A 242,143-nucleotide genomic window follows, 5' to 3' on the forward strand; every position below is an offset into this window, starting at 1 on the left:
ACAAGCTTTTCAGTCCTCTCTCTGTTAGAGGACAAAAATAAAGGGGGACAGGGAACAGATGGAGAAGCTTGAGGCAGCTGCAATTGCAGAGAGCATGACACAGAGTCGCACTGTGTCTCCGGCTGAGAAGCCAAAACCTGAACACAGCCCTAACCCCATGACATTAAACTGCTGCATTAGCACAAGTTGCACTGTTCCCTCAAACTCCACAGTGGTGAAACACATTCTTAGGACAAAACAGGCAACAATTCTCCTTCACTTCAGGGAGGCTCAAAAGTGCCAAACGCAAGCCAGAGCGAGCCCCTCTCCAGGTCTCTAGGAAGCCCAGACACTGCTCTGGCATAGCCATGGCTGCAACCATTTGTAGGGAATTGCCTGCTCTGTGAAGGGGCTGCTTAAGGAACATTGCTTCAGACAGGGAGAAAGGATGTCAGAACAGCACTGGATGCCTCTGAATATGGACAGGTTTTGCAAAAAGATGTTTGCAAAAGGATGGAAAGGTGAGTCTTGGGTGTGAGATGCTGGGCTAGGGGCTGGGAGAGTGAAGTTTCACCACTGAATCAGCGCATCTTTGGGCAAACCAGCCAACTCACCCAGGGGCCACCATATAAACTAGACTCCACTAAAATCAACAGTACTGACATCAGTGCTGGGTGTCATAGTACTGTATCTGTCCGCTGGAGAGATGATGAAATTTTGTGGGCAGCTTTAGTATAGCTGCCAGGACAGAGGCAAGAACTGTAATGAGCATTGAAATGTAGAATTTTTCCCAGACACCTGAAAGTTTTTATACCACAAGTTTTCAGCTTTCCATTACTTGTTGAACTGAGTGCATCTCCAGCCTTGAAAAGGGAACGGCTATGATTTCAACTCATGTTGCTGAGAGCAGAGCATAATAAGATGGTAATCCTACCATTAGCATATAAGCTTTATTCACCCAGCTGTTACCTGCAGATATGACAAGTAACTAAGGGGCACAGGGTGGAACAGGCAATGCTCAGCGATGTCAACATGCAAAGATGTTCCATTATCTCTAAAGCTGTCACAGTGAGGATGGAGCTTTAACATTTGTCTTCCATATCGTGCCGCAAAGACTCTACCCCCACCCCAGCCTGTTCTGTTTCTCACAGAAAATGGATGTTCTAGAGTAAAACAACAAAAACAAGCTATCGATGTATTATTTGTATGAAATAGGCAGCAGGAAATTGTGGGTAAAACCTGCCTGAGGCATTTGGCTTTGCAGGACAGCAAAAAAAAAAAAAAAAAAAAAGCCGAAACGGTGCTTGCAGAGAAGGACCTGCAGCCACAAGGCTGTCAGCAACACAACTGATCACCAGAGGACTGTTTTATTGCTTGGCTTGTTTTGCATTTATACAGTGATTAAGTAGCAGGAGTTCCTCAAGCAGGAAATGGTGGTATCAGCTTTACCTTTTTTTTCAAAGGGAATTTAAGGTGAGACTTGGGAAAAGGTTAGCGCTTGCTTTATTTATTTGTTTCCCCTTTCTGGTCCTGTTTGCTTTCTAGTCAAGAACTCTGCTTCTTCAGTGTGCATTCAATATTAAATTGCCTCTTAATGTACTAACAGCCAGAGTTCTCTTGAAGAATATGCCCCAGCATAGAGAATTCACAGCATTTGTCAAGGAGAAAAGGATTAAATGAATAGGGACTCCAGCCAAGTTTTCTTTATTTTTCTTCCCAGGTACTGATAGATAAAAAAATTACAAAATTTCCTGGATTATTTATTTCTTTTTCTTATGCCTACATAAGCATTTTTTTGTTGACATAAACATCTCAAGCTCTCATCTCATCTACTGCCGTCACAAGCAGGACTTATCCAAGGTCATGGAGTCACTGGCAGGGCAGGGAATCAGACTCCACCTCCCAGATTTTAGCCTTATAAGTCTGGCAGTGGCCAGATTCTTTTTCTTCAAGGGCTTTGACCTTGGAATTTAGTTGTCAGCACATTCCCCAAGGAAGGTGCCTCACAAGGAGGCCGGCACAAGCACCAGAATGCAGCATTTCACTGCCATCAGTACCTCCAGTGCTGAGCGCCGCAAAGAGATTTCTCATGATGGAGGAAAGGAAGAACCTCCCCATGGTTTCTGACAGGGAAGTGAACTATCTTCCAAGCCTACAATGACTGTTGTTTCCAGGTTCACCTTGTGATAAAGGGGGTATTCCCATCCCTGTATTCCAGAGACAGCAGTTGGAGAAAGCTGCTTTTAAACTAAGTTTGTAGACACACTTGAGCAGCATCCAGGGGGATGGACAACGTGCAGATTCAGAAATATGACACATCCTTTGCAATCACTCTTCATGGCCTTGTCTCCTTAAAACACCATGGGCTCCAGCAGCATATCATAGACAGTTCAATTGCTCTCATGTAGCGCTCTGCCGCCCACTTCCTGAGTTATGGAGCGGCTCAGCTATATTTCTAATGAGAACCACATTAGCTGGTGGAATGAACATGTCTATAAGGATCCACATCAACACTGTTTATTGCACCAGAGGTCGACATCCTTGGGCTGAGGGCAGGAGGGGGCGAATCCCCCTCAAAACCAATGCTGAGGGAAAAGATCTGGCTAGCTAGATCCCAAATACCAAAGCAGAAATGGAGTAAGGACCTCTGCAAAGGATGTGGTGAAGCACTTTTGCAATGCTCCTGCTTCCCATCATCCACATGGTGAATGAGAAAGGTTACCTCGAGGGCTGCAGCCCTCCTCCAAGATGGGGACTAGTGTTAGGAAGACAAAAATCTGCTAGAGCAAACATCTGATATCCTGACTGCCTCTCTGAACTAGGTCCCTCTTTTTTATCTAGGGACTGCTGCCTTCTCTGACAGAGCAAAAAAAATCAAGAGGGCTCAGTGTGGAAATCCTAAAACTGCCTGCAGAGAAAAATGGGATTGGAAAAGTCCAGATACATTTATCCTCCCACACAACATGAGGCTGCCCTGCCCCTCAAGCAGGACAACAGCTAATCCTAGGTATGAATCTCCCTTCCCACTGATAAAAAAACTGCGGCAAAGGCCTTCCTGTTCGTATCCTCAGAGTAAGGAAAGCTTTAATCCTTTTAAAAAGCCTTCAAGGCAGCCTGGATTCCCACCCAGCTTTTCCAGCAGCAAGGCAAATCCCAAGTGCTTTTAACTCCATTGCACTGTAAACATGTGAGCATTAACAGTCCTCAGAAGCACATTTCTGAGTGAGCCTTAGGGACCTTGGGCAAAGTAAATAAAGTGGTGGAAAGCCTTTCTAGAGGTTTCATAGCCTCTAATTTCCTCACCCAAGAGTCACAAGTACAGCAGCTGTCACTTAAAGCTCTCAGCAATTCACACATCCCAATCCAGAGTTGTTTGAGAAACACTCAAAGCCATCTCCTCAATTGTCTCCAAAGTAAATAAAGTTCAAGGCAGTATGACAAGAAAATTAGAGGCTGTAAAGTCTTCAGAAGCAGTTGTGAGGTAAACTGTCTTGCCTGGTGCAAGGTGCATTAACTTACAGCCCCTTCTAAGTGATTTCTCCATGCCTAGAGTTTTGCTCAGAAGACCTAGCCACTCTCCAGGACACTCCAGTAAGACACACAGCTGAACAAGTCAAAGTGGATACTGCTACCCTGACAGGTGGATGCTCAAAGGACAGAGCACTTGAGTGTGTCAGTGGGATTTCTCCAGCCCAGAGAGAAGGAAAGCAGAGATGGCTCAGAGATGAGTGCTGGAATGAAGGTCTAGAGAGATGCTTTGCTGGTGGGATGTGCCTCTGGAAAGAGGGCTGTTTGTGCAGGAGGGACTCCAGGCGGGTGGAGGAGCAATGCGAAAACCTACAAGTGCAGAAAGAGAGGGAGAACAATAGCACAGAGACAAGGTCTTGTTATACAGCACAAGTAAAATGGGAACAGGACTACAAGGTTCTAGGAAGGGATAAAGGCACAACTTGCAACAGGAGGGCAAATGATATGAAAGTATGAAGGAAATTAGCATGAAGGAAATGAGCAACAAAGCTAAAGAAGTGCTAGTGCTGCATTTAAACAGGGACCTTAGGCTACTACACTAATGCAGAAGCTCTCATGATAAACAGAAAGAAAGGGCTGGGACAAAAATATGAACAAGCATATGGCAGATGTGACCTCAACATGAGAAAAGGAAAAGATCCATCAGGTTTGATCATAGGAACTACATGTGGTATGCTCAGGAACAAAAGTAAGAGGCAAAGGTGTGAGTATGGTGAAGATGGTAGACAGCACAGAAGATGAGTAAAGGAGACTTTAGTTTGGCTCAGTGTCATCCTGGGGAAAGAATTAAGAAAGTTCTCTGAGTGGAGGAGGCTGCTGGTCAATTCTGAATCCCAAATGAGAAACTACCAGGTATTCCTGGTTAAGAGTGCCAGACTCCCATGATCTTGGGCTGGGGACAGGGAATGAAATTTGCTTTTCAGGAGATCTAACCTGTTGTTCTGTACAGCACTCTTCCTTGGATTAAGATGGAGAGGATAAAAGATGAAAAGTTAAGTGTAGGCAAGGAACCACAACAAAAAGACTACAAGGTGTGCAGTGCTGTGAGGGGAGTGGCCAGGCTGGAGGCAGGCAACTGGTGGACTTCTGCCAGGAGTCCTGTGATTCACACGGTCTAAAAAAACCCAAAAAAGATTGTTCTGTGGTGCCAGATGTGTTGCATTTCAGTTGTCATGATAACACAAAGAGGGCAGAAATAACTGGGTGACCTTGAACACGCTAGACACAGAAATAAGATCAAACAGCCTAGAACAGAAGAGTTTTTGTCGTGAGTTCACTGCCTGCAAATAATGGAGCATCTAGACAAGTTTGGAGTCTCAGTCCTTCCAAGACCAGCTAAATGCTGTGACTGTTAGAGGCACAAGTCTGAGGGAGGTGAGGCATTTCCAACAGAGAAAGAGCAGCAGAAAAATCTCATCTCCCATAGTCCTGTTCAAAGCCACAACACGTAGGCATAGAGGACCACCACCACCAGAAGGATGTTCAAGAGAACAGAGATTTAACAAATGGAGGTTGAGATTTGCAATATTTCCAGGTAGCTGCACACAGAGCCCGCAGCGCCTCTGCTCTCTTCCCAGCCGAGCTGCCCAGGGGCTGGAAAGCTGCACTGGCACAGCATGAGGCCTGGCTTAACACAGGTCCCCAGCAAATGGCCAAGAGGTTGAACTTGCTGTAACCTCGGCAAGAGAGATCTGGCTTTAATCATGCTTTCTGGCTAAGCTTCTGGGCTCCTTCCCTAATGCAGAGACATAGCAGAAAAAAATGCAGCCTAAAAGTTGAGCTTTTAAAGAAAAAAAGCTTTCTCTGCTATATACATCATTACCCAACAATACAGAGTAGCTACTTAGAGTATCTCTACATTCGTTGAGTAAGAGACTTGATTTTAAAAGCCAGCAGCTTTATCCATGGTGTAATGTATCAAGTGCAAGCTGAATTGACACTTAGGCAAGTCAAAGCAAATGTTTTTAAGATGTGACAGCAGAGCCATTACCAGCTCCATATATTTCATTCTACTTTTGTGCACACAACCAAGCATATTATTGGCTTTTTATTTCCCTTCTTGTTTGCTTCAGGATTCTGATTAAAGCAAGGTAATATTTCATGAACTGCCAGGTTCTGCTTAAACCATTAGGTCCATATACGAGAAATATTTATTGGTTTAGGAAATGAGGGAAAAGGGAAGCTGGAGCACTGGTGATACATCTCTTCCACTTAGAAAACAGAGCAAAAGCTTTTCAGATTCTTGCTAGCCAAAGCTCTGATTCGTGAGAGGCTCAAGTTGGCTTGGTATCAAAAGCTGTAACGGCCGGACGATACAAAGCCCTGATCTGCTCTAAAGCTCCTGGATCTGTTCAGCTTTGTATTGGAAGTGTTAATGATGATAACAGAATTTATGCTTGGTTAATGTCTCGTAATAAAATCCACAGGCCTCCGCAATAGTCCTTTTTTGCAGCCTCCCCTCTCCTGGTGGTGTTTGAGGTCACTGTACTTGACTGCATGGCCCCCTTAGCCTTAAGACTGATGCACTGAGTATCCTTTGGCAGGAGCCAGTGCTGTTTTACTGCTAAGCACTCCTGAAAAAATGCTTGCTTTACCTGACATGCAATGGCAGGAAGGCAAGCAGGGTCTGAGAGCCGCAACCATCTGCAGGTCATAGCACAAATCCAAGCAGATTGGGGTGCCAGTGCTTGACTTGCTGGAGCTCCAGGGAAAAAGAGAGCAGACAGTGCAGCAGCCCAGTACCGACCACCATGATGCACCACAGCACTGCAGAATGGACCATCCCATGCTGGTACCACAAGGATCTTGTGCAGTGCTGTGCTGAGGCTCTGAAGAGGGCTCACCTGAGGGCCAGGGATTCCCAGAAGGCACTTGACAATGCCAGAGCAATGCACTCTGTCTCCAACAGAGCAGTCACAAGGAGTCACAACTGACTGGGAGAGGCAGGACCAGCAGATACTGTCCCAAGAAGCCCTACTGTGCAGAGGTATCCAGTATGATACAAGACAGAGTGAGACGCCAGGCAGCATGCCAAAGGCTCGCATCAGCACAAAGCCACTACTGCACCGCCTTGCTGACTTGGCTGTGCAACCGCTTTATTTGTAGTCAGATCCAGAGTACCTCGCGAAATTACAACCTGAAAGACCTGTCCTCTAGGCAACTTAGCTAAGCAGAAGTAGGGTGCATACACATTCTCTCACTACCAGATATGAAATGAAGCAGAGAACAGAGGCACATTGTTTCTAGTCTCACTTGGGATAACAAAACACTCTGGGATTATTAGGGTACTTTTCCAGCCATGCTGGAATGACAACCTGCACAGTTTCACTGCATCTCAAAGCTGGATGCAGTCTAAAACCTGAATAGCCACAATTAACATAACCAGCTCAAGGGCTGACAAAACTTAACCTTCGCTATGGGAACACATTGTCTTCCCTTTTCATTGTGTAGAGAAACATGGGACACAACAGGAGCTGGTCTGCAATGGAGCTGGTAGACACCAGCACATGAAGTTTCTGCTGCTCAAGCTTCCGCAGAGGTGAGGGGAGAGTCACAGCTGAGGTTACAGCACACAATGCCCCATCCGCATCTCCAGGGCAGGTACAGAGCTGAATGAGTAATGGACGGGGCAGAAGAAGGGGTGATTTATTTAAGAGGCTTCTAAATCAGTTCACTGAGATGGCTGACCTTCTGACAGTGACTTAATCAGCACAAAACATTTTCTTGACTTGTCACCAGGGAATGGCAAAATATTCTCGGAAGAGCTTAATCTTTTATCTTAAGAACTATTTACATCAAGGAGGTTAGGACACAGCCGTAACCATACATACAGCATAACCTTTGGAGCACAATTAGATTTGCTGTTCTTAAGAAACACTATCTGGGAACACAGCCTTTCTTGGCTTGACTTGTATCTGCTTATCCACAAAAGAAAAAGCTCTGTGTTGCCTCATTTTTATTCATGAAGATAAATCCATTGTGTATTATTCTAATGATCTCTTAAGTCTGCAATTTGTACCATTTTATAGCACTAAAAGTTAGAGATGCAGTAAGCCATGTATTTAAGGCTGGTAACTTAATGGGAACAGCACTAACTACTATTTCAGATTTTTAGTTATGTCCCCCTCCCCATCCTTTATAATTACCTTGTTACTTAACAGCAGCATCAGCAATTTTATTGATGTGCTTTTAGCACAGGCCACTACCAGAGGACAAGTGTGCTGGAGCATGTTACGGGCTCCAGAGCAAATTTTTATCTCCTCATCTTTTTAAAGAAGTATGAGAGAATTACCACCTCTCCCCCACCCTTAAAAATCTGCATGCATCAGCAAAGCCTTTTTAGCTGGTCATCTTTTAAGAGATAAAAGATCACTTTGGGCCCCCAAATCAAACCCATGTTATCCTAATAGATAATATCCTCTAATAAGCCTGTCTTTCTTCTTTATCTTGTAACCCTTTGGGGTGAGGGGATGGGGGGAAATCTGCAAACCCACTAAAATCAAGTCTAATTCATAATGGAATTCCTTTTGAATAGGCAAGCAGAAGTAAAGAAAGGTTTAACAAAAATATTGTGATCCTTCGCTTATTTCCGACCTGGGCAATACTGGCCTGTGAATCTTGAAATGGCCCGTGCTCCCTCACCCTGCTTCCTGTTCCTCAAATGAAGGAGCGCCTGGCTCTGTGGGACCCCACGGGAGCACCCTTCCCTGTGGCCAAGCCTCTTACCAAGGAGATGCCGTGCCCACAAACAGCCAGCTGGTATCAGCACTTGCCAGCACTCCTGCCCTGCTAATCTACCTTTTCAGCCTTATGAGGCTGTCTTATAAACCAAATAATTCCACATTTGGCAGTGTGCAACCAGCATCTACCTTCATTACTGAATTTTACTGTACATCCCCACAGCTGCTGGGGAGAATGAACACTGTCTTGTACCACCCTTTATATGGCTGGCAATGGATTTGGGGAGTTGTATCCATTATTCCATTGTTCACTTGTTCTGTACACATGCACCAGGAGAAAACAAAAGGTCTAGCACAGAGCTTATCAGCACATGGCAGGCATTTTAAGCCATCTAGCAAAGAAAAAAAACATGTTATGCATGTAAGAGAAGGAAATCCCTAATTGGAAACACAATTGTCTCCTAAGAAAGGCTCTAAAATCAACAGCCACTCCAATTTATATGGTGTTTTATCAAGCCAAATAGCCCCCAAGAGCTTTGCAAGATGAGACTCTAATAAGGCTTATAAAACTAGCCCTCTATAATAGAGGCTGGGGCGGGGTGGGAGTAAAAGGCCTTTAAGCATGTGAATTGTAACAGAAATGTGAGCCTGTCAAATCTTCAGGTAACAGAGGCTTGAGGAAGCTCAGAGGGGATGTGCAGTAGCTTCAAGTGCAGGCCTTCCTGGGGAACAGGTAGAGCAGCTGGGATTCAGCACCCAGACTGGGCAGTCAGGGCAGGATCTGATGTGGGACCAGGCACCACTCTCAGCTCTGTGACATTCCACTGCCTGGCTCAGGGCCACATGTGCAGGACACACTCTCAGCCCATAGGGCGCATATTTGGTGGGTCAGCTCAGAAGACTCCCCTCCAAGTGGAAGGTGAAGGTCTCCTGTCTCACCACCACCAGACTTCCCCATGATTTTTAAAAGGAAGCTGTGTGCCTTTATCCTAGCCATCAAGACATTTCACAGAGGAATGTAATTTTAAGGCTTTTTTATTTCCTCTTTCCCCCTCCACCCCCATAACAGGAGAGAGACTGAAGGAAAAACAGAGGGCACATTTTTATTCTAGCCTTTATGGTGTATCATGAAGGCAATGTGATATAGCAGCAATGAGTGTGTCATAAAGAACATGAACAGGATGGGGCACACCAATTCTGAAATATGCACGTAACATCATCTGCAGGAGCGTGTCCTTTGAGTACCGTCGCTCCATCATCGCTGTCCTATCCAAGTGATAATACATAAGTCAAGCAAAGCAAAACCAGACTGCATACAAGTCACACTTCACTGCACAGTTCTGCAAACTGCACTAAAAAAACCCTCAGAGGAAAGAACCATTGCACAACTAGTTTCAAGCCTATTTTGAGTTGAACACTGGGGTTGTCAATACCTTGTTTCTGGCAGTTCTACAGTGGTTTAAAAACTACATAAATTAGCCATGGAAAACCCAAGGCATAAATTTGTTGCAGAAGCATCTCCTTCCTTTTGCAAGAAATAGAACAAGTACTTTAATCTGATTCACATTTTCTGGGTGATGCTGTTCTGTAAGCAAGTCTGTAATGGCAGATCTGTGCTTTGTGCTGATGATTCAAGAAGGATATATCTTGCCCTGCTGTGAAGGTGGAAGGCTGTTCCTTTACATAAGAAACTAAAAACTTAAAACTAAAAAACATAGACTGTTTTTTTTACCAACACATGCAAGTCTACAGATTAAGTAAGGCTGTCACTAGTTTCAATGTCTTTAAGATTATCTTGCTGAAGTCTGGGGGAGTGGGGGGGCAGGGAATCTGTTTTAACATTTTCTTAGACTTATAAATAAGGGTACATGAAAATCATTGTGGTTCCAAGGCTACAAAGCATACCCATCCATAGAGAAATATATGTAATTTAGGAGCAACATGTCTTTCCCGCACATACGTATAGGACTCTCTCCCACAGCCCAAGACGGATCTCCAAACCTTGGCAGAGACTGTGGCCAGCCTACAGACACAGCTTGTGGCCCCTGGCTCTCCTTTCTCCAAGCCACTTTATTTTAGCCATGGAAAAGGGATGAGCTCTCTGCAGAAGTTCTCCAGGTACTGCAAACATCCCGCTGCTGGCATAGCACTGAACTGGCACCACCTCCCCCAGCCTGCACAACCAGGAAGACTGCCTGTACTGCGACAAACAGCTTGGCATCCAGAGGGACTGCTGTGAGCACATGTCCTCCCCTAATGCCATGACAGACCCACAGCCGGCCACCAGAAGACATAGCACCTGACTTCCCCAAGGACAGCATTGCACACACTTTTCAGCAAGTGTCTGTGCCCGGCCTTGTACCTTCCTAATCCTGACCTGCTGGCTTAACTTCCCAGTTTGACCTCGCACCTACCTTGGCACTGTGGACTTGGCTAGTGATTTCTGGGCTGTGGCTGACCCTGGTTGCTATCACTGGACCTGTTCTGCTCTTCTTGCTGGGGTACTGTGGGACTGCACCGCTTGCTGGCAACGCCGAGCCTCTGCTTGCCCTGCTGTCACCCTTGGCTCCCTGCACGTTCTCCCTTGCTGCTCCCTGACAACATGAGCCTGCAGTTATGCCTGGAGTCAGTAATGCCAGCGCTACAGAGGAACAGAAGCAGCCAGAGAGGCAAGTAACTGGCCTAAATAGGAGGCCAGCTTCCTCTGAAAAATACAACTCAGGTATGACTAATGCGCCAGAAAGCTCATGTCTCAAGTAATCCCCCTGCTCAAGACTTTATCAATAATGCAAAATTGGATTGTGGAATACAAAACCCCTGAAACTTAATAAAAGAACTAGCTTAAGCACCACGTTGAAATTGATGAGTAAGGAAGGACAGCTTCAAACAAATTACACCTCAGAGCCAGATAAGACCTATCTCCAGGAGACTGGATGAAAGCCAAGAGCGCAGAGTAGCTGTTCTCACATCTAAAGTGAAGAGGCTCTGAGTGGAAAACAATGGGTGTAAGAATTAAACACACTTTCCAACCAGATTCTTCAGAACTGAAGGGTTATAAATTGAGGGAGAGATCTGCCAAATGCTTTTTTAGTCATTCCAGTACTTGGCAAACATTCATCCAAACATGGGAGTGGGGATCTTGGTACTGTGCTTGCATTGTGAAAGTCACCCAAAGGGCCACAAGTCCAGGTGTCTTACACCCAGCTCAGTTTCGCCTCACGTCTGTGGATGCCTGTGCTGCAGTCTTTCTGCTGAAATACCTGTGACTGTCCCAGCACAGGCATGTGGCATGTGCTCAGTGTTGTCCTGAAGGCAGTAGCAGGGGCAGCCACAGCCCAGCACACTGACCCTAAACAGACTTAGTTTGGCCCTGGAACAGGCAACACTGCTACAGGAGAACAGACTCTGAGGGAAACTGGGCAAAATCAGCACAGTGTAGCAAACAGAAAGGAAACTTCGGAGGCAGCAGACACATGGGCTGAGAGAAGAGGGAATGTATGCTGAGTACCAGTCAAACTGGAGCCAGGACTTTTGGAGGTAATGTAGCAAACTCTGAATGGTGCACAAAGACGGGAAGAAAAGTTAGAGATGAATCTATGAAAAACTGAGATTCTTAAATGAGCAGACGCCATTAAATTATGCAGACTGTGCAAGAAGTGAATTGCAGAGGTAAAGCATGCATACCACACCCCAAGACCTGCCAACCAAAATCCCAGTTTCTCAGGCTTATGGATAGAGCCTGATCCATCCATATGCTGATCTGGATCCTGATCCTGATCTTTGGATTAAGGTTATGCTGGATTCTCTGTTACCATTTCTGTGAGAGGCTTCTTCAGTAAATACCACCTTTCTGGCTAGCTGAAGACCAGGGCTGGTATTTGGGCTGCATGTCCCTCATGGGATCTACCCTGCACCATGCCTCCCACTCACAGAGCCTCTTCTGAGGTTGTACAACTATTCTGAAGTGTCCTCAAAAGACAGTAGAGGCATCAGCCATCAGTTCCACCCATCCTGCAGTCAGCACCCACAACGTGCGTGCAGCAGGCTCCCACGGTACAAGCAGAGCACCACAGGAGCCTGACAGGAGGAATTAGCCCCATACATCACCCCCAGCACTAGCACAAGCTAACAGGACAGCATGGACAAGCCCAGCAGTTCTCAAGAAGACTTCATACGTTGCAATCCAGGGTTAGAACATCTAGTCTGGAGCCAGGCTCCAAGCCAGCTCTGAGTACCAACTGCAGGGAGATAGCTGAAATTGGAGTAATGCAATTTCAATATCCTCACAGAGGTAAATGCGTTTGGTTGCCTCAAGGCCTCTGTAATCATTAATTATTAACTTAATGTCTGTCTTCCCTGAGGTATCCATTATCCCATGTATTAATGGACCTTCCAATAAGGCAGGGGGTAAACAGATTGCAGATTACCTGATAGTATTAATGAAAGTTTGCAAATTGATTTGGTTGGATTAGAAAGTGCTTGACAGTTAACTGATCTCAGAATTTGGAAAAACAGCAGTGTACAATGAAAGATGTTTTCTTTCCTCTCAGCTTTATCTGCTCAGAAAAGAAGAGGAGCCAGGCATGGCAGCGCTGGCTGTTCTTTTGGATGCTTCTCTTTCCTGTCTCCCCTCCAAATGTAATTAAGGAAAGCCTCAGGCAGAAAACCCAGTTGTAGCAAGAGGTAATGTTAATGTTGCCATGTTCTAAATACCCCTTCACAAAAGTTGTCAATCTTATTCCTAAGACCTGGATATTTTTCTCCAGGCTTCCATATTTTTACTGCCAAGCTATAAGACAGGTCTGAGGGGCCAGATTCACAAAAGGACTTCAGTGAAAAAAATCCAATCCAGTTCAACACTGAGATGCTCAGAGGTGCCTGCCTAAACCTTTAAACACCTCCAGATGCACAAACATGGAGTGAGGTAAGGGCAACAGGCTGAGCATACAGACATTTACAATTTGAACTTTCTTCTTGCATAAGATGCTGCTCAGCTTATTTTCTGACTCCCAGAAAGCTGCTTTTATAACCCTTTGAAACATCTCATTTAACCGAAGGAGTGTTTGTTCATTAGCGTTACTTGCAGCAGGATGCACATGTCAGCGTGGGAGTTCAATCCCCCAGGATACGACAAGACAATTCATACCGCAAAACACGGACTCCAGAGATGCTTCTGTTCTGAGTTTGCAGCTCAGCTCTCACCCCAGTTCCACTGGCTGCCACCTCCGCGCAGGTCAAATTATCACAGTCAATCTGCAAGCAGGACAACCACATCTGCAGGCTGTTCGAGATAAGACTGACCAATATTAAAAGCAAGCATCTCCCCTTTCAAAAGATAAGGCAAGCCTGAGCAGATTACCATGACTATTTTTCATCCAGAATACCATATGCTTTTAATAGCCACGTGCACAACAAGCAACAGTCACGTTTCTAATCTGCCATGAGCTTTGCTGGGCCCTTTGCGCTACAAGAGATCTGTATTCTCTGATTCTAGCTGAATGTCAGGGAGTGATTTAAAGTGAGACCAAGTAACAGGCTTTTCTTGATAGATTTTTGGATATGTTGCAGTTTGCTATTTAGTCAGGTAGCATCTGTTCTTCATGCAAGGGAACACGATACTGCTCCTTCATGTAAATTTATGGAAGAAGTTATGATTTTATCTTATATCCTAATAAGGACTCAAACTCTGGTTTTAAAAGCAGAACCCTGTTTGTGCTGGAGTTTTGTGCGCGTTATTTTATCATAATTTAAAATCAAACTAGTCAGACACCAAATTATTTCCCGCTGAGAAATGTGCAAAAGCTCCCTTTATTCCTATATCCTATTTACCACTGGCATCTTGTATTTATAGAGTGTAGATGCAGAACTTAACATCCATGTTTTCTCCTTTTAAAGTCTCTCCTTTGATCTAGTCATCCATCCAGGAGATTGCTTTGATCCTTGCAGTTTTGCTAATTCCAAATATGCAGTTATGCTTATCTAGTCCTGGAGGATCTGAACATTTCAAGCCGTCCCTCATACACTGCCAGTTTACCAATACACCACAGCTTTAATCAAACACAACTTGTTCTTGCCCAGAGCACTACAGGCTACAGACTGCTCATCTGCCATCCTGAAAAAAACCAGGAGAGCCTGTTTCTCTTTGCCTGGCCACATCACAGGACGACAGGCCTCTTTATGGGAAGCAGGACGGAGAACAAGCTGACCTACTGCCTGTGATAGGTCAGCAAGTGGAAGAGTCCAGCAAGAAACAGTCACAATGAGGAATGGAGCTCTGGGCACTCAGAGAGCTGCACCTACTGGAAGCCTGTTAGGTCACTTGATCATGCCATTGTTCCTCCTCTCTTCCATCACTTTTCAGTCTTGCAGAAGTCATTGCTTACTGGGCTGGCATTTGATGCCAGGAACCAGAGGGTGTGTGAGAAACTGGACAGCATGGCGCATGAAGGAACGGAAGTTAGTAGGGAAGGCAGCAAAAATAGCATGGGGAGCAGCTCTCAAAAAAAAACCACTTTATTCCCCCTCCCATCAACCACAAGGAGAGTGGGCTGAGACTCTGATTCCAGGCCTGTTTGTTGCTTGTTTTTAAAGATCTTCTCTCCTATAGTGTCATTATCCACATGAATGAAGACTGGTTATCTAAAATGGCTCCCCAGGGGAGCAGGGAGGGAGGCAGAAGAGGAGGAATGCCATTATTTCATGATGGGATCTGAAGTAGTAGGGGATTTCCTTGTGGGTTCCAGAGGACTGAAACAAATTGAGATGCATCATCCTAGTGTTTCATTGCTTACTATTTTGACACCACATTATTGCTTAGCACCTGAAACTGATCTGATGGAAGATGTGACCACAGCCATGTTTTCCGCTCTACTACTAACTTGTTTGCCATTCTCCATTCTCAGAAAGAAATGTTTTCTAATGTGTTAAAGTGATAGGAAAAATAAAAAAAAGGAAGGAAAAGACAATACAATCTGAAGAGACCACAAGCGGCCACAAATACAGTACAGCATTTAAATAATTTTCTTCTTACATGAGCCCAGACAAGCCTGCTGGAGGTGCAGATTTCTCCCATCAAAAGATAAGTGTAGGTTCCGTTCACTTCCCTCCCTACATAAAGGCTAATATTTCTGTTCTTGCAAATTGAAGGTCAAAGTGGCACTTTCTGTGCAAAAAGCTTCTCCTACCAACTGCACAAGGAAGAAAAATTACCTACTATGGCTTAGCACCACCCTGGCACTACCAGCAGCTTTTCAAGTGGCAGATCACACGTGGAAGGTAGGGAGCCAAGCCACTAAATCACCTCCTGCTATCCAGCAACCCTGTCAGCAGCAAGGTAAAGCATGTTTTTCATGCTTTGCTTCAAACAAGACTGACAACACCACAGCAGCCCCAACACCACCTTGTATTTAATAAGTCAGCTGAGATATTAAAGTGGGCTCTATTTTGCCAGTTGGCCCTAATGAGAACTGCTTTTCAGGAGCTGCCTAGTTCAGACAGGTACGTGACTGAGGCTCAGTGTCTGCCCTCGCAGAGTGAATCCTGATGCCACGAGGGGGTGCAAAAAAGAGGCTCGCAGCTGGGAAAAGACAACGGTTACATGATGCTGTGTGTACAATCCTGTTACACTGCTCTAGTGAAAACCACTCCAGGAGAGTTGTAGCAGTGGAAAATAAAAGTAGGTGCCTGGTGGTGGAGCTTTTATGAAGTGGGTTTTCCTTGCCACGCTGCAAAGCTCTTGTGCAGGCAGACTGTGCCTCTTACTTCAGTGGCCACCATTACCTGAAGTTTCAGGCAGGGTCACTGAAATCTCCCAGCAGAGTTGTGTTCTGCAGACTGACTCACCATTTCAGAGTTGAAGCCTGCTGAACCAGCTTTTCCAAGTCTAATTACTTGCCTGACATTTGATAAATCTCAGTGAACTCCCTTTTTTTGTAAGGGAGAACCTCTAAAATTAATTCTTCTTTGTATGACAGAAATTCCCATCTAGTCTTCCTTCGGAAAAGCTTAACAATCTGTTTATGCTGCAACAGGGTTTCCTGCCCCAACAGATTTTAGAGTATCAGTCCTAGATATGATACACACCTGTCACATGTTTCTCAGCTTTACATACCAGTGTTTTGCCTGAAAGAGGCAGGTTAATCATAAGATTGTTTGTAAATTCAGCAGGGGAGGGATGGTGTAAGTTTAAAATACCAAACTCATTTAGGACCTAGAAAAGATTTTTGGTGAATTTTGAAACAACAGACCCAGTAACAAAGTCACACTTTTTGTTACTGCCAGTTCAAAAATTCCCAGTATTGTCTCACTACTTGTACATTCAGTTTAAAAATATTTGTTCTACTGTCAAACTTGGCCTCACTAGGTGAGGGCAGATATATCCCAGACTGTTTGCTAAAAAGTAGGTTCATCTTAATTCATCTGAAGAAAGATGATTCACTAGGTGATTCTACAGACACTGAACTGAAACTTATTTAAAACTTGGAATTACAGAACCTTACTTTTCTGTCCTCAGAGAAGAGTTTGCCTGCAGAGGTGGTGCACCTTTGATGACACGGGGTGAAAACAGAGGGAAAATGAGAGTATATAGAGGTCATGCATCTTGGAAAGAAAAGAGGAAGGAAAAGAAAGAAAAGGGGAAAAAAGTACCATGGGAATACAAATTGTTCAACTCTCATTCCTTTGCATAGAATATAAGTATCAGACATGTAACGTGGCCCCAACCAAACGCAGACCCCTAAGACACTCCATCTGTACAAGTACCAAGCAATCCAAGCATATTTTGGATGATAGATGTAGGACTGGCACGTATTTATCACTTAACTACCTGGAGATTTGGTCATCAGATAAGCAAAAAGACTTTAAAAGCATCTGCCTCACAGCACAGAAATTTAGAAGCTCATACTCTGGAAGTTGCCCGGATCCAAAACCCACTGAACTTGATTTCCATGCTGGTTTTACCCTTAAACGATAGATGGCTCCAAGTCACTTGGTATTTGTACTAGAAAGCCAGAGCAAACAGACAAAGCTGGATAAGGGCTTCTCTGCTACGTGTACTAACAAAGAAATGGACAAACATGTCAAGCCAAAAGCCAGCGCTCTGGGAAGCACGTTTGGCAAGGCTGCAGCTCTTAATGGATCCAGAGAGGCTGTAACAGTTTCAAGGTGGAGTGCAGCACTAGCAATGAAGCCACTCATGATCCTCGGCAGGTGCGGTTGGCATTGATTGTTTAAGTCACCTCCTATGATTGAGGGATGGCTCTGGAGGAAAAGGAAGGTACGGTAATAGAGGGAAAACTGGAAATTTGGCCTCCCATAGCATCTAACTGCCTTATGAAGGTGCGACATGGTCTACACAGCCGCTGCATGCACAGTTACCCTCCTACCAAATCAGCAGCTTCCAAGCTTGATCAGGCTGCGGAGCTAGATAGCATGGGGTTTATATTACAGATCAGAGACTTCTCACAGCTTTTTAAAAAATGCAGTCTGACCTCTGTTCTAAAGCACTTTAGGGAATCTTTGTCCCAGAGCTTGAGAAAAAAGCAGAGCTATGAATTAAAATTGCATTAGTAGTTTCTTTGGTGGTCTATAGAGGAAGAAGACTAGCAGGGAATTTTTTTGCATTTAAAAAAGTATACCCCAAAATTATATGCAGTGCTTTAGCATGGAAACACAGATCTACTAAAAAATAAAAAATAAAGTTTAAGCACTGTATTGCTCAACAGAGAGGAAATGGCATTACTGAAAGACCTAGTACATTAATTACTCTTTCTAGCAACCTCATAATCCTGTATATCTTTGTGATATCTACATAAAAGCATAAACCTCATGTTCTTTCTGAAATAACTCTTCCTATGCAGTTTCATATAGATGAAATGTACAAAATTTGGACACTTTTACTTGCAGTTGACACTATTTCCAGATGATTTCTTGTTAGTGCTTAGAGAATTTTGATCCAGTTGTAGCTGGTCAATGATTTTTTGGTGTCCGTTCCACATGCAGAGGAGGAAGGAATGTCCCACCACACTAACCAGAGCATGGGTTCCCCAAAAGGATGGGGGTATTTGAAAGCAAGCACAGGATGCAGCAATCATGCCAGTTTGAAGATCTACTCAGAAATCACATTAATTCAGGGGGAGGTACACAGCTCACATGGAAATGCAGTCAGTCAGAGGAGACCAATGCTCAGCTAAAAAAGCTACACATAGGGTATCCTATTCCACTCTGAATTTCAACCAGATACATATGAGTGTCATTTGTTGTGTGGGAAGAGTGATCCAGATCATGTCATTATTCATCCCATCTGACTCTAAGCATGCAGTACAGGTGAGTTAAACTCTTAATCTAAGATGACTTCATGCATTTCACTGGGATTTCAAAATTCAGCCTGTAGACTTAAGCATTTCAGACGGGTCCAAAAAGCAGTTACTGGTTTAGTGATTTTTCTAGGACACGGACATTTAAGGCTGCAGCATGAAAGTTTGGAACCTTTAATATTTTGGTGGTTCTTTCAATATGACAAAGCAATTCCCCCTCACTATGCAAGTCCAAACCAACAATACAGATTTCTCTTTGGGTCCCATTTGAGGATAAATCTAGCTAGAAACCCCCTTTCACCTGCCTTTAGAAAGTAACTTTCTATCAGAAAAGAAAAGCTAGTAAGATTATTTAATTAATGAAGATAACAACTGCTTTTGTTTCATTTTCCTGGTCCTACTATTTCCCAGTGCTTTTCAAATAAGCCTTTGTTGACAGATCATAACAGTGATTTGGCTTTAAGAAGAATCCAAACCAAGTTTCAGCTCAGTGTGCTCCTAAAGGAGGAGAAAATTCCCCAGCCTGGTTCATCTGTACCAGGGAATGGGATAGTACACTGGCAGGTGGAGATCACTCTAAGCAGCACACAACTAGAGAAATGATCGCCCTGGTTATCCCACTGAAGTACAATGGCAGGACCATTCACCTCGTGTTTAGGCATACTGTCTTTCTGTGCTCAAGAGCCCAGGCAACATCTGACATTCAAGTTGGAAGCCGCTGATTTCAAAGTTCTGTCAGTGACTTGGTCTGCTTCCCAGCAGTGGTATTAACCCAGGCCATATTTCAGCTACCCTTAGCAATTTGAAGCATCGCGAAGCAAGGACATAAGCCTTAGAGGGAGTGGAAACCTTCCTTTCCTACATTTTCTACCAGCAAAATGGTAAAACTCCAAATTAGGAAAAACAGGGCAAAGCACAGAAGGTTCCCACAGGAGACATGTTAACCCACTTGTTTCAGATTTCAGCCAAGAGGTTTCAACACCACGGTAACCCCAGTGCCTGTACTTTCTGTGTAGTGAACATAGCAACTATACCTCAGCGACTAGCCTGCAGTAATAACTCTACTCACACATTGCATAATGAGGTGCCATCTACAGCCCCAGAAGTTGTTTAACCCTCAAAAGTGACTTATTCCAGGCTATCAGCCAAGTCAATGCTTAAGTAGAATATATGTAGCTGTGATCTTCACAGGCTGGTATTCATCTTGTCTCAGAAATTGTTTAGGGCAGAAAGGTTAAGAAGAATAGAGTGCAGGTTTAAAAAAGATTTGTTTCTAAGAGACACTTCACTAGATTCATTCAATTTAGTAAAAAAACTAAGGTTAGAAGAATGCTTTTTAGAAACTATTGTCTCATAGTTATTTAATACACTGGTTTTCAAAAGGAGACAGAAAGCGGTTAAGAAATGTTGCAGTTCAGTTAGATAAGAAGCTATCTCATTAGTATGGATTAGATCTAAACACCTTAAGAATAGCTGTCAGCCTCCATACAAGGCAAATGCTATACCACTTCCTTTTAGACTCTACAAGCCAAGATACCCAGAGCTTTTAAGAGGTCCTGTCATATCACAGACTTACTGACTAGTCTAAAAATACCCCTAAAAGTAAGGAGAAAAACACACTCATCTAGATAAGACAATTAGAACCAGTTTAAATAAAATTCACTGATCAGACAGGCACCATTCTCAAATAGTGTTATTCAGCACAGCATCTCCTATCATAAGAGGAAGGAGTCTTCAGAAAAGCAGAAGAGAGTAAAACTCCTAGTTCTGAGCTTGAACACAGCCCACACACCTCTCTCCCCAGGCAAAGAACCAGCAGAGTCGCTGCTTGGGGTTTTTGTAACAGCACAAGTCCAGTTAATTGGGTTTCATCTGCAGCAGGTGGGTGTTTCCAACACCATTGGCATCTGCTCAGTTAATGTGACCTTGTGTGTAAAGGTAATAGTGTAACTGCAAGCAGACTCGCTTTCTCCAAAATACCAACAACATATGATAACCAAGACTGGAAAAGGGTTTTTTTAACGTTGTTTTAAATGTATTTGCTTCAGTGTGCAGTTGTTTTCACTCACCCATGTTTATTTCCATGAGATTCCAGGTTTGGAATAATGAAGGGGGAAAACCGGGAGCCAGGAAGGAACGGGTTGAGAAGACCGAGGGAAAGGCCAAGCCCGGACTTTGACTGAGGGGCCTCAACAGTTTGGAGAAAGGGGCCAAGAGGAGCCTTAAGAATTTAGCAAAGCTCCCCTACCTGCGACAGCTTAGTCTCCATGCATAAGTGCAGGCTGGGACCCGATTTTTCGGGCAGCAGCCCGGCAGAGAAAGGCCTGGTGGTTCTGGCTGCAACAAAATGAATGTGTAGTTATTTGGCTGGAGGTACACAGAAGCAAATGGCAGCTCCTCCATTCATATTAAGTCATTTGCAAAACCCTGAAGATAGAAAAAGGAGTTGCATTTCATTGAAAACGAAGCAATAAGATATCCCAGGCAGCAATAAACCGGCATCCCCGAACATATTCTGAAGATACACAGAAACTAATAGCCCCAAAAGCAACATTTGCAATAAGTCAGAGGTTTTGCATTTACTTTGGCTTTGTTTTTATCCCATTCCCATGGCCCAGGGCACTGCAAGTGAGACAGAGGTATTGTGACAACCCATCCACTCTCCAGAGGGAGGAACGAGGCACTTAGCAATCATTACAACTCACGCTGTCCAGGCAGGATCCCAAACCTCCTCGTTCCACCACTGGAATCTACATGCAGGTTCTCTGGAGCAGAAGCAGCGGCAAATAGCCCATCCCTGGAGAGCTATTCTCTGTATAAACAGCTGCATAAACAGCTCTGCAGTGGCAGCCACAATCTGGCTCTGGAGACTTTTATGTCTCCAGTTTCTAATGAGGATCAGTTTAATATTTTTTTAACATCCTGTCTCCCTAATAAAAGTCATCTCCAATGTGGAATTGGCTCTAAGAATTGCAGTCCCCTGATCATAACATGCTTTCAAGAGGTGTGGCACAGTGATCAACACCAAGGTTGGTTTAAGGTTCAGACTGCAGCTTTTGGGAGTCATACAAGTCACTAATTACACGTACAACCCTTAGCACAGCAATGTGTAATGCTGCATACTACTTTGGGAGAGATTCAAAGAGAAATAATGTAGTTTAGCACTAAAGTAAGAAAGTTCCCTGTAACATTAAACAGCAGAATTTCCCTCTAAGCAGAGGTTTGTCTATGCCTCCTAGCAGGTGGCATCCTGAGGCTGTGCTAAAGCCCAGAGGTAACACCTCCTATGCTTGCTGAACAGCAGAGGCCAGAGGCTGGGGTCTCCAGAAGTCATCTTGTACCTGAATTTCCATCTGCCTTCTGAAACATGGTCTTGGCTGTGGAAAGCCTAAAGAGTGCTAGTACTTCATATAGCTAAAGATCACCCACAGCCTCCCTGGGCAGGACAAAATGGAGCTACTGTCACTATTGCTGCTCAGGCATCAGAGCGAGATTAGACCTGCAACCAGGCATCCCTCAGTCCCACATCAAAGGCAGCAGGGCACAATCTATATTGAATTTGTTTAGGAGTTTCTTTCATTCAACTGTCTTCACTTTGAATGTGTGACACCCATACGGACCAGCTGTTGAGTACAGATTTGACAGATGTGGCTTGAAAGAACATAGGAAAGTGCGCAGCAGCCTTGGGACTACTTTGTATTAAAGCAGAGAACACAGATTACCTGCGACACAAGAAGTTAAAACTGCCTCAGCCCTGTCCTGTATTGGTATACAACTGCCACTTAGTATAATGAAGAAACAGAGAGGATAAATTGGGAATTTGAAACCTGCAAGATTCCTGGCTGTTAAGATAATAAGCAGTGCTTTGCACGCATATGCTTTTAACACAACCAACCGCAGATCTGACGGGGACAATGAAAGGTAGGCACCGATTAAATTGCACCATTTTCTTTCCGGTCACAAGTGTTACTTCACAGGAGAACTAGTCAGAAGCGTTTCAATAACAAGCTGTTTGCATTCCAAAATAGCCATTTTGTCAGAAGCCTTAAAGACTCTCCAAACGAAAAAAGACAACAAAGTTTAAACTTTTATAGCCTGTCTTGAAAATATTCATGTTTTTCTGAAATTAATTTTAGATGTCTCAAGGAATGGTGTCAAAGTGATCTCTAGATTTTAGCAACAGGGATTCCCTAACAAGGTCAATTAAAAAAAATTTCAGCCATGGTTTCAATCCCATTCTGAAGTATTCAAAGCTAAAACTTTCAATTAAAATTATGAAGAAATCTTCTCCAAGGATGCAGAAACGACAAATGAATTTGGGAAATGCTTTGAAACAAACAAACAAAAAAATTGTCAAGCTTTTGTTTTAGCTTTCCTTTGTTTTCCAGAAGTAGGTGTCATCTTTCAATCAGCACCAACATATAGTATGAGATTTGTGTTCACTATACTTGCATGTGTAATGATGCTGGTATAATTTGCAGCAGATGTACATTTGGGGAGAAATTATTTTCCTCAGAATCTATTTGTGTGGGAGGATGAAGTATGGTTATAATGAAGGTGCTGTGGGAGCTGAATGACTTTGCATCTCAAGTACAGGTGCACTTGGGTGTAACTTAAACATAGTTTGCAATCTCTCTAAATGGAGCATTTATAGCCAATTACACTTGTCATTCACCTTGCAAATACGTCTACCTAATTTAACAGCATATGCAGTAAGCAGAAAAATAAAGGATATTATATTAGTTGACAGCAGAATAGAGGTGTAGATATCAGCATCTGTATATATTGCACATTTGGCAGATTTCTGAACTGAAATACAACAAATTCAAATGGTGGCCTCCAATGCCCTTATTCTCTCTGCATCAGAAGCCTCCTGTCAAATATAATTTCCTCCAGGAAGACATGAATTTAGCTGAGCCTTCCCAAAACCCGTCCAAGTGATTTGGACACTCACTTCTCATTAGTATTAACAGCAAACGGGCATGAGCATCTCCTAAACACCTTTAGAAATCTCTGGCACATTTTTTGTGGCTGTTAAATGATTCTTTGGGCAACCTGCACTGGGAATGACAAATTTCACATGTGTTTCCCTGTACTCAGATATCCACAATGTCCATGTACCAAATGTCAAGATCTTCCCTCAGAAAGACAGCTGAGATGTGGTAAGAGGGAGAGGGGAGACAGACTTTTGCTGTGTTTGCATTAAAGGACGAAGTTCACATTCCAAAACTGTCTCCCAATTTCAGGATAATACCACGTTCATTGTCATCTTTTTGTCACCGCCCTAGGCAGGCATGTCACTGCGATGGGAACAGGGATGCAGAGGAGTTACATGGCTGCATGTGTCATATGCACTGAATCACAAGCACGGCCTTGGAGAGCGCTAACGTGGAGGGAAAGGAAAGGTTAACTACAAACTACCGACCGTACACCTGATAACATGTCCTACAGAGGGAATGGCTATTCTTCTGAGATCCAAATTTTTAGCGTTACACCTTAGATCATATTTAGTCCCACAGGAAACATCCTTCCTGTCCATAAGAAGAAAATGTGAACTGAAGAAAAGCAAACTCATTCATAATAAGTGACCATCGATTATATTCTCCCCTTTCCCCACCAAACTGGGGGCCAGAAAAAGGCTTATGAAAGGTCTCATTCCTGTGATATCCAGCTTCAACTTCTCACACCCTTAGAAGCTAGCAAGCCTTGTAAGCCACTTCTCAAACCAAAAGCACTGCGAATCCTTTCAGACTGAACTGCCATCTACCACTCTGTTTGATTTCACCATTAAGCCTCTAGTAGCTTTTCCTTTTTCAAAGCCCCAACAAAGTCTTACCAACAAATATATATGCAAATAAGTGAGTAATATTAAGCTTTGTAACTCCCTTACATAGCTTCTTGATCTGTTATTTAACTGACGTCACTTCCCCCCTTTTTTTTCCAAAAGTATTTCATGTATATATGTCTGTTTTCTATAATCTCCATTTCTCTTATCTCTTGTATTTTAATAAACCACATGTCCAGATTCAGTATCTTCTTTAGCAGCCAGAGAGGAAGATATATTTGTTCATTGCAGTTATTAAAATTCTAAACATCTCCCTCCCTTTATTTGATTTTAGTGAGATTCTGGACATTTTCTCAATACCTAGAAGATTGGATTCATTGGAATTAACTCGGAAAGAAGTCTTGCATCAAAACTTTCATTTCAGTTCAAAACCGCATCAATTTAAGGTATTCCCAGCAGATTTGGACAAGGTAAACCTTTTTTTATGAACTGTTTTCAACACTAGTTTAAGATTAAACTAAAATTGTTTTTTGCTACTTAACAGTGAGAAAAAACCCACAAACAAAACCTGAGACCATTATTTCACTTTTGTGCATATTTTAATTCCTGACAGGACTCCTGCTGGCCACTTTGCTTAAGCAAGGACATATTTAAACCTTTAAATCTGACTTTTTGGGCTTTATCTTCCCTGTATTAATGGAATAAACTACTTAAAACAGAGTTCTACTTTCCGAGGGGTCTCTCTACTAGTCTGTCATTGATGACTTTTACACAGAGAGAGTATTATGTTAAGAGGCTCATCTCAGCAATTCCAGTATTAGCTACCAAGAGAGACACCAGCAGTGATTCGTCGCTGATCCTTTGAGAAACAGCAGTGATTTGTCTCCTAGTTTTCTCTCAGCTTTCTGTGAACTAACTCAGTGTCCTGTAGTTTTGTGGAAAGACGCTCACTGGATATATTGCTCTAGTCACAGCTGTTTAAAGGTACATCTTGGCCAAAGTGGGAGTTGGAGGAGTTTATTCAAATAAGACTGTAAATCCCAAAGTAACTTTAATTCCTCTCTGTGCAAACATACTTTCCCACTCAGAGTAAGAGCAGTAGATGCACACTGCAACTTCAGGGGAAGAAAGTGCTTATGTGGAAAACTTATGAGCAGTGGCCAAAACCAGGGGCCTTCACTCCCATGCCAGTTGAAACTTTCCTATTGCTTCCTAATGTCATCTCAGACCTGTTAGCCACAGAAAGCTCAGAAGATGCATAGTTTCAACTTTCCACACATTCCCTTGTGGCCACAGTGGAAGAACAGCAAAATTAATGCTCCAGGCTCTGGAGTCTTCAGCTACATTGCTCAAAAGAAAGAGTGCTGGAATTAAGAGTGCCCCAGCTTTGCTGTTCTTATTCCCAGGCCTTTCAAAAGCAACCAAACATCAGTCTGTTTCCCACTGAAGAAATTAATCTGAAACTCATGCTTTCTCCCAGCAGCATTCTGCCACCTGCCTGTGCATACTGCATTTCATCACGGGTCAGGTCATCCATCTCCACTCTCAGCACTACCCTCTGGAGGGGAGCTCTCCTACTTCACTTGCCTGTCCATGCTGCCATCTAAACACCCTCCAGACTGAAAAGAGCCAGAAAGCAATTCATCTCACCCTAACTCAAGCCTCTGAAATGCCCTCTGCAGGTTCCTCTACCGATTATAAACAAAGCCTAGTTGCTGACTTATAGACAGCAAAAGTTAGGGAAGCGAATCCTACTGGTGAGACGTTGCTCAGCTGCCTTATTTAAATCCAATAATGACGCACTGCAGTGACTGTCAGCCCTTGAGTCTTATCTTTCCACCTCTTTTACTAAGCTCAAACACACAATGAATAAGAGGTCTCACCAGCGGGGATGCTGTGAACACTGTGCTGTGCTCTGTGCTCTCTGTAAGCTTACTCTGAACACTGTACCCACCACATCTTTTCCTAAGTTTTATCGTTTTCTTCCTCTCTAAGAGGTCGGTGTTAATGCAAACTGTTGCACCAGTCGCTGCTGGTTCTGCCAGTAATTTCTCAATGGTACATCTTTTTCAAAGCAATTTGAACAATTAATAATGTAACATTAAACTCATACACATACCTTTAATCCAAGTCTGTCAAGTGGTCTTGGAGCTGAATGCATACAGCCTTTTGGTTCAGCATTTTAAAACTGGAGCATAGTGCTAGTCTGGATGCCTTCCACGCAAAGTCAATACCAGTCAAGAAGTCCTTCGTGAACTCCCTGAATCCTTCTGCAATTCCTCTTCTGTGACTCAAAGCCCATGTTGAATTTGGTTAGGGGAGCTTGTTTCGTTCTTTTGTTTTGGGGTTTCCACCACTTCTGGCCCATAAGGGATAGGAGGGTGTGTTTCTTTTCTGAGATCACGGATTGAACACGTTGTCCAAGAGCGAAGTATTGCAATGTAAAGTACTACGAAGTAATGCAGACTGCTTTATAGCCAGATCCTATTGATCAGAAATGCTTATCTCATGGACTTCATCCCAGTTTTGTGACCAGATGTAGTTGTTATGCTCATCCACAGCACCAAACAGTGCAGTTTGGGTAGCTGAAGTTTGGTGCACTGAGAAAAACAGGAAGACTGCCTGCAGCTCACCTTGCAACTAGCTGGAGGCCAGTAAAAAGACGTGACACATGTCTGGTGAAGCAAATTCTGCACCTTACACCTCCTACTCTGCCTTTGACGTATAGCAAAGCAGGTCAGGGTCAGCCCAGCAGCAATAACGTACACAGCATCCTTTTTCAGGATGAAGGCAGGCATCCTGTTGGTAGTGGGTATGGCATCCACTCCGGCTTCCTCAGCAGCCTCCTGGCACAGTGCAACAGCGCTTCCATCGAGAAACTGGGACAGCTGCCACCACCACAGAGCCAACAGCTGGGCTGCAGGCATGTGCCCATCTGTACTGGGATCAAGGGATGTTTTCAAGGGGATGGGCTGATACAGCAGCACCTCAGGGCTTGTACAAACACCCAAGAGGGCTCTTGAAGGGCCTGTGTGGGGAGGCCAGACATAGGACAGCACCTCAAGGTCACACAAACACGGTGTAGTGCTCTTGTAGGGATCATTTCAGGAGGTTGGGTGATAGAGCAGCACTTCAGGCATCAGTGCAGGTGTAGTCTAGCACTCTTGGAAGACCCTTTTGAAGGCCCAGTGACACGGCACCACCTTAGGCCTGCATGAACATGGCAGAGTACTCCCTAAGTGTCCTTTTGGAAGGCCGGGTGACATGGCAGCACCCCAGGCCCGTGCAAACACAGCGTAGCACTCTCAAGAGGGCCAATTTCATGGACTGCATGGATACATGGATAGGAATGCGACTCGGACCTGCACAAACACTGCGTGGCACTCCTGGAGGGCCGATTTGGTAAAGCTGGGGATAGGGTCATTGCCTCAGACCTGTCCCAACACAGCGCAGTGCTCTCAGAGGGCCAGTTGCGGAGGCTCACAGCAGGACACCGCCTCAGGCCCAAGGGCGGGCCATCCCCTCAGCCCCGCCATCGCCTCAGCCGCGCCCCAGGCGGGAACGCCATCCCTCAGTACCGGCGCGTGGCGAGGCGGGGCCTGCGCTCGGGGGCGAGGCCAGTGCCGCGTGAGCGGGGCCACCTGCCGTGACGGCCGCTTCACGCATGCGCGCCGCCTGGGCGCCACTTTCGGGCGGAAGAGGTGGGGCGCGACGCCGCGCGCATGCGCCTTGCTCTACGGAAGCCTGCGAGCCATTTTTAAAGGCACGGCGGCGGCGGCGGCTCCGGCCTAAAGCGAGGGCCGGGGGAGTGTCGCGGCTGCCGGCCGGGGGTGAGGGCGAGATGGCGGCGGCCGCGTTGTGAGGAGCTCGGTGAGCCCTTCGCCTCGGCGGTCGGCGATGGGCGCGGCGGGGTGCTGGGACCTGCAGCGGCGAGAGGCTGCGGTTGGGCCGGGGCGGGCAGCGCGGGAAGGCGGCCGTGGGACGGACGGGGGCTCCTCTGTGAAGGGGAGAAGGGGTTGGGGGCCCTGAGGTGGAGGGAGTGGGCTGTGGTGCGGCGTGTGGAGTATCGGAGCCCGCGGGGCGGGCTTGAGGGGCCGTGGGGAGCGCGCCCCGGGTGGGAGGGGTCTGGGGGAAAGGCTCGGGGGGCTCCGAGGGGCCCCCACCGGACCCGCAGGTGGGCAGGGGCCGGCTTAGTGTCTCCTCTCTCGGTTACAGCACGCAGCGGCGCAGGCTGGATGCCCGCAGGCAGCAGGGCACTGTCACAGGCCGCCCGGGTGCTCGGCTGGGGCGCAGGACTCTTCTCTCCCCGTACACGGGTCTCCTTGCCAGGACACTTCCTTTGCTCTGTTGGCCTCCCCGGGGCCGGCCCCGGTTACTGGTGCCAGCTGCTGTTGAGGAGTGTGTCTCTCCGGTCCGCAGGCAGAAACCAGGGTGGTGGTGCTGGGGCTTTCCATTTTTCCCTGCTCCTGCACACGTGGCTTCGCCGAGCCTGCACAGCTGCAGAGGACATGGCAGAGCAGCGCTACTGCGTAGACTACGCCAAGCGTGGCACGGCAGGCTGCAAGAAGTGCAAGGAGAAGATCGTGAAAGGAATGGTGCGCATTGGAAAGATTGTTCCCAATCCTTTCACGGAGTCTGGTGGGGACATGAAGGAGTGGTACCATGTAAAGTGCATGTTTGAGAAGCTAGAGAAGGCCCGGGCTACCACCAAGAAAATTGAAGACATCACTGAGTTGGAAGGGTGGGAAGAGCTACAAGATGGGGAGAAAGAATTAATCAACAAGCACATCTCAGGTGAGGCACAAGGCAGCACCTTGGTCGCTTTTCTACTTTATTAATTTTCAAGGTATGCCACTGATTGCCACACAGCTGTGCCTTTTTGGCAAAATTGTCACTGATGTATTAATATGACCTGGTGACAAAGTGGGTAGTGCTGCTCAAATCTGTGTCTCAGCCCTATAGGGAAGGGAAAAAGTCACTTCTACAGTAGCACTTCTGACTTCATTTGTCACAACGTGACTGTGGAGAATATCTAGGTGGTTTAATTCATGTGCCGATAAATCCCAGGAGGAAGCATCAGTTGTTTTCCATTTTCAGCTTTTTTCATGATCTTTAGTAAATTGTGTAGTCATTTAACTTCTGCTGTCTGAAAAATGTTCCTTCATTTTTTCCTGTCTATCCCCAGATCTTGTAAGACTTGTTTGCTGCTGTATCGTACATAATATGTTGAGTGGTGTGTGAGTTTGTTTCTGACTGATGGTTTGAACCTCGCTGTTTTACAGAAGCTAATTCCAAGGCTGCAAGTACACCGAAGAAAAAAGTGATAGTCCAAGCTAAGCTCACTGCCACAGGACAACTAACCACAAAAGATCCACTGGCTCTCACCTCTCCATCACCAAAGAAGTTCTCTGGCTTTACAGGTAGGACTTAAACTGACTCTGGGAAATAATTCTCTCCTAATATCGGCATCAGAGGTGTTTTATCTTGGCTCAGATCAATAGCTTTTTATCTGTAGAAGATGGTTTAGTTTTCATTACTTTTTTAAATCTGATTTGCCAAAAATTGTTACTGCTTTCTTAGGCTGTCAATTTTGAAAGAACTGATGTTTGAGTTTCTAGTATTCCCAAAGAAATAAGGTTTATGCAGTAACCCCCATTGTCAAACTGACTACACTACTGCCTTAGTCCGCTGGCCAATTTCAGTCAAGCTGTGAAGGTGTAGAGTAGCAATATCCCATGTGGAGCTCAAAATCTGTAAAAAAATGTGAGGGATTCCCGGTTGCTGTGTTCATGGAAGGGAGAATGGTTGTCCTGAGATTGTCCTCAGCAGCTTGTCCTGAGAAGCAGCTGCCAGCAGGACAGTGTGAGCGCCGACTGACCTGACACAGACCTGTAGCTGCGAACTACCCAGAGCATGTGTTGCCACATGCACAGCCAAAGAGATGAGTAGGGCTGTTGGTATTATGAGACAAGAGAGGATGGGGGTGGTTTTCCCCCATTTTAGAAATTATCTTAAGAAAAACATGTTGCAAAGAAGGGCGAAGGCCTATAAAGTAGAAATAAAGCAGAAGCATCTGCCAGCAGGGATTCCTTTTCACCAAGGTTTAACCATATTTGTTTGGCAGAACTAAATTAAAATTCTATACTGTGAAGAGCAAAGCTAATGAAAAAATTGGGTTTTTTAATAGTAAATAAAATTCGAAGTCACAAGTTTCAGTGTAGCACACATCATTATTCATTCTGAAGCTTCGCCAGCATACTAGGATTGTTCTTTTCAGCTTGCCAAGCAGAGGTGGCCTCAACTGCAAAGTTTGCGCCATATTGTACTTGTTAAAAAAGCAACTTCTGTCTTTAATGCAGCCAAGCCAAAGAATTCAGATGTCTCTGCAAACTCTTCCCACAAGTCTAGCCTATCTGCAAAAAAATGTGATCCGAAGCACAAAGACTGCTTGCTGCGACAGTTCAGGAAGCTCTGTGCCATGGTTGCTGAAAAGCCTAGCTATAACGTGAAAACGCAGATCATCCAGGATTTTCTGAAGAAGGGATCTGAAGGAGGTATGATTGCTGCTTGGCATTCTCAGCATATGAAACCCCTCTCAAAATCAACTTCGAAGTATTTCAAAAGCAAGGGTGAAATTAAGTGATGGCTGTCTAGCCCAAAGTTGTGTGCTGTGATGATTTCTGAACTATGGAGATAATGTCTGCAACGTGAACTGTCTTCTAAATAACAAATTCAGGTAAGGGTGTCTTAGGCAACGATGGCGGAGAATGTTTGCTTGTGCTGCTAAACGTAGTGCTGAGATCAGATTTGGAGGACAACTGTGGTTGTTTTGCCCAAGAAATCTAGTTTCATGTAAAGCGGAGCAGCATGGTGGAAAGAGGAAGCCCCAAACAACCAGAGCCTGTATGTGAAAATAAATTGTGACAGTTTCTAATGGTCTGCATTTTTTTTTTCCAGATGGTTTTCATGGTGACGTATACCTGACCATTAAGTTGCTGTTACCGGGAGTCATTAAAATTGTTTATAACTTGAATGATAAGCAGATTGTAAAGCTGTTTAGTAGGATTTTTAACTGCAGCCAAGAAGAAATGGTCCGGGACCTGGAACAGGTGAGTACAGACGGCAGTTCTCTTAATTTCTGCTGTTCAGTCCCTTAGTATGAGTATTCTGTGATTTATTTTTTTTAAATCCCATTTGAAAGCAAGTTGTGAACTCACCTGCAAAGCTTTAGAAAGCAAGATTAAAATAGGCAAGTTGGGCTGCATCAGCTTTGTCTAAAGCGCTTTGTCTATCGTATTCCTATGGAACTGATGTATATTAGTTCTTGTAGCATCACATATCAAAAACTGATTCAATTAACAGGTCTGTTACGGTGAGCTTAAGTTGGTTCATACAATTAAGTGACACTCGTACAAATGCAAGTGCTCACATGTGTGCGTTTAATTCCTGTGCATGGGAGTTGGTCATCAACTATGCACGCTTCTGATTCATTGCAGGATGGAGAAAATGGGTTAATTAAATAACAAAGCTAATTCTTTCACCTCTGTTTATTGCCTTGGTATATACTGCCTTCTAGTGACATCACTAGACTGTTTGAGACCCTTGAATTTACAAGCGGATTCATCCTGAGGAAATAAAGGGTCCGTGATGCCACAGCAGTGAAAAACAGAGCAATGAGATGATAGTGGCACTCTTTACCTTTTTTGCAAATGAAACAGCTGAAAAGATTAATTCTGTGTCGTGGCAGCTTTTTTCTAATATTTGGTTCCAATTTCTTCATGCAATCCCAGCATTATTCCTGTGCTCTCGCCTGCTTATTGGAACCATGTTGAATCTCTAGTGGCATCTCACCCATTTTACGGCCATAGCTCTGACCCACACCCTCATTTTGTTTTTGGAGACAGGGAGATGTTTCCGAGACCATACGCCTCTTCTTTGAACAGAGCAAGTCTTGTCCTCCAGCAGCCAAAAGTCTCCTGACCATCCAAGAGGTAGATGAATTCCTAATCCAGCTATCAAAGCTTACTAAGGAGGATGACCAGCAGAGTGTGCTGCAACACATCACTCGCAGGTAAGGAAAGTAATCGGCTTCTGAAGGTTTACCCTAAACTAGGAGTGGTTATCTATATATCACAAGCTGGCATAGGTGAAAGACTAAGCGTAAGCCACAGAGCCTGAACATAACATCTGTAAGGCACAATTAGTGGTTTAAGACATCTTGACTGCTGACCAGCAATGGAGAAGATTCTTGGCCCCTGTTCATGCCAGAGAATTTCATCCTCGCCTGTCAAGACACTGTTCAGTCAGTACTAAACAAGTGGCTTGCAGAACTACCTTAATGGTACTTAGCTGTTAATTCCTAGGTATGTTGGGAAAAGCCTTCAAGCCATTTAGACATGTTGAAGATTCTTGGTCTGGCTCAGTTTGGGTTGATCTAAGGCTGAGGATGTTGCTATCATTTACTCTTGATGCAGTAAGTGAATTTTGGAAGGTATGTCAACACTGAGGCAGAATTAATATTGGCATTCAAACATAAAGATGCTTAAAAAGCCTTTTGGGTGTTCTCTTGTGCCCCTGCGATGTCACTAGTAGCGTGTCCTCATTTGAGTTTAAATGTGACAGAAGGGGAGGACCTGTTTTTAACAGAGGCCTGGATCAGTTTCTTTTTTTCAGCTGGAGTGTAGTTCAGTCAAATGTCTACCGTATCTGAATCTTCTCTCGCACTTCAGATGTACGGGCAACGACCTGAAATGCATTATCCGGCTGATTAAGCATGACCTGAAAATGAACGCTGGAGCAAAGCATGTGTAAGTCTTACCTTTCATTATGAGATAAAACTAGAAGTGGGCATTAGCCTCATAAGTCAGGAGCAGCAGACCTGAGGTTGATCCATGTTTCCCTCCTCTCCTCAATTCGTTAAAGGTTGGACGCTTTGGATCCCAATGCTTATGAGGCGTTCAAAGCATCACGCAACCTCCATGATGTAGTAGAGCGAGTCCTGGAGAACCAGCAGGAGGCTGAGAAGGTGCCAGGTGTGAAGCGAACCCTCAGTGTGCAGGCCTCTCTGATGACCCCGGTGCAGCCCATGCTGGTAAGGTTTGCTCCCCTGCTATGGTAACCTTCAACTAAGCAAGAGATGGAGTCCTCATGTGTACTGTCAGGGACCCTCACCTTCAAGAATCAGTAGATGTGTAAGTGACTGCATGTAGTATGAGCTAATAGAGCATGCAGTGCTGATTTTTAAGTTTAATGCCATCTTATAAGGTGTCTTATACCAGGAGGCCAGTATTCAATGTACTCAGTGCTTGCAGCTTCAGTGACACTGCACAAGCTAAAATCTTGACTTGCTTTCCATCCAGAAGTGACTTTCTGTTTTGTTTGTTTGCTGTCATTCCAGAAGTTTATCCTTTGTCTGGAAATAGCGTAAGCTTTTCATTGAATTAGAGCTTCACATAAGATTGGGGTTTTGTTTGAACAAATCAGAGTTAAATATTATGGGCTGAGCGCACTCCTACAAAAGGCACGGTACATACATCTTCAAGTATTTGGAGGAGAGAAACACTGGAAAGCTATAATTATGTGGGCATATGCAGATGATTCTAAGTAAATAACTAATTAAGAAAAAAATCTTGGACTGGGTATTAGAGACCCTGGACAGAAAGATCTAAAAAGGAATTGATAGTCAATTCATGAAAGTAGGTAAGAGTAGCTTTATTTTTAAATATATCAACTGTGTTTGTTTGGAACTTCTCTCTCCACCTTTCTAAGGCCGAAGCCTGCAAGTCAATTGAGTATGCCATGAAGAAGTGCCCAAATGGCATGTATGCAGAGATCAAGTATGATGGCGAGCGGGTGCAGGTCCATAAAAATGGAGATCATTTCAGCTACTTCAGCAGAAGCCTCAAACCTGTCCTCCCTCACAAAGTAAGCACCTATAAACTGTCTTGTCTGTTGCACCAGCGTTTACCTTCCTCCTCTATAAACATGACTGAATTTCACAACAGTTTATGTACGCAGGGCGGATACCATCTGTTGTAGACATTTGTCTAATGTGTGTAGCTAGTCAGAGTCTGGAAAAGCAATGCTTAATAGATTTGTGGTCAATCACTTTTGCTGGACATTAGGAGCTTGAAACTACAGTTAACCCGTCTCTCTTGGAGTCCTCTTTATGCACAGCATTTGGGGAGGCTTGATGCCAGTTGGATGACTTGGTTGTATTTGGTCAAGACTCATTTTTCTATTTGTAGACTGTGCTGTCTGTACCGCAGTAGGAAATAAAGCTAGTGTAGATATGCCTACACGTCCCTCAGACACGCTTCTGGAGGAAATATCTGCATTGGACTGAGTCCATCTCTTCAGCCAGTAGACATATATTTTTCTTTTCTTTTTTTCCCAAGGTAGCCCATTTTAAGGACTTCATCCCCCAAGCTTTCCCTGGTGGGCAGAGTATGATCCTGGATTCAGAAGTTCTTCTGATTGACAACAAAACTGGCAAGCCACTTCCTTTTGGGACTCTTGGTGTGCACAAGGTAAAAAAAAAAAATAGATCCTTTATTGTGCTTGGAGGCTGTTTGTATGCTGACATGAACGCAGTAGCCTGTGATTGGTTACCACAGGATAATTTAGGAGATCTGGTGCTTCCTAGAGCATTTGGGGAAAAAAATAAGATCCCTGAGAAGGCCGATCTTAATGAAAAGGTACTGCTGTAATACAGTAAGTTTGATACCAACCTGATCACTAGCAGGGCAGTAAGAAAACTTCAGCTCAAGATAAATATTTTTAAAAGCCTTGGAAAATCTTGCAATTCTGTCACTGCTTACCATCGCTTGTAGCAGTGTAGGCCAGATTGGAAGAGCAGAATGATGCAGAGAGCATTTAGTCCGTGCGAATATTATGTAGTGCTTATGTCTAGACTAAATGGTGGTGAGGAAGAGGCCAGTAAAACAAAAATTAAATTGTAAGTGTTTTAACTTAAAGTAGCCATTAGTCTGAAGCCTCTGGAATACTTGTTTTTTTGTTGCAGCAGTAGTGATGGATGTTACATTGCCCAAAGTCATTAATATTTGTGGCGTTATTTCCCTTAATTTCCCTGTCACTAGGAAATTAGCATGTTTTATTTTCTTAGGTTGTGCCTTGACACATTCAGTTTAAATCTTAATTCTCGGGGTGTTTCTGTCTTTTACGAGACGTCTGAGCTTATTGTAACTAAAACATAATGGAGATAAAAGTACATCCTTTTGTTTCTGTTATTTTTCTAAAACTCCATGTTGCTGCTTGCTATGACAGCAGATATTTTAATTGTCCCTCAGAAAGCTGCTTTCCAAGACGCCAATGTTTGCTTGTTTGTGTTTGACTGCATCTATTTCAATGACATCAACCTGATGGACAGGTATGTATCTGGCACAGTGTCAGAGTAGCCTGACAGGTTTTCCAGCGTGCGCTTTCCGGAACATACTACCGCTGCAGAGGGAGCATTTCACGTTGGCTGTTAAGATTGGCCATTTACTGCTGTAAAATCCAGGCATCATGGGACAATCCTTGCTCTGCTAAGGAGTTTCACTACAGAGCTCCATCTTGCTCTGCGGTTCCAAAATGTCAGGATTAACTGCATTTCAGCTGAACTCAAGTGTGGTTCAGTACCCAGCTCATCTTATGTCCTCTGAAATTAAATGCATTTTTAACCCAAGACTTGTATTTATAACTTCCTGGAGGGAATAAGAATTTATTGTCCTTTCTGGAACTCTGTAGGATAAATTGTTTATTTAAACACCTTTTCTCAATGTTCATGTGACTGGTACTTCATGCTGAAATTGCTTGTCTGCCCTCAATTATCCGTGCTCTGGTTTAGGCCTCTGTGTGAACGTCGAAAGTTTCTCCACGATAACATGGTTGAAATCCCCAACCGGATCCTGTTCTCGGAGATGAAGCATGTCACAGTGAGTTCAGTGTTAAAATACCTTGTGTGGTGATCTCATAGATTGCGCTCTGGACACTTCACTGTTCCTTTACCTCATGGCCTTATTTATGATTAAGGCTGTAAATCCAGCAATTCCCTGCCTGTCAAAATGGTTCTACTTCTGGTCTGTGTGCAAGACTTCTTGAGCTGGCATTGTTCAAGAGGGCCATGCCTGTGCTCCCATCTTGTCTCAGCTACAGCCACTTCAGTATAGTCTTAACTAGCACATGTCTTTTTTTTTTTTTTTTGCTCCTTAATGATTTTGTAGCTGTTGTAACTTTGACATCATTAAGAGGAGCTAAAGCCTGTTGCAGCTTAGTCTGTACTGTGCAATGCTGCACTGTGTAGTAGAGAACACTGAAGTACGACTGAAGGAGGCGAGGCTGCTTCCAGTTCCCAAACTGGCAACTTCCAGTGCCACACAGCCCAGAAGCATCCTGAGTGCTAAAAACTGCGTTTAGACAGAGCATGCTCAGTTTTTCCTTCATTGTTATGCACAAGCCCTGTGTGCCATTATTTTTACCCACTGCTACTGATTTCCGTAGCACCTTGTTTTGGTGGGGAACACTTGGACATTTGGGGCAGAGAAAGCGTTCTGGGAAGAAAAGAGCATAGGTCCCAAGGCAGTTGTATAGAGAAGTAAGCAGGCACTGCTGGCTGAGGAAAAGCTGATCTTGTAGGTACGGGACATACTCAGGCCACAATCAGTGTGGCTACCTCATCTCTGAGGAGTAATTTTTAACTAACGAACCCTTCTTGGGTTATATTCCCAGCTTAGTCACTGGATGTGCAGCAAAGAGAACAGGTGTATGGGACTCTCCTTGGAAAACTATTTTATGAAATAACCCATTCATCTCTGCAGTTGCTTTGGTTTTAGTGCACCGCTGCTCCAAATAGAAAGCTTGAAGACAACGGTGCTTTGACAGTCTTGAACTAACCGTGATTCCTTTCCTTTTCAGAAAGCTTCAGATCTGGCAGATATGATCACCCGAGTCATCCGTGAGGGGCTGGAAGGACTGGTGTTGAAAGATATAAAGGCAAGTTCACATTCACTCTTCACTGGTGTATGCTGGGAGTTGGGGAACAACAATAGACAGGTCTGTGGATGAAGCACACAAGGCTGAGCATCCTTGAAACATCTCTGGGTTCTTGTCCATGCTGACAATCCACCCCAAGCTGCTCCTAACATATCTGAGCACTGCTGTGCTTTTGTACCACGAAGCTGGATAAAAGCAGGGGCTGTTTGAGAAGGTCACTGTCCACCAGGTGATCTTTCTGACTGGAGGTTCTTACCCTGTTTTGCACAGAGTAATTATGAACCAGGAAAACGACACTGGCTGAAAGTGAAAAAGGACTACCTAAATCAGGGTGCGATGGCTGACACAGCAGACCTGGTGGTGCTGGGAGCTTTCTATGGACAAGGCAGTAAAGGTAAGCCTCTGGAGTTGGCTTAAGTCAGGGGTGTGTCAGTTCAGAAAACTAAGTTTTTAACCTGTTCCAGGCCTCCTGTAGCATTTGGTCCCCTACCAGAATGAGACCGGCTCAGCAGCCAGTGACTCTGCACTGCAGCCCATCACGTGCCAGGCTGTGCGTTTGCTGTGGGTTAGCTGGCACAGCAAAGCCTTAGGTCTTGGGCTGAGCTCTCGTGCAGCGTAGAGGCTCTCTGTCCACTTTGTACGTGGGAGCTGATGCTGTGAAGCCATCACAAGCCTGAGGCCCTTTGACTCCTGAAGGTGGAGAAGGGCTTTGGTTTGTTACTTTGCTTTTTGAAAAGCTGTGGCTTGTCCTGGAGAAGATGTGAACCACCCTGCTCTCCCCTCCTGCAGGTGGGATGATGTCCATCTTCCTCATGGGCTGCTATGACCCCAAGAGTGAGAAGTGGTGCACTGTGACCAAGTGTTCCGGTGGCCATGATGACGCCACCCTGGCGCGTCTGCAAACAGAGCTGGACATGGTGAAGATCAGCAAGGTGAGAGGGGTTCTGGCATGGAGGCGAGCAAAGGAATGCTCAGCGAAGGGCTTGGTGAAAGCCGCCTTCCTGCTGAGCTGCAGTTGAGGTGGTGGCTAAATCCAGAACTGAAGTGCTCTGCTGGGAATCAATAGAGGCTCAACTGGAGTTAAAGCAGATAAATGGCTCTGACACAAACGAGATGTAGGTGGAGCCAGCAGCTCCCGAGATTAGTCGCTGCCTGGGATGGGTGCTCAGACACTGGGAAGCCAGGCACCGTCTGTTTCCTGCTAAGACAAAGTTTTATTGGGAAGGGCCCAGAAGTATCATTTTTTGGGCATATTGCAGTTGGAGCAGGCAGTCACTAGATGGGGCTGCAAGTGAGAAATGCCATTTTCTTGTGGCTAGATAACCTGATGTGTTGGAGTTAAGACTTCTCGAGAGTGACTTATTTAGGTGAGAAATCTTATTTTTCAGGACTTGACATATAAACAGACAACTGAATTTTAATATTTACTCAATATCCTGAAGGCTGTTTGCATCAAGGTTATAGAATCTTTAAAAATGTCTAGTTTTATATGAATCACAATCAGAGCAACAGTATTATTGTTCTACATATAGAATGACAGTAATTGAGAACTGTGTTACAGATAATTTTTGTGATTCTTTAGCTAAGAGAAACCGCTGCAGATCAGTGCACCTTGTACTGCAGGCTAAAGCAAGTTTTATCTATGCAAAGGCAACGTCATGCCTATAGGCTAAGCTACTTGTAGGTTATCTTTCAGCAACTTCTTCTGTAGAAATAGGTTCATATATGATCATAAGTGCTATCATTTATGGTTTTGTGCTTTTAATTAATAGGATCCTAGTAAAATTCCAAGGTGGCTAAAAATTAACAAAATCTACTACCCAGACTTCATTGTCCCAGATCCAAAGGTAAGTGCTGTCCTAGTCATTTCACTGTTTTCCAGCCCTGTTACAGCAATCCTACTGTACTTCATTTAAGTGTACAAGCTGTGTCTGTTACAAAATTAATCTTCATACTTGCAACAGGAAATTAAGCGCAGGTTTTTATCTCTGAATCTTGCAGGTGCATTTGAGCTTAAGAGCTTCATGAAGAAATCATACCTGCAACACTTCTGGGAAATACTCTTGTGTATTAAATCCCTTAAAGTGAACTTACTTTACATTTGAGGCATGAAAAATCTGACTTTAAATGGTTGAACAACAACCATAACCCAAAAGTTGCTATTGTTTTGTGAAATCTATCAGTATGCTTTGTGTGCCATGTATGTCTGATAGAAAAGGTGTTATTAGAGATTGGCATTATATGTTAGTTGAGGACCTCTGACTTGCTGAAAAAAATGGAAGTTTTTCTAATTAAGGTGACCAAGAAGGTCAGTTTGTGTGTACGGAACTCTGTGTGCTGGGGCAGGGTGTTGTTGCAGAGGTAGAGGAGCACAGATGGGTTAGAGGTAGTTCATGAGAGAACACGGGAATGTGATATGACTTTCTCACTCCTGTGTTTAGAAAGCCCCAGTGTGGGAGATCACAGGGGCTGAATTCTCTAAAGCTGAAGCCCACACTGCAGATGGGATCTCCATTCGCTTTCCTCGCTGCACCCGCATTCGAGATGACAAAGACTGGAAGACAGCCACCAACCTCCAGCAGCTTAAGGTGAGTTAACACAGCATGTCAGCAACGTGTTCCAGAATAAGTTCTGACAACCATCTATATTAAAAAAAGACAAATTTGGATAGCAGGGTATGTAGCAATGATATCTGCTGACTGGTACCTATGATGGCGTGTTACATTTTCCATTTATTCTAGGCTCAGGCTCCTTGCTGGATTATTTTGATGCAAATCTTATTCTTTCACGGGGCCTCTAGAGCCTCTTGAGCTGTTGTGCAGTTCCAGGGAAGTCTGTGCTGGCAGCTAGTTGTATCAGCTCTTATAACAGCCTTCATGGTGAGGAATTTCCTTCCTGAAAGAGGTGACCTTTATTTTCTTAAGTGTTTACGGTCATTCCGTCTCCTGCTAATTGCTGAGACTGGGGGAGGCATCTGGGAAGTGGCTGAGGGCAGCCTGGCCCAGTTCCAGGGCACAGGGGCCAAATGGCGGCCTGCCAGGACCCCTGGGGCTACACCCACCCCACGCGGCTTCTGATAAAACCGGTTGGCTCGCTGCCATCCCCAGCAGTCAGCTTAAGTCAGCTGTTGCTGAGCTCTGTTCTCAGTCTAGTAGTTGTCTGGGCTGCCTTCGCACTGCCTACAGGGATACTGGCAGCAGATGTAACTGCTTGTTATGCCAGTGAAGCAAGGAGTGATTCAGTCCACCTGCTGCTCAGCAGTCTTCCTGGCTCTCTGTGCAGGTAGGGGAGAGACAGGTAAAATACCCTCTTCAGACAGACCCTTCCCTGAGTGAGCGATGGGTGTTGTTCATCTTTCAGGCTAGAGAGCCAGGCTCTGAAGAGTTAGTCTGTCTTGCTCTGTAGCAGATCGTGTGAGTACGGCTTTTGGTACCTCCTGGTGTGGCTTCCCTTCACGTCAAGCAGCTGGGTGGAACACGGAGCTTGAACAAAGTTGACTGGAAAATGGCTACAAAGAGATGCAGGAAGAAAAACCATATGAGGGAACACTTTGGGGCAGTGGGGGAACAAAGGAGGAGCAGGTGCATTATGCTCGTGTCTAGTGTCTGCAGGTCCACTGCGGCTGAAGGCAGTGCTTTGTTTCTGTTGGGACAGGAGCTGTACCAACTCTCCAAAGAAAAGGCCGATTTCAGTGTTGTTGCTGGGGAGGAAGATGAGTCCACGGCTGGCAGCAGTGGAGAGAATGAGGGAAATTCCAGGTCTTCCACACCGCACAGCACTATCAAAACTCCCCCAAGCAAGTCACCCGTAAAAGCCCAGAAGCCAGAAGGTAAGATGGTGCTTTCCAGGGAGAGGAGCCTCAGGGTGCCTTCACAGCATTTGGGGCAGGTTGGTGTTGGATCTTTGCCTTCCGTCAGATGCTTGAACTTCCCATGGCAGCTTTCATGTGCACATCAGGGTTAATGGGCAAAGCCGCAAAGCCGTTCAGAGCCTGGGTTTGGCCTGTATTGTTCACAGCATGGATTGAATAGCCACAGCTCTGAGGTGTGCTGGGATTGAGGGAAGATGGAAACAGTGCTGATGATGTTGGTGCTTAGGCAGCTCATTTAGATGATAAAAGCTCTCTGAGATTATAGGCTGCGTAGAACAGGTATCTTGAACCTAGCAGAGTCTCAGATATAGTTAGTACCAAAACTACTTAGGAGGGATTTCTGTGGGACTGCAGTCCCTTTTAATCTTATTAGACAAATATGCTTAGCAGACTGCATAAGACTGGTCGGAGGAGCAAACCTGCTGCTCCTGTTCCTGCAGATCACGTGCCCTTTGGTTAGACATTTTTGGCCATGAACCAGTATTTGATTTTATTTGGATGAAATTCATGCATATAATAGGCCACCTGGATGGAGGGGATTTCCAGGTACTAAACTGCAAAGCTGTGAAATGAGTTTGCTTCACTAGCGCTTTTTCACTGGGGAGTAACTTGAAGCAAGTTTCTGAGCAGTCTCAAAAAGGCAGCGTGGTGACAGCAAGGGGGGGAAGTTGAACAGCAGCATCCTGGAGATGAGGGCAGGGAGGAGGCCTGCACCATTTGCGGTAGAAAAATGTATCTTACTCGTTACATTCTAATTCATGGATTTTCTGGAAAGGGGGTGGGGGAACGGGGGAAAGCCTTTTACCTTCTTCTCTCCCCACTTTAATACGTGACCAGTATCTGGACAGGGAGCACAAATGAGACAAGTTTTTTGTTTTTTTAGAAAGCAAAGCTATCGTTGGATCCCCTCAAAAATCAGAGGAGAAACGAGGGGAGAAGCGAAAAGCCTCCGAGATGGAAGACAATGGAAAAAAGGTACGGACGGCTGGACAGCAAGCACTTTGGGGCGGGAGGAAGCAGAGGGGGTTTCAGTTGTCTGTTCGCTTTTGCCTTCCACCTGGAAAAGCCTTTGAAATCTTCCTACGGCAGCACCCTAAGTTAAAATGAAATGCAAAGGCAGAAATAGCAGCAACAAGCCCCCTTGTAAAGGAAGCGGGTGGCTGCAGCTCTTTCCGGTCTGCAGAGCTGACGTAACTGGGTCTGTCATGCTAAAGGCCAATACCCGGTTCAACCACCACGATGTCCTGCCCCACAAAGCGCTGTGATTGCTGAGCAGCAGCACATAAAGAGTTGGGAGCTGTTAAAGGGGAGAACTGACCTTTCTAGCCCATTGTGCAGCAAATTGTAGGAGTGGATTGAGAACCACTGAGATATAATTTCCTGATAAGCCTGGAGCAGCTATTTTGATGTAAAAAGCGAGTCCCCTCCCAGTGCGGTTATGTTCTCCTACTTTAACTGAAGCATCAGCTTGTAAAGACAAAGACATTAAGATCATGTTTACTGGACCACAGCAGCATCATCACTAAGGGGAATTAACGGGGTAATAATTCCCCTTAGCCAGGGAAGCAGTGTTCAGCTGTAACATCTGGCTTTCAGAGGAACTGTGCGGGTGTTGCTCTTGTGTATGATTTAATGGCAGTCCAAAGAGCAATTTACAGTTATTAGGCATGGGATTAGAATGATAACCTCAGGAACTGTGAATGGACTCATTCATGCCTCAAAGAATTTAGTGTAATTTCCAGAGCAATCTGATGTTTTTACCGACCTGTGCTTCTCATCCTCTTCCACAATGTGCAGACACTGCTAGACATATTCACTGGTGTGAAGCTGTACCTATCGCCCTCTGTGAAGGACTTCGACAAAATCCGGCGGTACTTTATAGCGTATGATGGGGATCTTGTCCCGGAGTTTGACACAGCCTCAGCAACGCATGTTATAGGGGACATTGATGAGAATCCTGGTGCTAAGCGCGTGTCTCCCAACTGGATCTGGGAATGCATCCGGAAACGGAGACTGGTAGCCCCGTGCTAGCAGTGTGGGGCAGCTGCCACAAGAATTGCCTGAGGGGAACAGCTGAGAACTAGGTAGGTGGAAGAAACGGAGAGATGCCTCTGTGGAGACATGGACAGCAATAAGATGACCCAAGTACATCAGAGGTAGTTATTAAGATCCATAGCAACCATATGGAATTAATTAAAACACCTCTCTGAAAAAATGTCACTGCTGAATCCATTTTTCTGCCCATAATGTAGAACAATGCGCTTATCTAGGTGCTGGTTTAGCCTCCTTGGGTTTTTAAAGTTTGGGTATTTTTATAGATAAAGAAATAAAACTGAAGCAGTTTCTCCTTTGCTGTCAGGACTTATTTTCCAAAGGTTATTCTCGGCCTGGACAGGAAACAAGACCATCCAATATGTGAAACTATTGGCTGTATTGCCAGGTTAATTTTGCTGCATGGCTACAATTTACATGAAGGACATGTGTTCTCCTGGTTTGACTTTTCTTTCCTGTCTTTGAACAGTCAGCATCCAGTAGCAGTTTACAGCTCTTCATAATAAAACAAGGACGCCAACTAAGCTTCCCTTACAGCAGCCACTGTAGCATTATCCAGGCATCCTCCTGGGGTGTTTGTTTTCAGGAGCGTGTTGCTCGTATTCTGCTATTCATGTTTCAACAAGTAAAAGCTGTGAAAGGAACGCTACCATCTCGATCTTCTAGGATAGTTGAGTGACTTCCTTCCTTGAAGCTGCTCAAAACTACATTGCAAGTACTTGAATGTTAATGAGATAGGTCTTAGAAATAGGGATGATAAAATAAACCCCTATTTCTAAGACCTAACTGTTTTGCAAATGACAATAGTCAGCAAATGCCCAAAGCTGCATGTGATCCCTGAAGGCGTAGGCTCAGTGTGCATGTGTACATTATGAAAGGAAAAGCACGTTGACAGGGAACCAGTAAACCATAGTCTCAAGGGTACAGAGCATCCTCTCCCCTTTGTAATCTTCACAAAGTTATGATTGTACTGCTGAAGACTTAGTGCTTTCAGTTCACTTTTTTCCTCCACCTCTTTTTGTACTTGGACCCCACTCTCTAATGATATTTAAGAACCCAGTAACCGAAGCCTTTTCTGGTTGAAGTTCAGCAGTAGCTGCAGGATCTCTTTCTCTGTTGCCAACAGGCTAAGAGCCAGAAAACAAGGTTACCTAATTCATATTTCAACTTTATTATAAAATTATAAACCAAACTTCTGTACCAAAACTAGTAAGTTTAACCATCATAGTACCAAGAGGATTTAATAGCGAATAACATGCCATTTCAAGTAGAATATTAACTTTTAAACTATTTAAACTATGTACAGTGTACATAAAGCACATAAATATTTCCATTTTATTAGTTCAGATTATATTCCTTTGGATCATTAATCAGTTTTCTCCTTCAAAAAACAACTTGATCTTATCCATACTAGAGAATCCACTTTTGCAAGAGAAACACTGTAGTCAGGAAAAGAGAGTTGTCCCTTCACAAAGCCCGTTTCAGAGTCATAGGGTGAGTAGATCATCTCATTCCTAAAATTTCAGGCATTGATCAACTTGGTTTAGCTGCTGTAGAAAATAAGCCTACCCTCTACAAGTAAAAGTAGATCTGTCCACAGGGGAATAATCTTCCTGCTAAATTCCCCCAGCCCTGAGTTTATTGAAAAATGATAACATGAATTTTCACAGTGAATTTACTAAGTGAGGCTGTTGAACACTCTGTATTCCTGTACCTCTCAGAGAGGTCCCAGGGAACCTCTGGAAGAGTAAATACAGTTACTGCTTACCTGCAGGTTTTGTTTTGGTTTTTTTTTTTAATATGCATTGACTTGCACCAGTGCTCTCATGCTGGAAGCTGTTAAACCATAAGCCAAAGATTAGAGAACAACCTGAACAGGGAACAAGGTAAATCTCAGCATTTTTAGTTCAATAAACCTCAGCAGCTGTTGCATTTTTGTGGAGTTCAGAGTCCACCTCAGGAGCACAAAGGCTCTGCTACCTACTGGGTGACAGATTTCTTAAGTGCTTTTATGATTCCAGCTTGCAGAGCAGAGGCACTCCACACCAGTAGAGAAGCGAGTTGTCATTCGTGCAATATTCCACGTTCAAGATTACACAAGCCTAATTTGCTGTTAACATACACTACCACTTATTGCAAAAGTAGATGGCTTTGGTGATCAGTTCTGTAACTGCACTTCCACTGCTCCAGAAGCTGTAAGCAGACGCTTGGGTTTTTATGCTGTTCTGCTGTTGGCAGCTGTGCAGATTCAGTTTGAACACTGTGGTCACCCACTGCCCCCCCATAAAGGGGAACACTAGACAAGAAAAACCTGCAGCAGAACATACTCAACTTCACAAATGACTTGAATATGCAATCCCACCGTGGCTGGAAACTTAAGGCATCAAGATTCTGAAACATAGCTGAGTTACCAGCAGAACGGACTGAATGCTTGCAGGCCACTGAGGGGAAAAATATACCAGTTACAATTTTCTCCAGCAAGGCTTCCAAATGCACCTGCTGTTGGTGAGGATAGCGTAAGGGCTTGCAATTGTCACGTATCAGAGCACAGAACCCTCACAAGCAGAAAGAACCAAATGAATTGCTTTTGATAAGCAGTCTGGACATGACTGTAAAACGGAGCAAAGGGCAGGATAGGGAAGAAGCTGGCTAGTAAACAAGCATCTGCAGTGACGATTGCTCATCGTACTGATTCAAGGGAGATAAAGTTTGCTTGCTTTCACATCTCCCCTGTAAAAAGAAAGTCACCTGTACTTAAGTATGATTGTGTGGCAACAGAGTCCTTACTGCTCTTCAGCTGTGTGTTTTCCCTGCTAAACCCTCTGAAGGTCTCAAGCCTTAGATTTGTAGCTCCTTAATCAAGTGAAGTCAGTTCAGTTTTAAAGCGATTGCTGGCATACTGTAAGGAAGCCTGTGAAGTCAAAGGAATCAACAACAGTCAAACTAGGATCATTGGCATGTAAACAGAAAACCACCACCACACAAGGTAAGGCTGTATGTTTTGGAGTCTCACTCCCCTTACATTTTTCAATAACACAAAGTCCATCTTTAAATAAAATTATACATTTCCCCACAATTGCACTAGGCTAGAATTATGCTTACTCTGAACATAGAAAAAAATTAAGGCAGTCTGCCTGTCCTGCAAGCATATGAATTTAACATTAAATTAAAAAAAAAAAAAACTAATGAGCACAGTAACATTTTTAATCTTTGAAAATAAAGTTGTTGCTGGGTGTATAGCCTAAGCAGCAAAACAAATGTCACTTTCTGAGATCCCGGTCCACTTTTGTTTATTATTCAAGGGAAAATACGAAGCCTCTCAGTCTCATCTTCGTGGTGGAAAGCCAAGCATCCATCTGCCCCCAACACCCGTGGGTCAAGTTATTCTAGAACAGAGGTGGTTAATGATTTCTGTGTCTGCTGCTGGCAAGGAGTTCCGAGGAGTCCAGGCACTGTGGTGTAAAGCACTATAGTGGGAAGAGCACAGCCAGGCACGGCTTTAAGTAAGAGCATTTTTCCCCCAGGCTTCATCCTTCCATCACTTCCAGCTATAGAAGGGATCCATATGATAATGTCCAACCTAACTATTTGTAGCAATTTTGACCATTCCTCTAACGATAGATGAGGCTTTAAGGCATCACCACTCTTCCCTACACACACTTAGGACTTAAAGACATGGACGGCCCTTATCACGTACTGCCTGCATATGGGACATTCGCTCATCCGCTTCCCGCACTTGGTGCAAGTGACCATGTGGCCGCATTCCAGCAGGACGCAGTCAATGGGCGCATCCATGCAGATTTTGCAGAGGTTGTCCTCTGTGCCAGGGAGCCCAGCACCACCTGAGTGAACAAGAGACCACGGTTTGCATGAGACAAAGAAAGGTACGTCACTTGTGTGTAATGTGCGAGTTGGCTTTAGCGAAGGGCTTCCAATGTACTTTTAAGACACCGAAGGTCTGAAAAAAAAAGTTCCCCTTGCGTCTACACTGACGTGGACAGGATCTCTCTGCTCCCTCAGCTGGCAAGGAGCAGAAAGTTCTAGCTTTTACACAGTATTTTTTGTATAATGAAAACAAATACCACTGGGATTCATCGCAATGGGGCGAATGAAGCAATGTTAAAAATGTCACTTACCGGTTTGATCATCAGTGTCGGAAACTGCAACATAAGAAAAGAAAGTTATTTGGTGAAAATAAGAGAAGCTGGGGAAAAAAAAAAAATTACTCAAGCCGTACTATTAAGCAGGAGATGAAAGCCTTGAAAGGAGACTACTAAAGCAAACCTGCTTTTGCTGACCCCCATGCCGAGGCTCATGCTGAACCTGTCATTAGGATAGATTGTTCCACTAGCAAGAAACTCTAACTGAGCTTACACAATAGCTAACGCTTCACAAAAATAAGCGACTAAAGTGATTTCTTGATTTTTAAGACAGTCTTAGAATTTGCAGTGTTTGGTTTCCTAGAACTGCACTTCCAGTAGGCTCTTGTGCCAGTGTCTTTTGTGTTACACAATCTCCCCCATACTGTTAAACGCAGCTGGGACACATGCATGGGCAACAGCAATTAAGCGAAAAGGATAAGTTCTGTCAAAAGCACAAGATACAATGAAAGAAGAATATAAAACTAAAGCGGTTGTCTTAAATCTGACAGGGTGCTGGGCCATCTTGTTTAGACTCTGCTCTTCCCAGAAAGGTTGGACTAGATGATCCCTGAGGTCCCTTCCAACCTGGGATTCTGTGATTCTGTGAAATCTTAGGTGTGTTTAAGAAAACAACATTACTTTGGACAACACTGAGAAACAAACCTATCTATGAAATCAAAGTGTTGAAATACGTTTATCTTGTAAATAATTTACAAGCATGTGTATTTAACTAATCACCTACAGTTGCAAACTGGCACCTGAAAGTCAAGCTGGATACCTTCCCTATGCACCTCTATCACACCACAATCCCCTCGTCACTCAGGTGCACAGGCCTAGCAGGAGCAGGCAGTGCACGGGGGAACGATCTCATGATCAAGAGGGCAGAGTCAAACCACACATAACCACAACTGCTCAGCAGCTGGAGCCACTGTCAGCGAGCACGTGCCCGCTCTGAGTTGCCTGGCTGCTTTTCGGTGGCATTTTCCTGCTCGCTTTGCCACCTACCATGAGTCAATAGATAAGGGCTCACCCCAGCACTTACAGTCGTGCGTCTAGAGTCGTGCGTCAGCTGCTCTGGGTGACGCAGCAACCAGCGCGATCTGCCGCAGCTACACAGTCCCAAGATGAGGGGTGCACAGCCTATGGTTGTTGCTACTACAGGGAAGTCACTCTCCAGAGCTACCGTAACACTCCTCTTAAACAAATACTAGTAGTGGTGAACAGAGTTTAGCTACTTTCCCTCTAATGTGCCTGTCAGAAACGCTCCCTCCATTCTCCCCACTTGCACAAAACAGAAATGTAACATCAGTTCTAGTCCCTTCTGCAACTGTCCATAGAGTGGGAAAACCCGGACAACAGGCACATGCTACATTTCTTACCTAGATGTTGAAGGTCTTTCTCTTTATACAGACGAGTCACCCTCTCTAGCAGCTCCCACTTTTCACAGCAGCCTTTGTAGTTGACGAAGTTGCGGGCAAGAATTTCCTTCAGCTGTCGCACAGAGAGTGCATTGATGTCTCCAATGCTTGTTAGATCAGAGAGAGAAGCCTTCCTCCCCTGCACCAGGTTATCTTCTGAGTCAGTAGACTGAAAGTGGACAAAGATGGAATGAGCCTTGCCCTCAACACCTAACACTACAATTTAAATCAACTTCCAGCACGCACACTAGCAGGAATTCTTGTTTGGATGTACATATAACTCTGATTACTTTGTGAATTCGTTCATTTATCAGAAACACAAATCCTAGGATGGAACTAACTAATTTCTATTATTATAGTGTCCGCGTGACACCAGCTCTTTCTATATGCGGAGGACAAGATGATGCTGAAGAAAGGGGCTGATTTGGTCTGCCAGGGGTCAGTCTGAATTACTGTTTAGCCACCCATTTCTGCAGTAATGATTCTGTGGTGTCAAATACGGCCTAGAAAACCTGGTATTCCTTGTCATCTAATTCCAGGACACACAAACCTGTGTCTCCTCCTCTGTTGGTGCTTCTGCTGCATTCTCAACTCCTGCAACACCGACTTGGCTTGGAGGCACATACCCATTTGCCTAGAAGAGGAAACAAAGCTTTCACCACAGTGTATCTCTGTGTGTCCAAAGGGAAATAAGCGCAGTAGTTCAGCATGACTGCAAACCCTGCCCACTGGAAGGGTAAACTGCAGCACAAGGTAAAAGCGAAGCACACGCTCAGGAGGTATTTCCTGTGCAGCACTTACAGAAACAAACAAGTTAAACTTTTTGGAAGTGAAATGCGGTATCTGACCCTTTAAAGCCCCACTTTATCAAAACCCTGGTAGTGTACTTGTACAGTAAGATCCCACATGATGTTCTTGTGAGGATGGATGAGCAGGCAACCAAATCTACACATGTGTGTACGTGTGTATATATACGTATATATATGCAATGCTTCACTGAAGTGCTGCAGTGTGACACCGCAGCTCTGATGGCACATTGGCTGCCAGTGCAAGGCTCTGTATGAAACTCATCTGTAACACAGCTCAAAGTTGACAGATCACCTTCAAAGTAACCATAGAGAAACACCTCCTCAGGTGGGTTCCAGACTGGACAAACAGGAGATACTAAGCGAGGGACCAGCAGCAACAAAGCTGGAGAGTGAGAAGGGGTGGTTGCTTTGAGCACTTAATAAAATGAAAGGAACTGCAGTGTAATTCTAGCCATGTTGCCCTCAGCAGCTATTGGTGCCCTGTGGTTTCCCTGCTGACAAAGGAGACTGTAATGTTATGATCCTACTTATCTAAGCAGTGACTTGTTAATATTCACAAAGCACAACGATGAGAGAGCCTGAACTGTAGCAGGATGTCACGCAAATAGAGACATGGGGCAGTAAGGGAAGACAGCAGGGCTGAATTTGCTGGTAAAAATTGGAATGGCAATATCCAGAAAACTAGAGAAAGAAAAGGACTTAGAATGATCTGCAAAAAATGTCCTCCCACGAAACCTACTTTTGTACCAGATATATGTGCTGAGGAAGTAGAAGGCACACACACTTTCACAGCTCTGGTCCATACACCTGTTAACTTCATAATAGGACTAGGAGCAGATGTCAAACACTGAGTAAACCTCCCATACCAGATAGCAGAAAGACAAACAAAACAAAGTCAATTAAAAAATTAAGCTCAAACATCCCTGCCAAGGTTCATCAGAACTGCAGGGTTCATCATAAACAGAAGACAACATACTTAGGTTTTGTCTTCTATGGACCTGAGTGCAAAGACACCAAAAACCTCACCCATCACACAATCATCTCTCTCATCAGTTTCAGTTCCAAAATTACTTTAAACTGTGCTTGCTGCCTTGTGCACGAATTAAAGAATGGTAATAACTGTTTCATCTAACACCTACATCCTTTTTTTTTTTTTTTTTGGTAGGGGTTGGAAGGGCCCTCCAGAGATCATCTCATCCAACCCCCACAGACACAGGCAGCCCCCACAGCAGGCACACCCAGAGCAGGGGGCACAGGAATGCAGGTTTTGAATGTCTCCAGGGAAGGGACCCCACAGCCTCTCTGGGCAGCCTGTGCCCCTGCTCTGGCACGTGAACAAGGAAGATTTTTTTCTCATGTTTAGCTGGAACTTCCTGTGTTTCAGTTTACGCCTGTTGCCCGTTGGCCTGTCATTGGGCACTATTGAAAAGAGCCTAGTCCCATTGTCCTGACACTCACCCTTCAGATATTTATAGGTATTTATGAAGTCCCCCCTCAGCCTTCTCTTCTCCAGGCTGAACAAACCCAGGTCTCTCAGCCTTTCCTCATAAGGGAGATGCTCCAGTCCCTGATCATCTTGGCAGCTCTGCGCTGGGCTTGCTCAAGCAGTTCCACATCCTTCTTAAACTGCGGGCCCCCAAACTGGACACAGCACTCCAAATGAGGTCTCACTAGGGCAGCAAGTTGTCAACACGAACACACAGGGAGATCTGGGCACCAACAGGCATCAAGTACCAAAGGAACCAGTCACAGGAGTATCTAGTGGCAAAAGCAAGCGTGGGCCAGAGCACCAGAGAAAATGCATCACAAAACTGATGTTCTCAGAGTGAACGCTCAATATATTCAGCGCTCCCCACCAAATTAAATTCCACTAGTGCAGAAAAGGAATAGCACAAAGTTGGTGACAGTGTCACAGTTTTACACAGCAAGGCAGTGTAAAATAACTCATCTTACTTTCCTAATTGTTCTGTAAGAAAGTGTGAGGTCCTCACTTCAAAATTAAAAACAAACCTGAGGACATGCATAAAACGCAGCTGAAATATTTCTTCATCTGTTCCAAACAGAAGCCCTCCTTGCTTTTTAAGCAGGCATCTTTAGGGTAAAACTTCTTTGGCACATGACCTACTTGGAAAACCTCGGGCAACGGCTTAGTAGTTAGTCCAAAAATAGAGATGTCTGAGTTTGCCAAAGACGCTTCTGGCTAGAGACTGTACCTGTTGATGTTCCTGAGCTGATGAACTTGAGATGGGATCTGCAGACATGGGAGACGCATCGTGTGAGGTAGAAGATGCTATGCTGGTTGGTGGGAGAATCACAAAGTCTTGATGTCCAGAGGCACTAGTATGAAATGGACTTGTTCTTATCTGATCTTCCTGGGTAATTACAGGCTGCTGGCCAAGAATCAGAAATACCAGGTCCTCCTTTTCACGACACAACTCTGTGGAAATCTCACGGAGTGCCAAATAGTCTCGCAAATCCTTCACTTTCATCTTTATCAATTCTTCCCGCTGAAAAGCTGTGGCTCGGAAACGCTGGCATAGATGGCAGAGACGGGGACCGCCTTCGGGCTGGTTTGAGCAGGACGTACAAAAATTCTTCTTACAGTCCAAGCAGATGTGCTGGTAAAGAGAAGTGAAGAGAATCAAACTGATCCACCATGACCTGCAACTGAGGCGCACAGCGACCGCAGGCAGCGCTCCCCTACCACCTGGAAGCCAAAGTAGTAGCCGCTGTTAAAGCATAGTCAAAACCTTCTAATTTACGAAAAGGTGCCAAGTATGTTACTCATGTTCCTAGATGAGGAAAAGGATTGATCCCATGAGCAGATCCCTAGATTCCTCACAGTTCTTAGAAAAAGCACTATTTACACTGCATTTACCCAGAATGAAATATTGTATTCTTAGAAAACTCCCTCAAATGACAGGAGTTTTCCGCACCTTATTCTGGACCTGTGAATCCAATTTAAGCCACAGATGAAATCAGGAGATATCGATGAGGCAGCAGACTGTCAAATAAATTACAGTTCATTGTGCGTTGCTTTATAAAACAATGAAATATTCCTCTGTGCATTAAGAAAGCTCTAGCACTGGAGGGAACTACTTCAAAATATTTCTGTATTTCATATATTTAATGCTTGCTATGAGTGACCTTCCCCTCCCCTCTTTTTTTTTTTCCCTTCCAATCTGCTGCAATCACTAAATGAATCTCTTTTTCTCCACTATACGAGGAAAAGGAAACAGCACGGTTTACAGTGTCTGACAGACAAAGAATTCAACGTTTATTTATGCAACAAAAATAGCCAGCTTATTTTGAAAATAATACACACACTGTGTGCCAGTAGGTGCTAGACAGAAAGTGTTGGAAGTTTCAGAAATATTAGGCCCCAGATGTTTAAAAACTTTACAGATTAAATTCTGTTGTTTAATATTTATATTTTATACTGTTCTGGTCTCGTCACTCAGGGCTCTATTTTCAGAGTTCCAAGCACTCACAGTCCATGTTGACTTCTGCAGAAACTTGACTGTTCAACACTTTGGAAAGTCAAATTCTACATTTTCCAATAGGAATAGCAGCAGAACAGCCGCATTATGCTCCTTTTAAAAGTCCTGAGGGAAGAAAGAACTGGTTTCAGTGCTGGTTAAAAATGCTAATTCACAGTCTCAGAGAAGACAAGCATCTCTATGAAATCCTGACATCCTGACCCGTCAGAGCTATGCAAGGAAAAACACACATGCAGAGTTGGAGAAGCAACAAATACAAACTCAGACAAAAAAATTTGTTTCATTAATTGCTTCTAGTGATTAAAGTACACTTTTAACTCCACAGTTCAAAGAAAGCAGATGTTTCTCATGTTTTAAAAGGTGTAAACACATAACTTGCTTATATACGCTGCTTCTGATCCCCTTCACAGCCTGGCAGCCTCCTTGCCCCACACACCCCCTTACAATTATAACCGACAGACTTCTCATTTAGACCCTGTAATAGACTTATAATGACAATTAGTGGAAAGAATCCCAATTTCCTGCCCAAGCATTTTAAGATATGGAAGTTTCTACCACAGAGAGAGTCTCTGGTCATGCAAAAATGAAACCTCATCTGAAAATTGCTGTTTGGGGGCCTGCCAAGGAAAAGTGACTTTCATCAACTGCAAAGCAAGACAGGAAGGGCAATCTCCACATACCATCCAGTTCTGAGAAGTTTTCCTTAACTTGGTCATTATAAAATACATTAGCATGTAACTGACTGCTTTTGACCCTACGATTGCAGGAGCAATCCAGTTTCTTGGGACATTTTCAGGGCAGAGACAGGAACTACTGGTTGTGCATGTGCCTAGAGTGGGGGAACAAACACTCCACAAAGGCCAAGTAATGGAAAATAACCCCGCTGACAACGCTCTCCCTCTCTCAATCACCCGCCTGACGGGAGCAATCAGAAGCACTGAGGGGAAAAAAGCCAACCAAAAACGAAACCCCAAACAGTCCTGCTTTCCTCTGCAGGGGGAAGCCTCCCCATGCTCTGCAGACCACCAAACTGGCTCCAAAGGGAACCGCTGTAAGGCCAAGGGCCTTCCAGCCAGAAAACCCTCACTGGAGTACTTATGTGTTTAGGTATCACGTAAGCGGGCACAGTACAAGGGCTGCATTATCCAACATGTTTTTTGCAAGCAATTAACAGTAATAACACAAGTCTGCCTTAGTTATCAAATGATACATTTGAGAAGTCAAAATAAAACCAGGCATGTCTCTGGCTTATCAGTTCACCACTAGGATTCATCTCCAGAGCAAAAAAAATTCCCCAGCCTGTCTCTGAGCAGAGACATCAAGTCTCTGAGCATCAAGTATTTAAACACGCACAGAAGCTGTTTGCCGCAACTCAGTATTAAGCAGCTTTTACAGCTTTGATATATTTGTTGACCTTGGACTGAAAGGGCAATGATTGAATACACTGTTCTCTTCAGATTAGTTTCAAATTATGTTGTAAATTAAATCCTGTCACTAAAAGGTCAGACCACTCCTGAATGCTGCTTACGAACTGGCAGCACAATCACAGGATGGTCAAACAGAAGTGAAATACTTTAAATCAGAAGCTTGTCCAGAATGGAAGCTGTTCCTGGTTGTTTGCTCTAACAGCAAAGTCTCCCAGAGATACCAGGATGGGGCTTTGATACACTTGGCTCTTCCCTGTATGCAGGATAAAATGAAGAAATACCAACATTCAAGCTTTCACTACAGCTACTGTTGTTCGGAGTTGGTTTTTTTCATCTTACACTCTCGCTTGCCAGGAGCTTTTTCTGTAAGTATGCAAAGAAAAGCATCTTCCTGAAAATGTCAGCCAATTTAAGGCACCAAAATCACAAGAGGGGGGTGGAAGGAATAACAATCTGACCCATCCACCAAGAATGCCTGCCACAGCTTTCTATTGGCAGAGAAGGAAACGAAAAATGCTGGTTTTAAATTTAAAAGATTTTGTGGAATCAGTTTGCTACAGAAAACCAAGATCAAAAAAGTCATCTAAGAGAAGGAAAACACCAAAAATCTCAGAGATTTCTGCTACCATGATTAAGTTTCACATCCTTCAAAGATGCTCCAACAGTTAAAAGCATCTTATAAATATATGCTCCATTCAAACCTTCCCTTACCCTAATCCTGTGAGTAGGTGCAATCTTATATGAAAGTTAAAATACAGTTATGATAAAAGTACCTAAGGTACCATCATATCATCGTTCTGCTTTTGTTTTGTGGGGTGGTGGGGGTGGTGTTATCGGTTGGTTGGGTTTTTTTGAAATCAGTCTAGGTTATCTCATGGTCAGTGTGGAAGGAATTAATTTTTACCTGTTGTACTTCAGTGTAAACATTAACTGGATGCTAGAGTTCAAAGGTACTGCCTCTCTTGGGACAAAACGCAGAGGTTTTGGTGCTCTCATTGCAGCCAAGTGAGATTTCATACACTTCTTGGTCCATATCAACAGAATTAAAGAATTAACATGGCTTACAAACATGTCAGTGTTTTACAAGTTATGTACTCAGTTCCTTTTCTCAAATTCTCTTCTGGAGACCGAGACCAAGGGCTGCTGGATGTTCTAGCAGACCTTCCTGCAGGTGATGCAGCTTTGCCACCTGCAGCCATCTAGCTCAAGTCAGTCCCAGTGATTACTGCTCAGTAGTTGTGGTGGCGGGAGGAGGGCGGAAGGAAGGTTTAGGACCCCCCATCCGCAATACAGAATATAAACCTCAAACTCATTTTCACTGATTGTCTGCACTGAACAGGAGCAGCTGAGACACAAGCACACCTTGTGCTCTGCTGCCCCGGTGACACTGACAGCCAGCTCCAGCAGAAAACCCAGGAAGTCTGCTGGGGGCAGGTGCGTCTTAAACTGCTTGAGCAGACCCTCTACAACATGCACACCAGCGCTTTACCCAGCCCCAATCAGTCAGTGTGCTGTCGCTGTCTGGAGCCGCACTGATGGCTCTTACACCAGAGACTGCTGTAAAAACAGTTTATAGTAGAACATATGTTTTAGAAGATACCAGGAAAAATGGGACCATGGTTTAGCACTGCTACTGTTATTATCCATACTTAACTGCATGAATTGTTTTCATTTCAAGAGCTGAAATATCTACATCCACTCTCTGCCACTACGCAGAAGAATAAGCACTGAATTCAGAATTATTCTTTCCACAAGTGTTTGCAAAGATACATCACATTAACGAGGACAATGCTAAAGACAACACTGTGCTGAGTCATATGGAGTGACTGCGCCATTCTCACCTGACCCAGAATCTGCCTACTGTCAGAAAAAGTCTAAGCATACTTACGTACCCAAAATACTTTAATATATATATATATATCCAACCCCCAAAATATATTACCAAAATTTAAATTTGTAGTGATTTCTGGAGCAGTAACACTTCTCTGTGCAAATATGCATAAACATCCCTGTTCTGAGTAGAAAGCAACAGCTCTGCCAAGCAACCACCTCTCTGGTATCTGCCAGCATGCATGAATAAAAAGCTTCAGGAAAGACTAATTTATTATTTCCCCATCTAATCTAAAAGGGCTGTGGCCAAAATTCTCTGCAATTTTTAAGTTCTCACATTATTAAGTTCAGCATCATGCTATACGTAAGACAATTCGTAAGCCACAGAGTTTGGACTCTGAACAACTTTCCTTACCAAAACATTTTTCAAGCAGCATTATAGAAACCACCATGCCCAAATAATGTCCCAGACAGGGTTTGCCATTTAACTAAAAACCTTGTGGCAACAATTAGTTTGGCATCTATGCGGTCACAAATGAAGTTTACAAGCAAGATAAAATGGCTTAGGTGTTCTATTTTTTGGCACTGAGCTTCAGCAATTTAACACACACCCTTAATAAACTTATATGGCTTTTCCATCGGAGCAACAATCATTTGGAAAAGAGATGTGTAGATCTTCCTTTACTGAGAGCACAAGCAGATTACTAAACTTCTTGCCACAGCTTTTTTTTTTTTTTTAAAGGGCATTAGCATTTTAAAATAACAAATTTGAAAACTCATGTTCAAGTTAATGCTCCTTTAAATGACTATAAGCAGCTTGGCTGCCTTCTTGCAGTGCCTGCGAAAGCCAAGTCTAGTGAAGGTTAACTACCACATTTCCAGTCATCTTTAACTACGTCCGCTAATTGCGAACGAATGACTAAAGACACAGAAGCAAATGCAAGCTGTCTTTTCCCATATGGTATGTCCTCAAATCAAAGGCCTCTAATGCACACCCATTTCTCTTCAAATTGGCTTTTTGTAATCAAATGGAAGTCAGATGGCATATTGCAGTCAAACTGAACGCTCCCCTAAGCAGCGCCAGAGATGATGTTTGCGACTCACCTTCCTCGAGGAGCTGTCGAAGCGCACCCCACAGGCTTTGCAGCTCTGTTCAGAAGCCGTGGGAGACGGGTAGGAGCTGTACCCGGGGTTGGAATAGGCTTGGGCTCTGGCTCCCTGCTGCGGCTGCGGCTGCATCTCTTCAGATGAGCCATCCAGACAAAGCCAATTACAACAGCTTGCCCACATAGTAACTGAAAGCGGAAAAGATACACGTTAGAAATGGCACGGGAAGCAATCTGTCAGCTAAAGTGAGAACAAAGCATAAAATGCATATTTAAATTTCCCACCAGCAATTCATTTTTGACAATGTGTTTTTAAGTTTTGCTCTTTCCTCTAGCTTCCAAGCACGTGCGAAAACCACACACACCCAGTCCGGCATGGTATGCCTTTGGTGAGAAAGGACAAATAAAGTTCAGGATATTTATTACTGGAATTCCTTAGAGTTAAGAGATTAGAGCAAAGATAAGGTAAGCTTTATGTTCCAGTTGGGTGTACGAGACTCTCTGATCACGTTTGCTCTAACAGACTGTCTCTATTCCATGTAAGCCGTAACACACAGACTTTGGGTTTTTGTGCATTGGGAAAAGCAAACAGAAGCTCAAGTTATGTCTCATACATTATTTAAATAAAATCAGCAGCAAGATCAGGGATGACTATTCTTTGTTTTTATTCTAAATCCCTCTAGAGATTTACAGCTACAAATCTAAACAGACAAAATAAAAGACAAGGACAGCGGAGCCACTGATTTAACCTATGCCAGTTCTCAACTGAATTTGCAGCATTACAAGGCTAAATCATCACACAGCAAGTAAACGTCAGTAACTTACGAAAAATCAAACATTAGCTTCCAGTAACTTACTTGGGAGAACAATTGCATCTGAGACACATAATTGCTTGTTTATTTTTTTTGCAAGCCAATTAATTTTATATCTACAAACACACTCTTACCTAAAATCTTATCAGTCCAGTGCAAAATGCACAGTTTGGGAGTCTAAGACCACCCATGCAGAAGGATTCCAGAAACACACTGCTATAAACTTGCTTTTGGGAGTTTACAAAGAAATCTGAATTCATCTGGGCATTCAGTTTCTAGAGCATACACCATGTGTCATCACTTACTGGTAAACAGAATACAAATTGCCTCCTCTGCATTTCTGTATTCACACTGTAGTTCCTGGACTGTGTTTCTTTTATGACTTAAAAATCAGGCCCATCACCAATAGTGTTGGACTGCTCAATTTCATAAACTTCGGGAAATAATAAGACATCTCTCAGTTCTACAGCCAATTCCTTTGTTTCGCCTCAGTAAGTATTGCCACTGTAAAACTCCAGATTCCCAAGGGAAGGAGGCTGGTGCGAGTCCTAAAAGTTATTTAGCATAATATACTAACAGTGTTCAGTTTAATTTAAGATGTGTTAAGTCTTTTGGGTTGATGTACTTGAATCAGGAAGCTTTTGCAGCTTGGTGCTGTTCCAGTATCTGTAGCTTTAGTGGCATCTTTCATCTTTTCAAAATCTAGCTGAATTTGGCTCGTCAAAGTTACCGCTGTCACTGCAGTGGACATATGCCTTTCAAAATCCACAATGGTGAGCTTACCAATGAACTCTACCCTGCAGGCTCAGCAGATTATCATGTTTAAGTGAAAAATCTACAGATTCACGACAGAAACAATTCTTAGTGTAACTGATGTGCACAATGCTGTAGTGTAAATTGCAAATAGGTCTCTAATAAAAGAACAGTAACCGACAGAAAGGAGCCCCAGCTGGTTGCTGGAAGGACTGCGGTGACCAAAGGCATGGCAGAGACACACAGGGCGCAAGACTATTACTGCAGATACTTGTGATAGCAAAGCCATCAAATGCTGATTCTACCAAATGCTGAAAATCACAATGCTAAAAATCACAATGCTAAAGCGGCATCAGTGTGTTCTCCATTCCCTACAAACCTCTCACTGAGTGCTGACATAAAATTGTGGAGGTGCCTTGACCATCCTCCTCCCACATCATTTGGAGCTGTTCTCAGAGCAAGCAAGCTGCCATGCCTCCCCAGCAGCCTCAAACAGCAAACTACCTCAGGCAGGAACATGTGTGTTCTGCACAGAAATCACTTGGGATAGTCACCATGCAGCAAAATGAGATCCTACAGGCCACCAACAGCTTTGATTCCTGTTACATCCCCGTGTACAAAACCTGGTGTCAGAAAATAATATGCTTGAACACAGTTATTATTTATAAGCATAAACAAGAATAAATGAAAAACAGTGCGAGTTCTTACTGACACACAGGGATCTGAAGCCTGAAAACATTAATGGCATAACTGCAGTGTCTTAGCCTAATGATTAGTTTCACATGCCAAGGCACTCATCCCATATAAGCAGGGGTAATTATCACTCAATAAATACATGGAGAGAAGCATTCCACAAACAGAAATAACATATCATGCACTCGTATTAGTTCTGCACTGCAATCAAAACACATACTTTAGATATCATACATAAAAGGAACAATAACTCCTTCTTCCTGCACGTTAATTTTCAAGCTATTGGTCCCACTCCAAAGTTAACACATCCTTTCTATTGCAAAAATACAGATTTTCTGTTCTGAACTATGCTGTTTGGAGGTTTAATTTGTTCCTAGGAATTGCAAATCTAAACACCACAAAAGCTGCACAAACGAGTATTCACAACCTCCACAGCAGCGGAAAAACTGCGTCTATAGTCAAGTTTCCTTCCTGATTCAAGGACCCCTGCAAACTGAAGGCCACCCACAGCTGGGCTACTGCCTGCCCCAAAAACATTGTTTTCCAAAAAAAGAATTAAAAAAATAAAAAGACAGCCCACTAGTTCACTCTGGAACATTGCAACATGTCCAGCATTGGGAAGAAAAACACAAGGGAGCGCAGAAACCGAGATAAAATAAGGCAGAACTCAGCATTCAGCTGGAGCTGTAGTTTTGTGTAATTGCCAGGAAATGAAAAGGTTGACAAAAGGCTCGGATGTTGCTTTAGAAGAACCTTAATCCCACTCAACTACAAAAGCAGGGAAGGGAAACGTCCATAAACAAACAACTAATCACCACCACCATCCTCTGGGTCTGTAACATTTTTCCAAAGGTATCTCCCATCTTTAAGAGAAAGGAGCACATGGGAACACAACAGCCATTCATACAACTCAGGCACACCACTGTACATCAGGTTTTAATTATATAAGGACCTCTATGTGTAGGTGTAAGTTTAAGTTAGGGTTTGTCTACATGCAGCATTTACATTGACAAAGATGCTTCACTGAAAACCGCCTTGTGCTGATGGTAGATAGCCACACAGAAACGGACAGCCCTCCCTTCGCTATCGGCATTTCAGGGAGCTGGTGGGTTCCTGCCGCACACGTGGTCTGCACTGAAAGCAGGTGTCCGACGATTCTTTTGCACCACTACCCAGCTCTTTCCCAAAGCAGGATTCTCCTTCAGTCACACTGAGAGGTACGTCTTTCATCCAGATTATCCCAGAGATGCCAGCCAGCAACCATCACCTCTCAAGACAGCGTACAGGTCAGGGACAGCACCCAGACGATGCCGGATCCTGCTCCAGCTGCAGCACAGACCGCTCCAAGTGCAAGAAAAGGAGCTCTCAAACATTTCCACTGCTGCCCATACAGTGGCCATCACGCTCTGCATCTCAGTCAACACTGACCCAACTAATTTTGTAGATATCTGCTACCATTTCCAAATCCCCAGGAGAACACAATGGCTGAAAAACAAGAATTGCACCGTCGATACCTGGAACATGCAGTAGATGCTACACAGGAGCTTAAAATGGTGCCTCGAGTTAGGCGAAGCTTTGCTAACTGGCAGCTATGCTACCAAGCAGATATGACTGAGGCTTAAGATGCTAAAACATCTCAGTACCTGCCTACAGCTGCACTCCAACAAGAAGAAATGCAGGTAAGATTCAGCAACTGCTTCAAGAGGGATTCCTCCTTTGCTCTGTACAGCATCAGTTTTAGACCTGAGGAAATAAGCACTGCCAGTGGGAGACAACTGGTAGCAGCAAGCAGAATTTCACGGTGAAACTTCAGGACGGCAAACTCCTAGGGATCTCCACAATATTTTCTACAGCCTAATTATTCCCTTCTATATTTTGTTACCCATTTAGAGGAACGTGGTCAGCACCATCCAGAAACTGGTAATTTCCATAAGCAATGCTTTGACGGATGGGCGGTTGGCGCAGATGTGGCAGAGTTTGAGCATCATAACTAGAAAGCACTGTTCTGTGTAAAGCCCGTCAATCTTTTGCAGATCAACAGCTGTTCTGCATGCAAGGAGGTCCCCAGTCACACCAAAGTGCTAAATAAATGCCCAGCCACAAAATTTACCAGCAGAAAGAGCTACTTCTTCGGTGTGCTCCAGGGCTTGGTAAACACTTAGTAACCTGACTAGTATTAACATGTCAGTTTGGAAAAGTTAACAGCACCATAGATTTCAGGAATTGTCAAGCAACTTCTTGAATAAAAGATGTTGACTTACTGGCATGACTAATGTTACAGGCATTACCCATATCAGCAGTCCTCATTATTCTTGGACACGATGCTCCAATGGGAGCCACAGGAAAATGTTTTAACTATACAGCTGAGCGCATTTTGGGGGAACTGACACCCATATGGCAGGCACTCAACAGATGGCTTCCGGCAGCCAACAAGTACCTGCCCTACCTCCTAACTGCATGTTGTGCTTGGAGCACCTGCAAGGGCGAGGCAAGAAGGAGCTTCACCAAGGGTGGAGATGCAAGATTAAATGCTCTATCCTGGCCCTGCAAACACATCCACCACATGGCAATCATCATGCTGTATCTGTTTTTAGGAAGGGGGATTGTTTTATCTTCTTTCTTGAGTTTCTTTAAGGAAAAGACGTAAGAAATCCAATAAATATTGGACGAGGCAGGGAGTTGCTTGCCATGGTCTGTGGGCAAAGCGGTGCTAGCACACTACCACGCCCTGACAGACTGCCAGTATGAAGCTGTGAATGCTGTGATTCCCTTTGCTGATTTTAAACAGAAGAGTGAAATTCATTTCACCACCTGTTCATTAACATGTTCTATACATCACCATGAGTTTTGTATAAATTTGCAAGCATGATTTAATTCTGAAGGAAATGCCAGTGATGTCAAAGTTTTCCTCCCATACACTGTTGAAGATTGTATCCATAATGCAAGCCTGGATTTTTAATTCCACCTTCATTAAAAACTGAAGTTTGAACACAGGTTCTCACTATATATGCAATATTCATGCCATAACCTTGCTGGCTGGAGTATCAGGGATCACTGTTTATATACTGTTTATATTAGAGGAAGACTGTTCACCGCAATGAGCTTCTTTTCTATTAGCTCCCTGGACCATCATAATCCTCTTTCCATCTCATTCATCGGAGGCCATTCTCCTTGGCTACCTTCTTACTACCTTTCAGAACCCCCTACGATCCCAAACTCGTTTCCTGTTCCTCAGCAGTTTCCAGGAGATTAACTGCAGAGTGTCTCAGTCTTCTCTCTCCACCTTCGCCTCCTCTTTGCCAAACACCAGGTAACTGCCAAACTGCAGAATCCAGTAAAGACTCTGTGCTTCACCTACAGATGCTATACATCACCACATATCCCACCTGTTATCCATCATGTGGCCTCTACAACAGCAAAACCACATTCACTGGCAAGACACCACTTTCAAGGCAACACACCAAGGCTGGGATTAATGTTATTCACAGAAGCAGGAGTTTCTGCCATTTCTAGTAGCTTCAAGATCACTGAAATCTGTTCAGGAAGCTAGAACAGGGCAGTGTGGCTTTAAAATACCAGTGTCTTGCTAAAGCACATTTAAAGTTATTATTTTTGCATTATTACTCCATGCTGTAGCCCCTGCAAAATTAATCAGATCCCACTTTCATGAATGCTGTTTTACAGTGATTTTAGTATTTAATGAGTTAACTATCTTGGTGTTTCATTATTAGCATTGCATAGTTGCTCATTTTCACAATTTACTTTTTTTGCCTTCAGTAAACCTGCACTGATACGGCATGCCTTGCTAAAATAGTTTCACTAATAGCCTACCATTTACAAACTGAATTCACAGCTTGCTTGGTCAAAAATTAGTATTTACTTGATAATAGAGCTATAGAATAATCTGCTCAAGTGACATTTATGCATTAAATATTTTTATCAGCCTGTGTCACAGGCACAGACCTGAATTATCATAAATGGGAGCAACCATATGTTGGGACATGTGGAAGAGTCAGCAAATTATTATCCACTATTAGTCATTCAGAGGAGGCACAAGGGAAGGAGGCAGGTTGCATGACATTTGCAGAGGTGGTGTCTTAACCAGTACAAAGCATAAGAAAATGAAGGGTGGGGACCAGCCCCGGCTATCGCAAAGCATGTAAATCTAATTCGCTATATACAATGACTGGTTTGAACACATTAGAGTTTCACCTAGGGATAGAAAAAAAAAATATATTTGTGAGTAAAGGTACTAGTCCCCATGTGCCTAAAGTGACAACATGCACAACTTGCAAAGATACATAAGTAAATATCAGTACAGCTAGAAACATGGGTGTTCAGAGGGAAGAGAGACTGAAATTTTGGTATGGAGGGAAGAGATGTTTGTCCAGTTTGTTCTGTGCCTTCAAAATGTCTGAAGACACTTCACATCCCTAGTCATCCAAGTATGCAACACCAATAATCTTTGCAAAGACAAATACAGGATCACTCACCAGTCTGATCAGCAACTTTGTCAGTCTAAAATTTTTCAGGTGAGAAACCAGCTAGCTACAAAGGCAGAGGACAGAGCATTTGGGTCAAGCTGCGCTGAGCATGGTCAGAACTGGGCATCCAGGTTACCTTCTGTGATGCCTTGGACAGGCTTCTGTGCATCCGAGAGTGCCTATGCTGTTGGGCACATCAGGGCTAGCAGTTGCACTTGAACAAGATCTGCATGCTCACATCACTGGCTGCTTTCGACAGAGCAGGCTGATGCTGGCAACCCATGCCCATACACTGTCTAGACTTTCCCGGTTGGATGTGGACAGTGCACAGCTGGTAGTTCAGCTTGTGCCTCCTGGTAATCCATCTTCAGACCCTCTTTAATACAGCATGACACAGCTGCATCTGTGCTTCTCCACCTCAGAGGTGCCTTCAAAAGCCTTTTCATGTGGGTGCCAGGTGTCTCAGAAGGCAGGAGATGCAGCACATCCCAACGCGTCCAGCCAGCAGCGTGGCACACAATGGGATTCAACAGCGTGCGTGCTTACTAGGTGCGCTGCTTCTCCGAGCATGCGAACCCAAAGGAAGAGAATTTGGCTGTGCACCAGCATTTTAATCAAGGAAGTGACACCCATTTACCACCGAGCAGAACATAAACAGCGCAGCCCGTTGGGGCAGGGTGCAAAGCAGCGCAGGAAAAAGCTGGAACGGGGCCACAGTGGTTCAGCAGAGAGACAGCCACACACAACTGCAATGAAATGCTATCACCTTAAACTATTGCTGATTCCGAGAAGTACCAAGGTAACTTCCTAGTTATATGGTACAGAGCAACCGTCACACAGACAAATATCCTTTTATACTCTTATAACCTGGTTTACAGGGGAGTGAATTGTTTGCAAGGTAAGCCCTTAGAAAATTTGCTTAGAAGAGGAAAATTAAGAATTAGAGTTCTCAAATATATGAAAAAAACCACAGTGGCCATTCTAAGAACATTTTGCAGCTTTATCAGTGTTTATAAGCATGCTACATGACAAGTAATTTGCAATCTTACTCTCAGCAACACTTGCTGATGTTGCTTGCTGGAAGATTTACAGATCCTCAGGGAAATTGCCTTTACCCATCAGCAAATCCCACCGATACTGTCAGAAGCACAGAGGATCTAAGCTTCAAGCACCTCTTTGAAATTGGAGAGCTGCAATTTTTATTTTAAAATTGAGAAAATGGTTTTAGAAAGCTGTGTGATTTATAAAGCATTACACAGGAAGCTAATTCCAAAGGCAGAAACAGAAACCCTCTCACTTGACTCCCAGCCTTGCACCCGAATTGCAAACTCAACACTCGCCCATGTTCCCTCTCCTCTGTAGAACAAGTAAAACCAAACTATTTTCCCCAATTTTAACATCAGATGCCTGGAAATCCTGTTCTGTTTTAAAAAGATCTGGGTACCTGGGGTGTGTATTACTTCAATATAAACAGTTTATTTTGACCCAAAATTGCATTTTATGTGTTGAAAAATATTTAGATAAAAAGTTCTTCTTGCTATTAACTGTAATTAGGTCTCTAGACATCTGCCAGGATGGAAATTCAACAACAGCCTTTTTCCTTTGCAAATCAGTGAAATTATTTCAGCAAGTTAACACAAAACAAAGTGATTAATGCAATCGTGGGCCTAGTTTTAGAAAAGTATTTCTCTTACCCAGCCTATCTTAATTCCTTAGTCCCACACCTCTTCCCAAGCAACGTCCTTTGACTTCAAATAGACTATCTCCCTTCCACTCTGCTATGCTGAAAAACAATTTTAAAAATCCCACGCACTCTTTCACACTAGTATGGTGTCCATCAGCAAGACAAAATTAAGTCAGCTGTAACATACAACATGAACCAAGCCAGAAAGAAAAGAAAGAAAACTTTGAAGAAGATTACAGACTACTCCATTTCATTACCATTCCCTCCTAGCCTCCCGCATGGGTGTACACATGTCTTTATCCCTTGTCCCACACACAGAAGTGGCAAAGTGGAAGCTCTCTGTCAAAACTTCAGCAACGAGCAGTCCAGGAATCCTAGACCATCCCATACCATTTCAATCAGTCCCTTTCATTACAGGGAAAAAGGTCAATGCTGGCTCAGGCTCTGAATTTTTTAATTTTTTTCTTTGTTCATACACATCATCACAAGTCTTCCTTGGATTTAGTTTCAGCCAGCTGTTTTTTTTTCCCCAAGCAGAGGGTAGCTGCTAAAATTGTAATTGCAATATGTAGCAATAAAACGCTAAATGAAAACATGAACATTTAAATAACTGTGTACCTTCCTCAACCAGCTCTATTCAAGGGAGGTAATCATTCCATGCTCTCCAGACTTCATCTCAAATCCCACCTTGACCCCTCTGCTATGACAGCCATGCAGCAATAGCTGGAAAGGTTAGCTGGACCTGTGCCCCCCTGAAAGCCAGAAACAGTCTCCAAAGGCACAACATAAGCTTTTCAGGGAGACGTCCTCCTCATATTCCTACAAATACCTTGCTCTCTTTGCAAATTTTACATTGCCCAGAAGGGAAAGTTACTCAAAGTTTCTGCTGTGCTGCAGAAAACTGGTATGAACTAAATGACTTCAGCATTCAGATATTGCAAAGAAGCAGGAGCAATTCCACAGTTTAAACAGGGACATCAGGGGAACAGCTTTAAATCACCTCAGCTTTCACCATGGAAGAAGGTAACCACTGTTGGATGGCTTCAGTGATACTATTCTGAAAGGTGAGCATGCAGGGAGCTGGACAATCTAGGGGAGGAGAAAGGATGTCAAGTTGTATTTTCATCATACCACTAGAGTTCCCACTTAAGATAAAAAGAGATCAAGCTCCTTCCGTTGAAATCCTTGGCCCAAGAGGCCTACAACGACAGCTGCACGTCCTGTTTCATTGTGACAGGAGGTTTCTCTCCAACTGGATAAACTACAAATTCATAGTTCATCTTTGGAATGAAGCACAAGCATATGGGGGCAGTTGAACAGAGGAGAAAGAGAGGCAGTATCCCAGATACAGCTCCTCCAGCTTATAAAACCCTTACCCACCATCCACAGAGGCAGGGTAGGGACACAGAAAGTAGGAGGTGTCTCACCACAAACTGCAGCGATGTGCACAGAAACTCCCTATCCCACCTGGTATACAAAGATTCAGAGAGATGAAGTACGCTAAAGCAGCTCTTCCCAAAATAGAAGACAGTTTTAAGTAGTCGTAAGTCTTGCAGTGTTGTTCATCCAACAGCTGAGCTTGGGTTGGAGGTGGTGCAGTATCAGCAGTCAGAATTACATTAAATTTGTCTGAAATTGGGATTGCAGTTGGCACTAATGCTCTAAAGGCTCTGTGCTATTTTTCAGGCACCCAGAATCGAGAGCGTTTGCCAATAAGCTATAACACCAGTTGGAAATCCCATAAATTACTGTTCATGCCAAGCTTCATGTTTATTTTTTTTAAACAGTAAATATCTAAATCTTCCACCCCCACCCAAAAGATAACCTCAAAATTCCTTAAATTCCTCACACATCAAGCCTACTCTCCCCCCCCCCTCCTTTTTCAGGACCTTAGCAGAAAATCAAGCTAAACCACATGGAATTCATACATGTGGAAAGTACACGGTCAGGTCGATGAGGCTGCACTAAAATTGCACTCAGAGATTTACGTAGACGGGTAGGCAACCTCTAACCTATTTAACTGTAGTCTGAAAAGAGATCATTGGATTTTGGCTAGACTGTAAAAGATCTGAATGTATATAATTGAAGCACATCATAACAAGCACAAACCACTGCAGACTCATTTCTTAGCTATGCCTATTCCAAATTAATCTCAATTCAAATCCAAACTAGGTGCTGAAATAGAATAAAATGCAACTGCGTATCATCTCCTTCAGTAGACATGTACAAATACCAGCACATACATCACATCTGAAACGGTGTGGAAAGCTCTCTTCTCCCAGGCTGCAAAAATACTTACAAGTTTGTCAGAAACTTGTCAGGAAGGTCCAGGATATTGAATACAGCACCAAAAAGCAACAAACCTGAATACTAGTTTTATTACTGAGACAACAAAAGATATCGGGATAAAAAAGTTTATTTATGGCTTAATTACCTTATCTGTGCATGAGGAAAAATACCCCACCCTCATTTGAAGTAAGTAAAGGTGAAAGTTGGAGAGATACTTTGACGTTGCACTCTTAAAGCATTTCCATGAATATTAATTCTTATTTTTGTGCCAATCTCCCTTTAGAACTGAAGGGTTTGAAATTCAAAATCGCTTCCATGCAGCCCGGGTTAAGAGCCTGAAAACTGAGGGAGAGTTTAGGCCTTACCATCCAGTGTCTGTCAGTAGGAGTAGCATGAACTACTTGTAATGTTCATGGGACAGTTGTGAAAAAGTCCATTTCCAACCATCTACAGTGTGTTTTTCTAGAGCTGAAAGATTCTAAATTGGCTGCTTTACCACTGCCCTTGCTCAATTGCCAGCTTATCCTCTTCCTCCAGCCCCAGACTCTGCAGAACGTTACGGACTAGTAACCCCAAAACAATGCAGACTGAAAACTGGCCTTTATTCAAACTGAAACATCAACCAACCCAACAACCATCTTGTCCTGTATTTTTGGTTACTGAGTTGAAGGGTAACATCCCTAGGAGACTCAGAGACTGAGAGGATACAAGGTAATCAAAGCCTCAAAGGGCCTTTAGGGACCTGCGTCTTCTGGATGCCCTACCTTTGTCGTGAAGGGGAAATTTCCCATATATGGCCCAAGCCGACCAGCAGACTAGGGTCACATTTCAGTTCATGGCTTTTGGCAAGCCCAAGCATTCAGACATCATGAGTCAGTGCTCCAGAAATCATTGGGCTTTGTAAACCAATAAATTTTTTTTTTTTAATTTGCCTTGGGTTTGTTGGGGTTTTTCCCAAGCTTTGCAGCACACAGACATCAACACATTTTAATTTTGCTTCTCTGTCAGTGGGAGAAGCACTTTTTTCCATTCTGGGTTTGTTTGCTTTGTAAAATGACAGACAAGATTTTTGTATTGGACTAAATCCTGGCACTGGGTCATTGAGAGGAAAAAAAACCCAACATACCAACTATCATGGAAGTTGGGAACAGATACTATGCTGTCTTGTACTTTCACAGCCCTTGAACAACAAAGAACACTTATTTTTAAAATAAGACCTCAAAACATCTTCACTTCTGTTCTCGGATCCCAAACAAATAACAATTTATCTGGCATTTCAGCACAAGCAAACATGACTTCTGCTGCTAAGAGGCTCCCTGCGACACAATTTTTTTCCACCAATAACCTGATAACTTCAACATGAACTTTCTTCCATTTTGAGTTCTACATTTCTCAGCTCAGTAGTTTAGCAGAAACTGACCCATTTTTGATTACCCGCACAAAATCACATACCACTTACTCCTATTCAAAAAAAAAAAAACACACCACAAAAAACCCCAACCTGAAGTTCAACAAATTCCACTGGGTAATTACATTCAGATTAGTAATGGGACAAATTATTATGGAACAATTGGGGCTGAGGATTTTTGGTGTAGCTCTGTTACAGACGCGCTGTGCATCTGGGCCTCTTCCATTCTATGTGCCTCAGTTTCCCATACATAAAATACAGATAATACCTCATCAGGAAAAGGAATCAAGTTATTTAATTTCTTCAAAGTAGGACTGTATTCATAATGGAGTTAAATATTTAACATAATATTTAATACAATATAAATAACTATCACAGCTCACAGAAGTAAGGCAATTCTGGGAAGAAACGCTTATAGTGAACAACCTCCTTGCACTTTTGCAGAGCATCCTAACAATTTAACATCAGAACAACACACAAATATTAAAAAAAAAAGGACAAGACGATTTGGTGACCAACTTTGTTTCACACAAGTGCGAAGACAATCCAAGTCCAGTTAGTTTTTTGGTCTCTTTTCCTGGAGTTTGTTTTCACTCTACCAGTTCACAGTGAAAATTATGGTAACATGCAGAATAAAGTATTGCTCAGAAAGTTTGTTTTTACTTAATGGGGCATTTTAACTTAAAAAAAAGTCTCACTGATAAATGTGGCTTTGTCAAATAAAAAAAACAGACATTCCTCGTATTTGAGACAAGAATAGCATCAGAAGGAGGCAGCACACTATCAAATTGCCATTAAGAAAAACATCTAGGATTTTAGATTTCAAATCTTTCGTGGATGTTGTAAAAATTACTTTTTATTTAAAAGTTCAGAAGGTTCAATAAATATTTTTACACTGTTTCCTCCATAATCAAGGATTAAATCTGATCAGTCAAGTATACAGTAGTCAGTAAGAGTTTATATCCTTTTCTTCACATTTTTTTTTATTAGGAGAGTTTTTAGGAAATACTACCACGTATTCCAGATTTAATGTCAAGCTTGCATCTGTTATTCCAGGCAGAGCAAAAAAAAAAAAACTTAGCTTGTGTTATTAAGAGCCACATCCAGAAGTAAGAAAAAAACAAGCCTAGGCCTCCATAGCAATATCTTACCAAGTTACATAGGTTTTGAGCAGAACACTGACGAAAAGACAGGACTCATTCTGAGAACGATCATTTTACTTCACTTAGACAAAGTCAAGCTTTTCATGAGTTAGGCTTGGCTTTGGCCTATATTCTGTTGTATGAAAAGGCTTCATTATATGCAGTTGAACATATTGTTTGAATAGTGTGATACAAATGGCATAACACAGCAAAAGGTGAACAAACTAATATTGTAAAACTGTATTAAAAGTGTTATGTATTATCTCTAAAACGTACACATTTTGAAAATCTTTAAATAAGTTTTCACCCACAGAAGAGTTCAGAGATAGTATCAGCACCACAGCACCACTCATGACTATCAGACACAGCTATCTGCAGGTTTAAGATGTCTCTGAAGGTAGACCTTGGCAGATAAAAAGAAAAACAAAGTACTTGCAGCATTTAAGTGCATTACTTTGCTATATACAAGTAGTCATTTACTGGTGCTTTGAATTCCAACTGCATTCTCTATGCACATTTTGTAGGCATTGCAATTCACTTCTAAAGCTCCAGCAGCAAGCTAAACAACATATTTCAATTATTTTCAGGAATTCCTTACTTCACCCAGAATTACATTCTTGATTTAGTTATTTCGATTGTGATCTGTTTTCAAGTCAGAGAAGCAAGAAGTATAAATAAAAACAGAGTAAGTTTGTCAAAAAGGAGGTTAGGTTTTAGACTTTATTAAATGCCTGCATCAACTCCCTCTCGCTTCTCTTCTGCATGAGACAAGATCTTACTCCTCTTACCCAAGAGCCCTTTGCAGGAAAAAAAAAGCACGAAAAGACTAGATTTGACTAAGCCAACAAGGTAACACAAGATCACATGCAACAACTGATAAGTCTTTCAATCCAAAAAACATAAGGTATGAATTATGTAAGTATGAGCCTCTGACTGGAAGAAATCTGTGTTCTAAGCTCCAAGAGCACAAATGACGCTCTATATAAACACCAGCTTCAATTTCTACTTTTTTGATTATATAGTCAAAAGGGACTTTGAAATCTACACTTTATTTGGAATCTGAAAAATAAACTGTTTCCAAACTATTTTGTAATGCTTGTGTAATGGCCTCAAGACAGCCAGTAATTTAGACAGCTGTGCAACTAGCCACAGAAGCTGCATTTTAGAAATCGCCCTTCTTTGGAACAATTGAAACTTTCTCCAGGACGAAGTCCGCACACAGAGAGCAGTGTTTCCCTGCAAGCATGTAACAGTTTCATTATTGTTTAACTACCAAAAAACAGCTCCAACAATCTATCAAGCTTGACATTTTACCCGTCTCTGCTGCTTGCCCAGAATACAGGGCGTATATAGGAAGAGGTTCAAGGATTCAGTAAGTCATTTTGTTAATCTAAACAGAGAAATATTTCCCTTCTTTTAATGATTAATTTGCCATTTTGAAAACCTATTCAGGAAACCACAGGCCTGCTTGTCCTCCATATTCTCAAATCCAAGTGTCTATAAAGAAATCTATTCCACCAGATGAATAAAAGCTCCATTTTAAAATACGCATAAAATGTTCAAAGGCAATCTTACAGAGAAGGGATTCCTCACTACAACAGAGCAGCAGTACCGGCTGCAGTTCCAGCCCACCAAACTACATCTGTAACATCAGACTACAGCAGATTATTAACCTGCTGCTCATCAAACCTCCCAGCCCCGGAACACCACTGCTTAGCAGGTTTCCAAATAACTGTGGCTCAGCCAGAGCCCTAAGAAGCACCAACGCATTCACAGAACAAAATTTATCAACACATGATGCAACCTCGTGGAGTATGTCCCCAAACACAACACTGGAGAAATTACTCATCTGAGTGTTTCTAACAGCTCAAAGTAGCTGGGTGAATGAAACGTGGAAGGCATTCACTGATGCCACTGCTTCCCGAGCAAGGTATTTTGACATCAACAAAAAGCAGCATCACACCAGTTTCAGACTGGACTTCCAGGGATACAGGTCTCTGACTCACCTGGGGAGCAAGCCAAACCAGTACAAGCTCATGCGCATAGTAAGTGGCGTTAACTTAATGATGCCACTTGTGACATTGCAGTTTGAAGTTATCCGTGTATATATAGACTATATAATGCCCAAAGGAACTACCCTTCTGCAGCAGAGGTAACCATGCAACAAGCTACTCCCAAAAGAGAGTATTTTAAATTTGCCTGTTTAAAATCGCACTTAACATCAGTCTAGAGGCTAAACAAAGATTCAAAGCGTATGCTGCTTGAACATATTCTTACAAGTACATCCCACAACCTTCCAAATATAAATAAAAAGGTGGCAGCGTAAAAAAAAGAAAGCTGATGTTCAATATTTTAGTCCACACTGAAGCACAGTGTGAAAATTCCTATTCCGAGACTATTTGGCACAGAAGCCAGAGGGCATTGGACAAAAGCCTAATTAATATTTCGGAGTAAAGTGAAAACCTCAAGAGCAATTCATGTGAAGAAAATTTTTTGATTTTAGAGACACTGAGAAGAATAAACAGTGTGTCAGGAAGCCACAATTCTTTTTAAAGAAAGCCCCTTATGGGAATGTAAATTTTAAAAGCCAAAAAAGGCTCTCAGAGGTTAGAATAAGCCATCTCTGAGTTCTGATGAAACCAGCTGAGAAAGAAGGGAGAAACTAATACAGAATTTGAATTCTTGATCTGATGGTCATACTCTGTTTTTTAAAGAAAACTGCAATTATTGCAATGTTCTTTGAAGACCAAGTAACTGACTTCAGAGGGACATACCATGAGGTGGTTCGAAGACTTGGCATGCAGACAAGTTCTGTCTCTAACATCAATTTAGCAGTGCTGCAATTGTCCCCACCTGTAAAACAGAGACTACACTTATTAACCCCTGCGAAGTGTTCCACGCTCCCTGAATGCTGGTTGGCACGAGTTGCAAGTACTCATTTCTGGCTTCTTGTCATGACCATCCCTGGGAAGCAGAGAAAAACAAGTGTGATACAGGGAGATGCAGATAGGTACTATCAAAACTAATGACTGGAATTACTTCGGGGAGCAGGCACTGGCTGGGCTTTTGCAATGGAAGCAGGCAATCAGGGGAGAGCTGGAAAAACATTTGCATCACGTGAATACGTTCAAGCGCAGAGCACAAAGCGCTGGCAGGTAAACAGCTGCGCCACCGCAGCAGCGCAGACCTTCCCCCAGCACTGACCATAACTCTTCCCCGAGAAGTCAGGTCAATACTCAAGTGTTTAGCCCACACGAGACTGCTGGGCATATTCAGGTAATTTAAAGCCATGCGGTGCTTGTTGGTGGAGCTCAGACTGTAGAGAAGTACGGAGTTCCCTCAGTTTTCGGTACCATGGACCAATAGGTCCTCTTTGCCCCATCAGCAGCAGTTCACGTGCAGTTGTGTCCAAAAAAGGGACTGGTGCACATAATTATCTGCATCTCACGTTATCCTTCTGCCAGCAAAGTGTTTTATTAAGCACCAAATACTTGGTTCAACATACTTTCTATTTTCTCATCTTTGGATCAGGCTTTATATCCCTCAGGACCAGTCAAAGGCTTCCGAGAAGAGACACTCCAATATATCCTATCTACATGTGAAAACGCACTCTTCCTATAAGGGACGGGAGGGTAGCCTAAACAAATTAAACACAACTTCTCCTATGTGTATTACAGCGAAACCAACACACACTAGATGAAGACAGCATTTTACCTGGCTAGACAGGAAGACACAAAGCTGCAGTCCTGGGTCTGACACACAGCCCGTCTAGCTCTATAGCCTGCCTCCAACGCAGGTCTAAGGGAGTCAGAGGCAGGCACACAGATATAGGAACACCGCAGCAGATGACTGAGTGAAAATCTGCTTACCCCCTTCCACCATGCAAAAGCTGGTTCAAAGTCTACAGCACAAGTTTTAAAAATCCTATATATAGCACTGGAGATTCAACTCAAATCGTGCTCCAGCCAGACTGAAGAATTTCCAGTCTAAGTTGTTATAAACAACAAACCATGGCACAAAGGTGCATAACGACAAGTGAAAATTACACAATTATAAAAAAAAAAAAAACAAAACAAAACACCCAACACAAAACCATACTGAAGTCAACCAAAATAAAGAAAAAACTGAAGTCCTGGAGAAAAGCTAGACAGACTTCAGTCAAAAACTCAACTAGTAACCACCAACCAACCCCAAAATATAATTCATATATATATAATTATTGCTCTGTACTCTTATTGTAAGAGTATTGCATTCAGCTCTCATTTTAAGGTGACTCCCAAGAGCCCAGTCACACGTACCTGCCAATGAGAAAGACTGAGACTCACTGAAAGTCAGCCTACTTCTTCTACCCTACAATTAAACACAACATTTAAATGATGGCTTTAAAACTAATCAAATTCAGGAAAAACTTGAGCAATTAAGCATTAACCCATGAACACCTAATTAAAAGCTGATTGCCTTGACATTGGTGTTCAATTGCTAGCAGCTGAGGGGACACGCAAACCACAGAGCACTGCAGCCAGGTAACTCTGCACTGGGATTCACACAGGCAGAGAGAATTGCCCCTAATGGAAAACACAGCAATAGCCCAGTAAATTGGGTTTTTTTTCATTAGACCCAATTGTTCCACCAAAAGCAACTGTTTACAAAGAATGAACACAAGATCCCCCTCCCCACGGTTGTGAACACAAAATGTGTTAAAGAGAACAGTATTTGACGGGCGGCTGTACGTAAATGCAGGGACATGGAATACATAAGAAACAACATTTGAAGCTCACAGCTTTGTGTTCTGCTTCTTGGCTCTGGAAAAACAAGGTAACACTGGAAATGATCACAAAGGGTAAATCCTCTGTTTGTTTGATGTAATCATGTGTCTGCCTTAATGATCATCTATATTAAAATATGAGCTTCAAATTTTTGAAAGACAACCCACTACAATGTAAACACACCAAAAACACCAACTTGTAACACACCTGTCATTTACCATCTCAATGAAATGGAGAACAAAAAAAGCATTTTGGAAATCCAGTAAGTTCTTTACAATTCCCATAATCAGGTTGGAAAGAACAGAAAACTGCCACAAGTTCCTACACTGCCCTGAAACAGTTCTCCGAAAGCAACGTCAGAGACCTCCTCCTGTGCTACCCACAGAAGATACGTCCTGTGTGAGAGAGGAGGAAGCAAGCTCAAAGAAAACACATAAACAAAACCAGTTTATGTCTCAGCAAATTAAACATTACCCTGAACATATCTTAATCAAAGAACCAATAAACTACAACATTCCTATCTATGCTTTAATATGATAACTACCTCTACACTATCTAAGTAAGCCTGGCCATCCTTGCAGTGTTTGAAAACACGTGAAACGATCAAGTGTAAGAGCTTGTTTATCACACGGTCATAACATTGACAGCATTCATCCTTAGCTGTTTTGCCAGGTCCCTGATCTGTAAAGGCTCAGACTGGACTGCGTGCACGTCCTCACTGCAGAGAATTTACATTTATGAACCTGCAATCACATGCTGAGACACTGGTAAGAAACAGATTTGACGATACGTCAACACTTTCTCCACAGGAAACACCTTGACCACTTTACAGGAACAAACTGTTCTGAAGAACACCGAGGACTTAAATTTTCTGAACTCCTTTTGCCTTCTGTGGCAAAGGAAAGACCTTCACAGCTTTCACTTAGCCATACACCCCCTATTTGGAGCAGAAGTGGGGCAGAGCTCCTTATTAAGAAAATAACTTGGGTCCTGGCCACCAAGGAAGCACCACCCGCCCCAAGCGCGCTGCCACCATCCCAACACGTTAGTACTTGGACACGATATAATGCAAAGAGACAGCAATCTAAGCGAAGAGCTGTACTGAAGGCTGGCGCTTATCCAGAATGCCTCGGTTCTCAGAGCATTTTGAGCAGAATAACCCACTGAACCTCAGGTCGCCTTTGGGAGCAGAACGTGGGGAAGGGAAGAGTTTCTGACCACGTTCTAACCAGGAGCAAAGAGGCTGTCCCCGAGTCCCACTCGCCCTGCCAGGGCAGCCCTGCAAGTGCTTCCTGTGGGGATCCCCCTCACCCCATCTCCCCAAAACTAAAATCTTGGTGCTCGCAGCCCCCATCCAGCCCGTCCCTGGAATCCAGCCCTGCTCCCAGCAGCCCCAGCCTCGCTGCCCGGCGCCCCCCAAGCCCTGCAGCCCCCTCCTGCCCCACGTCCCCCCACAATTAACAATACCCCCCACCCACAGCGGTTCCCCCACCCCACAGCCCCTTCATAACCCCCAACAGCAACTCCACTTCCTCACAGCGCCCACATTTACCTGCCCCCCCCCCTTACCCCATGCACCCTCCCTACTCTGTCAGACCCCCCGAACGCCTCAGCCCGCCCGAAGCGGCAGCCCCCTCCCTGGCCCACATGCCCCCCGGCAGCCCCACCATCCCAGCAACCCCCTCCCTGCCTCACACTCCCCCCCGTCAGTCCCCCGAAGGCCCCAACCCCCTCTCCCCCCCCCCCCCCCCCCGGCAGCCCCCACCCCAGCCCCATGCCCCTATACCCCCAAGCCCCGGTAGCCCCTCACCCGCCTCCTTCTGCGGCCCCGTCTCGCAGAGGGCGGCGGGGCCGGGCTGCGGGTCGGCCCGAGCCCCCGCTCGGCGGCGGCGGCGCTATGGCAACTGCGCACCGCGGCGGCCAGTCACCGAGAGACCGGCCAGAGCGGCTGCCACAGAGCAGCGAGATAGGCGCTACCGGGCGGCCCGCCCCCGCCGGCGCAGAGGATTCTCTGGCGCCCTCAGGAGGCCGAGAGGGCAGCACCGCCCATGGGGCGCGGCGGCTCCAAGGGCTGAGGGTTCGAGTCCCGGCCCGGGCAGCGTGGAGTCGGGGCATAGGTGGGGGTTCCAGAGGTTCTGCTGCGTGCAGGGGACGCATGCCTATACATACAGCTAGAGCCGTATATAGATATGTACACACATCCCCATACATACACATATGCACACAATGTCTATAAACACACACGGATGTATTTTACACATATCAAGGGTAAACAAGCCCTCGGTGCCAAAAGACATCCCTGCTGCTTGGGGTGAGGGGTGCCCTCTCTGCCCTGGGATGGGTTTTATCACCCTGCTCCAGGCCCCTCCGGCTGATTTAGGCAAGGAGAAGGAGCAGGGAGAGGGAACGTCCCCACACGTGCTGGCACAGCCAGGCCCTGTCTTACAGGGTCGCAGAAGTGCCTGACTGAGCGCAGCGGAGAAAGGCTGAATTAGGATATTTAGGTCAGAAACTCTTTTCAGCCTAATTTAACTATGCAAATTCAGGGCAAATCAGCTCGAGTAAGAAGTCAAGTTTTTCCAGAATGGGTAATAGATTCCTGTAGCCTGAACCCTTCTGCTGTCCCAGACCAAGCAATAACCAGCACCCACAGCAATACCTTCCCTGGGTGACGCAGCCAGAAAATCAGGACATCGCCATCACCTCACACGCACGCTACCTACCTCAGCAGTGAACCCGGGAGCGGAGGAGCTGCCAGCCGAAGCTCAGCCATGCCCCAAATCACACCATCCTCCCCAACCTATCCAGCTGTTTCCCAAGAGGGCATAAAATTCTCACAGCTGCAATTAGCTGATTGCCAAGGAGAGAAAATCTTCCCAGGTCACAGCTATGCCCAAAAGCCTGGGGTAGGTAGCTCTGGAGGAGCGCAGCCCATGTGTTGTTGCCTTTTCCCAGTCTCTTCCTGACCAACTGGCCCCGTCCCTGTTGAATCACCGTCCCATGACTGTTCCCCAGTGACTAAGTGCAAAAGCAGAGTTTCTTCTGTCATTTCCCGGGGGCCGTGGCAAAGATGTACGCTGGGTGCGTGGCTGGTCTCATGCGGAGGCTGATGCAGGGTTCAAAGCCAGCTATTCCCCTTCTTATCCTCCTGCTAGTTAGGGCAAGGAGACAGTAAGAAAGCCCCATTGGTTCATCTATAACCAGAGGTTTCTGTTTGGCTCTTTCCCTGCTCCATACTCCCCTGTGAGAGCTTTGCTTCCCCTACAGAACCTCCAGCAGAGAGATAAAACAGTAGCGCACGGTTTTGGTTGAAAGTTGTGTGTACCAGGGGTACCAGCCAGGGGTGGGTTGACCCTGGATGGACACCGGGTGCCTCCCAAAGCTGCTCTATTGCTCCCCTCCTCAGCTGTACAGGGGAGAGAAAATCTAGTGAAAGGCTCATGGGTTGAGAAAAGGACAGGGAGAAATCAGTCACACAGGCAAAACAGACTTGACTTGGGGAAATTTGTTTAATTTGTTGCTGATCAAATCAGAGTAGGGTAATAAGAAATAAAACCAATCCTTAAAATACCTTCCCCCCACCCCTCCCTTCTTCTCAGGTTCAACTTCACTCCCAATATTCTCTCCCTCTTCCCCCTTCAGTGGGGCAGGGGGACGGGGAATGGGGGTTGTGGTCAGTCCATCACATGTTGTCTCTGCCACTCCTTCCTCCTCAGGGGGAGGACTCCTCACACTCTTCCCCTGCTCCAGCGTGGGGTCCCTCCCACAGGAGACAGGCTTCCGTGGACTTGCTCCAGTGTGGGTCCCTCCCAGGGGGTGCAGTCCTTCAGGAACAGGCTGCTCCAGCGTGGGTCCCCCACAGGGTCACCAGTCCTGCCAGCAAACCTGCTCCAGCGTGGGCTCCCCTCTCCATGGGCCCAGAGGTCCTGCCACGAGCCTGCTCCAGCGCAGGCTTCCCACAGGGTCACCGCTTCCTTTGGGCATCCACCTGCTCCGGCATGGGATCCTCCACGGGCTGCAGGTGGGTATCTGCTCCACCGCTAACCCCCATGGGCTGCAGGGGCCCAGCCTGCCTCACCATGGTCTTCACCACGGGCTGCAGGGGAACCTCTGCTCTGGTGCCTGGAGCACCTCCTCCCCTCCTCCTTCACTGGCCTCGGTGCCTGCAGGGCTGCTCCTCTCACACATCCTCACTCCTCTCTCCAGCTGCAATTGCTGTTACACAGGGTTTTTTTCCCCCTTCTTAAATACATTATCCCAGTGCGCTACCACTGTCACTGATGGGCTCGGCCTTGGCCAGCAGCAGGTCTGTCTTGGAGCCAGCTGGCATTGGCTTTGTCAGACATGGGGGAGGCTTCTAGAAGCTTCTCACAGATGCCACCCTGTACCCCCCACTATCAAAACCTTGCAACATAAATCCAATACAACCAGCTCTTTATTCACAGCTTCAGGACACATAACAAGCTAAATTTTCTGCTTGTAAGGACCAGCCACATCAGCACAGGTCTCCAGCAGACAGAAGAACCATGTTCCTCCTCACCCCAGCCAGCCGGGCTGCAATCCCTGCGGCCAAACCTCCCCTCCCATTTGGAAAGTCCAGAAATGCAAATAAATACACAAATTTAAGATACATTTCTTTTTACTGAGAAGCATTTAATGTACGGCTCAGGTTGCTTTGGCACGTTCCCCTCCTCGGGCAGGACCTGCTGGGAGCACGGCCTTTCCCACAGCCTTGGGCTCGGGGCTGCAGTGGTGGGGTGGCCATGATGGAGGTGGGACCTGCCCCATAAATCAGAGCCCCAGGAGCACCGGGAGCTGGGTTTCACAGGAAGCATGGCTCTAAGAGATGTGCAAAACAAGAATCTGTGCTGACACCTGGCACTGCCTCTTGGGAAAGCAGAATAGGTGTTCACACACCCCTTTTAGCTGCCCCTTCCCTAGAGCAGCTATTTTCTCAGGCATACAAGGCTGTACAGTGTTATGCCTGCTCTGGAGAAATTAGCACCCAAGTTCTGGCTAAATCAGACTTCTCTTTGCCCAGCAGAGCCTAGGAAGGCTCCAGAAGCCGTACTGCTGTTGTTAGTTTAACAAGCATGCCCTGATGAGTCCCAGCCTCCACAATCTGTTATCAGCAGCCTTGGAAGTGCAAGCCACAGCTCAGCTCATCTGCCAAGGAGGTTTCTTATCAAGCAGAGCGTGAGGGTGTCTAAGGCATCTGTGATGAAGAGGAGCACCCACACTGCATCCCAGCCTCCCATCTCCTCCCCAGCATCACATGAGCCCCCAGGAGGTTGCCCAGAGCAGGCGAGAGCAGCTGGAAAGCACTGGAGCAAGGAGAGAGTATTCTAAACTTTACCACATGCAATGCAGTAGGTCTTTAAGCACCATCCATGGCCAGCTGGTGTCAGACAGGACTCATCCATCCCAGCTGATCCAGATCTTAACCTTCATCAAGGAACAGCAATTCCTTATACAGCACAGTCATGCCCCAAAGATACCAGCAGCTCCCTACAGGGTAGGGGTGTTGCTCCGGGGAGAAGGTCAGATTAAGAATCTGATTATATGTCCCTGCTCATCAACAGCCTGTCCCACCCCAGCCCTGCTAGGGGCTAAACATCAAAATTTTAATTAACAGCAGTTACCATTAATTGAATTCTAGCTCTCAAGAACCACAGCAGTGTGCAACATCTTTTTTATTTCTGACCCAAGACCACTGTGGGCTGCCCAAGTATGATAGAGCTCCAGGACCAGAGGGCAGCGAGTGATGGGGGGAACAAAACCACCACAAGGAGTCATGTGTTTGTGCAGGGACAAGCCAGCTGGTCCCAAGCCAACACCTGAGGACAGGACTGGCTCTGCCGGTTGAAGACAAGCCTGCAGCAGAGGAGAGGACCTGGTTGTCATGCTGCCCACACAGCCCAGACACTGCAGGCAGCATCTGCTGAGGCAAGGAGATCTCCAGGGAACCTCATGCTCATTTTCTTCCCAGCGCAGAAAAACAAGAGCTTCATGTTGGTCCTTCCCAGGGCTGCAGGACTCAGAGGCAGTCTGTAAAACTGTCAGTGTGCTTGCCTGCTTTTTTTGCAGCTCTCTTGGACCTTGACTTTTGCTGTTCCACCCGCATCAGAGCCCCTGTGTGGGTGTTGCTGGGCTCAGCTCTTGCACAACACCATTTCCAGTATCCAGCTCTACCTGTATCCCCGTCGGCTGCAAGAAGAAACAGAGAGGAGCTTAACCTTACACTGCTGGGACTCTAAGGGCAAACCTGTACATCACTGCACCTGCTCCAGAGCCAAAAATCCCCAATTACATCCCCTTGAGGATTTCTTTCTGCTAGTGCCCTCATTTTAACTGGGTCTGCGGAATACAGAGATACAAATAGAGAATGCAATTTAGTAAAGAAAGAACATCTTGCTCTGAGATATCCCCAGACACACTATTATTTAGCACATCCAGGAGGTGTTTCACTGCCCAGCATGCCACCACATCCAAACCCATTTGGATCAGGCCACAGCGTGGGCTCAGAGCCAGCAGGGTCAGGCAGTGCTGCCCTGTACATAGGCAGGATTAAAGCCAAAGCCACCTCTGCAGGTGCTGGAGCCAGCTCCATGGGATCCTCACTGCCCACACGCAATCAGGAGAGCAAGACAAGCACAAGGAACACGACGACCTGGATTGGAAGCGGTGCCGCTCATTTAACGTGCCTATAAATACAAGCTCAGGCTGTTGGGAACAGATGCTCTTCTCTTCCACAGCACACAACCAGGTTGCATTTGCTCCTCTCCCATCACTGTGGGTCACCCAGTGAGGCCCGATCCTGCCCTACCCTCAGAAGGAGCATCCCTCTGCTCCGAAGCCAGGGCCACATCACATAGCTGCTTCTCCATTACCAGAGGGACTGGCCCAGGGAGCCTCACCTGTCGGGGTGACTTTGCCAAGGAAGCGACACGCTGCGTGGTGGCTTTCTCCCAGGTGGCTTCTTTGCTCTCCAGCAGCACCCGGGTGCTGGGCACAAAACTCCAGGAGCGGCCAAGGGCTGGCTTCAGTGGACCAGCGCTGCTGTCCCTTGTCACCTGGTTAGTCACCTGCAGCACAAACAGGCTTATCAGTGTCTGGGAAAAGCAGTGCCACTTGGTGTAATGAAACAGCCGAGATCACCAGGAGATAATGGCCAGTCTGCCACTTCTATGAAGTTTATTCTTCTCCATCCCAAGCCCTCCTTTGTGGCACCTCCAGGGCGTCCCCTCTAAGCACAGCCCACACAGCTGTCCCAGATATGTACTCAGACAGGAGCTCGCTCCTATCTGCAAGCTGCAGTGACTCCTGGTGCTGAAGCCATCTGTGAACTTTAACTCGGAGCCTCCAAGCGTCCTTCCAGGCACTCCGTCTGCGTCACTTTATCACTAATCAGAGAAAAGGGCAGGTCTGTCTCGACATCTTCCAGGGCTGGGTTCAGCAGACCACTATTTTCTGTTGTGGGCTTCGCAATACAAACACACTAATTGTGGTCCCAGCAACCTGTCTGGGTGCATTGAAGCAAATGCAATTGCTTGGCCAAGAGCTGGGGAAGACTGGAGTAGGGCCTCTTCCAGTCCCCAGCTCCTTCTGGATGATGCAATGCCCTGCAGTTCCCCCGAGGTAACTAAGCAAGAGGTTACTCAGTATGCTGGCCAGCCCCTTAAATGAATGGTGTTATATCAGAAATAAATACAAACAACCTTTCAATCTGTCTGTACTTAACTCTACCTTGCTCCATCAAGTGAATGCCGTGTTGGCTGAGGGCAGCAATAAAAGGGGGCAGCAATTCAGCCCTGTTCTTGCTCCACACTCACTAGAACAAGACATCTGCAGGCTGCAGAGAAGCAGAGTTATGTTGGGGAGCAGAGCAACATGGGATACAGGCCTCTTGCTCCTGCTTAGCTGGGAGTCGGGTCCCCCCGCCCAGGAGCTCCAGAGCCCCTCCACAGCTCCTCACCATGGTGCACGCCAGCACACGAAGGACAAGATGAAGCAACACTCACCACAACAGCAAGGCTGAACTCCCTGGCCAGTGTCTTCAGCTCCCTGGCTAGCTGCATCATGATGGCCAAACCTGAGGGAGGACAAAGCATATGGGTGTCTGGGGATCAACCCCCAAAGTGCATCTTGGAGGCAGGTGACACCTAGATTTGCATGAACACTAGATTTGGTGCTGGTGTTCAGGAACACCCCCAACCTATTTCCATCACCAGCACCCCAATGTACCCACTGCACCTGTACACTCCAGGGCACTTCAGCCGAATGGATGTGGCATGGACAGACCAATCCCTAAGTTGTTCCACCCCCTCCTTTCCCATCTTAGAAGCCCTAAGGCCAAAAAACCTTACAGAAGCACCAGGCGCTCCAGCCAAAGCTGGCCATGTTGATTTAACAGGTGCAGGACCCCTCTCCCCAGCTCACAGCTTCATTTCCTACAGCCCATGGCTGCAAGGGGGCCTCCTGTGATAGCACTGGCTGCCACCCAGGTGTGCAAGACCCTCTGGAAAGTGTTTGAGGGGCCTCCTTGGCATCTCAGCCAGCAGAAAGCCCCTCACTCCTGATTTATGGTCCTTTCTAGCAGGAAGAGCCTCAGGAGAGCTTTGCAAACTGTGCTAGCAACCACAACGTATCTGTGACACTGTGAGGAGAGGTTTTAATCTGTGGTCAAACAGTTCAGTGCCTCCTCTGTCCCCTGGCCAAGTTTCAGACCACTGGCATGGGCTTGCGCAGCCTCAGCAGCTTGAATGTTTGCCCATAACACTGCAAACAGACTCCCCCTTTATCCAGTTGCAAAGGAAGAGCTGGGGGCAGTCGCACCCACATTCGTCCTGCCCCAGATCCAGGCACAGCACCCATGGGAGGAAGATGCTCTTCAGGATGAGCAGAGAGGTCTGCAACTTCATTGCACATCCTAACAAATCAGCTCACCCTCTGACTGCTTGCCGCCCAGCAGCGGGTAAATCACAGCCGAGACAGAGTCGATCACCACGATCTTCAGAGGTCCCATGGAGCTCACGACCTGAAAGAAGGAGGCACCATGTGCAATGTACAGTAACAAATCCAGCAGTTTTGGAGGTCGTGAGCTGCACGGGGGCTCAAATGTCCCCAGGACAGGGTGATCTGGTGTCACTAGTCAAGCACACAAGCCCTGCTGCCCTCCTTGCAGCTCTGGGGAAGGGAGAGGGGCGCCAACCCTTGCTCCTACCTGCTGGGAGAGGCGGTCCCGCAGCTCCTGCAAGGCTCTCAGCATTTCATAGATGTCAAACACACGGACCACCTGGATCCGCTGCAAAGCCTCCAGCTGCAGCACAAAGTGGCATCACCAACAGCCTCACCCCCTCTAGGACTCATTATATTCCTCCTGCCCCAGCTGCTACATGCTCTTTGCATGCATACCATGCCATGGAGCCAGGGACCCTTATTTCTTCCACATTTGCCTCCACCCCATGAACGCTGTTGTCTCCATTGCACTGATGGAAGAAGCAATGCGGATTTTGCTCAGGGAGCAAAAGTGTGAGCAATTACTGCAAGCCTTCCCCTTCTCTCCAAGAAAAAAAACCGAAGTGCAGTGTCTGTCCCTGAGCACACCACCCACCCAGCCACAGGAGGAAGAGTTTGGACCCCAAAAAAGCCCACAGGAATAAAGGCAGAGCTGGAGAGACAAACCATCTCTGGGAGTTGTCTCCAGCCAAGAGCCAAGGCAGTTTTAGTGCTAGTGGAGGGACCAGCTCCAGGGGAACTTGCCTGCTCTTCCTTGTCTTCTGCCTGGCCTTGAAGCATCTGGTAAACACGGGAGGCAGTGAACCCCCCCGTGGAGTCGAGGAACAGAACATGCTGCTGGAGGCTGAGAGACACACTGGCCGCAATGCCCAGGCACACCTGGAGAGGCAGGGACCAGGCATCAGCCAGCCCTCCCACGTCCCTCTGCTTCACATGCCTGAAGGCAACATCTTCACCCTACCTGTCCTCGCCCCTCTCCTCCGTCCCACTCACCTGTGTCTTCCCACTGCCCGGCGCTCCCATGAGCTCCGTCACTTCCCCCGTGTACAGCCCAGAGTCCAGCAGCTGGTCCAGGCTATGGATTGAACAGGAGGTGGGATTATCAACACCCCTTCAGCCAGAATGGCAGGGGCATCAGAAAGCAGCAGTCCCAGATATCTGTCCACACAAGTGCCTCAGGCTCTGCTCCTTCCCTCCCATCTTCCCTCTCCACATAGTGGGCAACAGCAGATCTGCAGTGTGGGGGCATCCAACAGCAGTTGGACTCTATGATCTTAAGGGTCCTTTCCAACCTTAACAATACTATGATCCTAAGAGGACAGTCCTGAGCTGGAGAAGAGCTTTGATCCTGGGAGCAAGGTTTGAATGCCAAGCGTTTCTCTGCACAGCCACTGTAACAACTCAGCAAGGAGACAGGGGAAGGGAAGAAATAAGGACGTGCCATAGGGTAACTCATTTCCATGCCTGATCTAGACAGTTTGGACCACCATCACTGAACAGCCCTCCCAGATCCATAACCCTCTCCTCTGGAGCCTCAGGGAACCATAAACCATAAACCTCTCCTCCAGCCCTCAAGGGAAAGGCTGGAGGCAGCATGTTGTCTGGTCTAGAAGTGAGACACAATCACTTCCCAAAAGGTGTGCAGGCTCTCACAAGGACAAGGGCAATGTCATTCCCTCAAGGGACACAGACCGTCTGGCTTTGCAGCTACAGGACAGGAGGAAGAATCACCTCTGCTCCCAAAAGCAGGGACAGGCTGTGGCTGGAAGTTTTTAAAACCGCTGCTGGGGATGTTTTGGACAGCACTGACCCTGCTCAAGCCATCACCACATTGAAAACCAAAGCCTGCATTGGGCAACCACAGCCTTTTGCCACACGTCCAGCCCTGGGCAGACCTGCTGGTTTGCCAGGCGATGTACCCACCTTCGGTTCCCAGTGGGCAGGATGGCCGTGGAGCTCTTGAGCTCCTCGTAGAGGTCTGCGCCGTTGGCAGGGAAGGCAGAGAACTGGGCCAGGAGCACACGTCTCACTGCAACGAGCGCCTGGTGGGAAGAGACACATCTGGAAACAGGACTGAGGAAGGCCAGGGCCAACAGCATCCACTGCAGAAGGTCCCCCCAGACAAGCCTATCCAAGCTGTGAGCTGAACAGCTTCTGAGCTCCCTGATAAATGTACCAGGGCTTTGGAGTCACCCTTTACCTTGTAAGATAGGGAACACTTCTGGGAAACATCCTCCAGGTCTGATGACACAAAGTCCACCACTGCAAAAAACAGGAGGGACAAGAATTTGGAAGCCAAACCTGGACAGGCCACGAACACCAGAGAGATGACCAGCTTAGACAGAACCTGCCTGTGGGCATCAAGAGGGAAAATGTCTGTCCCCTCTGCCAACGCTTCCAGTGGGTGAGCAGGGTGCCCCGCAAAACAGAGTACTGGAGCTTTTCCTCCGAGATGGCCCTACCGCCCATTGCAAAACAAATTGTTTCTTGCAAAACAGATCAGGGACAGAAACTGGTAAAAATTCTCTCCGTTTGCTCAAGAGCTGCCCGGGGCCATTGGAAGCTGGGCCAGCCAAGAGAGTCCTCTTCTGTCAGCAGCTGACCCAGAACGCCAGCACTGGGCATGCCAGGAAGGGCTAAAGCCACAGAAATCAGAAAAACTAGTGGCCCCGTCTCTGCTCCCAGGAACCGCTCCAAGATTCATTTTTTCAGATAGATGTGCACGTTATTGGTTAAAAAAAAGTGGTAAAAAGCAGTTCTTATAGGGAAGACAAGGATTACAATATTCACGGCTCCAGCACACGCAGGATCTCACAGATCTCATTTAACTAGAATAGTGTTTCTCTCAGTTCTAATCCAGTTTCTCAGAGCAAGTAAAGAATCCACCTGAAGTCTTTTCCTTCCCCCAAAGAGCAGGCCTCGCCCAGGGTGCAGTGTGCCAGGAGCACAGGCATTTTTCAGAAGGAAAAAATGCACAAACCCTCCTGAAATACTTTCTAAAAGCCGTAATTGATCATCCCACAAAAGGCCTCTGTGGAGACTGCTACCATGTCCTAACACACTCCTGCTCCTATGGAGAAGTCCTGACTCATCACATCCACCCCGGGGGACCCAGAAGACATCCGGCAAGGAGGATACGGGAGGGATATTGCACCATCACCCTTCCAGGGTGCAGGATGATGCGGGCACAGGGACTGGAGCTGCAGCCCTTCAGGCTCCTGCAGGGGATGCCTGATGTGCTCATGGCAGACAACCTGTGCCCACCTTCCTTTCCACCATGGGGTTCTAAGAAAACTCCCGGCTGCAGCTCCTGGGCCGCCAGCCAAAGCCACAGAGGCAGGAGGTGTTTTCCAGGGGCTGCCCCGCAGCCCAGACCACCCAGGCCCAGCCTGGCAGGAGAACACGATGCCACCCCAAACGTGCAGGGAATGACATTCCCCACCCCGAGACCCCACCGCCGCCCCGTTACCCGTCCTGATGCCGTTCGCCCTGAGAAGCTGGATCATCTCTTCGGTGAGCCCAGGGCACAGCCCAGCCCGCAGGACCACCATGGCCCCGGCCACCCACCGCAGGGCCGGGAGAGGAGAGGAGACCTGCGGAGGAGACGGGAGAGCGGATTTGGCTCCGTCCTGGCACGGCCCGCACCCCACACGTGCGGCAAAGCCGCAGCCGGTCCCCGGAGCTGCGGGCACGGCGGCTGCGCCTGGGAGGGGTGGTTACGGTGAACGTTAGTCTCCCAAACAGCCCCAAACCCTGCAGAGCGGCTGGCCCCGGGCATCGCCGTGCCTCAGCCGGCAGCTCCAGCGCACGGAGCAGCGCATCCCCGCGGCGGCCGCCTTTCAGCAGAGCCCTTCGGGGCACACTCACCCCTGTGGACGCAGAAAGCCCCACCCCGAGCTTTCCACCCCACCCTCACCGCCCCGCCTTTGCACCCCAAATGCACCCGAGGCCGGGGAGCCCCGGGGTCCCGTCCCCCCGCCCGCTCGCCTTCCTGCTTCCTGCGGGCAGCGGAAGAGCCGGGCAGGGCCCGCATTGGCGGCCCCCCCCAGCCCGGGCTTTGCCCCCCCCCCGGCCCGGGCTTTGCCCCCCCGGCCCCTCCGCCGGGCCCTGCCCGGGGCAGCGCTGCCAGCCCCCGCCTGCAGACGCCCCTCCGGCGCCGCTCCCTCCTCGCCGGCCCCAGCGAGGCAAAACCTTCTGCAGCTGCCGACACCCGAGGGTGCTTTTGGAAGCGCAGGCTGGCAAATGGGGGGGTGTCAGCTCACAGCACAGCCCGATACCGGCAGGGACACGGGGGGAGCACCGGGCAGGACCAGGGCCCGCTCCGGAGCTGCAGCAAAGGAAACAAATGGGAGCTTCCCCCGTATCGGTGGTAACTGCCCCAAGCCCCGGCTGTCGTTAAGTGACAGTTCGCACAGGTGCCACCAACGCTGCGGCTCTGGGCTCTATGAATAACAGAACCAGAGGCTAGGCTGACTGCTTTGTGGGGGGACGTGCTGCTGTTGGGGAATGCTGGGGTAATAAAGCAAGCTGGTTTTAAAATAGGGACCGTCTGAAGGGGTATAGGTGAGGCTGCTCCAGTCTTTCCTTCTGGAGCTCTGCGTGTTTCAGAGTAGGGCTTGCTTCACTTCTGCAAGCATAACTTGTGTTCCGAGCTGGGCTCTGCTGTGGCTGGGCGGACCCGTGGTCCTCTGCAGGGCTGGTGGGGTCTGCGTGCTTGCTGGGAGAGCAGCTGATGTGAATAGGAAAAAACCTTTAATTATAACCTCTGAAGTTATTTCAGAGATGAACCTGAGCTCTATGCACATGCTTTAGCTGCCCTAAACTTGCATTAGGGGTTTGGGGGGTGGCACTAAAAGGGATTGCATACAGCTTTACCCCAAGGGGAAGGTCTCTAATGCAGTGTTAGAGAAAAGCCCAAGCCCTGGGTGCTGCGCACAGCTACCTCCGCAACCTTGCTGCTGCTCTAGAGCTAATGGAGCTCATCCTGGGACTTTCTGGAGGGTAATTTCACTATAGACCTTGTCAGCTCTCTGCAAGGTCCTGAATTAGAAGGTGGTTTGGAGCTGCAAGGTAAGGTGGGATCCCAGGCCTGGGTTTGGCCACACTCATCAGCCAGTGCTTGCAGTTGGGGTTGCAAGGTGGAAAATGGAGGTGCACTGGGGGGGGGGGGTGTGTGTGTGTGTCTCTGTGTGTGTGTGTCTGTGTGTGTGTCTGTGTGTCTGTGTGCGCGTGCGCGTGTGTGTGTGTCTTTGCCGCCCTGCAGGCAGGGAAAGCTTTGTCCCCGAAAGGGGCAATTTCCCCAGAAAAAGCTTTTTTTTTTTTCTCAGCTCAGGCCTGAAGAGGGCCCCTCGCACTCGCTGCTGGGACTGCCTGCTCTGCCACCCCCTCCGGGGGCTATCCCGGAGGTGCATTAACACATCTGCTCCAGCTGCAGGAAGGGACAGGGATAAGGTAACTCCCGGGGCTGGCACAGCTGTCCTGGGCAGCTGCTCCTCTTCCCAGCTGCTGTAGTGTAATCACTGCTACCCTGTCCCAAAAACACAGATTAAGGGGAGCTCAGGTCACTCTTAGCTCTACCTTGAACATTAGCAGCATCAAACACCATTTTATTTTGTAATTTAGTTTACCTGAAGTACCTGCAGCATTGCTGCTTGTGAAAATGAAGACTTTATTCTGGATCACTTGAGGAAGGCTGTGCTATGTACACCACAAGTACTGAAATGAAGCAAGCTGACCCTTCCCCTGTACCTAAAGCAAGGTGGGAAGGGGTTTCTGGCGTGTGAGTCCTAGGAAAGCCACTGTACTGAGTCTATCTAAGACAGAGATGGCCTCTTACACCCTCCACAGATGTGGTCCTTGTGCCTTGGACCTACCCCCAAACAGGTGAATGTGTTTGAGCTGCCTGCAAGTGCTGTGCAGGTGATGTGCTGCAAAGGGATCTCCAAACTGCTTTGCAATCACCTCCTGCCCAGATACCAGGGACTGAACAGCGCTGTCAGTGCAGGGTGAATAAAATAGGAGACCTGCACAGGGCAGTCTTGTGCCAATTTTTGCTGCATAAGACCCACAACACAGGTCACCAGTATTAGAAAACTCATCTTTTTTTTTTTTCTTGGCAGTGACTCGGTGTTGAAGTGCATTGTCTGCCGTAGCTCAGTCCTGCAGCATAAGCCTGATTGGAGCAACTGCGCTGATACCGGTCAGCCTGTGCTGTCCTCGGTCATTTTCCTATCCCTACTGCCAGTTCCCCCATTTGCTTTACAGCTGGGATGCTTGTAGGTACGCTCAGGAAGGCAAGGCCTGTGTTTTGGGGGAGATAAGTTGCAAAGCAGAATTCCTGACTGACTATGACCCCTGGGAAATAGGGGGGTTTGAAAGGCTCAGCTCTTTTGGAGCTTGGTGCTGCTTTGTCTACTGGTGTCACTTGAGTCGAGACCTGAGACTCTCATCACAGCAACGGGCCAGTATTCTCCAGTACAGACATCTGTGTTAGTGCAGGCTGCCAAATGAGGGGAGGTGGCAGCGGCAGGCACGTGGGGTGGGCTCCCAAAGGCCCTGCAAGGAGGAGGCGGTGCTGGGTGCGAGTTGGCTTTCTGTCCCAGGACGTTCTGGAAGGTGCTGGGTGCTGCTGCAGCTGCTGGCATGGGGCCGCTTGTGCCTGAGGCTCAGCTGTCTCATGCTTCCCTAAATAGAAAGGGAACAGGGTCTGAGCACTGTGATGGGGGTCAGCCATCCCAGCTGTGCGCTTTTTTTGGCATGAAATCTCCCTGTTCTTGCTCCCCACACCCAGTGCAGCTCTGCAGGTAGAAGGAAGCTGGATTTGCCCCAGCAGGTGGGAGAGGATCCCCTCTTGCTGCAGAGAGGTGCTGCCCACTTGCGTGCACGTGCCCCCCTGAGCTGGGCTGGCTGCGGGGGCCCTGGCTCACAGCCCTCCCCAGGCACTATATAGCACGGGGCGGGGGACGAGGAGGGGGCCAGGCTGTGGTGACAGGTGATGCTGACAGGCAGCAGGAGCTGCCAGGTCCTGCCCAAACTTGGAGCGGGAGGCGAGCTCTTTCCCGAGCCAGACAGACCCTTTGTGGTGCCAGTGAACTTCTTTAATTCTTTTTTTTGGTTGTTTTTCTTTCTTTTATTGACTCCTAAGGATCTATAGCCGTGGGAAAAGCTTCTGAGGAGCCACAGCCTTGACAAGCAATTTAGGTCTGTGTTTTCCAAACTCTTCAGCCTGGTAAGCTGCTTTTATTAATGTGTGTGTTAATTATATGTCGGTCTCATGGTGAAGCTCAGCTTGGTGGAGTAAACAGGTGACCCCGGTGATACAGGCAGCTGAAAATGGGACACAAATTGGTGTTTTTCTTTAAAGCTCTCCAGATGGAGGATCCCATCCAGCTTAAAGAGGAAGGCAATAAATATTTTCAGGCCAGCGACTACGAGAAAGCTGTTCACAGCTACACTCAAGCCATAAAGCTCAACAAGGACAAGGCGCTGCAGGCGGTGCTGTACAGGAACAGGGCAGCATGTTTCCTCAAAAAGGTGAGAAAAGTTCCTGGCTTGCCATGGCAGTGCTCAAGGGGAGAAGAGCAAGGAGGCAGTCAGGGGTGCTCACCAGCCATGGACTGTGTGGTTTGTCCATTTATTGAATAGGGTGTTTGCAAACTGGCCCGAAATTATTTGTTCTGGTCTTGTCCTGGGGCTGTAAAGCTGCCCCCCTGCTTTAATCCTGGTGGGGCTGAGTGTGCCTGCTCAGCCTGGAGGTGGTCCCACTTGATCACTTTGAAGCAAAAGCTTTTGGCAGCTGCTGTCTGTCCCACCATGAGAGAAGCAGACGTAGGTATTTAGCAAAACAAAAAGTTATTGGGTTTTGTACCAAAATTGTCTTAGCTCCGTGCAGTCAGCTTGTAACGACCTGCTGTGGGATTTTAGCAGATTGCTTGCATGTTCCTGAATTTCACTAATCCAGAAGAAGTGACACCAACCCAGAACAAAATGCAGACAGGCTGTTGTGAGTATCCCCTCTTCCAGCACTGCCCGCAGTCTGCCGCTGCATCGTCATCAGCGTGTGTTGTCTCACCTGCATCACAGACCTTTTCCCCTGCCCCCTGTCAGTGATGAAAAGGTACCTAAACCCCCATCTTTCCTTCTGTAGGGTGCTGATTTTACTGGGGTGTCTTGTTAGTTAGTGGGAACAGAGAGGTCGCAGCGTGCACCAGCAATGGGGACGTGCCCTGCTATTCGGCTGCTAACGAATCACTCCCTTCTGGTTTAACAGGAGGAATATGCCAAGGCAGCCTCAGATGCGTCTAGAGGTAAGGAGGGGGCTGTTTTGAGAAAGGAGAGCTGAGTTGCTGGGTGTGCTTGCTCCAGCCTGCTCTCACATCTGCTTTTGGGGCACTGTGGTCTTATTCCTGGATACCCCCTAACACCCAAGTGCTGACGCCACAAGGGAATTAATGGAGAAGGTACAAAAGAAGGTGCACCAATTTGGTGTGTCAGTGTAATCGATGCTGACCAGGTACCAATTCACCCACAATGTAACAACTACGCCTGTAATTGTAGGAGCTATGGTCACTGTAAAGCAAATCACAGTTTATGCAGAGGATTTCCAAAAAGCAAACTCTGATGCCTGGTGTTTTTGATGACTTTCCCAGCTATTGACATCAATGCTTCGGATATCAAAGCCTTGTACCGGCGCAGCCAAGCTCTGGAAAAATTGGGGAAATTGGACCAGGCATTCAAAGATGCTCAGAAATGTGCCACCATCGAACCCCGCAACAAAAACTTTCAGGAGACCCTGAGGCGACTGGGGACTGACATCCAGGAGAAGGTAAATGCCAGGGGAGCAGCCCCAGGTTCACAGACCATGTGTGGGAAGTCCCCGCTTTGGGTTACACTGATGGATTGTTGGTCATGCTGGAAACTTGTAACAACGTGGGGGGATAAATAGGGTCCATTAACTGGAAGTTCACACTTGATGCATGTGAATTTGAGGATCAGATTGAATGGTTAAATTAAAAAGCGTGGCAGCTCACTCCTGAGGCTGGCCTGGTCCTGAATGTCTTGGTAAGGTTTTCACAAGGAATGGGACCAGCTTCGGACAGGGTCTGGCAGTCACCACATCGACTTAGTTTTACCTTTACATGGGTGCTGTGGAGAAGTCCCTGCATTACTAGGTACCGTGAAGTCTCAGAGATGATGGCCCAGGGCTGGCTCTGCCCACACCGATGAGCCTGAGATGGGCAATTGGTGCTGTCTGAGAAGTGACACCTATTTTGTTATTCAGCTTAGATTGTCTGTGGTTTGAGGCTCTGCGGTCTTAAAGCAATAAAGGAAAATTGCTCTTTGATTTTCTCCCTCTGACGCTCCATGCGCTCTCTGTTGGCACAGCTGCGCATTCAGTTCTCCACGGACTTGAGGGTGCAGAAGATGTTTGAAATCCTGCTGGATGAGAATAGTGAGAAAGAAAAGCGAGAAAAGGTGAGAACTGTCCTGGACGTGACAGGACAAATTGCTGCTGCTTAATGTCAGAGGCAGCACTGAGGAGCAGAAGGCTGCATTCCCTTCCCCACCTCCCTCAGATGGAGGACAAGGTAAGGAGCGGGGAGATGAACTGCACTCAGAGGGACAACGGAGAGGGCAAATGCCCCAAAGAGGCATCACCCTTGTGCTGTGGGAAGGTGGATGAACCTCCCAAAATTCCAAAGGTGGGATCAGACTGGACTTCTGCTCAGGCCCCTCTCTGCTACCTTCCCCATGTTTCCCTCCAAGCAGTGACCCACTTTTCTTGGGCAGAGCAAAGCCAGTCCCCAGATGCACCTGGAGAAACTGCCTGGTGGGGTCAGAGCTGGTCCACTGCGCCCCTCAGAAGATGGCCACCCCACAGCTCCCACGGGGACATCCCAGAGCTGAACAGAGGTGTTTCAGAGGCTGCCAGTTGGGGCTCCATGCTGCTGACCCCTGGTTCTTCTGTCTCCCACCCAGGCTGCAAACAACCTCATAGTCCTGGGGCGGGAGGAAGCAGGTGCTGAGAGGATTTTCCAGAACAACGGGGTCAGCTTGCTGCTGCAGCTGATTGAAACCAAAAATGCTGAGCTAATCCTGGCAGCCGTGAGGACGCTTTCGGGCATGTGCACAGGACATAAGGCTCGGGTAAGTAATGGGGTGCTCGAGACTTCCCCTGCTATCACCTTGCACCTGAGGGAGTGGAAAATTGCAGTAATTCATTATATTTGTGAGCAGTGGGAAAAAATCATATCCTACAAATAAAATTTTTAATTCTGGGGAAAAAAAATTCAAATAAACAAGTGGGATTAGCACAGACTATTGAAACCGCCCCTGTTACTGTGCTCCTCATCTCCGGGATCCAAACCACGTGTTCATTATGGTGCCTTCGCATGTGCTGGTGAAGTAAAACTTACAGTGAGTTGTTACTACACAAGTTGTGGTGAGCATGGTTGGGTCAAACCCACACCCTCCATCACAGGTCTCAGAAAAGGAAAAAATAACTAACTTTGGGAAACTTTTGTCCAAGGCTTAGATGAAGGAAAGCAGGGAGGACCTACAAGAATGTTACTATTCCTGGGACGGGTCCCAAGGCAAGTCCAAGGGGTCTCTGAGCCAGCTAATATCTTACCCTACACCAAGAGAGTTTGTATGTTGTGTAAAATGGCTCCTAAGAAGCCCTGTCTGTGTTATGTGGTTGGAAGCAGGAGATGGACATGTACAAAATGAATATGCACGTCAGTGTAAATGAGCAAAGGAGCGGGGGGAACCACAGCACAACAAAAAAAAACCTCTACTGAATAAAAATCCAGTGGAGTGGAGACCTGTTTTCTTTTTCTGAAGCATTAATTGTTGTCATATGCAAGAAGGCCGTTCTGCAAAGCTCACCAGGTCAGCGTGTTTCTGAACATGCCTCTCGTGGATTACTGATGTGCCACCATGCATGGGGACAGGCTGTGGGATGGCACTGGGCTTGCTCACAGCCAGGGTGGGGTTTGTGCGCCAAACAGGCTCTCTGTTAACAACCTTGTGTGAGGGCCTCTTCCAGACCCAGCCACGCTCATCTCAGCATCCTCGTTGGAAATAGTCTGTTGCATTACTGGCAACTCTAGATTTTTTTCGAGTTGTCTTACTGCAAATGAAAAAAAGGATGAAAAGCAAAACTCTGCCCTGTATTGACTCGAGATTCACCCAGATAAATACTTTATTTGTACAAGCTGAGCGTGACTGTTGTGAAACATGCAGGAAGGAAAGGCTTGTACCCTTTGCTAACATCGGCCCTGCTCTCTCCTTTCTGGGGCCAGGCCACTGCCATTCTCCATTACCTGGGCATTGACAACATCTGTATGTGGATGTCAGTAGACAATGAAGAAATCTCCCTGGCTGTCTGCAACCTCCTGCAGGCCATCACTGACTGCTTGCTGGGCCAGGGGAAAGAGGAGCATCACGGGAAGGCGGAGGCTGTAGTGCTAGGTAACGGTGCACGACCTGGTGGTCCCTCAGTCTTGCTGGAGGAGAAGCGGGGTAAGCAGGGAGGGCTCTGCTCCTGGGATGTCCTCCTTATTCCTTAGTGAAGTGGGGACTTTACCCTTTAGCTGTCCAGGATCACAACCTGCACGTGGCTCTTATCCTCATGGTGTTAAATACCGATGTTCCAGCCACGCAGTGGCTTTGAATGGTTTTCACTGGGTTCACCTGCTTTCAGAGATGATTTTTTATAACGGGTTGCTACTGTCTGGCTTCCGTGTAGATACTAAGAAAGATTTGAAGATGATCACGATGTGTTTGCTGGATATGCTGGTCAGTAAGAAGGTATCTGGGCAAGGGCGAGACCGAGCTCTCAACCTGCTCAACAAGAATATACCGAGGAAGGACCTGAAAGACCATGACAACAGCAGGACCATCTTTGTCATCGACAATGGTGAGTCCTTTCCCTCCACCCTGTTTTGGCTTGGGAGATGTGGAGCTGTGCATTCTTGCCTGAATACCTCTAGAACTGATCCTCTAAAATAAATCCTCTCTGGGTTTTTTTGGTGCATGAAAGCTGGAAGCAAAGTTAAACTTACTAGCAGGAAACAGTATTAAGATTAAAAGAAAAAAACCTGTGTATAAGCACAAGAATTTTTCAGTTTCTGAAGGGCTGACTTAACCTCTTTGGTTAGTTTATTCCAATGAATTTCCTAACGTTAGGAGGATTTGGCTTGGATAAATTGTCTAGCTTAGACAGGATGATGAACACCTGCTGAGCTTGATGGATCCTTAAACTGGTCATTTGTAAAACTGGAAGGGGGTGAGGAATTTGTGTGGGGTGTGGTTTTATACTAATTCCAATGCATATGTTTGTTACCATTTTGGTGGAAGCTATTTAATAACACTTCAGCAAAAGGAAGGTTAAGACATCCAAAATCACTTGAAAGTTGCTGACTTTTCCTCAGTCAGAGCCTCCAGCCTTGGAGGTCAGTAGATTTAATGCCTCCTGACAAAAATAACTGATCCAGCCAAGGAACAAATGCATAGTTTTCCTCCTCTCACTCAGAGCTGGATAAAAGCCTGATGCTGCAAACCTGTAATCTCACCAGCAGAAACTCCTCCCCAGTAAATATCTGAATGCCTTCTTTGTTCAAGGCTTATGTGATTATGCTGCAAAGTAATTGAAAACCATCCAAGCTGGCCATTTCACTGTAAAAAGCCAACAAATAGTATCTTGAGTCTTGTACTGACCCTCTCCCCTCTAACAGCCATACCTCTCCTTTGTTTCCAGGCTTAAAAAAGATACTGAAAGTGGCGGGCCAGATTCCTGAGATGCCTGACTGCCTGCCGCTGACAGAGAACACCCAGCTGACTGCCTCAGTCCTCCTAAATAAACTCTACGATGACCTGCGCTGCGACCCGGAGCGTGACAACTACCGGGTGATCTGCGAGGAGTACATCAAGTGAGTTGGGGCTGGCTTACTGGGGCTGAGCTGGCTCAGAGGCACAGGAACAGGTCTTAAGGCTGAGATGAGGCACTTGAAATCCACTTAGATGCCAAAATAAGGCCCTGGGGGATATGATTTGCATAAGATCCTGATGGATCCTTCAGCTGGGATCTTCAGATCCCTGCATTGTACTCCTACCTGCTGGATCACAGCCTCTCCATGAATTTGGGCTCAGCAGTGTCCCAAATACCTATATATTTCAGCAGCAGAGCTCAGTTCCTGATCTGAGGGAGAACGTTACCTGCCCAAGGGAATGAGAACCATAAGCAACTACTGTTCCACATGCTGACTCCCTCTATCCCATGCAGGAGCAAAATCGACCCACAGGACATGGATAAGACACTCCATGCCATCCAGATGGTGTCTGGAGTATTGCAAGGGCCCTTTGACTTAGGCAACAAGCTGCTTGGCATGAAGGGAATCATGGAGATGATGGTTGCCCTGTGTGGGTCTGAGAGGGAGATTGACCAGCTGGTGGCTGTGGAAGCCCTCATCCATGCCTCCACCAAGCTGAGCCGGGCCACCTTCATCATCTCCAATGGGGTGACACTCCTGAAGGAGATCTACAAGAAGACCAAGAATGAGAAGATCAAAATCCGAGCCCTGGTGGTAAGGATGGCAGCCCCTCTCTCTGTCGCCTGCCATGCTCACCAGCTTAACCCCAGCCTTGGGAGAGGGGGAGGGTCCTGGAAACATGTTGGGTTCACTCACCTCAGCCAGGGAATGGTTTATGGTGCTTCCCCCTACAAGGAAGGGGGAGACGGCAGATCAGGAGAGCATATGGATTGTTGGTAACTCAGAAGGCAAAACTGGTTAATCTTCCATTGAAGACATCCAATAAGAGCATGACACCTTACTTTGCTGTGCTACGAGGTGAACGATCTACTGGGTATTATAATTCTGCTTCTTTGCTCAAACTTTAGATGTGGAATTAGGCTGATTTGGGTCAGCAATACCAGGGGATTAATGGACCTTTCTCACTAGTGTATCCCCTTCATCCTCCTCAGGGTCTCTGCAAGCTGGGCTCAGCAGGAGGTACAGATTATGGACTACGGCAGTTTGCTGAGGGGTCCACTGAGAAGTTGGCCAAGCAGTGCCGAAAGTGAGTGATTTTACTTTTTAGTTCCATTGTTCCATACTTTGCAAAATAGAATATGGACTTTTCCCCAAAGATCCTGCCCGCACATTGCCTTCATTTACTGTTGCTGCCTGACAGCAACATTGCACTGGCACCTGGAGCTCTTCTGTGCCTCAACCAACCATATGTTCCTCCTGCCTCAATATCCAGAAAAGCCTTCTGCCTCGCTCATTTCCCATGAGAGACACCAAACATGGTGCCTCCCTCTTTGCCAGAATGGCACAGCCTAATCAAGTGCTATCTAGAATATGCACAAGTGCCTTTTGAAGGTGAATTTACCAGGTGGACTAACCAAGGAGGTGGGATGAAGTTAGGAAGTGGCTGAGTGGGTGACCATTGCTGCTGGCACTGGATAGCAGGGCATCACATGTTTCATGTGATGGTGAAGGCAAAGCAGTGCTGAGTAGTTGGGCTGTCTTTCCCTGCAGCATTTAGATCCCTTGAGTTGGGCCGTGGGAGGAAGGCCATGTCTCAAGGGAAGCATCCACAGTCTTTAGGAGCTGCAGCAGAACTTGAGTGCATGTTCAGGCCTGAAATCGTCTCAATATCTTGTTTTTTCTCCCTCTTCTCCCAGAGAAATTAGTCCTGGCTCCCGAGGTACAAATGTGGATGTTGTTTTTTCTCTTCCAGATGGTTGTGTAATACCAGCATTGATGCCCGCACCAGGAAATGGGCTGTGGAAGGGCTGGCATATCTAACCCTTGATGCAGATGTGAAAGATGACTTTGTTGAAGATGAGCCAGCCCTGCAAGCTATGTTTGAATTAGCCAAGGTCTGTCTCCTTACCTTGTTCCCTTGTTCCTCTGGTAGCATCAAGTTCTCACAGTTCTCTAGCCCAACACTGTCTTCCCAGGCAGGAGGAGCTGTGACCCCAACCCCTCACCTGTAATTTAGCAAAATGTTATCATCCTGCTCTTCTCCCTGGGCTGAGGAAGACTGCTCTTACCTTTACTGTCAGCAACTGCATGAAAACCAAAGGCGTTGTCAAGGCGTTGACGGCATCTGATGATGTCAAACAGCCTGTTTGACCTTGAAAACTTTTGTTGTTCCCTGCCCTGGGCTATAAAGCTGGGGGCGAGCCTGTGAACACTTCAGCTAATGCAAATCACCACAATGGCAGCCCTAAGGGACCTGTTCCCTTGCTGTGTCCTCCTCACCTCACGTCAGCTTTTCTTCTTCTGTGCAGACAAGTGACAAGACTATCTTGTATTCTGTGTCTTCTGCGCTGGTGAACTGTACCAACAGCTATGATACCAAGGAGCTGGTCCCAGAGCTGGTGCAACTGGCAAAATTCTCCAAGCAGCACGTGCCTGAGGAGCATCCAAAGGTAGGTTGTCTACAGCCAGGGAGCCAAAGACTTGGATCTAAGATTCCTTGGTGTATCCATTGTCACAGACCTCAGGTTTCCTGTCTCTGAGGCTTTAACTGGTTTGCTCTCCAGCCAGGCTTGGCTGTAGTCAGCAGCATGGCATCTGCTAAGGGGCTAATCCCTGCCCAATGTTCCCCCTCAGGACAAGAAGGACTTTGTGGTGAAGCGGGTGAAACGGTTGCTGAAAGCAGGCGTCGTCTCTGCCTTGGCCTGCATGGTGAAGGCGGACAGTGCCATACTGACGGACCAGAGCAAGGAGCTCATCGCCAGGTGCCTTCATTGCTGTCACAGGAGCTGGGAGTGCTGGCCACGACTGAGCTGGGCGCCTGGGCTGGCTCCTTGCTTTGTGGGGTGGTGCATTCTGCCTGCGGGGGTGAGATGAACAGGAGAAAGGATTTAAAACCAAAGTGTTTCTTAAGCAATGTCATAAAAATCCATATTCTGACCTTGAAGCTGGCTTACAGGGCTGCCTTGCTAGGGTGCATTTTGAATTTCTAGTCCTCTGTACAGGTTTTTGCTGGAAGAGTTCATCTTACAGGCCAGGAAACTTCTTCCTATGCCAGTTGTTGCTGCCTCCTACAGTGCTGTGGGCACTGGAATTGACCTGGTGGATCTGGCACCCCTTGAAAGCTTTTGCTCCCTTCCCATGAGGGACATGGGTTGTTGCCTTCCCACGTGGCTGTTTCACTAAGTGATGCTGTGCTTCTGCAGGGTGTTTCTTGCCTTGTGTGAAGACCCCAAGGATCGCGGGACCATTGTCGCTCAAGGAGGTGGAAAGGTAATTACTTTTGTTTGCAGCCCAACCTGTCGTGCAGTTAATGTCTGTTGGGAGCCTGCAAAGTGTCTACAGTGAGGTAATGTGGCATAAATGTATGAGCTGTCTTGGTAGCCCCTGGGGCCCAGACTGACACTCCAGTCCTATGTCTGCAAGCCTCCAGCGAAGCAATCTTCTTGAAACAACTGTGTGTGAGCTACAAGCTCTGGTGTGGTACCTATTTGAGAACAGAAATAAGACATCATGGTGGGCTACAGTCCAGATCCATTTCTTCAACAGATGCATCTTTAGAATATTTTTAACTTATTTTAGCCATATTTAGTCATATAACTTATATTAAGGCCATCCTGTAAATCTTCTCAGAGGCACTGAATGCTTTCCTGTGTGTCACTAGGCCCTGATACCTCTGGCTGTGGAAGGCACAGAAGTTGGCAAGATAAAAGCTTCTCATGCTCTGGCAAAAATTGCTGCTATCTCCAATCCAGACATGGCATTCCCAGGGGAGAGGGTAAACTTAAAAAAAAAAACAACAACCCATTTTAAAAAAAAAAATATTGATAATTCCTTTAGCAAATGCAAATTGCCAAGATCCTTGAGCTAGAAAAGCAGTGACATGCCTTCTCTTCTTAGGTGTACGAGGTGGTGAGGCCCCTTGTCAGCCTGCTGAACACAGAGAGAGATGGCCTCCAGAATTATGAGGCTTTGTTAGGTCTCACTAACTTTTCAGGAAGAAGTGATAAACTTAGGTGAGTGTAACTGCTTTTTGACTTGCTTTCCTCCACAGGAGCAAATGTGAATTTTAGTTCAATACTTTTCTTGTAGGACTATGAAGATTAGTCAGTTCGAGCTACTTTTGGCAAAGCTACAGTCTCAGAACTAAAAGATTAATAATATAGCCAGGAACAGGAGAGAGATGACCTTAATCTGCATTAGACAGAGAATGAACCACGTCATAAGCTCCAGAGCTGTGGACACTGATTTGTTTCAAGGCCTTCTCTTATCTGCAGTCAATATTTTATAATTGGTTATTGCTTGTCCCGTGATGTATTTTATTTGACTGCTTTTCAACACAGGATGAAGATAGTCAAAGAGAGGGCCCTGCCAGATATTGAAAACTATATGTTTGAGAATCACGACCAACTTCGACAGGCAGCCACAGAGTGCATGTGCAACCTGGTGGTCAACAAGGAGGTAACTCACAGGGCAACTCAGACCTGACTGCATGCACTAGTTTGTGAGCCACTGTGATGAGGCATCCGTAAATGTGTTATCTCTGAACGTCGTGGGGTGTTTTTTAGGTTCAAGAGCGGTTTGTGGCTGATGGAAATGACCGGCTGAAGTTGGTGGTGTTGCTATGTGGTGAGGATGATGAGAAAGTCCAGGTTGCAGCAGCAGGAGCCCTGGCTATGCTCACAGCAGCACAAAAGAAACTCTGCTCTAAGATGACTGAAGTGGTAAGACCATAAGTCTGATTACTGGCAGTGTAGACGTACCCTCGAAGGAGCCTGGCTCGGGCATAAAAATGCCTCTCAGAAGGAACATGTAGTCCACCAGTTTGATAGTGAGGAACTTGGTGGTGAAGCTGACACCTGGGTGTGCATGTTCCTAGTCCACCCCTCCACAAAGTAAACCAGTCTGCATTATACTAGACTTAATCTCAGAGCCAAAACATTTTTATATAGCTATTCCTCAAGCTAAGTCCAAAATGCTAATGCTCAAGCAAGGTGAGGAATGCAGAATATTATTCTAGAGTCCCTTAAAGCTTTTGATAAATAACCTGAAAAACAAATCTTGTTCCACTCAGAAATGAGAATATCTGTGAAGAGCTGTCGCTGAGAACTCAGGAACCTTGTTGTGTTGCATACATGCTGATGTTAGACACTGGGGCTTGTTAGAATAAAAGTGGGTGGTCTGCCTGTGGTCATCTCAGCTGTGTCAATACTCTGACCAGATTCTTTGCACAGAGATTGTGCAGCAGCCTAAACATGAAACGTGTTTCATGTGGTGCCAGTGCCATGAAAGTGTCTGACTTTAGTGTAACAAATATTGGGTTCAAAAGTTTGGAGTTCAAGTTTACTGAGTTAAAGAATCAAATAGCCTCACCTGGCATGAGAGGTGAGTCCCTGTGCTTCCTCCTGCTGAGAAATGCCTTGCCAAACTCGCATTCTTGGTTGAGGTATTCTTCAGATCCATACTAATCATCTCTCTTTCCCTTGAAGACCACCCAGTGGCTTGAAATCCTGCAGAGGCTCTGCTTGCATGATAACATGGAAGTGCAGCACCGAGGACTGGTCATAGCTTTCAACTTAATCAGTGCTGAAAAAGAGCTAGCAAAGAAGCTGGTGGAGTCAGAGCTCCTGGAGATCCTGACATACATTGGCAAGCAAGAAGATGACCCCCAGAAGCAGCACGTCATTAATGTAGCACGTGATTGCCTCACAAGGTGCATGGATTATGGTCTGATCAAACCTCTCTCTCAGGCATGAGGAAATGAGAAGCACCAAAAAAGGCTGAATGTGGGGGAAAAAAGCTATGGAGAAATGTGGAAAAGTGAGAGCCATGGAAAAATCTAGTGCCATTGTCAAGGCATGGAATAGCTTGGGGACAACTTTGGAGGATCAGAAACTGGATGAGTAAAAGGGGGACATTTGCCTGGGAAATTTGGCAAGTGCCTGTCTGAGTAATTCCCAGACGGTGTATATCCTTTCTTTGCCCCCATTCAGCTGATAATGATGAAAGCTTCAAGGCCCAGCTGTGAGAGTCAGTTGTGTTGGCAATGTGCTGGGGGCTGTCGGAAAGAAACTCAGCTGAGCCGAAATCTATTCTGCAGCCATCTGCAGCCCCTGGTACTTCTGGAATTTCTAACAGTGGTGGAACAGGGAGGGTTAAATGCCTTCTGTCCTGTAGTCCCACCCAAATAGGCTGGGTTTTAGCTGTGCTTTTTTGTCCATTTGTGGTAATTTTAAACAGCCTTAAGTGGTGTGCCAAAGTGTGAGGATGGTGGATGAACTCTTAATAAATTCACTACTTTGTTCCATGTGGAATTCCTGTTCTGCTTTTATTAAGCAATTAGAGGATCTAAGGCAACTCCCAGTTGCAGCCTGGGATCATACCCAGGAAGCTGGAGTAGTCTGTAGCACAGGCTCGATTTTCACCCCTTACAAACTATCTGGTGCTGCTCAAACAAACGTGCAAAGTCACCGTGAAAGGCTGTACGAGGAGGCGGCACTAGTGAATAAGCTGAGGTTCGCACCAGGGCACTGTGTTTGGTTCATCAGGGAATGTTGAAAATACCTCATTTATGGAAGAAGCAGAATAAGAACACCAGCTGGCCATCACATTAGTCTTTATGATATAAATGCTTACATTCAAGCACAGATTCTTTATATGTGCTATGGACAACACACAAAATCAGACCCTTGCTTTAGTCCCTGTGGGGGAAAAAAGGAAGAAAATACAAGCATATAGTAAATATAATCTTACTCAGCAATGATTTAAATGTTAATTCAAGTGCATTAGAATAGTTCTGATGATACTGAATGTCAGTGATCCTCACATGATCATCATGCCATGCCGAAGTGTTGAGGTTTGGGGGTTACAAAAGGAACCATGGGGATAGTCTTTCCTTGTATGTTGATTAAGGAGAAAAAAAAATAATGAAAAGTGCCTCTAGCTCCCTGAAGTTAGAAATGCAAGAATTTTTAAGCTAAAAGGCAAACCTATTTGGAGGGTGATTCCAGCTGTGTACAATGTCTCCTTCTTGTAACCACATCCAGTTAAATCACTGGTGCTTTATAATCATGCTAGGAGGATATCAGACTGTTCTTCCAAACCAAATGAACCACAGGCCCTTCTGTGGTGGGGAACAATATGGTTCGGATCTGTCTTTTAAAAGTACTTTGCATCTAACTCTATACAGAGAGTTTCATCTAACCAGCATGTCTGAAACCAAGACAAAAAATGCTGTTGGTATCTAAGGGTGGTTATGCAAAGTTTTCCTTCTCCTGCTAAAGCTCCTCTCTGAAGAAGCTGGGTGGTTCTAACCCATACTGACTGTTGCTGAAATTGAGTGGGGAAACTACTTCTGTAAAAGCCATTAGCTAAAACACGGGCAGAAAGCCTCATTTTTACATTCCTAGATATCTGAATAGAGGCTGTCTTTTAAAAAATGTCTTTTAAGACTGGATGCCTATGCTGGCTGGTAACTTTTCTAAGCAGTACCGTGAGTATGGGAGTGAGCTGGTGAAATCCAGAAAGTCTTCTAAAATCCCGCCTTGGCAGAGTGGCTTTCACTGGGCAATGCACCTGCATGCAGCCAGAGGCTGGGCGTCAGGTTTTGCAAGTCCTTGAAAGGAGCCTTCAGGGAATGATGTAATTCTACTGATATTCAAAGTGTCTCTTCTCTCTGCCTTACTGAAACCTTACATTTGATTTAAAACAGACTGTAGAGGCTTCCCAAGAACATCTGGGCTTTTAGAGAGGGCCAACCATTACAAAGGAAATCCTCCTACTTCAGAGCAAAAAAATTTCAAACGTGCATAACCATTGACCTATCAGGGCCTTGCTGGGATCCTGTGTGGGTACCTGTTCTCACTTAGCACATAACAAGTGTAGATTTAAACTAGCTCTGTTTGCTACACAGACCAATATAGTTCTTACATCTTCTTTCTGAAACAGAAAGGATTGAGGAATAGCACCAAAACCAATACTTCTTTCTAAGCCAGAGAGACGACGGATACTGTCAAGAATAGCTTGCTCCTCTAGCCCTCCCTCCATTTTTTTAATGATATATTTGACTTGGACTTCTTAATTTATGATGTTAGTATGCTACAGTGTGCTTTTGCTTCTTCATCACTGTAGCACAGAATAGCAATCTCTTTCTCAGAGCTACCCTTTTTAAGATACGTATGACAATGTTCTGCTACAGACTTTGCTCTTCCATTTCTGTCTAGGTTGTCTTCTATTTCAATCTGGCCTTGCACAGCATGAGCACATGTGATTCTACATAATAAGTTTTCCAAATATTGGTTGGGAATATTTAGGGTAGGGTACTTTACAATCATTTCCATATTTTCCTTTAGATAGCTATAGGCACTGTTAGCATCAGAAACCGCTGGCTAGTGGCTGGATGAGATCATGCCATGTTGCTTCTGGGAGGGCAGTTGAGAAGCAATGACTTGTCTCTAAGGAGTCCATGAAAATCCAGAAAAAGCTGGGCTCAGGAAGATCTGGTGATGCGGTTAGAGTCAAGGCTTCATTATACCAGTCGCCTTCCCCATCTTGGAAATTCTGTGCTTCATCAGTTGTTATGTGCTTCACATCATCAAAGCTTGCCTTCAAAAAGGCTACCCTTGTCACAGCTTGGCAAATGTTTTTCTGCCTAGAGAAGAGATACAAGTGGATTAAAAACAATTTCTGCATTGCAAACTACTGGTTATACTTGATCAGAACCAAGTGAGTGCCCATGATACTGAATTAATATTTATTAGTAGATGCTCAGGATGTTAAGAAAAGAATTTGAGCCTTACTAAAAATGTATCCCAACTACATACTTCAAACACTCCAATGGTGATGGACCAAATAGCATACCAAGTATACTAATCAGTACTCAGCTATTTAAAAATACTGGTGAAATAACATAATGTTGAAATGAGTAATTGCAGGAAATACCACACAAAATCTCTCAAGGGGCTGGTTCTCACACACACAAAGAACAACTTCTTGTGTGCACTGCAGCATAATTCTTATTTTTCTCTGTGATCCTCAGGGCCACTATAGTTTTTCCTGTTCCTGGTAGAGCATAAACCTACAGCTTCTTACTTTTGTGAAGATTTTCTGACAGCAGCTGGTGGTGTTTGATGGTCAAGAGGTTCAAAAACTCAGAACCAACATCTTAAAAAGGACTGGAAAGTCAGCAGGGCTACTGCAAGAGCACGCAAGACGGCCTTCAAGCTGTCACTGTAGATTAGGCTGTAGTTTTGGGGATACATTTCTTGAATACTCAGATCCCATTCTTTTCCACAGCTATTTTTGGGAGGCAAAGTCAGTAGCTTTGATATTACACAAAATTTGTGAATATAGCCCCTAGTGTTGACCAATTTCACCTTCAGCCTTCAGGCTATGTGTCCTGAGCATTCAAACAAATCCTTTGAGATATTATGCTTTCAGATCATATAGAGGATAGGTGACCTATCCTTGGCTATTAGGAGAACATCACAAACTATGTCTTGGTTTTCCGGCAGGCTGACCTCAACAGCCCAGCTTCTGGAAAATATCAGAACTCCCTCAGAAAGCTGCTTCAATTGTTCTTCCATTAGAATATCCAACCCTGGATGCTCTTGGAGGAGATCTTAATGAGTTTTTCTGGACTATATATTATGCTGTGGGATCTCACTAACAAGGCAAAGAAGATGAACCGGTTAGCGTTAGTGTAAGATATGCAAATCCAGCACTCGGAAATGATCCTGTGGGAATTAATATTGGTGAAAGGCTAAAATGCAGACCACAGCTGCCTGAAATACCCTTTTGCTTCTTCAAAATTTCCCCTAACCACTCTATGTTTCCACATTCTTTTGAAAGGACTACTTCCTCAGGGAACTCAATCCTCATCTTCTACCCAGGTCTCAGTCCCTTTGCTAAAAATGCCAACACAGGACCAGCTCTTGCCAGCCTTGTTTAGAAGAGCTGGTAAGTAAACAAAGAAACAGAAACAGCTCAATACAAAAGCCCCTGGACACCTGGCTGATCTTGCCATGCCACAGAAACGTCGGGCTGTAACTGGCAGCAGACTCTCCGCTCTGGTCCCAGCCCCAGTCACTTTATGTATTTACTTCGGGTGATTCCAAGTGACCTTCTTCTCCCACCTTCTTTATAAAAAACAACAAGACAAGAAGGAAAAAAACATACACGAAAGGAAACGTACTTTGTTGCTGGTTTTACTTCTCTGCCAGTTTTGTTTTCTTCTTCTCTGTTCCCTGGATGAAGCACCAGTGTCCACAGACTTCACTGGATCTTTCTAGCTCTATCTGAAGTTCAAAATCATCTTTTGCCAGGATCCCAGCCTTCCGGAGCTATTACTTCCCTCCATCTGGCACTTTTGCAGTGGCCAAAGCCTATCAGAGGAAAGAGACAATTACAAAAAATAGTTTTAGAAGAAATCCCACAATTTATGGCATTTACATACAGCATTGCTTGTTCAGCCTGAAAAGTTGGTGTTCCGTTAAACTTTCAGAGCTGCAAAGTCAAAGTCCCGTGTGGAAGAGGCAGTCAATGTATCTTCTTTTACAACATTTGCAATATGAGATTCAATTTTCCTAACTTTTTTTACCAACAAAGCACACTAAAGCTTATAATTTTATACTGAAATCATGCCCACATACAACTTTCAGCTGAAATAATCAGAGTTATGGATTAAAATTGTCTCATAAGGTTTCCTTGTGAAAATGATCCGTGCAGGGGGCAACTTTGGAGCATCCTCAGTGTCACTTCCCTCCTTGAGGCAAAATTCCAGTGAAGGCATTGAGATTGGGGCAATAGTGAGAGGCCTGAGGACAGGGAAGGTTGTGTGCTTGACTGCAAAGCCTTGAGAAGCCTTGCGCAGCAGTGGATGAGTGTGCCCTGGGTATTGGCTCAACAAACTTGTGTATTTTTTTGAGAGGAGATGAGAGAAGATGAAATAGTGTGGAAAAAGAGCAAGCTAGTGCTAGACTGCAGAAACTTGCTTGCAGAACAGGAAGCAAATAGAAACATATTCTGATTGTGGGCAGGATTACAGCTTCATGTACTAAATGAAAATGCTTTTTGCTTTTGATTCCATAATATGTAAAAGAGAGTGTTCTGCTTAACCCCCTTGGCAGGAGCCGGTGTAATAACCCCTTTCCTTGCTTTGCCCCTTGTCTTCTCCTTCCTCTTCAACTCCCTCTAGACTCCATTCTGGTGCCTGGGGCTTCTCTTTATTCCTTACAAAGCAGTTTTTCCCAGTTGAATTTTTCATGGCGCCCACCACCAGCTAATGAAGACTTCCTTACCTTCCTTGCAGATTTCCACTCTGTGGGCTGAGCAGTCAGGATGAAACCCACAGGTCTATGGGTGCATTAAAAAAGCTTTTATTTCTTGAACTCTGAGTCTCCCTATGTACTTACTGTGTCATGGGGCTGTCTTTGCTCCTCAGATTAGATCCTCCTCTTGATCCCACAGAGGCAGGGCCGCAGCAGGGTCAGAAACCCTAGGAAAACGATGTGAAATACATCTGAACAGGCATGTGTGTTAAGCGCGAATTTCTTGCAAACGGCTGCCCATCAGCAGCAATCGATTTACTGCTTTATAACAGGGTGTATTTACCCATCTGGCCTTACAAAAAAACAGGCAGGTGTTGGAATCCCAACTTGTGACCAAAAAAGCCAAGCATTTTATTTTAACTTCTATATTAAATCATGATACTCTTCCTTCCAAAGCACCTTTTCTGTTCAATTGTTGGAATATTTTTACTTCTCCCACAATTTTTTTTCATTTCTTCCTTCTTTCCGCCCCGCCTTAGTTGGTTTCATAGTGATACCACACAACCCACAGCAGGGAGAGCTGGCGAGCCCTCGAGACCGGACGGTGTTTGAGGCACTGACTTATCACTGCCCTCTGCCTCGGCCCAGCAAGTCATGCGGCTGCGGCTGAAGAAAAGTCAGAAAGCGAAGCAGCTCCGCCGCCGGCTGCCGCAGGAGGACAGCGGCCTACCGCTGGGGCGGGGCTGGGCCGGGCCGGGCCTTCCCGCCCCCTCAGGCCGCCTCAGAGTGGAAGCAGATCACGCCGCGGCGAGCTCCGCTAAAGCGCATTCCTATTGGCGCCCACCCAGGCTAGCCGGCAGTGCCGCGCGCTGCCATTGGCTGTTGGCCACCGGGGGTGGGACAAAGGCGGGTAGTTCCGCCCCGGCGTAGCTGGTCCTGTGTGAGCGGGAGCGCGGTGGGCTGAGGGGTTGGAGGGCCCCGAGGGGCGGCTGAGGGGATGGAGGGTCCGGAGGGGACCAGGGTAGGGCGGCTGAGGGCTCGGGGCGCGGGGGGCCGGGGGCCGGGGCTAGAGAGGCTGAAGGGTGCGGAGGGGTTGGCTGAGGCGGGGCATCAGGGGCTGAAGGCGTGTGGAGGCGATGCGCAGGCCGCGGGGGATGTCTGGGGGCTGAGCAGGGCAGGGCATTGGGTGCTGAGGGGGGTTGGGCGGACAGGGGTTTGGGGACTGCAAGGGGCTCGGGGGAGGAATCGGAGAAGTAGGGTGCAAACGGGTGGCACGAGGGAAGGTCTTGATCAAAATAGGCCTCTGCACCCTTGGAAAGCCACGGACTTAAGCAATATTTAAGGTATGACGGGTTTTTTCCTCTCGGCTTTGCCTGGTACTGGCTCTCCTTGGCCTTGGAATCCCAACTTATCTTCCCCACCTCCAGCTTGGTTCTATCAGAGATGTCACTCTCCTCCCTTCGTTTGCTCCCCTGCTAAATGTGCTTCATCCCCTTGTTATCTGTAACAGTAGGAGATGATAAGGAGGAAAAACAAACCCTTAGTTCGTGGATGAATGTAAAACTTGCATCAGCTCCCTTTATCTGTTGCATGCTTGCAGATCAGCCAAAGCCTTAATGCCCATTTGGAGTCTTTTCTGCCTTGTGAAGTGGCAGTAAAAGGGACCAACGTGTGTAGGTGTGTCAGGAGGAAAAAGAGGGGTTTTGCTGGCTTAGCTAGTGGTGTTTGGGAAGGGGTAATGGAAAGGTTTTGCCTGTGTTATTCTACCAACATGGCTTTGTCATACACACAGCTGAACAAAAACTCTGTGTGGAGAGACTACGTCTGTACTGATGGTGCAAAGTAGCACCTCCTCTGCACTGCTGTGTGACAGAGGTGGGTACAGGAAGGTAGAAATAGCAGCTCAGGGCTCGGTTTTTCAGGCTTGTAACAGTCACTCCCATCTCATCTTTCAAGGGTCAGTGTTAACTAGCTGCAAACTGTCCTGTAGAAATTCCTGATCTAAAAGAAAACCCTGTAATCCTGAAAAGAATTAATGAATTAACCCAGAACCCAAGTTAATCTGTGTTTGTTGGGGGTGGGGGTGTGTTTGCTTTTTCCTGTAGATAAAAACCTAGTTCTGTTCCTAGTTCCTGACCTGGGAGCAAGCTCTATATTGAATGGAAATAAATTTGTCCAAAGCAATGATGAGTGAAGTATACTCTGAACTGGTATTGCTGAGACTTTGTGTCTTTGCTCTGACCAGGGCATGATCACGTAATCTTCTCTCTGAGCTTATTTAGGCTAAGCTCATTTAGAGTAAACAGCTTTGCTTCTTGAAATTTTCTAATGCACCTTAAAATATCGAAAAATTAAGAATTTTTAGCAATTTCTTTTATCAACAGAAAAACAAAGCCTTGATTTGAAAAGTGAGTAGTGCAAATACTTGTTTAGATTTGGGTTTCTTGCTGCAACGCTGGGTTTAATACTGAGCCTGCAGCGAGGTGGGGTTCTTTTTTTTTCCTCCTATGTGAGGCTTACAAAACTCCTGATATTCTGCCATGGTATCTTTGCCCTTTGTAAATGCAACACGGGCTCCATAAAGTGGAGTTTGGGCTGTCTGTCGTGTAGAGACTTCATGAGCTGTTGGTTCAGCTATATTATCTTCTAGGGTTGCCAGCACCAAGGCAGGAGTATTTTTGGAAGCATGTTGTGGTGTTGGGCTTGGCTCTGGTGCTCTGCTTTGGATGAAGTGCAGCCCTCTCGGGGGTGGGTGGGGAAGGCTGGGCTACTCAAGCAAGTACAGGAAAGGATGGAGCTATTCTCTAATCTAGTTCTTATTCTCTTCCAGGTCTTGGTGACAGCTTTACATTCATTCCTCTCTTCCTGTGGAGAAGGAAGCTTCTGTGGGGAATATGTACCTGGGAGTACAGTTATGGCAGTTTTCTCTTAACAGGAGAAGCCACGTGGTTTCTGTTAAGGAAGTAGGGAAAGCAACTCAGTTGCTAATAGACTAATCTCTTAAGAGTGTCTAGATGAGCAGGGAACGTGGCTTAGGTTCACAAAGCATTTTTTAAAAGACTCGCAAAGTAAAGTCCTGACAGTAATGTACCAGGCAACTCCAGAGCTGCTGTTAATGTTGATGTAATTGTATTAAGCAACAGAATGAACACCCTGAATGCATATATGATGCATGACTGTATAGAAGTCACAAATTAGTATGTAAGTCCAAAGGTTGATTTAATAAAGTTGGTGTTTCTTGAAAAAACAACAAAAACCTCTTGTCTATCTTTAGACCACTGTGGCTTTAATAACACTGTGACAGTTAAGAAGCAGATAAACGGGGACATTTGTATAACCTGAATCAGTTTCATATCTTTGTTTGAGAGCAGTAAACCCAATAAATGGGCATGTGTTTGGGTACTAAGGGCAGGAGGGTTAGAAGAAGTGGTCAAATCCAAGTTGGTATTCCACAGCCATCTGCAGGAACACTACTGAAATCTGGGTAACTGCTGAGCCTGTAACCACTGTGGGCTTAATGCCTGTTAGTCAGCTAGGCATTAAAGAGCACTTTAACGTTCAACAGAGTAACTACAGCTGTTCAGAACGGTGAGGCTTAGATGTGGGTGGTTCTGTGCAGGTCTGGGAGCTGCCCCGGAGTTGGCCAAATCTAAGTCTGGCTGGGACAGGGTGTTGCGTGGTGTGGTGTGGGCATCTGGTGGCTGCTCTGGAGAGAGGAAGAGAGATTAACCCTGGGAGAAGGCGGCGAGAGGCCCTGGAGCAGCATGCCTGCAGGCGACATACTTGTGCTGTTCAGCAGTTAGAGAATCCTGGATTCTGGGGAGGGTGGTGCAGAACTTGCCCAGGAGCTCTGCAGTGCCAGCGGGTGAGTTGGCATCAGTCAGGCCTTCTGTCCCAGGTCTGCCCAGCTTCTCACTGAGCAGCAGGTGGATCATTTGGGAAAGTATAAGAAGGATAAAAGGAAAATCAACCTATGCTAAAACTGAATCGTCGGTCAAATCCTTCAGCCCTTATTCAAATGAGCGGTTGCACTAGAGTCAACGGGACAATTGGGCCCCTGCCTGGCTAATCAGGCAGGTTTGGGTAAGACAGTGCAGCACCAGTGGAATGAGTGTCTTGGATGCGGGGTTTTCACAGAGATGATGATCTCTGTGTATGAAGCAAAACTGATGTGATGAAGCAAGTAATGCGAATTAATAGCCAGCCCAAAGCCAGCTATGTTAAAAGTGATTTGAAATCTCAGGAAAAATCTTGTGCCTTGATGTGATTTCTTTTCCAGTAAGATGTGTGTGCTCTTACTGGCTTTCTAAAGGAAGACAGGTATCTCTATGGATCCTATAACTACCAGAGAAAGGAGAGGGTTTCTTTTTACTATTGTTCCATAGTGGCACAGGGAGAAGGGTCTGGAGGTTGTATAGAGGTAATAAGACAAGCACCAGGGACAAATCTCCTTTGTTACAATGGATGTTTTCCAGAGCATCTTTGGTAGGATGGAAATTACTGTATTCTTCCATGTTATTCAATAACCTTGCTATCTTGCTGGCAGGTAAGGGAGGATATTAGAGATTTTTATCTTCTGAAGCAGAGCTAAAGTGGGGGGAAAATGAGATGACTGGTTCAGTGGCTTAAATGTTAGAACATATCTCTAAATCCAAAAAGATCTTATACTTTGTGCAGCAAACTTTGCTCTTCACGTTCTCTAAGCAAAGTCACCATGATGGCTGGAGTAGCTGACTGCTGCTCCCTGGAGCCGAGTCAGGGAACAACTTCCATCATGAAAAATCAGGTGTCAAGCAAGAACCAGCCATAACATCACACGCATTTTCTTTTCTCCTCCATTCAACAAAAGGATGCTGTCTTATGATATGAATGTGCTACGTGTCTGGGACTGGAATAATTGCAATGTAATACTCAAACATAGACATTAAAGATTCCCAGCCTACATAACACGTCTGCAGAGATGAAAGCAGCTTTGGTCTAGTCTACCTTATGTAAATAGAGCCCCTGGAGGAGCAAGCCCTGTTTTTCCAGTCCTCAGAGTAGTAGTACGTTAGATTCTCAATCGAGAAAGAATTTTGCTTTATAAAAGCAGATAATGACAGATTCAAAGACTTACTTAACATAAACCAACTCTTATCACTTGGCACCGTTGCTCTTTCATCTGGTTTGTTGTATTTCTCTCTTGTGCAGAAGATGTAATCCCCCTCTTGTATCCTTGCTTGTACACATTGCCCCTTGTTCCTTTAAAGAATCAAACGTCTTAATTTAGAACAATTGATGGGAATTGGGGGTGTGATGTTCTCAAGACAAAGGTGACTAGCCTGAAAACACAGGGAGACTCTTTAAGAATAGCATGATCAGAGCAGAGGTTTAAGCCTGTCTCTACCTCTTTGATGAGCACTAGCGCCAGAGCTCGGCCCGGGCAGCACGAGCGTCTGGGAAGCTGCCTAGAGAATTTTCACTATCTCCTCTTTAATTTGCTGGCTCATGCCCTCGAGCAGGACTTTTACCAGGGATGCTCTTTGATCCTCACATCTGCATTCTTCTTATCCAAATCGATGTTTCTTCCCTTTCGGTTGGTCTTTGAAGGTATTTCTGTGCTGGCTGACAGATTGTGGCTGTCCAATCCCTCTGAAACTGTCACAGGGTGTTTGAAGAGCTAAGAAACAGAAGGGGAGAGCCTTACCAGAATGCACAATGGCAGCAAAGCTCTGATGTACCACCAAGTTCAAAGGAGATTTAGAGCTCACTGATGAGCTGTAGTGGTCAGAAGTCTTCTATGGGACGTAAGGAGTGAATTTAGGCTCCCTGCTGCCTAGCTGCTAGCCTCAGAGACGTATCTCCCCGAAAGCACAGGCCTTTCAGCTCTCAGGAGAGTACAGTTTGACGAGGTGCTGCAGCTCCGTGGCGTAGCCTGTGATCGGGCAGCGCTGGTGAGTCTTGACATAACTGTACGCACAGCGGTAGCAAAACACAAAGCCAGACGTGGAGAGGGCCGTGGCATTGACGCGGATTCGGCGGCACAGAGGGCACACGGTCTTCAGTTTGGGTAAGAGTACTGAGCCGGCCCCGTGGTCGAGGTGCACGGGGGGTGGAGGAGTAGGGAGCGCTGTCAGAGATTTGATGGTCTCCTGGTTTTCTGAGGAGTACCACCAGTCCAGGAACTGGAGGAAGAACATGCTGATGGACAGCCCGGTGGACAGGGAGAAAGCAATGCCACCCAAAGCTTTCCTCACTGCTGACTGCACTTGTGCTTTAATGCTGTAGCAGAGAGAGAAGGTATGGAGAAATTGTTACTACTGCCCATTTGTCCGTCTGCAAACCACGGCAAAAAGGACATGGGGAGTAAGTCAGTGCTTTATAAAGCTGCTTAATGCTAAGAAAGTTGGTCAACGTATCCCTTGTTTGTAATGAGGCATCTGCTAGGATGTTTCTTCCAGATTCTTTGTATTTTAACAAAGCTTAAAGTCCTGTTTTGTTCAGAAGTCTAAACTGAAAAATTTGGATTGAGGGGACCTGGACCACAGAGCGTTTCACTCATGGATCATCATTTTACAGGACATGAAGCATGGGGATGACTAGCTTCTGCTCAGAAAAACCAAAGAGCGGAGTTTCAGTCCTTTTAGCAATATTGTTGCAGCCTACTTCCCTGTTAAAAAAGCGCAGGTGAAGACTGAACATTATAAAGGCTGGAGTGCCAAAAATATCCCCAAACATAGCAATTTTATTACCACAAAATCCTGTGAAGCTAATCCCTGCCGCCTTCGTCCTTATTTATACTAACTAGATACCCTTTTGGAGCACATTTTTTCAGAGGTAAACTTCATCCTGAAGAATTTCTGGGGAACAAGACAGTTCTACTTGCAGCATCAGCTCTAGATTAACACACCTGCAGACCCCTAGAGAGCAGCAGCTGAGCCGTGTTCTGACATACCTGTGTGTCTGACTTGAGGTGGCTCCAGCCGACTTCTTCTCCAGGGCCTCGATATCCTCCAGGGTCAGTCTGACCAGGCAAACACCAGCCAGCCGCAGGATGGGTGAATGATGCTGAGCTTTCCCGAGGATATAGCACAGTTGCTGGATAAGAAACCAGCCCTCCCAGGTCATGTTTACAAAGGGGTAGGCAGCTAGAAAGGCTCTGTAAAAGCGCTTCCAGGATGACGATGGAGGGTGGATGGAATACTCATCCTCTTCCCTCAGGCTGGACACCAATTTCTCCAGCTTTCCTTTTAGGTAAGGAATAAGAACCAGCAAGAGGAGAGACTTCCAGTGCTGCCTCTTTGGCAGGCCAGCAGTGGCCAGAGGTTGCTGTCGGCAATCTCCTATCGGTATCCTCTTTAAGCTATAGAAGTTTTCAGAAAAGGAGGCGCTGCACCTGGCCAGATAGTGCTGCTGGAGCAGAAGATCCAGAAGGACATAGATTTCATCAAACCACTGCCAGAGGAAGCCATATCGGCCAGGATTAGACTCAGCAAGGACCTATTGAAAGGGACACCAAATGGAAGGAACTGGAAGCGGAGTAACATGCTACATTACAGCAGCTATAAATTATGCTTCCAGTTCACAGACCGAGCTGGGTGGGTCAAAACTGTTCTGGCTGCTTGTGAGTGTGGCCAGAGGTAAACCCTGGGGATGAATGGCTCAGCGCAGAGGTGTGCGGCCTCTCCAGGGTCCCTCTCTGCAGCACTATCCCCACAGATCCCCCTGCCCCAAGGACACTGTTCACCCCATATCTCTGCTCCCCACAGACCTCCCCCCGCCCTGAGGACACTGTTCACCCCACAGCCCTGCTCCTCACAGACCCCCCAGCCCTGAGAACACTGTTCACCCCACAGACCTCCCGCCCTGAGGACACCGTTCACCCCACAGACCTCCTGCCCTGAGGACACCGTTCACCCCACAGCCCTGCTCCTCACAGACCCCCCGGCCCTGAGGACACTGTTCACCCCACAGACCTCCCGCCCTGAGGACACCGTTCACCCCATAGCTCTGCTCCCCACAGACCGCCCCCCGCCCTGAGGACACTGTTCACCCCACAGCCCTGCTCCTCACAGCCCCTCTGCCCCCCGGCCCGCAGCAGGGAGGACTCCGCCGCACCCCGCACTCGTCCCAGGCCTGCAGCCTGCCTCGCCCTTACCTTGACCAGGTGCCGCAGGGCGGGTCTCACGGCGGCCATGAGGCTGTCCTGGGCCACCACCTCGAAGATGGAGGGCCGGTCGTCGCCGGCGGAGGCTGTCGTAAGGTGGGCTCCCAGCTCCGCCATGGCGCCGGTGCGCCCCAACCCGCCGCTAGGGGGAGCCACCGCCCCTCAGGGCACCCGCCTGCCCCGCCCCCCGGAAGCGCGGCGCGGGCGGCACTCTGTCTCCCCCCCGCGCTCCTCAATGGTGGTAGGGGTGCGGCCGCTCTAGGCGGGGGAGGGGGATTGTTCTCGCTCCTCGCGAGTCCTCCCGGTCCCTCCGTTCCGCTTCCGGTTCCGCTGCCGCCCCCGCAGCGGTGTGTCCGTCCCACAGCGGTCTGTCCGTCCCGCCGCCGTGAGTGGGGCCGGGGTCCCGGGGGGATGTGTGTCACTGGGAGGGGGGAGGCACTGGCGGGGGCCTGGGAGGGGGCACTGGGATAGGGTGGGGAGGGTCACTGGGAGGGCACTGGGAGGAGGTGAGGGGCACTGGTGAGGCACTAGGGGTGGGGCAGGAATAGGGTGGGGACGGTCGCTGGTGGGGCGCTGGGAGGGAGACCGGGGGGGGATTGGAATAGGGTGGGGAGGGGCACTGGGGGCGGAACTGGGTTAGGGTGGGGAGGGGCGCTCGTGGGGCGCTGGGAGGGGGTGGAGAGTCACTGGGAGGACTGGGCAGGTGGGTACAGCGGTACTGGGAGGGGCACTGGAGGGACGAGGTGGGACTGGGCCGTGGGGTCACCGGGCACTGGCGGGGTGAGTGCTGGGCCCTGGGATAAGGCACTGGTCGGGGGTGCTGGGAGGTGGGCTGGGCTGGGGCTTGGTGGGACTGGGGACGGAGGTGGGATGGAAATAAGCAGAGCAAGCTACTGGGATACTGGTGGGACTGGGCAGGGATGAGGGACTGGGGGAGCTGCTGGAGATGGGAATGCTGGAAAGGGGAGATGAGACTGGTGGGGGATGCTCCTGCAACTGGAGGATATTGGGGGAGGTCTGGGAGATGCTGCTGAGGGGGAAGGGCTGGTGGGCGAGGGGTTTGAGAGGGCTGGGGATGCTGGGAAGGAGAGTGGGTGGGTGCTGCGGGTGGCGGAGGGGCTGCAAGTCCTGCTGGGGGTTGGGGACAGGTGGTGTGTCAGGGGCTGGCGGCAAAGCTGGGACAGGCGTCTGAGGAGTGAGGAGGTGATAAGAAGCATTTGGGAATGGGGTGGGGAGCACCAAAAGGGCTGTTTGCTCCCCAGGATGGAAACGGATTACCTGCATGTGCTGTTAGGGCTGCGGGTTTCTGAAGCTGAGATGCTGCTTTCCCTTTGCCATCCTGTGTTTGTCCACTCTGTTTAGTTCCCTGATGCTCCAGCAGCCCTGAACCATGCTTGGGCTATTGTGCAGCTGCTCAAGAGGCTTTGTGGGTGGAATGGGTGCAGATAAGAGGTGGTAGCACCAGCTGGGGTGTAAGCTAGGTTAAACTGCGTATCACTTCAGAGATGTAGGGGTGCAGTGCTGGGTTGTTTCAATGCTAGGGAGCTTGGATCAATACTGAGGCCTTAAACCTGCCACCTTCCTGTTTACACCTATGTGAAATCAGTGGTGAGGAGCTGGTCAGGCTGTCATTGGAGTTGTGCGTGGGGCAAAGCGGGTGTTGGTCAGACATGGGATCCAGTTTTCTGTGGGGTTTTGGGCTGAGGAGGCTTATCTTTCTGGTTATGATGCTTCCTTAGTCTTTTAATTTAATCATATTTTTGCTTTAGTCTACATTTAAATGTCAAGCCAATGCTTATAGCATTAAACATTGCCAGAGCTTCTGGAGAAATTCCTCTGTTTTGTCTCTTCTTGTTTGCTGGGGTTGGAACAGGAGCCTTTTGCTGTGTAGCTTGAACACCTCTTACCTGTCTCCATATTAGCAACTGCTGGATGAAGAACGATAGTAAGAAGGGGGCAATCTGAGGTAGATAATCTTCTAAAATTCAAGGATGTTTGTGATGTGGTAATTTATCTGGGCTGTGTTCAGTTTAGATTTGTGTAAAGATGCTGGCATTTTCCTGAGTTATTTAAAACATTGCTATTTGTATATCTGGGCTATTTTGTTTTTGGCCTTCATCTGGGACTTGCTGTAAACCGTGCTGAGTTTGCGTAGTGGATGAGATAATACTCAGTACTGCTAGCAAGCTGCTTCTGAACAATGTGCAGAGCAAGCTGTGGCATACGTGAAGCAAAAAATCTATGTGGTCATGAGAAAAAGAGCTTTCTCCTGTGTTGCACTTGGGAAATGGTAGTTTGCCTTTTGACCTAAGTCAGGTCTTGTTTACATCTATCAAAACAGGTTGTAAATACATGTGCTGTGCTTAGCCTTATCTGAATCTGAGTGTTTCTAGGATTCTTCGTGTTTTCAAGTATGTGATCTGAAGTTAGAAAAACAGAAAAATATCCTGCTTTTGGGTTTAAATATCATCTCTGAAATTCATCAGGGTTTCTTCCTCTGTGTAGCTTTCTGCAACTGGGATAATGTGCATCATGGGGTTTTTTTCTCCTGGATTTTCTCTATAATCTGCTGCTCTGGCCACCGTTAAAACAATATCAGACTGGCTCAGCTGGGAGGTGTGACCCAGGTTGATAAATCCACATATAATGCAAACAAAGAACAGCAAGGCTATGTTCAATGCCTTTTGCATGGCACAATGCCAAAACACTCTCATAGAGGAAAACATTTAAGCCATCTTTTAAGCTAGGCTCAAATCTGAAGGACTGTCAGCAATAACATTGCAGCTGAGCATGGCCTCACATGCTCAGACCCACAGCTTCTTCTGTGATGCTGGGATTTTTTTGCTGGAACGATTGCAATGTGGCTCCTGTGGCTTTCCCAACCCAGCCTCTGTTTTGGAAGGAGGGCAAACCTCTCCTGCAGGAGGAACATGCTTCCAGGGCTGTCCCCAGGTATAGTTTGCTCTCCAGCTTGGCAGGAGCAGTAGGGGAGAGAAATCAAACCAAACTCAGTAATACCACCTAACTGGGATGAGACAGTAACCGTGCAGGCACAGGGCAGGCAGGAGCTCCAGGGAACTGGGCTAAGCAACAGGTTGTTTCTCATCTGGTTGCTTGGCAGTTGGACAAGATTACAACTGCTCCGCATTGCTATGCTGTAGAGCACATCAAAGGGGGTAGAAATTGTGGCATTACCCCTCAGCTGCTGCTGCTGGGAATTCAACTGCTGATGTATTAAATTAGTCAAGGTGGATAGTGGGGTTGGGGTTGGTTAAGGGATGAGGAAGGAAAGTGTTAAGAAACAGCAAGCTGGCTGCGCTGCTGGGCAGTGTCTTGGAGTTCAAAGCTAAGCTTGCCCTTTTGTTGCTGAGCCAGCAAGACCTGTGAGATTTAGAGGCAAAACAGGCAGTGTTTAGGGAACAGATGACTTAGTACTTTGCTGGTAGCATTTAAGGTCATGGAAATATGTATAAGAGAATGGGAATTGAGGAAAAAAAAATAGAAAAAGGAGGAAGGGTAGGAAACCCTTTTTTTGGGATGGTTTTAGGGTCACGGGTTCTTAGCACTGATGTCTGTTTAATCAAAACCGGTAAAACTGCCCACTCTTATGCTTGGTTTTCAGCCAGTACTTGAAAACTGTTTGGGTCACGTTCATCAGAGCTAGCAATTGTAAGAATAAAATGATGGATATCCACGTATGTTTGGGCAATCCCTATATTCTAAGGTATTAATAATTTGGTTCCGTGGAGCAAGAATAGTGCTGGTGAGACCGTTCTCTTGGCTCTGCTAAGCACTTGCTGGCCCAGCAGCGGTTTTCAGTCCTGTCCATAAAAAATGCAGTGTAGCGCTGAAACAATAAGCTTGTGTGTGTGTCAGAGGTGGGATGTCAGATCTTGGCAGAGAAATATTGAGCTTGAGAGAACTGAAAAGTAATGGCTTTTCTTTTCAAAAAACCCTGCTTTGCATCTGCCGGGAACAAAAGAAGGGAAAGAAATGAATGGGCCTCGGGGTGGGTATTGCAAGTAGGGTTAATTGTTCCTTCCATCAAGATGCAACACAGGAAGGTATCATTAGGGGGAGTTGACAGTTTCCTTTGTATGAAACATGGACTTCTTGTTTCCAGTTGAGATATTAAATGTGCGGTGCTTTATTTGGAAAATGAAATTGTGTACCCAGGGGAAAGATGGCTGCAGAGCATGTCAAGACCTGCTGATTATAAGGAGTTAAAACCTGCCTTTTTTCTTCTGAGACTGAGAGTTTAAGAAGCTGGGCTAAGCACCACTGCTTGCCTAGCCTGTCTGTCTTGGGCTGTTGTGTTTTCACCAACATTGTTCATCTGAGCCCTTTAAATGCCTGGGTTTGCCAAGTAACATCAGCAGCAGGTGCAGAATGAAGATTGTGAAACTTGTGCCTGTGGACATAAAGCATTTGCTTCTTCCCCAGTGTTACGCACTTGCCAACTGTCCGTTCTCTGAGTTCCTGCCTTGCAAACTGGGTGTTGTCAGCTCCAAATGCTGTTTGATCTCTTGTTCTTTTTTTTATTATTATTCTCAGGTGTTTTAAGGAACTGGAACCATGACGGACTCCAAATACTTCACGACCAATAAAAAAGGTTAGTGTTAAGCTGGTGCAGTGGATTGGAGGTGGTGGGTGGCTATTTTTACACAGCTTTTTTAACTGCACACAGAAGAACTTGTGCTTTGCTGTTAGCTCTGTCCCTGTTTCTTGTCTTAATCGTCTAGGGAGAAACTTGTAAAGTAGGTCACATGGTGACAAAAGACAAAACTGATGTATTATATGGTTTTGTGATGCACAAAATGACCCAAATTGCTGCTGTGTCAAGGATCAGAGAACAGAACATCAGAATTTGAGTGCAGATCTGGTCAGAGATGAAGTTTTAATTATGGACTAGCAAGTTCAAGGCTGAGGATGGTTGTTCCGTTGGGCATCATAGGATTAAGTTGATTGAGAGATATTTAATATTTAAGGTATAAATGTCTACCTCTACATCAAGCTGTTGCAAAGATGATGGTATTTCCTGTTGCTGCTTCCTTGAAAGTGGTAGTGCTCTGTTGGACCTCCCTGTGGCTTTACCGTAGGTGTGGTGGTCACCTCACTTCAGGAAAAACTGCTGCCGTTAAAAAAAGGCAAAACAGGATCTTTGGGGACGTTTAACCTGTTCATCTGTTTCAGTGGAGGACATGTTCTGCTGAAACTGTTCCAGGCAGATTGATTTTTCTAACCTGTTCTTCAACAAAACAGTGTTTATCCCAACTCTTGCAGGCTGCAGTTTAATCCTGATATCGCTCATCTCTCTTTAGTAAATGTGGAAAATGGTTTGCTTTAACCCCTCCTTTTCAGAATGGCTGAATGTTTCTGATAAATGCTTACCAGTGAAAAAACTATAGTGTTGATCTATTTATGTTTTGTTAAGCCTCAGAATGAGCTCATAAATTTGTTAGAAAGATGTGAACTACCTTTGCTAAACAACTCTATCTGTAAGTTCAGTCCTAAAGTATCAGGCAGGTTTTCCTGGGATGGCTGCAAGAGGCCAGCCTGCGCTCTAGTGAGCACGCTGCTGCTGGCTCAGCTCTGTGCCGGGGCTCCATCTCAGAGCGAGTAGCGTGAGCGTCTCCTTCTCAGGCAGGACACATTACAAGTGGTGACTGCACTGCGTTCTTCAGAACAGTAACTTCTCTTCTTTTTTTTGAAGTACCTGTTAGTCTTTTTCTGCCAAGCTCTTCAGTAATTAGTGCTGCTGATCTGGCAAAGCGGTGTTGGTGTGTAGGGCTTGAAGGTTAGGGGCTAGAATGTATTTTGTCAGAGAGATTTTGATATTTATAATGTGTCCTCAGCCTGTGGCTTCCAGTAGGAATATTGCTCACTCTCCTTCCTGGGGAAGCTGTCAGTCAGAAGCATTATCCTTCTCACAGCACTTGCTCTGTCTGGAGCAGGCCTGATAAGCTGTCTTTTGCATGTGTTGCTTTATTTTGCAAACTTGCTTTACCACTTTTGTGATCCAGTCTGAACCGACTTTCCATGCAGTAATATCTGGAAGAATCAGTGTCATGGAAAAGGCTGCTTCGGGAACCTCAGAATCCAGGCGAGCTGTGTTACTTGCTGTGTTTGTTAGTAGTAGCTCTGTCTTTCTAGCTTGGAAGGAATAGATTCCACTGGACTAAATTTGTGCTTTCCTGTTTCTGCCACTGTGTATCATGCATTTTGGCTACGCTGCAGTCTGCTGTTTTCTCATTGCGTTCGCAGGAAGCAGGCGATGATGAGCAAAAGTTAAAAAGTCTGGGCAAAATTCCTAGCTAAGTTAGTTTTTTCTTGGAGGCACTAATCTGGTGTCTCCAAATATCTTTTTCATCCTGGTTATATAATAGTTGCCTTTGAGAAACAGACACTACAGTGATGCGGTTTAATGCTCTAGAAGTGGGAGAGCTGCAACATGCAGCGTGGTTCTTGTTAACTGCTTTTTCGTTAGCGAGTTATAGCCCATATCGTTCTCAGAGTGTTGCAGCTTTGCTTCTCATTGAGCCATGTTCTCCATAAGGTCTGTCAGCTTCCACATGTTGCTGTACCAGTTTTATGGGAACAACAGGCCGGCAAAGTAAAAAGTTGCTTAGTCACTTTTAAACTATCCTGAAAGCAAGATGCTTTTCTTCTCCCAAGAGGCTCAATCTGTTTTGTCCTCTGCCAGGAGAGATTTTTGAACTGAAGGCTGAACTCAACAATGAAAAGAAAGAGAAGAGGAAAGAAGCTGTAAAGAAGGTTATTGCAGCCATGACCGTGGGGAAGGATGTCAGGTAAAAGCAACTTTTCTTGCACCTGTAGCAGCTCTGGTTCTCCTGGGACCCTGTCGGGTGTAGTGGCACTCATCTCCCTGGAACAGCTCCAAGTTTGTTGTCTTGGTTGGGCAGCGAGGCTGGCTGTGTCTTTGCCTAGGCTATGCCTGAGTCACAGGTTTCTCAAGCTCCTTCCTGTTACTGGAAGCAGAAGAAACAACATTTTTCAGTGCCTATTTAGCAAGGTGCCTGTTAGCCCTTTTTATTTAAAAATCCATCCAGAATACAACCATTTAATATGTCGTTTTTAGATTATGCTTTCTCACTGCTTGCTAGCCTGGGTTTTAGTGTTAGGAGGGTATTTCCAAGTGTTTTTCTTAGCCTTACTGTCATAGCATAAATTTAAGCTACACTTCAAAATGAGTGGTTTTTAAACTGAACCTTTGCCTCATAGTAAGGCCCCGATAATTTTTTTGTGTTTTTGAGGCAACCAGAAAAACTTGCTTGAGTGAATGCTTTCTCTCTTCCAGCAAATCCTGTTACTAGAGTCTACCATAAAGTCGCAGTAGCCCTGGATTCAGGGCAGTGTGGTCTGCTGCCATGGAAATTAATATAAGGTTGCAAATTTAGCATCATGACTTCATTGTAGAATGAAGGAATAGATAAACTGGAAGGAAGAAAAAAATAATCTTTTTGGCCAACAGCACGTGCCCTTCACCTTTAGATCTCTACAGCGTACTTGAGAGCTGCAGATACCCTCGTGTAACTTCCTGCGCTCAACTGCAGTGCTGTTTGCAGATTGCCACTTGATATTTGAGTGAAACTCAGCTTGTCAGCATTTAAGCTCCTAATGACTCTAGAGTTTACTAGTCTGAAATTTGGCAGGTTCTTTGCAAATGTCCTGCATTACCAAAATGCTTTTAAGCAGCTTTTTTAGATCTGGGTTCATTTTCCAGGCCTGGTATGGCAGTTTTCTTGTTCAGTGAAATCCCCAATTAAAACACTTTTAGGAAATTGCATTAGCTTTCACCTGTTCCAGAACTGACTGATGTCAAAGCCCTAGAAAAGTTTCAATGATAAAGCTATTAAAAAAGCCATTGCAAGCTGTTTTGGGAGGGAAGCTGACCTCTCCTTAGGCAGCAGGGTATTTAGAGTGAAACTCCAGTTTTCCTGGCTTCCTTGATATTATTACTCTCCCCTTTGCATACCAGGTTATCTCACTGCTTTTTCTCTCTCCTTGCTCACTGTTGCCTGTCCAGCTCACTCTTTCCTGATGTTGTGAACTGCATGCAGACCGACAACTTGGAGTTGAAGAAGCTGGTCTACCTGTACCTGATGAACTATGCCAAAAGTCAGCCAGATATGGCCATTATGGCTGTCAACAGCTTTGTGAAGGTAACTTGCTCCCACAGCTCATCAGAAAATAGTTCAGCGCCATGGCTGTCACCATGTCTCCTTTGTCTGTTAGCCTTTCTGAGCTGTCATCTATCTCTGCTTTTGTACTTGAATCTGGGCTGGGGGTGCTTGTAGACGAGAGGAAAATAAAGAGTTGGCACGCTGAATCCAACAGGTCTGGGTCCTCTCTCACTTGCTGCTGCGAGGTATTGTAGAGGAGATGACTTTAAGTGCCCCTGTAAGAGGTCATGAGAGAGCCTGCTCCACAAAAAGCTGCTTCTGTCATTTTACTAATCGTCATTAAAGACCAACTTCCGGTACTGGATAACAGAATTCATATTTTTCATCTTCCAGCCTTTCTAGTACCTCCGTCATACGGAGATCTACTTCTTCTTTGAATGTTTCAGCTGTCTTTTTGTGGAAAACCTTTATCTCTGATGGAACTGAAAGATGGTTCACTGGAAAAATAAGTCTGATTGCTGTATTGCCTTTAATTCTGTTGTCAGGTTGCCTTTCCTTATCTAGGAAATGTTATTTCAGTCCCTTGTTATATAGGTTAAAGTTTAAGATTTCTCCTAGAGCATTATAAAATCCGAGGCACTGGGGAATCTGATCATGTTTTAAGTTTCCAGAATGGTGCCTGAGGCTGGAAGAAGTAAGAGGACTTAGGCTGAGAGCAGGTCTGCTCTTCTGGCCAGAGGTGTCTCTACCTCCCTCTCTGTAAAGAATACTGTTGTCTGTCATGTCTCCAAAGTGTAATTCTGTTAGAATGGACTAACAAACATCATATTTTCCAACTTCATGCTTTTCCATGTAAGGAAGTAATGTTTGATGTCCCTTTTGGCAAGTTGAGGGACAAGTGTTAGTAAAGGGAAAGTGTTGACACTAGTCTGCACTAGCTCAGCACTTCACACACAGTTCACGGTGTTGAATGCACTGGTAAGAGATGTCACTTGTGTGTGTTAGAAGTGATGCATTCAGGTGTTTTTTCAGCTGTAGGAAATTTAAACAGTGAAAGGTAAATGTACCTTATGCTTTTGTAGGTCACCCTGCATCCATCCTTTTGTAGGCTGATTCTGGAGGAGTGTTGCTCGATGTAGATGGATTGGATGTATGGAAAATTATGTAGGCTTGAACTATAAAGTGTTAGACTCACTTCTGGTTTGTTTGGTTTTTTCCCCCTCATCAGAAAAAGCAGCTCAAGAGTAGCCTTTGCCTAGTGTTTCATAAGCTGCAAACTTAAGGGATGCTTGTGTCTAGAACTGATGGCCTGTGAGAAATAGCCCTTGATGTCTTTTGTACTGTGTTTAATTGTTGACTACTCCCATTATATTCTTTCTCCTTTAAACCAGTAAGGCTGGAAACCAATGTTTTACTCTGTCTGAAAGTTGCCTGTGGCTCATTTTTGGGTGGTGAGAGCTGCCTCTCTAGCTAGCTTAGCTGTACTTTGGATTTAGCTGCTATATCATGTTGAAAGAAGCTTTGCCTGGAGAGAACCAAGGGACACCGAGATCACAGTTTTACTGTTTTACGAGCTGTCCTAGCCTGAAAACATCTTGAGATGGTATAGAATGTTTCTGTGAATCAGTAAGTTCCACCTTTTATCCCTGATCTGAAATAATTGCCTTTTAGCATGTAATCAGAATGCTTTTTGTTTTGAAATGAGAACAGCCTGAAGATAGCAGTGGCTAGAGATACAGATTTGTTTACTGCACTTTCTGTCCCATTGCAGGACTGTGAAGACCCAAACCCTCTCATCCGTGCTCTTGCTGTCCGTACAATGGGATGCATCAGGGTGGACAAGATCACAGAGTATTTGTGTGAGCCTCTTCGCAAGTGTCTGAAGGATGAAGACCCTTATGTACGAAAGACCGCAGCTGTCTGTGTGGCGAAGCTGCATGACATCAATGCCCAGATGGTGGAGGACCAAGGATTTCTGGATTCTCTGCGTGACCTGATTGCAGACTCCAATCCCATGGTAGTGTTCTTCCCGTGCGTTGCTTGAGTTTGTAATGTGCAGATAATCAGAAATATGAAGGCTTTTTAATTGCAATTGATGCACCGTGATGAATGCGTTGGTTATAGCACACTTGTTGCCTCAAAAATAGGAAATACCTTCTATTCTTAGATCTGTTTGTGGTTTTGTCTGTCTTGAGTGCTGTAGCAAAAGTGTGACTTCCTGGTCAGATAAGTCAGAAGAGCAAGAAATACTTGGTGCTGCCACCTTGGTGACAGCTTGTAGCTGTTGCCTTCCTACAGGCTTTGGCCGCTCTTGGAGTAAGAGGTTGGATTCATTCGTTCACTAATGTAGATAAATCCACTGGTCTGTAATGAGTGGGGAAAATCTATGCTTATGTTTTTAATACAGCTAAATGAGTCACCAGAGCAGAGGGGGAGATCAAGAATTTCACAGGAGTAAATTGCCACTAAACCAGCATGTCATCATGGTTAATGAAGGGTCCGTTTCCACAGCAGGCCTCTTCCACTGTTACTTTGTAATTAAAATGTGGTAGACAATGGATTAAAGTGCTCCACTGCACAGTCCTTTCATTCGGTGTTTTTTCCTGCAATCACCAGAATCCAGTGAGCATACAGATATCATTGTAACTCCTGTCAGGAAAGAAAACTTCTGCACCTTGATTTAACTCAGTTTAAGGATGTAACTGCTACTTTTTTAGCGCTCTCAGAGCATGAATCTGATTGAGTCTTCTTAAAGACATAATTTCACATTGTAAGGGCAGGACTAACAGCTCTTTCTATGATGCGTGAATGAAACCACATAAAGCAAATTGCTGACCTGTTATAGCTGTCTTTGGGCAGCTCTGGGTAAGTCAAGTGCGGTTGGTAAGGTAGCATCCCATTTAGCAGGACAGTTAGGGCTGCAGATTGCATTTCTTATGGCTTTCTAAAGACAGTAAAATTAAAGGTGTCTGGCTTTCATAGGCACAAGTCTGAGAGTGGTGGTGCCTATCAGAGGAGAGAGGCAACTATTGCCTCTGGCATCCAGCTCTCTTACAACCTGTTCTCTTTGTATGCCTCCCTGATTTGTTTTTTCATGCCAGTCTTCTGCATGGATGTTGACTACTTGAAAATGTGCTCTCTGTCTAGGAAATTTTGGGGCATATATGGGAGCACCTGCTTTTTTTTATTTAATGTTGAGGTTGTGTCTTGCTGCCTTGAAAGTACTTGACTGGGCTGCTTTAGTTTCATTTAAATGCTGGCCCCTGGCATTCACTAGCTCACAGGCAGCAGTGGAGTGTGCTGTGGAAAGGGGTATAACTTACTCTTCTCCTAGCTTGGGTTCCAACTCTTTAATTTTCTTCTGCTGATTACAGGCACGTGGATATGAGTTGAGGAGCTCAGGCTGAAAAGATGTGGTACTTCAGGAGAAACTAATAAGGTTTTGCTTGCCCTTTCTGCTCATTGATCTCTATGGAATAAACTGTTTTGGTAAATGAACCATTGGCTGTTATGAGAGAACTGGTATCTATTTCAAAAGTACATTAACTTAATAGTGACTTAAATGAATGGAGAGAAGAGGAGAAATACCAAAGGGCAGCGCATGCTCCATTTGCTAAATAAGCCGGCAAAAGTAGCATAGGGATTCCTAATAAAACATCAGTACAACTGATGAGCTCCTTGGTGGTAATGAGGGTGGGCTGGGACAGCAAAACCCTTGCAGCTGCTGCTGCAATTGATTGCAGCTCTACAGCTGCTGAAGCTGTGCAGGATCACAGTACCTGCCTCATGTTGTGCTCACCTGCTCTTCCCCAAGCTGAGGATTCACAGCAGGAGAATGCAATTTGGAGGAGTGATAGCGATGAAGAGGAGAGGCCTGTGGTGTGTTTTCAGATCTGCAGGCTTTGAGAGGATCTTGTGGCTGGTATTCAGTATACTGTTTTCCCAGGCTGTACTGTAGACAAGGCATTTCATTCTTGCTTTTTAAGGGTGCATGGGGAGAGCTTTTATCAGGCTTGGGGCTCCTACCACTGCTGCCTTAATACAATATTTAATCTGGTTACAATTTTTAGTAGATACAGACATTCCTTCTAGTTAAGTTTGAGGCTTTGGTCCCCTTTGAAATTCATGCCTTTGTGGCACAGGCATTCCCTCAAAAGTACAGGAGCTATCCACCCCTAATTAAGGCTCATCTTCCTAGTCAAAGTGTCCAGCTCATTGCTGCTTTCTCCATGTGAAACTCCAGTGGGGGTTCCTGATGACCAGGAGTTGTGTTTACCAGATAAGTTATATTCGTGTGCAAGCTGATATTTATTAAGGTATTTCTGCATGATCAGGTGGAATGCAGCCCTGCCTGGAAGCTCTTTTTAAGTAAAATGTGTGTATTGCTATTGGCTATCAAAAGAAAGATTGCTGAAAAGAATGGTACAGATGGATCCAGCCTTATGGCCTGTTCCTCTGTAAATGGTGTATCTCAATCATTGCAACCTGGTATCTAAGCTCCTTCACATTTATATTATAAATGTTTCTTCTCTTTTGATGACTTGTGGAAATAGGCAACATTAAATAATCAATGAACCAGAATTTTGTAGACAGGAAATCCCCGCTTGTTCTCTCTTCTGCAAAATGAGGATTTTGAGCAGGAGATAAAAACTCCTGTTGAAAAATAGTCTTCAAGAAGGGTTTTATTATGTTTTTGTAATTGTCTGCCTCTAGCACATGAGCAAGCACTAAGCATTCTAACTGGGTGCTGGGTAGAGTAACGACTCCATCTGTGGCCTGCTAATTGCCTTGTAATTGTGCGGGGATCAGGGTGCATGTTTCTATCAGCTCAAATCACCCTCATCATAATGATGTCTGATTAAGTTGGAGGTGACCTTGTCAGAAATGTTTTGGGTTTGTTTTTTTTATATTTTTAGACTATTAGTTTATTATCATAGAATCATGCAAACAGAAATTGGGGATGTTCAGGGCATTGCTTTGAAGTCCTGTTGAGGTGCTGTAGGTGCACAGCCAAGGTGCTTTCTCCATTTACCTGGGCTTTTTGTTGTCAGGATCTGGCCTTCGTTCAAATACAGTAATACAGTGATCTTTTGAACAGGTGTAGGATTGCATCCTTCCAGATGAGCTGGCTGTAGTGGTAATTAAAGGATTGACACCTGAGTCTGGTAGTTCACTAGCTTTTTCTAGAAAAATTTCTGTGGTAGCTTTGCAGTTTCTCCTGGATGAATTAATTCAAACTTCTAATTGCATATATATTGTTATGGATATATATGGCAGGTTATCAGATGGGTTGGTGGCTTGCTACATTTCAGCTGAGTTATCTGAGATGTGTTGCCTTGCACAGGCAACGGGCCAATAACGCATACAGGGGCATGGTTCAGTTACGGGTGGTTACACTGCAGAAGTTTGATTGTGGATGGAATCTTTAATCTCATTTTACAGATGGGCCTAATGTGCTTGTGGCTGCCCTTTGTGACTTGGGATCCTGCTGAAGAGCTTCCCTCCATCGAGGAGACTCTCTTTTCTTTCCAGAGCTGTCTTAAGGCAAATCCGTCTCCTTTTTTGCTGTTCATTTCCCTACATGAGGCTCAGCAGAACCAGGTCTCAATGTAAAGCCGGGGCTTGGCTGCTTTGGGCTGTCAGTGTGCTGCTGGACTTATTCAGTCCTAAGGGCCTTTCTTGCTAGTAACTTTGGTAGAGCACAACTCGGAAAGCATGTCCTCCCATAATCCTCATGTTCTAACAAAATACGGTTTCAGTATGGCATCCCAGGATATTTGTGTACTTGTACATGGGATGGCAGATCACTGCAGAGCACCATTCACACCCAGCAGCAGCGGTAGATAAGTGGGGTGAGAGGGGTAGGTCTGTTATACCCCTACTGATGGCCAGAGGCTCTCTGAAATCTTGGGCAAACTTTTTTTTCCTTAATACTGTCTTGTTCTGACATTTGTGAATCAGACCTCATGACTGGGCGCTCATCGCTGAGCCCTGGTGACACAGAGCAAGACCACGAGATGGCAGCAGTTTAAAGCAAAACCAAAGCTGTTGCTCGTTAGACACCTTATTTTTGTAACTAGTTCCTTTCTGCCTTTTATCATTGCGCTTCCTGGTTTTCTTCAGGAATGTAAATATTAGCAGAGAAACGTAAGAGGAAATCCATTGTAAGCCTTACTGGTCTTCTAATATTTGAATGGAACAACTTTTCTCTCAAAATATTTTCAATGATTGACCTTCTAGGGTAACCTTTAACCCATGGAATAGTTTTCATGTCAATCTACCTGTTATCCGCGTGGATTAAGTTGGGTTGATGTCACCTTCTCCCGGTTCTTTTCTAGGTGCTGTTGGGTTTTTAATTCTTTCTTGTGGCATTTTTTCTTCCTCATTGTTCGTTGTCACTGAGATGGGCTGGATCAAAGCCTTCACAGGTGTGGCTGTTCTGCTCTCATGTTTTTGTGGGCTGTATAGGCATAGCACTTATGTGCTGTCCAAAAATATGCCATATTTTATACCATCTACACATCACAGTTTATTGGGAGAAAGTGTTGTGAATCAATACAGAATAAACTGAGATCACATAATAAGTGGATGAGTAAATGCACTAAGTATGTGGAATATAATTAAACTCTTTTGCTGTGCCTGGCTCTTGGTGGTTGGTTTTTTTTTTCTTTAGCATTTAATAACCTGCCCTAAGAAGGGAATCTGTTGTGCTTTGACAACTAGAGGTGGCGAGGTCCATCTTGATCTAATCAGAATTCCCTCTAGCAGTATTGAGTTTCTATAGTTCACAGACTAGACTAAAAAGCTATTGAGATAAATCACAATGCTTTTTTGTCTCTCCTGCTGTGCCTGCAAGCCATGTAGGCTCCTTTTCTGCCAGCCAGAACTTCAGGGTGTAGGTTTGGGCTCCCTGGGTGACCTTATGGAGGAAGAAGGTCCTCATTTTATTCTTTTCCTTACTAGCTGGCAAGCAGTAAGTTGTTCTGAGACCATGTCCCGAGGAATGAGCCTGTTAGAGACATAAGCTTTTGCCTCCTGGGCTGCCCTATGCTGCACGCTTTGCAGGAATTGTATCCCTCTTGGTTTGTATAATAAAGCCAAGAGATGAGCCCCTTGCTGAGAGACTGTTGGTGGTCCCCTGAGTCCCAAAAGGACTTTGTGGGAGGCAGTCTGGGACATGGGACTTCTCTTATACATCAGGGAGTGTAACATCAGCTTCTTCATAGACATGGGAAAGGACTTGTTCCTCATGGGGAAACCTGGACTTCTCACAGCTGTGGTTTTTCCCTTCTGCAGCTGTTGTTTTATCTAGTGCAAGGAGTGAACCACCACTGGTGGGTGAGTTCATGACTCCTGTTCGTGAAGGCTGTAAGGACTTGAAAATCCACATCCTAGTATGGAGCTGAATGTTGCTGGGAGCTGTGGGCAGTGCCTCTGCAGCATGCTGGGGGCTGCCTCTGAGATACTCTGGCTGCCTCCCAGCCATAAAATGTCCTCCTCCTTTTCAGTCTAGGTGTTGCAGAATGAAGGCTATATCTTGAAGTCCCCCAACCATGTCTGTGTTGGTCCTGTGTGTGGTTTTTTTTTTTTAATCTGTTTCTGCTGCAGGTGGAGATAATATTTCCTTCTGGGAGGTACTTGATGGCATTTGTAGGCATCAGCAGGGGGAACTTACCCAGTGTTGGATGTGTTACAGTGAATGAGACTGTTGCTTAGGGGCTGATGCAGAGTGGTGGTTTCATTTTGGGGCTCTTTATAGGGCATTCCTGCTGTTTACATGAGGCTGCCCAGGAGGGAGAGCAACATTTTTTGCAAAGTAAGCTAACAGTAGCGAGCTGGAAATGAAATAGGTAGATGTTGCAGAGGAGACTGTATACGGTGGCTATGTTAATGTATGTGGTGGCATGCTTGAAAGAGTCAGTGTGGGAGATTACCAGGGGAGTTTGGAAGCCAGCTTGTGTGTCTGTGTTGCAGCAGTTAGGCTGCAAAGATTTAAACTGGGAGAGAAAGGAGAGCTGCCATCTGTAAGCGTGGCTTCTGGTTAGCCCCTGTGACTCTGCTTGCTCTGCCTGTGGAAACCCAGTCTAGGCTTTGGGCTGAGCTCCTGCAGCTGCTTCTCCAGAGGAAGGTGCAGTCTGACTTGCTGAGTAGCTGTTTTTCTCCAGGTTGTCATCCTAAAGAGGTCTGAGGGAATTTCAAGCCTGTATGTGGGACTTGCTTTTTTGGTTTGGGTTTTGTATGGTTGTGGATGAGGGATGCTGGTCTTAAGCACTTTCCATAGAAGCTGTACTTTTCCCTGCCTTTTGAGTACTAGCATTCTGGCAGAGAGATGCAACGGGTTTGTATGATAATGCATGAATTTTCATGACTCCACAGAGTCTGTCCTCCCAGACTGCTCATTTATAAAGCTTAGTTGACAAATTCATCCATCAGAGACCTGTCTCTTTCCAATTACTGTCCCATTACTGTATGTGTGTCTAATTCCCAAAGCGTTAGTCTCACCGAATAGATCATTCCAGGGTCTCTACTCATCGGAGTACTGGAGAATTTTGTTGACATATGTCTAGATGTTACATTTTCAATTGGAACAGACACTTCTAGCTATTGACAAGCACCATTTGTCACAAAACGCTGTGGCTATGATGTTTTGTAACTCCACACCCCCCCGCCCTTTTTAGAGCTACATAAGGTTTTTGTTGATGCTTAGTTGGTGCCTCTCTTCTAAATAGCTGCTTGGATGACAGACAGCCCTGTTTGCCACTGGATGGTGCCAGTGAGAACCTCTGCAAGGAAAATGGCAAAGGGCCTTACAAAAAAACCCACAAAAGAAACCTTCCTGGTGTGTGATAGGTGTCTGATCCAGGCTGGGATCAGACCACTGTGCTTTCTGGAAGAAGCATTGGGGGTTGCAGACCCTCAGTGGCTTACTATAGAGCTTAGTTTCCTGCACTGGGGGACTCAGCCATACTAAGGAGAAACCTGTTGTGTTCGAGCCATCCCTGAACAGCTTCTTGCCCACCTACCACAAGAGGTTCAACAGTTGGGGGGAGTCTGGTTTCCTGTATTACTACTAATACATTCTGATTTTGCGAGGACATGAGAGCAGGAGTCATGTTTTAGTCTGCCACAAAGTGGCATTTTCTGCAGTGCATAGTAGGAGCAGGGAAGTGCAAAAACCAGTTAGGGCAAGCACGCCGTAGGAAGCATAACACTGACTTCCCTTCCATTGCCACCTCCAGAAAAATTCATCCCGCTTGCAAAAAGCAAGCAGGAGGTCTTCCCCACCCAGGCAATTTTCGGGACGTGGTGAGGAACCGATCACCTATCCAGCAGTGTGTTTCCAGGTTTCTAGGCACTAAAGCACAACCTCCTGCAGTGGAATTAGTGGAAGATGAATGACTTGCCCAGAGCCCTGGAAATCTGTCACATTTAAGGCTGAACAGGTGAGCTGTTACCTTCCAAGTCTATTCATAGACTGGGGATGTGTTAGTCTCCCAGACTTTTAATTTAAAGCCGTACACACTACACGCGTTAATGGTGTGAGAGGTTCGTATAGGCTCTCTGACTTGCCTGCTTGGGCTGTCATAGACCATTTCTAGGGAAGCAAATTAAAGGGGGGCTTGTAGATGAAGGAAATAATTAACATGAGCAGAAGTAGGGGTCCTGTACTCAGGAGAGAGAGCTTGTCTGTGTTGGTATTGTTGGGGACCTTTCAGGCACACAGCATCGTCTGTAGCTGTGAAAACAAGTGGTCCTGTGAAACACGCATCCATGCGGATGCCCCTGATATCCCATCTGGGAGTCTGTGCTTAATGACAGGAACATACCATGCAAGCTCAGCATGCTCTTCGAAAATGTCAGCACCTCTCTGTTCTCGAAAACATCACGTGGTGCCTGGCTCTCTTGAGGGTAGGAGCCTCCAGCTATGTGGGGAAGGCTGCCTTTCCTCAGCATCTTTTCAGAGCCTCTTAATTTTTCCTTCTTTTCTTCACTTTCTCCTCATTTTAATGGGATGGTAAGCCAGATGTTCCTATTTTAAGCAGCAGAAAGTTGTAATTGATTAACTCCATTGCACACTTGGTTTAATTTCCAATTAGCCTGGGATGCTAGCAAAATAATCTGATAGATTTGAGTCTTTGGTGTTCTAGATCTGCCTGGCTTCCCTACTGCCCCCCCCATCCCTTGCAAAGCTTTTCCGTGTGGGTTGATAGGCAGACACTCAGGTTTTCACCCACCCCCTTTCCTCCTTGTTGATGTATTTTATACCATTTGCTCTGAGCTAAAGGTTTGAGCTGCCAGAAGGAATAACTGGCAAATCAGTGTTCCTACCGCTGTAGTTCTCTGGGAGGTCAGATCTGGTCTCTCTGGCTGCAGAGGGGGTTTGTCTGTAGGTGGTTTTAAAAATGTTGGGTTCTTGTTAGATCTGTAATGTAGTTTTAAGTGCAGGGTTTATTTTTTTTTTTTTTAATAAGAGCCTGTGAGATTTAGTTATCCTCATCCCAATGACACTTCTCAGAGTCCATATTTGGTGGGAAATTCCAGCCAAAAAGCAGGTTTATTGTCATTTGGCTCTACTGTGCTCTAAAGGGATGTTGCTGTGGCTGCATTTGAATAATCTTGAAGTGTACCCAGGGTGAACTGATTTAAATCAGCAAGCCACAGACCTATTATTATTATTGTTATTATTATTATTAAATCTTCAATCTGCTCTGCATTTATACTCTCTAGGTGTTTTTTAGGCTGATTCTTATTGGTAGCTCTTAGCTTAAAGATGATAGTCTTAATTGTGAGTCAGGTGAGGCATTTTGCCATGCAGTTAACTTATAAGTTTAAGCTTTTAAAAGCTTTTCCTGTTCAGTAATTGTTTGGGCTCACATATCTTTGGCTAGTGGGTTGACCTCATTTTTTTTCATTATTTTTGAGAACTAAAGACTATACAGATGTTAATTTCTTGTCCTTTTAGCCTCCTTCTTCCAACCTCTGAAAGAAGTTATCCAACTCATGGTTGGTTTCTCATCAAAATGAACTTGTTGCATGTTTTGAAAAGCAGAGAATACTTTGCTAAAGCAGCTTACGGCTTTTTCCCCCTCAGCCAAGGTATGGCATTGGCTGTGAAACTTCTCCAGTTTCATGGAGCACTTTGTCCTATACCACTTGTAAAGCTTTAGCTTTTACTTTTAATATGTCCCCCAGCAAGTACATCATCATTGCTATTTATTTTCAAGGTAAAAATCCTAACCTGTTGTATAACTTATTTTATTGCTTTGTACCTTGTACTTGCTGTTGAAGTTGGACTTCACTGTCTTGTGTTGCTCTGTTAAGGAAGAAGTACCAACGGAGTTGAAGTCTTAAGGTCCAGTTTTGATGTTGTAGATTTTCTTTGGCCAAAGCATCTTTCTAAATATTTCCAATGACACTTATGTGACTGCCCAAGGATATACTAGGTTACCGGGTGATGTAATACATGAATTGGTGTTGACTGCTTCTTAATGGACTCTTCTTCCATACCTGAGTGATAACTGTTAGTATCCCAAACTGTGGACAATGCGTCAGTCTTTGTTTACATGTTGCCTGAGCCATCACTTAGTGAGAGCTGTCAGCAAAGTAGGAGTTGCTGGGTACTGGAATGAAACCATGCGGAGCTGGCTTGTATTGCTCTATGTTCCTGTCTCGTAATGAAGCCAATGGCAGTGCCAATGAAGAGAGGTGAGCGTGCATACTTGAACCAGTGTTTATGTTGGATTGGTTCCTGAAATCTGTTTTCATTTCAACTGTGCTGCGGCTGTGTAAAAAGCCTTGAAGATGCTAATTATTTTTGTTGGCATACCGTAACATATCAATATGTTCAGTGCGAATCGCCAGCAAGCACTTTTTTTTTAAATAAATGTTACTTAAAGTTTGAAGATATTCCCCATCCCTTCCCTTGTCCCCTTTGCTTCATTTATCATCTTGTCACCAAGTTGACAGCAGCACTGTCTGCTAAAGTAGAAGGTGAGGGCCAGCCCTAATTGTGGAATATGCGATTGTATCTCCCAGCCTGTGTGGCAGAACTGAGCTGCCACCCAATGTTTCACAGCCCCTGACAGTCCTTCTTTTGTAACCCCTAAGGAGACCACAGCCCATACTGGAAACCTGACATCTAGTGGGTTGGGTTGCGGTGTAGTGTCCTGTCCTCAGCTTTGATTTGGACACTTGCATTTATGTTGCCATGCTAGTTCCTGAAAAGAGCATAAAAAGATTCTAAATGGAACACCCCGTTCACAGTCAGGTCTCTGGGTTGGAGCTATTGTGTACCAGGCGGCCCGTGGTAACAGCATTTCTGTGTGTCCCTTGCCTGTGGCAAACTCCAAGTGGTAAACTTCACTTACTCAGCAAGGGAAGAAGCTCAGCTGCTTTGACTGGTACTTGCCCCAGGGTTTAGGATATCCACGTGGCCCAATTACTGCAATGAAGGCAGTGCTTGGCAGCGCGAGTGCATTTGCCAAAGCTCAGCCCTGTTCCTTAGTACAACTGACAGGTACCTTTCTGCGATGCTTTGGCTCTGTCACTTTTTTTATTACTTCAATTTTTTTTCTGAAGTCCTCATTTCATTTTATAAGTGCTTTTTCAGAATGGTTTTGAACTTTTCAGTTGCCTTTATGATTTGTCTTCACTTGTAAACTTCCAAAATATAATTAAATTAAAACTGTATTTTACTTCTGTTTTGCGCTGTGTCACATTAACCATTCAGGAATTAGGCAAATTAAATAATGGGAAGAATAAGCAGCACATCTTAATACATTACTCGTTAAAACAGTACAAGAAGACAGCAGTTCTGATTGCTAATGATTTTGGTGACAGAAGGCTCATTCAACTAATGAAATTCATAAAATCTTGGATCAAAATCCTATCTCTGACCTCTAGGTGTGAAATGCAAAACAATCAACATTACTGTGCTTGTGCAATGACTTCGGAATATATTGGCTTAATGACAAGCAGTGATGGGAACAATGCAGAGAATTTTCTGGTCGTGCTGTTCTTGTTTTCAGTATACTGCATCAAAAGCATCTTTTAGTCATCCAAAGAATCAGATGATTTTAGATGTTTCTTTGCCCTAATCCCATACAATGCTATAAATCTTCATTTTTAGCAGGTAGGAATTGTGAGTTGGGTGGGCTGGACATGATATACTCTGTAGAATATCCTGAAAACACCTTTTCGTATGGTGTATCAGTTTTGTGAGTCAAACTCAGGCTTAAATCCCTTTTCTAGTTAAAAAAAAATAAGACTTTTGTCTTCGTCTGCAAATTTTCTATTTTTGTCTATATAGTCTGCAACCCTTCTATTTTAAAAATCTTCACATGGCATCTGTTAGAGTAGCTGTTGAACTCGAGTATGGAGCTAAGAATTTGTGTTGTACTCCCACTTCTCGCCCTTGTCAAGCTGGACCCTGGACCTCCTATCTCTTCCCTTTCATCCATGCTTAGAAAAGAGAAGACCTGATATAGCCTTAAATGCAGCAAGAATATTTTCAGTGATGAGTTGCACTGGAGTGCTTGCTTTAAGGGGACTCTGTAAAGCAGTCTCCGCAGCATCCATTTGTCTATTTGGGATTGAAATATGTGTTATTAAAAATTTAGTAGGAGTTGTCCATTTTAGGGAAATTGTGTGTTTGCTTTCAAACTAGGTGACCTGACGGAATTGCTGCAGAGCTAAAGGCACCTGACAGCTCCTCTTCCCGAGAAGGCGGTTCTTCTCATTTCTTGGATTGCGTTAAGCAATGTGCCACAGGACTGCCAAGGGGAAGTTAGGCAAGAGGCATCCATTCCTGAGTGAGCAGGGTGATTAGAGGTTTTGAGACCTTGACTATATCAGTTGAGCATCTCCTGGAAGTGGGGGGAAGTGATGCCTACTTGAAGCAAGCCACGGTGGCAGCTGAGCCTGCAGGAAGGCAAAATGTTCTTGTTCCATGTGGATACTCTCTGATGCCACCTCTAGCTCCCTCCAGAGTAAACTGTCTTGTGAGGTCCTGGTCCCAGAGCCCCATTCTGACCAGAGGTGACTTTAACTTTTGTTTATCTTCAACAAAAATACTTTCAAGTTGTAATTTCTGTAGCAAAATGTTCTTTGCACCCATGCTGTCTTTTCGTGTTTCCTGTGTGTGTCAGCAGCCCCCTCATGTACTGCTATTCTTTCACTTCCTCCCCAAGAGACTGTCCAAATCTTGGCAAAGAGCAAGGTTACAGTCAAGCTTTGGGCTCTCCAGGTTGTTTGTGAGGTGGTGCTGCGTCCCTGAAGGCTCAGATGTCTGACATGGTGACTGCTGCCGAGCAGCTGAGAGCACACACCAGGATCTCTGTGTGTGTTTCCCCTGTGTAACCCATGCTAAGCCCAAGTTAATCCCTGCCAAGCCACTGATGGCACGCTAGCAAAGAGCACATCTTCTTGTCTCTTCTCCCAGGTGGTAGCAAATGCTGTGGCTGCCTTGTCGGAAATCAGTGAATCGCATCCCAACAGCAACCTGCTGGATTTGAACCCTCAGAACATTAACAAGCTGCTGACAGCTTTAAATGAGTGCACGGAGTGGGGCCAGATCTTCATCCTGGACTGTCTGTCCAACTACAACCCCAAGGATGATCGTGAAGCTCAGAGGTATGCTTGTTCCTCCTCTTTGCACGGGCTGTTTGAGGTTGTTCGGTAGCCGGGCACTTGCAGGCTTCTGGCAGTGTTGCAGCTCTCAAAAGGGCTTGTAATAGCAGGGGTCTCTTACTTCAAGTCTTACTTGTGATGTTACAGACCTGAATAAAGAGGTTTGAAAGGGAAGCAACTTTTGATGGTTTGAGCTGATGCTGGAAACCCGCCCCTGCCCTTTGCAGAACTTTCTGTTTATCGTTAGCGTTTTTTCTTTTTTTCACTTTTTTCTGTTTAAAAGGCTAGTTCTTATGGGAATTGGCACTACTGAGAAGGGATCAACCCAAGACCAAACCTGTAACAGTGGCTGATCTATCTGCGAGCATTGTTTGGAGGATTTTCTGTTTTAAAGCAGAGCTTTCGGATCTGGTTTTGCTACTTTGAGAAGCAAAACGCCCTTACAGGGTTGGGGCTTCCAAAGCACTGCAGATCTGAGACTGGAATATTTTTTTCCAACTAAAAACTAGTCTGTGATATGACAGAACTGAAAATAAGGGTAAGAAATGACTTTTCTTATTGCTCCAAATTGACCCTTGTGCTTTTACCTTCAGCTGCAATGATTAAACCTAAGTACAAAGGCCGTAGGGTTTAGGTAGTGGGGTGTTTATTTGTGCGCTTCAAGCCTTTTCCTCATCTGTGACCAGAATCACAAAAAGTCTCGTTCTGTACCCAAGAGAACAAGGAACCGTCAAGGAAAATTACTTGCAACAGGGGAATTCTCAGACTTGCTCTATTTAATGTAGATGATGGCGGGGAGGGGTGGAGGGGGGAGGAAGGGGCACAAGCCCACATGCAAAATCCTGGGCAGACCTTTTTGAATTTGATGGGTTTCTTCAGTGACTATTTTGTGAGGCACAACAGATAATTCACTTTTTTTAAAAAAGCCTGCCAGTAGTCTGGCTGACTTATTTTCTTTTTTGTCCCTCCTTCCCCCTTGTGCTCTGTTTCTGTGCCAGAAACAGCTATTAATGAGTGCTGGAAACCTGCAGAGATCTCCAGGGCGTTAGGCCAATATTATCCTAGCTTTGTCAGAAAGGGACTGCTAGTTTGAACAACTGTGAACATGTCCCAGTTCCTCATCCATAATTCCTCTGAAGAGTGGTGTGTAAAACCGGATGGGCAGTAACTACTTTTGCTCCTTTTTGTGGAGTTTAACTCTCAGAGTCTGCCTTATTTCAGATAGGAGAATGACAGCACCTAGAATGACAGCACCTAGTTTTATATAGTGTTCCCTTCACCGCAAGTCTGGTGTCGTTACCCCTGTGCATGGAGAAGCTGAGGCACGGAGGGGTGAAACAACTTCGGCATGCCGAGTGACCTTGGGCTGCAGCAGCTGGGAACTGCCCCTGGCTTTGACTTACAGACTCCTCTGCTCTTCGCTTAGCCGCGCTGCTTCCTTTCTGGCATGGCTGAAAGCAAATCTTTCAGGGAAAGAAACTTTGAGGCACAGATGGGAATAAGATTGTTCTGGGTTAGCAATATGCAGGAGGAGGTGGGAAGAAACTTGACAGATGCTGTAAGAAAGACCATATGAACCCAAACTTCCTTTCTGCTTGGGATGGGTTGTTTAGGATGCTGTTGATTATAGGATCCACTGAGGGAAGCGGGGAAGCTGTGACTTGGGAGGGTATTTAGGTCACTCTTTCCCTATATCTTCAGAGTAGCAGAAACCTTTTTTCTTCCAGAAACAAATGGCTGAAACGGCAGCAACCCCCACCAAGCAAGCCAGAAGCGTGTATCACCTCTGAATGATTATATGGGGGCTAAGGTGTTTTTCTGATAGCTGTTTTGTTAAAGTTGTGTTTGTAAGTGACAGACAAGATCACAGAAATAGAGAATACCACCAGGCAAAGGCAGGAAAAGCTAATAACTGAGCATGCATTGGGACTGTAATGCTGAGAGCTGGAAGAGTTCCTGAGCTAACTGTGGCAGGAGAGAAACTTGAAGCTGCGAGAGAAGTCGTTCTTGTTTGCTTCCTGCTGTGTTCAGGAAAGCAGGACTTTGCCTGTTCTTTGTGAACAAAACCAAATCAAAGAAGTGTCTGAGGAAGGTGTTTTCAGCTAAATCTCCTAAATTCAGATAAGACCTGAAATATTTGACATTCTGAAATAAATGTGAACCCTTTCTTGCTCCTCTGTCTCCAGTATTTGTGAACGGGTGACCCCTCGGCTGTCTCATGCCAACTCAGCAGTGGTGCTGTCAGCAGTGAAGGTCTTGATGAAGTTCCTGGAGCTTCTTCCTAAGGAGTCTGACTATTACAACATGCTGCTGAAGAAACTTGCCCCTCCGCTGGTGACCCTGCTGTCTGGAGAGCCTGAAGTTCAGTATGTTGCCCTGAGGAACATCAACTTGATTGTGCAGAAGAGGTAAAGCCTCAGGGGGGTGTTATTCCTGGGTTGCCAAAGGGCATCTGATTATCTCAGACCTTCAGATATTTCCACATGCACAGAACTTCATTTAATCCAGCTTCAGATCCCTTGAGGGATGAATTAAACAGTCTCATGACTCTGGTAGCCTGAATTAATTTTCTTTACGGCATACTTGTGATACCAGTATCACCAGTATATCACAGCCTTTTTAAGAGCAGTAAGAACTGCATTCCCATTAGACCATAAATCAGATTGCAAACAGGAAGGAGGGTGTAGCTGTACAGTTCATAGTGACCTGTAGCAACTCGATGTGCCTGTGCTATTCTCTTCAGCATAGGAGAACCAGGCTGGTGACATATTGATGTACAGTGGGTTGTTTTTTTCACTAGTTTACTCCCACGTGCATGTTCCAATACTGTTTTTCCTTGCTGGAAAGGTGGGATAGGTTGAGTAGCACTTTGTGATTGTGTTCAGGGCAGAGTTACTGTGCACTGGCATCTTGCAAGTGAAAGCAGAAAATGAGTTTGTAGGTGGGTTTTTGCATTGAGATGAGGATGTTATTCTTTCACTAAAAACACTGACATCCACTGACTGTCTGCAGTGGTTGGCTCAACAGCTCAAATGGAGGACGTAGAGATGTAGACGTAGACTTGAATTCTGCATCTTGTATTCAAACAATCTTTTTCTCCAGCCTTCTAACTTTATTAAAATTGTTCTCTTATGCTTGTTTGCATGTCCTGGACACAAAATGACACCATTCTGTTTCTCGGTGAATGTTTGGGTAGATTTCTAAACAAAAGACACCTTCAGTTAGGGTAGACCCATTGTTTTTACCAGTCTTGAGTGAAACAATGTTATGTTCCCTCCAGGCCTGAAATCCTGAAGCAGGAAATCAAGGTGTTCTTTGTGAAGTACAACGACCCCATCTATGTCAAACTGGAGAAACTGGACATCATGATTCGCCTAGCTTCTCAAGCAAACATTGCCCAGGTCAGCTGAGGAACTTCTGATGTGTTCTGCATGTGTTCAGGGGATGGAAAACCCTCTCATGGTCCCTGCATGAGGATGTCTGCTACCACTGCTGGTGTTGTCCTGGCTTTTAGGCATCACTGTCCCTGGTATAGTGCTCTTTGCAGCTACTTAATGGGAGGTGTTGGAGTTTCCTCCATAACTTCACAGAATCACATATTAACTTAAATGTTAATAGCATGGTATGTCTTGTATTGTGACGATTAGGTAGGTCTTGTTTTACAGATTACAGTTCCAGGAAGAGAACTGATATCTCCTGTCAAATGAGTCATTGCTAGTGCTGAGGTTGGAATAAGAGGCTTGTTTCAAGTGAGAGAGGTGCGCCTGTAATGGAGGCATTCAGAAAGGCCGAACATTACTGAAGTGTGAATTTCAAGTATATTAGTTGAATTGTTAAACTCTTGCACAGGCACTCTTCAGAGCTAAAATAAACTTCCTTAACCTGCTTCTAGAGTGGAAATTGCACAAAGCTAAAGCTAAACTGAATTGAGACTACTTTACAATGTAGATTCTCCTTGGATTTGATGAAGTTTTATTGCAAATTCCTGTCTTAAAGGAAGTGTTCTCACGTGCCACCCTGGCCACAAGACCTGACACTACTGCAGAATGATTAATGCCTCTGGTTAGTGCTATTATTGTCCTATCCTAATTGTCACAAAGCGATTTCATTTAATATGACATTTTTAAGGAGCTCTCTTCAGCTCTTTCCCTGTTGGTTTTTTCTTGTTGTTGTTTGTGTTTTTTTGGGTTTTGGGTTTGTTTTTTTTTTTTGGAATGGAGCAAGGTAACTCATGGCCTTTTTCTGCTGGGGACATGAAAAACATTTTAAAAATCAGTTTCCATGAGAATGTATTCAGCATTTTCTATTTACTCTGGGTAGGCTCCATACCAATTTTAATGCATAATGTTTAGATAATGCAGGTTGTTTGGATGAAAGGCAGTGATGTCTGGAGGGCAGAGTCTGGGACTGGCATCTGCAGACTAATGAATCTCTTCCTGGTTCTAAAGAGGCATTCCTAAAAACAACCCAGGCTTTGTCAGAAATACATCCTGAAATGAGACCCAACGAGAGCAGGCTTCCATCCACATCCTCCCTGTGCAGCTTGTTGGGACTCTTCATCTCCATGCCTGTTCTAGACCAAGGCAGCAGACTAGTTGAATCTAAGGCACTCAGACTCGGGCAGTATTTGAAAAGCAAAAGCTACTAAACCCGAGTGCTCTAAGTACTGTGCAACATAGATCATCCAAGGAAATAATAAAGCTTCAAAACACAGATGTCCTATCTACTCCTTGCAGATTTATTTGTCTGCAGTCTGGCCCTTCAAGGCCTCTTTATCTTCTCATTGTTCTCAGCAAATTGTCATTGATTAGAGATTTTTCAAACAACTGTCTCGCTTTGTGCTGTTCACCTCTCCCTTGCAATCTATTTGTGATATCGTGATGAAATCCCTGATGTCATGTTTGACATGAGAAACTGAAACAAATGAGCTTTTGAGGGAATATAAATTGCATAGTGTCTTTTTTTTTTTTAAATAATTTTTTCTAAGCTAAGTGATTTGTTTAAGATAAAGTAGCTTTTTAGTTAGTGGTGTGTAAGATCCCAGCAGGTCCTGGTTTAAGGCCCTGTTCGGTTTCCATCAGCAAAAAACTGAGACAAAATAGTAAATCATATTCCTAAGAGGGGAAGTATCGTCACATCTTAATATCTGTATAGGTGTTCCAGGGTGTCCTCAGATATTCTCTGCATCTTCTTTTTGGATCCGGTAGGGACCCAGAGGTTCATCTCAGCACAGAAAAGGAGAGATCAAAAATGGTGGTTGCTGAGAGCTTTGCATACAGTGAATGTAGAACAATAAGTACAATAAACCATACATAAAATCTGTGTTTATGTATGTGACCCCTACTTCACTGTATTTTCAGTGTAAGAAGGAATAGTAACACTTAAGTTTGGCAGGGCTGGTTTTGCCCCCAGCTTTTATTCAACGGGATTTGAAAATAATCTAGACTGAGCCATCTTTTAGCTTTGGCCAGCCTAAATCAAGTGGGTTTCAGAGACAGAGATTGATTGCAGAGTTTGACTGTGTTAGCTCTGAATGTGTGGCGAGGTGTGGAAGAATATGTCCTGCTGGTGTTCTGGTATTCAAGTAGCATCACTTGTCAGAGTGGGATGTCCGCTCTGTGTGATCCCAGGGACTCACGTTGGTGCGCTTTCTCTGCAGGTCCTGGCAGAGCTCAAGGAATACGCTACTGAGGTGGATGTTGACTTTGTGCGCAAGGCTGTCCGAGCAATTGGGCGCTGTGCCATCAAAGTTGAGGCAAGTATCTGAAACTTGAGGTTTTCTGTGGCTCTCTGTCTTCAAAAACTATGATGGGCTTTGCCATCTCATTCCCATGTTGCACAAATTTTCTTTGCTCTCGTGTTGGCAGTTGGGTGACCTGGTTACATCACGTGCATGGGCAAAGTCCCAGCTGAACAGAAGGGCTTGTGAGCTCCAGCTGAATACATCACAGGACGGTGGTGTGCTCCTCTCAGACCTCAGCTTTCAGGCAGAGCAGGCAGCTAAATCGTCCTTGATGGAATATTTTACTGTACTGGCTCCAATGGAACAATGACCACTTGTCCACGAGGACCTCCTTTAATAGTTGTGGCCTTACCTTTTGAAGGGGGAACAGAGAAGAGGTGGTGCAGAGGAACTCAGTATTATGAAATGTTTTGTCATCCCACCCCCTCCTCACCCTGTTTCAGCTGAATAGAACACATGCATAGAATTACAGAGATCTGGGGCACTTAAGTGCAATTTGCACAAACATAGAGTGACCCTATCTGCTTATCTAGTGTTAAAGGTCGGTAAAGCCTGTAGCTTCATTTGGAGTGTGCTCTCTTTAGCCTAGATGCTTACGCAAATAAGTTCCCAAGAACCTCTGCAGTTGTCCCTAGCAACAATCTGTAATGTCCTCTGTCGGTTGAACATCCACCAAAATGCTCGTAATAGAATATTTTGTTTTACTGATGTCCCTGTTAGTTTCTCTGTAAATGAATCTGGTATGCCTGACAGGAGCTCAGAAAGCCTGTGAAGAGAGAGAGACGACTTATGCTGTGATGTTGGTGCTTTTCAGTAAACTGATAACCAGGTGCAAAATGTCACATAAGTGGTCTAATTTCAGCTGAGCTCATTTAGCTTTTGCGAAAGTGTGTTCCCATGAGCATTGCCTGACAGCAGATTTAAATAAAAACCTCATCATGCCTGGCTGAGTTATAGTGTCAGTGCACAGGTTTCCCTTGTTTCAGCTAAACTACTGTAAGTCTGTGTAAAGAGGACACCAACTTCTGTCCTCTTGAGTGAATCGACTGCCCATGCAGCCTTCTCTTCCTTCCTTCAGCTCTTAAAGGCTTATCCCTGCCATGGGCTTTCTTTTAAGTGTAGCCCAGTAGAGCGGGTGATCGCTGCCTCTATTTCATGTCTGCAGTTCAAAACACCAGAGTGCTCCTTCCATGTCGTGCGCAGGCGGGAGGCTGTCTGGAGGGAACCACTGCAGTGACAGTAGAAAATGCTCCTGAGCATAGAAGAGGGCTACTGAGAAGTTAAAAGAAGGTGGTGGCAGCCCTGTTTGTAGCGGTGCTTCTGCCGGGGAGTGGGAGTTTGCTTTAGTTCTTGGTAGGGACTTTCTCACTAGGATTTGGCCGTGTGTCTGTCCTAGTTTCACATGAAAGGTGGTGTATTCCTACAGTACCAAGGTGTTTTTAGAAATTTTTACCCTCATCCCCTACATTCTTTCTTCCCAACCCTGATACCATGACAGTTATATTCAGCATGCAAAGACTAATAATAATATCCCAGCAAATTTGCAGTGACCCTCTAACTGTGTAATTGCGTGTCTTTCAATAAGTAGCATTAACCTTGATTTTTAGCAATGCTCCTTTGAAGACACTGCTGCTAAAGATGAGGTCTCTTTACTCCTCTGACAAGAGCTAGATTTAAAGAGGGCAAACATAGAACAACTCATTACAGTGCCCTCATCTCCAGGTTAATCCCTGTCCCCAGTGCCTCTGTGTTTACTAGAGGCTGTTTGCACTGTGAGCTATGACTAATGCAAGAGCATTCTCTCAGCCATCAGTGTCCAAGTTCCCAAGGCTTAGAAATCTGCTTTTTGACATAGGGCACAGCTGGTGGGAGCTGTTGATGAATGAGTATTCACAGGGAACCTCAGCACTGCCTTCAAGGATCCTCCCTTTTGTCTAATTGTCTCTTCTACTAGAGTAAGACAGTAAATAAATTTGTCTGCTGTGACATGCGCTGTAGAGCAAGTGCGGCATTATCGTTGCTGAGCAGCAGTGCATGGTGCTAACAGCAGAGGTAGCGCTCATTTTGGAAATGTAAGCAATACCCCTGCTGAATAGCAAGGCTGATGGATTTTGCCCAGGCTTAAGTAGTCTTGATCTGGGGGATGTCAGAACATCATCATTTTGCATGGATAGACAAGCTGGGCTCAAGAGTTAGCTGAGCGAGCTGTGTGGTGTAGCTAGACTTGACAGCATGTGGTGAAGGTATCTGGTTTGTGCGTAGGTTTGCTCCATCGACAGCACTAGATGAAGAAGTCATCTGATGCTTTGATTGTAAGGAAGCAAAGCATCACCCCTATGGGAAAAGGAAATGGAAGTGGATGCAGTAAGAATAGTGATTCCTCTGGAGCAAAGGAGAAACAGAAGGAGACATATTAGAGGGGGATTTGTCTCTGTTCCAGGAGATTCTGCCAGCAGCCCAGTTCTTAGAAATCAGTGAGGCTTATGGCTGTGAGCGTGGTATGTGCTACTTCAGTAATCTTGCAGACTTTCAATTGGTTTCTACAGAAAAACAAAGCAATTTTGATGTTGGTTGGTTGTCCTCCCTCACTCCAACTTGAGAGCTGTTCTGGATGGGGCACTCTTTCATCGGTGTGCAGAGCACTGCAGTCCCCAGGGACGTCCACCTTCAAATAGCAATGTGTTTACAAGGGGTGGGGTGAGCTGAGATGTATTTTGTTACAGGGAAATTTTGTTAGAGGGACTGCTCTGCTGTGCGTGTGCCCATGTGACTGCTCACTTTCCAAGGGACTCTTGGGCTAAAAATCAATACTGCATATTTCAAAGCCGATGTCTTGCTCTTCCCAGAGAAATCACACTTTGAAGTGTCTAAAGAAAAGAAAAATAAACCTTAATTTGCTTTTCCTTGAATTCTGCAGCTCTTAAAGCTTTGCTAGTTGTAGACTCTGACAGGTCTGGACTGCTTGTTGCAGACAGTGACTGATGCTGTAGGTCCTATAAAGTAGGGTTGACTTAAGGCAGATTTACCCCAAGCGCCCCATAAGGCCACTTGTTAAAATGTCTAGTGAAAGTTGTCGAGAAGCTGGTAAGAGATGAAATTGCAAGTTCTGAAGCGTCTGTCTTGCAAGGACTGAGTGGGGTTCTGACTGTGAGCGATGCCAGTCTGTGGAGCCAGGTCCATGGCCAGTCTCCACGAAATGGAAGATTCTTCTGGGTCACAGGCCTCAAATACCTTCCTGAGCAGGAGAAGAGATCAGAGTAGGACATTGTCAGATTGCCATTTCACTGCCTCTGTAGTGGCATAGTACCTGTAAAGATGTGCTGAGGAGGGAGAGGTATCATAAAAAAATATACCAATCACATAATTTTATATGATACCTCTCCTTACTCTGATACCAATTGTATTGGATTTCTTTGTTTGGTGTGTATTTCAGGGGAAAGTCATGGCCTTTAGTGCCGGTTTGCAAAGACAGAGCAAATGCTGGTTTATAGTGTCTCCTCTCTTGGCTGATCCTGACCAGCATTGCCACTGTTTGCACTTGTAGGCTGTGTTTGTAAGATACCACAGCTAGAGTCATGAGGGCAAGAAATCACCAAGAGGTTTTAGTCTCTGCTTGTCCCAAATTCAGCTCTATGTCTTGAGGTTTGTCCTTGAGATTTTTGCCCATTCTCAAAAAACTGGTTCCTGTGACTTAAATGCCATTTCATTCCTCCTCCTTCTGCCCAGCCTTCAAGCGCTCTGAAAGCGAAGGGGACTATTATCTCACTTGAATTGAAAAATCCACCTACACTATTATTTGTGCCCTACGATGTTTGTCTTGATCATGAATGCTTTATGAATGTTCTGATGGTGACTGCCTAGGCAGTGTCGTGAGCAGTCTGCTTCTCACATTAATCACCAGCTGTGTAATGAGGCTTCATATGTGCTCTGCTAACAGCCAAATCACTGTCCTTATTTGAGACTCGCTGGTTGCTCCTGTGATGTCCTGCCTCACCGTGCTATTTGGGAATAGACCTCCCTGAACTGTTTGCCTCTAACTCCAGTTCTGGTTGCTGGAGCATGCCAGTGTCCAGTCCTTGTTATCTTACAGTGCCTGCGGCTGGGAATTTTGAACTAATTAATGTGAAATCTGCATTAGCAACAGCTGGATTTCTGTTTATAGCTGTATCTGCACAGGTTGCTAGTGACCTTACTCCAAAAATACTGAACCTCTTGCTGGTGAGAGCTGCTTTTTGCTGCTGTTCTTGCAGCATGACTGACAGCATGGTGGTCTCCTGCCTTCTAGATTCCCCAGACACCTTCAGCAGTCCCTGTCAAAACTCTCCCAGTTCTGGTTGCCACAGCTTGGGCAAGTCCAAGAGAGGTCATTCGGTGGCCTGTTTCAACTGCTAGCCAGCAAGAGGGTGATTTAAGTAGTAATGCAGATAATGTTCTTAAGGTCTGTTATGTGGTGATCCAGCTGGCATGGTTGCTTCAACCGTTACCTCTTGCAGGAGCTGGAGTCAGCTGGTATTTCCACTGTAATACACAAGCACTTGTCAACCTGTAGGTGGTTTTTTTTGGACACACATACTGACCTGGTAGCTGTCCTCCTTTTGTTTTCCCCCTCTGGGCCTTTTCTCGTAGGCATGCCTTGTTCCTCAGCATGTGCTGTGGGCTGGGAAGGAGTGTTTCTTCAGCTTGTTTTAATTGTATTGTTCTGTTCTTCTCTCTAGCAATCTGCGGAGCGCTGCGTGAGCACGCTGCTAGACCTCATCCAGACCAAGGTCAACTATGTGGTCCAGGAAGCCATCGTTGTCATCAGAGACATCTTTCGCAAATACCCCAACAAGTATGTGAAAGTAGTATAAGGTTTTTGGAAGCCGTTGTCTGTTAGAATCAGAATAGAGCAATGTAAAACTCACTCAGTAAATCTTACCAGGGCTCTGCTGCAAAGGTGGCCATTCTGATGTCCATTCTGATTCTAGCTCCTAGTATGGTAGGATTCTGATGTTGGCCTTAGGTGAGGTATCATCCTGACACGTTATTAGTTTGAATCGAAAGCTTTTCCTTCCCCACTGCTCCATATTGATGCTGAATACAAGTCTTAATCAAAAGCTAGTAAAGCTCTTACAGAGAATGCCAGAAGGAAAATTCGACCAAGTTTACAGCATCAGGCTTCTGCTTTGGCTTGCCTCTTCTGGAATGCTCATATATAAGGCCATGAAAGTTCATGGCTTTTGTGGTCTGAGATCCCAGTCAAATCGTGCTGAACAAAACACTGCTTTTTTCTCCATTGCGTGTTCTCTCTGGCTTGGGCAGTACTCACCTTCTTTTAAGCTGTTTCTGCAATAAGGTTTTGTCTCTTCAGCTACAGAACAGTAGCAATGTCTTTCAGCAGAGACTTCATGATCACCTAAAAAGTAATATGGGACATCTGCAGGTCTCTCTGGCAATTTCTGTTGTCAGTTACAAGAAAGATTGCCGCCTTATGACAGGCATGCCCACGCACGGGAATAGGGGAAGCTAAATAATTAGTGTGGGGTATTGTCTGTTTTACAGCAAAGCCTTTGGGGAAGTGTAATATCCAGTTTAGAGTTACCAGTCTGGAGATGCCAGCGAGGCTGCAGGATCTGATATACTCATGGTTTGAACTGTTGGATCAAATGTTCTCTTTACAAAACAGAGAAGGAGGCAGCTTTGTCTCAAATTCCACATCTGAGTGGTCTTGCTGATTAATGAAACTGCAAAGCTCTTGAAGACCCTGTGAGATCTTAGTGCTCAGCTTGGAAAAAGAAAATACCTAGGAATATCTTCTATAGTTGAGTGAAAATGCTGCTTGTTGTGTAGAAATACAAGACATTCTAATTCACTGCAGGATTCTCTGCAGAATGATGTGGGCAGAGATGGAGTAACAAAAGTTGAGTTCTCCCCAGTAATCCAGCTGTACTCTGACAAATCAGGTATGAAAGCATCATTGCCACCCTGTGCGAGAACCTGGATTCCCTGGATGAACCAGATGCCAGAGCTGCCATGATCTGGATAGTGGGTGAATATGCAGAAAGAATTGACAATGCAGATGAACTGTTGGAGAGTTTTCTGGAGGGCTTCCATGACGAAAGTACTCAGGTAAAATTGTGTTGTGGATCTTATCTGTAGTGTTTCATGCAATGTATGTATGGGACAGACAGTAAATAGCGCAGCGGTCAGAAAATACCTCCCAAGGAAAACGTCAATATTTGGCTAAAATAAAACTCTTGGGAGACTTGCCCTGTTGTCTGTATTTCTCAAACTTCTCTTCTTGGAAGGATAAGACAGAACAGGAGGGGTCTCTAGATGTTACATACTTCTTGGGTAATAGCCCTACTAGGAGCCAGAACATACAGAAGAATAGTGATGAGATGTGCAAAAGGATGACATAAATCTCGGTGTGTGACCAGGGACTTGTCTGCAAAAGTGTTTTGCAACAGGCAAGAGTCTGAGTCTCATTGTACTGAGTTTCACTGGCAAAGAATAGTGTAATGCTGTTACAAAGCATAGGACTTGGGTTTCCTATCAGGAAAGGATGTTGAGACTTGGGAGACATTGCTAAAGCATGGATGAATTTTCTAATCTCTGCTGTGTCCCTTTCTCTTAGGTGCAGCTCACCCTACTGACTGCTATCGTGAAGCTGTTCTTAAAAAAGCCTTCGGAGACACAGGAGCTGGTTCAGCAGGTCCTCAGCCTGGCCACACAGGTAAGCCAGGATATCCAGAGTGAACCGGAGCCTTCCAGGCACTGTGCTGGCCTGCTGTGTGGTGTGCTGCCAGTTTTGCAGCAGATAGGATTCAAGCATGTTCTCCTCTCTCCCAGAGAGACTCCATTTAAGAGCTTCTCTGTGTCTGTACCATGCCATCTGGCATCTGCTCTCGCCTTCTTGGCTTTTGCTTCATCCAAATTCCTTCCCCATTCCCCCACCAAATGAAAAGTTAGGGAAAGGGTACAGTTATGAAGAAACAAAAATACTTTCTCCTTGAAGGTGGCTTGCAGTTCAAACGTCGGGACCTATGAGAGGAAAAGGGCCTGGCAAAGACTTCGTTCTGCGAACAGCAAAGATTAAGCAATGCTATGAAAAATAAGAACTGAGGGTTTTTTTTTTTTTCTTTCCCTCCTTTGTACTTGGATGCTGTCAACCAGTGTGGCAGCTTTGCTGGAGGCTGTAACAGTGGGTTAAGATCCCAGTTTCATTATGCATGAGGTGCTGAGTTACGAGCTCAGATCACTGCAGGCTGGGCTTGAGCTGACAGACAGAAGTGCTGTAGTTTTGGAGGACAGAAGTGGAGATGTCCTGGTGGCAGGAGTGGGTAAGACCTCAGCCAATCCTCCTACACTCCCTGGATGTAATGACTGGGGTAAATGTGTGATGGTGTAGTCCAAAAAGAGCAGCTCTTTGCCAGGCCTGCTGTGTCAAGTGATGAAGATAGTCTCGCAGCTGTTGTGAATGGGCTGTGATTGCTTCTGAGCAGAAAACCTGGAGTCAATCATCAGTTGGCCTTTTTGGTCCTCTCTGCTGCAAGAAGTCATGGCTGTGGATGACTTAGTACTTAAAACTTTTATTCATCCTTTTGGGGGTGTTGCATTGGTCAGTGGCAAGAAATCTGTGGCCTGCTTTTCTTGCTTCAAAGCCTGCTATTAGGCAGGCTCCAAGCTCCTCTTTAGAGAGGGGTGGGCAAGGGCACGCTATATCATTTGTCTAAGTCAACAGAAGAAAGGTATTAAGTGTTAAAACCCACTATGCTGAGTCACAAAACACTTAATGGCACCCTAGGAATATAATAGGCGTCTGTTTTTTCTTTGTTTGTCACAAATGTTGATGCAGTCTGGCTTCTTGTATTTTATATGAATAATAAGTCAATGTAGGATAACTGGCTGTAAAACACTAAAAAGCCTTATGCTTCAAGGTCTGATTCCTAGGTAGAAACACTGTTTTCCACTTGAGTGGGAGAATAATTACACGTGTGTTTCTTTCCCCAGCTTAGATATTGTTGCGCTTCGAGTGTCTCTTAGGGTACATCTGCACAGCGAACTGCAGGTGTGATTGTAGCAGGAGCCAGCTTAATCCAGCCAACACTGGTAAAAATAGCAGTGAAGCAGCTGGGGATGAGGGACACAGATGTGTAGCAGTGATCAAGGTCCCTGGCAAGCCTGTAACCTAGTGGACGGCACTGAGCCTCTACATCTCCATTGCTGTTGTCTGTCTGGCATGGTGGGTGACTAGGCTAGCATGGGTTCAATGGTATGTACCACAGGAATGCACGCAGACCCTGGAGAGAGGAGAATTGGGAGAAATGTGGAAAGGGAAGATCTGGGATATCTTGTCCCAATTCTTGTTCCAAATTTACTAAAGTTTCAAGTCTGCTTATTTCGCTGTGCAAAGAAGCAGTCAGTCTTGAATCTGTATGTGCCTCCAAGTAGATAGGAGCATGTGGTCTTTCATGTCTGCCCTTGCAGAAGCCCTGCCTGACCTTGAACTGCCTGCTGCAGGCAGGATGTGGAGATTTTTGAAGGAAGTGTTAAGGGTGAAGAGTGTAAAGAGTTCACGACTCCACCATCAAACTGAAAAACAGCACTGCAGAGAAATCTCTCAGTTGACCTAGACGTTGTATCTAGGTCCTCACAAGCAAAATGAGCTTAGCGTGCTTCGTCTCATTACAGGTAGATGTTTTGCTGTGTGCCTGAGAATGTCTTGAGGCAGAGGGCAGAGAGGCAGGTTATAGCAGGTCAGCAACAGTGTGAATGAGATCAGAGAAGAGGGAAAAAAAAATGCCAGGGAGGAAGGCTAATGAGGTGTATAATATGTTGCCAGAATTTTACGGAGGGGTGGAACCTCAGAAACATTTACCCTGGGGATTAAAAATCCCAGCTCTTGTTTCCATGAACAGTTCAAACATGTTGCACTGAAAAATAAAACCACACCACCTCCCTCTCCTTAGAACATTAGCCACAAACTGTCACAACTCCCTTTGCTGCTCTGGGCAGAGCTGTTCAAAAAGGAGAGAAATAATTAGTGCTTCATGCAGAGGCAGAAGTATCTGCAGTAAAACAAGGGTGGTATTGACAGCTGGAGAACTGATGAAGTATCCCAACTGTGTATCATTAGGATCTTTCCATACTTCATTAGATAACTAAAAGGCAGGGTAAATAAGATCTCTCCTGGTATGAAGAATACGGCCTATTAAGATCCACCCTGTAGCTCTGCAGGGTCTTTTTGTCCAGCAGTGCCCTTGGGTAAGTAATGTATTTCCAGGAATCTTGGATCGTTGTGTTACAATATGCAGTACTGCACATCTGTTCTTAGTATGTGACAGTCATTCTGACTCACATTCTTTTCTCCTGTCTACACCACTTTGGAGTTCTCCTTATACTTTCTGTTATGTTAAATGGCAGGAGAGTTTGGAAAGCAGTTGATAGCTCTGTAGGTTGGGGCAATTGTGGGATGAAATTCCTGGGCTTTTTGCCCCCTGACCAGCTGGGCATGAAGCTAGGCATTAATACTTCGGTTCTCATCTTTAATTTTGGGATGTTCATCACAAAAAGCAGTTTGAAACCTCATTCTGAAATTGGTGACTGTCGCTACTGGATGGTTGGGGTTTTATAAACCAGCAGAATCACTGCTAGAAAAATTAAGTGATTACAGATGTTGGTCCCCTTCAAACCTGTGACTGATGTACACACCTGTGTCTCAGGATTCTGACAACCCAGACCTGCGGGATCGCGGCTATATCTACTGGCGCCTTCTTTCCACGGATCCAGTGACTGCCAAAGAAGTGGTCCTCTCAGAAAAGCCACTTATTTCTGAAGAGACCGATCTGATTGAGCCGACTCTGCTAGATGAGCTGATCTGCCATATTGGGTCTCTGGCTTCTGTGTACCACAAACCACCCAACGCTTTTGTGGAGGGGAGCCATGGGATCCACCGCAAACACTTGCCAATTCACCATGGAAGGTAAGCTGAGGCAGCTGTGGTAAGAATGGCAGGATTGGCTATTTCTTTCTAGCAAACAGTCCAAAAGATGCACGGATCTCTTAAAACACTCTAGGGGGGTTTTTTATCAATTGTGTAGGGGCTTGCAAGTCATTCAGGGAGCAATTTCATTGTAGGATTTAATCCTGGGTATGTAGTTTCTGAGATCCTGGGTCAGAAGACAGAGGAAGTATCAAAGTTCTTGTGTGAAGAGAAGCTATAATGTTTTTTGGAAAGACACTGGCTATAAGCCCTCTTGACATGAGAGTCCGAATAAAGAAGCAGAAGCTTTGGGTAACTGGTACAAGGGCATACTTCCAGGAGGAGGACGACTGTGGTAAAAACCAAGCATCTTACAGAAGGATACACTTCAATTTTGTAAGAGCTTTTGCTTCAGCAACAGCACAGCTTTACAGGCCTCGTTTTTGTATAATAATACCAGTTTCCTGGAAACTGGCAAGTACTGGGATCCTTTGCTGCTGGAATATGAAATGGGGAAGAACTGGTAAAACTACCATTCTCGCTTGGTGTGTATAAAGCAAGTGGAATGTAAAAGCCATCTAAGCCCCATCAATGAAGACTGTTTGGGCTTAAGAGAGGATGGCTAGACTGACATGGTTCTTTCTAACCTTTGGGAGGTGGGGGAAAAATGCTTTGGCTTATTGTCTGGAGCTTTAATGCTTCCCCATGATCACAGTCCTGGAAGTGGGTTAGATCTGCAAGAGCAGGCAGTACAGCAGTCCTGGGCTGCGGACGTGTTGTTGAGCCTGTTCCTATGGTTCCTCATTCAGGTAAGCAGCGCTATTTGCACTAATGATATTAATTACAAATGTATGTGTGCTTTACAGCGGGAGGCAGAGTATCCGGGCTTACCTCTTAATAATATTCCCAAAGTGACATTTGGAGTGCTATTTTTTTTGCTGTTGCACTGATAAATCAGTGTGTGATGCTGCTCCTTTTCTATTTTCTGACACCACTTCTCTGCTATTCTTAGCAACTAAAGCTATTCCTGTAATGACTGGCTTTGGGGAACCGAGTTGTTTTTTCCCTGCCTATGAAATCAAGTCTGGCTGCACTGACCCAGGGCCAGCAAGCACAAGTAAACCAGGTGGACAAGAAAAGCAGTGGCCGCTTTCCGCAGCTACCTCTCCTAGTCAAAGATTTGCCTCAATAGCAAAAGGAGCTGGGATGGGAGTAGCTTTGGTGTCCAGTGTTACCAGCCTTCCCATGCACTGTTATTTCAGGTCACTACAGAAGTTAACATTTTAGGGGGTTTTAGCCAGCTCAAGGAATTCAGTGGTCTTTTTACTAGCTCCTTGTGTGTACTGTCTTTGTGGCCTGACTCGCATAGCTCATGCTCAGACAGTCTGCTGACCTCAAATCTTTTCTGACTGTAGCAGTGTTGTACCTTGCCCTGGTGGTGTTTACGACTAAATTACCCATTACTTCAACATGAAACCTTCAGGCCTCAATCGGCAGTGGCAAGCTGAGGAAGCCACAGCTGGGAAAATGTCTGAAGGGTGCTGGGCAGGGCACGCTGCAGAGTGACGCAGTACTCTACTCTGGTAAAATAAAAAAAAAAGTGGTGTTATTTAATGGCACACCAGGCTTCTCCGATGTGAGCTCAGCTCGTAAAGAGGCCCCGTATTGTGGTTTTCTGCTTTATTGTTAGCAAAAGAACAGTAAAACTTTACAAGCTGATGCCAAGGCCTCCTTGTACCATATCGCGGCACTCCAAATTGCCGCTTTCAGCTGTGAGAATGGCAGTGAGCAGCTCTGCAGGAGCATGGTTGTGGGGAGTCTGAATTTGTGCATCCAGTATGATTTTACTGATTACTAAGAAAATGGCTTGCCTCTTTCTAGTGCTAATCTGCATGAAAAGATATATGAAAATTGGTCAGTTTAAGGCAAGTTAAGGGTGTCCAGTGAAAGATAACCTCCTTGCCTAGCTATCTGGACTTCTGCACTCAAGCAATTGCCATTCTGGTGGCTGAGTGTCTGCTAGACACTGAGGTTTTCTTTCAGATCGCACAGTGAGATAGAGGTGGAAGCATAGAAGCGTGGAGATGTCCGCAATGAATGTAGCTTGAGAGTCAAGATAGCATTGCCTTGAGTAGATGGGCAGAAGTAGCTAGATGAGTGGTGCTTTCCTGGGTATAAACCTAGGAGGAGTTAGTTATGGTTGGCAGAATACACACACACTGCATTGCATTTTGATTCATTTCATTTTCATTCAAAGCAGTGTAGGACAGGTTCCTTTCAGCTCTTGGCTTATAGGAAGACCCATTTGAACAGCTCACAGATGGTGAGATGTTCCAGCCTCTTCAATGAGCCCAAGTGTCGTAGAGTTGCAGATGAATCCTAAAGGTGGGGGAGAAATCTCCTGATTGCTTGGCAGTGTTTCCTCATGTGGTGGCTCTCACCATCCCTGCTCAGCTATAATGCAGCTGGAAAATTTGGGGAGATGTTTACAGGGCTCCTGGGAGAGGAGTCTGGTTAGACTCTGGCAGGAGTCCCCATTCCCACACAGGTGGCTGCAGGAAATTTTTTATTCTGCTTCAGGCAGTGCATCCCTTGTGACACCCAACATCTGGGAAAATTCTGGAGGCTGAACTAGGCTGAACTCAGAGGAGGCCCAAATCTCCAGCTCACATGGGCAAACCCAGCTGCTAGCTGCCACCCAAGACTAGAAGGGAGAAAGCTTATATCAAGTCTTTTTGCCCTTTAAAACCCACATGTTCTTTATTAAGTTTTTGTTTTCAAAGAAAATGCAAAGTTGTTTATACAAATCCCTTTAAAGAGGCCCTTTCTGTGCAGGAAATGGAAGGCTTGGTCTTCTGTTCTTTCATACAAACTGACTTAGTTTTGTCCTTTCCTAATTTCTTTTTGGGCTTTGGGGCAACTGCAGTTACACAAGACCTCAAAGGATTGCTTCATCTCCATCAGAAGGATGAGTAAGTGCTGAAGAGGTGTAGTGTTAAAGGGATTATATACTGGGAACGAACCAAGTGTGTGCACTACCGGCTTGTAATGTGCCTCTGCTCAGACAGGCTGTTCTTCCCCATTCTCAGGTTGGGGGTGGGAGCGGATCACGGTAACCACTTACTCTTCAAAAATGTTTTAGTTAGCTGTTTGGCATACTCAGAAGTCTCCCTGCCGAAGGCAGAAGCAGAAAGGACAACTAATATTAGTACTATTAGGGGTCTAAAGCTTTTAATGCAAAGAAGCTTTCAACCCTTTTTGTCGCTGCCTGGTAACTAATTCATTCTGCAGTCCGTATGCTGCTACTTCTCCTCTTGGCACTGAAGTTGGGAGCAGCTTATATTCTGTTGCTAAAGATTTCCCCTCGGTAACTGAGTAAGGACAAGGGAGAGAATCGTGGCTACTCAAAATCAGGAGCTGCAATCCTTACAGAAGAGCCCCAGTGTTAAATACCTTGTCAGGGCGCTAATTCCCACGGCATTTGTGTGCAGTTACCTGTTGGCTGCATCTGCAGTAATATGAGCTAGAAATAATTTTGTCAGTTACTGCTGGCAACAGCATACAGAATAGATTTTAAGTTATCTAAAGTATTGGCATCTCTGGATTTAAAGAATAAATACATTGTAATGAGATCTCCAGGAGCTACAGCCTTACTCCTCCCCCCCCTTGTAAAATTCAGTGGCAAGTGGATATAAAAGGTAGCCAGACTGCGTATGATGAGAAATTTTGGAAGCTGTATAATGAGCATTTCTAGACTAGTAACCAGCATGCCTGGTAACTCAGAGAAAAGGAAATTATTGAAAGAAGGCAGAAATCAATTTTAGATTGAGGTCTTTAATTAGAAAAGAGTTGTGGAGCTTGGTGCTGGTCAGTAGCAGGTGGTTAATCCAGATCTGTGGGGAGTGGTTGAGTTTGTACTGGTTAGAGTGAGGGCTCAAGGGTTTTATCAGTGTCAGGTCTCTGAGGAAATCTGATGGGGTTTTTAATTTATTTTTTTTTTCTCTCCATGTTTACATGTAGTTTTCCAGGCCCAGTGGGCTGAAAATCATCTCTATAGGTTTCTTCTGGGCTGGGAAATAATTATTTTCATTGCTGTAGTCCATGTAGTACTCATGGCTTATGGTTTTGAAGGGGTCTGCAATTCTCAAGGTGGGCAGATTTTCACACCTGCAGATTCCCTTTTCTGAGCTGAAAACCATGCATGATGCATGGAAAGTCTTTGTGCTCAAAGCATGTGTTGAAGAACCACCTGCTGTAACACTCCACCTTGTACGCAGCAGTGGTCAGATCAGCTGCTAGGATAAGCTTTCAGCTGGCTTCTGCTCGTGAGCCACCTCTTGCTGTGCTTCCCCATGCTGGGAATCTGAAGCTGGAGACCGAAGGTGACTAATGTTTCTCTCTTCTGCTTCTTGTTCCTCCCACCCATAGCACTGATGCAGGTGATAGCCCCGTGGGCACAACGGCCACTACAAACCTGGAGCAGCCACAGGTCATTCCATCGCAGGGTGACCTTCTGGGTGACCTTCTCAACCTGGACCTGGGACCCCCAGTGAATGTTCCCCAAGTGTCCTCCATGCAGATGGGTGCTGTGGACCTCCTGGGAGGAGGGCTGGACAGCTTGGTAAGCAGCATCCTCTTTAGCTTCAGCTGATGCAAAATAATTGGAGCTGTGCTTATCTTTGCAAAGCCTTGATCGTTTGTGCTTGTAACGCTTGGATCACTGAGCTCCCAGTGTTGAGTACTAAAACTCCAACACGATTTAACCAGTGCTATTGTACCAACTTTCAGCAGGTTTTTCCTGCTATAAAAGGAATGTTGCTGCATGCTGTAGAATCCCCATGGTTAATGGATATATTTGTTCCATGGTTTTTATGTCTGTAGAAGAAAATCAAAAACTTGTTTTAAGGATGTAAAGTGTCCCACTGCTTTAATTGATTCCGGTTCCCTTTCAAGAGGGCGTTTGTTCCACCCGATTCCCAACCCTACTGAATTTCAGTGCAAAACTCTCAGGGCTGCAGGCCATAGCCCCGTGTCATCCCATTTGTATGTTCTCCAGAGTATGTCATGGCTTAACATCAGTGACATTTTAATTGCAGTTAGGTCAAGAGGGATGCTCTCTGTAGTCCTCTCCATGCTACAGCTGCTCATGAGGAGGTAATCTACTACTAACAGGGTCAGGCTCCAGAGTATGAGTAATCACACATGGCTTCTGCTCTGGGATCTGAGCTGGGAATAAGTTGCAATGAGGGAATCACTTAGCACGGAGACCGTGGCACTGGAGAAGAGCTCAGTGCTGTGGCCTTGCGCTGGTGGCAGCCAGGCATGGAGAAATGGTGAATGTAATCATCAGCCTGGGAGTTGTTCCCCTGGGGTGGAGCACAGCACACAGATCCCTAACACCCTGGTGACTTGCCTACAGGGGTAAGCAGCAGTCTAGGTATATTTGCACCATGTAACCCAAGTAAGACTACCCCAGTGAACATAGTTGGGTGTTTTTCAGACCTACAGTGGATTTGTCTTGCTTTGGTACGATGTTTGGCTTGTACTGAGCTGGATTGGGTTATCTGTGGCCCTGGTTTAGGTGCGCTTTCAGTTCTGAGTCAAGCTCTGAATAACAGAGGTAGGAGGCAGCTGGATGAACCCCAATGCAACAAATCCTTATTTGTCAAAGATGTTTTTTTTTAAGCTGCCATAATCTTATTAAAGCAGACATTAAACACATTTCCAGCTCCAGTGCTTCGTGAGCTAATGAACTGGAAACAACCTAACCCTTAATGGCATTGGTGTTCACAGAGGTCAAATGTGCTTTAGCCTTTGTGCCATCTAAACAGCAGTTTGCTTATTTAGCAGGGAGACTTGCTTTTTATGCTGAGGAGATAGAGGATTAGGGAAGTGCTTTAAGATGGAGTCGCTGAGAAAGCAGACAGTGGGCCCGGAGCAGTGGCCTTTGTCCTGCATTGCAAGATGTGCCACTAAGAAATGGATTTTTAATTGTGGTAAGGCATTGCAGAAAATGGTGATATCTGTGGCAGCTCAAAATGTCTAGGAGTTAAATTCCTCTGTCTGTACTGTCTTCCAGGCCGCTTATAGTAACCCTTTGTTTCTCATTAGTGTCAGAGACGAATAAATGGACACAGCAGGAGGACTAAAACTTGGTAAAGAGTTGTCTCACAGTTGGCATTAATGGGCTTAATTTAGTGACCCGCACTGGCAGTAGAGCTGTTAGTTGAAATGGTACTAGGCTTTTACTTAGTATTTTTCTCAAGCCTTCAGTAAATCCATGGGGTTGTGGAGTGTGATCTAACAAAGTAAACATGTCAGGATGGGGAGTAGCTGTGCCTCGGGCTGTGTGGGCCAGCACTGTCTTATCTGAGTTACTAGATGAGGTAAGCACTAATATCTGAATAGTGGTGTGGGTTTTTTGCCCCTGGAATGCTTCCTATTGAAGTGCTGTTGAAATGTCCTGTCTTCTGACCCCTCCATGTATAAGTGAATATTTTCCTGGTAAATCTCTGTTTCTCTGGCTTTTCCTTCCCTAATAAGTCTAATTAGTGTGTGAGTAAATGTGATCTGTGTCTTTGTTTATTGTTGTGGGCATGTGTTTAACAAGTATCAAGCTGAGTTAACCCTAACCTGGTATTAGCTAAATCGCTAGGCAGAGTCTCTTGGGTGCATGGCTAGCCAAGGGGATTGGCATTTGGATCTTGGGCTAATATTAAACCACATTTGTGCAGTGCCAGAAATACAGTCTCAAACTGCAGGTATGCACATGCCTTATTTCTGTACATGGTAAGGGGGTGAGATGCGTCCCAAGGTGTGCCCTTGAAGAAGGGCTGAGCTCTTCACCTTCACCAGGGATCAAAACCAGCTGGGACCCAGGGATGGTGGTCTCTTGGGCTGCTCGTGCAGTCAATTCGTGGGGTTGGAGACTACAATAAAATCTTCTTCCTCTGTCCTTATCAGTGGTCTGCCTATCAGTGTATGAGTAGGCATTCTAGCTGTTGGTGTAGCAATCCCTTCCTCTTTCTCCTCCAGATAACTTATAGACACACTTTCTTTATGTTATATTGCTGCCTGATTCATTCCTCTCTGAAGTTTCCCTATCAATTACTCCTAAAGTCTTTTTTAATGCTTTTCTTCCCCTGCTTTGTTGGGAAGACTGAGGCTCCCGTACTCTTGCATGAAGCATGGAGTGGTGTGAGCAGTTCCTGTCTCCTCCTCAAACCAGGCAGGGTTTACTTCACTTTGGGCCCTTGCGCTACCAGAAAGTAGCCCTGTTTGGTTGTGAACACTGAGGCAGTTGTCTTACTCCTGTGTGCCACTTTGATTTTCCTTTTCCCATCCCTCCTGTTGTCTTAAGAGTCTAAGTGGGAGTACTGGAACCAAGCGTGGCTGGAGTCTGATCTGAGGAAGGATTGAATATGCATTTTCCCAACGGGAGTTTGTCTAGTATAATTTTTTAAGGCTCCCAGTGATGGAGTTTGTACCACCTCTACTGTTGATTCATGTTTTCTGCACATCACTAGCAGATCTTTTCTGGATCTTGGGTGACCTGAGAGGAGGCAGGGGAACAGGAGATATTTGAATGCAGCATGTTATCCTCATTTTGCATCTGGCATTATCTCTTGGCCTAAGCAGGGACCTAAGTTGCTCTACTGTCAGAGTAGAGCAACCCCAAACCACACTCCATTTTCTAGGCAACTGTTTGATATGTAAAAAAGCCTAAATAAGCCTCTCTCACAGTGGAAGAAAATGGTTTGGGATGTGCTTGAGTTGACGTGTGAAATCACGGTCTCTTGCTGTGATGGTGAGATTGCGTCAGTACTGTGAGTGTCTCAAAGGCAGCTGAAGGTCTGGAAAAGGCTGCTGGCAGGATCTCAGCCTGTTTGTCACATGTTGATCCCCTTAGATACTTGTTGTAGCTCTTGTGTATTTGATAATGCCTCCTCTTTGGAGGGGGTGCCTGCCTTCAGAGGGATGCTCTTGCGGTGAAAATCCCAACAGGACTACCCCAGAAAAGTCAACAGCAGCTTTGACTTCCACAGCAAATGTCATTCTGCGCTTGCATTTCTTAAACTGCGGGGTTTTTTTATTCCAGGTATTTAAATAGAGACTGCATGGTATAAAACTGGATAAACACCAAATTAATATTGTTCATTTGAATTTTCCTCAGCATTGCTACATATTTATCCCCATGACTAGTGAGCCTCCAGCTGCTTGATAAGTTAATTTCTTTAGTGAGTAACTCTTATTTTATCTCCATAGCACATTCTGTAATTGGTATTAAATGTAACATGCATATTTTGCATGCACAGATGCTGAGCGTGCGTTAAAAATTGAAGAAAAAAAAGATAAAAAGGGCCTTTAGTATAAGAACAAGATACGCTTTGCTTTTAACCAGAGCAGACTGGCTGTATGACTTACAGAGCGCTGTTCTCTAGTGAACAGAGCCAGCACTGAGTCTGCTCCGGGTTGTGCCCCTGTTTGCCACTCTGGACAGATCTTGTTCTTCTCTGCTTTGCTTTCTCTTCTGTAAAGTGGTGACCAAGCCCACTGTTACAAAGCTGTCTGAAATCTCCAGCTCCACAGTGTAAAGTAGTGATATCAGTCACTAATGTGGGAGAAGCAAAACTTGCTTGGACAGCACACTGCCGGATGCAGGGTTGTGCATGCTGAGAGCTGGAGTTTGATGCTTTATCCCCTTAAATCCGGCTCTTAAGTGGCTAAACTTCATGCAGATTAGAGACAGCCCTCAAACTCTTGGTTTACTGTTGATGCAGCACTTTGTAGGATGTCTATCCATGCTGTAATGAGCCAGGGTAATTTTGTCTTTAAACCCTTTTGTGTGTTCATTTGCTCTGAAAATCCATTGGGCACGAGAGCGCTGCGTTGCCTGGCTCATCGTACGGCTCACTGTGAGCCTGTGCGATTAATGGGAGCAGGGCGCTGTGGCCGGGAGCCAAGGAGGCTGGCTTTAAACCTGGGGGCAGAGCAGTAAATCTGTAGGAATGGACAGGTTTGGATTGTCTGTTATGTAAGGATTTTATTTATTACTGTAGCCACTCATCTACAAGATTATTATTGATTCAAGGCTGGCAGCTGGTCAGCTTGATTTATGTCCCGCATTGTAAAGCTGTTTGATGAACACTGGATATTGGCAGTTTTCTGTAACACCTGGACTGGTTTGGGCTGTTCTAGGTAGAGCTGTTGCCCCTCTATGTAATCAGGTTGGATGTAGGGGGGGTCTCTCCTGCCTGGTCCAGGGCTGTCCCACCACTGTGCTTGCTCTGACGTGTGATGGAGGGCTGAGACCTGAGCACTGGCTCATCCTTTCCTGAGGGGTGGCGTGGGCTCTGGGTGCCTGTAGGCTTGGCAGCCTGGGAGGAAATGCCTGCTCCAGCAGCCCTGAGTGCCTGCCTGATACAGGCTACTTCATTTGCCTTTTTCCTGGAACTACAGCGTGAGAGTGGCTATGCTAGGTCAGCCCCAACATCCATTTATACAGGGGATGTGATGCTTCCCCAGGGTGCTCCTCCAGCTTCCAACAAGGAAGCTGAGCATCTCCTTTCAGCTAGGCTGTTCAGGTTAGAGCTACAAAGGACATCTGCTAGGATTTCTGACGAAGGGCACATGCCCATTGCTGGAGTGGTACTGATACGGAAAAGGAGCTCTTCTGGTGTGTCATTCATTCATGTCTCATTTAAGGCTCTTGTTGCTGTAACAGTAATGGGACTGCTAAGAGCTTTGTAGAGCTGCTTTTTTACACTTTAGAAAATGTATAGTACTTAGTTTCGTTTGCTGATGGAAATTATTCAGCAAGGTGAAGCATTAGCAGAAAGTGCTACTGAAACTGGTGGCTGTAGTATTGGCAATCCTGTTCTCCTCCACCTTTGACACAGCTGTCCTTGGTTTGGGTAGTAGCCCTTCTGCTCTGCAAGCCTGGCTTGGTGGCATGAAAACAGACACATAAACCAGGCAGCAAACGAGGTACTGAAAATGCCTCTGTGTGAGCCACAGCGGAGTCTGCAGTGAGATATCTGCAGCCCATCAGGAGGTCAGAAGATGCAGACCATGCATGAGCTGCTCTGCAGTTAAGATGTCTCTAACAGGATTAGCCCAGATCAAGTAGCCTGCTAGCAACTGAGCTCTCAGCATTTCAGTCAGTCCCGTAGCCTGATTCTTGTTGGGCAAATGCCTTGTGTTCCTTGCTACTGTGTTACTCAGTGCATGCTTTCATCTGGCTCCTTGAGCAGTGATGCTTAATTCTTGGTGTGGGGTGTACAAGGCAGGGAGGAGTCAGCAATTGTCCCCTGTTAACCCATGAAATGCATAGCTGCTCTGAAAGCCCTGGCTATGCTATGGGCACAAGGCAAAGCAGTTGCTGAGCAGCTGGTTGTTGCAGCTTCTGTCCCTGGCTCCACCCTCCCTGTTGTTTTTTTTTGGAGCTCCAAATGCCTCACGTCATGTTGCAGAAGTGATTGTAACACCTCCGGATCACATGAACACTTCAGCAGAGTCACTTCATTACAAGCTGCTGTTAAGATGCAAATAAACCCTCCTAATGCAGTAACTCCAGCACTGCTGCACTTCATAAGTCAGCATAACTGCTTACGTGGAGCTGAAATTACAGGGCAAATGCTCTTCAACTGCAGAGCAGCTGCAACGCCATCTGAGCCAACTAATACAAAGTGAAGATGCTGATGCAGCTCAGGAAGATGTGTTAGTACTGTTTTTGTTGATAGAGGGTTGAGCCCAGCCTCTTCTTTAAACCCATGTGGCTGCTTGAGTGCTGTTCTGGGAGGATGGGTTTGGAGGGAGTAAAGAAAATTCCTGTTTGAAGAACTGTGTGTGTGGTGGCCAAGGCTCCCTGTTCGATTTCCTGAAGCTGGCAGCTCTTCGTCCCGGACAGAGGCTCCATGCTGTTCAGCAAGAGGCAAGCCTGCCAGCTTTGGGCTCAGGATCAGGGCTTTGCAGCGCTGCAAGTTCCCAGCCAAAAGTTCTCCTTGGCCGTCCTGAGACCAAGTGGCAGCCCTCATCCACCCCACCTTCATAGTGAGGAATTCAGCCTGGGAAGGGCTGGCAGCTGTGTTATCATGATCCATTCCTCTGCGGGGCTGTCGCCTGCTCCCATGTAAGGCAGGTTCATGTTGTCCTGCGGATAGGAGTCTCTTCTCGCCTATGAGATAAATGGAAATGGTTAACTAGAGCTGCCAGCCCTGGGGAGTTGTTTCAGCGGCACTTCATGCCTGACTAATATCTGCTTCTTTCCTTCTGCACTCTGCCTGTCACTCCAGATGGGAGAGGAGACTTTGTGGGTAATTGGTTCCTGTTCCCTCTGTCTTCTTCCTCCCCTCTTACTCACATCGCTGTTACGGTCTCTTCCATAATTTGAGTTTGGAATAAAGTTAGATCTTGGGCATCTTGCCGGAGGATTGGGTAAACCAGACCTGTAGTTTCTGATTGGAGAAAGCATTGGTGGTACGGGACTACTGTGCTGCTACAATGGGTAGCACACCCCGGGTCTGATGTGGAACTCATTGTCTTAGCACTTTATTAACTTTTCTCCCCATTAATTTCTGTTGAAGTACATATGTTGCAACTTCTCTCTTCACTATATAGGTAGAGCCAGCCCTGCCTGTAGGGACCTGGTGAAGCTGCCAGCTCCTTGGAGCTTGCTCTGTGGCTTTGCAGTACCCATCTGCAGTGCATGGTCCCAAGCATAGCAGTCAAGAGAGTGGCAGGCTGCTGTGTGCAGACCCCTCCTGTGAGTAAACTGGGGCTTCAGGAGGGACAAGTTAGAGCCTCCTGGCATTAGAAAGAGATCTTTTCTACCACAGAGCGGAGTTGTTGGGTGCAATCTAGAAATGTGAGGATTCTCTAAGCCAGTGAGATTTTTTTTTTTTCCCCCCTCTGGCTTGGGGTGGGTGAGAGCTGGAGTCTCAATTCAAGACAAGCAGTAAATTTAAATTCTGCTTTTCCCCCAAGGCCTGACAGCTAGGGAAAATGGAAGACTTGCAGATAGTTTGAGGAACCCCAGTATATCATTCATTCTCTCCTTCACAGTGCCTGTATGCAGATACCAGTGTACGGGTTTCTTCGAGGTTGGATTCCTAGCCTGCATCCTCTTATGATGAGTAGTAGGAAATGGTAGAATAGTTAACATCTGGCTTGATTATGCAGAATTATTCAGTCATTTCCATAATACCCTTTGTAAAATGCTTGCTGCTTGATAAATCATTCTTTCTTCTGCTTCAGACAACAGTACCGGAAATCCTCTGTGCATACAATATCAAAATGAACTGGATTCTTTACCTTTTTCTCTTTTCCTCTGGACTTCACTTCCTGTCAGTATAAAGTGTGAAGTTCATCTGCCTGCAAGGCTATGAATAGGGATGAGGTGTAACAGTTGCATTTATTACTCCTCAGTGAGCCAGTAACAAGTTGTAAATGATCTGATACATTAATCTAAAACATGGCTTGGCTTAAAAAGCAGTCTGTATAACAAACCTCTCCTCTGCCAGGCTGTTTCAATGGGGGAGAGCTGACAGTGTAATAAGTCCTATTTTATAAGCTCAATATTAATTGGATTTTCATCCTCTGGCTGGCTTCCTTTGGTCTGTGACTGATCCTTCTTTTGACTTCGGAATCACTCACTATCTGTTCTCTCTTAAGTAAGCTAAGAAAAACTGGACTTGTGCACTGCCCTGCCGTAGGCAGCAAGAGGATGGGTTGCTGTATGAAGAGGTGACTGCTGCAGAAGATGAGGGACATCCTATAAATTTCTGCCATGACTTTAAGTAGGGATAAACTGAGGCTCACACAGGGAAAAAAGCTCTTAAGGCTTCTTAACAAAAGGCAAATTGTGTGTGATTTGTACTTCTCTAACACCTACTTATGGTAGCTAATATTGCATCAGGTGGCTCCTGTGGGGACTAGGGGAGGGAGAGATGGCAGGGGATAGAAGGGGGATCCAGAACAGCGCAGGGATTTGTCAAATTTTAGGTTTTTGGGAGGCTAGTTATCATCTAGTAAGTCACTCTCTTGCAACTTTGCTGCTGTTTCTAAGGCATTTTATCCTTTTCATCTGTGCTCTGAGGGAGAGGAGTATGAAGCTTTATGGAACTTCTTGACCAGTGTAAAATACAATTGCCATGAGATCTCCCAGAGAGCAGGCTAGTGGGGACCAGAACAAAGTTGAATTTCCAGGTCTTCTGTGCAGAGGCAAAGGCTTGGAGCCTTTTTCGCTTTAAGCATATGCGCTCCTGGAAGCTTCTCCTTTAGCTATATGGTGTGGGTTTTTTGATATCTTATCACATCAGCATATGTTTGAATAACTTACCTAGAGCCTTTGTCGACCCAGTTTGTCAAATGGTCTTTTAAAGCAAAAACACACACCCCCCAAACCATGATCAAATGGAAGAGCAATGCCATCTACGAGGCAAACTCTGCTGTTCTGGTCTGCCGGTCCAGCCTTTTCCTCATGGGGCTGGCTCCTACCTCACCCTTACACTTGCTTCATCCTCCATGCGCATTGGTGGGGCATGATCCTTGTCTGAATGTGACACATAAAAATCCTGCACTAGGCAAAGAACTACCCTGGTCTTCTGAACAAAGGCCTGGGACACAGATAAGCCTAGAGATGTGTCTGTAGTGAATAACGGCTGCAGATCTGTGCTTGTTTCCTCCCGGCTATCAGTCATCTGTCGAATGCTGTATAAATATTCACAGGAGTGACGATGTACTCACAAAGAGCACTTGTAGCCAGCTTTGGAGCCTGTCCTGATCACTGAATTATCTCAAGCATGTAGAATGGAGTGGATATTTCAAAAAAAGAAAAGAAAAAAAAAAAAAGGAACTTTATCACAGAGAAAGTGGTCTGGGTGCTTTGTAAAGGGAGTTCATGGTAGGACAGCTCCTAGGTGGGCTGCAGGATGGTTTGACAAAGGGGCTTCAGGGAGGATTTAGTGTCTATGGAAGGTTGTGAAGGTGGTATACCATGGCTATTTTGGTCACTTCAAACTGTAGCTGTGTAGCTTGGCAAAGATCATTACTGAAATACCCTAGCACGCTGTAAGGTCTCTTTACTATTTGAGTGGCCCATTAGATTATTAAACTGGTTTTGTCATCTCTAAGGGAGGGACATCTTCAAAGGGAAGACAAAACCCACCTATCTGAGCTGTTGTAATAGCCAGCACACATCCCATTCTCTTTCTTCCTGGTTATTGAAAAGAGCTGCATGTCAGAGGAACGTAGCCAAGATGTATTGTGTTTTCCTGTAGTTCGTACCTGTTCCCTAGAAAACTAAAGCTTTCAGAAAGCAAGCTTCCTGTCAGTTTTATTTTTATTCCATTTCACAGTTACCCCACTGGGTTTTATGGAGCTGCTCAGGACTGCTGGCAGCCAGCATGGTGGGTTGAAGGGAAAGCACTGATGCATGAAACATGAAGAATTACGCAGAGTTTATGGTACAGATGACAGGAGCAAGAGGAGATGAGGTTTTCTTATTAACCTGCAAAACGCTCCTGTCCACAGTAGGTGTGCGGGGTAGCTCTCCGAATAGCTCTGCTCACACGCAACAGCAAAAAAGCCCCTCTGTTCCCTGTGCTTTCCCATCATTGCGTTTCTGTCTGTCCTGTGCGCAGCAAGCGGGTGAGACGTGCTCGCAGAAGTGCAGTCAACTGAGCTCTGCTCCGGCTATCTGACACTTGGCTTAAATGAACTCGGTCTTTCTCTCCTCTCTCTCATTCTCTCTTTCAGCTTGGCAGTGACCTTGGCGGGGGCATTGGAGGAAGCCCGGCAGTAAGTGCCATTCCATTTTTTCCCCAATTTAAAAAGCTGCTCAGAGCTCTGGGTTTTTAAATACAGCCTCACCCATTATGTGCTGGAAGATGCTTAAATCCCTGAAGATGCTTGAAAATGGACAACTGTAGCTGAAACACACAGGTCCCCTCCTATGTTGCTTTGAGTCCAGCTGTCACCTGGGCTTTCCTAAGAGCTGCCAGGGCCAGAGCTGTTGACTCTATCTGCTTAGCTCTTCTTTCTCAGAGCTTTTAGTTTGAGCACCAGCATTAACACTGGCAGTACCCCAGTCCTTGCACAGCTGCTTTGGCAGCTGAAAGGCCAAGGATGCTTACCTCTCTACTCACAAAGCCTGTTCTGTTGTAACCCTAACCCAGTGTCACCACGGGCTTGTCTGAACTCAGTGTTTTTCTCCTCCCAAATGCCACACGAGATTTTTCCTGGACATCAGGATCAAGTGCTCTGAGCTTTCCTACTACATGTGGTTGGTGCTGAACTCTGCGTGCCACTGGCCTCCTTCTCTGTGCCTGTGCTTTGTGAGTGTCCTAGCACCTAGAGCACTTGCCAGGACATGGGAGACTTTCAGGATGCTTCCAAAGCACCCTTGGCTTCAAATGCATACTAGCTTCTTCCAGGAAAGCATGGGGAAAGAATGCAAGATGACTTGGAGACATGGTGGGCAGGAGGGAGTGTGCCTCCAACCCACAGCCAAAAGCAGTCTTCTGGAGAAAGCTCCAGTCCCTCTTCCCAGGACTGTGTATCTCAGTTCTGGAGTGAGGGCTTTTCAGAAACCCTTGTTCTGGCTGCAGTCATTCTCTCTCCTCCTTTCCCTGTGAATCTTGCATTCCTTTCTAACTTCAGCATGAGGGCAGAGGAGAGCTGGTGGTACAGTATACCTGTAGCCCCCAGGCAGTACACACCAGGACGTGGGAGATACTTACTCTCTAGAGATCATACCTACAAAGCCAGGCCTCTGCCTTCCTGGGCCAGCATAAATCCACCAAGTAGTCCCATAAAACCACTAGTCTTCCCTGGCCAAAGAGTTGATTGAAACACCCTGTTCAGGTGGGTTCCTGAACACAGAACAGCAGTGAGACTTCAGACCCAGACCTGTCATCAATATTTCCTATTGCCTGCCTTAGTCATTCTGCCTGTTTCTGGGCTGCTGACTGGTGAATCCTATTCTCAAGCATGTAGTTCATCTTGCTTACAGTAAAGAAGAGAACTTGGGAGTCTAACTCGAGTGTGACTGTCCCACCTGGAGCTGGGCACCTAAAAGTTAATATACTAGGTTTGGTGCCCTCATTTAAGTCCTGAGAGGGAAGGATTGCCCTTCTTGCAGAAAGGTTGTCCTCTGGCAGGCAGAGACAACTAGTTCTGCTTCACGTAATGAACCTTTTGGGCCACAGTGCTGAGAATGCAGAGCTCTAGCTTTGGGTGGGAGTATGCAATACGGTCAGGACTCCCCTGCTATCTCTGGATGTGCAAAATGTTGCAGATTCCTGGAGACTGTCATAGTTGGGGGAAGATTTGAAGCAGTTTTTCTTTTCCCTGGGTTTATGTGGTGTAGATCCACAAAGCATATTGTCTTTATGAGAAGGTGGGATGGAGAAGAGGGGTTGCTCTACAGTGGGAACAGATAACTGGAGCTATAAAAAAAATACGTGAAAGCTATTGCATGGTTGAGGCGACAGCCGAGTATAGGGATTAGTTGCCAAGAGCTTTGGAATTCAGATGCATTATTTAGCACTATTGATAATTCACGGGGAAGCTGCAAATGGCTTTAAATTATTTAAGATATTGCCTGAGTTCATGCTTTATTAAATAAGTAGTGTTCTTCATATGTGATGTTAAGCAGCGTCTATTCTTTCTAACTCCTCCAGGTGGGGCAGACCTACATTCCCTCTTCCGTGCCAGCCACCTTTGCCCCTTCACCCACCCCAGCGGTGGTGAGCAGTGGACTCAACGATCTCTTCGAGCTCTCATCTGGTATAGGCATGGCTCCTGGAGGATATGTGGCTCCGAAGTCTGTACGTAAGGAAAAAGAACGTCCTCAACATGTTGCCTTACCTTAGGCTACAGAAGTCTGAGATTGCTCACTTGTCCCCTTTATTGCTGGGCTCTGGAGCTATCAGGGCACCTTAATTCAACTTAGTCCCATTAGGGATGTTCTGGGTTTTTCTCAGGCAGAGTAACAGTGTGTTGGAGACCACGTCAGCTGTTAGTTACAGACTTCTGGTTTTTTAGCAGTTCCCTCATTTTGCCTGTAAGAGTATTACTCTAAAGAATGGCTTATATAAGAGGTGAGATATTCAATTTTGTCAGAGCAGCTTTCCTGGAGACCTGTTTCTTAGCAAGTTTCCCCAGGAAACTGAGGGCAGGATACAATTTGCTACAACTTTCATAGAAGATTCATGTATTTGGAGGAATCAAACGTGACAGTGAAGACAAAATCACTTGATTGGGATGAGCATGCCGCAGCGTAATGCGGATAAATGCTCTGTTAGTGACAGATCACAGCACTGACTGAAACATGCTTAGTCTGAAGGGTTCTTGAGATGCAGCACATGGGTCTGGTAACAGGCTGTGGACCAGCCACAGGGAGCTAAGGGTTAGTTTTTCTTGCCCAAAAGGGAATAAACAAAAATTACCACTCTTGTTAAATAGTCAAGGGATGAATAAACTAAAGTCATCCTATGAAATCTAGGATCTCAAGGTACTGCAGAGCATACTCACAGCTTTTGGTCCTTAGCTGCTTGCAAGTATTACACCATGCATAAGACCAAGTACAAAAGAACCCAGTAATTCTGAGCCAAGTACTTCATTTTGCACCCCTCAAATTTGAGTCTTGGTTTTTCCCACAAAGATGATTTGGGAATCCAGAACCCAAACAGCTAATAGTATCAGCCCTGTGATTTTATTTGGTTCAAACTTTAGTATTGTCCTGCCTCTAATAGCCCAACAGATCCCTGGAGAAGCCTTTCCATCAGCAGATTTGGTAAGTTTCGCATTAGTGTGGTGGACACGAGGTTTCACTGTTTCTTGCGCACACTAATGTTATCATATATTTGAATTCTTATGTGAGTGCTGTGAGCAAATATGGATTAGGAGCAGCAAGCTTATTTCTCATTGGTGAGCTTGATCCTTTCCACATCCCATGTTGTATCTTCCCTCTAGCATTTCTTTCGTGTTTGTGGGCTTAATGTGCCAATGTAGCTGGGTTTCCAAACTCAAGACTTTCCTGTTGTTTGGACAACTGCGCTTTTTTGTTATCTTCAGGCCAGATTTCTCATGCTGAATGACATCTCTTGTGTTCAAGGTTTGGTTGCCTGCAGTGAAGGCTAAAGGATTGGAGATCTCGGGCACATTCAGTCACAGACAGGGACACATCTACATGGAGATGAACTTTACCAATAAGGCTTTGCAGCACATGACCGACTTTGCCATTCAGTTCAATAAGAACAGGTGAGAAATCAATACACTTTGTCCACCATGTTAAAAAGATTGTGTGCTCTTATGAAAGGAGTCTGTCTACACTGCTAGCTATAGGGAGGACTTTTACGTAGGTATATAATGCAGTCATGGAAACAGCTGGATGATACAGCCTGAATTCTCCATCACACCCCAGTTATGTGAAAGGGTTGAAAATACAGACTGATAAATCTGTGAGGAAACAGGCAGCAGACAGTCCTGTTGTTCTCCTAGCTCTGAAACAGCATCTGCCCCATTTCATCTCTGCAGAGTTTTAAAGCAGCCACATGAGTTGTTAGGCAGGTTAGTAGTTTTATAGCCAGTGAGTGCCCTGAGGAAAGCAAGAGCATAAACAGGCAAGCATTTGAGCTTCCCAAGTATCAATCTGTAATGCCTCTACCTTCTGACTTAATTGCTGTGCTGCCCCTCAGACTGTCTGGAAGTATGGGTCTCATTAATAAAGCTATTTGTCAGTGAAGAAGTTGCAAGGTAAGAGCCTATGGCATATGTTTTCCCTGTAATTGGCAGCAGAACAATTCTGTCAGAAGGAGCGGCCACTTGAATGTAGAGCATGCAGGTTGTTCTTAGAAACCCATCTCAGCCAGAAGTCATGACATGGCAGTACAGCCACAGTGCCTTCCTACAAATACCCTTCTCAGAGAGCTTATCGTGTGGTTTGCTGTGTGTTATCTTGAGTAAGGAATGGGCTAGTTTTTATCAAGACTGTAAATAATATCTTGTGACTGAAATGTTCCCCGTATTCTTAATATCCTTTCACTGGAAAAGGATTCTCTATACTAAAGATCTACTGAAACCATCTCTTTAATATCACTGTTATCCTTGCAAATTTGGGATTTCTTGGGACAAATAATATTTACTTACAAAAAAACGTTATGCTAAGTAAGTCTTAAATGTTCTCTCTGGACTGTTATACTTTCTGGAGAGTCTTGCTAAGCTGCTGTATGCAAATTTTTCATGCAAATTGGCCTGAAAAAAACTGTTTTGCATGTGCTTTTTCCCCCCATACATCAAGCTGTGTTTAGGCCAAACCTACATGGTACTTCTCAAGGATGTAAGAAGTTTAAATACTGTACAGCAGAACAGCAGTTTCTCCTTTTGCAGCGTGTCAGCATGTGCTCCATATTCAATCTACTATTATTTACTCTTGTACAAATACTGTTCTCCTGTCACCACTTTCCACTGTAGCTGGTGCATTGGAAAGAGCTGCACTGGGCTGGCTCTTTAGCTTTAAATATTAAGGCTTGTGACTGGGAAGTTTCTATTGCTTTCTCCCCTCTCCAGCTGCTACTGATCTCATTCACTGCAGTTTTGGGATAAAGCATTAAAAAAAAAAAATAAAAGAAAGCTAGGGCTCTAGCGTGCTGTAATACCACAGCCACTTAGTAGCAAAATGCAACTTTCTTTTCCCTATGAGTCTAAGGGAAAACACTACAGCTTATGTTCCCCAAGGTGAAATGGCTGCAGAAGGCAAATCACATGGCTAGGTCCTTGCTGAGAATATGCTTAGTTCAGTTCCCTAGAGCTGAAAACTATGGAGAACAAAGAATGGGGCATCTGCTGGTTTCTGAAAGAGTGACATACCCAGTACACGTGGCTGACTCTGTACAGAGACAGTATCAGGTTTTTAGTGCATAAAATAAAAATACACACCATACATCCCTGTTTCTCTAAGTGTTCTATCACCTCTGAGCTAATGTGAATTGCACTAAAGAGAAATGCAGTCACAAGTAGACACCAAAACTATCTTATGCATCTGAACTTCCACCTGCTTTCAAAAAGAAGCTGGTGCATAGTACAGAAGTGTTATGTTACATGTTAGCTGCTTTTCCTCTTCTCCACATTAAGTAGAGGTGCCTGTGGAATTGAATGCCTCTTGGACTGAAGGGGCAAGTAAACATTTGCTTTGCTGTGGTGGTATACGTCCCCAGCTGAAGAAGCCTCAAACCAAGGAACAAAGCCAGACGCTGTCATTCGGGACCAGACAGCTGGCTGCGTTGATTCATTTGTTCTGCAGTGCTCTGTTGCAAACCATGTACTCCTCCTTGGCTATGTATTTGTTCTGTGTTGGCTCCACTTCCTTCTTCCATGGCCCTCAATGATATAACAGCCACACAGTGTGCGACATACTCCTAGTGCTCTGCAGCTCTGTAAGAGAGAGCCCACAGGCCTGAGTCTGAGTCCAGGTGCCCCTTCTCACTGGACAGGCTGCTGCTCAGCATTGTAGACCAGTGCCGTGCAGGTAACGGAAGAGTTCCCAGATGCTGGTCCCCTGGGCAGGGTAGTGCATGTTGTCAGGGAGACCAACGTGATAGCTTCCTGTGCCCTGTCCTGCCCTGAGTCTTTGCCATGGTGCACGTTTTGAGCGGTGTTCCTCCCCTAGAGTAACAGAAGGGGCAGGCTGGGAGTAATGGGAAGATGAGCCAGCTCACGCTGGGCAAAAAGGGAACAGGTGTTGGGCAATGCAGTGGTGCTCTCATCACCTCTGTTTTTCTCTTGCCCAGCTTTGGGGTCATCCCGAGCACCCCACTGGCCATTCACACGCCTCTGATGCCAAACCAAAGTATCGATGTCTCCCTGCCCCTCAACACTCTGGGACCAGTCATGAAAATGGAGCCTCTGAACAACCTTCAGGTAACGATGGTCTTGTTCTGGGCAGCAGGGAAATCAGCAGGTGCTCAGCCCGGTTTGGTTGGCTCAGCACAATGTGGTAAGACTCCAGTAAGTTGATGGTTGGACTTCATGATCCTAGAAGTCTTTTCCAACCTTAATGATTCTATGATTCTAAGACAATACCGTGTGTATAGGGTAAGCAGGCAGACTTCATGGATGTGGGCCATGAGTCTGGCCAACACTTCCTATTCCCTTTTCTAGTCTCTTCCAGGAGGACTGAAGCAGACATTTCTTGAATTTTGTAAGTTTGCCTTTTCAAACACCTCAAACCCACTGCTTGCATCTGTGTAGATTAAGGTCTTTGCTCCAGTAACACTCTTCTGTAAGCTCGGCTCGAGGTTTGGTTGGGCTTATGAACTGGAGCTGGTCTGAACAGAGAAAGTGCACGCCTGTGGTGGAGCAGGCAGCAAGAGCTGTCAGCAAGAATTGAGACAATTAAAGGAATTGCAGGAAAGATGGCAATTGCTGAGTGATTAATATTTCTCTAGAGCTCTCAACTTCCAGGGTGCTTTACAAAGGCATTGTCACACCCCTGTCCCAGATAGCTTAATCCAACGCAAAGATGATGTGTTCCAGGAAAGGCAGGGGAGAAGTGACGTAAGTAGCCAATGTTTCTTTAACGAGGCTGTTGGTGCGTGTCGGGAACAGCACTCCCTAGAAAAGGCTTTTTATCAGATCAAGCTGCCAATCTGATAAAGGCACGACAGCGCTGGGCAGACGTTCCCCTATGGTTTGGACCAGAGACTGTCTCCATCAGTCGTGGCATGCCTGAGGGGCGTTGGTCTTGAAGTGCTCATCAGGCACAGAGTTCTCTCTGGAAGGAGGCTCTACCCTATTGCTGCCATGTGCAGCTACCCTGTGGAGCGCAGCTCGGTGAGTGACCCCTCTCTGTTCTGTGTAGCTGGGTCCTCCAGGGTGGTTTACCCAGTATCCCAAAAGTGCAGTTAACTTGTACTGTAGCATGTCTCACTTTCCTCAAGTCTCCAGGAGATAGAACTAGGTTGGGTTCCTGTAGCGTAGCAGCCCATAGAGGGAATATTTTAAAGCAGCTCATTCTCTTTTTGGATTAAGAGAATGCAATGAAAGTTACTATTTATTCTGCCTGAGCAACTGTTTTTTCCCTTCTTTTGACTTCCATTCTGGGGCTTATGACTTATTGATGAGTCTTTGGGCAAACAGCTTGAAATAGCTTCTCTGGCGCTCAAACGAGCAGTCCTACACTCCAGCTCTGAGCTCAGTCATGCGATGGGGGAGCATGTGGACAGTGAATGAATTACATGTGCCTGTCTTCCACAGAGGGCCCTTCCAGTTTAGGAAAAGCTGGATTCCCTCTGCATCCAGGTCACAAGGATGTGGTTGCATCACTGCGTTTGGGTCAGCTCTGGTAAAAGCTACCTCCTGCTCTGAAGCAAATGTGGAAGCCCCTCGGAGGTGACAGTCCTGATCTGCCTCCGTAACACTGGGGACTCTCTCAATGAGGCGTCCTCAAGTAGCTGCTTCCTTTGATCAGGAAGGAACTGAAGTATTTGGGTTATTAAATCTCTAAAGGAATCGGAACACAGTTTGTTTCGTATAGCATCTTCTGCTAGAACAAAGCAAAGAGAAAACATGCGAGGAAACCTCCAGCTACCTTATACTGAGACAGCGGAGCATTCATTAGTGCCAGACTTAGCTGCTAATTTGCTAGCTCTCTCATTGCCATAGAAGTTGGCTGCCCTTTTACAATTGGGGAAGCTGCCATATGGAGTAATAGTATATTTCTCTGCAAAGAGTTGAATCATGATAGCAGATGCCAAGTTAAAAAGAGCACTCCCCTTACTTTTTTGACAGCAGTGGGTTTGATGGAGATCTGTCATTGCCCTGACAGCCAAGGCTCTGGTTTTGTTTTGTGAGTTCATGTAGAAATTATCTGTCTTGAAACATTCAGAAATCGTTTTGGTGACCTACTTAGGGAGAAATTTATAGCACAATATAGGAGTAGAGAATACAAATGTTCCTGTATTCATTGAAGAACCAAAACACTCATCAAGTTGAATTTGCTTAATGCGGTTTTTCTGAGCTGGGGAACATTGAAGTAGATGCAGAGCTGGTTTGAACCTGAGGACCTTGTGTTCATCTATTCTGGTGGGGGTTTTTTGTTTTAGTAATAAGAAAAATAGGTCCTGAAGTAACCAAACTGGTAGCTTTCAACTTTTTGTCTTGTTAATTAGAAACTTCAAAGACCAGTTGTACATTCCTGAGGCAACTATTTCAGAAGTAATGAATTAAGTCTTGTTCAGGTTATTTTTTATTACCGTTTCTAATCTTTCGCCCAATACAGCTGGTTTAATCTTAACATTTGTAATCATGGAAAGAAATGAAAATATTGACAGGTTAACAAAAAAGCCATTTTTACAGGAAGGTGAGGAAGACTGAAATATTTTCAGAGGCTTACTTAAGTAAAATATAACTATAGTTCCCAACTGCAGCCTTCTGTTTGCCAGTCACCTTGCATCTTGTGTTAATGAATAACAGGCTTCTCCATCCCGTCCCAAAGTAGTGATGATAATTTTCTTGACCTGTTGACTCGGATTCAACCCCCGGTCAAGCAGTGATTTATTCAAAGGATAAAGCCAAAGTTAGGATGGGCACTGTAGGGCTGAACAGACTCCAATCCCTGCTCTCTGCTTCATCTTTTTTACTTCTTAAAGATTAAAAAGCTGCTGTCAGGATGTCTTTGGAGTGTGCCTGTTGCTAAAGAAAATCTGACTTGGGTACTTGTGCGCTGCTAACTTCTGCTGGGGGACAGTCTTGCAGTGCCTTGTCAGCTTTTCAGAGGCTACCTGGCCCTTGTGGGCGCTGTGGTTCCCCTGCGCAGAGCTGCCTCTGCAGAGCACGGCACTCCGAAGCCATCACAGGCTCTTGGCCAAAGGTGCGTGAGAGGCTGCATTGAGCTTCACAAGTATTTGATAGCCATGGCTCGTTTGCCAACCAGGGAGGTGGCTTGTTTGGGTCCTGTAGTTACCTTTTCACAGTCAAAGCAGTGAAACCCCTCTGATGACATGTAGGCTGTCAGAGTCGTATCTGCTAAAAGAGCTTGAGTGGATGGGGTATCTTTGCCACCACATGTGAGACCTTGAGCTCTCAAAGAGGAAAATAGGTTCTGAAATAAGGATTTGCAATGGTGGGGAATGATCTTTCCAGACACTTCTGTGGCTTCAAGTCAAATTTGGAATAAGAAAATGCCTGAGCTGAGAGCCCTTCTGTGCTAGAAAGACCCATTCTTCCTAATAAATGGCCTTTCAAAGGCTTGAAATGCTGTGAAATCAGAATACTAGATTTTTTTTGTTTGGATACGTGAGAATTGCTCCCCTAACCCTGGAAACAGGTGAAGTGGATCCAGCCTGCTTCAAGAGTTTGAGCTCAGGCCTGGCATGTCATGACATGAATACGGTAATCTCCTCTGTGAGATGGTAACCACTTACCGGTGACAATACAATCAAAAACAAGCTGCAGGGACTCCCGGAGCAATAGCGAGTCTGCCTGAGTGTGGAGCGTTGCCATTCTCTTGGGATCCACATTCAAAATTGACAATCAGTGTCTTGCATTCCCCAGCATTACCTGCTGTCGACTGCCAGGGCTGTTTGTTGCAGATACTGAGCGTGCAACTGAAAGAAGCATAGCTTCAGTTTTCAAAAACGCCTGTAAAATGATCTGGCGAGTATTGAAAGGGAAGGATCTGCCAGCTGCATTTCTTCTGAAAAGTGACACTTGGAAACACCGACCTCTCCCTTGCTGCTAAGCAGCGTGAGGTGCAGAACATTTCTGTTTCTTCCAATGAGTTTGGCAAAACATTTCTGTAAAGGCAGATGAAGGTGCAGCTTCATTGAGAGAACATCGGTCTTGCTAATGCACTAGATCATGCTTACCCTTTCATGCTCAGTTCTGCTGTAACTCATCACCTACGCTCCTCTACTCTTCAGTGTCTTGCTTGCAATGCAGAACTACTGGAGCTCTTGCTCATCAGAAGTGTTAATATATCTCGGGTCACAAATGCAGAGCTCTTGGTACTTGGAAACAGATTTCACACGTTCACCCCTCCATAAAAACAAGGCTGAGAATCGACGTGAGCAGCAAGACCAGCCAGCAGATGTTCTCCCTTCAGAGCCTGCTTGATAAAGGGCACCATATCTGCCTGCATGTGAGCTGCGTCAAAATTACTGGACCAGCCACCACAGAACAGCCTTGCATGGCTAGATGTAGAAGGTGATTTCTCAGGTCGGTTGCCTAGGTTATTTTTTTTAACAGCATCTATTAGTGAGGGTCTTATTCTAGCAGAGAACCCTCCTGGGAGCTGCCTGAATTAAGGACTCAGATCACAGCTTGGCATCTGTGACCGGTTCCTAGCTCAGCTGCGGATAGCTGTTGGCGTGCTGATTAAGGGCAGGTCTGCCACATGGTACAGCACATTTGATAAAATGTACATTTTGAACTTCAAGTACAGCCAGGCGCACATGGGAGCATAACCCTCCCAGTAACTCGCTGTTCCCTGACCATTGACGTAAGTGGCGTGCCTGGAGATGACAGCCGCAGCCAGGGGCGCAGCACCCAGCCTCGCTGTCTGCACACAGCTCCGCTGCCCGGGCTCGAGGCTTGTGCCTGTAGGTAGAGCATCCGGCTGGCGGCGGCTGCCAAGCGCCCGTAGGATCCTGAGAACCCTACCTGTCAAACAAAATGAAGTGAAGTAGCTGGCGCTCCCTGAGGGCATCTGACAGCCAGAGCAGCAGACTGTCACAGAATAAACCGTGACCTTGTGCTGGCAGAGGTAAAAAAGACTCTGCAGAGGAGAGTTCTCTCCTTAACAGTTTGGCTGTTACCAGGCTCTAAAGCAAAACCCAACTTGAAGTAAATCCTTAATTTAGTGTAGGTGCTAATGGGATTCCAAGTGGGTATGTTGTGTACTTGCTGCTGATGGAAAGCATCTGTGTTGCTTTCAGACTTGACTTTGAAAGTCGGTTCTTATGCTCAAGTCTGGGATTTAAAGCATCAGAAATCTACACTATTCAAGAAAATAACTTAGCATTGCTCTTATGCGGTGTCTCTTCCCCCAAATACCATGTGTTGGCTATCAGAGGGTTGCACTGCAAGAAGGGATGTCAGAAGGGCGCTCATGCTGCAAGGGGTTATTGCTAGAGGTGCTGCTTCTGCTAGTCAGATCATGAACAAGATGTGATTGGGAACCCTGTGCCAATATTTAGTGGGCTCACACCTTTTCAGTAGTGAAGCATCACATGAAAATCTGGCACATTTTGACTTTTATCCCTCAGAAGCTTTGTAGTCTGCTTGACTAAATTCACATGGTAGTAATATTTTTTTTTTCCTCCTTTCAAAAAGGTCATAGATGGAAAGCCATTTTTATTTAAAATGCTTCTGTTTCAACTCTCAAATGTCTGAAGCTGAAGGTCTTGTTAAAGATGTAATAGTTCATGTCCAGGTCAGCAGGTTAAAGCTGCAGAGCCACAGGCAAAGTTAGTCTGGAGTGGAGGATTTACTGAATGCAAGTGGAGGTGTCTTTCAAGCATGTCAAACCTGGAGAGACTTCTCAGCTACTGATATCCCTTTAGATGTCATTGATTGTCTCAGGCTGATGTTCCCACCTGAGGAGCACTGGATTTTTTTCACAAGTCGCTGTTATTAGCTGCTCAGCTTCTCACAGGTGCTGCTGTGGATCTGCTTTCTGCCTGTGGTGGCTTTTGTAGCCTGTCAGATGGCATTGGATGCTCCTGGTGTGGCAGTGTAAAGGTTGAAGCGTGACCTTGGAAAGCTGTTATCAACTGGTACAGCTTCAGCCTCTTCTTGGTGTGAGTTTCCCCATCTAGGTATCTGCAGGTGCCTTTTCATGGACCAGATCTTGGGGACCGTAGCACTAACAGTGCACGCCTGGCTGTTCGGGGCAAGTTTGTGGTGTTGAACGATGGAATCTACTCTTGAAAAGCTTACCAGTCTTGTCCTATTGCTATAGGTTTAAGGAGACTGTAGCTTTTTCCTTTCCTGTTTGCAAAAGTTATTTGTAACAGCTGGTTTCTGCGTCATTACAGATTCTTGCAGGGTGACACATGATGTCATTACTGAACCCCGTGATGCAGTTCAGGAGGAAGGCTGGCATGTGGCTTGCTTTTTTCTTTGCTGGGAAGAAATTGCACTTCAGAGCATCTTAATTGGGTAGATCTCCAGAGTATAGCCAAAGCAGCTTACTCAGTATGTTTCTGCAGAGTTGAGAAGCAGGTCAGCAGGTACCTTTTTATAGCATTCTTATAACTGCGGGGACAGGGTTAGCATATTAATTTGGAGCGTGCCTCTAGAACCGTGACTGGAGAAAAGGCGCTGCTTTCCAGCCCCTCTTGTAAGAAACTGCCGTTGTATGGCAACAACAATTAGCTACAAAAGCTAAGTAATCTCTGTTGTTCTAAGGCAAGGCAATTAATCATTAAATCAGAGTTGGGAAAGATCTTAGGTCACATAGAGTAGTCCCTGCTATGCTTTGTTGTTTTGCTACAGTCCCTCTTATTGAGAGCACTGTCAAGGCTGATTTTAAGTACTCCAAGCACTGGAGCTTCTCTCTTCCTCAGGAGAATTTTGTGCTGCTTAGTAATTCTTACTATCAAGTATTCCTGTTTAGCCTAAATTTTCCCTCTTTTGGCTCATTTCCATGACTTACATCCAAGCGTAGCATCTGGAATGGCTACACTGCTGTCCTTTCCCCAGCCCTCCCAGATTCAGAGGTACATTTTTGGCTGCTCACACTGTCTGTTCAACCAGATTTTGCAGACGTGCATCACTTAAGTCCATCCACTAATCTGCTTTTGCTCCTCTGGCTTTGGTGCCTCCAGCTGAAATGCTAGACACCCCCAACTCCCGAGTATGACGCTGGCAATAGAAGCATGTGACAGCCCCCTATTACAGAGGACCATTTCCATCTTTTTTCTAGGTTGCACCATCATTTGCATGGTTTTAGTGAGCTTTGAACTAATCCCTTCTTAAGCTGGTTTGCACTGTGGGAATTAAATATAAGCTGCTACCTTTTAGTGATGGCTGAAAATAGAAACCCCACAGGCTGTCACATCTACCTTTCTGCTGTTCAGTGCATTTCTTCCCAATTGTTAGAAGAGTTCATTTGGGAGCTTGATCTCCTACCACTTGTCCTCTGGCTTGCCTGCATGTCTAATCAGCTGACTTACGTTTGAATTCCCTGGTTTATTCCCCTCCCTTGTCTATCCGCAGCTGTTTTTACTGACATTTGGGGGTGTCTTTCTAAACCTGCCGCTATGGGACAATAGATTTTCTCAGTGGAACACTTAATGTATGTAATTATTAATGTGAATGGAGTTTGTCTTGGCATAAATCTTTGTAGCAGCAAATTTATTTCTTTGGCTCAGCATTTAGCATCGTCTGGTTTGTGTTTCAGCTGGGTGACAAATTGGAGGACTCCTGGGATTTTTCAAAGGAAGTAGGAGCTCAAACAGATCTGAAATTCAGGGTTCCCCACACGACCTCAATTCTAGGTCTCTCTTACAGGCTAAGTTTTCTTCATTGCAAGCAATGGCAGGCGTCGTCTGAACTGTACTCCCATGACAGGCTATTGCTATTTGGGATGATACGAGGAAAGCATGAGAGGCATAGAAATAAAGCAATAAAGCCCAGAGCTACCTTTTTCTGGGCTATATTATGACAGTGCACTTTCTCAGACCTCCAGTTTTCTCCTGCTGTACCATCAGCTCTCAGCCTGGGGAAACCTGAAGGCAACATTGCTGACTGTTAGCACAGATTAGCTGGTAGTGTGGCAAGTGTGTGTGATAAAAGGCAATCCAGTGCTGGCTGGCAGAGTTTAATGACACTGAGAATTAAGTCTCTTGTCAAGTGATCTTCTTTTATACCTGCCCTGATTGCTGTGTACCAGGGCTTTGTTCTTCCAGGAACCAACACCCGGCACATGTTCACTATTTAGCTTTCACAGAGGTAAAGGCAGGAAAGTTGGGAGAAGCTGCAAGGAAGGTGCAGGCAGTGGACCAGCTTCAGGCTTTCTAGAAAGTATCTGGGATGAGATATGACTACTCAAGGAGTCTGTGTTCAGATGTGACTGAGAGCGGGGAATGAAAATAAAGAATACACAGGGGTTTGGAGGTGGGGAATTATAAGAGCGAGATGGTAAAGAGGGCGAATGAAGAAGTTCATGTGCAATAGGACAGATGTGACAGTAGCTGTGCACAGCCAAGAGGGTTGAATGTGCATTGGAGGTGGAAGAAGTGACAAGAGAGAGAGGCTGAATGAGAGCAGAACAGAGCAAGGACGCTGGCTCCGAAGCAGCATGGCAAAATGCTTATAGGAGAAGATTGAGCAGCTTTTAGTGAAAAATGGAGTGAGCACAGAGGGGTGGGACTGATCCTTGCCTGAAACCACCTAGAAGCTCAGCAGCATCTCTCCAGGTAGTCTCATGTTCAGAGCTGGCCTCTCTCAGAGAGAGCACTCCAGGGTGTGCGGGCAGGTAAAGAGACTGCAAAGTCTTGGGATCCCTCTGGACTTCCAGCTCATAGAGAAAGTTTAACCACCCCTGTTTCTTCTGTAACAGGTGGCTGTGAAAAACAACATTGATGTCTTTTACTTCAGCTGCCTAATTCCTCTCAACGTGCTTTTCGTAGAGGATGGCAAAATGGGTGAGTGCTTTTAGGTCTGTGGTCAGCCTTCCTCAGCTTGCCTGTGCTCACAGCGCCCAGCTGGGTGCATTTGTGCCACGGCTGAGATTCACGTGGGTTTGGCCACGATCTTCGTGCCAGTGCATCTCAGCAGCCTGAATTGACCTGTAGTGGTTTGGTAGTCTGTCCCTGTTGTCCTGCAACTCCAATAGTTACCAGAACCCAAGTATTCTGCTCTGATTCATGCTGCCAGACAAGGGGTGGATCTGTTTTCTCTGAAGCTGATTTTGGGGTGGGTTTTTGGAGGGTTTGGTTCACTCAAATGGGTCTAGGATTTGCCCCCATACCACTTACTGTAATTTGTTTATTCCTGGTCATGTTTCGTAAGTTTTTGTTTGAATTGTCTGGGAAGTTGCTTGAAAAGCAGCTTTCACTAACGTAATGCTAAATGTGTCGATCTCCTTCCTTTTTGTCAAATCCCACCTGTTCTTGGTTTATAAACAGCTCATACGGTAAAGACTCTCTCTGGTTTGGGGGCTCCAGAATCCATCAAAGCTTTGCTGCTTTTACAGCGAGACTGAGGTTGTGATAGGAGCAAATCCTGGATCTGTCCACGGCAGGGCAAAATGTGACCAAAAGATGTTTTGTGTGTCTACCTTGCCACATTCTGCGGTGAATTAATTAATGCTACAGTCCTGCGAGGACCCAGGAGTGCTGATTGTCTGTCTTGTTTCTAGAGCGCCAGGTCTTCCTTGCAACATGGAAGGATATTCCAAACGAAAATGAGCTTCAGTTCCAGATTAAAGACTGTCACCTGAATGCTGGTGAGTAGCTTAATTCTACCATGCTGAGACCACTTCTGATGTATGGTCACTAGGCATCACCTTGGTAATAGTATTATCTATGGCTAGTGGGTAGATGGGTATTGCGCTTATGAACAGAACAGCCTCGGATCCTAGGCCTTCCTTCAGTCAAACACTTTAGCTGGGTCCCCATCTAAAATCCTAGATCTTAGATTCTACCTATCTGTTTCTTCCTTTCATTCTGGACCTTGTATTCTTGTTTTCTCTTTTATGCTTTGCTACTCTGCAAAGCTGCTCTTTTAAGTGGAGGTGAGATCAGTGTTGGGGCTGTTCAGCAATCCTATCCTGCTACTGTGTGTTTAAGGCAAGGTGTTCCAGCCTTGACTTTAACCTACCACGTAATCCTGGGCCAGTCACTTCACCTTTCAGCATCTGCTTTCTTTTTTTCTGTTGTGAAAGAGTAACCCTACACACCACTATAAAATGTTTTGACATCTATGGAAGACAGGCCATGTGAGAGGAGTTTTGGACTGCTGTTGTTAGTGCTATATTGATGCATTTTGATCATACTCTGTCCTGCTCAGCTCTGTGTTTAGCCGTCTAGTTGCCTCTGTAAACATCCTACTTGTACATATGACCTTACTACTGCTGAAGGATAAGGGAGTGCAAAAAAAGTGGAATGGGGCCAGCGTAGCAGCTTTGCTCCTGTTCAAGAGGTTCTGGGCAGGAGCCAAGTGATTCTACTGAAAGCTGCTATGTTTCTTAGAGGAAAAAAGTGTTCCTATCGATTACAAACCTTGTAACCTTTTTATTCTTTCATGTCTGCTCTTACACAATGAACACCCTCTTGCTTCAATTGCTGACAGAAACCATGGGTCTCTTTGTACTCGTAATTATTACTATTTTGGAATATAAAAGATGGAGCACGCAAGAGGGGAAAAAATAGCAGCTGTTGGGCCTTATGACTCGATTTCGCTCTGGGGTTTCAAACGAGAACAACCTCTGCGCCTCCCCCAGTCCTCCCTCTGCTCCCGACCGAGCTTGGCATAGCCTCTCCCCCTGCACTGCAGTGCTGCTGCCAGTAAAGCCGCCTGCCCTGGCCGTGCCCTAACCACGCTGTCCAGAGCTCTTTCCATCTCAAATCAGAAATGTTGGTAAGCTCTCCTGTTTGGCACTGGGGTGTTGTGGCGCTGGTTAGCAGAGGATGTAGTCGGGAGGGAGAGAGGGGGTGTGCGTGGCTGGGAAGATGAGCACTGGCGACCCTGCAGACTGGCCTGTGCTCCCTGCTTCCTCCAGAACGAGAAGTGGGCAGGCAATGCTCCTCATTCAGGAGTGGTTTGCTATCCTGCACCAGGCTGCTTGCCCAGGCCTGCCCGAACTGGTGGTGCTCAGTGAACATGTTACTAGCTCGCAGGGAGAGCATGGGAATGCCGGGCGGTTTCTCTGAAGTGGTATCCACAGCCATTGCCAGGGCTCAAATGAGAAGAGGCTTCTCTCGGTGGTTTAGCAAGAGCCCTGGAAGCAGTGCCTCTCCCGAGCACGATCTGCCACTTGGGATGCTCAGGCATGTGCAGGACCTGCCAGCTTCTTTGGCTTAAGTATGGGAGAAAGTGGGTCATGTCTCAGACAGATTTCAAACACTTCCATCCACGGAAGCTTCCGTTTTTCTATTTCTGCTGCCGACACCTCCTCCCTCTCGCAACTATACTGGCCATTTCCTTCCGTGACCACCTGGGCTTTGGCAAGGAGCAGGCCAATAGCTTGCAGGAGAGAAAACTAGGGAAATTTTGTGTGCTTGTCTTAGTCCCTTGTATTTTAACTAACAATGCAACCCTGACTCAGTGTGCTGCTCACCTTGATTTCATCTAAGCAGCAGCCTTCTCTAGTACAGAGGATTGTAAGAGCATCAAACCTGTCTGTACAAGGATCAGCAGGGCCCCACACCCCATGGAAGGCTGGGCTTCCAGCAGCCTCAGGGATGGAGACTTCTCACAGTGTGGCAAGTGGCTGGTGGTGCACACTAGGGCAGAGGCAGAATAAACGGAGTGAGCTCTGATGACGGCTGAATCCATCTTGCTACTAATTTATACCAGAGCAAGGGTGTGTGTCTGGCCATGTGCTGCAGTAGGGTGAGAGTCTTTCAGGATTCAGAGTCTTGATCATTTAAGTCCAGTGAAAATAGCCTCGTTTTAAGACACCTCCTTTCCTCCAAAAAAAGCAGCTCTGGGTATAAAATCTTTAGGAACTTGGTTCTTATGGAAGAAAGACTGGTTTGTTTTCAAAAGACTCTCTTGTAGGAGATGCCTAACCGGAATAAAGCTCTCAACTTGGGCTGTTGGCGATTCTATTGTTCACCGATGAAATACTGCCATGGCAGAGCTGTGCAGAGCAAAGTCTGCAGATTTCAACTGCTCCTAACTAAAATTTAGGAGGTGCTGGGGTTTTGCAACCCTTCAGCACAGGCGAAAAGCTTCTAAGTGCCACCAGCTCCGCAGAGGTGTGCGGCCGCCGTGGGAATCGTTATCCCTCCTCTCGCATCTGCTCAGATAAGTAATTCGTGCCTAGCGTGAGCCACCCACTTGGTGGCGAGTTGCCGTTGAGGCTCAGGGACGCACCACACCATTCATGCTTTGGTCTAACCGATTCCAGCCCAGTGATGCAAATTTAGCTGTGAGCTAAAAATACCTCTGCTCCCAGCTGATGTGCCCTAATCGCAGCACTACCAGCCACTTAAATAGAGCCGTGTGGCTGCAGCAGGCATCAGACAGATGGAGCAGAGCATGCCGAATGGCGTGTGGCTGCTGCTGGGCAGAGGGCTGATCAGAAGTGTGGTCCCTGCACCCTCAGTGCCTGGATTTTCTTCTAGCTGGAAAGAGCCTTTGCTTTCCTGAGCGCTCAGATCTGCACTGTTTCTGCACCGTGTCAGAAGTGGGGGTGAAGTCATGTGCAGGCATGCAGGAGGCCCTACCGAGCAGCTAAACAAGGGATGCCGATTTTCTTCAATGGAGAAACTGGAGTTTGAATTTCTTTTTCTTTAAACCGAAGTGAAATGGACTTGGTACAGGGATTTTTAGGAGGCTGGGATTTTATCTGTCAAGAAAGCAGCTTGTGCATTTCTTGTACTTCCAGGGCTGTCTGTCTGTCACTGTGCAACAGTCACCTTACAGCACCTCCTGCATAAACGGCAGGCTTTTCCCTGGGTTATTTCTTTTGTTCTTTCAAACAAAAAGGAGATAAACACAGTCCATTAGTGGAGATGCTTTTATGTGAGTCTGTGCTCCCAGGCCTTCATAGGTAAAAGATGCATCCTGTGCCCATGAGGCAAGCCAAATAGGATTGACTCAGCTTTGAAGGTGTGCAAGGGGGACGGCAGAAAAAGCTCCCGTCCCTGGCAGCTCACCCTATAACAGGGCACAGAACAATCAGAAAATCTTGGCTGCTGCAGGTAGCCCACAGCACCGCAAGCTGAAGCCTAGGATAAGGTGCCAGGCTGTGGGGTGAGGAGCAGATACCCTTAAATGATCACTCTGATGCCAAAAAAGGCAAATCCTGGACCCTTGAAGGTATTCCCACAGTTCCCAGTGACTTGGTGAGAGATGAGTGCTTAATTCTGGATGAGAGGTTTGGGGCTCAGGTTCCCGGCGGTGAGAGCTGGCACCGGCCTGAGGCTGTTCTTTAGGGCCAGAGCCGTATGGCCGTGGAAGAGCGAGTCTCTCTGGAGTTATGTCGTGGGGCCAGGGTGTACTTAGGATGCACCGCACATCTTGAAATTCATTGGAGTCATTTTATGCATCTGCCTCTTAGGAAGAGGTTATGATTGTTCCATGGAGAAAACCATATTCAGAAATACAACTTGTAATGAAAACACAAGGTCATGATTATACCCCAGCATTCTCATCTCTTATGAATCCAGTGCTAAATTAATTGAATTGGGTTTTTTTAATGAAAATATAAGAATTTAGTGCATGAAAATAGATTCCTAGGCTGTTAGAGCTCAATCTGGGTGCTGTTGGTGCAACTATACCAACCGAGGTTTCCCCTGCAACTGAGCATGTAAACAAGGCAAATTGAGCTTTTGCACACTTTTTTGACATGCTAAGTTTTGATTAAATTTTAAAGGACCACTACATTAAGCTAAGATATGCAAATCAGATTAGCTAAATGTTTTTCTTTTTTTAAATTCTGCTTACCCAAACCCACAGAGTGAAAGAAGACAAGCTGACTTGCACACGGAGATTGAATGCCATTAAACAGGAGGCAATTAGTTGCTGTGCTGTTCAGCAGTTCTAGGAACTTTGGTTTTGCTTGCTTATTACTGGCCCACAATCTGGTGTGAAACAACAGCTTTAGTGTTGGGAGTTGGATATGGCTTTATTGGTATGCAGTGGTCACTTTGTTTTTCCCTGCTGAGTAATTTGCTAATGGCAGAACAAAAAGAAATTGGATTTTCTTGCTGGAACAACCTGGGGACAATCACATGCAAGCTTCCCTAGTGTGTTGTTGGTTTTTTTCCTGTATGTGCAAATCTAGTAACCTGATCGTTTAATAAATTATAGAACCCATGTATGTTACATGTCTTGGAAATGAATGTCATAATATTGACCAAAGTGCCTCCCCGCTGGATCAGTCTGCAGATGTTTGGTATTGGAAGGCAGTTCTTGGCTGGATGCTCAGAACCATTCCGGTGTTGCTAGAAATGGCATGGGGATGTTTTCAGTTACCACAGCATAAAATGTAGTCATTAAATTTTACCTCCTGATACCCGGTGCTTGTTGCAAACTGCCACGAAGGTCCAAGTTCAAAAAAAGGTATATTTTCTATGTTGATTCTGAGTTGTGTGTGTCCTTTGTGAAAACTCCCATTGCTGTCAATCGCTTGTCTCGGGTGTTCGAGTTTAGAGTGAAGTTCTTAAGCTGTATGGGTAGAAGATTTAGGCATGTTCTTTGCTTTACCAAGAAGGGAAGTGCTGTTGAAAAGAATTGGATTACTTCAGTGCAAGGGAGGAGACCTTGTCCAGCTGTTCTTTCTTGCATGCCTGTCCTTCCACGTGTGCTATTTAGTTGTTGGACTGAGGTAAAGAATTCTGTTTAAAAAACAAAAGAAAAGAAACAAAAAAACCTCCACAAACAACAGCAACAAAAAAAACCCCCAACCCTGAAAGATGGACTGATGGTGCTGGCCTTGGTGGTGGGGAAATCTTTCTGTATCCTTACATTGTGCTTCAAGAGGGTTTTGAGAATAAGCATTGAACCAAAAGAAGAAGCCCTGCAGAAAGTTGCTTAGCAAGGTCAGATACAGACTGTGCTGTCTTGCAGAAGGACTTTGCAGAGTCACCAGACCCCACGTGTGCGGGGAGGTGCGTGCCCAGGCAGCACGGCTCAGCCCTCCTCCTGCCTGCGCTGGGCACTAACCCGGGCTTCGGTGGGTGCTGCACTCTCGGTCGGAAACCAGCAGCCCTGTTCAGAGCTGGGCTCAGCTCTCTGCTCCCAGCAAATATCTGCCTTTTTTTAATTTTTTTTTTTTTTAAGAGGCTGTGCTGTCACATGGCATTAGCGGTCCTGCCTTCAGCCAGCCACAGCCTGGCACTGTTGCTTAGCAACTCTGCCCGATCTCCAAAATCCTGACACTGGGGAGCACAGGAGGGATGGGAGCTGCTACCTGGGGGGAGAGGGAGTAGGTTTCACCAGTCCCCAGACCTGTGCTGAGAGAGGGGCAGGAGAAGGCAGACAAGCCAAGCATCAGCACTCCAGCCTACTCATGATTGCTTTGGGTGTCTGGCCGAGGCAGGGTATGTTTTGGTAGGGCTTCTTGCACTCTTCAGAGGGTAACTGAGGTCAGACAGGGGGCAGAAAACAGGCTTTCCTAGGAGTTGCCCTGCCTCAGTTTCCCTCCCTATACCCCCCAACAAGCACCTCCCTGCTCAGAAACCTGTCCCCCAGCAGAAGCAGTGGCTGTTTAAATTGCAAGAGGTGCTATTGCACAGTTCAAGGCTTTGGTGTAAGAGCAGCTGCTCTGCAGCCCCATCTCGCCTGCTCTGCCCCCAAAGCGCAGCTCCCCGGGCAGCAGGAGTGCTCCCCTCCTCTGCCGTCACACCATGTGATGGGAGCGCAGCCCCACAGCTGCCAAAACTACAGCTTCCTGCCTCCAGCCTTGCTTCTGACCCTGCACCCACGCTCCCCAGGGAATGTCTTTGCTCTGACAGCATCCCCCGGCAGAGGGGGAGACTGCTGCCAGCAGGTATAAAGAGTGCTGGAGAAAGTCTCGAACCCTTGCCAGCAGTTCCGCTTCCAGGATACATGTCCAGAGGGGCTTCAGACTGGTGAGGTTTAACCATAGCCTGTTAAAACTGGGCAAACAAAATCCCATTTAATACCAACATCCCTTGCAAACACGGATGCGCTCTCTGAGCTGGTGCTTGTGTTGAACAGCATGCCTTCCCAAAGCCCTGGAGGCTGCTCTCACTGGCTGGGGGGGCACAAGGAGGTGGGGGTTTGGGCTTCATCCCTAGTGGGTGATGTCCCTCCAGTGTGGGTCCCTCCCAGCAGCACTCCATGTGAGCAGGGGACTGCTCTGCACTGCCCATTTCCCTGATCTGGATGAGTTTGTTGTGTAAAGGAGGAGTAGAGGTGGGAGGAGGAGACAGAGGGAATGAGTGTTTTTAAGCAAAGGATCTCATTAGTTACTTATATCTGCCAGTTTCCATAGTAACTGGGGAAGAGAGGAAACCTAAATCTGAGTGTGTCTGGGTAGCTGGATGCCTGAACCCTCCCCAACCTGCACACAGCTGCTCTGACGCCTGGGGAGCGAAGGGGTTCAGCCCAGCCACAGGCGAAGGGTCCAGGCTGCCCATGGAGCCGCTCCGCGGCTTTAGTTGTCAATGCTGCCCTGGGGAGAGACAGCGGGTCCAAGCGTCTGCATCAGCGTATGGATTCGTGGGGCTCGCTCTTTCCTGCTTCTGCCATTCCCTGGTGGATGAACAGACTCTGTCCCCTCTCTAATCCCTCCCTGCACCACCAGCACAGACTTGTGTCTGTTCTCAAATCCAGCACTGGTGGCGGCTGGTCTCGGTGTTTGTAGGTACAGGGATGGATTAGAGTTGCACGGTCTCCTTGTGCTGCTTCTCTGCTGCTGTCCTGCTCCTTGTGCTCCTTGAAATGGATCCCACGTTTCCAGTCTCTTGGCTTTCAGCGCAAATTGGTTTAAGGCCACCTCTCTCCCTTGCTTTCTATCCAAAGTGCCCAGTCTGCTGCTAATGGACCACCATAGAGAGGGTGTTCCACCCTGCCCTGGCAGAGAGCTTGAACGAGTTAAATTTCTCCTGTTGGGTACCAGGAATGGGAATTTGCCAGTGATTTATTAGGTGTGGAGTGGTCATCCCTGAGCCTTCCACCTGAAGTGTGAATTTACCCGTTTTACTGTCATCCAAAGACTGAGATGTGCTCTGCTCTGCTGTGCTGAGAAACCCCTTGGCATCCAGAGGCCGCTGGTTTGGGTCTTAGTGTTCTGCGTATTTGTCTCTGTTATTGTTTCTTTGAAAGGTCTCTTAGAATTAACGTGTGTCATGGTTGCATCCATACAGGTCTCCAGGTGAAATCACACATCTGCTGCAAGTGCTGAGGTCATAGAGTGTGTTAAAACTGTATCACAGCCCTACGGTGTCTAGAGTCAGATGTCTGGGTTTTTACCCTTTCAAGTGATTGCTTTAAAATAAAAAAAAATAAAGGATTTTTACTACCTTGTGGGACACTGGTTTGGCCAGAGGTGTCTGTACGTGAGGCAGGGAAGCAGCCGGGAGCTGTCATTGTTGGGATGGGACCTCGGAACCAGGCACTTGAGCGAGCCTCACGCAGGGATGAGTTCTTCCCTGCCTTCACCTTCTGACTTTTGGCTGCCTCCCGGTTAGCCTGCCTGAGGCTTGGTTGGGGTTATAGGAGTCCTCTTACCCTCTGAACTGCAGGCTCTTGATAAAGGCAGCAAGTCCTGAGTGACCCAGGGCAATGAGCAGTAAGTGAAAGCCCTGCAAGATGGGCAAATACTTCATAGGCGATCAGAGCCTGAAAGGAACGAGGTGGGTCCATGGAAGCAAATTGGAATTTTTTTTCTCCTTGTGTCATGTCTGCTCCTGTCACCAGGGAAAACTCTGGGACAGAAGTCAGCATTTCCTTGTGCGCTTGCATCCTGGGAATGCTCCTCTGGGCTCTCCTGTCTCCGCAGATGATGAATCTGAATTAACAGATGTGGTTTTCTTCCTTCTCTCCAAAGACACTGTTTCCAGCAAACTGCAGAACAACAATGTCTACACCATTGCAAAGAGGAACGTGGAGGGCCAGGACATGCTCTACCAGTCTCTGAAACTCACCAATGGCATCTGGATCTTGGCTGAGCTTCGCATTCAGCCGGGGAACCCGAACTACACGGTGAGGTGTCGTACTGTGGAGGGCACGTGGCGCAGGCTGGGTGCCTTCTAACTCGCCTTGCGTGCAGAGCCATTTATCCTGGCTTTGTCTAACATGCTTGTTTTGGGGGAGATCCTGCTAATTTGGCTGGGGGGTTAGGAATGCCCACTGAACAGGAAGAAAGAGAGAAACAACAGAATTTTACTGCTCTGTTACCAGTGAGCTGGGAAAATGCCCACTCAGCAATGAGCAGTTACTTGCCAAGGTTACTCAGAGATAAAGCCAAGAGACATTAGTGAGAAAGCATTGCCAGAATGCCCTTCCCCCTCTCATAAACAAGGACAAATTTATGCCCTGCCACGCTCCTACAGCAGAGACTGGCTGTCTGGATGTCAGAGACTCTTTGGCCTTGTGCTGGCATCAGCCTGTGGCTGGTGGGAAGGTACTCTGTCCTGCATCAGGCACTCCTATAGCTATTCTCTTGGACTTTGCTCCCCTTCTGAGGACCTGTGTGTCTGAGCATCCTGGTATTAGAGGGTTGATCTCCTGTTGGAAGCCGTTCCAGGAGTTTCAGGAAAAATCCCTTGTCTGGGGACCCATGGGGTGAAAGGGAGCGTTGGAAGGTAATTTAAAGTGTTTCCACAATGGTTGACACCACAAGCCTGGTCTCAGCCCAGTCCTCCCTATAGAGGGGGTGACAGCCAAGTTTGTGTCCATCAGGGCTGAGCAGCAAAATCATTTGAGGCCCCCAGGTTCAGTGCTGTGATTTACAACGTGAGGGCAAGTCCCTTGCCTCAGAGTTCGGACCAATGTCCCCTTCCTTCATGCCTGCAGAGGCACCTACACTTGTTAAGGAATTTGGGAACCCCACAGTGGGAGTTTGCTTTCATGCACTGACTCCTGCTTGTAGCGAGATCTGAAAAGGTGGTTTAGTGCTGCTGATGAAGAAAATGGTACCCAGGAGAAATACTCTGGGTGACTGTCATCAGCCACGTCCATGATCTGCCCAACCTGTGCTGTAGGTCAGACATTTCCAGTTGCCTTTGTGGAGATGGTAGAAAGCTCCTGCCTTCCTTTGCACCACTGCTAACGTCTCCTCTCCTCTCCGCAGCTCTCCCTGAAATGCCGAGCTCCTGAAGTGTCCCAGTACATCTACCAGGCCTACGATGCCATCTTGAAAAACTAACAGGAGATCAGCCTGTGCCCCACCCTGCAGAAGGAGGGGGAAGAAAGGGGTCCCCAGATACTCCTTCACCACTGGCACGGGGAAGAGCGCTCTTAACTGGAAGCAGCTGTATTCATGTGTAGGATTTCAGTCAAAGGCACTGATTAAACAAGGTAGCAATTAGTGTCCACGTGCTAATGATGATAGGGAACAAACCCCTTTGATATTTTTAGCGTCCATGGAGTTTGTAACCACTGCTTCGACTACTCCCACGTCCCCCTTGCCCCCTCACTCGTTGTCCGTTCTCGTGGGCTTCTCCATTTTGTGCCAATGTTCAGTGTTTTCTAAATGGCTTTAGGCGTAATTATGATTTTGTAAACTACTGCTCATTGAAGAAAAACAAGCAAAAACCACATGTCAGCTCATTAAAACAAGGCAAAAGTGTCAAAAACATAACACTGCACTTTATATTTTTATACCTTTTTTTTGAGTTTTTCTATTGTAATTGGCCTAAAGGGAAGGCGATTCCAAGGAAGTATTGGGAGCCCTGCAGGGACGTCGGGCTCTAGCAGGGTGAGCACGGCCTCGGGGAACTAGGAACAGAGCCATCAGTTCGGTCTGTGGAGGCGGATGGAGCCCTAAAGAGAGGGGGGATTTTTATTACACTTGTGCTGGCAGACTCAGCTCTGCTTTTGATGGTGTGTTTTCACTCCAACCATCTCCCTGGCTCATTAGCTGCTGATTTGAGAAGGGAGGCTGCTTTTGCGTGGGGAGGAGCTGCAGACCTAGATTGATAACGGGACAGCGGTGGATAAAATGAAGGAAACGAGCCCGCTCTTAGAGCAAGAGGCTCTTGCCAGAGCTGCAGGTATGGTCTCTGCATCCTCACCCATCTGCAGCCCCTCTTCTTGTTCTTTCCATGCCTTCTATCGCCGAACTGCCTTCCTGGCCATCCCCTGAGCTGTGCCACCTTCACCCAGTGCTGCGCTACCCCCCGGCAATCCCCAAGGCTCGTGGTGGTAAATCCAAACATGGCAGTGCTGCTTCCCCGCTGGGCTGCGGGCCTCAGCCGTACCCCTGCGGCGAGGGGCGGCTGCTGGCAGTGTCCCAGGGTGACGCGGGGAGTGGAGCAGCTCTCCCTGTTCCTGTGCTGTCCCCCAAACCCCAGGCTGTGGCGTGATGGGAGATGGTTTGGGCTTGGCGGTGTTTGCACCCTGCCTGCCAGGGGGCTTCACGTCCCAGCTGGGTTGAGGCAAGCAGATTGTGGAAGCATTTCTTCCACTTGCAGCTTGGCTCTTTGTGCCCAGAGGCACACAGTACCAAGGGCCAGTCGGCTTTCTGCTCTCACCCCCTATCCCGAGCAGCCCCATGCCCTGGCTCCTCTTTTCTGGCTTGTCCCTAAGGCCAGGACCACTTCTGTTTCCAGTCCATGGCTGTGGACTCACCACATTGCAACCACTAAGTACTGCGGCAACAGCAGTGAAAGCAAAGCCTCTTGCATGTCCTTGCTCCATCCATAGCTTGTCCTGCTTAAACCAAGCCGCTAACCAGAACGGCTTCACCCTCCCCAGCATGCTTGGATGCCATCTCCTCCCCAGCGAGCAAAGCTCTTGTGCATAGCAACCCACATCTTGTCTTTTTAGATGCCACATTCAAAGTCGATAAATATTTTACGGTGGGAGATGGTTCATCAGGGCTTTGGCGCTGTCTGCAACCAAGAAGCCAGTGCTGGGAAAAGGTCACAACGCCCTGGCAGAGGCTCCAGCAGGGCACAGGAGCTGCAGGATCCTGAGTGAGGTGGTGTCCCTGTGTAGCAACCTCTGTGCTCTGGCTGGGGAAAAAGTGGGGCAGAGCTGGAGCAATCCAGCCCTTGAGCCCTGCCCATGTGTGCTGGGAGGTGATTTGCTCCAAGCCCTGCGGGTGCACTGCAAAAATCATTAATAGAGCAATTAAGGAAGCACCAGTGCCTCTGAATGCGATGCTGTGTCAGGGCAGGGAGGAGGTGGTAGAGGGTCCGGAACAAGCACTTAAGCCTCCTTTGCTAAACAGCTGGTTTAGCTCAGACAGGGGGAGGGGTTGCTGAGCACCCCTTCTCTTGCCAAATTTCTTCTCAGTTTTTTGGGTGCGTGGGTGTGTCTGTGCTGCAGGGCAGAGCCTGGGCTCAGTCGGTGGTGTTTCACCCTCCTCTCCCGCCACGCCGCTCATTGGAGTGTTTGCCACGTAGTTGTGTTGCTCTTCAGGCTTTACCTGCCATCCGTGTCAATAAATTCATTTCCACGACGCTGTGGCTGTGTGTGGCTCTGTGGGGCTGGGGAGACGGTCCCATTCCCCTGCTTTCGGCCCTGCCCATGGGAGCAGGCAGAGCTGAAGGCTGGATTTGGTAGGAAGGAGGCTGTTTGCTCACTGGGAGCCTTTTGTCCTCTTCACCAGCCCCTTCTCTTCTACAGCAGAGACCCCTCTCCAAAATAAGGGCTTGTAGGGCAAGGAGACAGCAAGGCCTAGGTCCTCTGTCTCTGGCTACTGCTTTCTTCTCATCTCAAAGGGCAGCAGGAAAAGGGCCCTGGCTTGCAGGGGGCAGCAGCACCTCGGCATGGCCAGCCTCTGATGAGGAGCAGAAGATGGATGTACCTATTTAGCCCTTCCTGGGCCCCAGATGGGCTGCATGTAACGTGACATGCTTTCCCTGTGGTGTAATGATAAACTCCTATGAATTGGTGATGCATTTGTATTGCTCTGGGCCAGTGCTGGCATTTTCCAGAGGGCTTTGCTGTTGCTGGTCCTGTCTTGGGCAGGATGGTTTGGGCTGCAAAACCTCTGTACCAGGCCAGAGCCAAGCTCAGGCAGCCCCAAACACAGCCCTGGGAGTGGCCAGCAATGCAACAAGACAAGAAGCAGGTTTGGGAGGTGCTGCTCTCAAGCAGAGCAACTCCTTCCCTTGCCCCTGCCCAGCCTTGTCTTAACTTGGACATTAGGTAACTTCCACCCTCCGAGGACCTGGGCTGGCAGGTACCATATCAGCCCACGCTGCTCTGCACCAGGATGTTTTTGTGTTAGAAGCTGATGTGTGTGTCAAGCAGCAGCAGTGACAGGCTGGTTTGGGGTCACTGAGGTTGCTGTCATGTCGCATCATGCATCCCCAGCGTGCCTGGGATGGGCTGCATGCCCTGGGGTGGTTGTTCCCTGCTGTGGGTCTGCTCCTGCCGTGGTGCTGCAGGTAAGCCTGGGGCAGCATTTGGCCCAACAGGAACAAAAGCTGCTGCAAGATGCTCAGCGCTCTGCCGTGTCAGCTGCCGTCCTCTTCATGCCCCGTGGCAAAGGGAAAGGTTTATCCCTCCCTCCCCGTTCTGCCAGGGCCCCCTTGGGGAGAAATTGGTCTTTCCTCCTGCTCTGGATTTGCAGGCACAGTCGTGCTCATAAACGGGGACACACTAATCCCGGGCCACGCTGTACTTTGCAAACTGGGTTTGCTTCATTAGCATCGTTAGCCTCTGGTGCTGGGAGCTCAGGGGACGTGGGTGATGCTCCCTGGGCTGGGAGTTGTCATGGGGGTGGATGGTCCCCACAGCATCCCCTGTTCCCGAGGGCCAGGCCGTGGGGCAGGGGCCTCCCGGGTTGCTCCTTGTTGCTCTGGCTCGGGATGGGGCCAGCGCTGCTGTGCTGGGTGGGCTCCCCAAAATCCCTGCTGCTCCTGCCAGCCTCGCACGCATCCTGCTCCGTGCTAGTGCGTGTGCTAAGGGCCAGCAGCGGGTGAGAGCGGGTCTCTGAGCTCATGGTGCAGCATGGGGAGAGGCAGGGACTCACCTGAGGATTTTGGAGGCTGTGGCGGAGGTGGAGGCTCACCGCAGCCCCCCGAGCCATCAGCTCTGCCCGTCCCCTGCTGCCGACTGTGTGCCAGGACATAGGAGCTCTTGGATGGATGATTTTAGGTTTGTGTCAGTCTCCTGCCGCTGAGGCTGGGATAAGCCTCCCAGCCAGCGGGGACGCGCCAGAATCCAGCCCAGCTCCCCTCCCCCTTCCCTCGTATATTAAATTTCACAAATAAAACTGCAAGTTTTATCTCAGAGGGAACTGCTAAAAATAGCCCCGAGGCTGGAGCCTGAATTGTTCGGGAGAGTTCATGTGCCACCGCGGTCCCTGCCCTCTCCCAGAAATATTCCAAGGCTCAGGGCTCCTTTATAGCGATGTGGGGAAGGGGAGCTGGGGGGCTGTGGAAGACGAGCAGCATTTAGGGCTGGTAATAACCCCCAGGGAAACCTAAATATTTCCCTAGCTGCGAGCATCAGGCAGCTCTGCAGGGAAATAAGCCCCAAACCTCTGAAAGCCTGGGTGTAACGTGAGACACCGAAAAGGGGCTCTGGTCCCTTTGCCTGGTGCTGATCTCAGCCCCAGCCTTGGTGCAGAGTGGCACAAAGGCTGTCCCATATTTTGCCAGCTGCCCGTGTCCCCCTGAGCCATGGGCTTGTGTCTGCCATCCCCTTTTCCCCCAGGAAGGATATGGCAATGTGTTTCCACCTGTACCCACTCCTCACCCTGGAGAGGAGTCCCCAGAGATTATGTTTTTCTCGGCCAAAGGTGCTGACGAGGCTGGGGGAGCCTGGCTGGGCCAGGGCCAGTGTTCAGGCTCAGTCAAGCCTGCGTGATTGCAGCCAGACCCACAGAGACCCCCCAGTGCTCACTGGTGTCACTGTGAGCTGGAACAGGGTTCGGGGTCTGCTTCGAGGAACAGGGAGTCCATTGGCAGTGTGTCACAGAGGCCTGGACCACGCTTGCTGGCGGTGCAACCAGCATCTTCATCACTATCTGCTGTGTGGGGAAATGCTCAGTGCGGGGTGTCCCAAAAACGCCGACACTGCAACAGAAGTGTCCCTCCCTTGGTGGGGCCTGGCACCGCGCTGGACTGAGAGCGGGCACCGAGAAACCTCCAGCCCTGCCAGCTGGACCAGGGGGCTGGCACAGCAGGGAGGTGAAGTGATGTGCCCGAGAGCATACCGAGCAGCAGTGTCAGAGGAGGGAAAAGCTCCCTGGGGGGGTTCTACCCTCCTCCCTAAAGGAGTCTGGCCTCAGGGGGCTCCCACGGGGTGGGCATGAGGGCGCAGACGCTGCTGGGCTGCGGGGAGGGAAGGGGTGACGGGGTTGCACCCAGCACACAGCAGGGGGGACGTGGGAGGGTCTTTTCCCATCGGCACCCCCCACCCCCTCGAGCCCCGAGAGAAGCCGGTGTCCCTCATGGCTTCCCGCGACTCGGTCTGGGCATTCCCTGCCTCCTTTCCCGAGCGCTGCCTCCTTCTCTCCCGGGCACTGCGTGCATCCCTCCCCGGGCATCCCCTGCATCCACGCCCGGGCAGAGCCTGCTTCCCTCCCTGGCGCTGCCTGCATCCCTCCCCGGGCACCACTGCCTGCCTCCCTGCCTGAGCAGCGCCTGCCTCCCTCCCCAGGCGCTGCCTGCCTCCCCGCCCGGGCATTCCCTGCATCCCTCCCCGGGCACTGCCTCCATTCCCCCCCGCGGGCGCTGCCTCCCTGCCTGAGCAGCGCCTGCCTCCATCCCTCCCCGCCACCGCCTGCCTCCGTCCCTCCCGGCCACCGCCCGCCCCGCGCCCCGGCCCGGCTCCCCCCGCCCGGCGCCCCCCGCCGCCGCCCGGCCCCTCGGTAGCGCCGCGCCGGGCGGGGGCCGGGCCGGGCCGGGCCGGGGCTCTGCAGCGGGGCCGCCCGCCCCGCACCGGGCTCGCCGCATGGCTCCGCCGCCCGCCGGGGCGCCGCCGGCCCGGGCCGCCGCTGCAAGGTAGGGCGGCCTCGCCGGGAAGGGGGGGACGGGGGGCAAAGTTGCCGCTGGGCAGGGCCGGGTTGGGGACACACACCCCGGGACAACGGGGCAGGGAGCGGGGGGTCCCCAGCGAAAGTTGAGCGCCGGTGCTTCCCTCTCCCCCCCCCCACCCCCCGCCGGCCTGGGGGGGTGCGTGTCGTTGCCCCCTGGCTCTCCCCCGACCTCGTCCAGCCCCAGCACCCCCCCGCGGGCCGGTGCCGGGGATGTTGCGCTGCCCGCCGTGGCGAGAGCATCCCCCCGGGAGGATCGGGGAGGGATGCGGGATGCCGGGATGCGGGATGCTGCCCCCGCCCAGCGGGGGGTGGGGGGGTGGGGGCGGCGGGGGGTCAGGCCTTGCTTCCCCGGCTGCCCCCGGCGTCGCGGGGTGGCGGCTGCGGGTGGCGGCGGGGTGCCCAAGGTCGCGCCGGGGCCCGGGGCATCCTTCCCGGGGGACCCTGCCAGCCTCCACCCGGCCCTGCAACCCGCTAAGCTCGGCCTTGCGCTGAGCTCCTGGGCCACCCCCGGCTGGTCCCCACTCTGCCACTCCACCGCGGGGCCGCCCTGCTGCATTCCCCCCTCCACGCCTCACTTTCCCACGGTGGCACGCTGGGGTGAGATGCTCATGGGGCCGGGAGCCATCAGGTCGGCCTCTGACACTTCAGGGTGCAAGCCTGCTTTCTGGGGCCCATGAGCTAGCTTTCCCCATGCACGGTCCCTGTGTGCCAGCCGGGAGGGGGACAGGGTTTTTGGGGTGGCACAGCAGGGCTCAGCCCTCTGCAGGTCAGGGCAGCCCTGCAGGTGCTGGGTCTCTGGCTGTGTCGCTCCATCACCCTCCAGCCCCGCAGAGGAGCTGGGGTTGCTTCTGTGAGGAGGAAGGGTTTGTGGGGACGGGGTTGTCCCTGCGGCAGAGTGGCCCCCCCAGGGCTTGCAATGACAGTGCTTTCTGCTGGTCGAGAAAGGCCATGGCAGGGCTGCGTGTGGGGGGTCCTGCACCCCCCCATTTCCCTGCATGTGGCACAGAAACACTCCCACTGCCAGGGCTGCGGCGAGCAGGTCCCCGAGGGCAGTCGGCACCCCAGGGGATGGTCCCAGCAGCATAGCGTGTCATGGTCCCCAGTCCGGGACACAAACCCGCCTGCTGCCCTGGGGCTGGATCAGGCCCTGCCAGCCCCCAGTCCCGTGCTGAGGAGGGTGAGGATGGTGTAAGCTACGGCTCCGCTTGAGGGACCATGGGAAGCCGGGCCTCCCCGGCACTCGGCAGTGGGGACCTCCACAGCTGGGCTCTCCCTGGGGCAAATAACCTCCATCAAACATGCAGGACGGTGGTTTGAATCTGCTGCTTTCTGCCAGCTCAGGGACTGCTGCCCTGTGCTTTGGGGATGGTTTTTCAGGAAAACGGACGAGAACATCACAAATTGGTAAGAGCATCCTCACTTTGGGATGAAGCACAAGCAGCTTCCTAGTGACGGGAGTGAGCAGAAGTGGGACCCAGCCCCTCACCCTTGCTGTTTCCATTGCAGCTCCTGGTCAGGAACCTGGTGCCAGCAGGCATTCGGACTCTGCGGTCTCAGCTCTTGCAACCTCGTGCATGGTTTATCACCCCATGTTCCGCCACACATGTGGCCCTGCCCCAAGGCCCCTCCAGCCTCAGCACGTGTGCCAGCGGCTTGTGGGCTCACCCTGTCAGCTGGCTCGGAAATTAGCCTCCATCAAGTTAATTGCCAAAACGCTCAAAGCCTGAAATTAAACATTAAAGCTGTCGCTCGCAGGCGCAGAGCAATCTCCCCCTCGCCCCAGCAAAAGGCAATTCTGGCTGTCCAAGCGGAGGGAAGATGGATTCCCCGGCTTGGGGCAGTGCTGGGATGCAGCAGCTGGTGGCGGTCCCTGTGGGTGCTATGGGAAAAGTCCCCAGCACAGCCCAGGACCCCGGTGCTGCCAGGGCTGGGCAAACCCTGAGCTGCAGACAGCCCCTTTCCTGGAGGATTCCTTGCTCTGGTACCAAAAGGGCTGAATGTGCCTGTAAGAACCTTCCTGGGACAAAGTTCACTCAAATCCTGGCTCTCCTTGGCTCTACAGGGTGGAGCCTCTGAGGGGGACACTGGGGTCTCGTAGTGCTGAGGCTGCTGCTGGAGGTATCACCCAGCCCCAGGGGATGTTCCTGCTCCCCAAGGACAGACATAACCCATTTCCCTGGTCTTCTACTTGGGAAAATATTGTCTGAAGCAATAAGTGGGGTCTGCCTGGGTGTCTCCGGGATCTGACTAGCTTCTCCTTGGCCTTGCAGTGACGGGCTGTCCCAGAGGGGAAATGCATCCTGAATGGGGCTGAGGCCCCCTGCGCGGGAATATGCAGCCTCGGCACCGCAGGGGCAGTACCAGGGCAGTGGCCGGCGCACGGCGGCATGGTGGCAACGTTCAAGATCGCCGTACTGGGAGCCCAGGGCGTGGGCAAGAGTGCCATAGTCCGGCAGTTCCTCTACAACGAGTTCAGCGAGGTCTGCGTGCCCACCACGGCCCGCCGCGTCTACCTGCCCGCTGTCGTCATGAACGGCCACGTCCACGACCTGCAGATCATGGACTTCCCCCCCATCACCGCCTTCCCTGTCAACACCCTGCAGGTAGGGGTGCACCTGGCTTGGTACGATGGGACCCCCACATTGTGGGGTCTCCAGTGACCTCAGTGGTGTTTAACTGTGAAACCCTGTGGGGTCCTGGTTCCTCCTCTTCAGGGGATGCTTCTCCCTCCATGTCAGGGTTTGCTTGCTAAAAGCCAGTGCCAGAGATTGCATCCTCATGGCTACTGGCTGAGCGGGCCCAGGATAAAGTGTGTTTTAAAGCTTTTTCACATAAAATGACAGCAAATGATGGAGGAACGGCATCCCACTCTGAGGACCGTGGCTTTGGTGGTGCCCATAATCCCACCCAGCTGGGTGGTGGATCCCAGAGCACTGGGGTCCTGTTCCATGGCTGTCAGAGCCAGCGCCAGCAAAGGGCTGGGGGAGCACAGCCAGAGCATTCAGGTGAAAAACAGGGGTTCCTGGAGGGCCAGACCACCTGCACCCACTGCCTGAGGCAGGTGTAGGGCTGCTCGTTCCCTCCTGGGGTAGCCATCACCCCTCCAGCATTGCCTGGGCTTGTCCCCGGAGTGCTGAGCCCACCAGCTCCTCCTCAACCCCCAGCCCTCTCAAGTGCCACCAAAACAGCCCCAAAAGGCAGTGTGGGGTTGGAAAGCATTGTCACCAGTGCCAACTGCTCTGAGGAGGTTTAATGGGGAAAGAGGGATTTAAGCTCATGCCGTAACTCCGTCCCAGGGCCACAAGTTGTGCCACAGCTGCAGGGGAAGGAGCTGGAGGTGCCCAGCCATGGGCACAGGCCAGCCAGAGGGCAATGCCACCGCTGGGGGCACCTCCGCAGGAGCGGGGATCTCTTGTATTTTTAATCATATACTTATATTGCTCCCATGCCCGACGGGGACCTTGTAGTGCTCCAAGTTTCCCCTGTGCTGTTGGGCAGGAGGCGAAGCGAGCACTCTGGGGGTGAGGAGGAGGTTTAAAAATTAATCTGTGTGTGCAGGGAACAAAAGGTCGGCATGAGAGACAGCCCAAAATAGCAAAGGGCAATTTACTGACACGGTAGCCACCGCTAACACTCGATTAACTCCCTGCCTTGCTGTGCTCAAGAGGAGGCGGCCAGTGGGAACAGATGGATGTTTCCAGGGAAGAGAGGATGGTCAGAGGGATGGCTCCGAGGGGAAAGGAGAGGACCACAGTGGGGGATACGACTCTGTCTGCTGGGAAGCATCACTGAGCTCTGCTCCGTGCCTGGGAGCAGCACACCTGTGGCAATGTCCTGGGAGAGGAGCTGGGGCTGGCGGCTCCCTGGTGTCCCACTCCTACATGGGGCCAGGCGGGATGCACAATGCAGCCCTCCTCCAGCCCCAAGCATCCCGGGAAACCTGCCCCACGCAGGGAAAACCATCCCGACATCACGGTGCCAGAGCAAGCTGCACCCCAGCATGGTGACAGAGCTGCAATTTATTGATCTCCCAGGTGTATCAGGACTCAAAGTAACCTGAGACACTGCCGCTTCATCCACCTGCATCTCCCCAACACTGCAGAGCTACAAATCATCACCTCCCCTCCGAGGACGGGAGAGGGGCTATGTCATGCCGCTTGCTCCCAGCTCCTTCCTGTGCTGCAGCCCACAACGGAGACCAACCCGCACCCAAAACTTTCCTTTTCCCATTTTGCTTTGGTCCTAGGTCTCCTCATTTTGCCTCATTCAGATGATAAACTCAGAAAGGGATGATTCACAGTACTGAAGAGTTTTCCTCGGGGAGAAGTGGTGCCTTTCCTCTTTGGTGCATCTTTCTCCTCTCCAGTTGCTCTCAGGAGGGTTTGCGGTGTTGCCTGCGTGGGCTGCCATTCCCCAGTGTCACTGCAGCCTTGGTATCACTGCAGGACTGGGAAAGTGTCTGGAAGTGGGGCAGATTCACTTCTATAGGACGGAAAAAAATTCCTGTTATTCCTGGAAATCCAAAGTTTTCCAAACAACATGTGTTCCTTACAGCTCCAATGTTGGACTGTGGAGAGGCCACCCTGGATAGCCTCTGACTCAGCTCCCAGTCTTACTCTTGCAGCCCCCCTCTCCCAAACAGCCACTGCTCCTTTCTTGTCCCCATGTCCTCCCCATCACCTTCCCCCTCTGACCCACATTGCTGCTGGTTCATCATCCCCAGCCGGGCAGGGGCAGGGGCAGGGGCAGGGGCAGGGGCAGGGGCAGGGGCAGGGGCAGGGGCAGGGGCAGGGGCAGCTCTACTCAACCCTCAGCATCTTCCTCACCCACCCTGCCTGAAAACCAGGGTGCATCACTAATTAACACACCTAATTAGCAGCTCTGGAGGGTGAAGCTTTTAAATCCAGGGCAAGTGGCTGCATTCAGCCCTGCTCCTAGCTCACCTCTAGATCACCATGCATTAGACAGATGTTAGGCAGGCTGTAATCCTTGCTCAAGAGTGGAACTGGGGCTGACAGATCCCATTATCTCTCCTCTTGATTAACAAGGGGGATAAAGGATCTCCAGAGACTTGGGGGGAATGCTGAAGGGCTACAGGGGGCTTGATGCAGCCATCGCAGGGATGGGTCGGGGCAAAGCAGAGGTGAGCTGGGTGCTGGGTGGCAGGACGGGAGAGCATGCAGCCCCCTTGCTACACGGCTGCTATGCAGTCTCCTTGGTGTGCCTGGCCCCAAAGCAGTGCAGGGCATCCCCCGGGCATGGCGATGGGACTGAGCCAGGATTGATCCCTCTCTGCACCTTGCAGGAGTGGGCGGACGTGTGTTGCAGGGGGCTCCGGAGCGTCCATGCCTACATCCTGGTCTATGACATCTGTTGCTTTGACAGCTTCGAGTACATCAAAACCATCCGCCAGCAGATCCTGGAAACGAGGTAGGGACTACTTTGCTAGTGGATGCATCTCCCCACAGCTCCTGGCGGGGTGGTACGGCTCTCCCCAGCACTCCCCTGCTCTTGATATCGGAGATGAGCTATTAGAGACTGGGGCAAAGCCCCTTTGCAGGGCTGGGAGCCATAAACAAAAGCAAAACTGGACCCAAGGGCAGGGAAAGGAGCAGGACCCCTGTAGGGGAGGGCAGCCATCCCTGGGAAAGCAACGGGCTGGCAAGCCAGGTGGCTGGCCACAAAGAGGGACGAGGGGACAGACCAAGAGGAGGCACGTCCCTCTTGGCAAGCCAAAGCCAGCTGCTGGTTTGGGATGGGTTGGTGTCTGTGGGTCAGTCCATCATCATGCTGTGCCCCGTCTCCTTCTGTCGTCCCTCACCGCCTGCCCTCATCAGGGTCATCGGCACTTCAGAGACGCCCATCATCATCGTGGGCAACAAGCGGGACCTGCAGCGGGGCCGGGTGATCCCGCGCTGGAACGTTTCCAACCTGGTGAAGAAGACATGGAAGTGTGGCTACATCGAGTGCTCGGCCAAGTACAACTGGCACATCCTGCTGCTCTTCAGCGAGCTCCTGAAGAGCGTGGGCTGCGCCCGCTGCAAGCACGTCCACACCACCATCCGCTTCCAGGGCGCCCTGCGCAGGAACCGATGCACCATCATGTGAGCCCCCCCGTCCCAACAGACCCCCCCCAGCCATGTCCCCGTGGCCACCCACCCTCGGGGACTGCAGCTCCCCGGCGAGCGCTGGCGTCACCGCTTTCGGAGGAGGTGATGCCGCGGTGGGAGTTGTGCCAGAGGCACCTCGGGGTTTGCTTCCCCGCCGGCGCTGGCACCCTGTGGTGAGGTGTGGGGACGTTGCACCTTGAGTGGTGCTGGGCAGGGTGATGCAGTGGCCACCGGTGGCTCAGAGTGGGTGGCCGGGTGGCCAGGCTGCCTGGAGGTAGCGATGGGTGAGGGGGGACCTCTGCTAAACCCCCAAGCACTCCCCAAGCCTCCGGTGCTCAGGGCCAAAGCTGTCCATGGGCGTTTGTGTCTCTGCCACTCCTGGAAGGCTGTGTGGCACCGGGAGGGTGGAGGAGATGCTTCAGATGATGCCCAGAGGTTGGCTGTCAGGTCCATCCTTGCCAGCTCCTGCCCTGGCATCGTAGGGGCAATGCTTGCTGCTGCCTGGCATCACCTGCCCCCTGGTAGAAAATTGCCCAGCGCCTGTGGCCCGATGTGCCGGGGGTGGCTCCATCTCTGGGGCGTGGTGGAGCCAGGTGTCCCATTTTCTTCCCCACAGAGCTGAGGCTTCTCCCCTCAGAGGGCAGAGCAGCCTCTGGCAAAAGGCCAGGTTACACGGGCTTTCTTTTGGCTTGGTTGGGTCAGATTTCCAGGCAGAATTTCTGGATGAAAGTAAGAAAGGGGAAAAAAAAAATAACAAAGCTCTCATCCTGCCCCTTACATCCCCCCACGGGGTGCCGGGTGCTGCTTCCCCGGGGCTTTGAGTCCCCGTTCTGCTCCAGTTCAGCCAAGGAAGGCTTGTCCTCCCCCACCAGCCTGTCGACCACCAAATAATCTCAAAACACTCCTTGCCGGGCAGGTCACCCCTCTGCTACCTCTTGTCCTAGGCTCAGCGGGCGACCAGCTTTGCACGGCTCCGACCCAAACCTCTGGCATCCCGCAGGCAGGCAGCCCCCCCGTGCCATTGCGCCCTGCCAGCAGAGCCGTGGGGCAGATCTGACCTGCCCTGGGCTTTCCCATGCGATGCTCGCCTCCATCCATGTGAAATGGTGACGGTGCGAAGGCAGCCTCTGAAGCAACAAGGAGCTGGAGTTGCATTTCCAGTTGCATTCGTTTTCTTTCTTAATTCTGTGCACATCCCTAATAGGAAAGTGAGACCCCCACTTTTTTTTTTTAAATTCTTTTTTGATCTTTGGTCTTGTTTTTGCACCAGACTTGCAGCTCAGCTGTGTCTTGTCCTGCAGGGCGGGTGGCAAAGCACAGCCTGCATTGCGAACGGTGTCAGGGTGGTGTGCCAGCAAAGGGTGAGCAAGAGGCCGAGGGGGGTCATGGTTCCTTCCTTCTTGGCTGCTCCCTGTGAGACACGGGGAAAGGCTGTCTTTGCCCCCCGAGGCAGGATCTGAGGCTGGCCCATCCTCCAGCAAAACCATCTCAGTGATTTCTGGTGTAACAAGGGGTTGCAGGTATTCAGCGCCGCTCTGGGCAATAAAGCAAAGGGTGCTGGCCCCATCTCTTTCCCCGCGGTCAGGTTTCCATCTGACAGAAGCACCGCTGTGCTCTTGGTGACACTTTCTGTTAAGAGTAGGTCCAGCTGAACTCCGGCACAGTGTGTGCCGCTGCCCCGTCCCCGCTGCCAGGCCACGCGCTGCCCTGCAGCCCCAATGCCGCGGGGTTGGGGGTCACCCTGCTCCTCCAGCCCCACCCCCAGCAGCCGCTTTGGGAGCCAAACCCCATTCCCCTTGCTCCCAACGGGGGGGGGGAAGGAAAAAAAGAGAAAAGGTGGTGGGGGGACACGGGTCTGTCTCAGGTGGCTGCAAGAGCCCTGGGCAGGGAAGGGCAGCGGCACTCATCTCCACCTCTTGCCTTCATGGCAAACCTAGTGGGCTTTGCCACCGGCCCCACCGCCCCAAACCCCATCTCATCAGGATTTATTAACACGTTTAAGTCCATGTTATCGGTCTCTGGCTAGCTTTATCCCTCCAAATTGTTTGAGAAGGAAACTCCTTGGTAAATGCTAACAATAAAGCATTTATAAAGTGCTCCAATGTACACATATCAACAACTAAGCCAATACATTGTTTGTTATAACCCTGTAGCCTGCAGTTTATAGCACAATTAGTTACAGGTTTTTATAGCATCTATTTAGTATTTTGGAAAAAAAAAATGTTATAAATATTGTTATATTCTATTGTACTTTATAGACAGAGAAAGTTATATTAGTAATAAGAACTCTCACTGCTTCGACAGCTTTTCCCAGCTCCCAAGAAAAAAGAGGGCTACAAAAAGCTCCTTTCCCAAGAGCTCAGGAAGGGGTAGGCGGTGGTACCTGCTGGTTACAGGCAGGGAAACTGGGGCAGGAGAGTCCGGTGCGTGGCCAGACTCGTGGGGAACAGAGCAGCCAGGAGCACAGCAGCAGCTACATCCGACCCACGCCTTGCCCCTACTCGTAACTTCAGTACAAAGTGTTACCGCTCGCCCAATGCCACCCTGGTCCTGCTAAAGATAACCTGCTCCTGAGCCTGGGAGAGGCTGAGGATGTCCCCACTGCTGTCCCCAGGGCAGTGCTGGGTCTCTGCCCCCGTGCACAGTGCCGCAGGAAGCGATGCCTGGGTTCTGTCCAGCCCTAGCGAGGATGCTTCCCTCTCCTCCTCCTCCTGCCCCGGTGAGTGTCCTGGTTGCCTTGACTTGGCTTTCCTTTCCCCCCGGACTTCTTGTTGGAGACTCATGAGGTGTCTACACCACCTGTAATACCCTGCACCCCCTTCTTTGAAATTGAATTAAAAATCAGGTCTGTCCCCCCTTGTTCTGTACCTGCCTCGCTGCTCTTTGCCCATGGCACCAGATTATTCGCCGCCCCACTGCCACTCTCCCAGCCTTTCTGCAGGAGCTAATGATCCAGACTGGGGGAATTTGTTTCTCCCCTGCAAAAAGGGTATTTCTGCAAGCAGGTTTTGCATCCACAGGGCCCCAGCTCTCTCCCTTGCTGCTCCTCTGCAGGGGTATGGGTCCGGCTTCATCCTCTCTTGGAAGGTGGGCTCTCCTGGTCCCTGGGGGGCTCTTGGGAGGGATGTTTGCCGTGCACACAGACAGCAGACTGGCAGCATGAATTCTCTTCACCAGCCATGACCCCTCCAACAGGATTATCCTCTCTCCCTCCCCACCCACGCAGAAAAGATGCTGAAACAGAAGAGCTTTGGTATATCTCTATTGCACGAACGATATCGCCGGGTCCATGGCTGCAGGCTCAGGAGAGTGGTGGTGCCTGCAGTGAGCCTTGGTGACAGCCATCACCCTGAGCATCACTGCCCCCCTGCCCTGGGTCTCCCACCTTCGCCCCTAAGAAAGCCCATGGGGCGCAGCAAGGGTCATCTCCTGTGACCCCCCCGACCCGACCTGAGTGACTCAAACACTCATTAAGGCTCTCGGTGCTGTAAGACATGAGGATCATTAGTCCCGTTGTGCAGACGGGGAAGATGGAGGTATGAGATGGTTTTCATACTTGGATACCAGGTGCGGAGTGTCCCTGCTTTCAGGGGGACACCATAGGGACGGGCTACACCCCTCTTTCCTACAGAAAGTGCCCCGTTTTCTCAATTTGGGGCTGGATTTTTCCACCCAAACCAGTACAAAAGTGCCTGTTTAGGAGGAGAATTACCAGTCCAAAAAAGAAAAAGCCTCACGGGGAAGGAGGGCGTGCAGCTCCACAGAGCAATGGGGGGATGCCCCCGGGTTGCCGTGGAGCAAATCTATCGCACTACCCGTGCCAACCTCAGGCTCCAGCTTCAGCATCGCTCCCACCTTCAAATGAGTGAGGGGTGCATCCCCACTGAAGCTTAGGATGGGGCGGGTCAGACCCATGCCTCCTCGTCGTCCTCGGTCAGCCAGGCACTGCTGTCGGCTGGCAAGGGCTTGGTCCCCGGGTGGGTGCTGCCGGGCTGGGGGTGCTGGGGCGGCCCCGGTGGGCGATGCTGGCTCCGGGGGGCGGGTGGGCGCTGCCCCAGCGGGGTAGGGATGCGCGAGGGGCGCTTGCCTGGTCTGTGGTCCCTCCGGGGGCGCACCTTGGGCCGCAGCTTCAGCTTGTAGATGGAGGGCACGCGCTCAGGTTTCTTCAGGCACCGCCGGGGCTTGGGGACATTGCTGGCCCTGGGACCCTGTGGGGTCTGGACACCCACTTCCAGCCCCTCCACCTCCCCACCAGTCAGGAGGGCGGTGCACTGCGGGGCGGCTCGTGGGTGCATTTTGGGGACCCAGCTCCCCAGCCCCATGGGGCGCAGGGGCTGCCACCCATGGGAGAGCTCCTCCACCACCCTGCTGTAGCTGGGGGGCTGCCCGTGCCCCCAGCAACCCTGGAGCTCCTTGCACCCCCCACCAGGGCCACAGGCTCCCACCAGCTCATCTGCCGGCATTCCGGGGCCCTCGGCACCCACAGCCCTTGGGCTTGTGTCTGGATGGCACTGCCGGGTCCCCTGGGGGTCTCCCCCAGCAGCACAGACCTTGCACCCATCTGCAAAATGGGCCAGAGGAATGTGGGGCTGGCAGATGGCCGGGCTGGGTTTGGTGGAGGGTTTAACACTGCTGTCCTGTTTTGGAGGCTGGCTGGAGGAATTTCGGGGTGATGGCGGTTGACCCCGGCCAAGGGCTCCCCGGCTGCCTTCCCGTGGGGTTTTCTGGTTCTGTGAGTCTCTCCGGCTATCCTGGTGTGGGGAAGTAGCACAGACTTTGATGGGGCTGGGGCCACGGGGTGTCACCTTGGTGGGACCCCCCCCTTCCTGTGGCCTGACAGCCGCTACAGATGATTTGCCTCTTTGCTGGGTGCTTTTTCGAGGTGCTGGTGTCACCTGGCTGCTGGGTGCTGTGGACCTGCCCCGTGCTGGTGCTGCAGGGGTTTTCCCTGGAGTGCCCCCACGCAGCTCCTTGGAGACCCCCACTCTGTCCTGTGTGCCGGGGACCAGCTGGGAAGGGGTGGGTGCTCGGCACATCACCCCATGCCCATGGGAGCTGAGTTGAGCAGGTGACCTGGATGGTGGCACCTGCCTCCCCAAAGGGGCAGCCGGTGGCTCCTGCATCCTGCAAGGAGAGAGAGGAGAGGGGCAGGGAGCTGCTGCTTCCCCCTCAATCCAGCCTGGTGCTGGGCAATTCTGGAAGGGAGGGAAAAGAAATACAGATATGTGGGGAAAACTGCTCTGAAACCAGGTGGTTTGGGGCACGAAGCATCTCTGCACTGCTTACCTGCCTGAAGGGACCCTCTGGGGCTGTGCCGGCTCCCGGCAAGGGCTGACACCCAGCGGGCGACCCGAGCCATCCGGCAAGGGGGTGGCAGGGGGCCGGGGGCTGGGGGGAGCACGGGACCCCCAGGCGACGGGGGGCAGGGGGCTCTGCGAGCGGTTGACCAGCAGCGTGGGCTGGGGCTGGCTGCGAGCAGCTGCCTTCGAGGCTGGGCACAGCCAGATCTCATGCTGTACTTGCTGCTGGGGGCTCCTGGTTTTCCAGGCTTGTTTGTGAGCTGCAGGGAAAATGGGGGGGGCGTGGCTCAGCACCCCTGCCCATTGCACCTACACCCGGGTGCAGCCCACCCAGTCGTTGCTCAGCATCCAGGCCCACCCTGGGGACGCTGGTGCAAAGCTGCACTCCCTGCAAACGGGCTTTTGGGGTCCGGCTCCATCCGAAAGTCTGCCGTGACCTCTAGTGGCCACCAAAGCCAAAGAGAGTCCCCAAACCCAAACACTCCCCAGCAGAGCACTGAGGCATCGCAGCAAGGAGGCCTCCGGCTCCTGCAAACGGCCCCAGAAGCAGCGAGACCCAGGACAGACACCCCCCGCCCCCCCCCCACCCCAGCCATGGGGCAGAGCCATGGGTTTTGGGGATGTGGGGACTCACAGAGCGAGGTGCAGCGGCACGGGTCGTGCTTGTCCAGGTAGTGCTCCAGTGTGTCCCAGCCGCCCCCGACCCGCACCATGACGTGCTCCCGCAGGATCTGCACAGGATGCCACACGCCATGAGGCCTGGAGAGGTGTGTGTGATGAACCCAGGACCCGCCCACCCCACCCCCGCCCCTTTTCAGGCAGCCTGGGGTGACATACTCATCCAGGCTTCGTCCTCTGGAGCTTGAGACCTGTGGGCTTGCCCTGAGTGCCACCAGGTCTCCCAAAGACAGTATCAGCCCCAGCTGAGCACCACTGAGGCAAGGAGGATCTCAGCTCCTGCTGACATCCCAACAGGCACATTTCATCACCCTGGGGAGCCTTTGGAAAACTCCTCTCCACCATCATGTGCTGAGCCCTTTGGGGAGACCAGGCTTAGGGATGGATCCAGGCAGGGACCGAGCACTCCAGTGTTCCCATTGCTGGTTAAGACCTGGCTCTGACTTGGTGTGGGATGGCAGGTTTTGGCCCATACACATGGATGTTACAGCCATGCAATCACATACTGCAGGACTAAGCTTCCCTGCTGCCCTGCTTTGGGCATAACAGTAAAAAAATCCCACATTGGCCCCATTTGGGGGATGGATTATGGAAGAAGCTTCATGTCAGCTGAGCAGGATTCCTGGTGCCTGTGCCCCAAAAGCGTGGGGCGAAGCAGACTCACCCGGACAAAGATGAGGGTGTCAGAATCACCCACGCGGTATTTCCCTTCAGATATCTTGATCATGGGAAACTGGACAGGGCAGGTACAGCGGCTCACCAGGTGCTGGACCTGCAGGCAGCAGGGATGGGTCCTCGCCAGGGCTCCTGGGAAAGATCCTGGGGTGGCCATCCCCACCTCCATCTCCATCTCCACTCTACCGCCATCCCCAGCCCCAATCCCAACTCCAGCCTCATCCCCATCCCCATCCCAGTCCCACTCCATGCCCCTCCATACCATCTGGTCGAGGTTGTGGAGGTCCCGTGGTCTCCTGGGGGGCCGGGGCAAGGGGTTGTCTGCGGGTGGCAGGTCCAGCTCCTGGCGCATCTCCTCCTCGATCTCCTCTTCCATCTGCACGAGGGTTGGGGCGTGCATGCCAAAGCGGGAGGCATGGCGTGCCAGCTCCAGCAGGCACAGCACGAAGTTCTTCTCATTCTTCCTCAGCACCAGGTCCTCTGTCTCGAACATGAGGACATCTGGGACAGGGCAGGGCTGGGCTGAGCCAGGGCAGGCATGTAGGGATGGGGACAAAGGGGATGGGGGGGCACAGGTGGAGTCAAAATCCACCCAAAGGGATGTTATTCCCTGGAGCCATTGTACTAGGAATATAGCTGGGTCCAACAAGAGTTGGGATAAATTAACGAGGAGGAGCCTTCCCCTTGGGCATGTACATGCAAAGGCACTATGGCTGGTTCATGGCAACCCAAAGCCACAAAACTCAGAGGCTGGGCGTTGTAGGGACATGTCTCTCCAATCCCATGCCCTTCCCAGGCACCTGCTGCTGGTGGGGATGGGGTGACAGACCCTTTGCTCAGAGCCAAGACCACTCCTGATGTCTTTCAATTGAATGCCCTTTCCATTGCCACCCCGCCCAGTGCATATCTGCACCCAAGAACACACACCTGCCTTGTGCCAGCACCCTGCAAAGCTGCTGCTGAACCTGGAGGAGCTTGTGCAGGAAATCCCAGATCAGGGATTTCTTGTGTTTGTGGTGCTGCCCGATGCCAGGGTGGCAGCAGCTTTGGGGGGGGTCACATGGGAGAGCACCTGGGGTGCTGCCGGGAGCAGCTGGAGGGGAATTGCACACAGGGACATGGGGTGGCTGGTGACCAGCTTCCTACCTTTGATATCCATTTCCTTCCTACACCACTGGATGAAGTTGGAGACATTGTCCCTGGCCTGGAAGGTGCCCGGCTGTGCCGTGAGGTTGCAGGCGACGCCAGTGGTGGGGAGGCGGAGGTGGCAGGCCGTGCCAGGGGAGGCACGGGCAAACTCCCTGGCCACATGGGTGATGTTGTTGGCGTGGGAGCAGAGCACAGCCCCTGTTTCCAGCACCTCCACGAAGGTGCCCACCTCGATGTCTAGGTTGTACAACTCCTTCAGCCACTCAGCCAAGTCCTCCTTCATAGCGTAGAGGTACTGCTCGCTGGACTTGTAGGGGCGGATACTCCGCACCGCGGCGCCCGGCATCCCCCACATTTTGCCATAAAACTGAGAGAACACCAAGGGAAAGGGGTGATGGGGACACGGGGAGCTGCCCCGGTGTCCCCAGCCCACCTCCCCAGCAGCCACACTCACCCGGTACCACTTGCTCTCTGCCACACGGGATGGTGACGCCGTCCTCCCAGTGCCGGGAGCCCTTCTCGGGGTCCAAGAGCTGCGATGCAGCTGGGGAAAGGAAATCACCCTCCTGGGCAGTGGGTGTTTTGTTTCCTTCCCAAGTGCTGTACCCTTCTCCTTGGTGACAAGGGACTGGCTGCAAACACTCCCCATTAACCGTTCAATGCCTGCTCCTCCACCAGGAGCCTGTCTCCTTCTTCGCCAGCTGATCCAGGGGTGGATTTTCCACCAAGGTCCCTGGCTCTAGGGGCAGGAGGGAGTTAGAGAGCAGCTCTTCAGCACCCCGAGTTGCTCACAGTCCCAAAAGAGGGGCTATTTGCCCCCTCCCCACCACCCCTGCACCCACCTCCACTGCAGTTGGAGTGACCTGGGAGCCCTACAAGATCATCTTCAGGGCTTGGTACACCTGAATTGATAGCCCTGAGGCAACCACATTTTTGCTCCCATTTTACAGGTTCAGACACTCTGCTGAGATGCCATCGTGTGCTGTTAGGAACAGATGGGTCTTGTCACCTGCAAAGGTTGGGGGCCAGAGCAGGTCCCCACAAGGACCACCCTCCCTGGGCGCCCCCTTCGCTCGGGGGCTCGTGCCACCCCTCAGTGGGAGCTGGGGAGCCCTGCAATGTACGGTGTGTCAGGGCTCAGCCCAAGCTCCAAGGAAATGCAGTAGCTCTACCTGCAAATCACAGCACAAATCCATCAATGCTCTCCTCCAAAACTCTTTCTGGGAAAAAAAAAAAGAAAAAAAAAGCATGAGGGGGTTTTTGTTGCATGCCCACCTTTGGGTTGTCTTTACACTATGCTCCCTTGCAAACTTCTTCCCAAACTGCCCACGACAGCTAGGTCTTCGGCAGAAGTCTAGCTCCCCCAGGGATGGCGTGACTCCAGGAGCTGGGGCTTTAAGAAAACAACTACATGGGTGAGTGGGCATTGCTGAGAATGTCAGAGACTCCCTCCGTAACCCAGGGCTTTCAGAGCTGCCCCAGTACCCAGGTACTGCTGCAAAAAGTCAATCTACCAGGGACATGCTTGCACCCTGGGACTGAAATGGAGCCTCCTGCGAGCTTGGGGGGGCTTCTTGCTGTGTCAGGGGTCCCCATCCTCTCCCTGAAGCCAACTGCTGATGCTCACTGCAGATCACAGCTAGATCAGCCAGTGTCATTTTGGGGGAGGAAATGCAAGAATCCCAGCTATTCCCCCAGGCTGGGGAATGTGTGGCAGGCTGGCTGGAGGAGTCTGTGCCTGGCATGCCCTGCCAGGGAGCCCAGCAGGAGAAAAGGACCCTTGTGATGCAAGATTTTCAGCCGGGGTGCCCAGTGGGGCCAATTGCATGGCTCAGGGTGTGGGTCCACCTCCCCTAGACACACCCCCCGCAAACTTGTGAGGTGCAGGTGATGCAGCACAATCACCCCATCTCTATCAGCAATGCTGCGCTCAGCCCCAGCCCTGGCAGCATCGCTCATGACCCCAAGGCATCCTGACAGCACACAGCCCCAGCAAACACACAGCAGCAAGCAAAGGACGAAAAGGAACCACCAAAACCAGGAGAGGATTCAAGGTTGTCTCATCCTTGGACTCTGTTCCCATGGCAGAAGGGGTGCTTGGCTCTTTCCTAAGGGGATGTGAAAGGGGATAACGGTCTGTTGCTTCTTTGCAGAGCTGCAGGTGTGGAGTACCCCTGGGGTGCAGAGGGACCCATAAATCCTCCCATCTCCAAAATGCTGTACATGGAGAAGTCACACTGCTCTTCCGACCCTTCTTGAAGCCCAGCGCATGTCTCGACAGCAAGACCTCATCCAGTGCCAGCCTCCCCCATCGATCCCCCCCCCAACCCCATCAATCCCCTCATCAGCCCCATTGATCTCCCCATCACGCTGCAGATCCCATGGCTGGTGGCAGCCAAGGGGGCTGGAGAGACACGGCTCCGGGCAGGAGACATGAGCAGGGGCAGGGGCAGGACCATCTCTGCAAACACTGTGACGCCACCTGCGCTGGCTGGCGGGTCCCTCCCCAGCAGGCAAAATGCTGCCCACTCAACAGGCAACGCAGGCCGGACACCCCGGTGTGGCACAGCATGAAGCACAGCAAACAGGAGCAGCGAGGAAGGTTTCAGAGTGCTCCACAGGAAGCAAGGACCCGCATTCACACACCATGATAGGCTGGGGCAAAGATGGAGACCTCGAAGGTCCCCATCAACACGAATTTGTCCTCCATACTGGGGAAAAAAAATCTATTAACACATCCCAAGGTGTGGAGAAATCCTCAGTAATTTGCGATGACGCAGGGAAGAGAGTTTCCATTAGTATCACGTACTTCATACAGCAAGTTTGCAGTGGGCTCCATCCCTTGTTTGATCCAGCAAGTACAAAAGCTGAAGCCAAATTCAGCAATACCCACTCCAGCCCCAAACACACACGTGCATCTTAAATAGAGCCCTTTCAGGAAACAGGAGATTGGCTTTAAAAAAAATACAGAAGTGTGACATAAAAACAAGCAGAAATCCCAACACAGCACATCCAAGAAGTTAATTTTATTTGCCTTCAGGACTCCAAGCCCTTGGGATTCCCTGCAAGCGAAGTCACCTTATTATCACTTAATTCAAAGCAAAAATATTGTGGCCCTGTCTCTTTGGCAATGTTGAAAATCCCCTGAGATTTTAGACCGTGAGCTGATGAAGCCCCCAAGTCCTTGTCTGCGCAGGAAGGGCTCACTGACAAATATCATGGAAAATGGACAGAAACCACTCGTGTTGGCTTTCCCTCCTGCCAAATCCATGTCGCATCTGGCACCATTGAAAGCCCTCAGGAAGCACCAGCCCTGGCACCCTGCCTGGGGCAAGCCCGGCTCCTACCTTCTCTGCAGGGAAGGTCTAGGGTGGGCGAGGGCGAGTGGAGGATGCTGTGTTAAAGGCAAGCGTCCTTGAGGCTGCCGGCACCAGGAGAGCACCCTGGCGTGGCACCCTGGCACAGCACCCCGGCTCGGCACGACCGGCTGCAGCCCGGTGCTGAAGCCACCGACCTGAAGCAGGGTACCCAGCACCAGGGTCTGAGTCCTGGGAGAACCATCAGCAAAGCAGCAGCCGACCCGTGTATGACCCCAGCATGGTGAAAATTCTCAAGTCTCTCAAATGAAAGGACATTTTAAGAAGGTTGCGGCCTGTCCTGGTCAGCACCGACGCTGGCATTTGCTGCCACTGAATTCAAGCCTCGGGGACCCGACGCTCCCCCACCGGCTGCGGGAGATAATCGCGCTTTGCAGACATGACCGGTGTCTCGGTGCACAGGAGCCAGCGGCGTTTCCAGGTGGGGAGCCTGCTTTGGGAAAGGAATGAGGAATATGCAGCCGAGCTGTCCTTATGAGCCTGCATGCATGGACATGTCCGTCTGTCCTGCTCGCCCTCTTCTTTTCCCCTCCTCCCCCTGGTAATTTTTCAGCCCGGTTCGTCCAACTGTGGCAGAGGGGCACAGGACTCAAAAATATGTTGATCCCATCTCTTATGGAGACAGAGCAGAGAACAGACACTTTCTCTGCACACAAGAAAGACTGCCAGGTGAGCACAACCCATATTAGACAATGGAGAATCCACCCAGCAATCCCAAACCCATCAGAAAGCCAAGCTGCAATGCTCCTGCTGCCTTTAAGCTGTACAGCAGCACAGTCAGTAGCTCACCTGTACCTCCCCTCCCTCTTCACACCAAAGAGGCTCCTACACCAAAACCCTCTGCTTTCTCCCCAAAAAGCCCACGGTGCTGGTGTCTCCAGCTGGCGCCTCACCACAGAACTGGGATGTGAACGCAGCCCGGCAAAGCACCCGCAGGGGATGGGCTCGTCCTCCAGGTGCTGACCCTCCACCCCGGGGGCAAGGGAGAGGAGGATGCAGGGGAGGGGGCCCTGCACATGCAGCAGGGGCAAAGCTCAACATTGACCTATATTTTTGTCCAAATGTCTCTTTTCTTTTTGTTTTAACCACAAAATACCCTAAAACCACCTGAGCCCCAGCAACGGTGAGGCAATTCTCTGTCAGAGAGCAGGAAAACAGCAGCTGAAGTATCAACAAACCCCAGTCCCGGTTTGAGAGAAATGCGTAACGATAGGCTGAGAGTTTGCAGAAATGGGTGTGTTTGCAGTCTCCATGGCTTATACCTTTTTCTGTCGTCTTTAAAAAAAAAGTATTATCTCCCAAAGCTTCCAGCCCACCTGGCCGTGGCAGCCCCTCCTGAGCTGATGGCTGCCCTGTCCTGGCTGCATCCCTGCTGCGCCGGGGCACCGCTCCACCGAACCACGGCTCCAGCCGTGGCTGCCTGGACAGCCACGGGCTGTCCTGCCGCGGGCAGCCCTGGCCTGCTGGTCCCTGCCGAACCATCCCCAGAGAGGAATCCAGAGTCAAAAAAAGTGGGATCCGGGCAGCGGTGAGCGAGGTGGGGTTTAGCCCCCCCCCCCGCCCCATTTCATCCCGGCACACTCTGCTCAGAAGAGGACCTGCCCACTGTTTGCATCCCAGCAGCCCATCCAGGGCAGCTGGGTGGCCCATTTGCCGGTGGCCACCACTTGCAGCTTCGCCCGGTCGAATTGCCAGTACTGATCATCCCGAAAGAAATAGATGAAGCCATCGCGGTGGGTGAGGGCACCCGCCGTGCCGGGAGGCAAGCCCTCCCAGTCCTGCAGGCTGCGGGGGTAGTAGGGCTCCACGCCGAGGGTCTCCTCGCTCACCACGAAGTACTTGGGTCCTTTGAAGAGGACAAGGCGCCGGAGCTGCTGGAAGTAGAGTGCAGTGTCGGGGTGCCGTGGGAGGCCGCGGGCGCTGCATTTCTGGGGGAAACCTGCTTCTAAGGTGGAGTCCGTGTAGCGCCAGCACCGGCCACCTGGGAAAAGCCGGGGAGAGGGGTTAGAGCCCACCCCCCAACAGGGTCCATGACAGGACTACCTCCTGGAGACGTGGAAGGACTTGGCCACAGAGCCAGCCAGCCAGCCGTTCATCCCACTGGTGACCCAACTGGCACCACCACAGGGCTGCCCCATGGACCAGTCTGGGAGGAAACTGAGGCACAGTAGCTCAGGGACTTGAAGGCATGGAAAGGGACTGCCATGGACAGAGTAAGGCCACCACATCATCCATGGCCACCAGCCCATGCTGCTTCCTTGCAAACCTCCCTCCTGTTCCTGTAGACGGAATGGGCCAGATGGACCCAGACCCCTCTGGAGTGGAACAACTGGGGCCAGCACTGCAGCAGCAGGAATTGCAATCAGGACTGAGTGCTCGGCCACCCCTGCAGAGCCCTGTCCCCGCAGAGCCGTGTCCCTGCAGCGCCCTGTCCCCACAAAGCAGGCAGACAAAAGCCCCTTTCTGCTTGGCCTGACCCAGCCCTGGGGAGGGAGGGAGTGCCTGAGGGCTGGGGAGGGAGAGGGGCTTTTGGCTTTCACCCAGCTGGAGCAACAAAGCCCCCTTTCTGGAGAGCCAGTGACTGGTTTCCATTAAAAATTGGGGCTGACCCTGGCAGCCAGGCTGCCTGGTTTGACCTTCCTCTACCCCTCCGGCTGCGGCATGCTGCCGGGCAGCTTGTGGTTGGCATTTCTGCTCCCCTTGGCAGCTAGCCCCTGGCACGGTGCAGGAAACCACATGCACCATGAAAATGCTGCGTTCATCAGCTCCCTTATGGCCACACGTCTTCGGGGAGTGTTTTCTCCCAGGGACCCCAAAGGGTTTGATGCATCTGGTTTCATTTTCAAACACAGGTGAGCACTGCTCTCCTGAATGGGCTAATGGGGAAACTGAGGCACGAGGGGGTGATGCGGGCTGCCAGGGCAATACACCCAAGGCCATACAGTTAATCCATGGTAAGCATCAAGCCCACAGCTCCTGTGGGGTTTTGCACATGTGGGATCCCTCAATGGCCCAGCTCAGCCCTAGAACAGGACCAGCAGGAGGGGACAGGGGACATGGGCAGAAGAGGATGCTCCAGCCAGACCTGGACAGCCAGACCAGCAGGCAGGAGCGGTGGTAGCCCCAAGGGGAGCTCTCCTGCCCATGCCTCACATACCTTTGAAGAAGTAAAACTTGCCGCTGAGCTGGGACCAGGCGCAGGCATCGATGCCAGTGGGGAGGCCAGGCCAGCGCGCTTGCAGGGGCTGCGGGTCACTGGCATTGCCGCTCGCCGCCACCACCCAGTAGTGGCTGCCTTTGAAGATGTAGAGGTTGTGATCTGCATCTGTGGGGCAGAGGGAGGATTAAGGGGGTCCTGGGTGAGAGGCGAGAAGCCTCATCCACGTCCTAGCCAGCGCTCCCCAGTTCCCCTCTCCTCCCCATGCAGCTCTGCGGTGCTTCAGGGATATGCTTGGGTTTCGGAGACTCCCTTCTGCCTTTCCAGCCACCCCCTCAGCTTTCATAATTCATTGCCTCCACTCCAGCCTGGAGAGGATAAAAGCTGACCACAGCTCCCTCTCAAGGCTTGTCTTTCACAGTTGAGCTCCTGCAGCAAATAAGCTTTGCCGTGGGCCAAGTTTTAGGATATCTTCCCCTCTCCCAGGTACACCAAGCCATTGCTGTGTCCTCAAGATGTTCCACTCTGCGGCAGCAACGTGCGTCAGAGATGCCACCAGCCCCAGGAGCACATATGGGGCTGTGGACAAGCCAAACCCACCTTTCCCATGGCTGGAGCTTATCAGGGCAGAAACAGGCTGCTGCAGTGCTGGGACAAGGTGTAGGGGTGCGTGTTTTGGGAGAGGGCTGCACTGACCAACACCCACCAGCGGTTATGGCGTCGAAGAAGGAGTGGCAGTAATAGGCGCTGAGGCTCCCCTGCTGCCGGTCCCTGCCGTAAAGGTCCACGCTCCAGTCCTGGAAGTGAGTGAAGACCTTTCCCGGCAGCTGGACGGCCAAGCCCTTGGACGGCTTCCCTGGGATGGAGCATGGAGCGGTGAGTTACAGAAAAGGGGAAGGGAAACGGCATTTCCCAGAGCACTGCCTGAGCACAGAGCTGGGGATCTGCCCTATGGCTCCAAACACTCCTTGTCCCACTGTCTGGCCCCTGTCCCCCTCTATATGGTGGTGTCAAAGACCCCTTGGTACCCCCAAAAAAAATGCACCAATGTTTCCCTGGTTGCAAACAAGTGGGAAGCAAATCCAACCTTCCCTGCCCTGGAGGACCTGGTACCCAGTGCACATGCTCTACCACACCTTCCTCCCCAGCCGCAAAGGGATGGGGCCCATCCCCACCACGACCCTTGCATGTAGTCCTCTGCCCTTGCAGATACCTGCTCCTATCCCTGCTTCTCGCTCTCCATCCCAGGGAACAGCCCTGGAGGAACTGAGGGATGCTTGGGGAAGCCAGGCTCACCATACAGGTTCTGGATGGCCAAGATGTCATCCCAGCTGAGGACAAAATCTTTGCTGAGCTTCTTGTAGTAGGGAGACATCAGGGCACTCTTGACAGGGGAGTGCTCCAGCCCCAGCGTGTGGCCGACCTCGTGTGCCACCACAACGAAGAGGTTGCGCCCTTTGCCGCTGTGCAGGGACCAGCGCTCGGCACTGTCGAAGTGGGCTTCTCCGCGCCGGGGGAAGAAGGCGTGAGCCAGGGCACCTCCTGGGGACACAAGAGCCATCAGGGGCCGCGGGGCAGGAAAGGACCTCAGCCACAAGTGGAGCGGCAGGGGAACACATGCAGCTCTGGTTTGCTTAAATATGCATCAATTTTAGCTCTTTGGGAGGTCTGCTGAGAAAGAACAGCAGCTTCCCACAGCAGGTGCAGCCCAAACCAGTTCTGCCTTCTGCTCCTGAGCACAAGGGGCGTTTGTGTGCTCTGTGGTTTATGAGTTTGGTTTTGTGCCCTGGCCTGACGCCACCACAGTGACCCATGCCAGGCAAAAGCTCAAGAAGAGAGAAAACCTGAGCGTGTCTGATAGTGCCATGCAGAAAGGCTCAGCTGGAAGGAAACGAGCTGAGGTTTGGAGGATGCTGTCAAGGTTGGGAGGGCTCCTCAAAGGCCATCAGCATGAGCCTACAATGAGCATCTCAGCTGCCTCTCTGGCAGACCCCAGCTGCAGAGTCGAGAGCAAGGACACCAAATCAGAAAGCAAACTGGTGCAAACTGGGAGGTATTCTTGGTTAGAGGGACTGCCTGGGCAGAGCCTCATCTTCATTACCCCCAGCCCATCGCTGCCCCAGCCCTCCTCCCTGCTGGGGAAGAGCCCACCTTGTAAAAGAGAAGCTTACGAGGGGGAAGCGACCAGCACCTGGTCCATCGAAGGCATTGTTGAGTCCATCATTGTGGTCCCCATGGAAGAAGGTCAGGCGGATGTCAGCCGGACCGTCCCGCGCCTCCCAAAACACCAGCGAGGACACATTGCTCCAGAGCTCGAAGGCAGCTTTCACGGCCAGGCGCACCTCGTGCTGTGGCAGGTAGGAGGGCCAGTTCACCACCCGGTATGTGAGGTGCCGCTTGTACCACCTCCCACCTGCAAGAAGGGCAAGCTCAGCATGACAATGGGGACTTGGACTTGTCCTTCTGCCTGGGGGCTGCTTGGGTGAAGGAAAGCTTCCCTGTGCTGGGAAAAGCCATGGCTTTCCCAAGCTGAAGCTGAAAGTCAACCCAGGTGTCCCATCAGCAGCCTTGGCACCCTGCACCAGCAGCAGGACCCATGAAATCCCTCTGAATGTGCCACTGCTAGATCCCACCCCAAAGGTTCCAAGGCTGGAGCTGCAACCAAACCCTAAGAGTGTGGCCAAAACCTGTCTAAGGAGAGGAGAAACTATGGCACCCAGTTTGAACTCCCACCTTGCCTTGTCATGCTTTCCAGGGCCAAGTCCAGCACGGGTCCCTGACCTGCAGGTCTCCTGCCTGAAGCCAGCTTCACGCCCAGAAGAAGATGCAGCCCAAGGACTAGCTTTCAGAGAAAGCAAAGACGCCTCCAGAAACAAGCGGCCCAAAGGCAAAAGGCATGGGAAGGGCTCTCAGCAGTCCCTTTGGGGCATGATGGTACTGCAGGGATGGGGATGCAGATTGCAGCCAGGTTAAGGCAGATTTGCCAACTGCTGGGCACCAGCCAGGGGGGAAAAAGAACCGATCCTCAAGGGGAGAAGCAGTCAGGTTTGAAACACATCACCAGGAAGAAACAGCACCTACCACCATGATGCTGATCTCTATCACATGCCCAGAGGCCCCACAGATGTCCAGAGTTTCATCCAGCTGGCCAGTGAGCATGGGGGGGGAGGGAAAGTGCCTGTTTCTGCCAGGGGGAGCTGCAGCAGAGCCCTGCTGCTGGTCCCTGCGGCTGGTCCCTGCAGTGCCTCTGCACCCTCTGCAACAGGCCCAGATGCTGCAGGGGCACTGAAACTGGGGGTTGTGTGGGGGCTGGGGTTCTCCAGCCCCCAAAGCTCCCTTGGCAAGAGGGGGCTCCTCCCTTTCTCCCCTGAACTCCCTCCCTGAATCCTAGCCTTGTGTGTTTTAAATAGGGGATCTATTTTCTTCCCCCCTCCGATCCCTTGTACATACTGAGCCAAGGCAAGGAAAAGGAGGCCAGCTCCCCAGTGGTCAGGGCTGTGTTTTTACTGTTTTTGAGGGCACCCTGACCATTTCTACCTGCAGAAGATGTTGTCTGGAAGCCCAGCCGAGAATATCTCAGAGGGAACAAACCACTGTTCGCCATTCATTTTAAAAGCACCATTTTACCATCGCCAAGGATCTTATTGCCCATGGCTTCCTTGAAAGCTCTGTCCTTTCAGGAGAGACACAGCCCTGATGCTACTGGGGTAGATGGTGACAATGACGATGAAGAGGACAAGCCCATGAGATCCCCACCCTCCTCCCACCACACAGGGGTGCAAAGATATGTGTTCCTGGAGCCACCGCACAGCATCACAGCCCCCTCCTCCTCCTCCAGCAGCCCTTGGCAGCTGCAGGGACCCCAGAGCCCTGTGATTATGCCTGGCCAGGGCCATCTGGGACTGCAAGAAAATTCATGGGGCTGTGCTAGAAAGAGGGTGCCAGAGCTGGTGCCGAGGCGTGGGAGCAGCAACAGACCTCCAGCAACCGTGCCTGCTCCAGATGTGTGCGGAAACAGGGGGAACAGAGGCAGCAGCACGGCGGGGCTCGCTGTCGTGGGTCTGAGCCAAGCTGCTCAGCAAAGCTGGCAGACGTCCCATCCTGCTCACCCACCCCAGCCATGGCGACAAGCCCCACCAGCTCTGCTTCCTTCCCCCTGGTTTCTGAGCAGCACACAACAGGGGAGGCCCTGGGCCAGTTGGTTACCTTCCCAGGGGCAGAACTGGCCCCCGCTGCTCATCAGTGCACAACAGCCTCTAACTCAAATGGGACACAACTGCACTTTCCAGTGCCCAGGACAAACCCTGTGTGGCAAAGGCTAAATATGTGCCTGGATGGCTGCAGCCCTGAGATAAAGCCTCGGCATCCTGCCCTTCCCTCCACAGAGGCAGAGCATCTCCCCATTGCAGAAGGGTGGATGGCACCAGGGGCAGGGCTGGGAGAGGCAAAGGCAAATGGCTCTTGGGAAGAGGAGGACTGGGTGCTGCACGCAGCCATTGAGCCCGGGACAATCACAGGCAAGGAGGGGAAGTCCAGGATTCCTGAGGGGAAATCCAGGACACCGCTGCCCAACATGCCATCTGGCCAAGGGCCTGCTGGTCAGCAGAGCTCCTGGCCAGCTCCAGTGGCTGGTAAAGCCCAGCAAAAGGTAGCTAGAGAAAGTCCTCTTCCCAGCACCCTCCACTGCAGACCCCTATTTCAAACCCAGTCGCTTTATGGAAGCAAACAGGACCTGTCCCCAAACCTTCCCAAAGAGCAGAAAGCCTTGGGCTTCAACTGCAGAGGGGGGGTTTTGTTTAGAGGAGCACAGAGGGGTGGATGCGCTGGACCCCATTCCGCGCAGGGAGCCAATCTCCACTGCTGGGCTGGGACGGAGCCCGGGAGCAGTGGGCGGGATGGATGCCCTCCCCAGCCCCGTGCTGGCCACTGCTGCCAGGCTAACCCGGCTGGGAGCCAAAGGTGTTGGCGTTTGCCCACACACTGGGGTGCAAGCACTGCCCGGAGCCAGTGGGATGACGGATACGGAGGCTGCCCGGCGAAGCTCCTGCTGGGAGACGGGTGGATAACAAAGCACTTTGCTGGCTCAGCTGCAGCAGCTTCCTGCTTCAAGTAGGATAAACAGCCAACCTCGCACAAAGCCTCCGGCCTTCCTGGATGGTGTCGCCAGCCATGCAGGCACCCCCTCCCTCCCCTCCAGCCTGTGGGCCCCGATACAGCGCTGTTCCCATCCCCGCTGCCTGCTGGTGCTGCTGCCAGCTGCGCCCCAGCTTGCTGCCACGGGGGATCTGCCAACACCAAGCCACCGGAGCAATAACCGGTGGCACACAGAGCCCCATCCCACCTGGGGTCAGAGCTGCCGGGTGTCTCTTGCCATCCAGAGCTCCCAAAAAGGAGCCCCATGAGCCACAGGGCACAGGCTGCTTCTGTTTGCCCATCTCCTGCTGCATGCCCTTCACGGCTTTGCCTCATTGCCCTCCTGCCTGGGGTACAGCAGACCCTCTGCCCGAAATGGAGCCTGCAAGGGCGATGCTGCATGAGAGGGCTTCAGAAGGAAAGCCAGAGGCAGGAGGAGGATGATGGGGCTGTCTCCTGGGGCCATCCATCATGAGATGCAGAGACAGTCTGACACAGCACAGAGCCCTTTCTTAATCTCGCCTTCATTTTTCCCATGTCCTAAGCACAGCTGGTCCCAGCACTCTTGCTCTCTAGGAATCCAGTTACTCATCCACACGCCGAGAAGGCAGCTCATGAGAGAAAAAAAGGCCCAATCCTGGACACCCAGGAGCAAGAGAGGTTGCTTGGAGCAGAGTTAAATGCCTTAATGTGGGTGAAACAACCCGCCGTGGCCAGGCAGCCCAGCACCAGCAGGTTTTGTGGTTACTGCTGGGTGACTAACACACATTAGAAGTCTCAAAGCTCAGCAGAGCCTGGAGGGAGCTTCACTGTGTGCCAGCCTCTGCCCTCCCAGTCATGCCACCACGGCTGTGCCCAGGGCCATAGTGACCTGATAGCTCCCTGGGAGATGACCCAGCTCCCTCGACAGCAGTAGAACTAACCCAGAGAGCTGAATTTCCCCACAAGTGGGAGTTGCATCTCTCTAAACATTGCTGACACTAAACCATACAGAACAACTGAAAATAAAAGAAAAAAAAAGAAATTTAAAAATAAAGTGGTGCAAAGCGCAGGTGGGTCCTGGGATGGACGCTGTGCCAGCAGGGCTGCACCTCTCATCCGCGGCAGCATCTCCAGGAGCCAGGATGGAAGGGTTGGACTCCCAACACGCTGGAAACCCAAACCCCACCAGGGCGCCTGGCGCAGACACTCACCGTGCTGCGTGGTGCGCCTGTGGCGCCGGGCGGCAGATGCCCGGCGTGCCCAGGCAGTGCGGCTCTCCCCATCGCCCGTGCCGCACCGTGGCAGAGCCATCTGATGGAGCGTGGGGGCATCCAGGACCCCGCTGAGCGGGAGGTGGGTAACCCTCTGGAAGTCCCTGGAAAAGGGAGGGAGATGTCAACACCCAGGCCCGGACCTGCCCCCCCCCCCCCCCCCCCCAGGAGGGTTTCCGTTGTGTTTGTGCCAGGTGTTTGACCTGAGCCAGGGCTTCCACCCAGCGACCTTTGTGTCCTGCCATCAGGAACGTATCCAGGTGATAAAACAAGAAGAATCTGCCTCTGCAACCACAGCTGACCAGTGAGCCACCTCCTAGCAGGGCAAAACTAGACAGGGGAGCCTAAAAATGCCTTTCCCAGTTTTTAACCCCAGTTGTTTGAGTTTGTACTTGACTTTGCCCAGGGTCAGGCCAGGGATGCTCCCAGAGCCAATGTGATCTTGATAGAAGTCCAAGCAGGGGCTGTCAGCTCAGCCCCCTGACATCTCCCAGCCATCCCCAACTTCGGCCTCACCGCACATATTATTGTAAGGGGAGCACCGGGCCATAAAAGGCAAATAAAGCAGTGCAGCGAGGCGCTGGGCTGCCAGCAGCCAGCTGCGGGAGCTCGATACGGATCGGCGTTTCCAAAAAGGACCAGTTGTGCTTTATTATCAGACCGTGCAAGAGAGAGCCCCTGGCTGCAAAAAGTCCCCCTGGCTGCAAAAAGACCCCCCCAGATGTGAAAAGGCCCCCAAACACTGGCAGCTCCCAAGCAGCTGGAGTTGCTGCATTTCTGCTGCGGTTTTAAATAAAAGGTTCATACCTCACTGCCTCCGTGAACTCAGCTGGGCTGTGCGTGCTGGCCCCTGGCTCGCCAAAGTAGCCGTATTTCTCCAGGAACAGCTGCAAGAAGAGACATGGGAGAGGCACAGCTCAGAGCACAGGCAGGTGTTTGCACATGTTGGCTTCAGAGCAGGGGGGAAGAAGGAGACACAACGGGAAACAGTACAGCAAACCCAGGGCTGTGCAGAAATGCCTAGTTATTTTTTTCCTGAGACCTCTGCACCCCAAGCAGCTGCACCTCCTGCACTCATACAGGTTTGTGTGTGTCTCCTCCCCATCATTCTTGATGGCTCTTGGGTTTTTGGCCATGACATGATGGAGGCGTAGGAGGAAACACTGCTATCAACAGATCAAAAAAACCCTGCTGCCACGTATCTGCAGCCAGAGGCTACCAAACCCGCAGCTCTAATCACCTTGGCTCAATGCAGTGGTTAAAATAAGGGCTACAGCACTGTGGACATGAGTAGGGTGGGGTGAGATGGGGTCAGGCTGCAGCCTCCCCCCATCCCCACACAGGAGGTCCTGCTGTAAAGTGGAGCTACTCCAGGGGCAATCTGCTCTGCCAAACCATTCTTCTTCTTATCGGCCATTTACATGGACAGATATTGTCACTCTGAACTTGCTCCAGCACATAAATTGCATGTTAAAGAAAATAAACAGCTTCCCTCTGCCCAGCCTGCACCATCAGCTTTCGGAGAAGTTAATAGCCATCGTCGCAGGAATGCTCCACACCCGCCTTCCCCGCCGCCGGGGATGTCTGCAGGAGACAAACAAGCCGCCCAGCATCCTGTTAGTGCAACGGAATCGTAGTTAAAGTAATGAGGAATAAAAAGTGAAAGTGGCTGCTTTGTTTCCCCCATCCCGAAGGAGAGGTGGGCCGAGCAGCAGGACCACCATGGACTGCCCCGGGACAGCACGGCTGCTGCCCGCTGCAGAGCCTTGTGCCTTTAAAGCCACTTCCCTCCCTCCTCATCTGGGGGGTTACTGATGGGTGAGAGGACAGAGGGAAGAAGGGGGCTGATGTTAACCTGCACTCGATGCTACTCCTGACTGTCCACCTCCGGCGGGCAATTCGATCCCCCACCGCGCCCCGCGGAGGCGGCAGCTTCCCTCCTGGGCACGAGCAGCACCGAGCCGGCCGCACCTTGCTGGTTGCCTGATGGGCAGCGGGAACAGTTTCTGGATATGGCAGCCCCAGGGTGCACCAGGGCCTCTCCCCCTCCTCCTCCTGCCCAAACCCTCCGCTTGCCATTAACAGTCATCTTCACGTCATCCCCAAACACGTCATCCTCTAAGCCTGCCGAATCCCTGCAAGCAGGGCAGGCACCTTCCATGTGCTCTCTGCCTGCTGCTCACCCCTTTGGAAACCCCCCCTACCTCCTTCCCCACCCTCATCTCCTCCAGCCACCAAACTGATCTCCTCCTTTACACCCTCTCTACATGGAGGATCCCCCTCGGCTGCAGCGCAGCAAGGACCAGCACAGCTTCCTGCCAGGACATGGCTTCGTCCAGCCCCAGCCAAAAAATCTGTCCCGTTTCCCACCGAACACATTTACCAGCTGCCTACCCTCAGCAGGAGGCAGCAGCATCTTGTAGCAGCATCAGGCTGCAGCAGTAAAAGCCTGAGCCTGGCCAGAGTTACCCAGACACGGGGGACCCAATCCCAGTGAGTCAGAATAAATCAGGTGTGAGTAAGAGCCACGCCGGCAGGAGAGAGCATCTGTGTCTCTGCCAGGTGAAGCCACAACATCCCCAGTGCTTACATCACCACAGATAAATGTGAGCTACAAAGCACCGAGACAGAAAGTCCTGTGCCTCAGAAGCATGGCGCAGTCTAAACCTTCTCTACCGCAATTTTTGCTTTCACTTAGCATCTAAAACAACTTGAAGCTATTTTTTTTCTCCTGTAACCTAATGCAATCCCATTCTTAAAGCATGAAAATGGTTTTTCCCCACCATGATCTCACGAATGCTTGAAACCCCATCTGGACAAATCAGGGTGAATGGCAAAAAAAGCAACAGCTATCACAGCAGCTGCTCTTGAACGGCACCAAAATGTACACAGGCCACTGGCTTTATTATTCCTGCCCAGATCTCCTTGAGCTTTGAAAGCCCAACCAAAGCCGCACTTTCCCTGTAGTTCCTGACCTGTGTCATGCTGAGGTTCTCGCACACAGGCACCAGCTCTCGGGCTGCAAAACCATCAGGAGAAATTTTATGACATTTTGTAGATGCAGTTATGGTGAGCTCTGGGTGATGTTAGTCCTGGAAACACAGAGCTACAGGAGAGGGATGTGCTGACCCTCCACTGTGCATATTAGACAGCAGAGCATATCAAATCCCCTGGAACAGGGACTTTTCAGGGAGACAGAGGAACCCAAGAGCCCCGTGCCACAGCGTCCTGTGCCCAACCCACACTCAGGACCCCCTCCAGCACTGCCCATGCCCTGCACATCCCCAGAGACCAGCCAGGCTCTGGAAGGTCTGTGTGGAAACTGGCACCAGCCTGTTAAACCTCTCCAGAGGCTGCAATACAAAGCCTGGCTGTGCTGGGAAAACCCCCTCCCTCCTGCCCCAGATGGGGAAATGCTCTCTTCCATACAATGGGAAAAGAAAAACAGCAGGAAACCAAGAGCTGAGAATTAATATGAAATATGTCTGGCTCCCCCTCCACACGAGGGAGGGAGAAGAGGAAAGGTCTGGCTGCCCGGGAGCGAGCGCTGGGGCAGAAAAGCCTTCAGGGCTGCAGCAGGGGTACAGCGGGAGGATAGTTTGGGGGAGATGGATGGGCCCTTCCATCTCAAGGCTCTGATGGGGAGCTGGTTACAATGCTGGAAATCATCTCTGCAGAGAACTAAAGCCAAGGAAACACCTTGCCCTCGACCGCAGGCATCCCAGGTGGAAGACAGCCAACAGCAAATACAATCAGACCTCCCTCCCTGGAAACCAGGGTAACAAGAGTGCAGAGACAGCAGGCTCTGGTCCTGCCTGCCCTCCCCTCCAGACACCCAGCTTCTGGCACGCTTCCATCAGTTAAGTATCAGAGAAGCCTGACGCTGGGCTCCCGTTGACCACAGTCCCTTCTGCTCCGCCTGGACACAAACCCCATCCCTCCCCTCCATCCCCTGGCAGCAGAGGGAAGTGATCCCATCCTGCCCAAGGGCGGGCAGGCGTTTTGTGCCACAGTTACAGAAGATGCCAGCCACAAGCTGCACCTCCAAGGTCTTTTTGTTTTTAAGCGGGAGGCAACAGCAGCCCGGCAAGCCAGCCCAGGTGTGTCCTCAGCCCCGCTGGCCAGCAGCCCCAGGCTCCATCCCACATCTTTTCACCGCTGAGACAGGCACAGGGGAAGCCGCAGCTCCCGCTTTGCAGCCTCAGTTTCCCCCCACAGCACAGACACAAGGAGAGCTGACCGCCAGGACAAGCACATTTTGGCACGGCCGCAGAAGGAGCAACGGCTCCTCCTGCCCATCGGGTCGCTGCCTGTTGGAGCGCTGCCTTTGGAAGGTGTCAAAGCATTTAAGCCCATTCATTTTTTTCTGCTCACCCAAGTCACGTTCCTGCCTGCAATTGCAAACCCTTAGGCAGAGTCCTTGTGCCTCTTTTGTTTAAGTGTGTGTATAAGTATCTACATAAATATTATATATATAGACACACAAGAGGGGAGATTAGCAAGTACAGAGCTTGGTTGTCCTGCTGAAAAGACAGCGAAACGTCAGCTAATTCTGCATGTTAATGATGGAGGCTGATTAAACCCCCAAGCCCCATCTCATTGCTCTGATGCTCCCCCGCTGTGCCTAATCCCATCCTGAAGCAATCTCCTCTCCCATCTACCCCTCCTGAAAATCTACTTTAGCAACAAACGATCTACTTGCCACTGAAGACATGGCGCTGGGGAAATACTGTGCCCGGCATCTTTTTAGCTCCTTTAGTTTTCACACTTGATCTTCTGGAGCTGAGAAGCTGGGGCAGCATGCCAGGACTGCAGCAGGTCTAACTAAAACCCCTCCTGGCTTCAGTAACCCAGATCTTCGGGATGCTGAACCAGAGAAAGCTCCCTGCCTCCCTGTCTGCCTGGACAGGAGGGATGCTATGGGACAAGAACAATAAATATCGCATTGTTTGAAAGGAAACAAAATGCTATGAAATGCACTGGGCTTGGTGTTACCTGCCTGCGGGGCTGGCAGATTGCTCTGCTTGCTTGTGTGTTAAATACAGGAATATCGCATCAGCATTTACTACAATTCACCCCTGCATTTGAAACCAGCTCACGGCTTTGCCCCGGCTCCCCAGGCACCCCACGCCCTGGGTAGTGCCGGCCTGCACCACCCAGCCACGGCTCTGGCAGCACTGAAGTTATCCCAATGAGACCCAAAGCACTTGGGGAAAACACCGTGCTTGGCCAAACCTTCCCCTGAAAATACCAGAGCAGCTGACAAACCAGTTTGGTCATGCAGACTGGTTGTGCTTTCATGTCTAAGGAGAGAAAGGAAACAAGACACTCGGTCTTCGCCCTCCATCAGGATGGGAACCGGGGGGAAGGCAGCGCGCCGCTCCCAGCAGCCACCGGCCCCTTGCCTGGCGGGCGTTATTCGCCCTAACAAGCAGGGATTGTTCAGGGGGAGAGCCAGGAAGAAAGTGGGGCTGTTCACGCTGCGGTGACTCACGGGGCTGTTAATCACACCGGGGGGACCGCTGGGTGCCTTGGAACCGCTTGCCACGTCCCCGCTAGCAGCAGCGACCCCAAGCCATCATCTCATGGGTTCTACAGCGTCTCCCCAGCCACACAGAGCCCAGCAGAGCCTCGCAGAGGTGACGGCACCTGAGTAATTCTTCCTCCTCTCTGTCCCTCGCATTGCCCTGCTGAGGCTGAACCGCAGGAATTTTCCCTGGGAAGGTTTTCTTCCCCTTATTTCAGAGGGAAAATGTGGAGGTGCCCCTTTCCCCTTTGGGTGTCCCAGCCAAATGCTGAGCCCCACCACATGCTGGGTGGTACCCAGAGACCCTCGCTCCGGCCACGCTGCGCTCAGTGTCCCAGCTGGCTGCCCGCTCCGTAAAGGAGCTCACCCAGACACGGGAGCATTTCTCAGCACAAACACAGCTCAGAGCCTACGCTACATGCGAGTCCTTGGGTTGCTGAGGGGGAAAAGTCAGAGGCCAAATGCCACTGCAAGAGGGAGAGAAAGGGCAGGATGGAAAAAAGAAAGTTAAAAAAAAAAATCTGAAATAAGAATGTCTCGGTCCCTTAGTCTCGCTCTCCATTTCCATTCCCTGCTTTTCTCAAATTTCTAACCAATTTTTTCTTCCCATCACAACAGACATGTAGCTTCTCACGCAAATCACTACAGGGGCTTTATTGTCCTTTGTCCTCGTCACCGGCAGCACGCGGCCACGCTCCTCACTCCCAACACGGGGTGAGCTCTCATGTGCCATGTATTTTACACAATTCCCCCAGGACCAGGGAGACTCAGGCATCACCACACACCCAGCCGCTGTCTTGAGCACAACCCAGCCAGAAACCAGGTCTGCCAAACTATGTGCTATCTAGCGTCGGACCTTCTCCTACCTGGGGCCTGCAGATAAGAATATGATTTAACATACAAGTGTTTCAAATTAAATTCCAAACTTTCTTTTTTTTTTTTTTTTGTTTGGAGCTGCAGTTGATACAAATGCAGCAAAAACAAGGGCACAAGCCAGGAAAATAACACAACCGGACATTTTCTCAGACTTTTGCATCTAAGTTTACACAAACCATTGTTGCTAACTTTGGGTATTTTAAAAGCAATAAAAAAAGTTCTAGAAGCAAAGCCTGGCAGTGGTCTGAAAGCCACAAGTAACTAGAACTATTTGATATTATGTGAGAATTTCAGCTTCCACTTAAAAGCAAAATTAACTGCTCAGTTTAGTTAGACACACTTTCTCGCCCCAGTCTCTATACATTTCCATTGTGTACATTGTCCCGAAGTCCCTGGCCAGCACAGCTCATCGCACTGGGGAAAGGTGGCGCAGGGAGGCAGGAAAGTCACTTACCCAGCACCCCTCGCCTGGGATCTGCCACGACCCTGAGACCTCTGAGGCTTCAAGGGAAAAGTTCGCAGAAGTCACCAGTGAGGAATCAAAGGCAGATTAGGCCTTTTAAATCTCTTGCTTTTAAGTGAATTTTAAATTATTGATTTTGTAAGCATTGAGAACTTTGCAGATTTATTTTTCTCCAGGTGGCATGAGGGGCTGGGTTGAGGTTTGTGCACACTGGGACAAGCACACATATAAATCTTCGAAACAGCATGTCCCAGAATAAGAAGCCTGCATATTAAAACAAGGCTCCAAGCATTTATGTGCACTTTTCATCTTAGAGCATGTGAGAAATCCCGATTAATCCAACAAGACTTGCTGAGGTTTTAATATCAAGCATCTGTGCAAACGTACACTGGATCGATGCCTGAACAAGAAAAAAGAATCTCCAACATTAACCTTTCTTCACCAGCCAAATCTCATACCTCGTCCTCCCAAAACAAACAGGAATGGATGGTGGCATGGTGTGACGATGATATGGGGACAAACAGAAGAAAACCAAACAGAGGTGACGGGGACAGCCCTGGTGAGAGGCAGGGCAGGGGAAAGACTGGCTTTTCTCCCATGCTGATTTGCAGGAGATGGGAAGGTTTCCTAGAGCAAAACTTCCTTTGTTGTCAGAGCTATATGGGAGAGGGGTTTGCAGATGTACATCACCTGCGGGGACACACCGCCATATACAGCGTGCGTGGGCACATACCTTGGCACCCCAAGCGCAAACCTATAGCACAGCCCATCTCCAGCAGACACGGCCGTACGCCCGCGCCACGCACGCACACCTCTGGCACGGACACCCCGCCAGCGCACACGGGCACAAAGCCGTGGTGGGGCGCACACGCACAGGGCTCACCCTCGCCATCCATGGGCGCACACCTGTGCCGTGCGCACACATCGGGCATCCATGGAGTAGAGCTGTAGCATGGATGCACGCGTCGGGCACTCAAGGGCGTGCACCTATGGTGTGAACACACCTCGGACACGCACACACACACCCCTATGGCACGGGCACACGTGGGGCACACACACCTGTGGCACACAAACACCTGTGGCATGTGCACCCCTATACCACGCACACCCCTACGGCATGGGCACCCCTATGGCACGCGCACCCCTACGGCATGGGCACCCCTATAGCACGGGCACCCCTACGGCATGGGCACCCTTATGGCACGTGCACCCCTATGGCATGGGCACCCCTATAGCACGGGCACCCCTACGGCACGCGCACCCCTATGGCACGCGCACCCCTACGGCACGGGCACCCCTATGGCACGCGCACCCCTATGGCATGGGCACCCCTATGGCACGCACACCCCTATGGCATGGGCACCCCTATAGCACGGGCACCCCTACGGCACGCGCACCCCTATGGCACGGGCACCCCCATGGCACGCGCACCCCTAAGGCACGGGCACACTCGGGACACGCGCACCCCTCGACAGCGGGGCCCAGGAGGGCGGGTGACAGCTCCCGGCCCCCCCCGCCCCGTCCCGGTCCCGGTCCCGTTCCTACACCCCGCCCGGCCCCCCAGCCCCAGCCGCAGCCCCGCTCCCAGCCCCGGTCCCGTTCCTACCTCCGCCTCCCGCCGCAGGCGAGCGGCCGGTGCGGGCTGCGCCGCCGCCAGCAGCCCCAGCGCCAGGGCGGCCCGCAGCGCCCCTCCCGGCCCCGCTCCCGCTCCCATCCCGGCTCCGCTCCGCTCCGCACCGACCGGCACCGGCCGCCGCGGCCCCGGCTCGCCCCTCCCCGGCCCCGGGGGGCGGCCCCGGCCCGCCCCAGCCCGGCCGAGGGCTGGGCTCCCCCCGCACGGAGGGCTGCCGCGCACCCGCCCTGCGCTCGCACAGCCCCGGGGCCGCCCCCTCCCTGCCTAGCGCGGGGGAGCTCGTCCCTGGCGCGGCCTCCGTCCCCCTGCCCAGCAGGGCCGTGCCCCTTCCCCCCGCATCCCCCTCCGCCACGCACACACGGACAGCTTGGGAACGAGGGGGCGGCTGAGCTTAGGGCAAGCGAGCAGCTGTGCCACGGGGACAAACTCCCCTTGGCATCTGGCCACGGCAGCACACCTCCGCTGCACGCCTCGGGGGGAGGCTGGGAGAGCTGCCCCAGGGACTCACCCTGCACCCGGCTCGCCCCAGCGTAGCACCGAGCGTGGATCCTTCCGGGCGTCCCCCGTGCAGCGTCCCTGCCCCGCTCTCCGGCCTGCGGGGCATCGCCAGCCCACCCCATCTACTGCAGAGCGGGACACGCACGGTGGCCGTGTCAGGGTGCGTCCCGCTGCGGGTGCCAGCTCGCCGGGCTGGCTGGGGAGCAGGGCACGGGCAGGTTAGGGTGCTGAGAGAAGCCTCCTGCCAGCTGTGGCAGCAGGGCTTGAGCTCTGCCCCGGTTGAAGCAGGGGGAAAGACAAGGAGAAAGACAGACCAGCTTTTCCTAACCGTGCGTTCACCGTTGGTCCAGACCACGCGGATGCAGAGCTGACAAGGGCTCAGACCCAGGGGTCCCCCTCTGACAGCGGCCAGCACCAGCCACGAGCAGGAGGCTGGATGAGCAACGCTACCCCTTGTCAGGGGTCTGGCAAAAACGACCCCACACGTAGGAACAGCACGCTCGGGCTTTACAAAATAACCCCCCACTCAGGGTTGTTAGTTTGCGCTGTCTATGCTTAAATTTCCTCCCTAGGCGCGGGTCTTGGTCACCCCTGGACAGCGAGGGGCTGTGTACCACCCCAAAGCAACAGGATGCACGCATGTCGGCATCGCAGCTCTCCTGCAGCTCGTACGCAGATGATGATATTGCGGTTACCAGTGACAAGTTAACAGCTCTGTTTACTCCCTGCAGTATTTTGTTTGACTATTTTGTTTTAATTTGACTAAAGCAAAAGGATGTTTTGGTTCTGCTTTGGTTCAGGGGAAAAAAATAGGATGTGACTTATATCTGCTTTTGTTTTTGTGCCAGCTTCAACCACACACCTATTTTAAAGCTCACAGGGCTCTTCCTTTTCTTTTTAATCATGCCAAAATCTGAAGTTACAGGAGCATCTGTTGAGCGCAGCTTGAAGAGATCCATAGGGATCCTGTAACACATTGCTTTTCAGCTGGACAGGGATTAGCATTTAGGGAAGGCAAGTGGGATTCGAAGGCAAGAGAAAGGGATCCGCATACCATGGCAAAATAAGGAAGTTGCTGAGCCACAGGGAGAAAAATACAGATGGGAGAAATGAAGAAGGTCACGGCTGGGCCTGTAAGCACTGAACGATGGGCTGCCAGGGCGGGAGAGCGGGCAACTGGCACGCCGCAAGGGGCTGGTGCAAGGGGAATACTTGGCCTCACTACAGAGGTGCCAGGGCTGGCTGCTCCTCGGCAGGTCAGCCCAATGCTTCCTTTCAAAACAAGAGCAGCTCTGTCTGCAAACGCATCCGTGTTTGGTTCGTATCTAGGAAGCAACTGATCCATCTGCTCTTCCACTTAAGAATATGGATGATGAGAAAGTGACTGGCTTGGCTCCAGCAGGAGCAGGAAACTCCCTCTTCTGCTCATTGTAATGCAGGGAAGCGCCTGGGAGGGCACCTGCGGCCCCCGGAGCAGCCAGCTTTCTGACCTGGCGCTTCCCAGGGCTGCTGCATTAGTCCTTGGGGTTTTTGGCATTCAGATGGAGAATCCAGTCCAGCCCTGGAGATGCCAAATCATAGTGGCCTGCAGACTTTTGGCTTGGAGTATGAAGAAGCTTATCCAGCTGCTGTAATCAGAATGGTATCAGGTACAGAAAAGCTATCTTGCGGAAACGTGAACAGATTTCCAACTCTTTCAGCGTTACGTAAAACTCAGAAGTGGGGGAGAAGAAAGAGTTTGAATACTTGTAACTTCTACCCCAAAACTGAAACCTGTGAAGCTAAGCCTATGGCAAATAGGTGAAAAGGTTTTACTAAAAAAAACCAAAACATTCTCAGAAGAGCATGATAAGTAGAACTGTATGAGTTCTGGTTGCCTAAACATTCCTGATTTCTTGGGTTTCTATACATAGATCCCGTCTCCCCCAAATTTAACGCAAAAGGTCTCAATGCAGTCAGCTACCTTGATTTCAAAACCCTTTCCTAAGCTGCCTCCACAGCTTGGAGACCCAGAGAGTTCCTAATTTAATAACATTAACATATTAACCTGAAAACGTCGCGGAGAACTAAAAGCTGTTATCCCAGATGCGGAGCCTGGAATCAGAGAGCCGTGTTCGCTGATAGGGGTGCAGCGGGGAGCAGTTGAGCATTGCAGAGCAAACAGCTGAACGCCAGTGAATCACCGCCTGCTTCCGGCAGAGGTGAGCTCCAAGAGGGGTTTATAAACCAACATTATGAAACAGCGCTTTAGTGACATGAAATTTCTTGCAGCAGCTTTCAATGTTTACCACAACTGATAAGCAAATAGCAATGCCATTACTCCTCTGTGGCAGTTTGTACTGAGGACGGATGTGATGTACAAGAACTTCCAGTTAAAATCTTCTAATGCTTTGCACTAAGAACACGTTCAAGTTGTTCCATTTCATCCACTCGAGACACCGCCTCTGGAGAACAGTCATTCTTCAGATGTTTGCTGCTCAACAACAGTTGCAGCAGCTGGGGAGCAGGGGAACGGCTCACTGGGTGCCATGTCAGGCAATGCCGAAAATCCTCATCCTGCTGCTCAAAGGTGGCCGGATCTGGGACCACTTCGGTTCAGATCAGACGGGCGCCGTCACAGACCCAGCCGACCCTCCTGCCCTCCAGTACGGGCAGCAGCCCTGGCCTGCAAGAGTCAAATTCTTTAAAACAGCACAAGAAGCTTACGGTCCCCTGGCTCTAGTTGTCACAAGGGTAAAGCTTTTCTGCTTAGACACTGTTTTCTTGTGTACTTCATCCATACACGGTGAGTTCTGACAAGTCAACAGACTTCCCCATGTCCTTACTGTGTTAGGTAAGTCTAGTCCAGTAGCCTGTCTTCAACAGAGCCAGGAACAGGTACTTATCACAAAGGTGTTTAAGGGGGAAAAAGAAAATGCAGAAGCCGTTCATACTTTCCTTGGCTTTTCCTTTTGTGCCGAGTTCACGGGAAGTCAGTGAGGTCAAGAGAGGCTGCATCCAGTTCACGAGCCCTTCTGCAAATACACATTGTGCTGCATTTGCTGGAGCAGTTTGAGTGAATCTCCCCGGTGACGGCTAAACCCATGCCTCTCTCCTCCTAGGACCAGGGTGCCACCTGAGTTCCAGCAGACATCATCATGTTAGTAGGAAAAGTGGACTTTTAAGCCCTTCTGCAAGTTTGGGTGCGTTCTGACAGCTGTGTTTTATTATGACAGCTTTACAAGGAATTTCTACAGCAGCATTAACATCACCATCTGCTGGGGCAACGTCACACGAGCTCTTTGTTACCCTGGAAATGGGAATTATAATTTCTAGATAAGGCAAAGCCACACTGGCTGAATCCTGGCCTCAAAACCCTAAAGACTCGTGCTATTGGCTTCAGTCACAGCTTCCATATTTCTCTCTAGGACTGTGGTATTTGAGCAACTTGTTAAGTTGCATTACTTCTTAGGGTGAGGTGGGTTTGGCTGTATAGAGCCAGTCCAGAAATTATTTGGCTGTCTCTTAAATTGTTTAGCTATTTTTGTCGCATTTCAGCTCTGTAATGATCATATGCCTCTTCTATATCGGCATCCCTCTGTTACACTTTTCTCCCTGAAGTCACTGTTGAGCTTGGCAAGTGCTACATATGTTTTTATAAATAAACCACCAGCATTCCATACAGGACTGATTTCCAAAACTAAAACCTGGCCACTTAGAAAATGCGTTGGAGGACAGATCATAAAAAGAGATGAAGGAAGCAGAGCATAGCTGCTCCCAGCTCCGACAACCTGAATGCGTCCTTCTGCTGGGATAGCCTCTCTTGGTTTTCTGCCTCCTAACAGATCTGCAGTCCTGCCTCTCCTTAGTTTGCAATTTTATTATATGAAGTCCTACCAAATTCTCACAGAGCACCTACTGAAGATAAAGTCAAAGCAGGACCCATGAGATGTGCCTTTTATTTTTGATTCAGCCATTGGTCTGTTAGAAGTAAATGATTACTTGTCGACAGACACCTTCCTCACCTGTTGAAAAAAATAAAAAGCAGCAATTCTAGTATCTGTAAAACCCTGAGTCTTCTTATGAACAGTGCTGACCATTAGTAAAGCACTTTATTTGCACAGCACTACAAGTACATCCCTAGAAACAGGAGCAGCTTAGTCGCAGTGCCGGCAGTGCTGTCTTAAATACGAAGCCTGCTCAGTTCACCTAACTAAATGCAGGAATATTCCTAGCATGACCGTAAGGCCCTCTATTTCCTAGAGCAGCCTGCTTAACCAGTGTGTGAGGAGTTAACAGCAAATGTTACCATGTCAGGGAGAGCTAAAATTCATTCAATCCTTAACATACTAGTTACCAATTATTTTCTCTGAAGCTTTTTACTTTTCTCTTAACCTCATTAAAGCTTACCCTTCTGAACTTCAGGCAGTTGCTAAGAAAAACTGCAGTGCTAAAGGACTTACCAGAAACAGTTAGAGGGCAATGACACAGTTAAACTGTCATTTGGGTTTACATCTTTTACAAAACATCACTTCCCAGGCCTCTCTAAATGAATTTAACCCTCTCAACACCAAAAGCAACTAAAAAAACCCATGTGCCATCAAACAAGTACCACCCTTCCTCCGTCTGACCTGCGAGTTTTCTATAAGACAAAACAGCTGGTGAAGACGTCTTCACCATCTTAAAAAACATGTAAGAACATTGCCCCGATACAGAGTAGAGCATAAACAAAACAAACGTTTAGCATCGTTGCCAGGCTGGAAAAGCTGCGAAGGTGGTGACAGCTCCGGCAGTTTTGTGGCTGACTTGAATACTGGCCCACTTACTAATCCAGCTGAGTAGTGACTGTTTAAAGACATAAGCGCTCTTAGCCTGGGGGAGAAAGCGGGGTTGGAAGTTGAGTCAACATTAAAGGGAGCTAGAACTGTTGCTCCCAATATTGGAAGTGCCAGCTTTTTCGACCACCATTCCTTTCCCCAGGAGGGAGGAGGCAAGAGCCCCACCAGGAACCCGTGGGACCAGACAGGCGACACTGCGCCTGCCTCTGTGCAGCCGGGTTTTGCTCGGCTCAGCCATTCCTACCTCTCCTCGCACAGCTTCGAGGGCTCAAGGCGCAACTCCGAGGAGGTGTTTGTGCAGAGCAACGTGCCGATGCAGCTGTGCCG

The 242,143-nt window shown here is 48.0% G+C and overlaps 9 protein-coding genes, 1 non-coding gene and 1 pseudogene across 36 annotated transcripts; 5 read left to right on the forward strand and 6 right to left on the reverse strand.

Moving 5' to 3' along the window:
- The first annotated feature begins 27,979 nt into the window (after nt 1-27,979).
- On the forward strand, nt 27,980-43,495 carry LIG3 (DNA ligase 3). 2 transcript variants are annotated; one of them, XM_075113438.1, is made up of 20 exons: nt 27,980-28,154; nt 28,500-29,078; nt 29,567-29,704; nt 30,644-30,838; nt 31,242-31,393; nt 32,189-32,355; nt 33,014-33,091; nt 33,207-33,375; nt 34,053-34,208; nt 34,682-34,813; nt 35,594-35,673; nt 36,133-36,220; nt 37,200-37,277; nt 37,548-37,671; nt 38,067-38,209; nt 39,050-39,124; nt 39,719-39,865; nt 40,932-41,106; nt 42,032-42,123; nt 42,946-43,495. In XM_075113438.1, the coding sequence occupies exons 2-20, from the start codon at nt 28,520-28,522 to the stop codon at nt 43,177-43,179; spliced, it is 2,982 nt and encodes a 993-aa protein (XP_074969539.1). In that variant the 5' UTR covers nt 27,980-28,154; nt 28,500-28,519; the 3' UTR covers nt 43,180-43,495. The 2 variants fall into 2 exon arrangements, with proteins under 2 accessions (XP_074969539.1, XP_074969540.1); XM_075113439.1 differs by having other exon boundaries at nt 28,001-28,154; nt 28,704-29,078.
- An 852-nt stretch (nt 43,496-44,347) lies between these two features.
- RFFL (ring finger and FYVE like domain containing E3 ubiquitin protein ligase) lies at nt 44,348-77,462 on the reverse strand. Of its 10 annotated transcripts, none has more exons than XM_075113450.1 (9): nt 77,278-77,417; nt 73,472-73,550; nt 71,009-71,100; nt 57,431-57,621; nt 51,783-52,187; nt 49,311-49,394; nt 48,722-48,929; nt 47,337-47,360; nt 44,348-47,042 (listed from the first exon to the last, which is right to left on the reverse strand). In XM_075113450.1, exons 2-9 carry the CDS (start codon nt 73,519-73,521, stop codon nt 46,861-46,863), a joined length of 1,236 nt encoding a protein of 411 aa, XP_074969551.1. In that variant the 5' UTR covers nt 73,522-73,550; nt 77,278-77,417; the 3' UTR covers nt 44,348-46,860. The 10 variants fall into 10 exon arrangements, with proteins under 10 accessions (XP_074969551.1, XP_074969541.1, XP_074969549.1 ...); XM_075113440.1 differs by having other exon boundaries at nt 77,274-77,406; XM_075113448.1 differs by lacking the exon at nt 71,009-71,100 and adding an exon at nt 74,996-75,047 and having other exon boundaries at nt 77,274-77,346.
- Nucleotides 77,463-81,138: 3,676 nt separating this feature from the next.
- RAD51D (RAD51 paralog D) lies at nt 81,139-88,525 on the reverse strand. 7 transcript variants are annotated; one of them, XM_075113207.1, is made up of 11 exons: nt 88,425-88,525; nt 87,951-88,074; nt 86,682-86,743; nt 86,405-86,523; nt 85,475-85,556; nt 85,226-85,360; nt 84,687-84,782; nt 84,410-84,500; nt 83,485-83,555; nt 82,381-82,548; nt 81,139-81,670 (listed from the first exon to the last, which is right to left on the reverse strand). In XM_075113207.1, exons 1-11 carry the CDS (start codon nt 88,512-88,514, stop codon nt 81,587-81,589), a joined length of 1,122 nt encoding a protein of 373 aa, XP_074969308.1. In that variant the 5' UTR covers nt 88,515-88,525; the 3' UTR covers nt 81,139-81,586. The 7 variants fall into 7 exon arrangements, with proteins under 7 accessions (XP_074969308.1, XP_074969307.1, XP_074969306.1 ...); XM_075113206.1 differs by having other exon boundaries at nt 82,381-82,575; XM_075113205.1 differs by having other exon boundaries at nt 85,148-85,360.
- Nucleotides 88,526-88,776: 251 nt separating this feature from the next.
- On the forward strand, nt 88,777-103,784 carry UNC45B (unc-45 myosin chaperone B). Of its 6 annotated transcripts, none has more exons than XM_075113214.1 (22): nt 88,777-88,896; nt 90,601-90,680; nt 91,626-91,709; nt 91,845-92,014; nt 92,751-92,787; nt 93,130-93,305; nt 93,866-93,955; nt 94,460-94,627; nt 95,785-95,953; nt 96,231-96,401; nt 97,242-97,413; nt 97,767-98,067; nt 98,466-98,560; nt 99,227-99,368; nt 99,783-99,923; nt 100,108-100,235; nt 100,677-100,743; nt 101,135-101,248; nt 101,371-101,486; nt 101,814-101,931; nt 102,039-102,194; nt 102,960-103,784. In XM_075113214.1, exons 4-22 carry the CDS (start codon nt 91,853-91,855, stop codon nt 103,224-103,226), a joined length of 2,790 nt encoding a protein of 929 aa, XP_074969315.1. In that variant the 5' UTR covers nt 88,777-88,896; nt 90,601-90,680; nt 91,626-91,709; nt 91,845-91,852; the 3' UTR covers nt 103,227-103,784. The 6 variants fall into 6 exon arrangements, with proteins under 6 accessions (XP_074969315.1, XP_074969318.1, XP_074969314.1 ...); XM_075113217.1 differs by having other exon boundaries at nt 91,626-91,681; XM_075113213.1 differs by lacking the exon at nt 88,777-88,896 and having other exon boundaries at nt 90,641-90,760.
- A 1,444-nt stretch (nt 103,785-105,228) lies between these two features.
- LOC142066278 (schlafen family member 11-like) lies at nt 105,229-107,349 on the reverse strand (annotated as a pseudogene).
- Nucleotides 107,350-110,915: 3,566 nt separating this feature from the next.
- On the forward strand, nt 110,916-111,013 carry LOC142066333 (Z30 small nucleolar RNA). The gene has a single exon (XR_012663672.1). It is a non-coding gene; the product is annotated as a Z30 small nucleolar RNA (small nucleolar RNA).
- A 924-nt stretch (nt 111,014-111,937) lies between these two features.
- On the reverse strand, nt 111,938-117,075 carry PEX12 (peroxisomal biogenesis factor 12). Of its 2 annotated transcripts, none has more exons than XM_075113224.1 (3): nt 116,875-117,075; nt 115,672-116,171; nt 111,938-114,998 (listed from the first exon to the last, which is right to left on the reverse strand). In XM_075113224.1, exons 1-3 carry the CDS (start codon nt 116,998-117,000, stop codon nt 114,599-114,601), a joined length of 1,026 nt encoding a protein of 341 aa, XP_074969325.1. In that variant the 5' UTR covers nt 117,001-117,075; the 3' UTR covers nt 111,938-114,598. The 2 variants fall into 2 exon arrangements, with proteins under 2 accessions (XP_074969325.1, XP_074969324.1); XM_075113223.1 differs by having other exon boundaries at nt 115,672-116,216; nt 116,875-117,074.
- Nucleotides 117,076-117,108: 33 nt separating this feature from the next.
- On the forward strand, nt 117,109-197,636 carry AP2B1 (adaptor related protein complex 2 subunit beta 1). 4 transcript variants are annotated; one of them, XM_075113219.1, is made up of 23 exons: nt 117,147-117,268; nt 118,757-118,849; nt 121,438-121,495; nt 123,587-123,692; nt 124,931-125,066; nt 126,799-127,044; nt 139,468-139,658; nt 141,842-142,063; nt 142,936-143,056; nt 145,315-145,410; nt 150,114-150,229; nt 151,341-151,506; nt 152,015-152,113; nt 155,103-155,362; nt 159,791-159,983; nt 170,120-170,161; nt 172,045-172,191; nt 173,481-173,626; nt 176,155-176,284; nt 184,929-185,013; nt 185,730-185,816; nt 194,058-194,212; nt 195,303-197,636. In XM_075113219.1, the coding sequence occupies exons 3-23, from the start codon at nt 121,459-121,461 to the stop codon at nt 195,375-195,377; spliced, it is 2,856 nt and encodes a 951-aa protein (XP_074969320.1). In that variant the 5' UTR covers nt 117,147-117,268; nt 118,757-118,849; nt 121,438-121,458; the 3' UTR covers nt 195,378-197,636. The 4 variants fall into 4 exon arrangements, with proteins under 4 accessions (XP_074969322.1, XP_074969319.1, XP_074969320.1 ...); XM_075113218.1 differs by lacking the exon at nt 118,757-118,849 and having other exon boundaries at nt 117,111-117,268; XM_075113222.1 differs by lacking the exon at nt 170,120-170,161.
- A 3,078-nt stretch (nt 197,637-200,714) lies between these two features.
- RASL10B (RAS like family 10 member B) lies at nt 200,715-210,147 on the forward strand. Of its 2 annotated transcripts, none has more exons than XM_075112988.1 (4): nt 200,715-201,135; nt 203,441-203,773; nt 206,556-206,600; nt 207,008-210,147. In XM_075112988.1, the coding sequence occupies exons 2-4, from the start codon at nt 203,558-203,560 to the stop codon at nt 207,455-207,457; spliced, it is 711 nt and encodes a 236-aa protein (XP_074969089.1). In that variant the 5' UTR covers nt 200,715-201,135; nt 203,441-203,557; the 3' UTR covers nt 207,458-210,147. The 2 variants fall into 2 exon arrangements, with proteins under 2 accessions (XP_074969089.1, XP_074969090.1); XM_075112989.1 differs by having other exon boundaries at nt 200,734-201,135; nt 206,476-206,600.
- Nucleotides 210,148-211,018: 871 nt separating this feature from the next.
- GAS2L2 (growth arrest specific 2 like 2) lies at nt 211,019-215,428 on the reverse strand. Its single transcript, XM_075113554.1, has 6 exons — nt 215,080-215,428; nt 214,196-214,434; nt 213,923-214,030; nt 213,215-213,311; nt 212,567-212,840; nt 211,019-211,933 (listed from the first exon to the last, which is right to left on the reverse strand). The coding sequence occupies exons 1-6, from the start codon at nt 215,426-215,428 to the stop codon at nt 211,186-211,188; spliced, it is 1,815 nt and encodes a 604-aa protein (XP_074969655.1). The 3' UTR covers nt 211,019-211,185.
- A 2,665-nt stretch (nt 215,429-218,093) lies between these two features.
- MMP28 (matrix metallopeptidase 28) lies at nt 218,094-236,631 on the reverse strand. The gene is made up of 8 exons (XM_075113057.1): nt 236,475-236,631; nt 228,810-228,889; nt 227,943-228,106; nt 223,808-224,029; nt 222,913-223,158; nt 222,323-222,472; nt 221,617-221,784; nt 218,094-220,440 (listed from the first exon to the last, which is right to left on the reverse strand). Exons 1-8 carry the CDS (start codon nt 236,580-236,582, stop codon nt 220,046-220,048), a joined length of 1,533 nt encoding a protein of 510 aa, XP_074969158.1. The 5' UTR covers nt 236,583-236,631; the 3' UTR covers nt 218,094-220,045.
- Between the last annotated feature and the right edge of the window lie 5,512 nt (nt 236,632-242,143).

This window comes from Phalacrocorax aristotelis, chromosome 18, assembly GCF_949628215.1.
Source record: "Phalacrocorax aristotelis chromosome 18, bGulAri2.1, whole genome shotgun sequence".
In the NCBI taxonomy this organism is placed as follows: Eukaryota; Metazoa; Chordata; class Aves; order Suliformes; family Phalacrocoracidae; genus Phalacrocorax; species Phalacrocorax aristotelis.

Bases quoted from the DNA above. Each gene is read 5' to 3' on its own strand.
- PEX12 (XM_075113223.1), bottom strand. From the start codon at position 117,000: ATGGCGGAGCTGGGAGCCCACCTTACGACAGCCTCCGCCGGCGACGAC. The intron at 116,217-116,874 runs GTAAGGGCGAGG...CCCTTTCAATAG, and splicing joins CCCTGCGGCACCTGGTCAAG to GTCCTTGCTGAGTCTAATCC. The intron at 114,999-115,671 runs GTATGTCAGAAC...TCTCTGCTACAG, and splicing joins ACCTCAAGTCAGACACACAG to CATTAAAGCACAAGTGCAGT.
- RASL10B (XM_075112988.1), top strand. From the start codon at position 203,558: ATGGTGGCAACGTTCAAGATCGCCGTACTGGGAGCCCAGGGCGTGGGC. The intron at 203,774-206,555 runs GTAGGGGTGCAC...TTGCTTTGACAG, and splicing joins TCCCTGTCAACACCCTGCAG to CTTCGAGTACATCAAAACCA. The intron at 206,601-207,007 runs GTAGGGACTACT...TGCCCTCATCAG, and splicing joins CAGCAGATCCTGGAAACGAG to GGTCATCGGCACTTCAGAGA.
- LIG3 (XM_075113438.1), top strand. From the start codon at position 28,520: ATGCCCGCAGGCAGCAGGGCACTGTCACAGGCCGCCCGGGTGCTCGGC. The intron at 29,079-29,566 runs GTGAGGCACAAG...GCTGTTTTACAG, and splicing joins AATCAACAAGCACATCTCAG to AAGCTAATTCCAAGGCTGCA. The intron at 42,124-42,945 runs GTACGGACGGCT...CACAATGTGCAG, and splicing joins TGGAAGACAATGGAAAAAAG to ACACTGCTAGACATATTCAC.
- RFFL (XM_075113450.1), bottom strand. From the start codon at position 73,521: ATGTTAGAGACAGAACTTGTCTGCATGCCAAGTCTTCGAACCACCTCA. The intron at 48,930-49,310 runs GTTTGTGTGTCC...GTCCACTTTCAG, and splicing joins CAACAGAGGAGGAGACACAG to TCTACTGACTCAGAAGATAA. The intron at 47,043-47,336 runs GTAAGTGACATT...TTGTTCACTCAG, and splicing joins CGACACTGATGATCAAACCG to GTGGTGCTGGGCTCCCTGGC.
- RAD51D (XM_075113204.1), bottom strand. From the start codon at position 88,514: ATGCGGGCCCTGCCCGGCTCTTCCGCTGCCCGCAGGAAGCAGGAAGGC. The intron at 85,557-86,404 runs GTGGGTACATCG...TTCAATCCATAG, and splicing joins CTGCCCACTGGGAACCGAAG to CCTGGACCAGCTGCTGGACT. The intron at 83,556-84,409 runs GTGAGCTGATTT...GTCCTCCCTCAG, and splicing joins GGGCGGCAAGCAGTCAGAGG to GTTTGGCCATCATGATGCAG.
- MMP28 (XM_075113057.1), bottom strand. From the start codon at position 236,582: ATGGGAGCGGGAGCGGGGCCGGGAGGGGCGCTGCGGGCCGCCCTGGCG. The intron at 228,890-236,474 runs GTAGGAACGGGA...CTCTTCTTGCAG, and splicing joins GCCTGCGGCGGGAGGCGGAG to CTGTTCCTGGAGAAATACGG. The intron at 223,159-223,807 runs GTGCTGGTCGCT...TTGTGTCCCCAG, and splicing joins CAATGCCTTCGATGGACCAG to GAGGTGCCCTGGCTCACGCC.
- GAS2L2 (XM_075113554.1), bottom strand. From the start codon at position 215,428: ATGCCGGGCGCCGCGGTGCGGAGTATCCGCCCCTACAAGTCCAGCGAG. The intron at 214,031-214,195 runs GTATGGAGGGGC...TGCTGCCTGCAG, and splicing joins TCCACAACCTCGACCAGATG to GTCCAGCACCTGGTGAGCCG. The intron at 213,312-213,922 runs GTGAGTCTGCTT...CATCCTGTGCAG, and splicing joins ACACCCTCATCTTTGTCCGG to ATCCTGCGGGAGCACGTCAT.
- AP2B1 (XM_075113218.1), top strand. From the start codon at position 121,459: ATGACGGACTCCAAATACTTCACGACCAATAAAAAAG. The intron at 152,114-155,102 runs GTAAGCCAGGAT...CCTGTGTCTCAG, and splicing joins TCCTCAGCCTGGCCACACAG to GATTCTGACAACCCAGACCT. The intron at 170,162-172,044 runs GTAAGTGCCATT...TAACTCCTCCAG, and splicing joins GCATTGGAGGAAGCCCGGCA to GTGGGGCAGACCTACATTCC.
- UNC45B (XM_075113214.1), top strand. From the start codon at position 91,853: ATGGAGGATCCCATCCAGCTTAAAGAGGAAGGCAATAAATATTTTCAG. The intron at 95,954-96,230 runs GTAACGGTGCAC...GCTTCCGTGTAG, and splicing joins GGCGGAGGCTGTAGTGCTAG to ATACTAAGAAAGATTTGAAG. The intron at 99,924-100,107 runs GTAGGTTGTCTA...GTTCCCCCTCAG, and splicing joins TGCCTGAGGAGCATCCAAAG to GACAAGAAGGACTTTGTGGT.